The sequence below is a fragment of the Periophthalmus magnuspinnatus genome, chromosome 18 (assembly GCF_009829125.3).
Source record: "Periophthalmus magnuspinnatus isolate fPerMag1 chromosome 18, fPerMag1.2.pri, whole genome shotgun sequence".
In the NCBI taxonomy this organism is placed as follows: domain Eukaryota; kingdom Metazoa; phylum Chordata; class Actinopteri; order Gobiiformes; family Gobiidae; genus Periophthalmus; species Periophthalmus magnuspinnatus.
In genome coordinates, this window is record NC_047143.1 from 24812002 (window position 1) to 25100359 (window position 288358).

At 40.6% G+C, this 288358-nt stretch overlaps 3 protein-coding genes across 23 annotated transcripts in view; 2 read left to right on the forward strand and 1 right to left on the reverse strand.

The window, feature by feature from the left end:
• The first annotated feature begins 8204 nt into the window (after positions 1–8204).
• LOC117386481 (nuclear factor 1 B-type-like) lies at positions 8205–130735 on the forward strand. 20 transcript variants are annotated; one of them, XM_055229063.1, is made up of 13 exons: positions 8205–8257; positions 19059–19590; positions 76231–76287; positions 80144–80212; positions 87159–87276; positions 88650–88771; positions 94228–94311; positions 97752–97883; positions 99287–99471; positions 105279–105417; positions 105870–105952; positions 116348–116436; positions 123490–130735. In XM_055229063.1, exons 1-13 carry the CDS (start codon positions 8234–8236, stop codon positions 123623–123625), a joined length of 1770 nt encoding a protein of 589 aa, XP_055085038.1. In that variant the 5' UTR covers positions 8205–8233; the 3' UTR covers positions 123626–130735. The 20 variants fall into 20 exon arrangements, with proteins under 20 accessions (XP_055085038.1, XP_055085048.1, XP_055085049.1 ...); XM_033983842.2 differs by lacking the exon at positions 8205–8257 and adding an exon at positions 16244–16831 and having other exon boundaries at positions 123493–130735; XM_055229073.1 differs by lacking the exon at positions 94228–94311 and having other exon boundaries at positions 97755–97883.
• An 88298-nt stretch (positions 130736–219033) lies between these two features.
• LOC117386099 (B-cell scaffold protein with ankyrin repeats-like) lies at positions 219034–265360 on the reverse strand. Its single transcript, XM_055229081.1, has 14 exons — positions 265348–265360; positions 260726–260865; positions 260497–260635; positions 260282–260424; positions 254874–254988; positions 251252–251448; positions 238391–238448; positions 237999–238220; positions 227866–227925; positions 223015–223172; positions 220470–220530; positions 219512–219541; positions 219202–219281; positions 219034–219128 (listed from the first exon to the last, which is right to left on the reverse strand). The coding sequence occupies exons 1-14, from the start codon at positions 265358–265360 to the stop codon at positions 219072–219074; spliced, it is 1473 nt and encodes a 490-aa protein (XP_055085056.1). The 3' UTR covers positions 219034–219071.
• A 6035-nt stretch (positions 265361–271395) lies between these two features.
• Positions 271396–288358, forward strand: part of LOC117385944 (protein phosphatase 3 catalytic subunit alpha) — a 163429-nt gene continuing 146466 nt past the window's right edge. The window contains exon 1 of one of the 2 annotated variants that reach the window (XM_055229078.1): positions 271396–271736. In XM_055229078.1, the coding sequence (XP_055085053.1) occupies positions 271676–271736 (61 nt within the window). In that variant the 5' untranslated portion in view covers positions 271396–271675. The remainder of the gene's footprint in view (positions 271737–288358) is intronic. The other variant, XM_033983227.2, reaches the window with a different exon arrangement.

Genomic DNA, 288358 nt, shown 5'->3' on the forward strand with positions numbered 1-288358 from the left:
TTCATAAGTACGTGAATGCATTAGTAAAATGTGATATTACATTTAATTGGAATTACTATGGGTTAAAATCATATTTTAACTATAGGAAACATTTATTTGGAAAGTAATTGTAGTTACCTACTTGTTAACTATATTTAATTATTTCTGATTTGATAAGATAAATTTATGTTGTACAACAACCTTTTATAGGAACTTTATGTGAACCTAGAGGCGAGACGTGTACATACCCTGAAGTGGGTTACATCAATATGAAATAATCATCAAAACAGTGAATCAAATGTCAAATATTCTGCATAAATGAGTTTCTTTCCTCTAAACAAATCACACAAATGTAGCGCTGTGACAGAAAAATTTGGTAAAATAAAAAAATCACTCTTGACGATATATCGATACAGCAGCCCACGATATCAATACTGTATCATTAAATAAAACAATACGATATTTTGATATTTATGCACACCCCTATTAAACAGTGAAAAGTAAAAGTATTTTCTGTATATTTTGAGTCTTATGAAGCTTCAAGTGTAGTGATTTTGATAAAGATTTGAGCTGAATTTTGTTGAAACGGTTGAATAAATTGTTTTGTTTTTTTCCAGCTGTTTTTATTTGAATGAACGTGTTAAAAATAAACCTTCTTTCCTTTTCAGCAGATCTCAAACCAATAAACACTTTTACTTTTCAGTCCTGTTCAAAGACGTAGTAGAGGAAAAAGTACAAATACTCCTCTCAAACGTAGCGAAGTAAACGTAAAAAGTCTCCACTGTCAAATCTACTTACGCAAAGTTCAGATACTTACATTTTTTTACTCCACTACTTTCACCTCTGTTGTACTGTACGACACTGCGGCACAAACATAACCGTTTCTTTAAATTAAGGGGAGTGGTTTGGTTTTTATTCGCACGACTGAACAAAGACTCTATTGTGTGAAGTTTCCATATGCCAACACTCATAAAGTACACACAATACAACACTCAAGGTCCCATATCTTAATGTACTTTTTCTATATATCATAACAATACGGGTCCATCCGCACAGTTAAACGTGTTCCCCGGTGTCGCTGCAGACGGGCTTTGTTCTGGGCGTTCTTGGGTCTCACTGAGGCGTGTGTAATGTGCGTATGATCTGTGAACTTAATCTTCGGACATGTTCTCGGTGTAGTTTGCACGTGGACATTAAAGCGTGTCCTCAGGTGAACTCCGCCGCTCTAGATTTTCTTACCCACAGGCTCTTGGCTCTTTTGTACCAAGACATTTGACACTAGAGCTGGAAACTGAGCCCGGGCTGACTGCATAATGCACGCTACTGTATGTTTCACAAGTCTACCACGCTGAAAAAAAACGTGTTACTGCGTTTTTTTTACACAGCGCTAAACGTACTTCTGCTTTATTTTAACAACTGTACGTGCTGTTTTCTGAGCTACGCCGTGTTATTATGTCGTTTCCTCGTCACAAACAGACCTGGAGTTGTGTTTTGTTTCATTCGCACTCGTTTAACCCATAAATTCTACGTATTCAGGCTGAGAAAACGCTCCGTTCCACCTTGTGATGTCATCAAGTGGCGATACAGGAAGTGCGTCGCTGTCTTTTTAAACTCCACACGCCTTCATTTCTTGAATCATTTGGATGATTTCAGCGCTGGAATTGCCGATCTGTTACTGAAATAAAGGGGGGAAATGGAGGGGTTAGCTTGAAAATGACCACTTTGTGACATCACAAGGTGGAACAGAGATGTAGAAAAAACTAATAATAAATTGTTACGCAAACAACTCCAGGTCTGTTTTTGATGAGTAAAAACATTTAAAAATGGCTTAAATCTCATAAGAGTCAATTTTGCGTAACATAAAACCTTTAAATATCAAATTAGACAAATATTTTAGACAATTTTAAGGAAAAAAACGCATGAAAAACCAAGTATTCTTCAGTGATGTAGGAAAAGGCGACACAAAGGCTTCTGTAAAATCGAATCTAATTTCATTCAGACTTCAGTTCACAGTTGCACAACCTTTACTCCCCCAAAAACAGGTTAGTTTGTTGTTCGGAGAAACTATTGTCTGTATTATCACAATCTTTTTACGTTTTTATCATTGTAACGATTCAAACTATGATTGAGTCTCTATAATGTTGTTGCGTCATTAAAAACAGACCTGGAGTTGTGTTTTTTTGTTTCATTCACACATGTTTAACACACAAACACACCTGCATGTTTAAGCTGAGTTCTTCTCTCAAACTGAAAACACTCTGTTCCACCTTGTGATGTCATCATGTGGTGATACAGGAAGTGCTCCAGTGTGTTTTTAAACTCCACACACTTTCATTTCTTGAATTATTTGGATAATTTCAGCGCTGGAATTGCCCAACTCTACTGAACTAAAGGTAAAAGAAGCTGTTAAAGCTGTTAAACTACCACTTCATGACATCACAAGGTGGAACAGAGCGTTTTGAACTTTAGAGACGAGGACAGACTAATACTAAAACACAACTCCAGGTCTGTTTTTGAGGAGGTAACAGTCTAACATGCCTTAAAGCTCCCAAGAGTCAAGATTTGTGTTTGAGTCATACTTTATTATTCGTCTGAAACATCTCCAAAGCTCAAAACGCTCTGTTCCACCTTGTGATGTCATCAAGTGGTAGTTTTCAACAGCTTTAACATCTCCGTTTTTTACCTTTTAGTTCAGCAGAGATTGGCAATTCCAGCGCTGAAATGATCCAAATGATTCAAGAAATAAAGGTGTGTGTGGAGTTTAAAAACACAACACGGTGCAGCACTTCCTGTTTTACCACACGATGACATCACGAGGTGACACAGAATTTCCCATTTGACAGCAGAACTCGGCTAAATCTGCAGGGTTTGTGCGTTAAACATGCGCGAATGAAACAAAAAAAACACAACTCCAGGTCTGTTTTTGACGAGGAAACGACATAACACAGATCAGAAAACATCGTAACACGCGCCCTTTAAGTTCGCATCCATTGGTCGTCGTCTATTGTTTAAATCGGTTGCTATTCGTCCGTGGGTCTCGTGGCTTTTAAAATGGACCCATCCGGCTTCGTACGCCGCGGTCAGACGGGGTTAAACGGGCTTAATCTCAAATGATGCCTGGTGAACTGTGCTAATTAAATCACGGGCCACCTGCTACTGTTACACTCCGTGGCATCTGGCCGAACAAAAGAAACAATTAGCCGCATTTCTAATAAACATAAATGCGCTCGGGGTTACAGAGAGATACCCGTGTACCTGTGTCTCGGAGAGGAGTTATACGTGGCATGGCTTGGCGTTCTGCTGGACATATACACCAGATTAGACACAAAGATTAAGATTATTATTACCAGTGTCTGTAATTGCTTTGAATGAGTGTGTGTGGATTATAATGGGTCATAGGGGTTGGTGTAGGGCTCCACTGTGGTGTTGGTCATTTTTATCCAGCGTTTTTCAACCTTCAAGACACTCAAAGCGCTTTACATCAAGGAACGAGGTGGGTTAAGTGTCTTGCTCAAGGATACGAGGACAGTATCAGTCTATGGGAGTTGGAATCACATCGCTCAACCAGTGATGTTTATTTTGAGTGCAGGATTTGAACTGTTAACCTTCAGATCTGTGGGTAAATGCTCTATCCACTGAGCCACTGTCACATGTACACACACAAGTTTTAGGTGGGTCCCATAGTTGGTGGTACAAAAATATATATATAAAAATGTTTTCTCAAGACTCTGTACACTCCTGGACAAATGCACTGCCTCCGTCTCACAGCAGATTAAAGATGTTTTATATTTTATGAACATGGACAAGATCAGACACACTCTTAATGGATGTTTCAAGCTTTTTTTAAATCTGGCAACCCTTTTTTAAATATGCAAAAAGAAAAATTGGATATAATATTAGTTTTTTTTAATTGCTTTTTAATTTTTTTTATTTAATAATTGTTTTTATATCAATGGTTTTTTTTTATTATTGCTTTTTATGTTTTTTGTTTTTTTATTCATTAATATTTGTTTCTTTTTATTGCTTTTTAATTTTTTTATTTAATATTTGTTTATAACTTTTTATATTTTTCTATTTAATACTTTTTTATTTAATACTTTTTTTGTTTATTTTATTTAACAATATTAGTTTATTTTTATAACTTTTGTATATTTTTTTTATTTACTCATTTACTTACTTTTTATTTATTTATGATTTTTGGCGTGTTCTGTGAGAGAGTCGTGTTTTATGTCACGTTTATGTATAACTTTTGTCATAATGCTTCTTTGTTTAACATGAAAATCTTTATAAATAAAGTGTTTAAAAAAAAACGTTTTCTACACTTTCTACTGCAGTACACGTCATATTCTTCCAAACGTAACTTGATCAAATGTATAAATGTGTGGATAACTGGAATGAAAGACGGAGAAACAGGAACATTTACAGTGTTCGCTTTTTAAAATCAAACTCAGACGTATTTATTTCGACTAATTTGACTTTTTACTCTGAAAAACGCTGAAATCAAACTCCTCCACGTTCCTCTGGACCTTCAGCTCCTCCGTCGGCTTCGTACTTGAACCTTCCAGATACTGAAGTTATTGATTGGCCTCATTGATTTTCAAATAAGCTCTCGTTGTAGAAAGTAGAAATCCAATTAAAAGTTGAACTCGAAACGTTTAATCCAATCAAGACGATGATATTTATAGATTTTCCTCTGTGAATCAATAAGACACTGGCTGCGCTGGAGTGTGGGGAAACGCTCGGGCCTCGGTTTTCTCCTCTTTCCCTAAACACTTAAACATCTTCATTATCTGTGTTTCATAATGAAGCTCGGACTGGATCAGATGAAGTTTATCTGCAGCAGAGCCAGGGTTATGTCACGGGGAAGGCTTTATTTTATTTACAGCGGGGGAAGAAGTACTCAGCTTAAGTGAAAGTAATACTGGAGCAAAGAAGTAAGTAAAAGTATTAAAGTACACGTTTAAAAATGGACTTAAAGAGGATTTCGTGCTGATTTTGAGTCTTACTAAGCTGCAACAGTTGTTTCTGTTCAACAGAAACAACTGAAGTATTTTTTTCTTGCCGTTTCCTTTTTTTTTTGTGTATTTTTGTTGCTCAAATTCTGAACGTGTCAAAAATAAACCCTCACATCAGCATCTTTAGTCTACAAACTTCTCTCAGAATCCGCAGACTCTTTACTTCCTGGTTAACGAAAACACATTATGCAAATATACAGAGCGCTCGTTCTCACAAAGGAATATTTATTTAACATAATTAAATGTTTTTTTCTTCAGCAGTGACTCATTTAATCGGCTCAAACCTGAGAACTTTTGCAGACAGCTCAGCATTATTCGCCTAAGATCCAGAAAACACAAAATAACTACGACAATTTTCAAAGTTTTCAAGTTTTCAAAGGGCGTGATTGACAGGTGGGTTGGCCAATCAGGGACAAGCGTCATCTGTCTGTATTGTCTTTCTTTATTTTTTATTTGTCAGGGACCGTGTACAAATTCATTCATCTTACAAAAAGAAAAGATGATTTGTACCAGATTTGGCTCCTGCTACTTTCCATGTGCCATTGGAAATACTGTATATACTGGAAAAAATGAAGGAAAAAAAATCAAACGAAGCTGAAAAACATGGTGGATTTCTGCCGAATCAATGAGTGAAGCCTAAACTTTATTAATCTGAGTTGAGATATGTTTATTTCATTTGTAAATCATACTTGACCAGCGCAGACTGTTTATATAAATGGACGTTGTTAACCCGCTAGCCGCTACGTACCAAACAGGAAGTGATCATGGGCGCGTTTCCGGCTCCATCGACTCTGGCTCCGATTCACTTTGCATTAAATTCACTTCCTTAAAGTCCACGGCGACCAATGAGCTCTTTCGTTTCACGTGTTACTGAAAAGAACAGATCTAATTGGACGATCACGTTTGACCGGACTCGAGAGATGAGTCTGGATTTAACAGACACACACAGACACAGACATACCTCCTCTAGCGTCTGAGTTTGTGTGTTCTCCCTGTGTCTGCGTCAGAGCTGGAAGGTAACAAAGTACAGCTAGTAAGGTACTACACTTAAGTAGTATTGTTATGCGATACTTTTACTTTTACTCAAGTCACTTTTTTACCTCTGTATCTGTACTTTAACTTAAGTAGATCTTTTTATTGTGATACTTTTACTCTTACTTGAGTAACTGTTTTACCTCTGCATCTGTACTTTTACTAAATTTTTTCTTTAACCCCTGTACTTTTACTGAAGTAGATTTTTCATGCAATACTTTTACTCGAGTAACTTTTTACCTCTGTATGTGTACCTTTACTTAAGTAGAATTTTTTATCGTGATACTTTTACTTTAGTAACATTTTCTCTCTGTATCTGTACTTTTACTTTAGTAGATTTTTTCATGTGATACTTTGACTTTTACTTGAGTAACTCTTTACCCCTGTAACTGTACTTTTACTTAAGAGATTTACCTTTGTATCTGTTCTTTTACCTTTACTTGAGTAACTCTTTACCCCTGTAACTGTACTTTTACTTAAGAGATTTTTTTCTTTTTACTTTTACTTGAGTAACTTTTTTACCTTTGTATCTGTTCTTTTACCTTTACTTGAGTAACTTTTTACCTCCGTATCCTTATTTTTACTTAAGTAGATTTTTTTTATTGTGATACTTTTACTCAAGTAACTTTTTTACTAGTACTTCTCCATCATTACTCTGCGTACACAGTTTTTCCTCACAGTGACATTTCGCCCGTCAGTGGCTCCTGGTTAAATAAAAACCCTGAAGCCAAAGTCTCGTCCTCTGCTCCGTGTACTTCGTCGTAAACTGAGGCCGTGTTCCAGTTGCCAGGTCCACCCACAATCCCGTTGGGGAAATCCAGCTGGAACGGTCCGGCCGGAGTGTGGAGGAGTGGAATGTGGCAGGGGCAGAAAAGCTCCTTTCAAACGACCATCACAGACGATTTAGAGACAACGTTTGGATTTACAACTTTGAAATATTCTACTGTGTTTTATTCATGTGCTGATGAAGTACTCAGCTTTGTTAGTGGAGTAAAAGTAGAAGTATCACATGAAAAAATTAGCTTCAGTAAAAGTATTTAAGTAGTCCTTTAAACATGTACTTTAAGTGTAAAAAGTAAAAGTATTTCAAACAAGAGTTAATTTGTTAAAGTGTAAATGTGGAAATATTGACTAAAAATGACACATATTTTGGTCACAGTAACAATACAAATCAACTTCTTAATTTTTCTCAAGAATTCTGTGTTTTTATTTATTTTTTTATTTTTGTTTTGTATTTTTTATGTTATTTTTATTTTATTATTTATTAATTTTTTTATTTTGTATTTTATTTTTTATTTTTATTTCATTATTTATTAAATTTATTTTATTTTTTATTTTATTTGTGTTTTATTTTTTGTTATTTTTTTCTTTCATCATATCTTTTATTATTTATTTTATTTTTTTAATTTCATTTTTTAATTTTATTTTTATATTTATTTTACTCAAAGCTGAAGCTCGAACTCGACAACTTTAATCAGGATATTTCCACAAACATGAACATAAAAATAACCCCTCAAATCAGATGAAAACTACTTTTTACTTTTCAGTCCTGTTCAGAAACATAGTACAGTAGAAAGTACAAATACTGCTCTCAAATGTAGTGACGTAAAAGTAAAAAGTATCCAGTTTAAAATGTACTTAAGTAACTCACAGATACCTAAAAATTCTACTTAAGTACAGCACTTTACTTGTTGTACTTTGTTACTTTCCACCTCTGCTGTTTTCTATTAGTTATTTCTTCCATAGCAACAAGTTAAATACCATTACAACTGTATATATACATTTTACAAATACATTTTTATAGTTTTTTTCACATAGTAACTGGTTTTTAACAGAAACTCATCGTTCCAGTGGACAATATCCACTTCCTCCTGAAACGCGCTGGTCGCACTGGGGCAGAGCTGTGTCTATATTAACATTAGATTAACATTAGATTATAAACGGGACGTCCAGGGGGCAGAGGAGGGAGGGGTCAGTCTCTGTGGGAGGGGGGCAGGTCGTGGTGGATGCTGTAATTACCACAATAAGGTCCAAATCACCGGTCAAGCTGTTGTGGGTTGTATTTCCCATAATGCAGCGTGCCCCGGACTGGCCTGTACTCCGCGTGTGTCCATCTGACTCTGTGGACGCACGACGACCCGGGACAGAGGAGGACGATGTCGGAGAAGATGAAGGAGAGGTCGGTAAAATGGCAGCTTTGTTACGACATGACGGCGAGGACGTGGTGGATGGTAAGGTCAAAGGGCGTCTTTTCTGTTGTCTTTGGTTGAGTTTGTGTTGTTTTTTTGGGTAAATGGGTTTTTTTTGTAACTTTTGAACTGATGTGATGCAGAATTTTTGTCATGAAGTGGTAGTTTTTTTCTACTTTTAGCATTTTTTTTCAGTAAAAATGGGCAATTCCAGGGTTGAAATGGTTTAAATGGAGGTGTACGGAGTTTAAAAACGCAGTGGAGCACTTCCTGTATCACCACTTGATGACATCACAAGGTAGAACAGAGCGTTTTCGGTTGGAAGGAAGAACTAAATATACCTAAATCTGCAATTTTTGTGTGTTAAACGTGTGAATGAAACAAAACACAACATTATGACATAGTGTAGATCAGAGAATAGTCAAATATGCGCCTTTTAATTGTTAATTTTAGGGATTTTAGGAAGAAACATGACAAAATATTACATTAATTTGACTTTTATGGAACTAAATGTTGTGCATCATGAAACTGGAGCCATGTTTTATTTCCCCCTTTTGTAAAATCCATCAGTAAATTTAAACTTTATCGCAGTTTTGGCTTAATCGAATAAAACTTTCGTATTGACAGTGACCTTTTTTATCAGAAACCAAGTTGAACATATGTCAAAGCGCACTTGTAGTCATCCAATACGACTTCTAAAGCTGCACTGTGTAACTTTCCGTCGCTATGGAGATGTTTTACTTTATTTTGAATCATAAACACTCCAGTATTAAATTTATCTATGTTGTTTTTATTCAATAACAGCTGCTTTTATTCACTTAAAAACCTTGAAAAACACATATTCGTAATGTAAACGGAGTCGCCTCTCCACAGATATTACCTATAACTGACCTGCTTTTCTACTTGACCATAGATTTATAAGCGTAAAGCCATACTGTGGAACATTCCAGACAAAGCAATAAGCTCCTGGGTGAGCGTCACTACTTCCTGTTCAGTTTTATCTCTGTGTTGTTTTTTTTCGCTAAAATGAATAAATATGTAAAAATGAGGCAGTGGACAGGGAGCTGTGGGTGGGTTAGGGGTCAGAGGTCAAAGGTTACAGGGTTCGGGTCAGGCAGTGGACAGGGAACATGTTAAAACGCTACAAAAATAAAACGAATACTTCACCAGAGACACTTTTCTGTTTAGAAAGAGACGTGTTTGTGCCTCAATGCTAACGCTAATGCTAATTTTGAGGCATAAAAATATAAAAACAACACCACAAACTGATTTATTCTACATTTAAAAACAATCAGGTAGTTTATTTTAATGAATTAAGCTGTTTATTTCACGTTTACCCATTTTAATAAACGTGACTGTTAGCTTTGAGAGTACGTAAGCTAGCTAGCGTGCTACATAGATTTTTGTTTCTCTTGGCCTTAAACTAACACAATTTAACAGTTTGAATGATGATGTAACGTGTTTTTTATCATAAAAATGACACAGCTACTTAAAAAACACGCTCAAGTCGAGATTAAAGCCTCAATGGAACCTTTCTGTGCCGTGTTAATGCGACGGTGCAGCACAAAGAGCCGTTGTCCAGCCCGCGCGTTTCTCATGTGGAAGAGGCTGAACATTTCTATCTGAATATTTATTTACTCGTCCCACTCCAGCCTCATTGTAACAGTTTAAAAAGAAATGAAGGTGGAGAAATGCTGTTCTCAGGCTGCACAGAGTCAAAAACCCCCAGAATAAACGATTCAAATGACTGTGGACAAAAGAATGGATTTACAGAATATAGACGAGACAAAAGTACACAAAGTAATTCAAAGTGTTTTACAGAGTAAGAAAGACGTTAAAATCACAATACAACAAATTAAAACATAAATAATCATAAATAATCATCATCAAATTAACATTAAAACAGAAAAGTGCAGAATAAACTCCATTCAGACTAAACCAGGACTGAACCAGGACTAAACCAGAACTAAGCCAGGACTGAACCAAGACTAAACCAGGACTAAACCAGGACTAAACCAGAACTAAGCCAGGACTGAACCAAGACTAAACCAGGACTAAACCAGGACTAAACCAGAACTAAGCCAGGACTAAGCCAGGACTAAACCAGGTACTAAACCAGGACTAAACCAGGACTAAACCAGGACTAAACCAGGACTAAACCAGGACTAAACCAGGACTAAACCAGGACTGAACCGGTACTGAACCGGTACTGAACCGGTACTAAACCAGGTACTAAACCAGGACTAAACGAAAATGTGCGTGAAATAATTGTACTTTTTACTCTTTAAGTACATTTTTAAACTGGCACTTTAATACTTTTACTTAAGTAGATTTGTTCTTGTTTTTACTTCAGTATTTTTTGCTCTAGTATCTGTACTTTTACTTAAGTAACACTGATTAGGTTATTCTCCCACCACTGTCTCTAACAACAACAACAACGTTTAATACTGGGAGCGGGATTTGAACTGACAACCTTTGCACAAACTCCAAACTTCAAAATCAAAAATATGTTTAAACAATTACATTTTAGAAGGATTTTTGATCCTGTCACTGTCCCTCTGTCCTGAAGAGCAGAGGGCAGTGTGCTGCACCACCACTAGAGGGCGGTAGGTCCATATTGAGTGGCTCAAACTGAGGCTGTTTCTGTTTCTCTTGTTCCCACAAAACACGAGGCTGAACTAATGAGAAGAAACAGAGTGAGGAGTTTATCACTGTCCATTAAAGCTCCTCTATTACACAAAAATGACTCTATAATGTTTGAATACTGTTACATCATCACAAACAGACCTGGAGTTGTGTTTTGTTTCATTCACATATTTGAGTAACACTTTATTATTAGTCTGTAACATCTCCAAGGCTCAAAACGCTCTGTTCCACCTTGTGATGTCATCAAGTGGTAGTTTTCAAGTTAACATTTACGTCTTACCATTTAGTTTAGTCAAGATCAGCAATTCCAGAGCTGAAATCATCCAAATGATTCTAGAAATAAAGGTGTGTGGAGTTTAAAAACACACTGGAGCACTTCCTGTATCACCACATGATGACATCACGAGGTGGAACAGAGTGTTTTCTCAGCCTAAATATGTAGAGTTTGTGTGTTAAACATGTGTGAATGTAACAAAACATGACTCCTGGTCTGTTTGTGACGAGGAAACAACAATAAAAACAGTGTAATCTGAGCTCGTTCAACAATTAGTTTTATTATAGATTATTATTAAGGCAAAATATACACCAGAATTTAGAAATATTTATCTTTAAAAAGCGAGATCACTACTGAATTCCACTGTTAAAGGTCCTATATCACACGAAATTGAGTCTTGTGAGGTTTAAGTCGTGTTATAATACTGTTAACTCCTCAAAAACAGACCTGGAGTTGTGTTCCACCATCAAAACGCTCTGTTCCACCTTGTGATGTCATGAAGTGGCAGTTTTCAAGTTAACAGCTCCTTTTACATTTAATTCAGTCGAGATAAGTGCTAATTCCAGCGCTGAAATGATCCAAATGATTCGAGAAATGAAGGTGCGTGGAGCTTAAAAACACACTGGAGCACTTCCTGTATCACCACATGATGACATCACGAGGTGGAACAGAGCGTTTTCTCAGCCTAAATCTGCAGGGTTTGTGCGTTAAACATGTGCGAATGAAACAAAACACAACTCCAAGTCTGTTTTTGACGAGAAAACACTATAAAACAGATGAGATGGCGTTTTAAAAACAAGCTCTTTAAATGCGTTCGTTTTTTCAAAGTCTCGTCACCAGTTGAACGAGCCTCAGGTGCAGCTCGTTGGGACAAGTGGAGGCGAATGAATGAACGAGTCGAGGTTGAGAAACTGTAATAAAAACCTTGTCCAGCTGCTTTTCAAATCAAATCTTTTCAATCGATGATTTGCATCTCGATCAGCTCCAGCCTAATTACAGAGGATGTGGTTCATGTAACACACAGCCCAGTGCTGATATTCCGGTTTGTCTTTACGAAAGCACAAACGCATTCCACTTTAGAACCAGAAGGAAGTAAAATATAAATACGTCTCGCTTCAATGGCGGCCAATTAAAATAATCCTACTCGTAATATTTGTCTGATGATGGTGGCACAGGTTTCGTAAAGAGATTAGACAAAAAAAACAAAACAACAACGACAATGACTCCTGCTGCCAAACGGAAACAATATAATACTCTGTCTAGAACACACGTGTCAAACTCAAGGCCCCCGGGAACAAATATGGCCCGCAACATCATTTTATGTGGCCGCGACAGCATAGATTAAAGGTATGATGGTCTTAAAATGTTGTTTTATCAGGAGATACACAGATACACAGACATATTTTTATGTCTAGGCAAGTAGTAAATATAGAAATAGTTGATTAACAAGTTTAAAAAGTAGGTAGATTTATTTTAGATCTGTTTTTTTTTTGAGAGTGACCATTTTTCCTGATGTGGCCCGCAGTGAAAATGTGATCTAGAACAATGACAACAGCTTTATATGAACACACGCCCTTAATATAACAAAGTAAAAGTAGTAAATAACTGTACTTAAGTATACATTTTAGGTATTTGTACTTTTTACTACACTACATTTTTTAACTGAGCTGAAAACTCAAAGTATTTTTATTATAGTTTGCTGAAAAGAGGGTTTATTACTTATTGGTAGTTCGAGTAAAACAAAAATACACAAATAAAAACAGGAAAAATATGAATTTAATTGTTTCTGCTCAACCAAATCAGCACAAATCTTTGTCAAAATCATGACATCTGAAAAAGAAGAAGAAGAAGAATGAGTTTTATTTTGGTTCTTTGGTTTGAAAAAAGACAAAAAACTAAACATTTTCTTCATTATTTACATCTAAAATCATCCAGATCAACACATAACAACTCCACAAAATCAGCATTTACTTCAACACAATCAGCATCTTAAACGCACACGTCTTGACTCACATAAACCTGCAGCCAACCAACACGACTTCTAAAGCTGCACTGCGTAACTTTCCGTCACTATGGAGACGTTTTACTCGACCTGTAATCTCAATCAGTGCGGTTTTAAACTTATCTGTATTGTTTTTATTCAATAACAGCTGCTTTTATTCACTTAAAATACCTTGAAAAACATATATTCTTAGTGTAAGCGGGGTCACCTCTCCGCAGATATGACCTGTAACTAAGCGTGGTGACCTGCTAGATGGATAAGCGCAATGCCGTACTGTGGAACATTCCAGGCAAAGCAACAGGCTGTGTACAAATCTGTGTCTGAAGCTTTATTAGCGTTCAAAATCTGCGCAAAATACTTTAATTTTTTACTCTTTAAGTACATTTTCGCTTTTTTCATGTGATACTTATACTTACGTACTTTTACTTGAGTATTTTAGCTCCAGTATCTGTACTTTTACTTCACAAAATGTCGTACTTCATCACCTTTTTTCACTGTTGTCGGTGGAGCGTCTGATATCCGCTTGTCTCTATGACGACGCGACTTCAAAATGTTCCACGGTGCCGCATCAAACTTCTTTTTACCACCACGAAAAGACACAGGTGACACCGTTAAGGTCAGATCTGTGGAGAGGCGAGCGTGCCCACGATAAGAATGCATATTTTGATCATTTTAATATAGTTTTAATAGATTTTTTTTTCCTTTTTTGCGATAAAACGACTGCAGCTACGTGAAAGTTTAACGTGGTAAAGTGTGGAACATCCCAGGACAGCGCAGGCGGGTGGCGGACCGTTATAGTATAGTTACAGTAATAGTTATGCAGTTATAGTATTGTTACAGTAAGTATATAGTACTGTTATTAACTCAAGAATACACCTGCAGAAAATGGACTAAACAGCTTTTCTTTTTGATAACTGTGTTCACATAGTTTAGCTTAGTAATGTAATAATAATAAATAAATAAATAAAATAAAAATAAAATAAAATGAAAAATAAAATATAATAATAAAATATAATAATAATAATAAAAAATATAATAATAATAATAATAATAATAATAATAATAATAATAATAATAATAATTACAGCAGCATGTGGCAAGACAAGGCTTATCTGTTTATCTGTACAGTTCATACACAGTAATCCAAACTGCTTTACATAATATGAAAGACATTAAAATCACAATACAGCAATTCAAAACTTAAATAATCATCATAAAATCAACATTAAAACAGAATAAGAGGCAGAATAAACCCTCTCAGTCGTATCCACAGCTGAACAGAACCTTTCAGAGCCTGATTTAAACTCAAATGTTCCTGGTGCTTCTGCAGAGGAGGAGCTGCTCTCCTCTGGATCAGCTCAGGTCGAGTGTCCGGGGCGCAGTGACCAGAGCAGAGCGGAAGTGAGGGGCCCAGGGTCCAGAGTCCCCGGGCCACTGCTCCTGACCAATGAGGAGCGAGAATAAGCCCACTATTACAAAACAGAGGAGCAGCAAGTTACAAACAACACTGCGGACTGTTCAGGAAGTGGGGCGTTTGGGATTTCAAAGTTACACATTAAAAGAGAAAATAACAACACAGTTTTTCTGTTTTTGGAATAAAAGGACCATTTAACAGCGCGCACTTTTACGCACAGCGCGCACATGCCCAAAACGCACCAAGTACAGCGCGCAGGCTGGGATCACAGGCCAAATAAGGTTAAATAATTTGATTTTAACTCAGTATTAATTAATTATATGGCTCTGTCAGTTTCCATTTTGTAACATGTTGCGTTTAGTCGTTTATTTAATTAATTTCAAAAAACAAAATCCAAGTTTTATGGCACTTGTAATATTCCAGGACGATATCAGCCAAATGTAAACCTGTCCAACACAAATATAATCTCTACAGCAGTTTACAATCACAGCAGAGTCAGATTTACAGTCGCAGTTTACAGTTTTCTCCGCAAAAAAAAAAAAAGTCCAAAACTCGTGCTTCAGACTTTTACCGTGAAAGCGCCCGCCGGAAGTGCGCGCGTGCTGTCCGCTGCGGTGCTCGTGCGGGCTCGTGCTCAGTGCGGGCTCGTGCGCAGTGCGGGCTCGTGCTCAGTGCAGCTGGAGGCGGCGCAGCGTCAGTGAAAGTGAAGGCGGAGACCAGCCCTGCGCCCAAAAACTCTGCCTCTTCTGGATCACGTTCAACTCCACTGAACAATCCCAAAACCATCCAAAAACTGAGCCTGGAAGAGGAAGGAAGACAGAAAAAAGAGAAAAAACGCGAGCTGCTCCTAACTTCTCCTCGTCGCTGTCTGCCAAGTCTTGTCTTCCGGTGTTGACTTTTTTTTTTCCTGCGAGAGAAAAAGAGAAAAGCCTCAAAGCACAAAGTTGAACGTGAGAAATGTGAAGCTACCGGCGTGTTTCAGCCAGGCTCCGGGATCCCCTCATAACCCATGCAGTACAGTGCAATGGTACGTGAACAAGGACTACTGTTGTTTTCACTGCTGTTAGAACATGTTTGTGTCTTACATTATTGTCCTGTGTCTGAGGTGTGACTTAAAAGCTCCACAAAAAAACGCGCACGGCCGGGGTCTGTGCAGGACTCGTGCTTCTCTCTGCGCGTCCGAAACATCCCCAGAAACCTGTCCGCGCGCAGGACTGAAGCAGGGCAGACACTTTAAAAAGCTCACGTCAAACCCTAACAGTATCTTCTTCATTAAGTGTGTGTTTTATTACAGTCACAGCTCCAAAAAAACAACAAAAAACAAAAAAAACACGTTAAATTCGTAAGTTTTATCCCCAAAATAAACTCATTTTAACTCATGGGTTTGTTGTTTTGTTGTGGGTTTAAATGTCACTGTTATAACCACGGTGTTATCATGAAAGTCAGTGCTGAGTTTATGGCCCTGAGCGGGGTCAAACTGGGCAAAAGGAGTTTGTTGACTCTGCAAAAGCAAAAGTTTAAAAAAAAAAGAGAGAAAGCCCGTGCGTGGTGTGATTCTGTGTTTCTGATAAATGTCACTGAAGGAGCGTCCTGTGGAAGTGCACTCTGGTGTTTTGTGATAAATATGACCGAAGGAGGTTTGTCCAAGTGTTTGTAATAGTGTGTTTTGAGGGAGACGGTACAGGACAGTGCACAGGGCTTATATGCGCGCACAGGAGGAGGAGGAGGAGGAGTGTGACTGTGGAATTACGTGGGTGAAAAAAAAAAAAAGAGAAAAGTTGGGTCTGATTTGCTGGAAACGCGCAGGAGCGAAGGTGCACCGGGTGACTTCAGATCAACTTAGTCTAAAGAAGAGCTGAACATCACTGAGACACTGCGCCCTCTGAAGCTGTTCACCATGCTTTTATTCACCACGCTTTTATGAACCACGCACCACTCCACGGAGACGCGCCACGAGCCCATACGTAACGCAGGAGTACGCAGCGTCTGCACCGGCCCCGGAGCAGCTTGTCTCACACTGTGTCCCTCTTGTCCTCTTGCTTTATTTCTCCTTCTTCTCCGCGGACACGACAATCTTTTGGATCTCGACAAACTCCCGGATGTTCTTGGATAGCCCTTTTGCTGCTCGTGTTTTTCCGCGGATAGCTCCAGAGTGTTGAACGCTGCGCTCTGGTCCTGGAATGGCGCGATAAAGTGATCAGGGAGCTCTCAATAGAAGCAGTCATTTACCGTCCCTGACCGAGCCGCCTCGTCATGTATTCTCCTATTTGTCTAACTCAGGTATCACTCCATTTTTATTATTATTACAATTATTAAAATCACCTCAATTTACGCATCTCTTGTTCCTTTTATTGTTTTTTACGCGTGCGTAATTTTCACCTTTTTTTAACATTTTAAATATTCCAAGATTTCTCAAATTAATCTAACCAAAGTACAAATTTAAATGACTTTTTTCTGGACTGGAATTGCACTTCTGGATGATTTATAACTCACTCTAAAATGCGATGAAAGCTTACAGTTCATTTTACCAACTGTTCCAACTTTCCTCCCGTGCGTAAAGGTGTATAGTTACGCACGAGCACACACTGCCTCTCCAAAGCGTTCCTCCTGTTTGCATCGCTCCAATTTGGATAAAACAAAACCTTACAGTTGATGTTTGGTTGTAAAAGGTCGCTGGTGAAGCCTGTGAGTGTTTTCTGATGGTTTGGGCTGTGGATTGTCAGGGGCTGTTTTGGCTGACTCAGTTTAAGTGTTTATATTTTACTTGGCATAAGTCAGTGATTGAAGGAGATGTGGTTAGTTTGGACTTTGGAGGATTGTTCAAACTGTGCGTAATGTGTAGTTCAGGGCCCGGGTGAGTCATTTATGTTGCATTGTTTGGCTGTTTAAAATGTGGCTGTGTTAATTTGTTCATTTAGTTGCTTGTTTCTATTATGGATAATTAAAAGTAGAAGTGAAATCGTTTAAATTAATTAGCAAATGTTTAAAATTGATCTGGTTGTAATTGTTAGCTGAAAGTGAAAGAGTGAAACGTAATTTGTGTTAAGAGCAATTAGGGAAAGATTTACAGCAATTTATGTATTGAAAAAGTTTGAAAAGCAATAAAATAATAATATATAATTTTAATTTTAAATGTAGCTTTAAAGACTATGCACCGAGTGAATTTCAGAGTTGTTTTTTTTTATTACATTTGGCAGCGTAGTTAAAGTTATTGGAGCCCAAAGCCAAAGTGTGGCTGTTGTGGAGCGTCAGGCAGAGATAGGGAGTGGATGTGTGTGGTTTCCTGCCTCTGACCAAGAACAATATCTGGTCAAACTCCTGTAGACGCTGAGCCAAACGCGGCGTGTCTTTATGTTTATTAAATATGATGTTTTAATGAGCTAGAAAAAGTTTTTTGTTTCCTCTTTACATGTGGTTTTGTGTCATTTTGGTCTAATTTTTAAGTAGTTTGCGTTTTACACTGACCAAAAACGAGAGATTTATTACATTTTACATATTTAAGTTAATTATTTAAAACCCTAAAGGCCTGCTGGATAAAGTAATAAATAAAAATGAAAATAAAAAATAAAATTAATGTACAAATGTGTGTGTAAATGTACAGCTTTGTGCAGCTCGCAATATTTTTACAGCTAATATTTACGACTTATTAAAATTGATTAATTGTGAGGAGTGATAGTAATTAATATTAATAGCAGAATTCTTATATTACATTTGTTTTTGCTGAATAAACTGTTTAGAAGAGGCCGTAATGTCGTAAAATTATATAGAGCGAATTTTAAAATAGTAAAGCAGAACTTGTGATTTTATTTAATCTTTGGTAATTTTGATGTAATTTAAACCAGGTGCGAAATGGAAAAGTAAAGTCCAGATTTAATGACATTAACGAGCGCGAGCTGCAGGAATGAAGAGGAGCCAGTTCTCCCATGGATTAACCTCAAACCTTTAAATGATTTGACACAAGCCTCTAATTGAGTCCTAACGTAACCTTTGGAAATTCCAGTCTTATTTTTTTCACCTCAGACGCCTCCGCTCGGATTTGTCTTATTGTGTTTTAATCTGAAAGCCGCTTTTGTACACCTAAAGCATGAGCCAGTTAATAGCAATCAACTTCCTATTTTTGTGTCCACTTCCAGATTATCTTGTGCCTCGAATGTGGGATAAGTAGAAGTTGGAATGTGGGTTTGATAAGAGCGCTCCGTGTGTGAGGGGCTCTCTGTAGGAGCTCAGAGCGGAGCCGTGCGTTCAGTCAGCGCTCTGCTATTGTACTGCTGCAGCTGATATAAACACTGGGATTTCCTTGTCATAGCTTCAGCGAGCAGACTTTTTGGGGTGAAATGGTGAATTGTGAATTTACTGGTGATGTGTAAAAAGATGAATCAAATGACCTGTTGAAAAGAAAAAGAAATGATTGAATATAATTATGATTTATATTTAAAAAACCCCTGAGTGTTTTATTTTGATTTCTGTTAATGTGGCTGTGCTTTCCCCTGCGTCTCTTCTGTTTCAGGATGAGTTTCATCCCTTCATTGAGGCCCTTCTCCCTCATGTCCGTGCCATTGCCTACACATGGTTCAACCTCCAGGCCAGAAAACGCAAGTACTTCAAGAAGCACGAGAAGCGGATGTCCAAGGATGAGGAGCGCGCAGTGAAGGATGAGCTCCTGTGTGAGAAGCCTGAGGTGAAACAGAAGTGGGCGTCCCGGCTGCTGGCCAAGCTGCGAAAAGACATTCGGCAGGAGTACCGCGAGGACTTTGTCCTCAGTGTGACGGGGAAGAAAGGGCCGTGCTGCGTGCTGTCCAACCCCGACCAGAAGGGCAAGATCCGCCGCATCGACTGCCTCCGCCAGGCCGACAAAGTGTGGCGTCTGGACCTGGTGATGGTCATCCTCTTCAAAGGCATCCCTCTGGAAAGTACAGACGGGGAGCGGCTGGTCAAGTCCCCCCATTGCACCAACCCAGCACTTTGCGTCCAGCCGCACCACATCACAGTATCGGTCAAAGAGCTGGACTTGTTCCTGGCATACTATGTGCAGGACCAAGGTAGGTCCGGCCTGTTTGTTTTACTGTGAGAGAGAGAGTGTGAGAGAGGCTTGGCAAGGTCAAGGGTCACATGTGTTACTTCTTGGCAGCGCCGCAAACGCTGGCCAAGAACACAAGTGCGATCGCCAGACAAACAAGAACGGAGCGGTTTTCTGACGCTCGCACAGCCTGCAAACTTATACTTTATACTCTGAAAAATACACAGGAAAATATAACATTTGAACCAGAACTTCAGTTTAATACAGCAGTAGAATGAATAAAGTAATAACATTTTAAATCACACACACTCCAAGGATTCAAGAGGAAAGAGGGTCTGTCAACTGAATGTCACAGAAACAAGTGAAATATCTCCTGCTCCGTGTTTTTTAGACACAAAAATAGTTCAACTTGAGTTAGTTCAAATGAAAGAATAATAGACTCATTTTGAACCATCAGTAAAAGCTGTCGGAGAACGAGCTGTCAGAAATAATTATTCTAAAACAGGTTATATTTGTTTTATTTAAAGAAAAAATGTTTATCGTGGTGTTATATATTTGTATTTTAAATTCATAGAAATATTGTGTTGGTCTTTGAAATTGAAATTCACACTGTCCTTACTACGCTCCACATTCAGCTGCAGTATTTAGGCCACAGAAGATCCTTTACACAGATTCAGGCCGTTTCAAATGTCAATATATACCATTGAAATTCTCCAGTGTCTCATACGTTGACGCACGTGGGAACCTCCACCACCAATATTTTGGGAAAGGCGCTGTATGGCCAGCTCATTACCATGAAAGCCTGGGCGCCATTTTGTGTGATAAGTGCCAGGGAAAGCAGAAGGCACAGCACACACACAATAATGGTTGCCACTGGCACCGGGCTTGGCATCAGAGCCTCTTTTGTGTCTTTTGTGGATGCCACCGTTTTCTGCTTTGCATCCGTTGCATTCTCATCTGTTCAGCACTAACTAGATTTCTGTTTTTAAAATAAAAATGATACATTAGTGTGTTTGCTTCACATATGTGCCGACTGTGGCAGCTGTTCCTTTAGAGACACTGGTCTGTTGTGATGAAGTCTGAAGTAATTAATAATGTAAAAAGTCCATTATTTAGAATAAAGTGTAAATCTCCTGTTCTCGTCTGCACAAATAAGTTCATTCTGATCCGGCGTCACATTACGAATTAGACGATTACTTATCGCTATCCACAAAATTTCTGCCGCCTGAAACTTTGGCAAAAAGAAAATAGCATTCCTGCGCTGGATCATAGAGACTGTTTTTCTACAGCTTCGTTTTTGCATCTTTTTCTTTTCTTAGTTACCGAGCAGTGCCCGTCTCCAGACAATGCAGCCATATTGTGGTAGCGTGCGGCGCGCCGCCATTTTGTTTTGCACTGTGCCAGGGAGGCAGGCGAATCACCAGTAATGGTTGTTAGAGGTTTGGAGGTTGGCATCAAACCCTCTTTGTCTGCTTGCAGCATGCCTTTGATTCGTTGGTTGGCATCCGCAATGCAGTGGGCACATTGGAAAGTTTTTTGACAGTGGCAGAATGGAAGCCGATGCCTTTGTTCTGCTGCAACTGCACGAAACAAACAAACATACAATCAAACACAAAGAAAGTAGCAACCGGCTTTGGCTCACGCCGAATGTGAAGTTGGTGCAAAGCGTTAAAATGGTCCGCTCTGAGCTTTTAATACTGTACTCCCTGAGCTGGCAGCCCAACAGCTCCACTCTGTTAGATAATTGAGTAACAGAAAGTAAGGAGCCGCTGCTGTTTACAACGGGACGCTTTCTTATTTTTGCTCAAATCAATAAGTTCAGAGTGTATTTGTTTGAGATTCTGGTGGGTAGCTGCTGAAAAAGGTCGTGCGGTTGGCAGAGCTGTGTGAGAATGGAGAGGGCACTCAGCCCCTTGTTGTGGGGCAGGGCACGTTGAGCCCGGCGGAGCGGCAGCCCCATGTGCATGCCCAGATGAATGCCCGCTGGGACGGGGCCAGGGGCAGGAGTGGGGGTTGTGCCATCCATTGTGCCAACTGGCAGCTTGTGTTCAATACAGACCCTGCTCTCTCACTTGGACGTTGTAGTTTCAAAAAAAAAAAAAAATCAAGTGATACCAAAATTAATAAGAACAAGAATGACATTTGTGTTTCATTTGTGAAAGCTTCTTCCCTCCACCTGGATTCATATTTTACCATTCCAGTTTGACGAGCTGATGGAACCCGGCATGTGGATAAGTGTCGTGTTAGGGCACGTTTCAGGCTGTTCGCTTCTGCAGTTGTGAAGCACCAGATTTGTTTATTTTCCTCTTAACAGTCAGGTCTTTGTTTAGATGTTTCTCGTAGATAACAGGCTCTAAAAAGATGTGACTCATTATTGATAATTTTACTTTCACACAAAATACAAGGAGTTAGTTCAATGAACCCCTGACCTTAAACTTTGATAAAAATATCGGGGGACTTTTCCATTTCTTGAAAGCGGTGATGAGAATAGCTGGGGTTATCCTGAGCGAGAGTATACAAGTCAAGGTCAAGCGGCGTTCCCATTACTCTCCGGCTGAAAGTTAACACAGCCATAAAACATCATTATCCGGACTCCCCCCACATCCCCTGACGTAACTCTTTTCACACCGTCATGAGAGTTTGTGGAAATGGATGGATTACCTCCCCAATACATGCTCCCCTTGTTAACGGACACCCTGTTTTACGAGCGCCAGACTTAACCCTTGGTCCCCGGGTCGCGACCTTTGCCGAGAGATGTGGCAGGGTGTCCTCTGAAGTTTAATTGAGCAAATCAGATCAGTGGAAACAGGCCGGGCGCGCGTGCAGGAGGAGGTGGTGCCTAAACGGGGAGGGGGCGCTGTGGAAGGATCATAAGCCCCCCTCGTTGACCTTGTCAGCGGAGGTCGGGCCACGGCGGTCGCGGAGCACCGGTGGTCTCCTGGCAACTGTTTGTCTCCAGTCGTTCTGCTGGAGCTGGTGGTCGTCTGGTTCAGGGGCCTGACCTCCTCTGAACCTTCGAGACGCTGCAGACTGAGGCTCGTCTGCAGGTCGTTCAGGGAAGACGTGAAAATGTTTGAAGCAAAAGTGATGTTTAAAATGTGGGATCATGGATGGAATTATTCACACTTTTTCTTTATGTGCTGTAAATTTGAATTTCTTAAACGTTACAAAACTGAAGGAAACTATTTATAAACGTTTTAAGAATCCAAAAGGTTCTCTAAGCTTAAGACGGACTAAATCAGGATTTAATTAGGTTTAAATCCAAATGGCCTCCGAATTACAGCCGATCTAATCCAGGTCTAATCCAGGAATAAACCAGGATAAAACCAGGACCAAACCAGGACTAAATACAGACTAAATCAGGACTAAACCAGGTCTAAACCAGAACTGAACCAGGACTACACCAGGACTGAACTAGGACTAAATCAGGTCTAAACCAGGACTAAACCAGGACTAAACCAGGACTGAACCAGGACTACACCAGGACTGAACTAGGACTAAATCAGGTCTAAACCAGGACTAAACCAGGACTAAACCAGGACTGAACCAGGACTACACCAGGACTGAACTAGGACTAAATCAGGTCTAAACCAGGACTAAACCAGGACTAAATCAGGACTGAACCAGGACTGAACCAGGACTAAATCAGGACTGAACCAGGACTAAATCAGGACTAAATCAGGACTAAACCAGGACTAAACCAGGACTAAACCAGGACTACATCTGGACTGAACTAGGACTAAATCAGGACTAAATCAGGACTAAACCAGGACTAAATCAGGACTCAACAAGGACTAAACCAGGACTAAATACAGACTAAACCAGGACTGAACTAGGACTGAACTAGGACTAAATCAGGACTAAATCAGGACTAAATCAGGACTAAATCAGGTCTAAACCAGGTCTAAACCAGGTCTAAATACAGACTAAACCAGGACTAAACCAGGACTAAACCAGGACTAAACCAGGACTAAAACAGGACTAAAACAGGACTAAACCAGGACTAAACCGGGACAACAGCCGATCTAATCCAAGTCTAATCCAGGACACTCAAGATCACTATTATTATTTGAATATTTTAGGCCCCAGTCTGATTTTTTATTTCGTTTTATACATAATCCGTTTGTAAATCGTGTTTGCTGATATGAAGGTGTTAAATTGTGTGAAATCTAAATCCGTCCCTGTCCTCAGTCTCGTTGCGTAGTTTTCCGTGTGGGGCCTTACTCTCCGGCCGGGTGCCTGGGGCTGTGGTCAGTGCAGAGGTCACAGTGGTGGTCTGGTGACGAAGCATAACACACACACACACACACACACACACACCCCACACACACACACACACACACACACACTCAGACTGGGAATACTCTAATCCACGTTCCCTGATATTAAAAATCTCATTGAATAGCAATAATAAAGATAGGAATCATTCGGATTTGTCCAAAAATTGGGAAACTGATGAAATCTGAGACTGAAGTTGGAGTCCAGAGCTCGTCCCATCTCATGTCTGAAACTGCAAAATATCAGATCATATAATTCAAACAGAACCAGGGCTGAAGCAGAAGCCAACGAGGCACAAACAGACTGAATAAAACGATATACAGGAAAAGCACAGTATACTCAGGATTAAACCAGGACTAAACCAGGTCTAAATACAGACTAAATACAGACTAAACCAGGACTAAACCAGGACTGAACCAGGATTGAACCAGGATTGAACCAGGACTACACCAGGACTGAACCAGGACTAAATCAGGAATAAATCAGGACTGAACCAGGACTGAACCGGGATTAAACCGGGACTAAACCAGGACTGAACCAGAACTGAACCAGGACTAAATCAGGAATAAACCAGGACTAAACCAGGACTAAACCAGGACTAAACCAGGACTAAACCAGGACTAAACCAGGACTAAACCGGGACTAAACCGGGACTAAACCAGGACTAAACCAGGACTAAACCAGGACTAAACCAGGACTAATTCATTACTGAAAAAGAAACTAAACCTCGTCATAACTACTCAAGCTCATCTTTCTCTGTGGGGTTTTCCGGACTTTAGTCCCTTATCCTCCTCTGCCATCAGGAATCACCCGCGGCACGCTGCCTGGACTCTCTCTCCCTCTCTCCTTCCTCTCTTTCCCTCTCTCTCCCTGCCTTTTCCCTTTTCTTTTTCCTGGCTTTCCCTCAAGTACGAGCCTCCTACCATGACAGCTGTCCCGGGGTGAAGCACTTGGCCGGAGACGGACCAACTGGGCCAACGCCAGCGACAAAACTTACACACGCTACGCTACTATTTTCCCCATTATCTGTCTAATTGCATTACATAACCCTGAATTTATTTTTTCATCTCTTCATTTTCTTAAGAATTTGCAGCAGTAAAAGCATTTGGGAAAAATCTCTAAAGCAGGATTTTTTGGAGCGATATAGAAAAAGTCTTCATTGTGAACCGCGCAACCTTGTGCTTAGCTCCTATCTGGACTTTCTTATTAGTATGCAATAGAGCCTGCGGTGTCTGGCTACCTCTCTCCCAGAGCCATAACCTATCGAACTGATTCTCTCTCTCTAATCCACTTAAAGCTACCTCCCAGCTACAGCGCTTTGCCTTATCGATTTCCGCTTCCCACTAAATGTCTTCCCGATCTCTTTTTCTCTCTTAACCCGCAAGCTATTTATGTTTGCTATGTTTCTTTCTTTCTCCTGCTTCTGTTCTCATTGTGTGTTCTCCCTCTCTTTTCTTCATGTCATGTCTTTTTGCGTATGCTTGTGTCTTCATCTGACTTTCTACTGTGGGTTTTTCTTCCCTTCAAAAGCCTAACCTGAGAACATTTGCCCGGCTCTGTGTGGCTCTTGTGTTATTAGCAGCGGGGTTTAGTGCCGGCGAATACCTCAAGGCTTAAACAGGCCGTGTTACCTCCTTAGTCCTTCCTTTGTGCGCCTTGTGTACATAAATCTCTATGGAAACGAGGCTAGTCCGCGCAGAGGGCACAGACGAATGTGGATGCTTTTCTTTTGTACGAAATTTACAACTCCTGCCTCCTCCACCCGATTCCTTAAAATGAGACAGAGACGGAGCTGTGGATGTTGAACTCGCTGATACGTAAACTAAAACGGGAATGAAACTTTTTAGTCGAATCGGCTTGAGGTTTTCCTTGCAGAAGTTACAACAAGTTCATCGAAAACACAATTTGAATGGACACAGTTAACAGTTAAGGCGGCAGTTTCGATGATAATAATGTGTTTTAATGCCTTTTGTCAATGTATTTTTCTTATTCTGGACGTTTTTGTTTGCGCCGCCATCGTCTTTTTGGTTTTTATTCTTTCGTTTTGCAGTAAATAAGTTCTACAGATTCGTTTTAAAGCTTCGCAGAGAATTGTTGCAGCGTCGCCTCGTTGTTGCACATAAACGTTGAACATTTGACCCAAACTGACCAGCTTTACATCATATTTTCGTAAAGAACCTTGCAGAAGTTAAAACAATTCCATGTAAAACACAATTTGAGTGGACACAGTTAGCTAGCATATTGCAAAGGCTGCAGATTTTATGACAATATTGTTTTTAAATGCCTTTTGCCAATGTAATCCTTATTCCAACCTTATTCTGGAGGTTGTCGTGTGCACCGCCATCATCATTTTGGGTTGCAATTCTTCGTACATAAGTTCTACAGATCTGTTTTAAAGTTTCGCAGAGAATCGTTGCAGCGTCGCTTCGTTGTTGCACATAAACGTTGAACATTCGACACAAACTGACCGACTTCACATCATATTTTAGCGCTGAAACTTTGCCCAAATTGCCCATCGAAAGCAACAGGATTTCCACTTAACCGGAAGTGCAACTCCAAAGAAAGCACCGTTTAGTTTAGTTGCATTTACGGAAAAAGTGGGCGGGACAGACTAAAATCTAGAGACCGTATGTTTTAAGAAATTTCCCAAATGAGATCCTCGTAATCGTCTTTCTTAAAATGTCAGTATTTCGAGAAGTGATTTGAACAAAGATAGAACAAAATCGTAATCGTAACAAAACAAAAAAAAACCCAAACAAACAAAAAACAAAGGGCCCCAATGACACCTGCACCACAGCTTGAGAACCGTCTAGTCCCTGGTTAAGACCTCACTACACTTTCCCAGGCTTTTCGCTGGAGAGGGGACCCCCAAAAGCATTTCCAAATCCCCACGGGGCCACTTGACTGGAGCACCGGCACCTCCCACTCCTCCCCCACCCCCCGTCTGTCTTCTGGTCATCCCAAAATGAAGACAAATGGACACATTCAAGCCCTATCCCAAGCAAAACACTGTACCTCAGTGTCCGAACGCACAAAAGCGGCTACGACCGTCTCCGCTTTACACGCAGCGTTTAGTGGTACCATACAAATACTGATAGTCCGTCGCCCAGGTGGCTTCTGCGGAAAAAAAGAAGCTAATGTAAAGATGTTTTTTGACCTTTTATTTTCTCGAGTCAGCTAGAAAGAAAAGCACCCCTCAAGTACCAGACTAAGACTTTTTTTCTTCCCAAAAAGCCAAAGTCCTCTTAACCCAGGAAGGGGGCCTTGTGAACAACCAATGAAGGAGAGAAAAAAAAAAAAATGAAAAGAGGTTGTGGGGTAGGGGTGCGGGCAGGGACAGACAATCAGTGTGGTTGCCCGGGAGACACTAACTTCTCTGTACGGCGCCCCCTACCCACCACCACCCAGCCCTACACCCCCGCTATCCCACACTGCTTTGCCCCATCAAAGTCTTTTCAGCTCAGACACTACCGATCAGTTGCCTGGAGTGATGGCTGTCTCCTCTTTTGTCTTGCCCGTACAGTACAGCCCATCGCGATGACAGCTCGACAAGACCCGGGGTGGACGAGGATGAAAAAAAAACTTGCTCGAAATGTACTTTTGGGTGGGCATGTTGATGTTTGGGGGGGGTGGATGGAAAGGGGAGGGGTTGGGGTAGCAGTAATGGTGGATCCCAAGAGTATTTCTTTTTAGTGTGAGTGCGTAGGGTCACGGAGGGGATATGGTGTCTGGGCTTGGGAATGGTTCGCTCCGAGACGCGCCCCCATTGAGTTGTCAAAGATTGGGGCAAAGCGCATTCACTCCTCCTGCGCATATGTCAAGTTTACACGCGGAAATGATGCCAAATTTTGGAAGCGGTAAATGCAATATATTGTTGAAAGGACAATAGAAGTCAGAGGGTTTTTGTTGGAGACAGTAACGTTGAAAGCGAGGGGTTTTTGTCGGGGTTTTGTTGTGGTTTGTGAAGACGACATGGCTCCCAAGATGAATGAGATAAAGTTTCTGTTCTGTACTTTTTTAACTTTTTAACTTTTCTACTTTTGAAACTTCTTTTTTACTTGAATAATGACAAATATTAATCAGCTACATCTTCAACTTTTCCTTGTTCTTGCCTTTCATTCGTAGGATCATTATTTTAAGACAGCTGCAAAAGCTAACTAGTATTATTAATATTTTTTGGAGGGATTTTTCTATAAAACTATGATTTTTTTTAACTACAAGGGTAATATTTTAAAAGAATGATAGGTTGGCTTGAAACACATTAATTTTAGGTCTGTATCCCAATGCAATGTGATAATGTTAAAAGTACTGCTTATGAGCAATCGGGCCGGTTCAGCAGGAGGCGTGACGGCCAAAAAAAACTGGTCTGAGTGCCACATTTGGCTCGGGGGCCGTAGTTTGGACACCCCTGTCTTAGATCGACACGTTAAACCCACATGTTGGCATTGCAATATCTGCGTACACCGGTGAATAAATGTGTTTGTGAATGGATGAGTGGTAGTTATTATGAATCTACTTCCACTTTCTGTTACCGTACTAGCTTATCAAGGCGTGCATCGCGTCATAACTCATCTTAAGTCTCGTTATCGTGCCAAATCGCTGACTCGGTAATATTTGAAATGATGAAATCGCGTTTGCCCGGCGCAGACGTGTGTGTAGACATGTGTGCGGACACGGAGAGTAGGCCACTGTTTTTGTTTGGATTGATTAAAGCCTGCTGCAGCATTAACAGCATGGTTAATGAAGCCCGTTATTTTTACTGGGCAGGAGCAGGGCCCGTTTCCATGGTGCCCGCTGAAAGCCTATATGATCTGGCTCCGGATAGCTTGAATTCTTCTTAAATTGGCCCTCTTTCTCCGGGCAGGCAAAAGACTCCAGCTGGTAGTTTAGCCGCACATAACTCCTTGGGAAAATGGCTTCTCGTAGGCAGGAGTTGTCAAGTGTTAGCGGTAGTGTAGTAGTTTTAGACGTTACTGCGATTATTATGCAAATAAAAGTACACAGATTTAGTTTTTTTTTAGGGCTAGTGTTGCCACGATGCTGAAATTTCAATCATGATTTTGATACTAAGGAATAGACTCCATGATACTGCGATGATAACATAAAATGATAGTACTTTCTTGTATATTTCCATGTGCGTTTATATCTGTGCAATCCCTCAGTCATCCAGGTAGGTTCCTTAGGTTCCAAGGTTAATTTGTTGCCCTGGGAATGTGACTTTTTTAGTATCGATACTCGCTCAAATGAGTCCCCAGTTTCGATACTAGTTTTAGCATCAATTCGTATCTGATTTTTGATACTTTAGACTACGCTTTTTTAGCACAAAACATGTACATACTGTCTCATAAGTAAGCTAAAACTCAGACTTTTCTCACAGTTTTGCAAACAGAACATTTGAGGAACTGAGCGACACTGGCAAAGTTGCAAAAAATTAGTTTCGTTTCAGTTCAAGCCAAAATTAAACAGCTATAACTACTCATTACAACCCACCACAATGAAATGCTTCAAGCCCGGGAAACACATGCACAAAATATGGTCTTTTATTGCTCTCGCTCACCTGCACTTGAGTTGAAAAAGCCTGTATTTAGACCCAATGAACCGCGGTGGCTAACAGCGAGTTCTCCAAACCCGCGTCGGCAGAAAAATTGAAAATGAGAGTGTTTTTAAAAGCTCGTGTTAGATTAAGTCAAGATTGTAATTAGGTCTTCAACATGTGCGCAGACCTCCAAACCACAATTACAACATGGAGCCGGACCAAAAAAATAACTCGGGTACTCCTCTTTTTAAGCCTCAGAGCCATGGAAGTCACCGATGCACGAGGTCATTAGATCTTGATTGTGTTGCTATCCGCGTTAAGTCATGTTTGGCAAAATAAAACGCTGAGTTTGTTTAATTTCAGCTGTGGCTAATAGGGCGATGATGTAAGACGCATTTGTTTTTATTTTTACCATGTGTACTCTGGGGTTTTTCTTGATACTAACCCAAGTTGACCTAACTAAATAAGTACTAACTCCGTACGAACATCTTCATCTACTTACACAGTTCGCAAACTATTAGATGATTTGCAAGATATTTTTTCTCTCTAGATTTTCTGTAAAACCTCTGGCTGTAACTCGGGTTGCCATGTGTGTCTTGTTAAGGGCAGTTATGACAAATGGCAGCAGCTGTACAAACTAATCTCTCTGTAGCTTTCACACATGGCGCCCAATTAACAATGGACCACTGTGGGGCCCTAATCCGCGGCGCAGCCATCCTCCGGTTCTGCTCGCCCGGCCAAACGCCCGTCCTGCCACAGCCCCTAACTCCATTCAGATGAGAACCGGGTGCGCAATCATGGGACCCGTCAGTTTCCATGTTGGGGCTACCGGATTGTATTTGCATGTTGTAGATTTGTAACTGAACTGAGTGGATTCTGGAAGTTGCCGTGGGCGCTGCCGTCGTCATTCGGGTTGGATTATTTTGCTTCTTGACAGTAAAAAAAACGTTCTTTATGGACTTTAAAGCGTCCGGAGAATCGGTGCAGGGTTGATTTGTTGGACACGCGGACACTGAACATTTTAAACAAATCAGCACGACTTTATATCAGATTTTAGCGCCAAAACTTTTCCCAAATTCCCGTGGGGTCAATAAAAGATCCTATTTAGTCGACTTGTTTTGCTGAGTTCTGTTTTTTGTGTCCTTGGGCAAGATACTTCACCACATTTGCTTGTTTTTGAATGTGTATGAGGGTTTCAACCACAGAGCGTGACGTCACCCACAGCGTTTAGCTCCACTCAAACGAAGCTAATTGAGGCTAGCAGTTATAGCGGCGAATTTGTAGCGGAGTTCCGTATTTGGAAATCCGACCGCGAGTATCATAGTGACCAAAGAGCCAATCTGGAGGTAGGTTGTTGAAGTTAACGCCCCTTCCCGTCCGCACCGCTGGTTTAGCACGGAGCAGCCGCTTAGCAACACTGTCAATCAAACGTGTTGCTAACGCTAGCGGGAAAAGAAGGCGCCTGATTTGTCTGTTATTAATGTTTATATCTTGATTTACGGACACAAAAGCGAAATAAAAACAGCAGGATCGTGTAGAGCGGGTTAATACGAACATTTAAAGACCAAAATGACGATGTTCACTGCTGAAGCGCGACAGTTTTTCAATGTAAAGCGAATTGCAGCCAGAGTCGATGCAGCCATTCGCATTAACTTTCTTTCTCCGACGTCCTATAGGCGCAGATTAACCACCACAACTCCATCATTTCGCCCTGAGACAGCCGTGACCACAGCACTTCAGCATCACCAAGTTTCCAAAAGCCTAAAACATAAAATCTAATTCAACCCTGAACTCTTCTTAAAATGATAACTTTACTTAGTTAACTTGCACTGTAAATCTTTAGTGGCTTGAACTAAAAAAAAAGCGATGCCTTCTCTCAGATACCGTTGCCTGGATTCGGTTACGAGCCGTGATAAAAGGCGCTGAGCATTTTAAGTACGCTGGAGTGGTAGAACTAACTCATGTATACTGCTCGTAGGCATTACCATAGCTGCAGCTGCTCTTCATAGATTTAGTAAAGTGGATTGAGGAGCGGTGGGTGGGAGCTGTGCGAGCGTGAATGTGTGCGTGTCTTATAGCGATGCTGTCACTGGGCATGTTTCCAGTAGTTGATGATAAACTGCTGTTTTCTTGGGGCCCATGCGATCGCGGTGTGTAATGCACTTATATGTGGAGGCAGAGTGCAGCGGGTTCCACACACTCTCATGTTAATGTATGTAAAGGCCTGGAAACCTGAGCCAAGAGTCTTTACTTAATTCTTCATGTAAACTTTGAATTTGCTCCAACATAACTACTACACATGCACAGGCGAGGCTTAAAACTTTCCTCAAACATTAACTATGCATACACGTGTAAAGGTCTAGGCTGTGAAGTAAAAGGGTACATTAATGCGCAGAGAGGCAACGCTAAGAGAATGTGAGAGGAGGGACCGCTGCCAAAGCACTAGTGTACGGTATATGGGATATTAAAGGTCCTATATTACACAAAATGGACTCTTGTGAGGTTTACGCCGCGTTATGATGTTGTTACCTTGTCAAAAACAGACCTTGAGTTGTGTTTTGCTTCATTCACACATGTTTGAGTAACTTTATTATTAGTCTGTCTACATCCGCAAGCCTCAAAACGCTCTGTTCCACCTTGTGATGTCATGAAGTGGTAGTTTTTTGAAAGCGAACCGCTATGTTTTACCTTTTGTTCAGTAGAAATTGGCAACTCTAGAGCTGAAATGATCCAAATGATTCTAGAAATGAAGGTGTGTGGAGTTTAAAAACACAGCGGAGCACTTTCTGTATCACCACATGATGACATCACAAGGTGGAACAGAGTGTTTTCTGTTTGAGAGAAGAAGAACTCAGCCTAAATATGCAGGGATTGTGTGTTTAAACATGTGAAAATGAAACAAAACACAATGTCAGGTCTGTTTGTGACGAGAAAACAACATTACAACACAGATCTGATGCGACAGTTATTGTTGAAGGGCAATATTTAGTGTTTTCTTTACACTAGAGGGAAATATTTTGTTATTTATATGTAGTTTTCTGAAGATTTGAGCTGTAAAGGGTTGCGTCAGTACCTTCTCTAACCCTTTATGTGTTTCATTTGTATTAGAGCTCATGTACATTAACAACACTGTGCAGATAGAATAGATTTTTTGGAGAATAATGGCATAATGGCGTTCAATAATATCGTTAAAATGTGTTATCAGCCCTAATACAGCTTAAACTGCCCATTTAACACTGTAAACTGAGACCGTTTTAGTTCTATTTAAATGCATAAATGCTCAGAATCGACGCAGGACTAAGTGTGAGCTGTTGTTTTGACTTTTTCCCCACTCCGAGGGCAAACAAAGCCACAGACAGGAGCTGCGAGAGGTCGTCGGACATCAGGAAGGCGATGTGGTCCCTTGCCAAATCCATGACATGAATGAAACAAATGGACATAAAAAATGAAACTGGTTGGGGTGTGATCTCTGGCAGGCCACTGTGAAATCTGTGCCAACTTTTATGAATGGCAAAACCGCTGCTGAGCTCATAAAAAGGGGGAAAAAAAGAAGAAAGAATTGACTTTTTTTCTCTTTTAATCTGCCATCCAAAAATAATTAAGCAAGCGCAGGCCTTCTGGTGAGTCGGGGGGGAAGCCACAAGACACTTGAGTAATATTGGAGCGCAGAGGGGGACGGCAACACGCTGGAAAGATGAGGAATATTATTGGGAATGGCACTGGTTTTACAGCTAGGCAGACATCTGATAGACAGCTGTTTGGCATGTGCAGGTTTTAGATTTATGCGAGTGCAAATAGTAACGTAGTAGTAGCTCAGTTGGTAGAGCGTTGGCGGTTCAAATCCTGCTCTCGACATAAATATCATTGATAGAGCGGAGGTAAAACGCTTCAAGAGGCTCGGAGGTGGAAAATCGTGATATAAAAATGTGACTGTTTACCATTTAGAAGTATACAGTGGTCCCTCGTTATGTTCTAAAAAATAATCCACGAAGTATCAGCTTTATTTTTTAGACTTATTCTCTATGTTTTTGTCTGTAAAACCCCTCACCACACACTTTATACACTTTTCTCACACAGGCGTTAACATTTTCTCACATTTCTCTCTCGTTTAAACTCTCTCAAAGTTCAAACATTCGTAGGCGTCTTTGTTGGTGCAGAACGTTTCATCGACGTTGTGGGTTTTGTCGGGGAGAAAACAAATCACAAACGTACAGCACTTAAGAGTCACACCGCGATCCAACGTTTATGTAAATTTGGCACGTCCCTTAGCCAATCAGGACGCAGATATATAGCGAGGAACAACTGTACTTTCGTTGAAGCTGCATTTTTAAATAGTTAATATTCAAATAATGTCATTTTATTGTCGTTTATATGTTTGCATTTACTCCTGATCTATTTTAAACCCATTCGACTCAATAGATACAAATCACTTTTACTGATTTATTTGTTTGTTGCGCTCACGGCCTTTCCCTTGAACAGAATGAGACGATGGAAAGCGCAGGCCGGGGGTCAGATTTATGTTTATATATAGGACTTGACCAGGGAAGAGGACAGGATACCACCAGCAGACATGCACCCTATCACGTACGCCAGGACTAGCATGACGACAAGTTAAACTGTGAATATTCAGACCTGGTGAAGTAGCTTGGGTTTGTACCGGAGGGGCCGCAACAGAACAACGCAGAGGTTTATAATCCGTGTGACTCAATGTAATGCACGTCCTGCTGTTTGTCGAAGAGATGTGCGTTTATTCTGTTTAGTCCGACTGGTATTTTAGCTCCAATACATCGATTCCAGTGATATAAGTTGTTGCAGTGACAGTTTTTTTCACTTTGTTTTTGAATATTCTGTGTAGATTTGCGTTGGTTTTCGCTCCAAACGTGTTGATTTAAGTTAGATCCTATGTTAATGCGTTGCAAGTATAAGTTTTATGTAACGCTTTTCCACTTTTTCGCGCTTTAAATCAAGGAATCGCTCACTATACATACATACATTTGAGTTGAGTTAAGTTAAGTGTCTTGCCCAATAACACGACGACTAGTATTAGTATTCATCTGTGAGAGCTGGATTCGCACCGCCAACCTGTGAGTCGGTGGATTTTAACACTCAACCGATGATGTTTTTTTTATATCGAGAGTGGGATTTGAACCAACAACCTTCAGACAGTGGACAAACGCACTCATGTTTTTGTTTAGACCAGAGTTTCCCAAACGGTGGTGTAAGTCCAAATAGTTGTAATACAAAATGAAATAACAGTTCGATTTGGGTTTAGATGAGTTGTTTTATGTCGAGAACGGATTTCGAACCGCCAATTTTTGCACAAACACTGACATGTTTTTGTGTTATCTATACCTCATTCTTTCAGACAAGAGTTTCCCAAACGGTGGTGTAAGTCCAAATAGTTGTAATACAAAATTAAATGACTGTTTCATTTGGGCTTTGATAGGTCGACTGATGTTGTTTTACTGACGTCGAGAGCGGGATTCGAACCACTAACCTTCAGATCAGTGGACAAACACTCTACCAACTGACATCTTTTTGTTATTTATACCTCATTTGTTTGGACCAGAGTTTCCCAAACGGTGGTGTAAGTCCAAATAGTTGTAATACAAAATAAAATAACTGTTCCATTTGAGTCTATATTGCTGAACCAATGTTGTTTTAAGTCGAGAACGGGATTCAAACCGCCAACCTTTGCACAAACACTCTACAAACTGACATGTTTTTGTGTTATTTTTACCTCATTTGCTTAGACCAGAGTTTCCCAAACGGTGGTGTAAGTCCAAATAGTTGTAATACAAAATGAAATAACGGTTCGATTTGGGTTTAGATAAGTTGTTTTATGTCGAGAACGGGATTTGAACCACCAACCTTTGCACAAACACTCTACAAACTGAGCTACTATCTTGATTTTTGGCTTTTCTCCATTCAAAGTTTTAGTTTTATTCATTATTCTGGCAACGCTCCTAATTTTCATCCCGGTGAGTTTGGCATTTTAGTTTTTTTCGAACCTCTTTTTTCCGTAAAAACTTTTGAAGAAATCATCAGTTCAGGACGAGTTTACATCTTCATGCAAGGCGCCGTTTCCGTATCCTGCCGCTCTCATTTTGTCGAAGCTGGACTACTGGCCGTAGCGCTACACTGTTTCTTTTGTTTCGCTTGTTTTATGAGGCGTTTTGTATGCCATCAGCATCACCTACCGTTCACAAAGCTCCCTCTGTTCGCAGGCAAAACGCTCCAAAACAAAAAAGTGCTTTCCCCATTATGTTAAATCAAAGCAACGTTATCAGCGATCAACATATTCTCACCGAGACACAAGACGGCGAAGAATGAACCATTGAGTGATACCGCTGCCGGGCCAGTCGCGCTGATTTCTGAAGAAAAGGGTGGTGTCACAACAAGAAATCTCCCCCGAAACCCACCCAAATCTCCACCGAAACCCACCCAACGCCAAAACGCACCATCGCTTCATTTATATATCAACATCGTGAAGTGCACTTACATTTTAAACTTTAAAAAACTTCGAAAAACTCTCATTTTATCATTTGACGATGCGATTCCAGCTATAACACATGAATGAAAGCTGGAATTGTTGTGTCCTTGAGCAAGACACTTAACCCACTTCGTCTTTAGTGTCCGCGTGAGTGAGTGTGTGAGTTTTTCCTCGACGTAAACCGCTTTGAGTGCGTTGAACTCGGAAAAGCGCTATATAAAAATACGACCGTTTTACCGTTTTAAACCACCGGATTTACAACATTTTTTCCGATTTCCACTTTATTATTCCAGTTATTCCATGTTCCAGTCTTTATATTTAACCATTTACGTCGTATTTAAGAGAAACTGGCTCGGAATCGCTGGAAAAATGTGGAAATACGTACACGTACATCGGAATGGTCTCTGTATCCCTCTGAGCTGTACGTCTTAATACTTGTGGGATCTTAAGAGGGGAGGGGTCTTGACGGAGGGTGTATTGTTGGAGGTGCCGTCCCATGCTGGCGTTGGGGGTCCGTCGTGAGTGAGGAGAGACGAGGAGGGAGGAGGAGGAAGGAGGAGGAGGAGGAGGAGGAGGGTGAGAAGGACCGTCACCTGCCAGACTATGGAATGTTAATGCCGTGGTCTTGATAATTGGATTTGCTGTACACCGTCTGTGAGGGACATCCAGCAACTTTACCCCTATTATTGTCCCGGCCCGGCCCAGGACCCTCAATAGCCCCTAGTCTAATGTTTATACAAGCACTCACGTCTCAATAAGAACTGTTTACAATGTGTTTGAGTGGAGGGGGAAGACTAGAGTGTCAGATTATCAAGATTTGCAAATAGAAAGAGATTTGTCCAGCCCTAAAGTTGGATTTCCAGTAACGTTTTTTGTTTTTTTTTTCTTTTTTCTTCTACGCGATTCTTTTGGCGCTGAAAGCTGTGTTGATATTATGCTATCTGGGCTTCCTTTTTCCAGCGAGGCCTCGGCACCGCCCACTCAAAGGTCAGAGGTCGCGAGGAAACGCAGCGGCGGGGCGTGTGTGAGGCGTACATGATCCCGGGATCATTAGGGAAGTTATGGCTCTTGTTTTGTAGAGTGGAGAGGGGGGGAAGGGAGAGAGGGGAGAGAGGAGAGGAGAGGGGAGAAAAGGGAGAGAAGAGAGGAGAGGGGAGAAAAGGGAGAGAAGAGAGGAGAGGGCAGAGAAGAGAAAGGAGAGGAGAAAGGAGAGAGAAAAGGGGAGAGGGGAGGGGAGAGAGGACAGGGACGAGAGGAAAAGGGAGGGAGGAAAGGGGAGACAAGAGAGGAAAGGGGAGAGAGAAGAGGGGAGGGACAGGAGAGAGGTGAGAGGAAAGGGAAGACGAGAGAGGACAGGGGAGGGGAGAGTTGAGAGAGAGGAGAGGGGGAAAGGAAAGGGGAGACGAAAGAGGAGAGGGGAGAGAGAAGAGAAGTGAGGGGAGAGACGAGAGGAGAGAGGAAAGGGGAGCGAGGACAGAGGAGAGAGGAAAGGGGAGACGAGAGAGGAGAGGGGAGACAGGAGAAGGGAGAGAGAAAAGGGGAGAAAGGAAAGGGAAGAGAGAAGAGGAGAGGAGAGAGGACAGAGGACAGAGGAGAGATCAGACAGGAGAGAGCAGAGGGGAGAGGACAGGGGCAAGAGGAAAGGGGTGAGACCAGAGGGGAGAGAGCAGACAGGAGAGAGCAGACAGGAGAGAGCAGAGGGGAGAGACCAGAGAGGAGAGAGACCAGAGGGGAGCGAGAGCAGAGGGGAGAGAGCAGAGGGGAGAGACCGGAGGGGAGAGACCGGAGGGGAGAGACCGGAGGGGAGAGACCGGAGGGGAGAGACCGGAGGGGAGAGACCGGAGGGGAGAGACCGGAGAGGAGAGACCAGAGAGGAGAGAGCAGAGAGGAGAGAGCAGAGGGGAGCGAGAGCAGAGGGGAGCGAGAGCAGAGGGGAGCGAGAGCAGAGGGGAGCGAGAGCAGAGGGGAGCGAGAGCAGAGGGGAGCGAGAGCAGAGGGGAGCGAGAGCAGAGGGGAGCGGGCCGGCTGTGACGCGCCGCTTCCCCCTCGCTTTGGCCTCCTGTTCTATTTCCACTGTAACGGCTTGAGCTGGTTAAAACGTCTCGGGCTGCGCTGACCTAAATTCCACATATTCACCTCAGAAGACCCTTAGCCTTAGCCAGCCAACTGTTTTTTCACATCGCCTATGGTCTGCTCCATTCTGCGGACGTACATAGTGTTTGTGTTCAAAAGTTCTCCTTCCTGTACATAAGGAAGCCATGTATGAAAACAGTTATTCCCAGCTGTAATGCCTCCCCCACTCCAAACAATGACAGCGCCTTTTTCAGTTTTGGCACACATGCTCGTTGTGGTTAGATAAACAGCCCCTAATTGCATTTAATCTCTGTTAAAGTAAGGCATTTGGAACAATTACTTTGGTATGTTTACAAAACAGCTGTTGTGGGGAGTTTTATTCTCGCTTTTTAATTCTTTTGGTTTTGTCTCACTGGTTAAGAGAAAAATAAGAAAGTCGCTACATTAACTTGTGCAGTGGGTTAAATCTGTCGACGGCTACGTTCGGTTAAAGGTCCTGGATTATGCAAAATGGACTCTAGTGAGATTTTAGCCATTTTAGAATGTTGTTAGCTCATCAAAAACAGACCTGGAGTTGTGTTATGGAGTAATGTACAAAACTCAAAATGCTCTGTTCCACCTTGTGATGTCATGAAGTGGTAGTTTTCAAGTTAATAGCTGCGTTTTACCTTTTAATTCAGTAGAGATTGGCAATTCCAGGGGTTGAAATGATCTAAATGATTCTATTGAAGGTGTGTAGAGTTTAAAAACACAGCTGAGCACTTCCTTTATTGCCACATGATGACATCACAAGGTGGAACAGAGTGTTTTTGTTCAGCTTGAGAGAAGAACTCAGCTTAAATGTGCAGGGTTTGTGTGTCAAACATGTGAAAATGAAACAAAACACAACTCCAGGTCTGTTTGTGACGAGGAAACAACATTAAAGAAATCAGAAAATAGCATAATATGGGGCCTTTTTTAAAGTTTTTTTTTAAAGTTTATGTTTTTAAGTTGTTTTTTTTTAAGTTTTTTTTTAAGTTCAATTTGTTTTAATATTTTTTTTTATTTATTTCATTTTTATTTATTTATTTTATTTATTTTTTAAGCATTTCTTCCTTTTTCCCGTCTTCCCCATAGTTCATAAATATACATCTGATTTAGCATTTAGCCTGTCCATTTACCCATTGATTTTCTCCTCCTGTGATTGGATTTTACTCCTCACTAAAATAGAAAAGCACCTGCAGGTCAGAAATAGTAACAATTAATCTTTGGAGCTATTCTGGTTTAAACATCTCGTCTCCTTTTAACCTGGCAGTGTTTGTATTGTGTTGCATAAACAGTAGTCTGGAGTGGACAGCCACTTCGGGCGATTGTAGCCATTTGAGCCTGAACTTCGGCCAAGTGGATGTTGTTGTAGAAGACAGCCAAACGCACACCAGCCAACCCAACCCGTACGATCCAAGAGAGTACGCACACAGTCTGAGGACAGTTAGGGGTGTAATCGTGTTCACATGGTCCTGGTTTAGACCGGGTTAAGTCCTAGTTTTGACATTGCATAGTCTTTGGTGGTACTTAAAGAGCCAATAGTGACTTATCTACCAATTTTACACGTTCGCTAAGTGAAATCTGCCCAACTATGCTAATAAACTTAACTAGCTGCATGTTTTAAAAGTGTAAAACCAGACCAGAGTCACGACTAAACCAGGTCTGAACCAGGACAAGAACTAAACCAGGACTTAATCTGATTTAATGAAGTAAGTGCGTCTACAGAAATATTTAAAATAGGCGTAAGTATCATAATGAACCTTCAGTGGTGAAAAGTACCGTATTTTCTGGAGTATAAGTCGCACTTTTTTCATAGTTTGGCCAGAGGTGCGACTTATACTCCAGAAAATATGGTTCTCAGTTTTGGTACTTAAGTAAAAATACAGATACGGGAGCAAAAAATACTCAAGCAAAAGTAAAAGTATCACATGAAAACATCAATTTAAGTAAAAGTATTTAAGTAATGTGCTTAAAGAGTAAATAGTAAAAGTATTTCGCTGAGTTTTGTTCAACAGAAACAGATGAATCAATTGTTTTTTATCTACCAGTTTTTATTTTTTGTATATTCATGTTTGCTCAAATGAACACATTAAAAATAAACCCTCAGCCTTTTCAGCAGGTCTTAAATTATAATAAAAAATACTTTTATAGTCCAGCTCAAAAGCGTAGTGGAGTAGAAAGTACACACACTTACTCTCAAATGTAGTGATATAGTGAAGTGAAAGTATCAGATGAAAAAATCTATTTAAGTAAAAGTCTGTAAGTAGTTGTTTAAAAATGTGCTTAAAGAGTAAAAAGTAAAAGTATTTCGCTGGATTTTGTCCAACAGAAACAGCCGAATCAGTCATTGTTTTCTAGCTGTTTTTTTGTTTTTTTTGTGTATTTCTGTTCGCTCAAATTATGAACACGTTAAAAACAAACCCTCAGTCCAGCTCAAAAAACGGACTGGAGTATAAAGTACACACAAATGAAGTGATGCAGTGAAGCAAAAGTCAAAAGTACTTCAATACTTCTTCCCCTGCAGACCTTCCTATCCTTCTCAGTACCTGTCCCATCATTTGAGAACCACCTCGGCCTTGGCTTCGTGCCTTTGAAACAGTTTAGATTTAAAATATCCAAAGCTTTCTAAGACGGCAGAATCCCATCACTACAAACTGGTAATGAATTTGTGTTTCTTCGGTGTGACCTGAAGTGCTGCATGTGTTCGGTGTCCGTGATGAGGTGTTGCAAAACGCGCACTCGCTCCATATCTCTGCTGGCTCGCCCGACACCTGTATAAACAACGGCGCTATTGCGAAATGGTTACAGTGAAAGACTCTTCCTGGGCCTGTTGTCAGAATGAGGTCAGCGAACACTACTCCCTTCTCTCCCTTTTACCCTCTTTTGCTTTGGCATGTGCTGCTAGCTGTACGCCGTGTGCTAATCAACTGTAGCGTTCAGAACCCCCTATAGAATGATTTACATGCAGCCGGTGCTTGAGGTTAATTAATTTCACTCGTTTAGGTGTTTTGGATTGGATTAGTTTTGCAGTTTTTGTGTTAAAACTTGGATTCTTGGTCCTATATTACAAGAAAATCAACTTTTGTGGGTTTTAAGACGTTAGAATGTTGTTATTGCCTCAAAAACAGATTTGAAGTCGTGTGTTGTTTCATTCACACATGTTTGAGTAATCCTCCATTATTAGTCTGTTACATCTGCAAATCTTAAAACGCTCTGTTCCAACTTGTGATGTCATCAAGTGGTAGTTTTCAAGTTAACCCTTTAAGGCAGAGGTGTTGAACACATTTTCACCGAGGGCCACGTCAGCAAAATGGCTGCCCTCAAATGGCCAGATGTGAAATAAATGTAACTACTTTTTTCTACTTTTTTAACTTGTTCATTAACTGTTTCTGTATTTATTACTTATTCAAGTTACAAATATTGCGTATGAATTTGCCTAGATGTAAAAAGATGGCTGTGTAACTGTGTACCTCCTGATAAAATGACATTTTAAGACCGTCATAAATTTTTATTTACCCTGCCGAGGGCCACATAAAATGATGTGGAGGGCCATATTTTGCCCACGAGCCTTGAGTTTGACACAGTGCTTTAAGGACTGAGCACATTATATTATATTTTTTTTTCTTTTTTTAGCCATAAAAATCATATTAATGGAAGTATCAGCATGTACTTTTGCCTTTTTTCACACAACTACCTCTATTTTACACCTCGATCCACCCTTATTTTTCCTTTGACGTGTCGAATAACTGACTGGGACAATCCCGGCGACACCTGTGCTCTGATTGGTCGAGGGCGACGTAGGCGCATTACCGTAATGACAGTAACATATTTAAGGAGCCTCATGCCTCTGCTTTGAGACGCACAATTGGTTGCGGAGTTACGGTAATGGAAAGTCCGCAAGACCACGAGTCAATTGGCGACGATCTGACTCACATCCGACACTTTAGAGTTATTAATAGCTCCTTTTACCTTTTGTTTAGTAAAAGATTGGCAATTCCAGGAATGAAATCATCCAAATGTTTCTAATGAAGGTGTTTAAAAGTTTAAAAACACACAATCGAGCACTTCCTGTATCACCACATGACATCACAAGGTGGAACACACAAAGTGGAGTGTTTTCTCAGCCCAAATGTGCAGGGTTTGTGTGTTAAACATGTGTGAATGAAACAAAAAAACACAACTCCAGGTCTGTTTGTGATGAGGAGAGATCAGAAAACAGTGTAATATGGCACATTTTAAACATTTTATCTAAATCTGACGGGGTTGGACAGCAAACTGCAAAAACTGAGATTCACTTTAAATCTATACGTCTGCTGGAAGATATTTTTTACTACAGCTTGGCATCATTTTACCCGATCATATCCACACACACAGCCCGTCTCAGTGATGCAATGGCCCCACATGTATCGTTTGCTAGCTGGAGTAGGCGCAGCTAATCACCGTCGCGCACCCTGCACGAAAACGTCATGCTCCCAGAGGCACAGCTCCATGTCTGGGACGCTGTAACGGGATCTCCAGAGAGGAGCACAAAATGGGCGCTTTGTGTCCCAAGATTTGTCCAGACAAACCCAGATAAGAAAACCCAACAAGGGCGAGCCGAAGGAGCTTGTGCAAATAACCTTTAATCTAGGTCAGGCAGTGAGATAGGGGCAGAGGTGGTGCTAGGCTAATGACCGCGCTAATGCTGACGTCTGTGGTACAAGCGAATGTGTTTGTGTATTTGTTTTGCGAGGCCGTTTTAAAGAGCTCATCTTACACTGTTTTCTGATGTTATAACGTTGTTTCCTCGTCACAAACAGACCTGGAGTTGTGTTTTTTTGTTTCGTTCACACATTTTTAACACACAAACCCTGCATTTTTAGGCTGAGTTCTTCTCTCAAACTCAAAACACTCCGTTCCACCTTGTGATGTCATCATGTGGTGATACAGGAAGTGCTCCATTGTGTGTTTTTAAACTCCACACACCTTCATTTCTTGAACCGTTTGGATAATTTCACTTCTGGAATTGTCAATATCTACTGAACTAAAGGTATAAAGTATAAAGTTAACTTGAAAACTAGCACTTCATGACATCACAAGGTGGAACGGAGCATTTTAAGCACTGCAAACGTAGCCAGACTAATAATAAAGTGTTACTCAAACATGTGTGAATGAAACAAAACACGATTCCAGGTCTGTTTCCGCAGCATTCGACGTTTTATATTACTTTTCTACGCCTCCGATGACGTTTTCAAATGGCTTTTATCTGTTTTCGCAAAAATATAATGGATTACGTTGATGATTTTTTATAATTAGCTTACTTTTTTCCATTTTCTCTTCAGATATTCCTATAGAAACGATCCAGCTCCGACCGCGTATCCAGCAGATTCCTTCTCCGACACTTTAAGTTTCAGTTTATCTCACGTCGCTGTCGTTTTTTCTGTACTTCTATTGAACCGTGGAGACTCCTTGCCCGACGAGCATCCTCTGGACGACCATCCCAACGCCTCGCCATTCCCCGCAGCTACTAAACACACCTCTCGCCAGATTTTTTGACATGTCCCCAAATAGTTGCCGGGGACGGGACCGAGATCTGCACACGGACCATATGTGTCGGCAGACCGCAAAATCCTGAAGCTATTACTTGGCCCACTCTCCTTTAAATTGAAAGCAGCAGCAGCGGCGGCGGCGGCGGCAATAGCTCGTTTTGGCTCCGGAGCATAGAGGCCCGAGTGTGCGGGGGGAAAGCCGGTCAGATGGTAGCGCTCATGCTAACTTGTTGACGGCTAATGTCTTGTTGTCATAGCGCCAATGCCTCCTTTTATGACACCGCGGTCTTTCAAGCTAGCAACTGTTTCTGCATAAGTGGGTATTGCATGGCCCTATAATAGTTATTGGTTCCTAGTTCTACATGATTTGTTTCAGCAGAAGAAGTTTATTTGTGGTTGCTGGAAGCGCACCCGGAGTACGATTCTGTTACACGCATCTCCTGATCATATTATATTAATGATGAAACCTTTGTCCAACACCCTGTTATTGTAACTCGCAACATAACGCTTCCCCTGTTCGGATAAAATAACTTAATTTAATCTTCTTTTTTAGCTTGTGGCTGTGGTATTTCTCCCAAATGTTTCTAATGCATTAGACGTATTACATTACATATATAATATCACATATATAAACCTGGATTGCTGGCGTTCGGCTGCTTGTCGTTTTGTTGTGTAATACCAGAGGGGAAAGTGATGATATATTTTCTTTGTTTTGTCTAATTTAAAGTTTGTTTGAGTGCGTTTTAGTCCACGAAGAAAACATATCCTAACTTTTTTGGCATTTGCAGTAGAAATCTGAGCAGAATTGAACAAGTTTTTATATTTTTCTTTTACGATTTGCAGTAGGAAAAGTTTTGTAGCTCTACTAGAAATGGACGTAGTGATAAAAGTAATGTACGTTTAGTAGCGTTAAAGCTCGATAACTAGCCAACAGGGCAAATTACAGGTCAAATCTGTGGAGTGGCACCCTCATTCGTCGTAAATGTACATATTTGCAACATGTTTCAGTCTGAGCTATACCTCTACTGTAATTATTTATTAATTAGATGAGATGGAAAAAAGGGATTTTGGTTGTTTTGCTTCCCAAGAAATGCAAAATATTTCAAGGACAAACAAAACTGGATACTCTGGTGCCACAAATGTGATTTAAAAACCTGGTAACGAACGTTTATACTCACACCTCCATGTGTTTTTATGTTTTTAATGCACTTATATACTTTTATTTTTACACCTAAAGCACACATTTGTACTCAGACAAGCTCAAAAAGGAGGGGGAAGAAGAAAACTTAACAAGTCCCACCCTTAGCATCCATCAGGACACAAGTCAAACGCTTTTTTATGCTTCCTGTTCAGCTGAAAAAGTAAAAAAAGAAAACAGAAAACAAAGAATACATGTATACCTACTCACATATACACACATACATACCATATAAGTAGTAATTTTTCTGTATTTTGAACAGAGCAACCATGAAAAAGAGAGTCCAAATGAGTCTCCTTGTATAAATAAACATAAAAAATAGATAGATAGATGCATGCAGTCTTTGTATTAGTTAATAAGTTCATATTTCAGTTTTTAAATATTAATAATGTAAATGGAATCATCATTTTAAACTCAAAATCAACCTGCAATTGCCCAAAAAATCCTGATATATTTGTCCAAATTTGATCTTTCTTGGCATCCTTACAGTGTTCATGATTGTAGTCAGTTAGTATCTTTACGTTTGTACTACGTTTAGTACTTTTTTTTTGCTCTAAACTGTACTGCATTCCCATTCTGTGTGTGCGGTGGCCTTGTGGAGGTATCTGAACCATGAACAAAACATATTCAAGATAAACACACCCACCACTTCCTTTGCACATATCAGCCCGAGTGATATCCTGCTTTCTGGCCTCTCTTGTGCGTCTTGTGTAATCTTTTTTTATTTCATTCTTTCTTTGGCGGGCCGATCTGCTGGGCGCTGGTGGGATAGGAGACTTATCTTGGAGCGCGTCTGTCATCTGCTCCCTCAGACAGAGTGCTCTTTCATTCAGCGGGCTCAAAGAGGGTTCACACACATTTAAGGAGCGCATTGTTTGTGCTCCACGATGCTTAATCACTTTTGATTGGACACTATATTATTAAAAGGCAGGCCTCAGACGGGACAGAGGGGGAATCTGAAGCAGCGCCGTTGTCCCATTGGGTGCAAGATGAGTACAAAGACAGGGAGTTAATCCTGGGGTTCTTAAACTTGATACCAGTGGAAATATTTGGCTTCCCAAGTACCATATCGAATCGACTAAAATGTGACTAACCCAGGTTTGAAGAGAAGAAGAATTAAATCTTATTATCGCTACATTAAGACGAAAAACCAGGAAGAAACCAAGAAACTTGACTTTATATTTATCCAGGTGAACTGTCATTTAAAGGGCCGGTGTTGCGCTATTTTCTGATCTGGGTTATAATGTCGTTTCCTCATCACAAACAGACCTGGAGTTGTGTTTTGTTTCATTTTCACATGTTTGAGTCACACTTTATTATTAGTCTGTCTCCATCTCCAAAGCTCAAAATGCGTCGTTCCACCTTGTGATGTCATCAAGTGGTAGTTTACAGCACCTTTAGTTCAGTAGAGATTGGGCAATACCAGGGTCTGAAATCATCCAAATGATTCTAGTGAAGTGTATGGAATTTAAAAACACAGTGGAGCACTTCCCGCATTGCCACATGATGACATCACAAGGTGGAACAGAGTGTTTTCAGGAACCATATTACGCTGTTTTCTAATCTATGTTATAATGTTGTTTCGTCATCACAAACAGACCTGGATTTGTGTTTTGTTTCATTCATATTTAACGCACAAACCTTGCTTATTTACTATTTGATTTCTCTCCAGCAGAAAACACTCTGTTCCACCTTGTGATGTCATCATGTGGTGATACAGGAAGTGCTCCGCTGTGTTTTTAAACTCCACACACCTTCGCTAGAATCATTTGGATAGTTTCAGCTCTAGAATTGCCCATCTCTACTGAAACAAAAGGTAAAACGTAGCTGTAACTGGAAAAATACCACTTTATGACATCACAAGGTGGAACGGAGCCTTTTGAGCTTTGGAGATGGAGACAGACGAATAATAAAGTGTTACTCAAGCATGTGTGAATGAAACAAAACACAACTCCAGGTCTATTTTGGAGGAGGAAACAGCATTATAACATGACTCAAAGCTCACAAGAGTAGTTTTTTGTGTAATATAAGACGTCTACTGCTAAATGAAAACCAAAATGACCTTAAATCAGGACTAAACCAGGACTAATCTTGGACTAAATCAGGACTAAACCAGGACTATACTTGGACTAAACCCTCGTTAATCTCAGAGGATCCATAGAAACAACCAGAATACTCCCAGCAGCTCTCGTCCCTCGCTGAGAAACACGGGCTGAAGTGAAGACAACACTGAAACCTTAGACCTGTGTTACACACGGCTTTACTTTAAAAATTCATCTGCACATTGGTTTACAAAGCTGTCCCTCTCCGACACTATAAGGACCAGAGAGGAATGAGAACCATGGCGGTTTGTCACTTTGCTCAGGGTAAACCAGGACTGAACCAGGACTGAACCAGGACTGAACCAGGACTGAACCAGGACTAAACCAGGACTGAACCAGGACTAAACCAGGACGAGACCAGTATGAAACCAGGACTGAACCAGGAATAAACCAGGACGAAACCAGGACTGAACTAGGACTAAACCAGGATGAAACCAGGACAAAACCAGTATGAAACCAGGACTGAACCAAGACTGAACCAAGACTGAACCAGGACTAAACCAGGACTAAACCAGGACTAAACCAGGACTAAACCAGGACTAAACCAGGACTAAACCAGGACTAAACCAGGAGGAAACCAGGACTAAACCAGGACTAAACCAGGACTAAACCAGGACTAAACCAGGACTAAACCAGGATGAAAACTGGACGAAAACAAGGACTAAACCAGGACTAAAACAGGACAAAAAAGGGACGAACACAGGACTGAACGAAGACAAAACCAGGACTAAACCAGGTCTAAATCAGGACTAAACTAGGACTAAAGCGATATTCAAACTTACATAAACACATTTGTGCGAGAGATGGGTCCAGATCTCACAAGTCAAATTTTTTTTTTTTTACCCATGTGTTTCCATTTGAACTGGACAAAAAGGCTTAAGCACTCGAGAAGTACAAGCTGCATCTCCAAAACACGGCGACATAATGACATCGCCAACAAAAACACTGAATAAAACATACAAATTGTGAACTGGACTCTACAATTTATGTCAAAATCTTGTCTTGTCTCACTGTCACGAACCCAATCTCAGGTCCCGTCCCACCCCTAATTTGAGCCAATGAGACTAAAGTGTGAATAAGCCATAAACTTAGACTAAAACCAGGATTATACGCAGCCTCAACCAGGACTTTCCCTCCCCTATACGACCCGTTCGACTATAGAGCGCTGATTACACTGACTGTTTACATATTCCATAGAGCGCTGTGGCAGAGATAAAGCCCTCCTGATTCTTATCCCCAAGCCACAATGTGCAAACCACTACTTTATAATGTAAACCAAACGGCGCAGCTGCCCTTTCATGTCTCGAGTGCCAGCGCTGCGTGCCGAGCCGGGCTTTGGGGAGCTCTGCTTGTTTAAGTGGCATCAGTTAAATTGGAGTTTAGTCTGTTGGACATTTTGGCGGGAAAGTGAAAAGTACACGGCGTTTAGTTGTCGTCAGGCTCCAAAACGTGCAAAGGCAAAGCAAAAAGCCAGCGTTTTGCTTGTTTTCGGATGAGAACATAGCATTTTATAGGCCGATATTATGAACACAGATGAAGTGGAAGCAAAAATTTCGATTGTTAAAAGTGCAAAATTATGCCGTGATACAGTGAGTTCTTGGGTTTACTCGGTAATTTTAAAAAACAGGTTCAACGTTTGTGAACTTACCTGTTGGATATCCACAGATGTCGTTTCTATAGGTGTCAAAAAGTCCATTTTCGTGTTATATTTGTCTGAAAACGTAACAGAATCTGCCTTAAAAGCGGATTCTGGGCCCTGCTTGTCTCCATGGAGCTTGCACTTGCCTTGAATGTTCTACAATATAGCATTAAAGTTAACTAATTTCATTTAATTTATCTTTATTTCTACAGGGAAAACACTCAGACTCTCCTTTTCATTGACGCCCTGTTCAAATACAGAAAAACACTAACACAAAACCAACAAAACATAAGTACATGAGCTCATTTAAAACATTAAAAACACGAGCAGGTGCGAGTATAAATGTTTATCACCAGATTATTAAATTGCATTTGTGGCACTAGAGTAGAGTATTGTCCTTGAAAAATATTCCATTTTTGGAGAGCAAAACAACCAAAAGCCCTTTTTCCCATCTCATCTCATCTCATTAATAAGTAATTACAGGTCAGCTCGGATTGAAACACCTTGCAAATATTTACACTTACGATGATGATTACGAGGACGCCGCTCCACAGATTTGACCTGTAACTTGGGCAGGTGATGGCTAATTGTCTCCGTGGAGGCTGATCATTTTATTTGCGATTTTGTTGAACGTTCCCGACGAAGGAATTGGAGACAAGCAGGTGTTTTTTACGGACGATACGTATTATTATCGATGTTTTTTAGGGCCGATATCGATCATCTCCCCAAAGTATTATATTTGTTTCCTCCAAAGTCACTCACAGCCATGTTTCAGTTGAATAAAAGCACGCCAAGACCTTAAAAAGTGCAAATATTGGTGCTCTAATACCCCAATTACTTACACATTTTACGTATGTCCATCTCAAAAAACACTATAGTTGTTAGGTCAACCCTTTCACAGCACTTTACAAGCTCCTCCATATTGAAGATTGATCGTACAAAGTAATTTATAGAGCCAAAAGCCATATACTTCACATATGGTGGACGCTGCGGTGTTTTTGTAACAAGCATTTGTGTTAAGGGATGGGCGTTTTGATATGAAATGTGATTAATGATCCCGACATCAGCACAAAAGGGGGAAGTCTTGCTCCCTGTGAAGTAGGTTGTGGGATTACGCACTGGGCTAGCTGGGAATCTTGGCATTAATTGGCTTGTTTCTCCCGTGACTGCTGGCGCTCTCCTTTGCGGCTTGTGTGTTATCACTCTTGTGGTCCTTTGCCGTAAATGTGTCACAGGAAAAACTGTAGGGGGAACTAAAAATAGAGTCGAGCATGTGCGTTTCCCATCACCTCGCGTCGGGTTGGACAGTATCTCGAGCCACTTTGTATTATTAAACTTTGTAATGAAATTTAACTGTCGGACTCATCAAGAACGCTGCTTAGGTTTTTGTATTTTGTATAATGGCTAAATGGATTTGTAGGAAGTAATAAAGAAAAACGGTAGACCTCTGCCAAGGCGCTGTGCCCATATCATAAAGTTCCATGGACTCAAACTTCAGGGATAATGCTAGTAATTTCCCTTGTGGATCAATAGAGTTTGTTTAAGTCCAATCCTTAGATGTTATATTACAGAAAAGATCATTTTGAGTGAAGTTTATGTGTTTAGTCAGTTTCTCAAAATGGTTGGAAGTCTTGTCTGTCAACGAGAAAGTCCCGGTTTCCAATCCCAGACCAACCAACTTGGATTAAATGGAAATGTTCACGTTTTTATATATCGTTTTTCCGTCTTCATGGCACCCAAAGCTCTTTAGATGATCGAACCACTCACCCATTCGCACACCGATGTACGCAAACGCTGAGGACGAGGTGGGTTAAGTGTCTCGCCCAGGGACGCAACGACAGCATTCATCTGTGAGAGCTGGAACTGCATCGTTTATGTCGAGAACGGGATTCGAAACGGCAACTTTCAGATCAATGGACAAACGTGCTACCAACTTATCTGCTATCCCAGTTATTTGGATGTTTACTTGTCCTTTTTGCTGTTACAAAACCAACTTTGACATATATATTTCACGTTCCTTAAGCTTTTTCACGAAACAATATAATGCTGAAACATCTGGAAGTGTCGATATGCTGTTTGCGCCACACCCCTTGTACTGAGGTGAGTGACTTTCTGCCTCAGGGCCACTGCTCTTGATATAAATCCCGCTGTCAGGACACACTCTCTGTCTTACCCTGTTCTTTAGAGTTGAAGAAGCCAAAGAATGAACACGCTGTTCACTTATCAGCCTTTGACATCTTTATTAATAATCGTAGATCTTCAACTCGCATTACCTCAACAAACTTCATATCGCTTCCTTCGCTTTCACTGACTGAGAATGATTGATCGGAGTACAAAAGTGTGCAAACTCGGGCTGGGCGCTTTGGTTATTCATACACTCCTCCTATTGGTCAGCTTTCCTTAAGGCTCTGAGTGAGTGACAGGTGGAATTATGAACTCTCGGTATCTTTATAATGCCTGTAAGTAGTAAATAAAGTCATCTGCTTGGTCCAAGTCTACATCAATCGAACGTCTGTGCCAAAGGAAATAGTCATATCGATTTTTTTGCCGTATTGTCCACCCCTGGCGCAATATCCCAGTCTTACAAAGGTGTCAATTATGTGACCAGACCAATTGTTACATCAATATCTTGCCCGATAACGTCTTACACAAATGTCCCGATTCACTGAACGCTGTAGTTGTACAGAATCATTTAAAACAATCAATACTCGCCTTTCATTGAGACGCCAAGCTACAAAATCTCACAACATAACAGTGTTTTGGATCAGTCGAATGAAGCGCATCGAGGCTAGCGGTTATAGCAGCGAATTTGGAGCTGATTTCCATATTTTGACCTCTGATCGCGAGTATCCTAGCAACCAAAGAGCCAATCCAGAGCGAGGCTGTTGAAGGTAACGCCCCTTAACGTATGCAACGCTGGTTTGGCGGGAGGTGGGCGCTTAGCATTGCTGGCAATCGAAGCTGTTGCTAAAGCTAACGGGAGGATCGGCGACCCTGAGGAATGAGGGCAGCTCATTGGTTTGTTATTAATGTTCATATCTTGATTTATGGACAAAATAAAAGAAGAAGAGAAATAAAAACACTAAGATCATGTAGAGCGGGTTAATACGAACATTTTAAGACCAAAATGACGAGTCTAAGAGCAACGTTTTTTCAATAGAAAGTGAATTGGAGCCAGAGTCGATCACTTCCTATTTCAAACACGACGTTAGCAGGTTAGCTATGTCCATTTATATGTACAGTTTATGATTAGCACAGACTTTTTCCTTCAAATACAACCACCTTCATTTCTCGCTAACGGACTAGCAAACAAACGAAGGGAGCAGTGATGCCAAATGCCTCAACATGTCGGCCCACTCGTCCCCTGACTTGGTTTGCGTTTCTCTTTTATAAATCGAAGCTTAATCCACCCACTACAAACTCATCCCCCTTAATTTGTTTGCTTCATGTAGATTCTCCAGTGACATCTAAGCCATCACGTCCCAAGTGGATCCTAATACTATGAACTGGATCTCTATAGCGTACGCTTTGATGCTGCCTTTATTGTATGTCGACCAGGCTATTTTTTTTTTCCAGCCGCTTCTTCTTGTTTACTGAAGTCGAGTGGTAAAGTTACAGACTGCTATTTACTCGGTCACATGGGCAAAGCAGAGGCCCACTTTAATCACGACATAAGAGTGGCACATTTCATTTTAAAGTAGTTTGGAGTTTGACTGGAATTAGCTCTGTGCACATCAGCGTCCGGCAACCTCACTGTTAGCATCTCTACTTCCTGTCCAGTTGTATCTCTATGACGTTTTTGCTGAGTCACGCTGAAACGTATAAATATTTAAAGATCAGACAGTGGACGGAAAGCTGCGGGTGGATTTCACTGACAACAAGTTAAACACTACACAAATAAAATGAATAGTTCACCAGAGGACACTTCTGTTTAGAAAGAGACATGTTTGCGTCTCAAGGCTAACGCTAACGCAAATTTTGATTAAAACAACACCGCAAACTGACGTATTCTACATATAAAAATAATTGTGTAGGCTTTAATTCATCTCAGTTTTAGCAAGTTGTTTATTTTATGTTTTCAAATTTTAATAAATGTGTCTGTTAGCTTTGAGACTCACTGAGCTAGCTAGCGTGTTGCTGTGTACAGACCCTGTTAGCTGAGACCAACAACACCACAAACTAACGTATTCTACATATAAAAATTATTGCGTAGGCTTTAATTCATTTCAGTTTTAGCAGGTTGTTTATTTTATCTTTTCAAATTTTAATAAATGTGACTGTTAGGTTTGAGACACAGCAAGCTAGCTAGTGCGTTGCTGTGTACAGACCCTGTTAGCTGAGACAAACACACTTTTAGTTAGGCATGGACAATGAAAAAAATGACAGAAAACTTAAAAACATGTCGTGATTTCAAGAACATTACCATTTAACACAAATATTTGTCTATTTTGATGTCTAAACTCCTCCAAAAAAAGGCGCAAATAGGCTAACGGAGGATTAAACCACCCCCAAAACCACATAACTGACCATTAGACTTAACCTCAATCTTGATTAAAGTTGATTAAATCCCCAGTTTTACATTTCCTCTACGCTTTTATCAGAACACAGGCTGAGTCTCGTTTGTCCCATAGACTTCCATATTGCAAACCCTGTCTTCACCCTTTGCTGTTTGGTTCAATTGACTCCGTTGTTAAAGCATTGAAGTGGACATTTTACGAGGTGCTAATGATCTGCTAATTCTCGAGGAAAAGCAAAGTGACCAGTTCGTCCAGACGGTGTGTTTACAACCTATTGACCTTTGCCCTCTCCGTGTCAGGGGCAAAGTCAGACACGAGTTGTTGGCGCGCTAACACTGTGGTATGTAGACAGTGCTCTGCTACCGCTGCATATAGCCCGGGTATGACGAGACTTCATTATATGACTCTTGTAGTATGTAATTTAGCTTGTTTGGGCATTGGTTATAGGGTACAAAGTGGTCCTTGTCATCACATTCAGAACAGAAGCAGATTCTAACAGTGTACTACTTATATTTGAAACGTTTTTATCAGGCCTGTGCAAGAGGAGAGAACAAAGACTAAAAATATTGCAACGGAGCTCGACAGTGAACACCCACCGCGCAGTACAGGAAGTTTACCATTCACTTTTCTCATAGACTTTCTGAAAAAAATTATTTATTTATTAAAAGTTTGAAAGTTTGCTCAGGAATCATCAGCAACGTGGTAACTAATGGCAACAAGACTTTTAGTTTTATTTAAAATCTGGTTCTGAAACTTTATAAATCACAAAGTTATTAAAACATTTTGCAGAATCTTGCGTTTTAAATGTGCTTTTTGGACTTAAAACAACCAGGTTATGGATATTAGTTAGCACGTAGCTGGTTAGCATGTAGCTGATTAGAGCATAGCTGGTTAGCACGTAGCTGGTGGGCAGTGTGGCTGGTTAGCAGGTAGCTGATTAGCATCTAGCAGTTTAGCACGTAGCTGGTTTGCCTCTGTGATGCCTATGAGCTCTTAATTTTTGAATATTTCGAAAAGTGAGTGGGAAAAATAAATAGAAAATTTACTTCCAGAACTAGAATAGGCATCACTGTTGAGCTCTGTTATTATTTTCAGTGAGCTAACAACTATTTTGCTATTTTTGACTATGAAAAACTATAAAGAAATACTAAAATCAACAGGCCAAATCCCTCGTTTAATATCTCAAATGGGACTGAATGAGCAGGCTACTTTTATAAATAAATTAGCCTTCCTTCTTCCTTCTTAAGCAGAATTACGATTAATCATATATTTTCAGATATTCAAATATTTGTTTTGGACTTTACGCTTTTCATAGATGAACAAAACACTAATGGCTGATCAAACAAGAGGTGATTTAGTGTCACAATGTTCCCTGCTTCCTACCTTTGTGTCGGAGCGCTCTCGGGTGCGGCAGCGGATACATGGCAGGCTACAACGAGGAAAGGAAGTTTGATGTCAGAGGAGATCTCTCGCTACCAACGTGAGCCGCAAATATTCCGAATTTTGAGCTAAAATATGTTAAAGCGCCGATATTACCCTTTTTTCTGACCTGTTATAATGTTGTTTTGTCATCGCATACAGACCTGGAGTTGTGTTTTGTTTTGTTTCGTTTCATTTTCACATGTTTAACACACGAACCCTGCATATTTAGGCTGAGAAAACACTCTGTTCCACCTTGTGATGTCATCAAGTGGCGATACAGGAAGTGCTCCGCTGTGTTTTTAAACTCCGTACACTTTCGCTAGAATCATTTGGAGGATTCTAGTGAAAGTTTATGGAGTTTGAATGGAATCTTTAGTTGCAAATCTGTATTAAACTAAAGGTAAACGGAGCTGTTAACTTGAAAACTACCACTTCGTGACATCACAAGGTGGAACAGAGCGTTTTGAGCTTTGGAGATGCAGACAAACGAATAATAAAACATTACTCAAACATGTGAAAGTGAAGCAAAACACAACTCCAGGTGTGTTTTTGACGTGATTACAGCGTCATAGCACGACTTAAATCACCGAAGAGTCCATTTTGTGTAATGTAGGACCCCAAACACAAAGTTAAGGTCTTGTGCAGTTTGTCCCTCCTTCCCTGCTCCCATATACTCTATAGGCCTCTCCTGTAACCTTGAGAGAATCCCGCGCCGGCCCCAAGTTCAACGAGTGCATGAGGCATATTTTCGCTGAGCGTGCTTGGTCCGCCTCGCTTAAACCCCTCGACCCCCCTCCCCCTTCTCCGCTCCCTACCCTTCTCTCCACACCCCCCCCATACATACATACAGCGCCTTTTTTCCCTCTCCTCCTCCTCCTCCTCCTCCTCCTCTCTTCTCCCCCCTTCTCCTAAAGAGGACTCCCTGTAGGCCTCGCCTTTCACAGCGCCTGCAAAGGAAATACATTATGTGTAAAAAGAATTCCATATGGTGTCATACGATCTGTGTAATTCTCCTGCAATTGATAAAAAAGTCACCTTCTATGCACAATTCCGGCTTTGTGGAGGTACTTTTAGCTCGGGCACTCTGTATTCTGAACTCAAACAACCTTTTTACCAGTTTTGGATTGCTCAAGATTCTGCCAAATTACCTCAAGCGTGAATAATTAACAACTTTTATTTTATAAGAGGATACTTAAGCTGCTCGACCAGTTCTGTACGTGATATCAACCAGGCTGTATTTTGGGCTAAAATGACAGTTACGTGTTTCGTTTTTGAAGTTTGAGATGTTGCCACGGACAAATTATATATATTTATGTTGAAGATCACTTTATTGAAGATCACTTTTTGCAAACAAAGCTAATTTAGCACAGAAAGTATAGCTCATTTAAACGTTCAAGTATTTGTTAAATATTCAACTCTCTGCACTGTGTAACCTGCCCTGTGTCCACCACCTGCTCCCAGAATGCTCCACACTATGGCATTAAGCTTATCTATCTTGCTTTTCCACAGAACTGACCAGTAACTGTGCTCGTCACTGTGTAAATAGACCATAAATTTAATCCAGTGGAATTCTGGACAAAGCTGGAAAGTTACAGTTGAACCCAGTTTAAATATACCTCATAAAAAAGGCACATCTGCATTTTTTTCTCACTCTCTGACGTGAAATCAGAGTAAATGTTTCTTGTTTTAGGTCAATTAGGATTATAAAAATTATTTCTATTTGCCAAATGCCCGACTAACGAGACAAGTATTTTTTTTTACAGAATTTTTCTTTGCTATTCTTTTAAACAATGTGGGAAAACCCAGACGATGATGTCATGTTTTTGGAGGCTTCAGATTGGTTTAAAAAAATCCTTCTCTTATTATTCTGACATTTAGCAAATAGAAATAATTTTGGTAATCCTAATTGACCTAAAACAGGTAAAGTTTAGTCTGATTTCATGTCAGACAGTGAGGAAAAAAAAGCATATGTGCATTTTTATATAGTGTGTGTAAACGTCTGGATTCAACTTACGTTATTGTAAATTAACTGTTTTTATGATATATATCGATCCCAAAAATGCTTTTCAGTTCAATTTGAGTTTATTTCTATTCATTTAAAACAACTAGCAACAAAAATCCATTCACAGATCACACGATGCATAAGAAAAAACACAAAATAGTATTGTTCAAATCTCTCAGTGAAGCCATAACAGCAATAATCATCACGTTTAATAGCCTTTTTTTTTTTTTTTTTTTTCCCTTGTTTGGAGGTGTGGTTTGACTCAGCTGTTTCGTCAGGGCCTTTCCTCTTGGCTGGCTGCTTGTATCTGTGGCAGTCCTACGGTAGGGCTGTTCCAGGTATCAGCCGTGCCAAGTTCAAGTGGCTTGGACTGAGCGCGTGCACCACAAATGGGAAGTGTTATGATTGGAGCTGCCAACCGCTCGCTCCAGTTTGTAATGAGCAGTTTCATCGCGGTATACCATCGTGTCTCGTACATGTAAGCAGGCCCCGGGGAGGTCTGCAGTATGTGTGTGTACATACTCTGAAGGTATTGTACTTCTAATGATGTAACAGTGTAGTAAGTGAATACACAGTGTCTAAATAGAGTTACTTAGTGTATTAAATTGCACTTTTTATGTCCTTGTAAAGAAAGTACATCCGGTTTTTGATAGCATTTTTTAAATTTCGTAAGTAGAAGTACCTAAAAATACTCTAAGTAAAAGTATCACATGAAAAAATATTTAGTAAAAGTGTTTAAGTACCGGTTTAAAAATGTAAAAAGTGGAAGTAAAAGTATTTCGCGTGGATTTTGAGCACTAAAAAAGCTTCAAAAATACAGATTTTTCCTGAATTTCTGGCTGTTTTTACTTACATATTTTAGTTTTCTGAAATTATGAAATGATTAATAATGAAATTAAAAAAAATAATAAACCCTCAGACTTGATTTAGTTTGTGCTGACAGAGAAAATATGGAAATTTACTATAATATACGACCATAAAATGACTGCATTTTGTAAATTTAAAAGCAAATTTCACTAAAAAGTAATTATTTTGAGTTCTTATGAAGCTTCAAATATAGTGATTTTAATAAAGATTTGTGCTGAAAAAATAATTGCGTAGTGTTTAATTCATTTCAGTTTTAGCAGGTTGTTTATTTTATCTTTTCAAATTTTAATAACCGTGACTGTTAGCTTTGAGACGCAGCGAGCTAGCTAGCGTGTTGCTGTGTACAGAGCCCGTTAGCTGAGGCAAACGCATTTAGTTAGGCCTGAACTATTTAAAAAAATGACATCAAACTTAAAAACATGTCGTGATTTCAAGAACATTACCATTTAATACAAATATTTATCTATTTTTAATGTCTGAACTCCTCCAAAAAAAGGCGCAAATAGGCTAACGGAGGATTAAACCACCCCCAAAACCACATAACTGACCATTAGACTTGACCTCAATCCTAACATGCGCACTTCAATATGGTACTTTACTACTTTTACTTGGTTTTATTTAAACTTTGCTGCTTTTTAACCTTTATTCTGCTTGTCCTGCACTGTTTTCATTAGTAAAATACATCACTTTTTATTGTTATAGTAAGAATAGCATAAAAGTGGATGAAAATGTACGTATGCATGGATGGATTTTTATAATTTTACGTATTTCTGCATCATTTTCAACCTGCCCGTCCTTCTTTTTTAAGTGTACTTCTTTTTTTAAGTGTACTTCTTTTTTAAGTGTACTTCTTTACTACACTCCTATTAAAACACTACATTTCTAACCTTAAGCGGGCCACATACGGCTGTGAGTAGGAAGGTAACATTTTGAAATACAAATCTGACAGTGGACTATCTCCCCGCGGCTGTAGTAATGATGCGTTTGACAGGCCGCAAATATTTCTGTTAACATTTGACGTTTTCTGTAAGTAAACACGCACACGCATCCCGCTTTCCTCAACCTATGCATGGGCTCGTTACTCGTAAACGCATCCAGCTCCGGCTCGGAAATCAAATGGGAATTGTCCACTTTGTTGCTCGAAGCTTTTGACGCTGGCAGCATTCAACATAAATAAAAGAACGCTAGTCCCGCTCCGGATAGGTTTGCCCCTGAACCAGAACTGTAACTACCCTTGGCCAATATTTACCCCAGCCTTGTTTGCCCTCTCACCTACCCCCCTGATCTCCACGAATGATCTTTTGGCACCAACGAAAGAGAGACAACAGCGTGAGGGAAAAAGGGAGTGGGTAGCCGGCTAGGAGGGATGTATATGGGTATATTTTGCGTTGTATTTTTTGACTGGACGAATCCTATCAGGGCGAGGAAGCAGACGAAGCAAGGAAGCAGCGCCGGGAGGGTCACGCAGGCGAGTCGGAGTCAGGCGTGTGGGTGGGTTACAAGAAATACAACAGCCAAAAAAAAAAAAAAAAAAAACGAAGAAGAAAATGGGGAATTCCTGTGTCTAAACCGAGCGGTGGAAAAAGTGACTGCTTGATTTTAGCTTCATGCCGCTCTGTGTCAAAACAGCCGAGCGTAGCCGTCATCTGTGCAAATATTTCGAGAGATTATGATTCGGGAGCCTCGTGGGAAAGACTCGAAGCGGCGCGCACTGAGGACAAGGCGACTGTAATGGGTTGCGTTTCTTAAATATGTAATCACACGGACGTGGCGTTTTCACAAAAAAAAAAAAAAAAAGAGCTGCTAGGTTAGGCTCGTTCTCGGAATCATCCTCGCTACAGGCGTCGATCCAGTTACAACCGAAAAAAAAAAAACAAAGCCGCTTTACATTCTGGGTTTAAATAGCGATGGGAGACGGATCGGACTTGCCGTGCCCCGGGACACGGCGTGCAGCACAGAACGCACACCTCTGTTGCATTCCTAACTTTTATATAACCGCAGTTTGGGATGACTCATGTTAATAAAGAGAGCTCTCCCAGCGTAAACGTACTTCACGCTGCCCTGCGAAAAATAGCATCTATACTACAGCGGGTTTGCAGTTTTTCATGTCTTTATATTGATTATTACAAACGCAGACAAAACAACGAGGTTTAAAGGTCATAAATTACGCAAAACTGACTGTTGTGAGGTTTAAGTGTTGCTATGATGCTGTTACTTCCTCAAAAACGCATCTGGGGTTGTGTTTTGGTTCATTCACACAGCTCAAAATGCTCCGTTGCACCTTGTGATGTCATGAAGTGGTTGTTTAACAGCTAAGTTTTACATTTAGTTTAGTAGAAATAGGTAATTCCAGCGCTGAAATCATCCAAATGATTCTTGTGGAGGTTTTTAGAGTTTAAAAACACTTCCTGTATCGCCACATGATGACATCACAAGGTGGAACAGAGTGTTTTCTGTTTGAGAAAAGAACACAGCCTAAATACGCAAAATTTGTGCGTTAAACATGTGTGAGTGAAACAAAAAAATACAACTCCAGGTCTGTTTTTTGTAACTGAACCTTATAACGTAGATCAGAAAGTAGCGTAATACGAGCGCTTTAAGTTCAGCGCAACTGTGAACGGGCGATAAAACAAACCACAAAAATCCAGAGATATTACATTAGACTCTTTTCTTCAACATATCAACCCAAAATGAAACTTTGCTAAGGATTTCCATATGGTGTATTCACAAATTTAAAAATGTGTCAAAACTTGTAACTTTCTATTATTGTGACCAAACCACGGCCTTGTTCTCGTTGACAAAGTTTGCTCCCACATTGTTTATGGCGGCTCACACAACAGAGTCTGAAATTAATTTAGCGCCTCTCGTCTTCCCACTGTAAACTGGCGCTGTGCAGCCAAACCACATGTTGTTATTGCTGCAGTGGCAGAGGGGGCTGCCCCAGCAGGCCTGAGGAGCACACAACAGATTTGCTCCCTGTGTTTTTGCCAAGAATGTGCAACACACTCCTCTCTCTCTGACTCTGAGTGTGAGTTTAAAGTGTCCACATTACGATATTTTCTGATCTGTGCTGCTTATAATGCTGTTTCCTCGTCACAAACAGACCTGGAGATGTGTTTTCATTCACACGTTTAACACACAAACCCTGCGTATTTAAGCTTAGAGTTCTTCGCTCAAACGGAAAACGCTCTGTTCCACCTTGTGATGTCATCGTGTGGTGATACAGGAAGTGCTTCGCTGTGTTTTTAAACTCCACACACCTTCATTTCTTGAATTATTTGGATTATTTCAGCTCTGGAATTGCGGTTTTCGACAGAATTAAAGGTAAAATGCAGCTGCTTTAACTTGAAAACTACCACGTCGTGACATCACAAGGTGGAACAGAGCGTTTTGACGTGTGTGTGAATGAAACAAAACACAGCTCCAGATCTGTTTTTGAGGCGGTAACAGCATTATAACACAACTTAAAGCTCACAAGAGTCAATTTTGTGTAGTATAAAAGCTTTAAAGGTACATTTTGATAGAGATAGATTAGATCATTTCTGAGTTCATATGTTTTCACGTTTAGATCGAGTTCACATCTGGTTTTGGGATGACTTTAGACCTGTTTTTAGCTCATCCAATCCACTTTACTTTTATAGCGCATTTTATAAACCTGACACAGACAAATTAAGACGTCAACAAACAGCAAACAGAGCAATAAATAAAATAAAAAAACACAATAAAACTGGTTAATCTGGCTCAAACCAAATCCAATCCCAAGCTCACGTTTAGACCCGGTTCAGTCCCGGTTCAGTCCTATCTCAGACGTCGTTTTTATCAGTTGTCGTCCTGATATCGTCTTTGTTTACTCCTCTATCTCTTCCCCGCTCGTACCTCCTTGCACTTAAGTACTCCCCTTAAACCGTCTGCTTGCGTTACGGCGATGGGAATAGCAGTTAAACCTAGATTAGCTTCACGTTCTGATCTCCTCTAAGAGATATTTCGTCGGCGATTACGGGCCGCTTTGTTGTGGTAGGCGACGCGCTGTTGGCTGTATTAAGCGCTTGTACTGTATGTTTATGTTGGAACGGAGCATGCGGGACCACAGTACTGAATAGATGGCACACCTCCGCTGATGTTATAGCTTCTATCTCCAGACGCTGTGGAGGGCCCTTGAGGAAAAGAGGGGATACATTTGGACCGACGCCAGCGCTCTGACCTTGCGGTGGGCACAGCCGTTGTCACTCCCTCTTGAGTTATGTGAGAATCAGTTTTATGATCCTGTTATTTTTTTAATACACTACTGCATGAGAATATGAAAAAAAACACCAAAAAAAAAAAAAACCCAAACTGCCATCTATCGTTGCTTCCTTATTTGGCGTTTTATGCAATTGGCCCACTAGCTTCTTTTGTTAAGGCTTCGGGAGCTGGACTCGTGCCAGCAGAGGCATGGCCGCCATACCCACATCTGTACAATATATAGCTCATTTACAGGACCTCTATGGGGAGAAGTTAAACGTATATGGTCTCGGTTTACATCACGAGTTTACGATTATTCACAATTATTGACATTATGACCAGACAACGCTGAAATCCTTAATATACTTTCATTCGCGCTGCCAAATATGTACGTTTATGACCAATACCTGCTTGGCGTTTCTCCAGTTTCGACTTATTTTAGTCTCGGTGTAGGTCTGGTTTAGCGTTTTTTCCACTTTCAAGACGCTAAAATCGGTTCACGTCAAGGAACTAAACGCGCATTCATACACAGAAACAGGGGCGAGGTGGGTTAAGCGTCTTCGACAAGGACGCAACGATCGCATTCGCGTTTGGAAGCTAGAATCGGACCGTGGATCAGCCGCTCGACCGATCACGTTTATGTCAAAAAGCAGGATTTGACCTGAACAAACCGTCTCTACTTAAAATCTCGTAACGAACAGCAGCTTTACCCAAACTCATGTGACTCGCAAAAAACGGTTAAACCCATTTACCCCACATCTCAGACGTCCCCGGATGCTTTGATTGGCTCCAGCTTTGAGTGGGTCCCGTCTGCAGCCTCATTAACAAGGGCAGGGGTTTTACTGGCCACGCGGCAAGGCACCGGGCTTTCAACCGCCAACCAGTCCCCCCCCCGCCCGCCCCAAGCAACCGCCCCAGGAACAACATACTGTCTCACCTGAGTAACTTTATGACGCTGTTTAGAGGGCAGTGAAGAGATTTCATGGGTATTGGGTTCTAAAGGATTGCTCAACACCTTCAAGAAGCGTTGGGGGCGGGAGTAGCTTAGTTGGTAGAGCCTGCGGATCCGAAGGTTGCCGGTTTGAATCCTGCGTTTGGCGTAAACATTGTGCGGTTCCAGCTCCCACAATTGAATGTTGTTGCGTTCTTTTGCGAGACACTTAATCCACCTCATTCCCAGCGTCTGTGAGCGCCTTGAAGGTGGAAAAATGTGAAAATGTACACACGTTTTGCCATTTCTAAAACCGTATATTCAGTTTCTAATACCGTTATACATTTGTAAACCGTACGTGATGATAGCTATTGACGTTTTATTGATGTTAACAGAACGGAACAGAGATTTTATAGCGACTACCGCACTCAAAACAACACTTTAAAGCCAGTTTTGTCCTTCTAAAACGAGTACGTCAAGCTAATATTAAAGGTAAATCATTATCTGCGATGCGTAGGTTCCAGAACGATAAGAAATTAGGACCGTTGCCATAATGATTAACAAATTAAAACTAAAAATAGTGTCTTCTGAATGCGGGAAAAGTCCTAAAAATATCGGATGAAACACAAACCTGAAACTGAACCCTCAAGACAATTACAAATAGGTGTAATAAACTCTAGCGTATTGAGTCTTTCTAGGTGTGAAAAGGTTGTGTTTACACCTAAAAATACATATCGCGTTGACCCAAATCGAAGCTAAACATGATGCAAGTGAGCGCAACAGATCAGGGGATGTGATGACGCTGCAGGAACCTCGGATTGTAAAGACCAAAGCCGCTCGTTCTGCACCTGCCTCTCCGCTCCCTACTGGAGTTGTAATGGTAAAAATAAACTGGCTTCACATCTGTTGGCAATGTCAGTAGTCTGTTTTTATGCTTGTAATGACACATTAAACTCTGTGGTTCGTTTCCCTCCCTCCTCCTCCAAACCCTATGTCCCATTCCAGTAGCTCTCTCTCTCCGTCTTCTTTCTCCCTCTCTCTGTTTCTCTCTGTGCCAGGGAAATCTTTGGGAATGACTGTGGACTTTTTGTCTGTTTTGGTCCAACATCTGAGTCGTTGGATGTGGTGGCATTCTACAATCGGATAATTCCTTCCTGTTTTTTTTTTTTCCCCGTGGTACTTTTTCTTTTTTTTTTAGGTGTGCGTGCGTGGGTGGGTGCTTGTTTGGCTCATGGGTGACGGGTGGCTTCTCGCCCAGCTGGAGGGGAGCCATTTTGCCCTGTGGAGGGAGCACCCAGTCAGACGGCCGGCTGTGTTGCGTGGTCTGGACTTAGGCCCTTGCCAGCAGGATCTCCCTTTGGCTGCGGGCTGACGCGACTGCCACAAGTGCTGACAATCACTGACACATCACTGGCAACGCTCGGGCGGCCGGCGAAAGAATGTGACTTGCAAAAACGCAGTTGACAAAACAGATAAGTCGGGACGTCACAAAATCTATTGTTAGTGTTATGACTATTGGGAACTCTTTAGAATTCCTAGACTAGAACGAAGTCTCGCTGTAGTTTTTTTATCCACACGTCCTCTGTTATGTCTCGAGCCCGGTCAAACGTGATCGTCCAATCAGATCCGCTTTTTTGACACACGGGAAACGAAGGAGCTCATTGGTTGTCTGTGATTTGCAAATAAACTCACATTTCTCTCACCTCAGATTAACAGAATTTCCCTTTTCGCTTGCTGATTCTGCACAAATCTGCCATGTTTTTCAGCCCAGTGTGATATATTTTTCTTTTAACACACAAACCCTGCGTATTTAGGCTGAGAGTTCTTCGCTCAAACTGAAAACGCACGGTTCCACCTTGTGATGTCATCATGTGGTAATACAGGAAGTGCTTCGCTGCGTTTTTAAACTCATTTCTTGAATCGTTTGGATGATTTCAGCTCTGGAATTGATGACTTTCCACTTTACTTTTATAGCGCATTTTCTAAACCTGACACAGACAAATTAAGACGTCAACAAATAGTAAACAGAGCAATACATTTAAAAAAAAAAACAATCCGGCGACACTGAAACGAAGGAGCTCATTGGTCGTCTATAATTTACAAATAAAATCACATTTCTCTCACTTCAGATTAGCAGAATTTCCTTTTTTGCTCCTTGATTCTGCAGAAATCCGCCATGTTTTTCAGCCCCGTGTGATATATTTTTCCATTTAAAAACCGGACAAACGGACCGTGCGTGTCCCCGATTGGCTAATCCACCTGTCAATCACGCCCATGTGCGTTTTCTGGATCCCAAACAAACTAAATCCTTAATCTTCTTCCATTCCCTTCATCTCGTAAATCAGCATTGACCAAGAATGTGCACCGGCGACCAGCTTTACGAACTCAAACCCTCAGACAGATAAAGTTAAGTTGATGTGACATTAATAGACGGATAAAAGAACACTTTACATTCGCTGTTTTGAGTTTAAATGAATTATTTTCGCTCGTAAAACTGTCCGCGCTGACCTGAGTGATCCTGGTTATCAATGAACCAAATAATCATGGCCACTCGTTCAAGGCGTTCAACCTATTCTCACGTTTTCTTCGTTCTTTCTACATTCTTAAACGGATCCGACGACGTTCTGTAAAAGCAGCAGAAGAAGTTCAAAACTGTTCAAAGTTAAAGCATCAAAAAATGATATCGTAAAGTAAATTTATCAAAATATATTCATTGCTACTCCTTTTCAACATCACAGAGTAACTTTTGAAACTTTAACCCGATCAATAGTTTTAATTTCCAGTCATTTTAAACTGATTTTTATGAGTTTGAAGCCAAATACAATTGCTTTTCTGCGTTTCGCTCCTGGGCACGAGCTCTTAGGGTATTGGCATGCTCCGTGTGCGATAAACATGTAGGTAACACTGGATTTGTAAGTCTGCTTTCTTATCAGCCCCAACCAGAAGCCAAGCACAAAATTTAACATTTTCTGAACTCCGCGAACTCTGCAAGCTGCAAAGCAAGAGTTTGTTAGATAATTTTCCGAAAGGTGCGTTTGATTTCACAACAATGCCGGCGCGGAACAGAGAGCGCGCTTGTGTGACGAGGTTCAAAGCAAGTCGGGCGCTAAAAGCAGTTAAGCTCGTGAGTATCGCCACCGAGCTGTCCCTGAACTATGATCTGTTGGCCGACTCTCATCTCTGGGGAGAGCGGGGAATTTCCCAGATCCCTGAACGTCCCGCCATCTCTCATTCCGTCCCGTCCCCTCCCTCTCCTCTCCTCTCGTCTCTCTCTGTCTCTCTCCGCGGACCAGTTGAGGCTTGCAGGTTTGAACCCTCCTCTGTGTTGCCGGCCTCCCATGCCCATTGCCACTCAAGCAGCGGGGGTCCGACGCATTTGTCTCATAATTATCCGAGTGGACGGGGGGGTTGCGAAGATGAAAGGGTCGATCACAGTGCTGCTCTGTCAAAGGTCTGTCTGCCTGGCTGGGGGGTTTTGGATCTATCTCCTCGGTCCCCTCTTGTTGCCGCGTACGCTTACCCACCGCCCCGCCGCCGCGCACACACACCCGGGACGGTCCCTCACTCAAGAGCGGCCCGCGCGGAGTATATAATGCCGCTCGTGGACTCGCAGCCCCCCCTCCTCCGCATGTACGAGCCCCCCCGCTGGTTCATTCACAACTACAAAACTGCAGAAAATACCCCCCACCCTCACATCCTGAAAGACTCGAAACTCCGCGGGCCACTCTAACAAGCCCCGCCCCCACGAACCCGCCTCCCGCCTAGCCCCTCCCACGCTCCCCTCCGCCGCCGCCACCACCTTTCTCCTTCTTCTCCTCTTAACTACTGGCTAGGAGTTAATGGACTGTTTTGGCTAGTCTCCAGACGGTGAGTGTCACCTCATTAGCCTATAGCGGCTCGCTCCCAGACTGCTCCTTGTGTGTGTGTGTGTGTGCGTGCGTCTGTGTATTTGTGTGTGGGACGAATACAACAACGGAATGCCATTGCCTCCCCCTCCGCCCTTTCCCCAAAAACCCTCCCACCATAGACCCTTAGCCTCTCTCCCCTTCCCACCACTACAATGAATGAGAAAACACGCATGCATAATTAAGTCTATAGTCTCGTCCTCATTGCTAGCCTCCGCTACTTAAAAAAAAAACCTGCTTGGAAGTTTGCCACTGTGTGAAAAAAATCTAGTGTCTTCAAACCAGAGAGATGTGGCCAACCTTCCACCCCGGTATGAACCTTCCCTTTCTTCTCCGGGCTCTCCGAATGGCAGGGTGGCAACAGCGGGCGAATGTGAATGCCACCCGGTCCTGCCAGTCAATTACGCCAAAACAAAGCTAATTGTTTGTTTGGTGCGTACCCAAAAGATGCCGAGCCCGGCCATTGATGGGGGCCATTGTTTCAACGCAGATGCAAACTCGCTTTTTCTCACAGACGAGACTTGACGCTGATTAAGGTTGTGAATGATGAGACCACACTTTCACAAAATCAGTTAATCCACGCTGCTTTTATAACTGTAAACAATGTTGGCGTTTCATCCACTGAGACGCTTTCTCACATTCAAACGGGTTTTTTTTTTTCGTTAATTGTTGGGAAAAAATGTCTGGAAAACCTGCGCTGGACAAAGTTGCCGATTGCAGCGTCCGTGTTTAGCTCAAATCCAGTGCGCAGACTTAGCTTCCTAAAAATAATTTGATAAAATCTGCAAAAACGGCGTACTTGAGAAACCGAAATCATTTGGCTTTTGCATATTAAGTGATGTGAGTAATTAACGAAAATGGCTCAAACTTGTGTTGGTTGGCGGCAAATCAGTTTTGAAAGCGCGGCGTGATTTTGTCTTATTAGTATCTTCAATGTCGCTGAGTGAACTGTGAATGTTTGGTTGGACGAGTGCGATTCCAGCTCCTACAGATGAATATTGTCGTTGTGTCCTTGGGCAAGACTCTTAACCCGCCTCGTTCCCAGTGTCTGCGTGCACCGGCGTATGAACGTTTAAGTGTTTCCTTGATGTAAAGCGCTTTGAGTGTCTTAAAAGTGGAAAGACGCTGAATAAAAATGCGACGATCTACCATTTAAATCCAGGTTTTCTTGTCCAATGACTTTTTCGCCGTATCATAGCAACATCTAATTAAAGTCAACATTTTTAGACAAAGCCGAAAAGCAGTTTTTTATTTTCGTCTCGCTTTGAAAGTGTGAGAACAGGGTAAACTGGAGTAGTGGAAGGGGGGTGTTTGGGAGCTGTAAGTGGGACAGGAGCAGGGGCGAGCCTGCTCATTTGTCATGGGACAGATGAGGTACTGTGTTGCGGTGTGTCATGTGGTTTGTCTGCTGCTCGGCCGACGACTCTGCCGCTCATGTACGCCGCAGATCAGCTCGCGGCGGGGCGCTGGGTCTGTGCCCATGTTTGTGTGTGCGTGCGCCCGCCTGTGAGGATCCTGGGGACTCGCGCCCGTCAGTTTGTTGTGGGCATGCTGAGTAGAGTTTTGTTGGATTGGTTATAAAGCGAAAGTTTGTTTAACTTCGGTGACGTGGGATTTGTGCCAAATAAGTCTGAAACAATTAGTATTATAAAAATCTACTTTACTTATGAAGCTATTTGACTGTCTCTTATTCAACCCTATTGTGGCACTGCTCTTAAAGCTGCATTATGTAACATTTTTGGCATCTCCTTTAACATGTTATTGATGTTAAAGGTTCTATATTACACAAAATGGATTATTGTGATCGTTAAGTCATGTTATAGTGCTGTTTCCTCCTCAAAAACACACCTGGAGTTGTGTTTTGTTTCATTCACACATGTTTGAGTAACACTTTATTATTAGTCTGTAACATTTCCAAAGCTCAAAATGCTCTGTTCCACCATGTGATGTCATGAAGTGGTAGTTTTTAAGTTCCTTTTACCTTTAGTTCAGTAGTAGAGTGACAATTCCAGAGCTGAAATCATCCAAATGATTCTTGCGAAGGTGTGTGGAGTTTAGAAACAGAGTTGAGCACTTTCTGTATCACCACATGATGACATCACAAGGTGGAACAGTGCGTTTTCTCAGCCTAAATACGCAGGGTTCGTGCGTTAAACATGTGCGAACGAATCAAAACACAACTCCAGCTCTGTTTTCAACGAAGAAACATAACACAAATCAGAAAACACTTCCAGACTCTTTAAGATCTACTGTTTTTTCAAGGTATTTTTGCGCATTAAAAACACCTGCGTCGAACTAAACGCAAGGTCGACTCGTTTAATGCGATTGTGTGGAACTTTTCAAGCGATAAAAAGCAATAACGTTTCCATGGAGATGAGCAGATGGTCGACTGTCCAGCAGAAAAGTGACATAGCTCCTTTATCACGTCCATTTGCCAATCCAGTCCCATCATTTTCAAGTTTATTTTCATGTAAAACCTTGATGAAACTTTGCCGATTGATTGAGATCGGTGTGTATTTTTTTCATGACCGATGCTGATACCGATTATTTCGAATCCATAGCAACCAATGCACGAAAAACTAGCTACATGTAAGACCAATTTTGATTATTTTTCCCAAATCTACTCGCGCACAATCTCGTTTTACTACAAACTAGACAGGGGAGCAGTGTAGTCGCATTTTTGCAGTCCCCTCTTTGGACTAAAGTGCTCAAATAAAGCTTTATGCATATTTTTACGCGCATATTTTGGCAGCTGCTTGGGCCAAACAAAATACCGACCTCTGCTGGAGATTTAAGACCGATCGCCGCTTCGCTAAAACGTAAATAGTGACATTATTATTGCGCTCGCCGTACAGGATATTTTCGTGTTTGTTGTACGTGAGACTTATAGCCGAAGTGGGACCCGAGCCCAGACCAGAACAATACGTTACAGTGCGTGCGCGTTCCCTCCTCCTCGTCCTGAATCCGTCTGCGCTGTCTGTCCTTCACAAAACCAGCCCAAACGCCATTGTTCTTTCAGACGCTTCAACTTTGGCCCTGTCACTTTCTCTTGGCCTTTTGCCTTTTCTTTTTTCATACGATTGTGTCAGTGTTGTGTGTGTGTGTGTGCGCGTGTGTTTTTGTTCGTTCGGTGTAACTCATCCTCGCCGTATACCTGCGTCCCCCCCTCCCCACCCCCCCGTCACCAGCCCGACATCTGATAGGGAAGGCTATCCGGATTACCAGGTGCTCCGCCAAGTCAATAAGAAATACTCGCCTTGTCCCAATTATGAGATAATCATTACAGTGTCACCCGGGAAATAGACGGCACCGACCGCGCGGGAGGGGAGTTAGTAGACGGGGGGGGGGGGGGGGTATGAGGTAGAGCTGGACAGTAACTGGATACTTTTACTCCAGACGGTTAATAAAGTAAATTTTTCAAGGTTAATTAAAACTGATAAAGTGCGTGATGGATTATGTCAGAATGGTTTTTAATATGTAGTTCTCGTAGACTAATCTCTTCTGTCTATGTAATAAAATAAAACGTCCCAGTTTTGCCCTCGTACATATGCTAGGAATGCGTAATGAAACTAACTTGGGACCGCTGCGTTTTGATGTTTTTTAAGACGGTAAAAACCTCAAACTGTGCTTTCGAATACTTCAAACTTTACTTTTACTTCAGGTTCGAACTTGTAAACCAACCAAACTCGCGTCGTTTTTGTTAATTATCCCACGCGCTGACATAAGATCGTAGCATTTGGCTTTTACGTAACATATACACTGGCAACGTACGCTCATTAGTTACAGATGCCAGTTCCAAGATGGCCGCCCCCCGTTTCCCGCTGACCCTTACCATTCATATCAGTGTCACGCGGCCCAAACCCAGTGCCAACCTTTCGCAGGATACCGCGCGCAAGTCGGCCGCGGGGCTTCGATGCCAAAATGCAGTGTCTGTGGTTATCGGGAGGGGCGGCGGTGGCGGCGGTGGTGGAGGTGGCGGGGCAGGCGGCGGGGGGCATCGGCAGTTGGCAGGCTGGCACACAATGGTTGGCACAGAAAGATCCTCCCCTCGTCAGCGGGCACATTTCGTCGCCCGTATCTTTTGTTTGGCTTGTTTGGGTTGCGGCTCATCCTGATAAAGGCCACTTTGTTTAGACAACAAAGCGTGAGGGAGGGAGAGATAGAGGGACAAAGAGATAGGACGGGAGAGAGAGGCCGGCGGAAAAAAAGGCGGCAAAAAGGAGATCGCAGATGGAGAGGTGCAGCGGCGGAGTCAATGGAGACATATGGGAACAAGGAGGCCTAAAGATATAGTTTTAACTGTATAAGGTGATATTGTCACAGATACCCAATAACGCATCTACACACAGGCGCGCATGAAGTCGCACAATGGAGTCAGGATTGTGTGTCGGACGGCGGGACATAGATAGGCCGATAGTGAGCGAAAAAGAAAGAGATTTGGAGAATAGAGCGGGATCTGGCAGCGGTTGGAAGGCAGCCCGAGCGCCGTGAGGTCATCTGCAAACTGCCAATGATAGAATCCAGGAGCAGAGGAGGACACCTCAAGAGCGCACAAACTCACACACGGCTCACACACAGCTCACACACAGCTCACGCAGTTCACACAGCTCACACACAGCTCACACACAGCTCACACACAGCTCACACACAGCTCACACACAGCTCACACAGCTCACACACAGCTCACACACAGCTCACACACAGCTCACACACACCTCACACAGCTCACACACAGTTCACACACAGCTCACACACAGCTCACACGGCTCTCACACAGCTCACACACAGCTCACACACAGCTCACACACAGCTCACACACAGCTCACACACACCTCACACAGCTCACACACAGCTCACACACAGCTCACACGGCTCTCACACAGCTCACACACAGCTCACACACAGCACACACACAGCTCACACAGCACACACACAGCTCACACACAGCTCACACACAGCTCACACACAGCTCACACACAGCTCACACACAGCACACACACAGCACACACACAGCACACACACAGCTCACACACAGCTCACACACAGCTCACACACAGCTCACACACAGCTCGGCCTCCAAACAAACTCTTAGGTCTGTTTTACTTGAGGAGGCAGCACAGAGGAGGAGGACACTGAGCATAAAGTCGACTTGGCCACATCAAATATTTACTCAGGAGCAGCTGTATTGTCGAAACATTACGCATCAGAGCTGTGCTGTAATGAGGTCGATATTTCTGCCCCTCTCTCTGTTCCTGCTTCTCCTGGAGCCCTCCCTCCCTCCTGCCTCCCCAGGCTGCTGAAATGCGTCTTGGCTCAGGACCCATGCCTCTGGCAGCCACAGTGCTGTACATGTGCACAGAACCCCGCTCGGCATAAAATGGCTGCCAGACAGGCTTCTTCTCCTGAAATGTCGACAGCGGTATGCATCTGCAGGCTGTGCGCGCCGCGCGTGCGCACTCTTATTTTGTGGGATACTTGTACGTGTCTGCATGTGTTTGTGGGATGGGGCCGTGCATCAACGTAAAGAACTATACTTTCCTAAACTGTGGCTAATTTGATCCACACTGTGTTGTGTGTGTGCATGTGTATCCCAGTGTTTAGGGGACCCGAGCGGGTATCATGCCAAAAATGAGAGGGGTGGGTTGGTGGAGTGAGTGTTTTAGTGATTATAAAATCCAGGCGGGTAGCACACATGGGCGTGGAAAAACCTCACAAGAACTGTGCAACTTTCTTGCAGAGCCAGATTTCTGTTGCCATTAGCTCTAATTGGCTTAATGGTTACAGTGGTATGATAAGTATCCCACCGGACAAGAAGGTGTAAGAACTCATGGACACATCCAATAGCCACCAGCCTCCTCTGCTGTTTTTTCCCTTTTGCTGAGTAACAGTAGATAATCTGATTCATACGTGCTTCCTTCATGAAACGGTTTGTTTATTTAAACAAGTGGTAGGGACAGAGGGTGCCAAGAAATGTTGTTTTTGGAAAGGGCCGTGGGTGTACGTGTGGCGTGTGTGTGTCAGACTCCTCCAGCCCTGCCAAGCTCCCAGGGCAGAGCCGGCCTCCTCCACCACAACTGTTTATTTACAGGTTACTCCAGTGTTTATTTGAACACTATCGGATTGGCCCGGCTTCTGCACAGAACACCTTTCAGACACAGGCCGAGGCCTCGTGCCCTGTAGGTCCTATTCTTCAACACACTCGTCCTCATTTTCCATTAGAATGTAAACGTTCAGCTCGTGTGCGTGTCTGTCCTAAAGACCTGTTGATGTACAAAATAATACTTACTCTTTATTGTAACTTTACTATAAGGTCACTCTGTGTCCGCCCAACCTTTAAATCCTAATTTTAGCACTTAGTGTATTTGCCCGGAGGTGGTGGTACCGGCGCTGCCCTTCCTGGGTCAAAGGTAAAATGTAATGCAATAGGGGAGGTGTACAGCGCTCGGGCGCAGCCTTGGCAGATGTGCCATATGCCGGCTCCACCTTGAGTCGTCCAGGTGGTCTCTCCTGGTGCTACACGGGGCCTCATGCTGGAGGATGCTGCCTGGGATCTCTAATTGCTACGACCATCTGCTCTTTTTGTCATGGTTGCCTGTTCAGCCCTTGAAGTCGGGAAAAAACGCAAAACAAAAACACAAACTCTGATCGGACTTAAAGCCGCTCACCCCTCCCTCCCCCTCGTATACTGTAGCCCTCTTCTTCTCACTACTTTCACCTTCCTCTTCCTCTCCCCCCGCTCTCTCTCTCTCTCCTTTCTCTGCGGCTCTGTGTCTTTGCAGCGGGCGTGGAGTTGGCAGTTGTAACTAGACTGATGGATGACTCTGAAAGTGGCATGGGGGGGGTGGGGGGGGTGGGGGGGGAAGACAGAGAGACAAGGCCGCCCGAGCTCCCCGCAATCACTTTATAGACATGTACTGTGCCAAGTCCACACAAAACTCGGCCTGCCCACAAAAGCCGCTTTACAACCCTAATGTGTGTGTGTGTGTGTGTGTGTGTGTGCGGAGACTCGCGCCTTACTGCAAGCAAAGCAGTGGGAACTGTTTTGCTGAGACCATACAAATGAATAGACGCACATAAATAATTTCAAATCTTTTTTCTACAGCAGCCTACTAAAACTTGAGCTATGTTTTTTATGCTATCCGGAAGCGGGGCCGACATACATTATAACGCTTGCATATATCTTCGCTTTAGGGCTACACTTACAAAAAAAGGGGGATTTTTTTTTCCTTTTCTTAACGTATGGCCCTGCTCCCTCCCTACTTTGTCATCGTTGAGCTGCGGCCAAGAACATTCTGTTTTTGCAGCGCTGTTTAATAGTCAAATTTAGGAGCGGGGGGAGCAGGCAACAGAGACACTGCAAAGGAACAAGAAAGGGATAAATCTTTCCGCCATTTTTTTTTGTTTTTTTTGTTTTTTACGTCTGCAACTCCCTCTATTTTTTCTCCTCCGTGCAGCCGCTGTAACACAACTCGGGGGTTGGAGAAGGGGGCTGATGGGAGCAGGGGGTATCTCAGTTCACTGTCTCTGGTCTGTGTTTTAAGGCGGAGATGATAATCGGACTGCTGGTTCTCGTTGGGGCGTGTGTGTGGCTCAGACTGGTTTCAATCACACTGGAGGTCCACCAGACTCGAGCGCCTTGTATGTTTTTGTTTTGAAGGATTTTCCTCCAAAACAACCATGACTTGATTTGAAAGATGTGTGCAAGTGCGGACGTTGGTTTTAAGGTTCGGCGGATTGGAATAGCGTTTTTTCAGTGGTGGAATGTGACAAAATACAGTGTTTAAGTTTACATTTTAGGCATTTTATGTACATTTTACAGTGGATTCTTTTTACTTTTACTTCACTACATTTGAGAGCAGTATCTGTACTTTCTACTCCACTACATTTTTGATCTGTACTGCAAAGTAAAAGTACTTTTTCTTATAGTTTGAGACCTGCTGAAAACACACGAGCAACAAAAATGTACAAATAAAAACAGCTGGAAAAGAACAAATCAGTTGTTTCTGTTGAACAAAATCATCACAAATCTTAAAAATAATCACTACATTTGAGGCTTTATTAGAAAAAATCCTCATGATAAATATTGACTCGCAAAAAATATTGTTGTAGTAATTATCTTTTTTGGTTAAATGTCGTTTATATTGCACAAAATTGACTCTTGTGACGTTCAAGTCTTGTTATAATGCTGTTACTTCATCAAAAACAGACCTGGAGTTGCGTTTTGTTTCATTCACACATGTTTATTATTAGTCTGTGACATCTCCAAAGCTCAAATCGCTCCGTTCCACCTTGTGATGTCACGAAGTGGTAGTGGTTTTCAAGTTAACATCTACAATTTACCTTTATTTTCTGTATCACCTCATGACATCACAAGGTGGAACAGAGCGTTTTCTCAGCCTAAATCTGCAGGGTTTGTGCGTTAAACATGCGCGAATGAACCAAAACACAACTCCATTATAACACAGATAAAAGTGTAATATGAGCTCTTAAACATTTCCTCTGCGGTCCGGTGCGGCGCTCGTCAATCCCGGTCGCTCCAGACTAAACGTTCAGTGGAAAGAACAGGACTTGTGTTCCCTGGCCGCTCTCTCCCCTCCTGTCCTCCCTTGGTTTTTTTTCGTCCTGCGTTCGTACCTTGCACAGCAGGACGGAACACATTTTCTCCTGCCCCCCTGGACACTCCCCCAGCAGCAGCAACGTGTTTGAAAAATGACACACTTACAGTACATGAGGCCAGTGGGTTTTATCATATCCTGTGTCGGACAGTGCTCCGCCTTTTGCAAAGTTTACCCTTCCATTCAGGATAATAGTGTGTAAACAGATAAGAAAAACATTAAGACGTCAAGCGAGATGTTTAATTAAAGATAGAACGTTGAGCTGGAAGTGAGCAGGGGTGCGTGTTAACGGGGGAAAACATTAGAACTCATTATTTCAGACAAAAACGAATAGGATAAAAAAATTAGCACATGCAAATTAAACATTAAAGGGCCTATATGAAGCAAAAATGACTCTTGTGAGCGTTAAGTCGTGTTATAATGTTGTTTCTTCATCAAAAATAGACCTGGAGTTGTGTTTTGTTTCATTTACACATCTTTATCATGAGTTTATGTACATCTCCAAAGCTCAAAACGCTCCGTTCCACCTTGTGATGTCATGAAGTGGTAGTTTTCAAGCTAGCAGCTACATTTTACCTTTAGCTCAGTTGAGATTGGCAATTCCAGGAGCAGAAATCATCTAAATGAGTCAAGAGATTAAGCTGTATGAAGTGTAAAAACACCGCGGAGCACTTCCTGTATCACCTCATGACATCACAAGGTGGAACAGAGGTGTTTTGTTTCTTTCACGCATGAGAAAACAAACTCCAGGTCTGTTTGTGACGAAGATAAAACATTATAACAGAGATAATAGCGTAATATGAGCTCTTTAACTATTCCTCTGCGGTCCTGTACAGCGCTCGTCGTTTAAAAACACTTCCTGTATCACCAAATGACATCACAAGGTGGAACAGGGTGTTTTTTGAAAGAGGAAATCAGTCTAAATATGCAGGGTTTGTGTGTTAAACATGCGTGAATGAAAGAAAACACAACTCCAGGTCTGTTTTTGACGAGGAAACGACATTATAACAGATCAGAAAATAGCATAATACGGGCCCTTTAATAGAGTAATTTGGGCCCTTTAATCGTGTAATATGAGCCGTTTAAACTTTACACTGAGACGTCCAAACTTTGAAAAGTAAAACTGAACAGAAACCACCGTAGCAACGCATTTCTAGCCGTGCGTTTGCTCAAAAATACAAAAATAAACCTGCCTCCTTGACCTTTCCAAGCCTTACTGTACTTCCACGTTACTTTGTCCTGCTTTTCCTTGCGCTGTGTGATCCTAATCCCGCTGTTGTGTTGTCCTGTCGTGTGTGTGTGTGTGTGCAGACTCACAGCAGTCAGGAAGTCCCAGTAACAATGAGCCAGGCAAGAACCCTCTTCCAGGTACGTACTGTCACTCATCATCTCCGCTGTCAACGCTCCATTGTTCAAGTACAGTCATCGCCGTGCGCATAGCTAGCATACCGACTAGCGCTGGAGCTATGTGGACGCCGTGAACTCGCTTACCCGTACCGAGGTGGAGCGAGGGATCCGGGTATGAAAAGAATTCGAACTGAAAAGCAGAAGTGGTAGAAATATGCATGAATGTTTCGAGTCATTATGGGCGTAATTACGGCGCGTAGTGATGTGATAATCGCGATATTTGGGGTTTTGCGGCGTATTTTATGACACGGCAGTTTAAATTTATTTATATGACGTGTTTAAAAACTACCTAGAAGTGTTTCACGTGGAAAGAAATGAACAGATAACATAAAAAACGTAAAGAAAGAACATTAAAACGCGAAGATATCCTGTGGAGCTGGTGTTAAATGCCAGGGAGGAGAGGGTCTGACAGGCAGAGGGCGCTGTTCTGTAGTCTCGGCTTCAGATTTGGGGGTGTTCAACAACAGTATGTTATAAATTAAAGCGGGAATCGAACCGTCAACCATTTTTAACCTATTTTACAGCCTCTCACTACACTTTTTTTACAATACAGGCGAGTTACGTTCTAAAAATAACCCGTAATAGTCGAAATCCGTGAAGTATCTGCTTTATTTTTAATTTTTCTGTATGTTTTTTGCTGTAAAACCCCTCACCACACACTTTATACACTTTTCTCACACAGGCGTTAACATTTTCTCACATTTCTCTCTCGTTTAAACTCTCTCAAAGTTCAAACCTTCGTAGGCGTCTTTGTCGGTGCAGAACGTTTCATCGACATTGTGGGTTTTGTCGGGGAGAAAACAAATCGCAAACGTACAGCACTTCAGAGTCACACTGCGATCCAACGTTTATGTAATATGTGAGAGCGAGGGACCACTGTACAACAACAGAACAAAATCATGCAAGATAATCCCAGTAAAACTTTAAAAAAATACAGTTTTATTTGAAGTTTTGAGCTGAAATTTGTCCTGGAGGTGACGTTTTCCTCCCTCCACAGCTCAGATCTTACCGTCTTACTTAAAAATGGCAGAAATCGTGATAATATTGCAACAAAAATATACATATAACAAATATTGAGCCCAAAAAAACATTGTTCCGAGGTCATATAGTGATTATCATAACAGGCCGACATGTACGTGGCATCTGACGTTACACAAAAACAAGTTGATTCATTCATATTTTAATAGTGTCATTCTCTGGTCTAACTACAATAAAGTGTTGTATTAATTCAGTTATTAAACAGCAGATTCACACTGAAAACGTCATTATTTCCCTGTTTTAAAACTGCAGTCCCCTGGCACAGAACACAGACTATACACTTTATATTTATGTACAGCTGTTCCATTTTTTATTATTCCAGACCTGCAGAAAAGACTTTTAATGTTCATAATTTGGGCAGAAACAGAAATATACAAATAAAAACAGCTGGAAAAATCTGTCCTAAGCCTTATAGGACTCAAAATCTGCATGAAATACCTTACTTTTTGCTCTTTAAGTACATTTTTAAGCAGCTACTTTAACACTTTCAGTAGATACTTTTACGTAAGTATGTTTTTTTTGCTCTGTTTGAGACTTGCAGAAAAAAGACTTTTATATGAGCAAACAGAAATATACAAATAAACATAACAGCGAGGAAAAATCTGTCAGAATTCATCCATTTGAAGCCTTATAAGACTCAAAATCTGCATGAAATATGTTTATTTTTTACTCTTGAAGTCCATTTTTAAGCAGCTACTTTAATACTTTCAGTAGATTTTTTGCTTGTGATACTTTAACTTTCGTATTTGTTTTGCTCTGGTATAAACTTGAGCACTTCTTCTACCTCTAAACAGAACTTATTCTCTTATAAAACATGAAATATTCTCCTAAAACACTATACTAGCTTCATATTCTTCCAGAGCTGCTTCAGTACCAGCAGATTTTAACTGTGAAAGTGAATTTTTTTCTATTAATTATTGTCAGAAATCTGCAGAAAAGACTTTTAATGTTCAGAATTTGAGCAGAAACAGAAATATACAAATAAAAACAGCTGGAAAAAAGCAAAATTCATTCATTTAAATCCATATAAGACTCAAAATCTGCATGAAATACGCTTCTTTTTTACTCTTTAAGTCCATTTTTAAGCAGCTGTTTTAATACGTTCAGTAGATTTTTGCACGTGTGATACTTTTACTTCAGTATTTTTTTGCACTTGAGCACTTCTTCCAGCTCTAAACATAACTTATCCTCTTATAAAACATAAAATAATCTCCTAAAACACTCTGCTACCTTCATATTCTCACAGCACCGCTCCCTGTAAACTCACAGCGAGCACATTCCCGCAGATCTCGCCCGTAGCCTTGAGCGGCTCGTTTGGGGTCGATCCAGAACCCCGTCCGCTCCTGACAGCCCCGTTGTTCCCCTGACTGACCCGCGCGGTGTCGTCACAATGCAGGAATGAAAATAGTTTGTGAGCTCTATAATTACTTTTCTACCTCAAGAGCAGGTTACGCTCCATCGGGTGCCAAGGAAAACACGCCGTCGAGCCAACGCGTAAGACCTCGGGAGTAGGCACGGTTCCCTCTTCGCTAACGCCGAGCTAGCGCGCACTGGAGGCGGGAGACTGACTTTTGTAGGTGCCAATCGAGCCGCTGATCTTTTTTGGCAGGCTTTTCGTGGCGTTGGCATGGAATCAAAGAGCAGGAGTCATTTGGGTGTCAGGAACTTGTCTGGGAGTTTTCGCTGACGAGCGGCTTTTGATTACCATGCGTAGTATACATTCTTCTGACGCTAAAATTTACATAAGCAACATATCGACGGTTGTCTATATATAAATACGACCTCGGCTGAACCCGCTGAGTTAATACTATAATTAAATACATCCTGTCTTAGAAACGATTAGGCTAAAATGTGCGTTTTGTCGTCGTAATATTGCGAAAATGTAACTTACTTTCTGTTTTTAGCTGCGAATATAAAATAAATATGTGTAAATATATATATAAAACAATTTGACGTCTAAATTATGAGTAAAATTTGATTAGTTTTACGTATATTTATACTTTTACTTTGCTACATTTCACTAACGTTCTTTGATTATTTGAAAACACGATTTCTTTTCTATGTATTTTTAGATATATTTGTAGAAAATAAATAGTGTTTTCATATAATCAAAGAACAGTAGTGAAATGTAGCAAAGTAAAAGTAGTAAAGTGGTGTATTTAAGTAGAAATCTGAGGTATTTGTACATTACTTAAGTTGATTTTAAAGAGGATATTTTGTACTTTTGCTTCACTTCGTTTGAGAGCAGTATCTGTACTTTCTGCTTCGCTACGTTTTTACGCAGGACTGCAAAGTAAAAGTATTTTTTATCACAGTTTGAGACCTGCAGAAAAGGCTGAGGGTTTCATTTTAACACGTTTATAATTTGAGCAACAAAAATAAACAAAAAAACGATTGATTCGACAAAATTCTGCGCAAATCTTTATCAAAATCACCACATTTGACGCTTTATAAGACTCAAAATCTGCACGAAATACTTGTACTTTTTACTCTTTAAGTGCATTTTTAAACAGCTACTTTTTCCATGTTATACTTTTGCTTTTACTTGAGTATTTTCTGCTTGTATATTTGTACTTTTACAACTACTGACAAAGAAAATGGACATGTATCTTTAGTCAAAACAGCTCCACAAAGTACACAGAATATAAAACTGTCATCAGCGTCTGTTTGACCGGAACTAAAACTAATTCAAAAACGTAAAACTCGCTCGTAAACTCCCGCACGTATGACTCTGTTTATTCCACCAGTGTGTAATAATACTCTGTCGTTTCTTTTGCAGTGTACTTGGAGGACAGCTTCATCAAATCCGGCGTCTTCAGCGTTTCCGAGCTGGTGCGAGTATCTAGAAGTAAGCTACTTTTTAACTTTTACACTGAAAACTGATTTACGAGGCCGTGTCCCCGTTTAACTCGTCCAAAAAAACCAAACAACGGGCACTTTTGTTTACTCTGAGCGAACACTTTGTGAGGTTTTTAATAGGATTAGCGTTTGACTGTCTGATTCCGCAGTAGAAGATCTGGTCTGGCAGGTTTTGAGTCGGCGGTAGCACCTGTGCGGCTCCGTGTTTAGACATGTACGAGAGCCGTTTAAGGTTGCTCTGCTGAATCGCTCCGGGCTTCGTTTACCTGTGATGCCTTATACATTATTATTGCATTATACAAGACCCGTCGACACAAAGGGCTCATTCAGAAAGACGGCGCTGGAATGTGAAAAGTGCTACTCTTATATGTGTAATTACCATTGTTTTAAGACGTATTTTTGTGTTTAACGTCACTGAATTTGTGAGTAAACGTGTCAGTAGGTCTGGTATCGCTTCAGACAAGATTAGAATTTGATTTTTTTATCTTTATTTAAACAGAGAGGTGCAATGAGAGCAATTAGACTGTGTTTTTTTATAGGTCCCATGTTCAAAATACAAAAAAAAACAAAAAAAAAGTTATGTAAGTCCATTTAAAACAGATGCAGGTGTGTGAATAAAACTGCATTGCCAGATAAAATAAAAAATATAAAAAATACAAAATAAGTATATAAGTTCATTTAAAACATTAAAAACAGGTTTGTGTATAAAACTGTGTTGCCAGATTATGAAAATATTCTCTTTTGCAGAACTGTTTAATTGTAGTAATAGTGGTGCAATATTTAAAATACAACCCAAAAAAACAAAACAAAAAACAAATAAGCATATAAGTTCATTTTAAACATTAAAAACAGGTGCAGGTGTGAGTTAAAAGTGAGTTTGTTGCCAGATTATGACATTATTCACTTTTTTGTACCTGTTTAACTGCAGTAATAGTGGTACAATAGTGTCGCCCTTTTGAAAATACAATTTAAAACAAAAAACAAACAAAATAAGTATATAAGTCTATTTAAACATTAAAAACAGGTGCAGGTGTGTGTATAAAACTACGTTGCCAGATTATGAAAATATCCAATTTTGTGTACCTGTAGTAATAGTACAATAGGTACAATATTTAAAATGCATTAGAAAATAAAAAATAAAAATAAAGTACATAAGTTCATTTTAAACATTAAAAACAGGTCCAGGTGTGAGTTAAAGGTTTTGTTGCCAGATTATGAAACTATCCACTTTTGCGTCGCTATTTAACTGGAGTAATAGTGATGCAATAGTGATGACCTATTTAAAATACATCTAAAAAAAACAAATAAGTATATAAATTAATTTAAAACATTAAAAACAGGTGCAGGTGTGTGTATAAAACTGCGTTGCCAGATAATGAACCTGTTTACCTGTAGTAATCGTGGTGCAGTTACAAAATGTTTAAATTAATATTGTGGTATTTTGTTAATCAACGAGAGACGCTCAGATAATTTTTCTTCATATTAAAACACTTTTTCCAATTTTTTTCCTATTTAATTAAATCTACAAAACACGAGATATAAATATTTTTGGCAGTAATTCCTTTGATTATTGCCAAAAAACGAACAACTTCCCGTTAAGAATCTTTCTCAAACCAACGCACGTCCCGTCTGATCTCCAAACATGTGCGGACCCCGTGTACATCCTCTCCAAACTCTTTCGTTGTTTTTGTTTAGCGTTTTAGCTTTGCCCCCTAAGCAGATGGCGCCGGCTCGAGGGTCTCCTGTGCCCCGCGCCCGTCGCTCTAAACCCGACTGAAGTTTTCGGAGCTTGGAATTTTAAAAAGGTCGTCGGGGGCTCTGGAGCTGTCACTCAGTCGGCCGGTCACTCCGCGGACGGTCCCTCTAGCTCTTCTTTGACTCTCGGAGCGGGTGGGACGCTCTTTGAAGTCCATCAAAGGCGTGCGCTCCCCCAGGTTCAAGGCTGACCAGCGTTTGGACCGGGCCGCTCATTAATGCAGCACAGAGAGGCGCTCGCATGTTTAAAAGTGTTATGTCAACACCGAGCGGAGCAGAGGGCCACAACTGTTGACATAATAGACCTAGAATTTAGACGGTACGTGCTTTGGCAAGACACTCGTGATATGAAATAGTGCGGCTACCTCAGCGCGTCTCGAGTTTAAATCACTATGCTGTACGTGAGTAAAAGTACTTCAACTTAAAGCGCTCGTGTTACACCGTTTTCCGAGCCTTTCTAATGTCGTTTCCTCGTCACAAACAGACCCGGAGTTGTGTTTTTTTTGTTTCATTCCCGCATGTTTAACGCACAAAACCTCCACATTTACGCTGATTTGTACGTCGCCAAAGCTCAAAACGCTCTGTTCCCCCTCGTGATGTCATCAAGTGGTGATCCAGGAAGTGCGCCGCTGTGTTTTTAAACTGCGATTGGATCATTTTGATGATTTCAGCTCTGGAAATGTCAATCTGTACTGAAATAAAGGTTAAAAAAAGAGAGGTGTTAACGTGAAAACTACCACTTGATGACATCACAAGGTGGAAAGGAGCGTTTTGAGGTTTGGAGATGTAGATAGACTAATAATAAAGGGTTAGTCAAACATGTTTTTGAGGAAGTAACAGCATTAAAACATGACTTAAACCTCACAAGTGTCAATTTTGCGTAATATTGGACTTAGTGTAGCATTTTAAAATTAGAAATGGAACTTTTTTTTGTAAGTTTATTGCCTTTAATAATTTTCCAACATATATATTTTTGTTCAAATATTGTTTAAATTAATATTGACTTCACAATTATTACATTAAAATTTTTACTTTGATGCTCACAGACTCATTTAACACATTTATGACGCATTTCCAGTATTACACTACACATAGACCAATGGCCGATATTTACACTTTTTAATGAATGGGTTATCGGTCTTAAATCACCAGCACCGACCGATATTTCATTTTGTCTGAGCTGCTGCCTTAAATAGTCCACGTAATGCTTCGTATAGACACTTTAGTGCAAAGAGATAGCTTTGCAAAACTGTTTTCTTATAGGTTTATGATTAAAAAGAGAGTTTTTAGTTGTTTAAGTGACATTATTTGCGGCAAAATGACCAAAATCGGCATCAATTATCAGAGCAAAAGTATCGAAAAAGCTGAAGAATCCAAAGAGATGTTTTTTTTTGTTTTTTTTATTAAATAAGAAAAAATATGTCAAAAAAAGTGTAGATATATGTGCTCATTAATCTGGTCGAATAAAATAAATTAAAATACAGAAATAAATAAATAAATTAAAAAATGAAAAAAATAATAGATTAATAAAATACATGAAAATAAAATTAAATAAATGAAATAATAAATAAATAAATAAATAAAATAAATAAAAATGAATCGGTATTGGCCACCAAAAAAAACAAAAATAAAAAACACATATGAGCCGATCTGTCATATCTACTACAGCTGTACCAATGTAAATATGTGTCGCAATAGCACATTTCGAGGTTCGATATCTCGCTGAAGAAAATATAGACGATAAACGATGATATTTAAACTTATTTACGCTACTAATACAAAAATCCTGAAGTAAAATCACCCCAAAAAGACTAGTTTGCAGGTGCGATATGGTTAAAAACAGACGAGGCGAAACATAAACAGCAGAATGAGATGTTTGGTCGTGAGTTTGTATCTGTAATGAGTCATAGAAGTGATTTATTCCACCCTCCACGGCTCAAATCCAATCGTAGAACCCAAAAAACGACCAAAAAGCTCTCAAAAAGTTAGTTTTAGTGCTAAAAAAAGTCCTTATGGTAAAAAATTGACCCTTAAATACAGTGTTTATCATGACAGGCCTGTGTGAGAGCGGCGTTCCCACTTGAATAATGTCTTGTAAGATGTTTTGGATTTGATTTGAAGTAATTACCCTCAATTTGTTTTAGGCTAAGAAATCAAAACACGGGTCCGTGCCATGTGCTTAAGCGATTCTTTTGGAGCTTCAGCGAGTACGAGTCAAACGCAGTACAGTCGCCAAGTGGCATCGTAAAACTTGTGTCTCGCCAAAACATCAGCGTGAGTGATATTCAGGGGCCGTCCTCCGACATGAATGAAACAATAACAATGGTCGCTTTGAGCCGGGCGCATTCCTCCACAAGCGGCGCGTTGTGGTGGGTCGCTGGTAGGGGGCGCTGCCAAGGACCAGACTGGGGTTTGCCAGGGTTTAGACCAGGGTTTTGGTCCGTGGATCGTGCCAGTGGTAAACCTCAGACCACAACAGACACGGCCACACACTCTCTGCTCTCGTCAGCAAAAGAGAGAGAGAGGGGGAGGAAACCAGGGAGGAGAAGAGAGGGGGAAGAAATGAGGGAGGGGAAGAGAGGAGAGGAAGACACACAGAGAGAGAGAGGGGGTACAGAGAGGGGTAAAGAGACAAGAGAGACATAGAGAGAGGGAAGGAGGAGACACTCTCTGCTCTTGAGGGGGAGGAAACCAGGGAGGAGAAGAGAGGGGGAGGAAATGAGGGAGAAGAAGAGAGGAGAGGAAGACACACAGAGAGAGAGGGGGTACAGAGAAGGGTAAAGAGACAAGAGAGACATAGACAGAGGGAAGGAGGAGACACACTCTGCTCTCGTCAGCAAAGAGAGGGAGAAACGAGGGAGGGAAAGAGAGAGGAAAAGGAAGAGAGGAGGAGGAAAGGAGGGAGGGAAAGAGAGGAGAGGAAGACAGAGAGATAGAGAGATAAAGGAGGGAAGGAGAGAGGGAGGGAGATAGAGAGAGTGAAGTGCCTCGAGTTTGAAACAATATCCCAGACCTGGACCTGGAACTAAAGCAACATTTAACTGAAGAAATGAGACAAACACACAAAAATACACAAACTAATATGTTTTTTTTTCCTTAGAGGCTGGAGATACTTCACTAAATCTATAATAATCCTGTTTTGTGCTGTTTTTATTTGTGGAATTCAAAAATGTTGTAAAAAAAATAAATTAAAAAGTGTTGAAACTATGCACTGACTATGGACTGTATTCTGGTACAGTTACTTTGATTTGCTGTTATTCTCACACGTCTCCAAACAGGGTGTACTGGTTTGATAGATTTATCCCAGATGCCCTGCCATTTATTTGAGCCAATAATCTAAAAAAGTTTTGCGTGTACATTCTGTTGACGCTCAGGACCATCACTGTGTTCTCTACTGTAACTGTATTATTTCAGTGATACAGTTACTTTAAATTAAGAATAAATCATGAGGGTTTATTATGTCATTTAATGAGAAAAAAACAACACAGCTCTGACAGTGTGTGTGTCTGTGTGTGTGCGTATATGTGGGAGCGTGTGTATGTGCATGCATGTGTATCTTTATCTGTGTGCATGTGTACGTGTGTATCTATGTGTGTGTGCGTGTCTGTGTGCATGTATCTGTGTGTGTGTGTGTGCCTCCATGTGCATGTGTGTATATGTGTTTGTGTGCCTGCATGTATAGGGGTGTGTTTGTGTGTGTGTGCCTGCATGTGTGTGTGTGTGTGTGTGTGTGTGTGTGTGCCTGCATGTATGTGTGTATATGTCTATCTTTAACTGTGTGCGTGTGTATGTGTGCATCTGTGTGTGTGTGCGTGTCCATGTGCATGTATCTGTGTGCGTGTGTGTGCCTCCATGTACGTATAAGTGTATATGTGTTTGTGTGCGTCTGTGCCTGCATGTACGTGTGTGTGTAGGGGTGTGTTTGTGGGTGTGTGTGTGTGCGCGCCGGGGTGTACGTGTGTGTGTATGTGTGTGCCTGCATGTACGTGTGTGTGTATCTGTGTATCTTTGTGTGTGCCTGTGTGTCCGTGTGTATCCGTGTGTGTGTGTGTGTGTTTTTTGTCTCTAATTATATATAACTGAAGACTGAATAACTGAAGCTTAACAAACAGGGCAAGAAAAATAAAGCTGTTTGTAAATACACGTCATGTTTTACTCAGTGTAAAAGTATTCAAAGTATTCAGAGTACTGCACTGTGATTGGCTCATGCATGAGAAGACGTTCTAAAATACATTTTTATCCCATGACTGCGTATCGTCTATAAAAAAAAGTGTTAAAAGATGAATATATACACGCAGTTTTATCTTTCAAGTACAAATATAGCTATATTTATGAACTTTTTCAACTGTTCTTTCACTTTTTGTACAACTTTAACCTCAAACAGGACATTTACGAGCAAAGTGCCTTATTTTAATTCATAAAAACATAACTTTCTTTTCCTTTCTAGGTACAAACACATCTCCGAGCATGTTATATCGCTTCGACCGCTTTCACCCAGATGCCCTGCCGTTTCTTCTCGCCTTTTATAGAAGCCCAAGCCCCGCCCACATCCCCGCACTCATTTACACGCCTGTCCAGCTCCTCGCACGTTCCTTCATTTCAATCGTTGATGTGATTGGCTGCGGTAGCTATCACTCCCGCCTCAATTCCTTAAACATAACCGAAGAACAAGTCAGCACTTTTTAAACATTACGCAGCATTTTTTTAGCCTTTGGAATAAGTTTGTGCAGCACCCTGGTCTGCTTTTAATCTCACTAAAGGAGCCTTCAAAGAGATTCATGGATTTTATCTGTCTGGCTTTTCTTGCTTTGCTGCTAACAATATTGATTACAGCGAACTTTAGGGGCCACTCACTTACACAATTGGATTTGTTGTGCACTTGAGATAATAAAAGGCAGCAAGTGCACTCTAAGGTAAAAGTTTTGTCGCCCGTGGCTCCCTATAGCTCTCACGGCTTCACCGACTTGTTAATCAGCAGATAGGGCTGGCTGGTCGGCGCCGTTAACCTGTGAATGGGGAGCGTTTGATTTGATACCTCTAAACTCAAAGCGTCAGTAAGAGTCACTCAAGCCTCGTCCTACAGTTAATTACGCATCTCCACGCTCGGTCTTATTGTGCTGACGTTCAAACTTACCTCTCTCACGGTGATTAAAGTTACATCTTTTATGTGTCCCCCTCAGTGCCCATCACCCACGGAGCGGCGGTAAACTTCTCCATGGACATGCCGAGCCAACCGTACTACCACGACCTGAACTCCAGCGTGGGGCTTCATCGCTCCCTCTCCTCCCCTCCCGGCAGGTCAGTGCCAAACTTCGGGGAAAACGCAAAGCAAAGCAGATCCGGCGCAATTAAACTCAGGTCAAAGCGGTGTAACCTTGTTCTGTGGCGTCGTGTTTGTTGTTGTTGTTACTAATGTGCAGGGTGGTAATGTCACAGGGGGCATCGCTTGGAGTAGGCGGTGCAAATTTGGATGAAAAAATTGAAATTATGTTGTATTTTTTGTACTATAAGTCGCACTTTTGTTTTATAGCTTGGCCGGGGATGCGACTTATACTCAGATGCGACTTTTCTGCTTCATTATTGTGCATTTTTTGGCTGGTGCGACTTATACTCCAGAGAATACGGTTTATACTAGGCATGAGACAATACTAAAATTTACTGTCATGATTATATCACGATGATTATTAAAGTCGCAGACAGTTTAAAATGTTATAAATGTGAATAATTATAATTTTATGTTTTTATGTTATGATTAAGTTTGATTTTTAAAGAACTGTTATAGTCTTGTACTTAAGTGTCAACAGTGAAAAAAACTACGATCTAGCGGAGAATATTCTGGATGAGCAGGGCCGTCAACAGAAATTTTGGGGGCCCGGGGCAAGAAGTGTCACATGGGCCCCCCTTTAATACAAATTAATACAAAGAGAGTCCAATTCGGACGTATTTGGACGTACCCTCTCGTTCAATTTTTTTTCGACACAGAAGACGTCAAATATATGAAGTAAGATACATGGAACTATGTAGTAAAGAAAAAACATGAAATAATTCTACTAAATATTTTTCAGCAGAAATTCAGAGAATTTGAACGTAAAATATTGAAAAAAAAAGTCTTATTTAGCTGATTTTCATTGCTACTCACTGGAATTCCATATATCATTATGACTGGTTGTGTAAGTATGTTTTGGGTAATAATTGATTACTTGAAACAAATCTTGAGCAGAAAAAGAATCCACCTAATCAGTTGTGAATAATATTTTGTGGTTTGTCTTTCAGAAAAAAACTTAAAACTGATGATTAGACAGTGGGTTATGTATTTTTAATTGTACTAACTGATAAGAGCAATAATTTTATTCAGATTAAAATGACTTAATGCACTGCCCCAGTTTGTTTTTTGATAATATTTGTGGTTTATTTGTAGAATATTGTCAACAAAATGGTAAGTTTCATTTTTATATAGTGCTTTTCCACCATCACACCACCAACGATGTTTATGTTGAGAACGGGATTCGAACCAACAACCTTCAGATCAGTGCACAAATGCTCTACCAACTGAGCCACTGTCACCCCCCTCAAAAAAAACAAACAAAAAATAGCTATATATGTTTGATTAGAAGTGCTAAACATTGTCGAAATAACAGTTACTCAAACATATTCTTGCGTTTCTTCTTCAGTAAAAGGCCTAAAACGGTGAACATGGACGAGAACATGGACACCAGCCCGACCGGTCCAGACTTCTACTCCTCGCCGAGCTCGCCCGCCAGCAGCCGCGCCAACTGGCACGACCGCGACGGAGGTGATTTCACTGTTTTATGTTTGACTTCCTGTTGACTTCCTGTTTACTTCCTGTTGGTTTGTGTCACAGTTGCAGTCGACAGCTTTGTGGTTTGGCAAAGCAAATCTACGCGTCTGTTAAATCTTATGCAAATGGTGTATCTGTACTTCTGACTACGCACCCAGAGCACTGCAAGGTTTCTTTATAATCCCAGTAATTTATCTGTTGGTTGTATATTTTATAAAATTTTAGAATCGCAAAAAAAATATTAATCTAATCATTTTGTTAGCTAATGTTAACCATTTAAAGGGCCCATATTTCACTATTTTCTGATCTCTTATAATGTTGTTTCTTCATCACAAACCTGCGTATTTTGGCTGAGTTCTTCTTCTCTCAAACCGGAAACACTCTGTTCCACCTTGTGATGTCATCATGAAATACAGGAAGTGCTCCGCTGTGTTTTACGATAACACATTTTAGCGATAATATTGAAAGCCATTATGCCATTATCCCCCAAAAAATCTATTCTATATTTACAGTTTTGTTAATTAACATGAGCTCCAATACAAATGAAACACTTAATGGGTCAGAGAAGGTACAGACGCAACCCTGTACAGCTCAAATCTTCAGAAAAGTACAAAAAAAATAACAAAATCTTACTCAATAGTGCAAAGAAAACACAAAATATTGACCCCCCAACAATAACTGTGCCATCTGATCTATGTTATAATGTTGTTTTCTCAACACAAACAGATCTGGAGTTGTTTTGTTTCATTCATCATAGGCTGAGTTCTTCTCTCAAACTGAAAACGCTCTGTTCCACCTTGTGATGTCATCAGGTGGTGATACAGGAAGTGCTCCGCTGTGTTTTTAAACTCCACACGCCTTCATTTCTAGAATCATTTGGATCATTTCAGCTCTGAAATTTCCAATCTGTACTGAACTAAACGGTAAAAATGAGCTGTTAAAATCTACCACTTCATGACATCACAAGGTGGAACCGAGCGTTTTGAGCTTTACAGATGTAGACAGACTAATAATAAAGTGATACTCAACCATACGTAAATGAAACAAAACACAACTCCTGGTCTGTTTCTGAGGAGATCACAGCATTCGTAAAGCTCTCAAGAGTCAGTTCTGCATAATATAGGTTAGCCGAACGTTAATTAAATAATCAAATCCAGTACGTTTTTGTTCGTACTTGTCCAGATTAACATTCAAATTCACAAACCTATCCTTAGCCTCTAGCTGAAATGCCGATTATAAATTCATGTACGGGTTCACAAACTGACGCAGACTTTGGACAGTTCATTTACGGTTCAGTGTCGCTCGATAAACGTCTGAGATTTGCTACACGTAACGGCTAACGCTAACAGTTTCCTAGCAAATGCATCGTGGCCTGCTTAGTGTGTGCTCAAACGCCCCTGCCGTCTCTCCCCCTCTCGCTGCGTGTAAACTGCATCTGGTTTCCGCACTCATGAACCTGTTCAACCCTTTTAAAATACATACCGTGACAGAGATAGCCGCGGGCCTCTCCACTCATATAAATGTTTGAGCACTTCTGAACCGGAGTTTTGAATGCAAATCGGAGTTCGCTCTCACACCTGTCACAAGCACAAAAGGAGACACTGGACGTCCAACGGGGAGGGTTTCAAGTACATGGTGTTCTCGCTACAGCACCTGGGGAATTCTGACTGAAAATCTCATCGCTAGCTCAGTTTTCATCAACTTTTTCACCTCGGTTGAAAAGTATTGTCGCTGTAGAGCTAAAGGAATCTGTCAGTTGCGTGATGCGTAGAAGTTTGGCTATTTAAAGACTCACAGTGCGACTTTCTTGGGTGAAGTTCAGCCGCGTATTGATGTCACTGCTTTGCCTGGATTGTTGAACTTACATATGTCCACGGAGATAAGCGGTTGAGCCCCTCTAGGTGAAGTTACATGTCAGATCTGTGGAGCGGCGGCCCATGTCAGAGTAATAAAAACACATGTACAGTGGTCCCTTGTTTACCGTGGGGGTTACGTTCTAAAAATAACCCGCAATAGACGAAATCCGTGAAGTAGCTAGCGATGCGTCGACCAGCTTTTTTGGTTCTGATACTGCGCTCTTCAAGTATTTGGCGATTCCCGATATTAACCGATACCAGAGACAGAAAACGGCATTTATTTCCTTTAAACTAAACTGAAATGAGACAAAAGCGATGCTACGGAACGTTCCAGACAAAGCTATAACATCTTTACTGCGACAAACAGGCGGCATAACCTTCATCAGAAAAGTTACCCAGTGCACCTTTATAATTGGTCAAATGAAAAGAGAGGGTCAGAATCGCTTGCGTGTCTCATTATGTTGCCTCCTGGTGCAGAGCGGAGTAGCGGAGTCGTCGGGCTTTTAATTAATGCTCCAGTGTCCCATGTTTCCGGATCATTCTCACTCTCTATTGACTTCTTTGCACAGCCCAGCGCTTGCCCTGGTCATTCAAATCCACGTGCACACATGAGAGCTAATGGCCAGAGGTGACCAAAGCACTGCAAATAAGAGGAAAAGAACAGGATTTTAAAGATTCATTATTAGTTTTTCAGTGCTTTTAGATAATGGCTACTGAGAAAGAGAAAAAATAACCCCATTAATCTCCTTATGTTATATAAATACAGGCTAGCGCAAACTAACGGAACCTTTAACTATTTTGTGTTAAAATATACGTCATATTAGAGCCATAAACTGTATAAAGACATGTGTTAAGTGAGTGTGACGTCATCCATAGCGTTCGGTTTCAGTAAAATGAAGCTCGTGGAGACTAGCAGTTATAGCGGCGAATTTGAAGCCGAGATTCGTATTTAGAATTACGTCCACGACTATCGTAGCAACCAAAGAGCCAATCCGCTCCCTGCCCACACCTCTGGTTAAGCAGGGAGCGGACGCTTAGCAACGCTGTCAATCAAACCTGTTGCTAACGCTAACGGGAGCAAACTCAGGGAAAGAAGGCGCCTGATTTGGTTGTTATTCATGTTCATATTTTGATTTACGGACAAAATGGCGAAATAAAAACACCGGGATCATGTAGAGCGGGTTAATATGAACGTTTTAAGACCAAAATGATGAGTCTGACAGCAGCAGAACTAGCGGCTAGCAGGTTAGCTACGTTCATTTATAAATACAGTCTATGATTACAGCTGAGGGATCTGACAATACCACACAATTTTTGATTTAAGTTTTATTTGGTCTTTAAACAACAATTTAAAATAGCTTTCAGTGGCTTTTTATTACCTGAATATAAACAATATAACATAAAATAGTTCATATTTCCTCTTTAAAGTCTGGACTCTGCTCCAAACCACAACCGCTTTAACTGACAGAGGATTGGCTTTGGACCTTTCCGTTAAAAACGCCCAAACTGATCACGCTGCAGATTAAAAATGACTGAATCTTGATTTCAATTCAAGTTTAATTCACCGCGCAGCCTTGTCTTTTATTGTCTTTTGTTTTAATAAACCGACAATTTAACCACAACCCAATGCAATCTTTCATTTTTGCAAACCGACATAAATGTAACTTGAAAATCCAATCTACTATATTTCTACACATTTCTATTTTATGTGCATTTACGACAATACCGTACGTAACTGTGGACTGACCTACTTAAGAACTAAAACCTAAATATCACCCATAAACCACTGCAAATCCCGCCTTTTCATCAGCTAATCTACAAGCTATATATATATTGTATTTTAATTTGACCGTAACAAGCCCCATGACTATAGGAGCAAAACATTAGCGTAGCCTACGTAGCAGCAGCAGCCGATTGCGATTGTGGCGGCTGCAAAACCACGGACCACAGCGGGCGTGCTCGCAAACTCCGGCCCGGTCCCAGCGCACACCGCCTGGGCGCATTGTTCCGCATCGAGCCAGACACTTTGGGGTGAACCATGGTGGGCAGGAAACTCTCCGAAGAAAGCCATTATTCTGTCAGAGGAGAATAAATGAAAAAGTGGAGTGATATTAAACCCATATGAGGCTTCGCTAAGTGCCAAATGGTCAATTCTAGCACATGGTTGTCGTTCGGAGTAACCTCACAGAGTAGGGAGGGGAAGCCACATCAGGAGAAGACTATGCAGTGGTACTATAGTGGGTTTTTAGATAATATTCAACATGATTTCTGAGCTCATGCTGTTAGAGCTAAACATTATGACCACATGTCTGTTGTTAGCAGGTAACAGATGTGTGAACGAGCGTTTCCCTTCTATTTTCGAACAAAGCGAGCTACGGTTTTTCATGCCGCTGCCACCTTTGCACCTTCTGCCATTTTTTTTTTTCTTCCTATTTATTAATTAATTCACTTAAAGGGCCCGTATTGCGCTGTTTTACGATCTGTTCTGATGTTGTTTCCTCATCGCAAACACACCTGGGGTTGTGTTTTGTTTCATTCACACATGTCTAACACAGAAACCCTGCACATTCAGACGGAGTTCTTCTCTCAGACTGAAAGCACTCGGTTCCACCTTATGATGTCATCATGTGGTAATAGAGAAAGTGCTCCGCTGTGTTTTTAAAATCCATACACCTTCATTAGAATCATTTGTATCATTTTAGCCCTGGAATTTCCAATCGCCACTGAACTAAAAGTAAAAAGAAGCTGTTAACTTGAAAACTACCACTTCATGACATCACAAGGTGGAACGGAGCGTTTTGATGTAACCCTGTGTCCTCAAACATGTGTGAATGAAACAAAATACAACTTCAGGTATGTTTTTGAGGAGGTAATCTTAAAAGTCCATTTCGTGTAGTTTAGGACCTTTAATTTTGAATCTTTCTATCTAAACAAACACATTATGGATATTAGTTAGCACGTAGCCGGTTAGCACGTACCTGGCTAGCCTCCATGATACCTTTGAACTCTTAGTATGTGATTTTTTTCTATGTCTATGGGAAAAATAAACGGAAAATTGACTTCCGGAACCAGAGCAGGCGGTCACTGTGGAGCTCCGCAGCAAACCCCACGACGACAATGACATAATTATACACAGAGGCTTGTGGGCAGCGTTAAAAAATTAATAATAACTGGGGAATTTATTAATATCAGATGTTGATTTATGAGAAATGGTATTAAAAAATATCCCACGCCCTTCAACAGGTGCCACAACGTTGACGTAAACTGTTAGTCACTTTTTTATAATGATACGCCTCATGTGTATTTTAGCTTTACGCTCGCAGTAACACAGGCTGACTTTTTGAACAGTGCTTAAATTGTTGTAATTAATTGTCCGGTGTAATTTCCCGAGGCAGTCCAGGCGAGTCTCTGGAGAACTTAATTAGCACCAGAAAAAGCTGGTTTTCATATGGAAACATTTGACCATAATATCAATAGTACTACATCATGTCGTCGTGTGATGCAAATAATGAAGTACTTAAGCTTGTATCCTCTCACAACCTCAGAAATAAGAAATCCCCAAATCCCTGTCACCTTTGTCGCCCCCTTCTCCAGAAACAAGAGATCCGCCTTGTGAACGGGCCCCAGCGAGACCGTACAACTCCAGCCACATCAGCTGCAACTATATTCTACATACAAGTAAATACAAACAAACTACAACTACTACGACTAATACTACTACTAATAGAAGTACTCGTGTTACTTCAAAATATTATTACACAAGGAAAACTAGTCGTATGCCAAAATGTGGACAGAAATATGCTGCTATCTGTGCGACTGCTGCTATCTTTTTTCCTTATTACTGTTATATCTAAACACACACGCTAGCTAGCTCGCCGTGTCTCAAAGCTAACAGTCACTTTCGTAAAAAAATAAATTAAAACAGCATATTAAAAGTCAAAAACAAAACTACCCAGTTGTTTTTATATGTAGAATACTTCACTTTGTGGTGTTTTAATATTTGTTATGCCTCAAAATTAGCATAAGCGTTAGCATTGAGACACAATCTTCACTATTTGTAAACACACTGAAGTGTCCTCCGGTGAAGTATTCGTTTTATTTGCGTAAGCAAAAATTGGATGACGCTAACAGTGAAAGAAAGTGAAATCTGATAGTATTATTTATTCAATGTTTTGGAAGATTTTGGACATCAGTATCATTAAAACAAGAAAATGTATGGTTTGGGGAGGCTCGGGAAAAGAAAAAGAAAAGAAAAGAAAAAGCTTAGGATGTAATCAAGACAAAAGAGGCTGAGAACACCTAGACGTAGTTAACCGTCATTTTCAGAAAACATTGAATAAACAGCATATTTAAAGTCAAATTTGTTAAAACAAAGACTACACAATTATTTTTATATGTAGAATACTTCAGTTTGTAGTGTTTTAATATTTGTTATGCCTCAAAATAAGGATTAGCGTTAGCATTGAGACATAAACATCACTGTTTCTAAACACAGTAGTGTCCTCCGGTGAAGTATTACTTTTATTTGTGTAGTTTTTAACATGTTGACAGTAAAATCCACCCGCAGCTCCCTGTCCACTTCCTTATCATTAAATATTTATTCATTTTAGCATGACTCGGCAAAAATTGGGGTTATGCTAACAGTGAGTTCGCCACTGTTTGAAAGAAAGTGAAATCTGATAGCATTTTATTAAATATTTTGGAAGATTTTGGATGTCATTATCGTTAAAACAAGAAAACGTATTAGTGATAATACAAAATACTTTGGTAAACTGATTTATTTGCGTATAAAACCCGCGTTGGGGAGGTTCGGGATGTGCGACAAAACTTAGGACGTAATCAAGACAAAAGAGGCTGAGAACGCCCTAGACATAGACCAACCAATGTTATGTAAAATACCTCTTACAGATTTAAAACCATGTAATTCTAAGATCGTATACCATCTGGAACATTCTATACACTGGAATATGAAATGCTTTAGTGAAATATCCAGTTACACGGCAAGAGTGATATAAGGCACGTACGGACAGCTAGCTCAAACACACCCATGTGATTTTCCCGTGTATTATAGAGACATTATGAATGAATTTGAACTTTGTGGACCTCGGAGATTCACAATGATGGATGCTGTCTAAAAAAACACACACGAGCCATTGCTTTGCACATCTATTTGTTATCACGCTGCCTTCAGACTCCGCGTCCAACCAGGGAAAATTGAAAAGCACACACCCATGACAGAGGAACATAGCTCAGGAAAAATATAGAGCAGTGGTAATGAGCTACTTGTTGGCACAGTTTTTTGAGTTTATAAAGTTGACTTTAGTAAACATATTTCTCGTTCAAGCTGAGCCTTCGGGATTATTCATGGGGAATTACAGTTGGTTGTCAGGCCGCGGCGAGCAGATGCTACACTGTAAAATTCAATTTAAGATTACGTGAGGGTCTTCGAATTCCTAAATCCTATTTGGAAGGCCGCTGTTAGTTCACTGGGTTTTAACACGCTGGGGAAAGTTGTGGTTTTCCAAAGTCGACTGGAAAACTGGAGTGATTTGAGATAATTCCTCCGATCACCAGTGATTTGGACAGATTTCTGTTCATTTGTACATTTGTCATTGTTTACAGCTCCTCCTGAAGACACAAGCCCCAGGATAACACTAATCCTGACTGATTTCAATACTTTGTTTTTGGCACCAACCACTCCACAGATTTTATATGAATGTTTAAGTCGGTGTGAAACAAAAGGAAATATGTTGTTTTAAGCTCCGTACATTACTGTGATTATTTGGAAAATGACCCCAGAACATCCTGCATCTGATTATATTTGACCCATCCCTAGAGGACAGAGGTTAAACGCAGTGGTGGAACGTAACAAAGTACAAGTACTTCAGTAAAATTTGGAGGTATCTGTACTTTACTTAAGTACATTTTACAGTGGATACTTTTACTTCACTACATTTGAGAGCAGTATCTGTACTTTCTACTACACTACATTTCTGAACAGGACTGAAAAGTAAACAGTACTTTTCATATGATTTGAGGGGTTATTTTTACCATGTTCGTGGAAATATCATGGAAGTTTTCGAGTTCAATCTTCGATGTTGAGGAAAACAAAAATAAATACACAAAATTCATAAGACAAATTTGGAAATTGGTTTATATTGTTACTGTGACCAAAATATGTGTCATTTTTTTAATCAATATCACTACAGGAACAACCCATGAAAAAATGTACTTAAAAGTATTTCACACAAGTGTTAATTTGTTCATGTGGTACTTTTACTTTTGCTTTTTTACATTTTACCTCTGTATCTGTACTAAAACTGTGTACTTCATCTACCACTGATTAAACTGGTCCTGGTTGTACAGTACAATTAATTTTTAGTGTAGCTTTGCACCGAGAATTCAACATATGAGCCTCTGAGACTGCGCAAAGAAGTTGTTTTTCCACTAAAATGATTAAATATAAGGTTCACTTGCTCTTACATTAAAAGTTTGTTCCAGGCAGATAATGTATTTAGTGACACACGTCGTTTTCACATATTAAAGGTCCTATATGACCGTTAAGTCGTGTTAAAACGCTGTTACCTCCTCAAAAACATGTATGGAGCTGTGTTTTCTTTTATTCACACCATTTATTATTAGTCCTTCTACATCTGCAAACCTCAAAACGCTCTGTTCCACCTTGTGATGTCATGAAGTGGTAGTTTTCACCAGCTTCTTTTACCTTTAGTTCAGTGGAAAAGTGGCAATTCCAGGGCTGAAATGATCCAAATGATTCTAGTGAAGGTGGAGCACTTCCTGTATTACCACATGATGACATCACAAGGTGGAACAGAGTGTTTTCAGCTTAAGAGAGGAGCTAAATATGCAGGGTTTGTGTGTTTAAAAACTCTCCAATAATAAGTAAATCTATATATAGTCTATAGAAAGTATTCAGGGGTGGGGAAAATAACCTTTTTGCCAAACATAATCTTATCATTTGAAGGGGAACGGCGTATCACAAGTCTACAATTTTCCATTACGACAGCTCAAAAACATTACAAAGTTGTAGTTTGGCTCGCTCTTGTTTATTTACTTGGCCCGTCTCCTCCTTGACCTTGCCTTTCGCTCCTCCCCAGCAGACATGTCCTCTCCCACCATGAAGAAGCCAGAGAAGCTGTTCAGCCCCACCTCTCCACAGGACTCTTCACCGAGACTCAGCACTTTCTCTCAGAGCCATCACCCCGGACTAACAGGTGTCGGACACAGTGGTGAGTACCCCACTTATACCCCCGCACACACCCCCACACACACCCCCACACACACACACACACACACACACACACACACACACACACACACACACACTCCCTCTATCCTCTATCCTCCCACTTAGGGCTGGAGCCACTTCTCCTGAGCTAAGCACTTGAGGAAATCCATCTCAATACTCCATTTAGCCGCACGGATCAATAGTGAGGTCTTTACTTAACACAGCCTGGTTCTATCGCTTCCCTGTCCTGTACCGCAATGTGCCGTAATTTAGGCTTGATCCGCCCGTGGTTTACGACCGGTTTATCTTTGGTTTTGGTTGTAATCCCTGTTTATGTTTCGCTTTAGGCACTGGTTTAGCAATGAGCAATTCAAGACAAAATATCAGCTTTTTTTGAATGGTGCCAAAGTACTGTATTTTCCAGAGTATAAATCGCACTGGAGTATAAGTCGCACAAGCCAAAAAATGCGTAATAATGAAGAAAAAAACATATATTTCACATATAAAATGCATCTGAGTGTAAGTTGAACTGGAATATAAGTCGCACAAGCCAAAAAATACATAATAATAAAGAAAAAAACATATATTTCACATATAAATCACATCTGAGTATAAGTCGCACCCCCGGCCAAACTATGCAACTTACAATCCGGAAAATACGGTACTCAAAATGGCGGGTATAAGCTTGTAGCTGAAACCCAGGAATAGCCATTGTTTAGTCCTGGTTCTGTTTATTCCTGGTTTAGTATTTTTAATTTAGCACTGGTTCGTTTAGCGCTGGTTTAGACCTACTTTCTTTCAACAATCTTTTGGTTTCTACGTAAAACTGCAGCATAAGCAGGCCCGCCGACAGAAATTTGGGGGCCTGTGGGTAAAAAGCCTCACGTGGGCCCCTCTGATATAACTTAATAGGGAGAGGGTCCAATTCTGCGCCGTTAAGACCCTGCAGCCCGGGACAACAGACCTCTACTTTGTCCCCCCCATCGACTCCTCTTAAACGCCCCATTTTACGCTATTTTCTGTGTAGCTTTAGCCCTTGTTTAGTGTAGATTTAGTATACCAGGATGCTTTTTTGTCCTGTTTTTTAGCCCTGACGTAGACTTGTTTTGGTCCGGTTCTAGTCCTGGTTTAGTCGGAGTTTGATTGGAAGTCAAGCGCACCTTCAGTCCTGGTTCAGTCCTCGTTGAGTTCTTTGTTATTCCTGATTTTTGACTTGTTTCTGTCCTTGTTTGACATGACGTACATTAACTTTCATACACTGACCCACTTCGAATTAATAAATACCAATAGACTTTTCCTTAGCTAAGCACTTGCACAAATCTATTTCTGTTTCCCCGTTTGCCCTGACAGATCGATACAGACGTCTTTACTTAACGCACGCTCTCTCTCTTCTATCTGTTGCAGTTATATCGACGAGGAGCCCACCGCCGCATTCGCCTCTGCAGTTTTCGGCTCCCACCATTTTGCCCCCTGCTCCGTCACCGTATTTCACACACCCGACGATTCGCTACCCGCCCCACCTCAACCCCGGAGACCCCCTCAAAAGCTATGTCCCGTCGTATGACCCATCCAGCCCACAGAGCAGCCAGGTTGGTCCAATATGTCCATCACATTACTTTGCTTTTTATAGATCTTTTGTTGTATACGTTTTAGTATTTTGTAAAGCGTTATTTACTTAAGCTGAACGGTAACACAAGTTAATCCACAAAGGACAGCTCAGGCATAAAATTCACGTGAAATTAAGTCACCAGTTGCTGTTTTTGTGATACAGAATTTGCGATAATTATACTAACAAAATATTTCAGGGTCCTATATTACGCAAAATTGACTCTTTTGAGCTTTTATCCTTGTTCTAATGCTGTTACCTCCTCAAAAACAGACCTGGAGTTGTGTTTTGTTTCATTCACACATGTTTATTACGCTCCGTTCCACCTTGTGATGTCATAAAGTGGTAGTTTTTTTTCAAGCTAGCAGCTACATTTTACCTTTTGTTTAGCAGAAACGGGAAATTCCACGGCTAAAATTACCCAAATTATTCAAGTTCAGGTGTATGAAGTTTAAAAACACAGCAGAGCACTTCCTGTATTACCACATGATGACATCACGAGGTGGAACCGAGTGTTTTCCGTCTGAGAAAAGAGCTCTAAGCCTAAATATACAGGTGTGTTTTTGTTTTAAACATGTGAGAACGAAACAAAACACAACTCCAGGTCTGTTTTTGACGAGGAAACTACATTATAACGGATCAGAAAACGGCGTAATACGGGCGCTTTAAGTACCACTGAGTATATATACTTACTAGCATACAGTTTTTGAAAGATATTGACTTTTTTTTTTTAGCACCGCGCGAGTATGAATGAGCCCGTTCACTGTTAAAGAGGCTGCGTTTGGCACAACTTAAATGGCCCCAAGTAAGTTGCCTGTTATCTGGTTGGGCTCTGCTCCCATCTGACCTCAAGAGAATCAAGATTAGATAAATTACTCCATGTGTTTTTCATTTACTCATTACTGCTATGTTGCATTCACTGGCAACCGCATATCCTCGTTTTATTCTCAGCTCCTGGTCATATTCGTTATTACAGACACCGTTGCAAATAGCTTATACCCGACGCGCTGCCAAATGGTGTAATTGTGACACGAAAAGTAGGAAGCACGCGTTGCAATTTTTAAGTTATAAAAATACATAAACTTTGAATGGCTTACAAAACAAAAGCAGGTGTCGCGCATAAGTGCTTTTAAAAAGGAAATGAGCTTGTTTAATGTACCGGTTGGCTCTCGATGAAGGCCTTTTTGGCAAGGAGCATCCCCGTGTGTTGCCAAAATGCTTCTATTAAAACTCATACCACTTTCCATCAAAGTTTTGGTCAGTAACTTAAGAATGATCAACGTTTAGTTTCACGGCTGTTATAAATCGTTCTCATAACTCGTTCGAATGCGCGGTTTGAAACTCGTCGAGCTGCGTTTTTCAATTGAACTCGCCAAACGTGTAAAAATAACACGGCAAAGTTGGAAAATAACCAAAGCGTTAAGTACAAAAACAAGACCTTGAAACCTTTTTGGCACAATGAGGCCCCCGTGGAGCTGTTTTAAATGTGGGATTACATGGAATAGTAATAGTTAAAGGCGAGGCTATAATCAGAACATTAAAAAGTCATTTGAATAATCATTTGTCAGTTAGTCGTTTGACCTCTTCTTGTAATGTGGAATTACTCTATTTTTAGTTTAATGAAATGGGTCCTTTACGACAGTTAGCCATGTTAGCTTTGTTCCATGGATTTTTTCATTTTAACTTTTATTTTTATTTCTTTCGAGCAGATTAATGAACACATCTTAATGCACTTAATGTACATTTTACATATTGTTTTTCTTATTTAAGCTTGAAAAGGAGCGAGAAGAAGAATAAAACTTATTAAATTTGAAATGAAATTGAAAATTAGTTAATGGATTATACAAGATAATGTTAAAAATAGCAACAATTTCTACTGTATTGGATGTGACATTTTGGTTCTTCTTTCCAAATACAAATATCCTCCTTGTAGATATATATTTACACCAGATGCCCTTCCCGTTGACACTACAGCACTTGTTTTGATTATGTTTCAGTTATAGCCTGTATATATAAATGGACATAGCTAACCTGCTAGCTGCTGCGTTCCAAACAGGAAGTGATCATGGGCGCGCTTCTGGCTTCAGCGACTCTGGCTCCAATTCACTTTCTATTGAAAAACTGTGGCCTCTCCCGCTGTAACTGCTGCTGTCAAACTCGTCGTTTTGGTCTTAAATGTTCGTATTAACCCGCTCTGCATGATCCTGGGGTTTTGATTTCGCTTTTGTGTCTGTAAATCAAGATATGAACATTAATAACAGACAAATCAGGCGCCTTCTTTCCCCCGAGGTCGCTCCCGTTAGCGTTAGCAACAGGTTTGATTGACAGCGTTGCCTGCTCCCTGTTAAACCAGCGGTGCAGGCAGGAAGGGGCGTTACCTTCAACATCCTCGCTCCTGATTGGCTCTTTGGTTGCTATGATACTCGCGTTCGGAATTCCAAACATGAAACTCACCTCCAAATTCGTCGCTATAACTGCTAGCCTCGACTAGCGTCATTTGACTGGAGCTGAACACTGTCCATGTCTTTACACAGTCTATGCGCTTCAACTTTAGTGATTTTCGTTTGACTTTCTAAACTGTTGCTCGTGATTCTAAACTACTGCGTGTATTTGGTGCAATAAAACGCTCATGGCAAGGGTTATGCTTCAGTCCCAGCCTTATATTTGCAGTCAACAACCCATTGGCTCCCTAAAGAAGAACTGCTCTGGCGGTCACACGTGAGCAGCCCTACTGTACGGAGACATTGTAGTAAATCATGCCGCCGGGAGCTTATTTCAAAACACAATCTGGGCGCACTAGAGAGGCAGCAGTGTCGAAGCAGGCGTCTATATAGATGAGAGAGTGCTTTATATTTATGTGCGTTTTATATCCCCACTGTTCTCACTGTAAACAAAGGGGCTCGTAGACGGCTTCGTACCCAGCGCGGGGAGCTCGGGTGAGGGTAAGAGAACAGGGAGAGGAGGGGGTCTATGTGGTTCTCTAAAGGAGGAAACCGCAGGGGATGATAAAGGCTGGAAATGTTCAGGCTCAGCTCTTGTGAGGAATTAGATGGTTTAATGTGAGTGAGAGTTTAGTCCTGTTTAAGTCCTGGTTTGGTCTGTTTTTAGTCCTGGTTAAGTACTGGTTTAGTCCATTTTACTCCTGAAGTCCTGGTTAAGTCCTGGATGTATCTTTGTTTAGTCAAGCTGGTTTTAGTCCAGTTTTAGTCCTGGCTAAGCCCTTGTGTAGTCCATTTTTACTCCTGGTTTAGTCCTGGTTAAGTCCATTTTTACTCCTGGTTTAGTCCTGGTTAAGTCCATTTTTACTCCTGGTAAAGTCCTGGTTTAGTCCATTTTTACTCCTGGTTAAGTCCTGGTTTAGTCCATTTTTACTCCTGGTTAAGTCTCATTTGTACCTTTGTTTGGTCCAGCTGGTTTTAGTCCTGTTTTAGTCCTGGTTTAATCCTGGTTTAGCACTAGTTTACTGTTGGTTTAGCTGATCCTGTTACAGTCCTGGTTTGGTTTCAGGTTCGATTCAGTCCTGGTTATGCCTAAAACCGTCTGGTTGAAAATCATTCTTAATTCAATCATTCTGCACTATAATTAATAATATAATAGCAGTGAGTTGATCAGCAAATGGCGTGAAAATAAGCGATTACAGATTGCTAAAAGATGCACATATCACTCTAAAAACAACAACTATAACATGGTTCAAAGCTCCGAAAAGTTTCTCTTCCTTAATGTTCTAATGATTTATTTTACAAATTTATGTGCAACTGAACCTAACCAGACCTGGCAACCCACCTCCGCAGTCCCCGGGGTCGTCTCTTGTTGAGATTTGACTGGTCCTCTGCTGGAGGTGCTGAGGAAGCTGTGCGTCTGTTCTAACATAACACAACACGATGCTGGAAGGAAGGAAAGAAAGAAAGAACGAAAGAAAGAAAGAGGAGAGAGACCAGCGAGCGAAAGAGGGGGGATCGGCAAATAACTGGGCTCTTAATAATCCAATGGATGGGTGCCAGGATGTTTTTATGCTTGCTTTAACGCAGATTATATTACACTCTAATTAAACATTCTATTCACATGGACTGGAACCCTGCGGACACGACTCTACCCCAGAAAAAGCCCTGTTTAAGTTCTGAACTCCAAAATGGACTCCCCAGCCAGACCCCAGCTGCCTGAAAAAGCAAACCCCCGTCTCTGCCCATATATAAAGTCCCCCATTGCCTCCTGGGTTTGCACACTCGCCATTGTAAAGACTCGGACTTTTTCTTTTCACACTCGGCTCCTCCTAAATTCCCTTTATGAGCGACATTAAAATCATTGTCTGAAATCATGTAGGAAAGATATTGTTGCCCGTGCCCCCCTCGTGAGTTTAAGTTTAACCGCGGCAGCCGCTAAAAATCCATTATTCCGCTCACCTTTTGTTGTTCATTTGAGGTGTGTGAACGCGAAACGGTCCGACCGACGCGGCGTGGAGTTTGCGCAGCGTAAATCGCCGTAGAAAAGTCAAGTCGGTTCCGTCGCCCGCTTGTGAGTTTATTGAGATGTGCCTGATTGCATTTTTACAGGCTCGTAAACATAAGACTCTAGAACGTTCCTTTGAGACAGCAACTTTGGTGGTAGACTAAACAACTGCAGTTTATCTGACTGTAGTATTTAGATGAACGTTAGCGTCGGTGCTAGTGTACGTTATGGTTATGTGGAGCGTGCGTAAATCTTGAAATACACTTGGCGTGATCTGGACAAGAGCAAATATATCTTAGGTCTTTATTTAAAAATAAAATAAAATAAAATAAATGGAAAGAAGAAAAAAATAAACTAAATAATAAAAATAAATAATAATAATAATAATAATAATAATAATAATAATAATAATTCATTTTATTGTATTGTTATTATTATTTTTATTCATATATATTTTTTTTTATAAAGATCTAACATGTATTTGCCATTGTTCAGATCAGATCAAGTGTAATAATAGTACATTTTATTTATACGCACCTTAAAAACAGGTTATGGTTATGTGGAGTCAGTTTTGCATCATGATTTGAAGAGAGGAAGAGAGTTGATTAAACCACAGAGATCCAAGTTTCATAAGAAAACAAATATTTTAACAATTTTAAGAAAAATCTACCATTGAGTTAGAATCGGTATCATATTGTTCCAGAGGGAAATTTGCTTTGGGCCTAAGTGCAAACAGCTGCAAAACAGGAACACAAGCTGCCGCTCCCTGTTAAACCAGCGGGAAGGGGCGTTACCTTCAATAACCTCGCTCCGGATTGGCTCTTTGGTTGCTAGGATACTCCCAAATATGAAACTCGGCTCCAGATTCGCCTGCTAGCGTCGCTGAGCTTCATTTGACTGGAGCTGAACCCTGTGGATGACGTCACACTCGCTTAATCCACTTCTTTATACAGTCTATATATTAAATTAAAGATGCATTTCGTTTTACTTTCTAAACCGCTCCTTGTGTAAATGGAAACAGCTGCAAAACAGTAACACAACTGATCTTTTTGCAAAACGTTTGTGTTCAAAAGTCATTGTTTTGTCAAATCTATTAAGTCCATATTGATATTCAGTTTCATCCAGTGACATTTTGACGACTCTTGACTGTTCAGATTGAATTCACTGTGTCAAACTCGCAGCTTTTTCATTACTTTTCCAAATTTGTCCATCACAATAAAAGCAAAAAAAGACTGAAGAAGCTAAAAAAAAAAACCTGCGTTACTTTACTTTACTCCAAAACGTTGATCTGTTTTATTTGCTTTGCTTTGTTATTTCTGTACTGACCCTGATGCCCTCCCGCAGCCCAACAGCAGTGGTCAGGTTGGGAAGGTCCCGGGACACTTCACCCCTGTGCTGGCCCCCTCCCCTCACCACGGCGCAGTCCGACCCGTCTCCCTGTCCATGCCCGACACTAAGCCGCCAATCACCACATCTACGGAAGGTAAGAATCTGCAGCGATTTCAGCGAGTTTAACGATTGAAACATCACAGTGCACGCAGAAAAAAAACACAAATATTTACTGTTATGCTCGTTCTGGTCTGGTAGATGTTTAGCTTTGGTTTATTATAGTTACTACGCCGTTTTACTCGATTATGGAAAAAGAAATAACACAATCATTTGGCGAATACTGTCTGAAAGTGTCACGCACTAGAGGAAGTTCTGAGACGTTTTGTTAAGTTTAAATATGTTTTCTGCTGTTTTAAAAGCCAATTTAGCTTCAATTTGCAGCTTTCCGTACAGCATTTCTTGTTTTTTATTATATAACGCAATTTTTGGATTTAAGAACTAACTGTAATTGCTGTTTTAAGTCCAAAATACCAACATTAAACAGTGTAAAAAAGATATGAAACGTCTTTGACATTAAACCCCCCGATATTTTGAATCGTCCTGCAGGATACTCCGCCCCCGGCACCCCCACGGCCAATCGCTTTGTGGGCCTGAGCCCTCGAGACCCCGCCTTCCTCCACCAGCAGCAGGTGAGCCCCCCCCAGCTATACCTCTGTACCCTCTCCACTCTTCCACCCTCACCCCTCCTCTTTTCATTTCTGTCTTTCCTTCATAGCCAAAAAAAAAACAAAAAAACAAATACAGCCCCCAGCCCCCAGACATCAACATTTATAGGTTAAAATTAGCACTTTTGTTTTGCCAGTTTCCCAAAATGTCTGAGTGCTTTATTTAAAAAAACAAAAAACGATGGGATGCAATGAAATGTAAAAGATCTTGCTTGTCGCCGTAGCAACAACTCAAACAATTTTACAGGCATGTTCACACTAAGAATTATCTAAAATTTTTGATCTACAGACACAAATATTGCAACTTTTTATGAAATCCAACCATCTTTGTGTTGTTTTTTTTTACATTTTACGCAGCATCCCATGTTTTAGAAGTGCCGTGATTTTTTTTTTTTTAAGTGAAAGTAAACGAAACAGTATTGTGAGGAAGTGAGTATTATTACGGGACACGAGGGGGCCTTAAACGAAACGAAATGTGTCTATTTCCTCGACTTTACCGTCAGAAGTAGCTGCAGTTCTGAGTACACTCGACACTGAGACTGTGAGACGGAATGAAGGAGCTACAGTCAGCGGTGGGTCGTAAAATATTAACTTTTTTCAAGAAATGGTACTTGTTTAGTTATTGCTTTACCTGAAATGTTACTCAGTTTGGCATTAATTCGCTTAAAAGTGTTTTTTTATCACAAAGAAAGTAACTCAAACATGCTGAAAAGTGGATTTTTACTGTGTGAGGAGCTGCTTTTCCATGTGCATGACCAGTAATTTAGCTTTGTCCCATCACCTGCTTAAACATAACATGAGATCAGTTAATGCCATATTGCGGAACATTCTTGACAAAGCGATAACATCTAAATTGGAAAAAAGCAGACATATTATGCTTTTGTCGCTCTATAGTTATAATCTGACGCACGTGGATCGTTATGTTATAATTTGCACGTTTTAAATCGCAATATTCATCAAAAATGAAACGAATCCGCTGACTTCCGCGTTTAAAAAATGGCGGCGTCCAATGGGAACTGACATCGGCGTGAGCGTCATCGCAACAAAGCGACGTGTAGCTGTCGGCCGCTTCTATGGAAAGCTGCACATCACACTAGCGAATAGCAGATTTTTTACGGCGATTAAAAACATTAAATCGAAGAGCGGAGTGCATACGTCACAGTGGGCGTGTGAACGTGGACTGATTGGCGACAAAATAAGCGATTAAAGATGCACGAATCAGAGGTTAAACGAGAAGACGAACCAGCTAAAACGTGATTAAACGCTCTGAAAGTCGTTCTTGCGTAATACGTCTGCTTTAAAGTAACAGTACTCCTACTTCGGTTAAGTTTTTGGCGATTCTACCCACCTCTGATTGTAGCTGTAGTGCGTTTGAACATGTGTGTGCAGTGTGTGTGTGTGTGTGTGTGTGTGTGTGTGTGAGGTTTGCAGAGCTGTGGTGTTGTCAGACGGGGGAGAAAGTTTGCCCCTCCCCTCTTCACTCTGGTCCCGGGCCAAGGCTCCTTCAACCTCAGCTAATTGAATGCATCTGCACGGGGCTTCATAATGATGGCTGGTCTCTCCTCAGCGTCTCTTTTTTAATGCTTCGTAAAAAATGACAAAGCTGCCCTCTGTTTCTACGCCTCTCTTTCTATCTCAATTTTTCTTTATTTCATTCTTGTTTTTTGGCTTTTCTTTTCCCATTTGTCCAAAAATGGGAAAGCAAATAAGCCAGTTTGGCAGCCTTTTAGCGGTGGTGGATGGCTACGCTATAAAGGATGGTGTCAAAAGCTAAAACGATCACATTACATTTGCTATAGAGGAATTAGCGTTAGCAAAATGTCCCAAATTATGAGCAATCAATATGGTTTTGGCAGCTGATAACTCGCTAACTCCGCGTGCCAAAAATAAAGTCTAGATAGCGTTATGTGATGGCGTCGTTAGTCGTGGGCCTGTCACGATCGCAAAGTTTGAAGTTTGAAGCTGCTACAGACGATAAACGGTAATAATGAGACTAATTTATGCCGCTGACATAACACAAGAGCAGATTTAAACCACAAAAACTATTCTAAATGTACAATATTGTTAACAAATCATGAGCTGCGGTAAAAAAACAGCAGCAGTTCTTAGTTTGCAGCTGTAATGAGTTATAGAAGTGATTTATCCAACCTTTTACAGCTTAAATCTTATCGTTTAAAAATCCTAGTAAAGCAAAGAAAAAGTACATATGATAAATATTGACCCCTTAAAAATATTATTCCAGCTTCATTTACTGAACGAGAAGTGGATATAGTGATTATAGTGACGGATGTAATTAGTATATATTATTAGCCAGTGCGCTAAAGTGATTACGTGTTTTGTAATTTTTATTCATTTAAAAAATCCACAAAAGCAATAATCTCTCATTGCTTTCTATATTACTTAAAAATTTGGAAATAGTTTTATGTAATTATTTCCTCACAACTGTCAAATCTTGTGATGTGAAACGCAGCAATAGGCTTTACAACAGCACTGCATTAAAACATTATATATACATTATTTTATAGACTTTTAAATATGTAAAATTTATAAAAAAAAATAATATTAAAATTAGGCCATTATATTTATATTATTTATTTATTTATTTATTTATTTTTTTTTTTTTTTTGAGTGGGGATCTTTATCAATTTTTTTTTATCACGATTAATTTATTAATATGGTTTTATATCCTGTATACCATTAATTGATACCTAAATCCATACACTCCTTCATAGAGCTCATACTTCACCGTGATTGGTTAAAACCTCTTGTCACTCATTAGAGCACGAACAAGACTGACCAACAGGACGAGTGGGTGGAGCTTGAGCATAGACGATGTCATCAAAATAGCCTATTATCACAGGGTCAGATCACAATTTGATTTTTCTGTCGTGATAACGCTGTAAAAAAGAGTCATGTTTAGTCTCTCACAGACTGTTTATGTAAATGGACGTGGCTAACCTGCTAGCCGCCGCGCTCCAAACAGGAAGTGATTATGAGCGCGTTTCTGTTTCCATCGACTCTGGCTTCATTGATGTCATGATGAACTATATCAACTATAGTTTATTTTAGATGGAACAACATGTTTTTGGAGGGACATATTCATCATAGTACTTTCTTTTCTTCTTTTTTTTTTTTTTTTTTACTACGATAAGACTGAAGCTGTAGACGGTTGAATAAACCAAGTTTAGTCCTCGTTTAGTCCTGTTTTAGACCCGGTTTAGACCTGGTTTAGTCCTGGTTTAGACCTGGTTTATTCCTGTTTTAGACCTGGTTTAGACCCGGTTTAGTCCTGGTTTAGACATGTTTTAGACCTGGTTTAGTCCTGGTTTAGACCCAGTTTAGACCTAGTTTAGTCCTGGTTTAGACCTGTTTTAGACCTTTTTTAGTCCTGGTTTAGTCCTGGTTTAGTCCTGGTTTAGTCCTGGTTTAGTCCTGGTTTAGCCCTGGTTTAGCCCTGGTTTAGACCTGGTTTAGTCCTTGTTTAGTCCTGGTTTAGACCTGGTTTAGTCCTGGTTTAGACCTGGTTTAGTCCTTGTTTAGTCCTGGTTTAGTCCTGGTTTAGACCTGGTTTAGTCCTTGTTTAGTCCTGGTTTAGACCTGGTTTAGTCCTGGTTTAGACCTGGTTTAGTCCTTGTTTAGTCCTGGTTTAGACCTGGTTTAGTCCTGTTTTAGACCTTTTTTAGTCCTGGTTTAGTCCTGTTTTAGTCCTGGTTTAGTCCTGGTTTAGTCCTGGTTTAGTCCTGGTTTAGTCCTGGTTTAGCCCTTGTTTAGTCCTGGTTTAGATCTGGTTTAGTCCTGTTTTAGACCTTTTTTAGTCCTGGTTTAGTCCTGTTTTAGTCCTGGTTTAGTCCTGGTTTAGTCCTGGTTTAGTCCTGGTTTAGTCCTGGTTTAGACCTGGTTTAGTCCTGGTTTAGCCCTGGTTTAGTCCTGGTTTAGTCCTGGTTTAGTCCTGTTTTAGTCCTGGTTTAGTCCTGTTTTAGTCCTGGTTTAGTCCTGGTTTAGTCCTGTTTTAGACCTGGTTTAGTCCTTGTTTAGACCTTGTTTAGTCCTGGTTTAGTCCTGGTTTAGTCCTGTTTTAGTCCTGGTTTAGTCCTGTTTTAGTCCTGGTTTAGTCCTGGTTTAGTCCTGTTTTAGACCTGGTTTAGTCCTTGTTTAGACCTTGTTTAGCCCTGGTTTAGTCCTTGTTTAGTCCTGGTTTAGACCTGGTTTAGCCCTGGTTTAGTCCTGGTTTAGTCCTGGTTTAGCCCTGGTTTAGACCTGGTTTAGTCCTGGTTTAGACCTGGTTTAGTCCTGGTTTAGCCCTGGTTTAGTCCTGGTTTAGTCCTGGTTTAGACCTGGTTTAGTCCTGGTTTAGTCCTGATTTATAAACTCTTCTATGACACATTACAGATACAAACTAAGCACCAAAATGTTTCATTCTGCTGTTTCTTCACTGCAGTTAGTTTTTGGAGGACTCTACTTCAGGACGGTGTCAATTAGTTTCAATATTATCATTACTAAAGAAAAGTGTATGTTTGGCTGCTCGTCCACGTCCGCTGGTCAGATTACTGCTGGACACTGCCTTATATCTGTCTGAAGGAGGAGCTAACTACACTATGGATGTTTTTAGTTTCATTTTTTTTTGTTTCAGTATAGTTAGCTCCTCCTTCAGACAGGTATAAGTCAGTGTCCAGCAGTAATCTGACCAGAACTGAAGACGAGCAGCTAAAGGTCCAGTGGGAGCGTCCATCAGGAGGAGGAGGAGAGGCAGGATTCACTTGGCTGCCATCACAGTTTATTTTCACATTTTCTAGCAGATCTGTGACTTCTTTCGGAGGGGCACAAAGCGACTACACAAGAGCCGTGCGATCTACCGCACCGCATCCCGCTCTCTGCACAACGCAAAGACTTTCTGTTACACGTCGCAAAGCAGAAATATACAAAAATACTACTACAAACTCAAAACGTACCACTATATTTACTTACTCCTTTCTATTATAACTCTCTGTGATCGGAACAGATTTCAGTTTATAATCGAAGTGACCTAAACTGAACTTTTGATAACTGCAGTGGTGCAACGAAACGAAGTAAAAGTACTGTATTTAAGCATACTTTTTACTTATACTTCGCTACATTTGACAGGAGTAAGTGTACGTTCTTCTCCGCTACACGTTTGATCATAAAGTACATTTTTAAACAGCTACTTTAATCCATTTTTTCACGTGATACTTTTACTTTCTCCTTCAGTATTTGAACTTTTACATAGATAACAAAACTAAGTCCTTCTTCCACCTCTGTATAATTGATAATCTGCTAAGTTTCTGGTCTAACCTCGCAGTCGTAACAGTTTAACCAGCCCGGGCCTAAACTATAACATCTTTTGGGTCAAGTCGTGTTCGTCAACTGATCCACAAAATCCGTATTTGTGACACTGAATCCCGTCGAGCGCTTCCAAACTCTATTTCTGTACATTTGCATATCTGTAAATTCCACTTTCTAAATATTGACTTTTTACAGCGTGGAGTTAGCTGCTCGCCCGCGACATATCTCCGTGCATTAAAGTCTTTGTTTGTATAAGTAAGCAGGATTATATTCCCACAGATTGATCTCGCTTCTGTCTGTCGCGGTTGTTTTTTTTGTTTCTGAAGTGCGATCGTCAGATGTGGCCGAGCCGGTCCAGACTAAACTCCGAGTCGTCCGCCTTTGTTTCGCGGCGCACGACAGCTGTTTATTGACTGGGACCTGCTCGGATTATTGACATTTTGGGCATGTTTAGGTTTGGGTTTGAGTGTGGTCAGCGCAGTGGTGGCAGGGAGGAAAGTGGAGCTGGGTAGACACTTGGTTTTGTTCGGTTTAAGTCCAAATATAGTCCCGGTTTAGACCTGGATGTAACAGGAACTGAAATATCGTGAGGTTTAAACCATGTTCTAATGCTGTTACCTCATCAAAACAGACCTGGAGTTGTGTTTTGTTTCATTCACACATGTTTGAGTATTATTAGTCTATATCTCCAAACCTCAAAACGCTCTGTTCCACCTTGTGATGTCATGAAGTGGTAGTTTCCAAGTTAGCAACTACCTTTTAACTTAAGTTCAGTCAAAACTTGCAATTCCTGAAGCTGAAATGATCCAAATGATTCAAGAAATGAAGGTGTGTGGAGTTTAAAAACACAGCGGAGCACTTCCTGTATCACCGCATGACATCACAAGGTGGAACAAAGCGTTTTCTCAGCATAAATACGCAGGGTTTGTGTGTTAAACATGTCTGGATAAACAAAAAAAACACAACTCCAGGTCTGTTTTTGATGAGAAAACAACTTTATAACATAGATAACAAAAGAAAATAGCGTAATATGAGCGCTTTAAATCACTGTTATGGTGCAGTAGTAGCAAAAAAAACTACATAGACCATGATCCTTTGCTTTGTTTGAGTCCAATCTACATGATGACGTAACTGTTAAATCGTAAATATTAGGATTATGGCAGAAAAGTTACATAAAGTATTGACAATTTTCCAGAGAAATTCGGATCGTTACATCTGTCGGTTTTAGTCATTTTGTTGTGTAGTTTTGATTCAGTCACGGTTGAGTCAGTTGACGTCTCCACGCTGGTGTTATTGTGTTACGTAGAATGTTCCACAGTATGGCATTACATTTATTTATCGCCACGAAGAAGCTAAAAGGCGCTGTTGTTCTTTAGATGTTTTTGGTCAGTGTTTGTCCGGGTGTGACCCCGAATACAAACAATAAAACGTCAGATAGATTCTTTAATGACATACTACGTGACAAACCAATCCCGTATCCAAGGAAACGTCGCCCCCCCCTCACCGTGAAAATTCCCCAGTGCACCTTTTTAAGTCGAATTCTTCAGCTCTACTAAAGTAACTAACCACCTGCTAAACACATTCATCTCCGTCCGGCGCTTATTGCAAAATGTCAGACCACTAAAATAGAAAATAGTCTGGACTACTCACCGCGTCCACTTCCAAACTTAAAAAGGGCCGCCCGCATGCCCACGGCCGCACGCCACACCTGCTCGCCGTTTCCCAGGCTGCCCGATATACCCGCCATTCAACCCTCGCCTCGGTTAACCCCTCCAGGGAGCGCCACCATCCAGGCGTTCCTCGGGGAGAGATCCGTGCTCAGATGTCATTTGGTCTTATCTAAGGGAGAATCCTAATCCACAATCTGCCCGCATCTGTTTGCAAACGTTCCCAGCGACGTTCCCATTTTTTCCCCCCATTTTTTTTCCCACTGCCTGTGCCACTCTGATGCCAGCGGACAGATGGCAGGGCCCTGGAGGAGCGGTGGCACGGAGCGTCTGGCCCGAGCCGAGCTTTTGTCAGGCTGCAATAAAAAGAAGCAGGATACTACAGAGGGCATTGTTTCTCATACACTTTCATGAGCCAAGTGTAAAGATTGATGAATTGAGAGCTGAGGATTCAAAGGGTGTATTGTGGAACTATACAGCGCTCCGAAAAAATATCGCAGGGATAGAATTTTTATTTGTGGGAATTTTGGGGAAGCGTAAAAAGCCCGAGGACGACGTGAGGGGGTCTGGATCACGGTGTAGGCGACGCAATTCCCACGAAACGAGTCCACGAGAACAAGATTTTGAATTATAATTGATGAAAATGACGTTGTCCAGTTCTGTTAAAAAATCTTGTTTTTATCGCTTTAATTTCGTATTTTGCCATAATTTTAGCGCTACTTTTGGGACTAAATCTTCTCAAAAGGTCTCACTAACCAATCTTATCGAGCCAAATGTAAACAGATGCAGAAATAATCTTACACAATTGTTTATTTCACGTGATTTCGTCCCATTTCTACATTTGGATATTGTGTTTTAGGTTATTCTAGAGCATTTTGGACAAACAAAACCAACTTCACATCGTTAAAAAAACCCAATAATACACTAAAGAACTAGATATTTGACTCCAGATCTGTGCACTTCGCAAAACTATCGTATTCGTTCTGTATATGAAACTAGAACAGTACTTTTTGGGGTCAGTATTTTGTATTTTGATAGTACTTTTTCTTTGTTCTTTGCTACTTTTTTCTGTACTGCGATAAGATTTAAGCTGTAGAAGGTTAAATAAATACCTTGTAAGAAATATTACAGACGCAAATGAAGTACTTAAGTGTTGCGTTCTGCTGTTTATTTAAAGTAGCTCATGTTTTGTTTTGTGTTTTTTACAATATTGTCCATTTCCGATAGTTTTTGTGGTTTAAATTTGCTCTTATTGTTGCGTCAGTGGCATAAATTAGCTTCAATATCACTGTTTATCGTCTGTTTTCTTCTGCAGTTCAAATCGTGTTATCGGGACAAACCTAGCAATCATTTGACCATTATTTTGTCAGACATCTCAGGTGCTTTTTTGTGTTTCGTCGTCTTCTTCCAAACCTCAAATTTCACCCAAACTCCCATATGCACCTTTTAGATTCTCACCTCTCAATAAACCTAATAAATCACATTACAAACTTCCTATTCCTTCCTCTTTCTAACAACAACACGACTGCATTTAAGTACAGCTTAAGTGGGCGGCCATCATCGTTCCCCTGATGCGTCTCCTGCAGGTGCTCGCAGTTAAAAGAATCACAGTCTTGACCGCTGCAAATGGTGTTGAATATTCAGTTATATCTGATTAAGTCCCTCTTAAGAGCCCCGGCCAAAAAAAAAACAAAAAAAAATGTCCGCCCGGCTCCACGTAGAGTGCTAACCGTGCAGTTTTAGCCGTAGTGCATTACTAAATGAATGTGTAGCGTACGGGGCAAGGTTAGGTGAGTGGTGGCCAGCTCTCATCTGGATTGCCGACACGTGCGTTCGCATAATGCATGTAAAGGAGGAAGCAGTTTGTATAGGTTTTTGTTGTAGTCGTTTGTAATGCAGCTTTCCTTTAAGAGCGAGGTTCTCCCTTATGCATGAGTGTGTGTACGTGTGCTTTAACTTCATTGTACTTTGACCCCTAATCAATAAAAAACAGTTAGCTAATGAAAAAAAGAAGCGGTGTACGCTCCCGGGTGTACATCCTGAATGTAAAAATGCACTTATACAGGAGGGCTGCTTATCGACGAGCTGCATCCAGCCGACTGCATGGCTTCAGTGGCTAACCCGACGCACTCACACATGTCCGACAAAACGCAGACCGAAGGAATAGAGCTCACCTTCTGTAACTAACTAATCCACTCTTTTATTTCCAGGAGGCCAGAGGTGGAAAGTAACATGATTCTTTTGACATTTTAACCATTTTTTGTTTCGTTCTTAAAGCTTTTATATTTAAAAAGTAGCTTATTCTGTTACTACAAGTGAAATTAGACCCCATAGTAAATATACGACTACTCTAAGTTGTAGTACGCTTGTAAATCCATTAGTAGTGGCAAAAATATTCAGATGTACATCATTAGTACTACTTGTGGCTGCTAGGGTTAGCGTTAGTAACTGTAGTAGTTTTTTTTTTTTAGCAAATTCGTTTTCCAGATCAAGTTTTAGTTTGTTTTCATACCTGACAGTTCCGACTGCTCACTAGCGCCTCAGAGTGGTCACGTGATGTTGCTGCGACGTGGTTTAAACACGTTTTAGCGCTATTTTCCTACTGGTAGAGGGAGGACGACAGCGCCATCTGCAGTCTGACTTCAGTATCCCAGGTGTGTGAGAGTAAAAAAGCCCCCTCATCCCGGATTAAAGACCCGTGGGGGCACGTTTTTCCGTATTTGAATTGCATTTTTTGACCCAGCAATACAGACGAGGGGGGCGTTTTTACTCTCACACACCTGGGATACTGTACGAAGAAGTCGGGCCGCAGATGACGCTGTTTTCGTGCTTCTACGAGTACGAAAACAGCGCTAAAACGTGTTTAAATCAGCTGAGCGAACACGACGCAGCAACATCACGTGACCGCTCTGTCTGGCATGAAAACAAACTAAACCTCAGCGTTTATTTATATATGAATTATTGTAACACCAGAAGAACCTCACTGGACTATGTAGTGATAGTAGTAGTAGTCGTAGTACTAGTAATACACTCACATTTTATCGCAATCCCTCAAAGTAAGTTCGCAAAGTGTAAGTCAGATCGTACCTGTGAGGGGCTTTCGAGACGTTTACACCCAACAACAACACGTCTAAGTCTAATAACACCATTTAAAGCACATATTTTGACTTCCCCGTTCCACCTCTGGCCCCGCCCACTAACCGCACGACCCCGTTTCCTCTCTGTCTGTTGTGTCCTTAGCCTTTCTTTGACTGTCATCCATGTTCTAACCCCATTCACTGTGCTGTAGCTCTCCTCTGCATGCCCTGTGTTCACTGTTGAGTTGCAGTAGTGTAATCTGAAGTGGAAGTGTCTTGGTCCAGTGATCTGACCGCTAGGTTTCAATTGACAGCTGAGGAAGTGTGACTGGAGCGTGACTCAAAACGGCAGGCATTATGGCCCCAGTGCCACAGAGGACACTTTGGGGATTACTTGGCAAAGGTAACGATTTCATTCTTTCAAGCCCTCTGTCTCTATATTGCTGCTACGTACAATAGATTCATGTGTTCACCCTTCTGTGTGTTTGTCCCGCACCATGTCACCGTGTGTTTCACTGTGTCGAGCGCTTTTGTGAGTAGAAAGAAAGTGTCTAGAGATGTCACGTTTAGTCGAGCTGGTTCTGTGCTCAATAAAAATGACATAAAATAAGAAAAAAAACGTTAAAAAGTAGTGAATATACGTGATTGCAAACTGTAAAAACACACAAAATTACAACAAATTATCAAAACTCTTCACTGTTTAGACCTCGGAGAATCATCATCGTAGACTGTTTATATAAATGGACGTAGCTAACCTGCTAGCCCGTGCGTTCAGTTCGCTTCAGTTCACTTTCTATTGAAAATCCGTGGCGTCTCTCTCCGTAACTGCTGCTGTCAGACTCGTCGTTTTGGTCTTAAATTGTTTGTTCGGATTAACCCGCTCTACATGATTCTGGTGGTTTTGTTTCGCTTTTGTGTTCGTAAATCAAGATATGAACATTAATAACAGACAAATCAGGCGTCTTCTTTCCCCGTGGTCGTTCCCGCTAGCGTTAGCAACAGGTTTGATTGACAGCGTTGCTAAGTGCCCGTTCTGTTCTAAACCAGCGGTGCGTGCAGGAAGTTGCGTTAACTTCAACACCTTCGCTCCGGATTGGCTTTTTGGTTGCTATGATACTCCAAATACTCTAAATTAGCCGCTATAACTGCTAGCCTCGATTAGCTTCATTTTCCTGGAGCTGAACGCTGTGGGTGACGTCCATTTCTTTACACAGTCTATGTTTGCAATGTACAAAATATAACGCCAAAACCTGGAATAAAATCAGTAGGAAATGCTCTTGGCTCCACACAACAAAACTTGGAATCGATTAAATCAACGCAAAATTGGTAAACTTTTAAAAAAGGTGGAATATGTAACTTTTCGGGTGTTTGTCTGCCAACTGCTTGAGATATCGTTTTTTTAATTTTTTTTATCATTTGCCTAAAATATTCAACAGAACATCTTGAAGCTGATCTATTTAAGGTGTTTTTAATTACAGGTGTTTTCCAAAATAAGTGAAATAACATGTATAAAACACGAACGGACTCGGTTCTCCACAGATCTGACTCATAACGTGACCTGGTTGGATCACGTTCTCCACAGAGATCGATGTTTTTACTGATGCGTTTACTGCGGAACACTCCAGGCACGAAATAACACCGTAATGGAGACAAAAACACGGCGCAAACCTCAGAAAAAACGTTAGCTAGCGAACCTTTAAATACAGTAATTCATGTCATTTTTACTCACGCAAACATTTACGCGGCGTCGTATTATTTTAATCAACATTAACTCGGACCGGCGCAGGTAAAAGAAGTCATCCCAGGTCAGCGGTTCTAATCCACGTGAGCGGCGTCTACTGTTTAACAAGCTCAGTATTGTCTGGGCAGGAGTCATGCTTTACTCTCCTTAACTTAAACGTACACACAGCCCCCTCTCTCCCTCCGTCTCTCCCTCCCTCTTCTTATCCTCTTTCTTTCCTCTCTCATCCCCCTGTGCAAGGAAAAAGCTGAACCGGTTCACCTCTGCGCACACAGCCCCGAGAGCTGAGCTAAGCCGTTTTCCTGTTACAAGCCAGTCTTCCTCTTTCGCTGGAAGTGTGTGCGGAGATTGTGTTAGCAACTTTGCAAAACACACACCCAGCAGCAGCCGCCCCCAAACAGGCCCCTGAAAACACCAGTGGAGGTAGAGAAATGTCCCCCAAAGCGGCTCCAGGTCCCGCTCTACGAGTAAACCAGTGGTACAAGTAGTAAAGTACTGCGTTTTAGCTAGCTGTAGTACTTTTTTACTTTTGCTTCAGTACATTCGAGAGCAGTATCTGTACTTTCTACTCCACTATATTCTTGAACTATACTGGAAACTACAAGTATTTTTTATTATTGTTGGGCCAAATAAAAACTATTAATCAAATTGTTTCGATTCGGCTCAAAACTTTTATCAAAATCACCACATTTGAAGCTTTATTAGATGTCAAAATCACCATGAAATACTTTACTTTTTGCTCTTTAAGCACATTTTTAACCAAATTCTTTAATATTTTTACTTAAGCAGATGTTTTCATTTGATACTTTTACTTTTCCTTGAATATTTTATCACTTAAGTAACAGAAATGAGTACTTCTTTACTTTCACTACATCCGAGAGCAGTATCTGTACTTTCTACTCCACTACATTCTTGAACTAGACTGGAAAGTACAAGTATTTTTTATTATTGTTTAGTTAGTTATTATTGTATTAATCAAATTGTTTGTTTTGAACAAAATTCGGGACAAATCTTTATCAAAATCACCACATTTTAAGCTTTTTAAGACTGAAAATCAGCACGAAATACTTTACTTTTTACTCTTTAAGCACATTTTTAACCAAATTCTTTAATATTTTTACTTAAGCAGATGTTTTCATTTGATACTTTTACTTTTCCTTGAATATTTTGTCGCTTAAGTAACAGAAATAAGTACTTCTTCCACCGCTGAAGTAAACACAGTAGTATATTTACTTTCCCCAAAATATCATGTTTGCGCAATTTCGTCGGCGAAGTTTTTTTTAAAATAAGAGTACATGTTTGTATTTCCCCTTTTACAGTCACCAAAGCTCTAAATATTCCACTGAGACACTTTAATACAGGATTTAAGGCCCTTCTTGATATATTCTTCTTCATCTGTTCAGGCTTGGGACTGGCACAAAGAGTTTAACCACTGCTGGCGCCCCCTAGTGGTTTTATTTGTTTAAAGAAAATTCCATACAACTTTATTATCAGTTTTAGTGAACAAGATCAATAAACTAATATTACGTAACATTTATATAAGAGTTTTTAAGACTCTTTAGATAGTTTTTTAAATGCAATTTTGAAAAGATGGCAGGTTGTAGCAAAAATAAAACAAAAAAATGATAAAAAAATGATAATATTATAAGAAGAAGAAGATTGTTTCTGTGTGTATGAAGCACTTTGTCTCTAGTTTTTGAAAAGTGCTAAACAAAATCTATTATTATTACTACAAACAGTCATGAAAAAGTAGAAAAAGTAATGAAAAAGTACATTTTAGAGTTTTAACTGATGATGTAATTATCCCAGTTGAATAAGTTTCATTTTCTGATCGCCATTAAGTTTTTTTTTCTGTCTGTAAGCAAAAATCGCTCATGTACAGATATGCCGATCCCTTGCCTTTTATCTCCTCCGCCCTTTACCGCAGCGCTCCTCGGTCCTAGCCCCCAAATTAAAACCCAGTTAGACCTGCATGTTGCCATTGTGCAGGAAATGGGTCAGCAATCCATTAAGATGCCATCAGATAATCTAATTTAGGAGCTAATCCTTAAACCAAGTGCGTCGAACGCTCCGGCCCGCGGTGTGTGCTCACAGAGGGGGCAGAATTAGCAGGGTTTGGGAGAGGACAGGGACAGCAGAGGCCGGAGGGGGAGCGAGGTGAGGGGGCGGCCATCTTGGGAAGGTTACCTAAGGAAATCCCATGATGGAGGTCATGTTGTCAGTCACGTCTTAAAGCTGCCCGGTGGAGCGAGAGCGGGGAGAGAAAGAGAGGGGGAGATGTCGTGTGAGGACAAAGAGAGACGGGACGGAGGTTTTTGAGTCAAGGTCCAGTTGTGATCTTATTTTAGTTTGAGAAAAATACATTTATACAGTTTTGGGTTGTGTTAGGTTTAAATCATGACGGAACCTGTTTTATAATTTACACATTTACATATTTTTTTCTGTGAATATAACTGTAAATTTAAAATAATCTAAGTTATATTTTTTATTAAATTTTTTCTTTTTTTTTTCTTTTTTTTTTTATAATTAAAGGTACACTACAATAACTGAATGAAACGACCAACTTTGTGTAAACTTGGCCCATATTTATACAGAAAAAAGGCCTTGAGTGCAGTGTAAGTCTTTATACAGGGAAAAAACAAGTTGAATTTGATTAATAATAAATTTGTAATAATTAAACATAAATATATAAGAGTCTATACGCAAAGATCGACGTCAAAACGCTGAAATTCCCTCGCGTGCGGCTGCTGCTGGCTCATACGTCTGTATTAGCGTCGATGGTACATTTGTGATTCTCAGAGCGGGGACAGTGGCTTTTCTTCTCCGCTTTGAAACCCTGACCACTTCTGCTTTAAGTTACAAGACGCAGATTTGTAGCGACAGCCATCGATTTTAACAAGATTAACAGCGATCCTGCGGCCGCGGCGGTCACAAAGGCCCCGCCGGCGCAGCTTTGTGTCTGTGTGGTCCCCCCCGAAACGTAACCCATTACCTGCGTAGGCTTTCATAAAACACAGAGATGTTAAAGAAGGGAGAATGGGCCAAAAGGAAATGTGCCGCCCCTGATCTGTACGCTCTTTGTTCGGCGAAGGTAGGAAAAACTTAATCTCTCGTTTCCTGTCCGATGATTTTTGGCAGGACGAGGGCGCCGAGGGAGAGGCGGGAGGGAGCGAGCGGAGTGTGAGGATGGGCCCAGCAGGAAAAAGCAGAGGATTAGACTCGAGGTTAACTCCTTATAACCCAAAACGTAACAAAAAACTTTCCGAATATGTCTCCTAACCTCTATACATTTTCGTGATCTCGCTCGTTCGTTGGTTCATTCGTTCGTTTGGCACAAGATTTAACTGCACTGAAAAATTCCAAGTTTTGAGTTTTTTACTGACACTTTCCATCTCTATGTAGTCGTCTTGGCAACCTGCTATTAAATTTAATTATTTTTTTATGAATTGACAAATTGGCTACGGTCCAGTAAGAATCAAACAGCTGGGATGGGCCCCAGTCATCTGTAGAAAAAGTTGTTTTTTTAATATAAATTTTATGGCAAGAGGTTCTGTTCTTTAATAACCTTATTTCTCGACGGTATTAGCTTTAAAATACAGCAAGTATTTTGAAAAAGTAATTATTTGAGTACTTGTAACAGTGGATTATAGTGATGAATGAATGAATATGTTGTTTTCAGTCATTTCTTTTGCTCGTTGGCGTCCGCGTAGTCGCTCGCCACAGGTATTCCCAGCGGAGTTTTATGAAGCGCGGAGGTCGAGCAGGTCCCTATATGTGAGTGGATGTGCGCTCGGGGGTTTTCGCCCGGTGGGGGGGTGGCACGGAGGGGGGACGGAGGGAGGAAGGGGGGCTAATTATCTGACATCTACGTAGCTCCGCACCCCTCGGGAACAACATGGCGTTTGTTCCCCGCTCGCGCTTTCAGTTAGCGTTGCCGTTGCGCCGGACGAACAATCACGGTGTTGTTTTGCCATTAGCGTGAGATGAATAGGGATGGGACAGCTTTGTGTAGGGTGCCCTCCCCCGTCCTCGCTCCATCCCTCCCTCCGCCTCACCCTCTGCTTTATTTTACCCATCACCCTCCCTGCCACCACCATCACCTCATCTATAATCCACACCACACTCTCTCCTCGCTTTTTCTATACCATAATCTGTGTGGCATGGTCTGTTTACACAAGCAGGAGTAACACCTGTGTCTTCGCCCGTCACGAAAACACATTTCCAAGTCCGATATATCGCCCGAGTGAACACGATAACACTGAAACGCATTTACGCCACTGACGCAACGACGCAAGAGCAGATTTAAACCACGAAAATGAGTCTAAAAGTACAATATTGTTCGAAAAAGTGAGCAGAATGAAACACTTTAGTCGTTAGTTTGCATCTGTAATGAGACATAGAAGTGACTAATTCAGACTTTTACATCTTATGTCTGATCTTATAGCGAAGAAAAACTAGCTATGATAAATATTGAGTCCAGAAAATATAAAATATAACTAAAACATGTAGTTCTAGCTTCATAAACTGAGCGAAAAGTCGATGTAGTGATTATTAGGATCATATGAATTAACAGTATTATTATTATATTGAAGTCTGTTTAAGTAATTCAAATGAATAAAACACAAAAACGATAATATTGAAACTCATTTACGCCACTGACGCAACAATGCAAGAGCAGATTTAAACCACAAAAACTAAAAATGAGCAGAATGAAACACTTTAGTCGTTAGTTTTCATCTGTAATGAGACATACAAGTTACTAATTCACACTTTTACGGCTTTAATCTCATCTTACAGCTAAAAAATAACCAAAAATTCCTCAGTAGTGCAAAGAAAAAGCAGCCACGATAAATATTGAGTCCAGAAAATGTAGTTCCAGCTTCATAAACTGAAGGAAAAGTCGATTTAGTGATTATTAGGATCAGATTGTTATGCTAGTTAGAAGACATTATGAATTTGCATTATTATTATTATATTTATGTGTGTTTAAGTAGTTCAAATGAATAAAACTCAACCTAAAAGTGCATGTATTTTGTAGTCAAATAATTATAAAGTCCTATATAAAGATAAAGATATAAAGATCACATGGAAAAAACTCTCACAAACCATTTTAAGATAAACAGTGTAATTCCCTTAAGTGACTCTAAACACACACATATCTGACATGTTTTCAGACCATTGGGATTTATTTATTTGTTTATTTATTTACATATTTGACGAACACTGCGATATTTATAGCCAAGATTAATTTGCGGCGTCTGTCCCTCGAGCGGCTTTTTTTAAAACGAAAGACACGTTTAATCACACGTCCGACTCTTCATGTTTAAAACGAGTCCAGTTTCAGCTCAGAGTTTAAAGAGTTTCAGAGTTTTAAGTTGAACTGAAGCCAAGTCAATATTTCTATGTTGTATTTCGCTGTTTAACTGTGGCAGAGAAAGTTTAATTTGTAAAAGTAATTCATAAAAAAGACATTAAAAACACAAATAATCACCATAAACTTTACATTAAAAGAAAAATAAATAAATAAATGTTTGCTGTACGTTATTAACTCTGTCTGTTAAAATCCAACACTGGAAAGACTGTGTAGTGAATGCACTTAAATGTAAAATGATGCTAAATCTAATAAGAAAAATGTACTAATATCTATATTTTTGAACGTTTTTGCGATGGTCCTGTTAAACCCGTGGCTGTTCTGTGTGTCTTCTTGTCTCCCAGCAGTCCTGGTACCTGGGCGAGCTTAGTTCCATTCCAAGTGTCGAACGGGACTCCGATTCTGCCAACAAATGTCCACCAGAACTACAGCATAAACATCATTGGTGAGCCACTGGTCCAGGCCGAAACCGGGAACTGAGTCCATTTCACAGAGGCTGGATTAGGACCCCCCCCTCCCCCTTTTCAGATGGTGGACAGGTCGACCCAAGACGGTGGAGGTTTGGGGGATATGTTTTTTGTTTAGTTTTGTTTTATTTTTCTTTATGGGTAGTGCGTCGCAAGCACTACAGGTGTCTTCAGCCATGGATGAAACCAGCAAGCAGTAAACCCACGCTGCACAATCTAAACCCCCCTCCCCTGTATCTCCCTTCGGTGACCCCGCCCCGCCCCCCCGCCCTCAGAGAGCCCCTGTGATCGGACGTTGGCCGAGAAGACGAGACCGAAGCGGGAGGAGAATCATAGGCTTCAGGTCTGCAGTCTCCAGCCCGCTCCACACTCCACCCACCACCAGTCAGTCGTTGTGCAGGACTTTCAGATCCATTCAAATACTGTGATGTATAGATGCCTTAATGTTTTATTGCATGACACTCTAGTCTCTTAGTGGTTAATCTTTTCCATGTCGAGGGATGTTCATTGACACATGTGAAGGGTGGGTACGACCTCTGGCTGGTGGACTCTACACTGTCTCACTGTGTGCCCCATAGGAACAAACATGTGAATTCAGAGTGTTTCCGTTTGATTTCAGTTGACTGTGACTCTTTGTTCAGACAAATGTGTTGACTTGTTTATTCTTTACTTCAGTAATTAATGTAAACACAGAGTTGAGAACTCTTGATGCGGTTTTCAAAAAACACTAAATGCTCGGCCTGAGATTGAACCCCTCCTAAAAGAATTTGAGACTCCTTTTCAAAAGGACTTAAAAGCGAAAATAAGGAAAAGAGGCAAGTGCAATTGAATATTTGAAGGGAAGCTATCAGTCTGTCAGCCCAAGACTCTAAAACAAAGGGGAATCATTATGAAATAGTAAAATGTTTAAATAAACAAACTCAGACTCACCTGTCCGTGTGCTCAAAGAGGAAACATCAAGGCCGTCGAGGCAGGCACTAAGCTTCAGCAGCACGTCTTTAATGCTTCCCATCACAATGGGCAGCTCGTATTTATTTTTGAGGAAAATGATAAAATAGTAAAGAACTGAAACACAATATGTGTAAAAACGACTTCACTTTTGATGCTACGATAAGATCTAGAGCATATGCATTTGGCCATCAGCTTCTAAAGCTTATGTTTACAGAATATAATATGGAATGCAAAGTATTAATCATGGACAATTCATGCAAATGTACAGTAAGCTTCTGTGTGTGCGAGGTTCACCACACTGGAGGTTTCAAACTGAAACACTTAAGAACCAGGTGGTGACGAATCCCTGAAATCCAGAATTGTGCACGGCATGTTCACAGCCATGGCCTCTCCAATCCTGACGTATTTATACAGGAAATCTCTCCAATATCTCTTAATTTGCACGATGACATATAGTCCACATTACGTGCCTTGCCTTTGAATATAGAGACATCACTACACTTGTTTTTGCTGCATTTATCATTATAGAAAAATTAACATTTTTATGATAAGACTTGTTTTGTACTCTGAATGAAATTGTTGATTTTTAACTTCATGTACTACTCTCACAGTTACATTGCATATCAAGGCTGTGTATAGTTAAAGTTTGTAATCAACCAGCATTTTTTCAGTATTTTGGTGGTTTTTCTAATAACCTGTCATCTTCTTTTTGTTTTCTTTTTATTTTCAATGCTCATTTCGTTCATCTTCCAGTTACTATTGTGGAGGGTGGACTCAGAATTATGAAAATTATGCAATACCAAGTTTTGCCTATGTAGGTCGTGCTTATAGATTCGTCATTATTAGAGGCTAGTTTGGAGATAGACGATATTGTAATGCATTTATTTTGTTGATATTGTTGTTCGTCATTGTTGATGTTGATGATGTTGTTGTTGCCGTGGGTGATTTTTTTCCTTTTTTATCGACCAAAGTGGGGACTGCTTTCTATGCAGTATATGACAAGGTCTTTTAATTTTTTAACAAATCAGCCTACCGAGGAGTGGCGAGTCCATGAATTTGAATTTGAGAGGGAATTTTATTTAATTTTTTTATTATTAATTGTTCAAAAATGTACCCTTGGTCTTACTACGGCTGCAAAGTCACTGATTGGTCTACTGTGACACTTCCTCTAACTCTCCACTTGGGGTGCTAGCTCGCAACGTTGACTCATTTTATCACAGGAGAGACGGCTTGACTTGAGTTTGACAATCATTTTGACATTTTATTTGTCTTATTTCTTCGCCTGTCGTCTCATTTCGTTCCCTATAAGGATGGAAGACGCCGTTCGATTTCGCAAATGCAATTTTTTCCCGAGTAGATGCCTTAAACCCAACAGTGAAGTGGCCTGTGATCTGCGCAATCAATCACGCACCGACTACTGCTGAGCGCTGTCCGAATCACCCACAGACAGGCTCAGGCACGCCTTTAGAAAAAAAAAAAAGTATTTTATAAGTATTAGATTTGTATAAATGTAAATACGATATGCACATTACTGTATGTCAAATCCTTCCCCAGCAAGAATAGACGCTTAAATAGAACCCACTAGAATGAAAAACATAGCACTTAAATATAGCACATAGGCAATCACCTTCTCCCCGTTATGACAGTGTTCGACATTAAGCGGTAACGTTTTAGAATAACTCGCACGGTTTAGTATTAAAGCGCAGTTTTATGCCAGATGTCCTTCCTTTTCCCGTCATCCTGTTGCGTTTTGAGCGATGTGGCGGCGTATTTCTCGAGAAAAGTAGTTCAACGGGAGCTTTTTCTTCCTCTTTCTAAAATATCGTAGCCATATTAGTGTTTAACTTTGTATTTTACGCAAAAAAAACCCACATTTTGTCAATCAGCGCTTTTCAAATCATTCCTAAATTTGGTCGTTTATCTCCGAGACGGCGTTACATGGCGTTAAAACTGGTGTGGCAGTGTATTTCTCGAGAAAAGTAGTTCAACAGGAGCCGTTTTCTTCCTCTTTCTAAAATATCGTAGCCATTTTAGCGTTTATCTTTGTATTTTACGCCAAAAAAACACATTTTGTCAATCAGCGCTTTTCAAATCACTCCTAAATTTGGTCGTTCATCTCCGAGACGGCGTTACGTGGCGTTAAAACTGGCGTGGTGGCGTATTTCTCGAGAAAAGTAGTTAAACTGGAGTTTTCTTCCTCTTTCTAAAATATCGTAGCCATATTAGCGTTTAACTTTGTATTTTACGCTAAAAAATCCGCGTTTTGCTAATCAGCTTTTGTCAAATCATTCCTAAATTTTGTCGTTTATCTCCGAGACGGCGTTACGTTGCATTAAAACTGGCGTTAGCGGTTTGCAGCCGTTTGTTGAGGTAGTGTTAAATGCCAGGGCGGAGAAGCGGGTTTTTTTTAGTCGAGTCTTAAACCGCCGTGTTACAACCCAGCTCGTGCGGGGAAGGGAAGTAGCAAAAAAGAAAATCAAGATGGGAAAATGGTAAAAATGTCAAAATGAAAAGACTGAGAGGGTCCCACAGGTAGAGGGCGCTGTTCTAGAGTCGTAGAAAAAAATCTCAGAGCGGGAATCCCTTTCAAACTCCTCACGCTACGCACTTACACGAGGTCGCTGAGTTATTCTGAAGCGTTACCGACCGACCTCTCAGGCGAACAGCAGGGCATTATTTTCTATATCAATCAAGTTTAATGTGAAATCTCCTTGTCGTCTTTTTTGCACTCTTTCCCTACAATCGTGAAAGACAAACCCTCGGAGAGCTGGCGGCGTCTCTCCAAAGTGCTACCAAGAGGGCTACTACTACTACTACTACTACTATTACTACTACTTCTACTACTACTATACGAACCAGGAAGTAAAACGTTTAATTCCCTCAAGTCAAGCTCAATCTCTCCAACTTCACCCTTATGTAGAAAAAAAAAAAACGATAGAAAAAGCCACCCCGTACGATGTGCACTGCTTTTGAAATTTATTTTTTGATTATTTTTTTTCTTGTGGAATTAAAATTTGTAAGTGCTTTGCAGCCTACGGCCATCGGAGACCCCACTGAAGTGCGTTGTCCCCGTGTGTGTGTGTGTGTGTGTGTGTGCGATACGTGTCAGGGTCACTGTGTATCTGAAGAGGAGGCTGTACATATGGGTAAAATCCGGGCTGATGGCAGTAGAAGTGGCAGCTTGGTGTATGTGTGAGCTCGAGTGCCTCGGACGCTAAAAGTAAAAATGAGGGTCTTTCTATTAGAAATAAAAAAATATCCTGTAATATCAAAGACAGGAGTTTGTACACTGTAAAACTTTGTCTCTTAAGCCCTTATTTGTAAATCTTCCATTTTTGGGGAAAATGAGTCACTTCCATTTTAGGAAATTTTGTGGTTTTTTTTGTTTTTTTTTCCGGAGGCTGGATTTGAGTTAGAACTCTCCAGATTCCTCTAAATATTGAATGAATTATTAGAGTCTAAAGTGTTTTTGTTGTATTTGTAAAATCAGAACGCAAGGGGAATCTTTAGAAATCAGTAAAAAAAACAGCTACCATGAAGGTTTTTTTAATTATACTATTTTTATTTCTGAACCTAGTGCTTAGATATTTCCATGTGGGAAGCATAAGTATTTGAATTGTTGTTCTTTCATTAGTGTGGCCATAGCGAGTGATGTGATTTACGCATTTTGTTTATTTTTATTTTTGGAAATGGGTGTGTTGAATTCTTGTCCAACAAGATCTTTTGTGGTGTGAGTGTGTTCTTGTAGCAGCTGGGAGGTGTCACGTCACTTAAACCAGTAGAACGGCCCCAGATTGCACCTGGAAAAACAAAATAAAAAAACAAAAACACGTGAAGCAGGGTAAAAACTGCAGTGGCAAACGTCCTTGATAAATTTCTTTTTTTGTAATTTTTTATTTTTGATCAAATCTATCGCAACTTGACTGGTGCTACGCCTAGTTTCAGATGTGACTCGCCAACGTTGAGCCTGATTCGGTCTTAAGTCGGAATGGGACGATACGGAAATGTCGTTTACTTTAGCGGGTTATTTTTCCAGACCGAGGTTTAGATTGTTTTCATGCCTGACGGTTTTGACGTCTCATTATCGCTCTTCCTTAGAGTGATCACATGTTGCTGTGACATGTCGGGTTTTTTGTCGCTGTTTTCCTACTCGTAGAAGCAGGACGACAGCGCCACCTGCAGTCCGACTTCTTCAGGACAGTATCCCGGGTGTGCGACAGTAAAAAAGCCCCCTCGTCCCGGTTTACTCTCACATTTTGGTCTGGAAAAATAATCTACATCCACCTTTCCATCCATTTTCTTCCGCTTATCAGTCTAAGCACGGACTCCCAGACTTCCCTCACCCCAGACACCTCCTCCAACTCCACCAATGGGATCCCAAGACGTTCCCAGGCCAGCGTGTCCTCGGGGAAAATAATCTTTTAAAATAAATTAACACAAAACCAACGTTGGACTCATTGGACTATTGAAATTTGATGATTATCATGTCAGAAATAATTGCGATTAACGATAATATCACGATAATTACGTTGTTTACAGTTTAAAAATAATCTGGATTTGCGTAATTATAATTTTAACATCATGAATACGCTCCATATTTAATTGTACTTTATTATCAGTGAAAACAACAATAATCCAGAAGAGATCATCAGGGAAAACCACGATTATATCAAAATTATCACGATAAACGATATTTCTGTGTATCGTCCCATCCCTCGCCTTAAGAAACATGGCTCAAAATTGTCAGTAAATGCTGATTTTGCACTTTCCGTAAAAAAAAAAACGTCGGATTTGAACACTTTGTTTGCAGGTGCTTGGGAAAAGGGTACTGTACCTTCCAGCTGGTAGTGTCGAGCGAACACTACACAGGTGTGAATGCAGAAGGAGGCTGTAGAAACGTATATATTTAAAAAAAAAAAAAAAAAAAAAAGAATCAGTGTTCCACCAATCAAGATCTTTCTAGAGCCTCACGATGACAACATTATTTTAAAAGTATTATAATGTCAAACAGGACAACTTTATGCAAGGAGGACCTGTGGCACTCATGCAATATGTATGAAAAAACGTCGACATGCAGACTTTAAATCACTTTTTTTTTGTCGTTTCTTTCTTTTCTTTCTACATCAAGCAATACACTCACACTTGTTCCATACTTCTTTGGCTAGCTGCTAGTCACTTGGCATCAGGTTGTTCCTAAAAACATGAAAACCAGCATTTTTACGGGATGTAATATTCACCAAAAGAAGACAAAAAAGATAGCAATGCAGTGCCTGTCCAAGCTGTCCAAGTGTTGTATATACTTGTAAAATGTGATTAATTAACTTTCATATGTGACAAGAAAAATGGCATCATGCAGAACCCAGTGTGGCGTCTGGAAATTTGCTTTTGTTAATGTTCATTTTGTGATTTTATTTCGAGACATGTCCGCACACAATGCCCACATCAAGCTTGCTTAAAATAGTACTTCTTCTTCTTCTTCTTCTTCTTCTGTTCAAGGGGATATAAGTTATGCTATGTGCTAATGCTAACAGCGCAGTGAAAGGTGGAAATAATGTTCTGTTTTTTTTTCTTTTTTTAAATAGAAAAAGTCACCTTTTTTTTCTGCAGGGCTGACTTTGGTTTTATTCGGGGTCTTGTGGCACTTTTACTTCCCTCTGCGCACACGTGTATTTATGATGCAAGGTGGAAATGTACAACAACAACAACAACAACGACTAAACAATTTGTAAAGTGTCTCCAGTAGTGGTTGTAGTTACACTGCAGGTGTGCAAAGGTCTATGTATGTATCTGAATGTACGTTTTAGATGACTTTTTTGGGAAACTCTTTTTTTGTTTTTTGTTTTTTTTATCTTTTCAGTTACAGTTTAGGAGCCGCAGGTGTCCAATGTGAACTGTACTATAGTGAAGGCCTTGATATCCCTTCTTCTTTTATTGATTTTTAGAAACGCCAAGCTAATATGGGCAAGCGCCTCCGAGCTGGTTACATTTGGTGCAGGGGCTAAAATTGCCACAAGATTAAAGTCAATGTAAATAATGGCTCAACTTTTTGTGATTGTTACTGTTATATCCAGCCTATACTGCTAGCAGCTGTTTTTACTGCAGTCAATTACTGGAAGTGGATATATTTCCTATGCAAAACTGTTTAAACAATAAAATGAGCTATGCTACAGAAGTGTGTCATTTCATTCTTCGTGACCTTTAAAATGTCAAACGTTTTGTGACAATATTCAGCCGAGGTCAGACACGGATTGGTCTGAAGCGTTGAGGGTGAGCTACGACGGCTAGCGACTAGATTAGCTGAGAAAATGGAAATGTCAAAGTTAAGTTACGCAGCCGTTGACCGTGTATATCACGTTTTCACCGAGGGCCACATCAGCAAAATGGTCACTCTCAAAGGGCCAGATGTAATGTAAAATAAATATAACTACTTTTTAAAAATTGTTCGTTAACTGTTTCTGTATTTATTTTATATTCAAGTTACAAATATAGCATATACATTTCCATAGATGTAAAAAAAAATATGGCTGTATAACTGTGTATCTCCTGATTTCATTCATTTTAAGACAGTCAAACCTTTACATTTATCTTGTTGTGGGCCACATAAAATGACTTGGGGTGCCACATTTGGCCCGTGGACCTTGAGTTTGACACATGTGGTATATGTTATTAACCCGCTCTACATGATCCTGTTTTTTTTTTATTTACTAATGTGGCCGTAAATCAAGATATGAACATTAATAACAAACAAATCAGTCGTCCAGAGTTGCTCCCTGTTAGTGTTAGCAACAGGTTTGATTGACAGTGTTGCTAACTAAACTAAACTAAACTAAAGGGGCGTTACCTTCATCAGCCTCACTTTGGATTGGCTCTTTGGTTGCTATGATACTCGCCGTCGTAATTCCAAATATAAAACTCTGCTCCAAATTCGCCGCTATAACTTCTAGCCTCGACGAGTTTCATTTGACTGGCGCCGAACGCTACGGATGACATCACACTCACTTAAACCGCTTCTTTACACAGTCTACGCACGCAACCAAATCTACAAATGCCTCTCTCTTTAATCAAAATGTTCCAGAGTGTGGCATTTAAACCCTCGTCTTACATCTTTTCCATTACAGCAGTATCAAGCGCTGAAAAAATCCTTCAGACATACTTACTTTCAGGGGGCTCGCTTCTTCACAGATCTGACTGCGACTTCACCTGACGGTCTCGCCTGCTTGTCCCCATGACGATCCGTTAAATGCACTACTGTGGGACTTTCCAGGCACAGCAGTAACACATCCATGGAGACGGGCAGGTAGCATCATAGCATCACGCAGCACCGTAAAAGTCACATAGAACAATAGCGGAAAGAGGTCAACAATATACTTTTATAATTTAAAGTATTACTTGGAAGATCTTTTTTTTTTCATTTAATGCAAATATATGAAGTATTTGATTAAAAGTAACTTGATTTTGTTCTATTATAAAGCTCCGCAATGATAATTTACACCACATTTACCATTTTTCCTTATAAATCCATGTTAAAACGACATATTTCTACCTGTTGCCTTGATATAAAGTACTAAATACAAACAAATATTTTACGTAAAGTTGATTTCAAAACTCAATTTTCTTTGTGGGTCAGTGTAATGAGAGTACTGTGGTCAGTCAGTACTCGTAAGGGCAGCAGGTTCAAGTGTACTGTACTAGGTTTCTTGTTTACTTCTAATTTAGGAGCTAATGCTATTGCTTAAATTGAGCTATGTCTTTAATCCAATAATAAATGACACGTGTTTGTCTTATCAAACGCACAATTAAATCCAGCGCAGGAAGGTAACGAAGTACAAGTGAAGTACTGTACTTAAGGAGAAGTTTTAGTTGTGGAGAGTAAAAAGTACTTTTCATATGATCTGTGGGGTATTTTTATCATGTTCGTGGAAACATCCTGAATAAAGTTGAAGAGTTTGAGCTTCGACTTTGAGAAAAAACAAAATAAATACACAAAGTTCATAGGAAGTTCATTTGTATTTCAACTTTTGGCCAAAATATGTCATTTTTGAATCTATATCATTTTATTTATACTTGAACAAATGAACAACACCCTTACTTTTTACTTTTTAAGTAAATTTTAAACTAAATACTTCAACTTAAGTAGATTTTTCCTTGTGATACTTTTACTTTTACTTGAGTAACTTTTGACCTCTGTATGTGTACTTTTAATTACAGTACTTAAGTTAAATAAACCGAGTACCTCTGTATGTGTACTTTTACTTAAGCTACAAAACTGAGTACTTCTCTATCTGTACTTTTACTTAGCTTACAAAAAATAAGTACCTCTTTATATGTACTTTTACTTAAGCAACAAAACTGAGTACTTCTGTATGTGTACTTTTAATTACAGTACTTAAGTTAAATAAACTAAGTACCTCTGTATGTGTACTTTTACTTAAGCTACAAAAATAAGTACCTCTGTATCTGTACTTTTACTTAAGTAACAAAACCGAGTACCTCTGTATGTGTACTTTTACTTAAGCAACAAAACTGAGTACTTCTGTATCTATACTTTTACTTAAGTAGATTTTTTCATGTGATACTTGTACTTGAGTAATGTTTGACCTCTGTATGTGTACTTTTACTTGAGTAGCAAAATTTAGTACCTCTTCATCTGTACTTTTACTTAAGTTACCAAACTCAGTACCTCTGTCTGTGTACTATTACTTAAGTAGCAAAACTAAGTACCTCTTTATATAGTACTTAAGTTAAATAAACCGAGTACCTCTGTATGTGTACTTTTACTTAAGTAACAAAAATAAGTACCCCTGTATCTGTACTTAAGTAACAAAATAAGTACCTCTGTATGTGTACTTTTACTTCAGCAACAAAACTGAGTACTTCTGTATCTATACTTTTACTTAAGTAGATTTTTTCACTCGATACTTTTACTTGAGTAAATTTTGACCTTTAAGTAAGTACCACACCTGAGTACTTCCCTTCACATCTACAGTTTTTATCCGTTTCATTTACAGTTGAGTTTCTGGTTTTGTCGTTTAAACTTCGTCATTCCTCCTGTTTCTCGTTTCTGAAATACTTTAAGTACTTTACATAAATACTGTTTTCAGGTAAACTTGGGTCCTGTCCTACACTTTTTGATCCCGTCTCTAAATTGTTGAAACGGCGCTAAACGAGGTTATCCGTCGGGTCGCACGAGGACACTGTCAGATCAGAGACTATTTAACTTGAGTATTAAACTAATTGGATTTCTTTGATTCTCAGAAGTGTGTCTGTGGCAGTATTTCCTGAAAGCAAACATTAGTGTGTGTGTCCTGGAGCGCTCCGCTGACCCCGCATACCCACGGGCCCTTTAGCGTAATTTCGCAGCTAATCTACAGTAAGACCCTGAATCCCGGTGGAATGGGAGACGACGGAGCGGAGCTGGACCGCGCCGGGTCGGACGAGGTAAGACTCATGTAGGTCACTGGGCCACGTATGAACACGCTCCACTCTAATGAGCTTTTCCAAACGGATTGAGAACATGGAACAGGCAAAAGTTCGGATAAGAAGACAATTAACGACTAATTAAGAGGCTGTGCGGTGTGTGAGGCGACAGGTGCACACACACACACACACACACACACACAGGCCTATATATTCGGTTACACAATACTACACACAGTTGTCCCTCGTTATGTCGCAGTTATTTACATGGATTTGAGCCGCGTTATTTAAATGTCTTACAGGGTATTACTTACGGTATTATTGTGTGAGCGTTAAGTCGTGTTTTAACGCTGTTATCGCATCAAAAACACACCTGGAGCTGTGTTTTGTTTCACTCACACATGTTTGAGAAACACTTTATTATTAGTCTGACGCTCAAAATGCTCCGTTGCACCTTGTGATGTCATGAAGTGGTAGTTTTCAACAGTTTTAACAGCTCCTTTTACCTTTAGTTCAGTAGAGATTTGCAATTCCAGGGGTGAAATGATCCAAATGATTCTAGAAATGAAGGTGTGTGGAGTTTAAAAACACAGCGGAGCACTTCCTGTATTACTACATGATGACATCACAAGGTGGAACAGAGCGTTTTGCAGTTTGGGTGTGTGTTTTAAACATGTGTGAATGAAACAAAACACAACTCCAGGTCTGTTTTTGAGGAGGAAACATTAGAACATAGATCAGAAAACAGTGTAACATGGGTCCATTTCCCTCTCTCTCTCTTCATCACTTCCTCTTCTTCTCTCTCTATCTCTCCCTCTTCCTCCTTCTCTTTCTCTTCCCCTCTCTCTTCATCTCTCTCCCTCTTCCTCTCCCTTTGTCCCTCTCTCTCTCTTCACCTCTCCCCTTCTCTCCCTCTTCCTCCCTTCCTCTCTCTTCATCTCCCCCTCTTCCTTCCTCCCTCTCTTAGACCTGGAGTTGTGTTTTGTTTCATTCACACATGTTTGAGTCACACTTTATTATTCGTCTGTAACATCTCCAAAGCTCAAAACGCTCTGTTCCACCTTGTGATGTCATCAAGTGGTAGTTTTCAACAGTTTTAACAGCTCCTTTTACCTTTAGTTCTGTATAAATTGGCAATTCTAGGGCTGAAATGATCCAAATGATTCTTGAAATGAAGGTGTGTGGAGTTTAAAAACACAGAGGAGCACTTCCTGTATCACCACATGATGACATCACAAGGTGGAACAGAGTGTTTTCTCAGCCTAAATCTGCAGAATTTATGTGTTAAACATGTGTGAATGAAACAAGACACAACTCCAGATCTGTTTGTGATGAGGAAACAACATTAGACCATAGATCAGAAAATACTATAATATGTGCCCTTTAAAATAAATCTTTACAGACTTGATAAATCGATTAAAGCGGTTCAGGACTAAATATAACTTTATACAACTTCTGTTTAAAAAGCTGTTCTAATGTTGTTTCCTCATCACAAACAGACCTGGAGTTGTGTTTTGTTTCACTCGCACATGTTTAACACACAAACCCAAACTAAAAACACTCCGTTCCACCTTGTGACATCATCATGTGATACAGGAAGTGCTCCGCTGTGTTTTTAAACTCCACACACCTTCATTTCTAGAATCATCCGGCTCATTTCAGCGCTGGAATTACCAATCCATCCAAATAATCCTTGAAACGAAGGTGTGTGGAGTTTAAAAACACAGCGCAGCACTTCCTGTATCGCCACATGATGACATCACAAGGTGGAACAGAGCGTCTTCCGTTTTTTTTTTTTTTTTTTTTTTTTAGGATTTGTATATTAAACTAGCGTGAATGAAACAAAACACAACTCCAGCTCTATTTACGACGAGGAAACAACATTATAACACCACACGTGACAAAAAAAAACATCATCAACACACGTCCCCTTTAACCCCGTCGTGTTTCTCCACAGTTTACGCGAGGTCCCTGGTCGTCGTCGTCGTCGTCGTTGTCGTCTCTAGGAGCCCACCTGGCCGGGGGCACTGAACCGGGCTTCATTTGGGTATCATTAAAAAGACCCAACAATGTGGCACGGCGATATAAAATTACCCGATCTATAATGGTAATGATTATGCCATTTATCAAAATTGGCCAGTCGAGTCAACATCTGGCTTCAATAGGAGACGGCGAGGGTCTTGGCAGCGTCTTGTACCCTACATATTTTCCACTCTCTTTTATCAAGGCCCGCTGTCAGCGATTTGACGAAGCTAAATAGACGATGATTTGGTCCTATTATGTTACGGAGGGCTCAAGCATGGGAGATTTGTTGATTGGCTTTGTGTTTGTCCAGTTTTGAAGAGTTTACGCGGCGCCTTACGGAGAAAGAACGGGAAAGGGGGGAAGAAAAGCACACCACGTACCCTTACGCCAACTTGACCGGGCTAATCCTGGACCCGCGCCAATGCTAGCACAAAGAAGTCTGTCACATCCCCGAGTTTTATGGGAGGGATATAATATTCATCTTGTTCTGGTGGAATCAAGGTAATGAATTAATCTGATCCTCTCGTGACATCAAAGTCCAATGCACTTAAGTGGGAAGTCATTACGGCTCGAATCTGATTGGTTTATGGCCCCGGGAAGAATTTATATGGACAATACAGGGATCGAGACTTCAATACAGAGAAATATCATCACAAAATAGCAGGTGAGGAGGTGCCACTTATCTCATTAATTACAATAATGCCAGTCAGGGCCGCGACGCTTAAATCTAACGTCCACCAGAGCAGAAGAGGACAGGAAGAGCCCGGGAGACGTTACTCTGGACAAACACGAGCGCCGCAGAGGAATGTCGTCACAGTGAGATTGATAACCAGTGAGAAAGGCGGGTTTATACAGTTATGCAACGTTTGGAATGTATGAACAACAGTCTATGGATGTAAGAACATGTGGAGGGTTCTGTATGATAATGGTAACGATAATGGTAATGATAATGATAATAATGATAATGGTGTGTTCTTGTTTTGGCCATAGACTGTAGGTATAAATGGATATCGCTAACCTAGTAAAAAATACAATTTAAATAGAAAAAAATAATAATAATGAATAAAAAAAATAAAAATTAATAATACAAAATAAATACATAAAAAATATAATTATAATAACAATAATAATGAATAAAATAAAAGTAATATTAATAAAAACAATAAATAATGCAAAATAATTACATAAAAATATAATAACACTAATACAACTTTTTATATAGTACTTAATAATTAATAATAAAAAATAAGAATATAAAAAAATTAATAATAATAATAATAATAATAATAATAATAATAATAACACTTCGGGACTTCGTAGACTCTCTTCTATTTTAATATGAATTTTATGATAATTATGTCTTGATTTGATTTTCTTGTGTTTTTAATTTTCTTTCTTTCTTATTCTGTAGTAGGGATGGGACAATAAACAATAATATTTTTTATCGTTATAAAAGGATTGCCAATAATCGTTCGTGGCGGATTTGATAGAATCGTGAGAATCGGCAAGAAATATATCACCGTTATTTCACCAGAATGTGCAGAAAAAAGCCACTTATCCATAACACTCTCTTCAAGATCATAGTTGTTTTCATTTATAAAAAAAGTACTATTATATGACAGTAGTTTTAAATTATAATTATTAATATCCATAACATTTTAAACCGTCTGGAACTTTAATCATTATCGTGATATTATCGTTAATCACAATTATTTTGGCCGTGATCATCGTGATAAAGTCTGTACAGCACTTTATCAAATACTTTGCGTACAAACTGTGTTATACAAAAGAAACAGCAGCACATAGAAACAAGCCGACAGTCAACCCTCCACCAGAAAAGTGACACAGTGCAGCTTTACTAGAGAAAAGATCTATTCTGTCAACTGGACTAAAGATTTGTTTGAGTGAAGATGTTTAGCTGCTCAAGTTCATCTTCAGTTTTGGTCAGATTCTCTCTAAAAACACATATTCTTCTGGCGTTGTTTCGTTGTGCGTTGTGTGTGCGTTGTGTTTTGTGTGCGTTGTGTGCAGCCTCGGGTCGGTGGAGCCTGTGGACGACGATGACGACACTCGCTCACATTATTCCCATGGCCGCGCTCGGTTGGAGTGTGCACAGGTGGGTTCTCTCTGAATAAAACACTAAAAAGAGGAGTTTGTGCGGAGGCTTTGTGTTTGTATGTTCAGGTTTGTTTGTGGCATCTCCGTCTGTCTGCGCCTTATGCAAATGGGCAGGGGGCCGGGGCAGGGGGCCCGGGATGGGGGGGGCGTCCATGGGAAACTGCTGGTGCTAATCCTGCATGTTGAACAGAGGAGCACTTTTCAATGACACGAGCACCCCCACCTCTGTGTGCACCAGACGCACAAACACACACAGAGGAACACTGCACGTATGTGGATCGATCAGACGTTACATGAAGATTTCTGCTGATTTATCAGACTTAGACTTGGATGTAGATGACCCCAAACCTTCACTGATCCACACGAGAAAACGCTTAGAAACATGAGTCGACACGGAATAAAATAATAACACAGAGCAACAAATATATGGTCAAAAAAATCAATAAAAATGAGTAATAATGAGTGATTTTTTTGTTTGTACTTAAGGAATTCTTGTGTATTTTTAAATTATAAACACTTTTAGTCCAATTTTAGCGCTTTTTCGTGTAGATGTTTGAAGAGTTCGTTCCATTTTTGTGTTTTAATGTTTGTTTGTCAAAGGTGAATTTTCTTCTGTCTGATGTTTTCTCTCGTAAATGTAGTTTTTTCTTTCATTTTGTTTTAGTTCAGTTTTTTCAGTTTTTAAATTGGATAATCCTCTTTTTTTTTGTTCAATATTTAACTATTTCTCCACAAATACTAAAAAATAAGTAGTTTTCTTTCTCAACTTTTTTCTCTCTTCATCCCTTCCTCTTTCTCCCTCTCTCTATTTGTTCCTATCTCTCACTCTTCCTCCCTCTCTCTTCCCTTCTCTCTATCTCCCTCTCTCTTTCTTCATCCCTTTCTTCAACTCTCCTATCTCTCTTTGTCCCTTTCCCTCCCTCTCCCTCTTCCTCCTTCTTTCTCATCTCTCTCTCCCTCCTTCTCTCTTCATCTCTCCCTCTTCCTCTCTCTCCTGCTCTTCCTCCCTCTTTCTCCCTCTCGCGCACTTCCTCTTTCTCTCTCCCTCCCTCTTCATCCCTCTCTCCCTCTCCATCTCTCTGCCTCTCTCCCTCTATCCCTCCCTCTCTCTTTATCTCTCATTCTCCCCCTCTCTCTCCCTCTCACCCGCTCTCCCTCTCTCCTCATCTCTCCCTCTTCATCCCTCTCTTCCTCTCCATCTCTCTCTCTGCCTCTCTCCCTCTCTCCCTCCCTCTCACCCGCTCTCCCTCTCTCCCCCTCTTTCTTCCTCCCTCCCTCCCTCTCTCTTCATCTCTAGCTCTCCCCCTCTCCCTCTCTCTTCACCTCTCTCTTCATCTCTCTCTCCCTCTCCCTCCCTCCGTCTCTCACAGACTCATTAAACTTTCACATCTGTTTCTTTTCCTTCCTTTAAAACAGAGCAGTTTTAGAGTTCTCGTCTCGCCCCACACTCGCCCCACACTCTCCTCACACTCTCCTCACACTCTCCTCACACTCTCCCCACACTCACCCCACACTCTCCCCACACTCTCCTCACACTCTCCCCACACTCTCCCCACACTCTCCCCACACTCTCCTCACACTCTCCCCACACTCTCCCCACACTCTCCTCACACTCTCCCCACACTCACCCCACACTCTCCCCACACTCTCCTCACACTCTCCCCACACTCTCCCCACACTCTCCTCACACTCTCCCCACACTCACCCCACACTCTCCCCACACTCTCCTCACACTCTCCCCACACTCACCCCACACTCTCCCCACACTCGCCCCACACTCGCCCCACACTCTCCCCACACTCTCCTCACACTCTCCCCACACTCTCCCCACACTCTCCTCACACTCTCCTCACACTTGCCCCACTCTCTCCTCACCCCACACTCTCCTCACACTCGCCCCACACTCTCCTCACACTTTCCCCACTCTCTCCTCACACTCTCCCCGCACTCGCCCCACACTCACCCCGCACTCTCCCCACACTCTCTCCACACTCTCTCCACACTCGCCCCGCACTCACCCCGCACTCGCCCCACTCTCTCCCCACACTCTCCTCACACTCTCCCCACACTCTCCCCACACTCGCCCCACTCTCTCCCCACAGTCGCCCCACACTTGCCCCACACTCTCCCCACACTCGCCCCACACTCTCCTCACACTCGCCCCACACTCTCCCCACACTCTCTCCACACTCTCCCCACACTCTCCCCACACTCTCCTCACACTCTCCCCACACTCTCCCCACACTCGCCCCACTCTCTCCCCACAGTCGCCCCACACTTGCCCCACACTCTCCCCACACTCGCCCCACACTCTCCTCACACTCGCCCCACACTCTCCCCACACTCTCCCCACACTCTCTCCACACTCTCTCCACACTCTCTCCACACTCTCTCCACACTCTCCCCACTCTCCCCACACTCTCCCCACACTCTCTCCACACTCTCTCCACACTCTCTCCACACTCTCCCCACACTCTCCCCACTCTCTCTCCACACTCTCTCCACACTCTCCTCACACTCGCCCCACACTCTCCCCACACTCGCCCCACTCTCTCCCCACAGTCGCCCCTCACTTGCCCCACACTCTCCTCACACTTGCCCCACACTCGCCCCACACTCTCTCCACACTCTCTCCACACTCTCTCCACACTCTCCCCACACTCTCCCCACACTCTCCCCACACTCTCCCCACACTCGCCCCACTCTCTCCCCACAGTCGCCCCTCACTTGCCCCACACTCTCCTCACACTTGCCCCACACTCGCCCCACACTCTCTCCACACTCTCTCCACACTCTCCCCACACTCTCCCCACACTCTCCCCACACTCTCCCCACACTCTCCCCACACTCTCTCCACACTCTCTCCACACTCTCCCCACACTCTCCCCACTCTCTCTCCACACTCTCTCCACACTCTCCTCACACTCGCCCCACACTCTCCCCACACTCGCCCCACTCTCTCCCCACAGTCGCCCCTCACTTGCCCCACACTCTCCTCACACTTGCCCCACACTCGCCCCACACTCTCTCCACACTCTCTCCACACTCTCTCCACACTCTCTCCACACTCTCCCCACACTCTCCCCACACTCTCCCCACACTCTCCCCACACTCTCTCCACACTCTCTCCACACTCTCTCCACACTCTCTCCACACTCTCCCCACACTCTCCCCACTCTCTCTCCACACTCTCTCCACACTCTCCTCACACTCGCCCCACACTCTCCCCACACTCGCCCCACTCTCTCCCCACAGTCGCCCCTCACTTGCCCCACACTCTCCTCACACTCTCTCCACACTCGTCCCACACTGGTCGGGCCTGTACCTCAGTCCCCTGTCGTGTGTGTGTGTGTGTGTAAAACCCGTCTCTTTTCAGTGACATAACACGCCGCAGTGTCCTCCGCAGCTCCACACGCTAATAACACGCCACGGCTGCAGTGCGTGGCTTAGACTATGAAATTTATGCAAATGTGTGTGGGAATACAGCGCTCCGGCTCAGAGTGCTATTTAAGACCAGTGCGCTTCAGACGAGCCCGTTTCATTCCCAGGGCCCTCTTCAAGTGCATTTTTACAAACACACTCAGGCCCTGCAGCGAATCAGGGACATACTCAAATATTTGTTGACTAAAGATGTGGAACATTTCAGTGAGTTTCTATTAACGTGACCCCGCCCCTTTAAGTCCAGGCTCATTTTAATTAGTACAAAGGGTAAGTTTTTCAGTCTGGTTTTACTGTCGCCGTTAGGGACTGTGTGGTTTACATTTATGGTAATACTTTATAAAAACTAGATTTATTAAGAGTGATCAGGGTGAGTAACAACTTTATAAATATTTAACCCATCGTTTTTAAAGGTTTTACAGTATGTGAACTTGACTCAGTGCATCAAAAACAGACCCGGAGTTGTGTTTTGTTTCATTCTCACATGTTTGAGTAACTTTATTATCAGTCCCTTGAAAATACATCAAAACAAAGAATAAATGGAATGGACGAAAGGAGCAGTTTGACTAAACACGTTTCAAATAAAAACAAAGTAATAAGAGATTCAGGAAAATAAAGAACTGAGATGAAATCAGAAAAACATGTTTAAATATGTAGAGATGAACTGGGACTGAACCAGGACTAATAAAGGACTAAACCAAGAATAAATCAGGACTAAGTCAGAACTAAATCAGGACTAAACCAGGGCTAAACCAAAACTGAACTGGGACTAAACCAGGACTAAATCAGGACTGAACCGGGACTAACCCAAGACTAAACCGGGACTGAACTGGGACTAAACCAGGACTAAATCAGGACTAAACCAAGACTAAACCAGGACTAAATCGGGACTAAATCAGAACTAAATCAGGACTAAACCAGGGCTAAACCAAAACTGAACTGGGACTAAACCAGGACTAAATCGGGACTAAACCAGGGCTAAACCAGGACTGAACTGGGACTAAACCAGGGGTAAACCAGGCCTAGAACAGGACTAAACCAGGACTAAACCGGGACTAAACCAGGACTAAACCAGGACTAAACCTGGATTAAACCAGGACTGAACCGGGACTAAACCAGAACTAAACCGGGACTAAACCGGGACTAAACCAGGACTAAACCAGGACTAAACCAAGACTAAACATGGATTAACAGAGTCTGGCCTTTAGCAGTAGGAGGTGGGACGGACGACAGCAGCACAGGTTTGGTCCACAATTTTTATTTCTGTTTTTTTTTTCATTTACCAAAGTGCGTTGTGTAAATGAAGGTTTGAGGAGCAGCAGAACCTGGTGTGTTTGTATCAGGCGCCTTTTACTCCGTCCCACTAACGGGATAACACTGTCGTTAATTAATGGGATGTTTAAAAAAATAACATTAGCTCTTTAAAACTCAAACCTGCATAAAACCAAATAAACCCATAAACTAAATTAACTTTATACATATATACACACAATAAACACTAAAAACAAACACGGTCCTGCCCCCGGAACCTTTTTACAGGACCTCGTTTCCCTGGGGACCTGTTTGACGCCTGGACACAAGGACAGAGGAGGCAAGTTTAACATTTTTAAAAGACTATTTCACTAAAAACACTACAGATTACAATGTGCAATTGTCTTTTTTAACGTGCAAATAATGTTCAAAGTGCCGTGTGTGATTAAAGTGTATGTGAAATTTAAAGTGCAAATAGTGAGAGGAGCTTTTATTTTAAGAACAAATGAGCTGTGTAAACCAGAACTAAACTGGGACTAAACTGGGACTAAACTGGGACTAAACTGGGACTAAACCGGATTAAACCAGAACTAAACTGGGACTAAACCAGGATGAAACTGGGACTAAACTGGGATTGAACCAGGTCTAAACCGGGACTAAACATGGACTAAACATGGACTAAACATGGACTAAACATGGACTAAACATGGACTAAACCGGGACTAAACTTGGACTAAACTTGGACTAAACTTGGACTAAACCTGGACTAAACCTGGACTAAACCGGAATTAAACCGGGACTAAGCCTGGACTAAGCCTGGACTAAGCCTGGACTAAGCCTGGACTAAGCCTGGACTAAGCCTGGACTAAGCCTGGACTAAACCTGGACTAAACCTGGACTAAACATGGACTAAACCAGGACTAAACCAGGACTAAACCAGGACTAAACCTGGACTAAACCTGGACTAAACCTGAACTAAACCAGGACTAAACCAGGACTAAACCAGGACTAAACCAGGACTAAACCAGGACTAAACCAGGACTAAACCAGGACTAAACATGGACTAAACCGGGACTAAACCTGGACTAAACCAGGACTAAACCTGGACTAAACCAGGACTAAACATGGACTAAACATGGACTAAACATGGACTAAACATGGACTAAACATGGACTAAACCGGGACTAAACCTGGACTAAACCAGGACTAAACCTGGACTAAACCCTGTCTGTAAACCTGCCCGTGTCACACTCTGTTTTCGTCGTTTTTTCTCAGAGCGGACCCACCTGTGCACGCTGCTCACCACAGATGACCCGTTTCCTCGGTCCAGGACGCATAAATATAAACGCGGGACAGTTCCAGACTTCTGAGGCCTGCGAGATCATAGTCATTCACAAGTGTCGGAATGTGAGCGCGCTAAAAGAGGTGAGAAGGCCTTTCATTGCTGTGTCATTTGGGACAAAACACCCCCCCCCGAATCATACGCAGTCCTGCCCCCTCCCCTCCCTGTGTCTTTTTGGCTTTACTAAGATGGTAATGTTCACCTTAAAACATCTTTACTGTACTGTAGCCTCAGCCCCTCGTGCTTCGCCAAGTTCCCATCAAGCGTCCTGATTTATGGGGCTTGATGCATTCCTTGGCCCTGGCTGGGGAGGCAGTTTAGCTGAAATATGAGACCGATGCAGAGAACACGCGTAAGAGAGAGTTTTGCTTCAGACTTTCCCTGCAAAAGCCAGAGCCCGGGCCGAAAGACTCGGTGCACAAAATGAACCACATAATTACAACGCGCTCAAGTTAATTATTGTATTCAAAATTAGGTTCAAACTAGGACTGAACCTGCCGTAAATCAACACCAAACTGGGGCAATATCGGCCCCCGAACCGCAACAGAATGAGGTTTTACAGAACGAAACGGGAATCAGATCACAAGTAAATCACGATTAAGACGGAATGAAGAGCACGGTCAGGGAGGAACGGAGTGGAAACAAGATTAAAGCTCGGATTTAAGCAGGACTAAAGCCGGGGCTAAACTGGGGCTAAAGCAGGACTAAACTGGGGCTAAAGCAGGACTAAAGCAGGACTAAAGCAGGACTAAAGCAGGACTAAAGCAGGACTAAAGCAGGACTAAAGCAGGACTAAAGCAGGACTAAAGCAGGACTAAACTGGGGCTAAAGCCGGACTAAAGCCGGACTAAAGCCGGACTAAACATGGACTAACCTTGGACTAACCTTGGACTAACCTTGGACTAACCTTGGACTAAACTTGGACTAAAGCAGGGCTAAAGCAGGACTAAACTGAGGCTAAAGAAGGGCTAAAGCTGGACTAAAGCAGGACTAAACCAGGACTAAAGCTGGTCTAAAGCAGGACTAAACTGGGGCTAAAGCAGGACTAAACTGGGGCTAAAGCAGGACTAAAGCAGGACTAAAGCAGGACTAAAGCAGGACTAAAGCAGGACTAAACTGGGGCTAAAGCAGGACTAAAGCAGGACTAAAGCAGGACTAAAGCAGGACTAAAGCAGGACTAAAGCAGGACTAAAGCAGGACTAAAGCAGGACTAAACTGGGGCTAAAGCAGGACTAAAGCAGGACTAAAGCAGGACTAAAGCAGGACTAAAGCAGGACTAAAGCAGGACTAAATCAGGACTAAAGCAGGACTAAAGCTAGACTAAACATGGACTAACCTTGGACTAAACTTGGACTAAACTTGGACTAAAGCAGGGCTAAAGCAGGACTAAACTGGGGCTAAAGCAGGACTAAAGCTGGACTAAAGTAGGACTAAAGCAGGACTAAAGCTGGACTAAACATGGACTAAACATGGACTAAACTTGGACTAAACTTGGACTAAAGCAGGGCTAAAGCAGGACTAAACTTGGGCTAAAGCAGGACTAAAGCAGGACTAAAGCAGGACTAAACTGTGGCTGAAGCAGGACTAAAGCAGAACTAAACTGGGGCTAAAGCAGGACTAAATCTGGACTAAACATGGACTAAACATGGACTAAAGCGGGACTGAACCGGGACTAAACCAGGACTAAAGCAGGACTAAAGCAAGACTAAAGCAGGACTAAAGCAGGACTAAAGCAGGACTAAAGCAGGACTAAAGCAAGGACTAAAGCAGGACTAAACTGGGGCTGAAGCAGGACTAAATCTGAACTAAACATGGACTAAACTTGGACTAAACCGGGACTAAAGCAGGACTAAAGCTGGACTAAACATGGACTAAAGCGGGACTAAACCGGGACTAAAGCAGGACTAAAGCAGGACTAAAGCAGGACTAAAGCAGGACTAAAGCAGGGCTAAAGCAGGACTAAAGCAGGACTAAACTGGCAATGAACTGGGACTAAAGTGGGATTAAAGGATGACTAAACAAGGACTAAACTAGGACTAAATCAGGACTAAACTGGGGCAAGACCAGGACTAAACCAGAACTAAACCAGGACTGAACCAGGACAAAATAAGGACTAAACAAGGACTAAACCTGGACTAAACAGGAACAAAACCAGGACTAAAAAGGGACTCAACTTGGACTAAACCAGGTCCAAACCAGGTCCAAACCAGAACTAAACCAGGATTAAACATGGGCTAAACCAGGACTAAACCAGGACTAAAGCAGGACTAAACTAGGACTAAACCAGGTCCAAACCAGGACTAAACCAGGACTAAACCAGGACTAAACCAGGTCTAAGACAGGACTAAACCAGGTCTAAACCGGGTCTAAGACAGGACGTACAGTTCCTTTTCTGTCATGTCTCACAAAAGCTGCTTTTGTTGCTGCACATGGCCTCAGCGTCTCTCGTCCGTGTAAATTGCCCACAGGTGGAACAGGAAGCAACAACGACACCTTTATAGTTTGTAAATGGTTTTCTTGCTTGTGCTAAAGACTCGTGATCAATCATAAACTACAGTCTGGTTTGAGTTATGCCCCGACATCCAGGTTCTCAAGGGTTTAAACACAATGAAACGAGAATAAAAACCAGGACTAAACCAGGACTAAACCAGGACTAAACCAGGACGAGACCAGGACGAGACCAGGACTAAACCAGGACTAAACCAGGACGAGACCAGGACTAAACCAGGACGAGACCAGGACTAAACCAGGACGAGACCAGGACTAAACCAGGACTAAACCAGGACGAAACCAGGACGAAACCAGGACGAGACCAGGACTAAACCAGGACTAAACCAGGACTAAACCAGGACTAAACCAGGACTGAACAGATCAAAATCAAGATTGAGACAAGATGTAAGAAAATAAAACTGTGTTACACCAAAACCGGGTTAAAATTTGCATTGGAATAAAAAAAAAAAAAAAAAAAAAAAACCTGTGCTGATGGACACTCTGCAACCTTCTTATCTCTGGGAATGTTCCACAGTATGGCATTAAAGTTATATCTCCAACATATTAAATTACAAATCTTAATTATCAGGATTAGAAAATATCTTGAAAAACATGCATTCATACCGTGAGGGGGGTTGGCTCTCCACAGATCTGACTTGTAACTTGGCCCAGTTGCATCGTCTGTCTGTCTAGATACGTTTATGTCACACTGTGGAACATTCCAGGCGATGCAATAATATCTCCATGGAGACGAGCAGGTAGATCGGAGAAGTTACTTAAGTTAGTTACTTAAGTTACTTAATGCACTTTTTTGTGTCAAGGATGAGATCATTTTAAAACCAACAAAAATACTGAATCCATCATATTTAAGTGTCTTGCCCAAGGACACGACAGCAGCAGCATTTATCTGTGGAGCTGGAATCAAACCAGCAACATGTGGATCAGGGACAGAAGGAAGAACAGAATCAGGTCTAAATGTAGTGAAAACCAGATTAAACCTCAGATTTAAGGAGAACAAAACATGGACTGAAACATAGACAGAAACATGGAGTAAAACAGGGACTGAAACATGGACTAAACATGGACTAAACATGGACTGAAACATGGACAGAAACATGGACTGAAACATGGACAGAAACATGGACAGAAACATGGACCAAAACATGGACTGAAACATGGACTGAAACATGGACTGAAACATGGACCGAAACATGGACCGAAACATGGACAGAAACATGGACTGAAACATGGACCAAAACATGGACTGAAACATGGACTGAAACATGGACTGAAACATGGACCGAAACATGGACCGAAACATGGACAGAAACATGGACTGAAACATGGACCAAAACATGGACTGAAACATGGACTAAACATGGACTGAAACATGGACAGAAACATGGACTGAAACATGGACAGAAACATGGACAGAAACATGGACCAAAACATGGACTGAAACATGGACTGAAACATGGACTGAAACATGGACCGAAACATGGACCGAAACATGGACAGAAACATGGACTGAAACATGGACCAAAACATGGACTGAAACATGGACTGAAACATGGACTGAAACATGGACTGAAACATGGACCGAAACATGGACAGAAACATGGACAGAAACATGGACTGAAACATGGACTGAAACATGGACTGACACATGGACTGAAACATGGACTGAAACATGGACTGAAACATGGACAGAAACATGAACTGAACCAGGACTAGTGGATCTGACGCTCAACAAAGATCACACCAATTATGAAATATATTTGAAACAATGGTCATAAAACGTAGTCCCACAACCGCCCCCAGTGGTACCCGCCCCCTGTACCCGCGCCCTGTACCCGCCCTCTGTACCCGCGCCCTGTACCCAAACCCTGTACCCGCCCCCTGTACCCGCCCCCTGAACCCAAACCCTGTACCCGCCCCCTGAACCCGCCCCCTGTACCTGTGCCCTGTACCCGCCCCCTGTACCCAAACCCTGAACCCGCCCCCTGTACCCGCCCCCTGAACCCAAACCCTGTCCTGACCCACAGTTGCAGATAAACCAACACAGGACGATAAGCAGAACCAGAGTCTTTGTCTGGGCCGTACACAGAGTGATTACACGCTTTATTAAGTGGCCGAGTGCTCTGTGCTGAGTGAAAGCAGATGTCACCGCCGCACAGATCTGACGCCGCAGCCTCGTTCTGGTGCCTGTGGTCAGCGTCTCGGCCCTCGACCGTCTCTGTGCGGTTTTCTATCATTTCAGCGAACAGAACCATCACCGTGTTGACTCCAAACGGGCAAAACACACGACCAGAGCTGCCTCACTGGAAAAAAATGTTACGAGGTTGTGTAGTAAAAACGGACGAGGAGGAAAGATCGGATTATTACCGCAGGATGTCAGCCATTTTGAAAGAGCGATTTAATGTGTCTCAGGGGGTCTGCTGGTAGAACGTTTGTCCACTGGTCCGAAGGTTGGCAGTTTGAGTCCCGCTCTCAAGACACTTAACCCTGGTGTGTGAATGTCTGTGGTTCCTATATACACTCACCTGAAGGATTATTAGGAACACCAGACTAATATGGTGTTTGACCTTTCACCTTCAAAACTGCCTTCATTCTACGTGGCATTGATTCAACAAGGTGCTGATTCATTCTTTAGAAATGTTGGCCCATATTGAGGAGCATCTTGCAGTTGATGGAGATTTGTGGGATGCACATCCAGGGCACGAAGCTCCTGTTCCACCACATCCCAAAGATGCTCTATCGGGTTGAGATCTGGTGACTGTGGGGGCCATTGTAGTGAACTCATTGTCATGTTCAAGAAACCAATTTGAAATTATTGGAGCTTTATGACATGGTGCATTATCCTGCTGGAAGTATCCATCAGAGGATGGGTACATGGTGGTCATGAAGGGATGGACATGGTCAGAAACAATGTTCAGGTAGCCCGTGGCATTTAAATGATGCCCAACTGGCACTAAGGGACCTAAAGTGTGCCAAGAAAACATCCCCCACACCATTACACCACCACCACCATCCTGCACAGTGGGAACAAGGCATGATGGATCCATGTTCTCATTCTGTTTACGCCAAATTCTGACTCATTTGAATGTCTCAACAGAAATCGAGACTCATCAGACCAAGCAACATTTTTCCAGTCTTCAACTGTCCAATTTTGGTGAGCTCGTGCAAATTGCAGCCTCTTTTTCCTATTTGTAGTGGAGATGAGTGGTACCCGGTGGGGTCTTCTGCTGTTGTAGCCCATCCACCTCAAGGTTGTGCGTGTTGTGGCTTCACAAATGCTTTGCTGCATTACTCGGTTGTAACGAGTGGTTATTTCAGTCAACGTTGCTCTTCTATCAGCTTGAATCACTCGGCCCATTCTCCTCTGACCTCTAGCATCAACAAGGCATTTTCGCCCACAGGACTGCCGCATACTGGATGTTTTTCCCTTTTCACACCATTCTGTGTAAACCCTAGAAATGTTTGTGCGTGAAAATCCCAGTAACTGAGCAGATTGTGAAATACCCGTCTGGCACCAACAACCATGCCACACTCAAAATTGCTTAAATCACCTTTCTTTCCCATTCTGACATTCAGTTTGGAGTTCAGGAGATTGTCTTGACCAGGACCACACCCCTAAATGCACTGAAGCAACTGCCATGTGATTGGATGATTAGATAATTGCATTAAGGAGAAATTGAACAGGTCCTAATAATCCTTTAGGTGAGTGTAAAGATGTGACTTAAGTGTCATTTTAGATCAGGATTTTTGACACACGGGCCACAACGGGTTCTAAAATTTGACAGAGAGGATAGGATATATATATATATATATATATATATATATATTACAGTTGAGATGAATATGCAAGGCTCATTGTACAAAAGTAAAAAGTACTTTTCATAGAGGTTATTTTTACCATGATCGTGGAAACATCATGACTAAAGTTTCTGAGTTTTGGAATTCACAAGAAAAATGAAGAATTTTATTCAAATGTTACTGTCGACCAAAATATGTGTCATTTTGAATCAGTATCACGACATTTAACAGTTTTTTAGTGAAACACTTTTACTTTTTACTCTTAAAGTACATTTTGAAATACTTCTACTTAAGTAGATTTTGTCATGTGATACTTTTACTTTTACTTAACTGTTTATCTCTGTATCTGTATTTTTACTTAAATGACTTAAAGTACTTCTTCCACCACTGATTATTATATTTTGGATTTATTTATATATCATTATTACTATTTATTTTTTTATAACTATTATTATTATTACTACTAATATTTGTATTATTTTCTATTTTAATTTATTTATATCATTATCATTATTATTTTATTTTATTTACTTTTATAACCGAACTTGCCTAAACCGTCCCCCCCTCTCAGTCAGAAAAGGTGGAGGGGATGCTGCAACTCGCTAATACGCAAAAATAAACCTTTAAATTGTCTCGTGGCGTCGTTTAATTTGCGTTCTCGAGCCGTAAATGGCGTCTGCACCTCCATAACCCTCATAATGCTCAGTGCCTTTGCCGTGGCCTTGTCCCGCTCCAGGTTTGAGTGGGGGGCTGCGTGTCCGTGTGGAGTTGGCGTGTTTTGTTCGGTGCTGCTTCGTTGCTTTAGTCTCTCTCCTATAATAACATGTATATTAGGTTAATTCTCCTGTCAGTGCCCTTGACCGGCGCGGTTGCCGGTTTGAGTCCCCAGGTGAGTCCCAGTGGCGGCGCGGCGCTCTGTGATACTGCGATGGGTTAAACGCTGTTCCTCCGCTGGGAAAAGGGAAGATAATTTTGCCCAATTTGCCGTGATTACCCTCTAGACCAGGCTACGTTAGCTTTATTTGAAAAGTTTTACATCCCCGGCTCTCATAAGACGTATGCTCTCCAAACACAGCTGTGCTTCAAAATAAGTCATGGGATGTATTAGAGTAATGTGCTTTTGTTGTTCTAGAGTCATAAAGGGAAGTTTATTTTACATTTAGAAGAATAATACACAGAATCTCATTTAATTTAACAGAAAAAAAGCTGTTTTATATTTGATTTTTATCTGGATTATGGAAGGATTTCATGAAGGGAATGGGCTGTGTTCTTAATGTTACTCATTCTACTGTGTTTAGCTTTAAAATATATATTTATTTTTGTAGTAAAATGGATCTAAAGTGAGATATTGCTCGGGTTATTATCGTTTACTTGTAGATAGTTTAGTTTGAAGATCAGTTTCATCACATATTTATAGAAAAACACTTCGAATTACATCTATAACACCTTCAAAAATGATAGAAAACAAAGAATACAATTGAAAAACAGTTACTTAAAGATGCTCTATGTCGCTTTTCTGGTGAGATATGCGCTTAATATCTGTTTGTCTCCATAGCGATGTCATTGCTTTGTCTGAAATGTCCCAGAGCGTGGCATTAAAAACAGGTTTTTTATGACTATCAGTAGTAACGCCTTGAGAAACATGCGTTCTTCCTATGAGCATGCTCACGTTTCCATAGGTCTGACCTGTAACTTGTCACCTCCTTGTCTCCATGGTGATACTGTAGATACGGTGGATACGTTTAATGCCAAACTGTGGAACATTCCAGGAGATGAGCAGGCGGCCGTCTCTCCAGTGGAAATGTTATACAACACGTCTCTAAAGCTACGATCAAGTGATTATAAACTCTCAAGGGGTTTTTATGACTAACAGAACGCCTTCAACATCATGTATTCTCGTCTCCATGGAGATACTGTAGATACGTTTAACGCCATACTGTGGAACATTCCAGGAGACGAGCAGACGACCGACACTCAAGCAGAAAAATGATATATCTCATCACACATCCAGGGCCGGTTCAGCCTATAATCAGACTGAGCAGCTGCTTAGGGTCCCAAGGCCAGCAGGGGGCCCCCAAGAGCCTATACATTTGTACTGAAAATAATATAATATGTAAAGTTTTACTAGAAATAGTGTTCAGGTGTTTACAGCAGCCTCTATAAAGATTACATTTGTTTATTTTGTTTTTTTTTTTAATATATAGTAGCAAAATATCTGCTGCCTACATTAGTTTTATCTGTTTTTAAACCCCTGAGATGCGCTGAGATACGTTTGAACGGCTGTTTTACACGTTAGATTAAAACATTTCAGTCTTTTGGTCATATAAATAGAAACACAATTGGACAAGGTGATGAGAGCAGAGTCCTAATGTTGTCAAATGCTGAGTCCAGGTACATCCACTGTCCAGGGGCCCAGAGACACATTCAGCTTAGGGCCCCCTGAAAGCTGGGACCGCCCCTGCACACACCACATTCATAGTAGTCGATGTGGGTGAAGTGTCTTGTCTGATATTGTACCTTTAATAAGACTTGTACGATTATTTTTAACCTCGTCACAATGTACAGTGATGTTATTCAGGTTCTAGAGGTAGAATCTGTTCAATTTGTAGTAAAAAAAACAACTTCCTGATCAACTGGGCCAGTTTAGAAGGAGGCATGAGGGCTGCATTTGGCCCCGGGGCCGTAGTTTGGACAGCCCTGTATTAAACGTATGATTCAAGTGAAGGCGTGTGGAGTTTAAAAACAGTAATATGGCAACGTGAAGTCTTGATTTACCAAACTTTTATAAAACTAAACTCAAATTCAACTAAATACACTTCCGTTTTAGATCTGGTTAAGTATCTCGACCAGTTTAATGCCACACCACGGAACATTCCAGAAGACGAGCAGGTTTCCGTCTCTCCAGCGCGTCTTCAAACGTACATACGAAAGATTTTACCGATCGCTTTTGACTTAGCATTTCCGCGCGGGCCGACAAATAGGACGCCGCGCGCGCTTCAACCCCAAACCGCATTAAAACTGCACTATTTTCGTTAACCTGTAAATAATTAAAACAATCACAGTTTTTCTTTCATCGCACAAATCTCTTACCATATGTGCCTCTTTGTGTTTTGCAGCCACGAGGACAGTCGGCACGATGTTTACAATTTACCCCGGGTACGTACATTAATTAATCATCGCGCATCTGTAAGAGTGTGTGCCCATTTCGCTGCCTGTTGTTTGTGTTACAATGGTGCCGTGGCACTTTGGCACCTGCTCGCATTATCAACCTAAAGGGCTGGATAATAAGCTGCAGGTGCAACTCCTGGCAAACAGGGAGGAGACGGAGGGGGTTCGAGTGTGCGTAGTGTGCTTATATGTGTGCGTTTTGTGCGTGTGTAGCTATGAGGCCTACCTGCTGCTGCGTGTTCTACGTGAAGTCGGTTCTGCTCTTTTACCGTCACGTTCTACACTTTTAAGCAGCCGTAACAACAGCTTTTCCAAAAAACTGTCATTGGAAAGCGGTAAATACGGCTGTGTAAACTTTAGCTCCTCTTTAATAATAATAAAAATAACGCGTTTGGATCGGATGGATTTATATAGTGCGTTTTTCTGGACACGCAAACGGTATTTTTCATTCTCTCCTCACTCGGCGGTGGTTAGACTGACAGGACGAGGCTGCCAAGCGACGTCATCGGCCCCTTCGACCACCACAAACGCTCACTTGCACGCATCATTTTCATACGAGGAAATGTGGGTGAAGTGTGTTGCTTAAGGACACAACAACAGGTTTTTCCACTTGTGCTCCACCGCAGTTTCAGTTCAGTGGTGCGTTGGTCATTCGTTCGATCTGTTACGTTAAAACGGGGTCAGTTTTTTTGCTTGTTTTAATCCTCGTGTCCATCTTTCGTTGTAGTTCGATCCTTGTTTTACGCCTGTTTAAACGTCCCATACTACATGTTTCAAACTCAAGGCCCATGGGCCAAATGCGGCACGCCACCTCATTTTATGTGGCCCGCGACAAAGGAAATTAAAAGGTGTCACTGTTTTAAAATGTCAGTTTATCATTAGATACAGAGTTAAACAGCCATTTTTTCATCTCTGTACAAATCCATGTGCAATATTTGAAACTTGAATAAGCAGAAATATAGAAACGGTTAATTAACAAGATTCTAAAAAACAAAAGAAACATTAAGTTTGGTTACGTTTAGTGACATTTATCTTACAATTAGTTATACGTCCTATACAGCGGTCCCTCGTTTATCTCGGGGGTCGCGTTCTAAAAATAACCCGCATTAAGCGAAATCTGTGAAGTATCAGCTTTATTTTTTACAATTATTCTCTATGTTTTTGTCTGTAAAACCCCTCACCACACACTTTATACACTTTTCTCACACAGACGTTAACATTTTCTCACATTTCTCTCTCGTTTAAACTCTCTCAAAGTTCAAACCTTCGTAGGCGTCTTTGTCGGTGCAGAACGTTTCATCGACATTGTGGGTTTTGTCGGGGAGAAAACAAATTGCAAACGTACAGCACTTCAGAGTCACACTGAGATCCAACAATGCGCGTTCATAAAAAATGAAAAAAATCTGCGAAACAGCGAGACCGCAAAAGGTGAATCACGATATAGCGAGGGACAACTGTATTAGGCAAAATATACTCATGTGAGCTTAAAGTCACGTTATAATGTTGTTACCTCCTCAAAAACAGACCTGGAGTTGCGTTTTGTTTCATTTACACACATTTGAGTAACTTTTTTATTAGTTGTCCACATCCGCAAAGCTCAAAACGCTCTGTTCCACCTTGTGATGCCATAGTTTTCACATTAACACCCACGTTTTTTACCTTTAGTTCAGTAGAAATCGGCAATTCCAGAGCTGAAATCATCCAAATGATTCTAGTGATGGCGTACGGAGTTTAAAAACACAGCGGAGCACTTCCTGTATCACCACTCGATGACATCACAAGGTGGAACAGACTGTTTTCTCAACCTAAATAGGCAGGATTTGTGCGTTAAACATGTGTGAATGAAACAAAATACAACTCCAGGTCTGTTTGTGACGAGGAAACAACATTATAAAGGCCGTTTTTGTGGTTTTGGTTTGGTCCTAGCGTAGTTCTGGTTTAGTTCTGGTAGAGTATTTGTTGTTTAGCCGTGCGTTAGCCCTCGTGCATACACCTGCTTTATGACGCTCACCTGTTCCATACACATCATTACACCTTTTAAAACCATAAGAGTTGTTTTTTTTTCGCGTTGGCACGGCTCACGCGACTCTTTTGTCCATCACAGCAGCCTCCTCGCACGCTCCTGTCGATAATTATTGATGTTAATTGCTTTGATGATTACGCTAATTTCTTTATAGCTGTGTTGGCAGGTATGCAAGCTAAAGATGGGCCGTGGTTTAGAGGCGGGGCGGCGGCGGCGGGTAGCGTGCGGCGGGGGCTTTTGTCTATTTGAAGTGACAACCAATGAGAGCAGCCAATCTACTTCATGAAAATGTAATCATGTGATGAATGGGGTAATGTATGGACCGTGGCACTTTCATATTGAACTTCCACCTGTGCAAATAGGAGCTGGAATAATTGTTTACGTTGGGGGCAGCTGCCGCGGGTCTGCGACGGCGAGCTCAGAGGTTCAAGGCTCGGCTGGTATCTGTAAACTTCAGGGTTAACCCCAAGAATCCGACGATAAACAAACAACATGTTTAAACCAGAGCAGCGACGCACAAGAGGAGTTTTCATGAAGGAATTAGGACAGAGTTTTATCACCAAGACGACTACGACTACTACTACTGCAATACTACTACTACTACTACTACTACTACTGCTACTAGTACTACTACTACTGCTACTAGAACTACTACTGCTACTACTACTACTGCAAGTACTACTACTACTGCTACTAGAACTACTACTGCAAGTACTACTACTACTGCTGCTAATACTACTACCACTAATACTACTACTACTACTGCTGCTACTACTACTACTAATACTACTACTACTGCTACTAATACTACTACTGCAAATACTACTACTACTGCAAGTACTACTACTGCAATACTACTACTACTGCAAGTACTACTACTACTGCTACTAGAACTACTACTACTGCTACTAGAACTACTGCTGCTACTACTACTACTGCAAGTACTACTACTGCAAGTACTACTACTACTGCTACTAGAACTACTACTGCAAGTACTACTACTACTACTAGAACTACTACTGCTAGTACTACTACTGCAAGTACTACTACTACTGCTGCTACTACTACTACTAATACTACTACTACTAATACTACTACTACTGCTGCTACTACTACTACTACTACTACTAATACTACTACTACTGCTACTAATACTACTACTGCAAATACTACTACTACTGCAAATACTATTACAACTACTAATACTAATACTACTAATACTAGTACTACTACTACTACTACTACTACTACTACTGCTGCTGCTGCTACTACTGCAACAACTAAAACTACTACTAGTACTACTACAACTACTGCTGCTACTACTAAAACTACTACTAATACTACTACTAGTCCTACTACTACAGCAACAATAACTGCTACTACTACCAACACTACTACTACTATTACTACTACTACTAATACTAATACTACTAATGCAACTACTACTACTGCTGCTACGTCTAGTGCTGCTATTACTGCTACTTCTGCTACTACTGCTACTATAACTGCTACTACTACTGCTACTACTAGTACTGCTGCTACATCTACTGTTACTACTACTATGACTACTACTACTGCTGCTGCTGCTGCTACTACTACGTCTACTATTTTTGTCTAATCTTGTATTTTAAGTTTGTTTTCCATATTCTTCAACTCAACTAAAAGTGATAATTTAACAAAAATACTTCAAAACGGACACAGACTGAACAACAAACCCGTTAAATCCACTCACATTAACGACATTCCTGCAGGATATCACGTACTTCATATATCACGTACTGTACTTCAAACCCACAGTAACATCAGCCCAAATAAACCCTGTGTACTGGTTTACTTCATTCTTCTTTATGACTGTATCTTTATAAAAATGACTCAGGTTATTGAATTTAAGTGTTTGGGGCTGAGGAATCACATTAGGCTGATTACTCTTTTGAATACCTCACCTGCTTAACATTTACAGTACTTTTCCGCGTTTGCGCCGGGCCCGTGCTCGCGTTAATGACTTCCAGACGCGGCTTCACGTTGGCCTGTGATTGAGCGCTCTCCTGTGCAGTTTTGGATCCGCCTCAGCTAAACCATTTCTGCGTCCAGACGTGGTGAGATGTAAATGTGTTTTTTAGACGAGCGCTTCTCAAAGTCTGGAGAACGGACTTGAAGGCGGTGAAAAGACTCGTGTCGGACCTGGTTTGTTTAAAGTTTCGTCACGTTCGGGTTGGTTAGCGCTGGTCTAGCTCTGGTTTATGTCCGGTTTTATTTCGTTTCGTTTATTTCAGTTAGTTTAATGTTGTTTAATCACAGTTCAGATGTGTTTTTTTGCCTGGTTTTGCTCGTAGACTGTGTAAAAAAAGTGGATTTAAGGAAGTAAATGAAGCTAATCGAGGCTAGCAGTTACAGCGGCTAATTTGGAACTGAGTATCCAAGCAACCAAAGAGCCAATCAGGAGTGAGGTTGTTGAAGTTAACACCCCTTCCTGCCCGCACCACTGTCAATCAAACTTTCTAAAGGAAGTGACCCCGGGGAACGTGCATAACTTTATTTATGGACACAATAGCGAAATAAAAACACCAGGAACACGTAGAGCGGGTTGATACAGCGGCCCCTCGTTTATCGCAGGGGTTACGTTCTAAAAATAACCCGCAATAGGCGAAATCAGCTTTATTTTTTACAATTATTCTCTATGTTTTTGTCTGTAAAACCCCTCACCACACACTTTATACACTTTTCTCACACAGGCGTTAACAATTTCTCACATTTCTCTCTCGTTTAAACTCTCTCAAAGTTCAAACCTTCGTAGGCGTCTTTGTCGGTGCAGAACGTTTCATCGACGTTGTGGGTTTTGTCGGGGGGAAAACGAATTGCAAACGTACAGCACTTCAGAGTCACACTGCGATCCAACGTTTATGTAAGTCCAACAGCCAATCAGGACGCACAACACAATGCACATACACAAAGACAAAAGTGAGACCGTGTAAGATGAACCGCGATATAGCGAGGAACAACTGTACGAACATTTTAAGACCAAAATGACAAATCTGAGAGCAGCAGTCTCAGAGAGAGGAGCCACAGTTTTTCAATAGAAAGTGAATTGGAGCCAGAATTGATGAAGCCGGACACGCGCACATGATCACTTCCTGTTTGGAACGCGGCAGCTATCACGTTAGCTATGTCCATTTACATAAACAGTCTATGGTTTAGAGCTAGCCTTAGACGTTTTCTTATCATTGTTTCAACATAGTATTGCCTAGTTTTTACCCAAATTTTCGCCCCGGTTAAAGACGCACGACGTACCCGCCCTGCTCCTGCTCATCGCCATGGAGATGCTGGAACGTCCCACAGTTTAGCATTACTGTCTTACTCTTTAGTCTTGCATTTACAGTTTTTACTTACAAGAAAATGCCTCGATTAGCCTGGATTCCTACTTGCCACCCCACAGATCTGACCTAGAGTTCTCTTTATTCACTGCGAATTTTAAAAAACAAACAATTTCAGAGAGTTATAGGGTTTCATATCAGTATTTATCCGTTGAAACCCGAGCATCACGTCCAGTTCACGTACGTTAAACGCGTTAGTTCAAACACGGCTCTACCTCGGAGCTATTATTTTTTTTGCTCGTCTTAATAAACGCGGTGAAAATAGCTTCTCCGTAACAGCCTGTCGACTCACGAAGCACATCAAAATGACAAATCTGAAATCCTCGGTTCAGATGTAAGGTATCGAGCGCAGCATATGGCACCGCGCGTCTTCAAAAACCTGGCAACAAGCAGCGGATTAACAATGAAGATTTGCCTCTAAATGGAACTCAAAGAAGTCGCCATTAAACAGTGTAACCTTCACTTTTATGTGCCCAGGGGAGCGCACATAAGACAAGAGACGGGGGACTTTTTTGATTCTCGGACGCCACGGGGAGAGCGCATTCGGTTCCTCTCATCCACTTGTTCCCATATGGTCCACGGAGCTGAGGATAAGACGGAGGAAGAGTGAAGTCCCATATGTGTTGTCGGTTCCTCTTCATTAGCTCACAGTTAAAGAGAGCTACCTCCAGCCGAAGCATCTTGACTGAAATGTTGCTAAATATGTCAGAATGGAGGTGGAATATTTTTAAAACGGCCTGATGTGATATTTGTTTATTTATCTGCAGTTTTCAGGTGGTCGGATTCAATTATTATTTTTTTTTTTTTTCTGAAAATGCACATTAATTTTCAAAACTTATTAGCATTTTTAGCTTAGTTAGCCAAAATAAATGAGCAAATAGTATATTAAAGAAGACGTATCGCGCTTGTGTTTGCTGTATAGTATTAATTTATGACACCCATGGATTATTATGTTATAGTTTGCACATTTTAAATCACAGTATTCATCGAAAACGACTAAAAGAAACAACAAAAGCAGCACACACTAGTGAGCAGCGGGTTTTTAAGAAAATTTGTACCAAAATGGCGACGCAACGCTGCCGAATCCTACGAGTATCATCAATTAAGAAAATAAAATTGGAGAACAAAGTGGGCGTATGCCGGTTGTGGTGAAAAAGGGGGTTGAACGGCAATACGGCGTCTTGAAAATAATCGATTACAGTTGTCCCTCGCAGTTCACCTTTCGCGTTCTTGCTGTTTCGCGGATTTTTCTAGAGCAATTTTGCATGTTTTTTTTCAGCGTATGAAGCGTGCGTTGTGTTCTGCGTCCTGAAAACCTAAAAGGCTAACTCGAAACCATAGTCTGCATATAACTGGACGTAGCTGACCTGCTAGCCGCCGTGTTCCAAACAGGAAGTGATCATGGGCGCGCTTCAGCCTTCATCAACTCCAGTTCACTTTCTATTGAAAAGCTGTTGCTCTTCTCTCTGTACCTGCTGCTGTCAGACTCGTCATTTTGGTCTTAAATGTTCGTACACTTGTTCCTCGCTATATCGCGGTTCACCTTTCATGGTCTCGCTGTTTCGCTTTTTTAACACAGCGTATGAGCGTGCATTGTGTCGTGCGTCCTGATTGGCTGTTGGACTGTAGACCATTGTGTCCTGCGTCCTGATTGGCTGTTGGACTGTAGACCATTGTGTCCTGCGTCCTGATTGGCTGTTGGACTGTAGACCATTGTCCATCCGTCTCCTCCGTGTCGTGTCTCCTGTCCAGTACAGAATGTGTTCAGACAAATTTACATAAACGTTGGATCTCAGTGTGACTCTGAAGTGCTGTACGTTTGCAATTTGTTTTCTCCCCGTCAAAACCCACAATGTCGATGAAACGTTCTGCACCGACAAAGACGCCTACGAAGGTTTGAACTTTGAGAGAGTTTAAACGAGAGAGAAATGTGAGAAAATGTTAACGCCTGTGTGAGAAAAGTGTATAAAGTGTGTGGTGAGGGGTTTTACAGACAAAAACAGAGAGAATAATGTAAAAAATAAAGCGGATTTCGCCTGTTGCGTGTTATTTTTACAACATAACCCCCACAATAAACGAGGGACTACATTAAAGATTGCTGAAACGTGCACAAATCAGTCCAAATACATCTTCGTAACCCCTTAATTCATCACAATTTTATTTTATTTTGACTTTTATTGCATACATTACATACATATTATCTGACTATACGCACTTATGCCTGTATCAATAAGTGCTATAACATTTGTCCACTGCTAAATCAACTCTTAAACTTCAGTCTTTCGATATTTAAACATAATTCTAATAACTTTATTCCTAAAACCGACGCGTGGATAGTATGTGCTCCCCTCCAGCGCCGCCCCGCACCCCCATACCTCCGCGTAAGTCTGTTTTCACTTTACTATCTATGGAAGAACTTAGGCCAAAAACATTTCGACTCCTTCCAAACCAGCTCCTTTTGGTTCAATCCCATAATGCAGCGGTCCGTTCCCAGCGCAGCGCCCCCTCCTCCCTCCACAAACGTCCACACAAAGTCCTCATTGTACCACTGCCCTCGTTCAACGCTCTTTTAAGAATTTCCCTATCCGCACCTCGGACTGACAAAACCCCAAAATTAGTCATACGCACCTCCTCTTTAAATTTAAGAATATATACTTTTGATTCATTGCGCGTTATGACATGCCAAAACACCACTTATTGGAGCTATAAAACTGCGGTTGACCTCATTATCTGGATAAAGCACTTAAAGGCCGTTGGAGGTGTTAATGCATTGCAATTTCCAATCGATGTTCCCAGGCCGGTGACTTCTTTCTCCTTGGACTTTCTGCTGAATAAGTTTCTGGAGTGGACGCTTCATTTACTTTATGTAGCCCGGTGTCATATAGTTTTAAAGGGATAGGAACACATCTTTCAAAATAAAAGGATAAAACACGGCATTAAAAAAGGTTTACAGGTTGGGCAGTAATAGGCTATTTATTTTTTATGTAATGCGTTTATTTAGGGATGTGTGCGATAGTAGTAAAATTGATTTAAATGATAATCTTAAAAATACATGAAATGGTCTCTGTAACGATGAATCTATAATGACCTCGTCTTAAAACGGCCCGGACGAGAGCGCAAACTTCCAGAACTGCTGGTTTTGTTACTGATTTTTAACAGAAATGACTATAAATGGTAAAAGGTCATATTTTTATACAGTGGTCCCTCGTTTATCGCAGGGGTTATGTTCAGAAATTAACCCGTAATCGTCGAAATCCGCAAGAAATCAGCTTTATTTTTTACAGTTCTTTATGTTTTTGTCTGTAAAACTCCTCACCACACACTTTATACACTTTTCTCACACAGGTGTTGACATTTTCTCACATTTCTCTCTCGTTTAAACTCTCTCAAAGTTCAAACCTTCGTAGGCGTCTTTGTCGGTGCAGAACGTTTCATCGACATTGTGGGTTTTGTCGGGGAGAAAACAAATTGCAAACGTACAGCACTTCAGAGTCACACTGAGATCCAACGTTTATGTAAATTTGGCTGAAGGAGACTGATGGACAGTGGTCTACAGTCCCTTAGCCAATCAGGACGCAGAACACAATGTACGTTCATAAAATCCGCGAGACCACGAAAGGTGAACCGCGATATAGCGAGGGACAACTGTAATTTTATGTAGCACACAGACACTGGGGTTAAGTGTCTTGCCCAAGGACACAACTACAGCGTTCATCTAACTGCTCAACCAACGATGTTTATGTCGAAAGTGGGATTTAAACCGCCAATCTTTGGATCAGTGGACAAACGCTCTACCAACTGAGCCGCTGTCGTAACTCTGCGTTTGACTCGTCCATCAGTGCCGCTCGTCCACAGCGCCCGGTCACCCGTTTCTAGACCTTGAGCTTAGTCAGGAGGATTTTATTGTTCATGTTTTAGGTTGGATTTCTGAGCTACTGCGGTGACAGTGGCTCAGTTGGTAGAGTGTTTGTCCACTGATCCAAAAGTTGACGGTTCGAATCCTACTCTAGACCTAAACATGCTTGGCTCTCGGACCAATTTTTGTTGGCCCTCATGCCTCCTTAAAGTCGATATAAAACATTAAAAACATGCAGGTTTGCGTTTAAAAGTCCGTTACCAGATTATTAAATTGTGATTGCGGCTCTAAAGTTTCCAAATTAGTTTTTTCTTGAAGTGTGTTTTCATTTTTTTTATTCCAAACAGCCAAAAACCCCTTTTCCCATCTCAGTTCTGTTGCAACTCGTCGTTAGCCTTATCCCAGGGCTGTCCAAACTACGGCCCCGGGGCCAAATGCGAGCCTCAGACCAATTTTTGTCGGCCCTCATGTCTCCTAAACTGACCCGACTGATTAGGAAGTATTTTTTTTTACTACAAATTCAAGATATTCTAACTCTATAACCTGAATAACATCACGTTGTATTGTGACACAGACCTAAAATAATCTTCCAAGTCTTATTAAAGGGACCCACAGGTTGGCGGTGTCCTTGGGCAAGACACTTAACACCAAGCACCCCCAATAACTGTTTGAACAAATGCGTGTGAATGGGCAAGCGGTTCCTTAACGCAAAGTCTCAAGATCTACAAAGCTGAACGAAAACGAAAAATGACTTTGACGTTTTATTTCATTCGCAAATCGGTGATGAAATCTATTCTAAAAAAAACCCTACATTTAAATCCCGCTCTGCTTACAGTACGCAATGTGAACTAAATCAGAACCTATTCTCTCGTGGGCATCTTTGTTAACAGATGTTTCCTTGAATTGGACCCTTGACACTTTCGGAGGTCTCAGGAAATTCCACCATCCTAAACCCATTTAGCTCTGACAGGCCTTCTGCGCGTTGAAAGGCACGTGTGTAATATTCCCCATCACCTCGACAGCATCAATTTGCACGTGGCCTCTCCTTTTTGGCACTTTTTTTTTTCTTTTTTTTTGCGCTCGTGTGTCCGTAGCGTCATGGGAACCAATCCGCCTCTACCTTGAAGGAAAGGTGTTGACAGAGAGACGTGGACCAATGAATTGCACTGTTGCCTCAATTAGCTGTAGGAGATCTAGTATCGAGGACCGCGAGGACAAGAGGGGGGGAGGGTCATGTGATACCCTGCTGTCACCTACCTGTGGGGACGAGGTCTGGTTTGACATATCACGCTCCCGGCTTATTTTACATAGATTCTGCAGAAACACCGGGGAGGGGAGGGCCTCAGCGCGCACAGCCTTGAACTTGTGCTCGAGTATGTTTAGTTCTATCATGGGACAGGCCTGACATGTGTATTGCTTTAGGGCAGGGGCAGTATTTCAAATGGGACAGCGCTAGCCAACCATAAGTTAGCATAGAGTTCACACTTGACTGGACGGAGATGATATGCAGTTTACCGTTCGGATGTGAAGGCTACGGCTTTATTTGTGCGTAAGGAAAGTGTTTTAAAGGTCCTGTTATTACGCAAAACTGCTTTAAGTCACGTTCTAATGCTGTTAGCTCATTAAAAACATAAAAACATAGCAAGAGTTGTGTTTTCGTTCATTCACACATGTTTGAGTAACTCTTTTATTAGTCTGGCTACATCTGCAAACCTCAAAATGCTCTGTTCCACCTTGTGATGTCATGAAGTGGTAGTTTTCAAGCTAACGGCTACCTTTTTATTTTTTATTTTTTAACCTCTAATTCAGCAGATATTGGCAATTCCAGAGGCTGAAATGATCCAAATGATTCTAGTGAAGGTGTGTGGAGTTTAAAAACACAGTGGAGCACTTCCTGTATCACCACATGATGACATCACAAGGTGGAACAGAGTGTTTTCTCCGCCTAAAGCTGCAGGGTTTGTGGGTTAAACATGTGTAACTGCAGGTCTGTTTGTGATTAATTATCCAGCTGTGAATCTAGTGAAGGTGTGCGGAGTCTAAAAACACACAGCACTAACAATTTTAAAGCTGCACTGTTGGATTTTTCAAGAGGACAACCCACCGTATATGCATGTTATTGGTTTGCTTGGAATATTCCACAATATAGCATTAAGTTTCTCTGTTTCCATGGACATGAGCAGGCAAGTAACGCCACCAGGGTAGGTTAATTTCACGTAAGATCTGAAGATGGCTACGAGCAAAGTTATTTTTTAGCACTAAAAACGCGTGCGATTGAATAAATGCATGATAAGTTTAATACCGTACTGTGGAACATTCCAGGAACAGCAAAAAATCTTAACATCTTAAAATATCTCTTTGTATTTCAGAGTGGTTTTGTTTTATTTTATAAGTCAACGCCAATTCAAGAGAGATATATGTCATATTTTCGGACTATAAGTCGCTCTGGAGTATAAGTCGTACCAGCTAAAAATGCATAATAATGAAGAAAAAACATAACTTGCACTGGACCGAAAAAATGCGTAATGATAAAGAAAAAAATCTAAGTCACACCGAAAAAATGTGTAATAATTAAGAAGAAAAATATAAAAGTCGCACCGGACTATAAGTCGTACCAGCTAAAAAAATGCATAATAATGAAGAAAAAAACATAAGTCGCACTGGACTATAAATCACGCCGAAAAAATGTGTAATAATTAAGAAAAAAACATATATAAGTCGCACTGGAGTATAAATCACGCTGAAAAAATGTGTAATAATAAAGAAAAAAATATAAATCACACTGAAAAAATTTGTAATAATTAAGAAAAAAACATATATAAGTCACACTGGAGTATAAGTCGCATTTTTGAGAAAAGAACAGACATTTTATCTTTAAAGACAAATAATAAAATGTCGAACAACAGGATGAATACCAATACAATGCTAACGTCACACATTTATATTTATTCAGCTAATTTCATTATTTTGTCGTCATGTCGTGTGACAAAACAACAAAGATATGAAATGATATACAGTATTTTAATAATTCCACATATAAGTATAAGCATCTGAGTATAAGTCGCACCTCAGGACAAACTATGAAAAAGTGCGACTTATTGTCCGGGAAATACGGTAATCATCATTTTGAATAATTTTATCTCTCTGTTACGTCATAATATTAATACTTGCATGTTTTTTATAGGCATTAAACGAGTTCTTTGTATTGTAATATAGTTAAAACCTTGACATTTTGTTTTCTCGCAGCCCTACAGTCTCTCCGTCTCCTTCTGCTCTCTGTCAGATCTGCTCAAGTCTCTGGAAAGCCTCACACTACATTCGCCCCGAGGAGCCGAGGTTACGGGGCCATCCGCGGCGCAGAGGCTGTCCGCTCGGGGGCACCTCAGACGGGAAGCAGGACTACCCCTCCAGAGTACCTCCTTCTTCTTCCTCCGTTACCCCTTGAGCCACCCGGCGAAGCACCACACCACCACCACCACCGCCGCCGCCCCTCCACCCACCTCCACCCTGCTCTCTCTCCCTCTCTCTTCCTCCCTCCTCCAAGCACCATCTGATGTGAGGTAACATGTGAGGGCGAGGATCCATCTGGCCATGGTATACGCTAGCAGAAGGTACGGCTAATTAGGCTTGATTTGCCGGTGCACCTGCCTCCAATCTGCGGGTGGGGGTGGGGGGTTCGCTCGGTCGTAGCGCTGGTAGTAGTCGTAGTAGTAGTAGTAGTAGTTGAGGTAGCGGTGGTTCTTCTAGGTTGCTGTATCTCTCCAGCCGCCCGCCCCCACGCTGGCTCGCCCCCCTCAAGGTGTAATCATCGGTTAGCTTGGATGGGGATCGCCCGCAGGTTCGGACGACCGGAGGAACCTGGGAATTCATTAGGAAGTAGGTGAGGGCCTTGGGTTGAGCAGGACTTTTGACCCAAGCGAGTAAAAAAAAAAAAAAGAAAAAAAAAAAGAAGAATGTTACAAAGCAGAGGACAACTCAAAGGGAAAAGGAGGAGGATGCTCTTAGTTGAGACATTTTAAGGTTTTCCTGGAGCAGTGGTTCTTGGGATGGGGGTGGGGGGGGTGGGGGGGGGTGGTGGTACGGGGCCGGGCGGTGGTACGCGGACGTGTGGTGGTATGCGGGGTGCTCTTTCTGTTTAAATTTGACTGATATAAAACACAAGTTCACTTTTGTATAAATAAAAGATAGTATTTATAGGTTTTAGCCCACGACTTTCCCTCGATTTTGCTTTAAATGGTTAATCGCTATGGCAACGGTCCTCTTTTTTTTTATATTTCTGAAACCTGTGCATGTACGGTTTTTCAGGAATATTTAATAACATAGCTTTCTGTTATATGGACCATTTTGAGGACTTTCCCTTCATTTTATTGCTTTAAATGGTTAATCGCTATGGCAACGGTCCTTTTTTTTCTTTTTTTTCCCCTCATAATTCTGAAACCTTTGGGTATACAGTTTTTCTGGAATATTTAATAAACATAGCCCCAAGTTATATGGAATATTTTAAGGATTTTTCCCCATTTTGTTGCTTTAAATGGCTAATCGCTATGGCAACGGTCCTCTTCTTTTAATAATTCTCAACTCTGTGGGTACAGCTTTTGCAGGAATATTTGATAAACAGAACCCCCTGTTATATGAACCATTTTGAGGACTTTCCCCTCATTTTGTTGCTTTAAATGGTTAATCTCCATGGCAACGGTCCTCATTTTTTTCATAATTTTGAACTCTGTGTTTACAGCTTTTCCAGGAATATTGAATAAACCTCAGTGGGTCCACCTCAGATAGAAAGTTCATGTTACACACTGCTGTTGTGAAACTATAGTCGGCCTGTTGATCACTACACATCAGTAAATGAAAGATCCAACAATATTTAACATTTTTTCCTCTGGTAGGAAACATTTTGTTGTTTTTTTGGCAATAAAATAAGATCAGACTCATTATTACAGTATGAGTCTTTATAGAGACACAAACTCATGACCGAAGTGTTACATTCTTCTGTTTAAATCTTATTGATCATTTAGAATAGATCACAGTTCATCTGCTTGAGGGTTTTTGTGTCAGTGGCTGGATTAGTTTCAATATTATTGTTTATTGTGTATATTTACTTGGACGATATACTGATATAAAATATGGTATCGTGACAGGCCAAAGCTATAGGTTGTTGTATTTTTAGCATTTTGAGATTTGCATTATTATTTTTATTTTATTTTATTTTTATTTATTTATTTTTCATGTATTTATGTATTTACTTATTTATTTTTATTATTTATTTTATTTTTATTATTTGATTTTTATGAATGAACTAATTTATTATTATTTTATTGTTTTTATTATTATCTTATTATTTATTTATATTATAAATTATATTTTTTATTTATTATTATTTTTGATGTTTTTTATTCATTTATTTTTCTTTTCAGTTCTTTTTTATTGTTTTTATTTTCATTATTTTATTTTTGTATTTATTTATTAATGTATTATTATTATTATTATTATTATTATTATTATTTATGTTTAATTTTTATTTATTTATTTTTTTAAATTATTCTTAATTAGAAAAATCTTTCCCTGAAGTCGTGCACATGTTATTTTGTTTCCCACGTCCATTATCCAATCAGAGCGCAGCTTCTTGCGTCCGGAGCCAGTTCCTTGGACTCAAACCTCTCACATCCTCATCCTCATCATATCCAGATCCTGATATTTGATTTTCTTGTTCTTGTCTTTTTCTTTACGTTCGTCTGATATAGCGCTTCCTCGTCTTTTTTGCCCAAAGCGGATTCTCGAATAGTCGGATCAATACCGAGGCGTTCCTTGGTGCGCGGCGTTCGAGACCCAGCATCACGGCTTATTTTGTTATTTTCCAGCTGAACGTGACGTAAATTTGGTCTGAAATGGCGGTTGTTTTGGTGCAGATGGCGTGATGTATGGAGGTGTTATGTCCACGTGTTAAATGCGGCGTGCTTATCCGTCTCCTCTGTTCGCTGTCACAGATACCATTTGACACAAGAGCTCTTCAGGGGCCAGTTATTCCGAGCCATTGAGTCCACATCAAAACCAGCTTGTGTTTCCGAGACTCCCCTTCCCTCCGCTATTGAGACGGTAAGGCCCGAAGTCGCCACGCTGGGCAGACACAAGAGCGAGCGCGAATACGGAGGAGCCGGAGCACTAAATCTGACACAGGTGCAGAGAAAAAAACGACTTCTAGTGTGGATTTTTAGACTAAATATGAGTCAATATGGGTGAAAAAAGTCAAATATTGCCTTTTTTTTTTTTCATTTTTGAGATGTGCCCTTTAGAATATCACGTGTTCATATCAGTTCAGTTCAATTTTATTTATATCGCACTTTTAAAATACAAATACACAAATAAATAGATGCACAAAACACGATGACGCAAAAAGAACGATAAAACGATAAAACATATAAAAATATATATAAGTGTGTCATATGTAGTAAAAAGTCTATAAAAACCTGATTACGGTAATAATAAAGTGATGATGTAATACAGTTTTTACTCATAAATGTTGGATCTGATCATTTCTACTGAAGATTAGACCCAAAAACTCACTATATTCTACCCAAAATCTGCATTTGAATGATATTAATTGTATCTGTATAAAATATTATAAACTTAAAAAAACTATAAAAGAATGTCGTCCTCATCTGAAATACAGAAAAAATAATAATAATCATAGTAAAATTGATAAAATATAACATTTGTGTAGCAGTTTTCATGAGACTCAAAGGCGTTTCACACAATTCAGGACAAAACACAAATGAAATAAACAGATAAACAAAGAGACGCAGGTATTTGAAGGTAGTTCTGTTTTTAGAGTTTTTAGTTTGATATAAATAAATATAATGAATAAATACAGTATGTAATAACAAGGATACAAAAAGGTGATTGACCAAAACACAAAATGTACATCACATCAAGATTTTTCAAATTGGAAAAAAAAAAAAAAAAATCACATTAAATAAAAATAAAAAAATAAATGAATTAATAATAATAATAATAATAATAATAATAATAAATCATACATAAATAAATAATAATAATAAAACATAGCACTTGTATAGCGCTTTTCATGATACTCAAAGACGCCACAATTCAAACCAGACAAAACACAAATGTATGAACTGTAGATGTGTAGATGTTCTTTTTTGAAGGTCGTTTTGAGTGAGTTGAGGTGTTTTCAGGTCTTTTTTTGAAGTTGTTGAGCCTGGATGAGCCTGGACGAGTCTCTGATGTCATTGTGATTAAAAAGAAAACACATTTTACTCATAAAACATGTTTCAAACAGGATTAAATACTGTGATCTTTGTGTTTTTGTTGTTCGTTTAAAGTCTATTCATTTTTTAACCTGCTCACATATTTATTGCTTGATTTTATCTTTATTCGTACAGGAAAAGCCCAAACAGACCCTCAGACTCTCCTTTTCATGAGCGCCGCGTTTAAAATACAAAAAAAAGACAAACAAAAACGCACAACCAGTCCATTTAAAACATTAAAAACAGGAGCAGGTGTGAGGATAAATGTTTGTCACCACATTATTAAATCACATTTGTGGCACTGAAGTATCAAAATTTGCTCGTCCTTGAAATATTTTCCATTTTTGTTGAAGCAAAACAACCGAAATCCCTTTTTTTTTCCATCTCAGCTCTGGTGCGGACAGGTTTTATCCTTATACAGTCACGTGATCTTGTATTAAAAGGTCAAAGTTCAACAAACAAGTGAGATATCGCGACAGTAGGAAGTAGTCCTTTATAAATACAACGTAGTAGTAGTAGTAGTAATACCTGTACTACACAGCAATATGCAGTAAGCTCAAAAGTAGTTGAGGCGGCTGGACCAACAATACATGAAAGTACCTGCAATATAAAGAGTATTTTAGTAGTTTTATGTACTTTTAACGCAGCAGTATTTGTATTTGTTGTAGTAGCTGTAGTAGTAGTGTGTGGTTGTTGGAGTACTATTTGCAAGTAACCAGAATATAAATCTATACACTGATGTTTTCAAGCGTTAAATTAACACTTAAAGAGTAAAATTGTACTACTTACTGTTACTTTTTACTCTTTTACTACTTACTCTGTACAGATGAGGATCAAATACTCTGAAAGATTTAAGATTTAAGATTTACTGTAGCGTCAGAGTAAAAATATTTGGTGTCATTTTTACACTTTTAGAGTAATCTGATGAAACTGAGCAGTGTTTTCCGAATTTTACTCATTTACTTTTACTTATTTACTCTGCAAGCGCGTAAACAGACACTACTTATAGTACTTTTGACTCTGTGTAGTGTTGATAATGACACTTACTGGAGTAATTTTACAACACTATCGAGAGTAGAAATAGTAGTTCGAGTTGTAGTTGCAGCGTTTAGCCAAAAAGTAACGTCATTTCTAAAGCGCCCTTTCATTAAATTCACGATCATGTTGATTCACTTTACTTTGTTGATACTACGTTTACTTAGAAGTACACATTTCGCGTTGTACTTCTTCCACCGCTGCTGCCAACTCACATCGGCAGTTACATTGGTAAATAAAACTCTCTTTATCCAAGGAATTTTTGGGGATTAAAGACAACAAAGCGTCAGTATGTGTTTCCCCGAGGCGGTACTCATAACTCCGGTCTGATGTCGGGGTTCGGGGTTTGGTTTTTTTGTGTGTTTTTTTTTTTTTGGGGGGGGGGGTCGTGTGAGGATGATGTCATCGTTTACAAAGCTGGGTGCCACTCTAGATTATTTTCAAATTAACTGCTCCTTTCTCTCCGGACGTGCATGTGCAGAGGCCCAAATTAAGGCTCGCATTTTAACGAGTGACCCGAGCGGACTGCTAATGTCCGCAAATATATGCACGTAGTTGCGGTAGTTGTGAGAAACGGGGTAAATATTGGGAACTTACGATGTAGCGTCAGGTTAAAACGAGCAGTTATAAGATCTTTTTTTGCGTTTGTCGCGTGGAAATGCGTGTCACGTTTCAAATTGAAGGGTGAAAATGCAAAAATCAGTGCTAAATCTACCAAAAAAACAGCTTTAATTACCATATTTCACTATTTCACAGAAGTTAAAAGGTGAAAAATACTTTAAAATCCTATATTATTGTGCTTTAAGTCATGTTTTAACGCCGTTACCTCGTCAAAAACAGACCTGGAGTTGTTTAAGTAACCGTTTATTATTCGTCTGTGTACGTCTCCAAAGCTCAAAACGCTCTGTTGCACCTTGTGATGTCACGAAGTGGTAGTTTTTCCAGTTAACAGCTACGTTTTTGTGTCTTAAACATGTGCAAATGAAACAAAACACAACTCCGAGTGTATTTTTGATGAGAAAACAACATTATAACACAGATTTGAATGCGTTTTTGCGTCTAAATCTTCATAAAATCCAACCAAAACTGCAGAATTTACTTGACAATTGGTAAAAAATCTATGTCTTGATTTGGTTTTTTAACTGTATCTAAAAAAAATGTGGTTGTTACGCATTAAATTTTAGCTTTGTCGCGTTAATACGGCGCTTATGAGTAACGTTTATCTATCTAACGTAATGCAATACCACGGCTCCATAAATCAAACATACCTCTGGCAACAGACAAGACACTTCCCTGGATCGTTTTCATCTCAACCCTTCAGCTTTTAGACACGAGAACATAACACAAAACGGCAGAAATAAATCAAAACTTTAACACTTTTTTTCAACACAAACGCACCCCTCGTCAGACATATTTGTTTACCTTCAAATTCCTCTTTTGAGATTTCCAAATGCTGGATGTTGAGGAGCGTTACAGGAGGGGGGGAAGATGTGATTAAAGAAAATGGATACTGCCCTCTTCTGGCGGAAGCAATCATCGCCTCAATGTCAGGATTCACAACAATTACACAGTATACAAGAACAGTAATCAGCGCGGGACAAAAGCACCGGGGCACAGCTGAATGCGTGACGTTCAAGGTGTAATTAGCGCCATTTTTCCATCAGTAACTAATGCATGCGATATATAGGAGGTAAGGAGTCGTCTGAACCTTATATCTGCGCAGGCTTTGACAGAAATTAGGTTTTAATTAGCCGTACACACACATACAAACATACATACTGCTTTTTTCAACTGAATGTGGCTAATTAGCGTAGAGAAACTGGCAGGATTTCGAGCAATAAGAATATATATATAGTTTAAATGATAGGCCAAAAGCAGAAGCTCACAATCGCAGGAATATTTGCCAAAAAAAATCATCCAAATCACATGTGTCAAACTCGAGGCCCCCGAGCCAAATGTGGTACGCCGTGTCATTTTACGTGGCCGGTGATGAGGCGAATTAAAAGGTGTAACTGTCTTAAAATGTCAGTTTATGAGGAGATACGCATTTACAAAGCCGTTTTTTTTACATCTATGGAAATGCATACGCAATATTTGTAGCTTCAATTAAGTAGTAATTACAGAAACGTGTTAAAAAAGTTGTTATTTATTTTACATCCGGCTGCTGCTGATGTGGAACTTGGTAAAAATGTGTTTGACACCCCTGAGCTCGATCAATCCGACAGTTTTATTACATCAAAAATAGTTCTCAGTCTCAAAGTCTGAACTCTGCTCCAACCCGACGCGCAATTGGCCGCGGACCTCCCCTTTAAACAGACCCAAGCTGATCATTGGTGATTAAAGAAGACGGAATCTCTATGTCGATTCAAATGTGATTAATTACCCTGCGTTAATTAACAGCACGAAACAGCACAGATAGTAGAGTACGATGGTAGAACGCTGGTAAGAATTATGGTTTTTAGCGATTCTGATCTAGAGAAGACGTGTGTGTCAAAGTTTGTTTTCTTAATTTATTCAGTTGTAACAAAATCGCGATCACGTGACTGTATATTGCAGGGTGTCCAATCTTTCTTCACCTAGGGCCGCATACTTGAAACATATTTGAAGCGTAGGGCCACAAAACAGTGTCAATACAGGGAGTTAAATTATTATTATTATTATTTAATTATTATTATTATTATTTAAGAGGTTTGACAGAGACACTGTACCTTTAATAAAACGTGGAAGATTATTTTTAGGTCTGTGTCATAATGCAACGTGATATTACTCAGGTTATAGAAGTAGAATCTCTTCAGTTTGTAGTAAAAAATACTTCCTGATCAATCGGGTCAGTTTAAGAGACGTGAGGGCCGACAAAAATTGGTCGGAGTGCCGCATTTAGCCCCGGGGCCATAGTTTGGACAGACCTTGGATAAGGCTAACGACGAGCCGCGACAAAACTGAGATGGGGAAAGTTTTTTTTGGGCTTTTTGGCGTTAAAAAAATGGAAAATGCTTCAAGGAAAAGCTCATTTGGAAACTTTAAAGCCGCAATCGCAATTTAATAATCTGGTAACGGACTTTTAAACGCAAACCTGCATCTGTTTTTAACGTTTTATATCGACTTTTATGGACTATTTTTTTGGTTTGTGTTGTATTTTGAACAGGGAGAGTCTAAGTGCACTCCTGTATAAATAAAAATAGTAAGAATAAATAGTACTTGTGTGTGTTTATATTAATCGTACATGTTTAGAGTTGCATATTGTATAACCGCACATGCTCGTTTCATGTGCGCGCCGCCATAAATCCCACATTACGTCCACATATGCCTGCAGATCTCGACATGGTATGAACCTGCTCTCCTCCGCGCGGATCTGAATGGAGTTAATTAAGCCGTAGATGTAGCTGAAATTACCATTCGTTAACCAGTTTACCAGTCGGGCCATTGTGCCCCATAACCAGGCAATTCTGTTGTTTTACGACCGAGGCACGCCACTCATTATATCAAATCCCATATGCTTCCGGTTGCCCGTCTCCCTCTTGTGCGTAATCCATCGTGGCATTTGACGTGGTCTGATCTTCAGGCAGGTGGTCCAGGAGGAGGGAAAGGGAAAAGGGGGGCAGCTGGGAAAAACGTCACCTCAGAAATCCAGTTTTTTTTTTTCAAACTAGCTACGTACTTGAGTTATTACTACGGGGCCCCCCATTCATAATTAGCCCATAGAAGAGGACCAAAGCCCGGACTAATGATCCCTTTGTTGCGGCTGATCAACAAGAGAGTGGACGTATGACTGGGAATAGGCCGGGGGTCCCCGTATTGAGCGATATCGTGGCCTCGGGGTACGCGCTCTAAAACAATCAGGGACGGCGTTGGCGCTCTCCTCGCTAATGATGAACGCTCACATGGGGCGTGAGAGTGAGACGTGTGGAGGGCCAAAGATATGCCGGTTCCCACAGGCAGCTATTTGATTTCACGTACGCGCCTTCAAGCGGCGTTCTGTGTCAAACACGTCTGAGTCCTTCAAACAATATCGACTTTAATGTGGTGTTCATTTCGCCTTTTTAAAATCACTTCTGTTGTTTATCTGCCTCGCTCCCTGGATAAAACTGTTTATTTGATCAACCGTCGGCTTAAATCGCATTTGAAGTTGATTTTTGTCTTTCTAATTTTAAATAAAAAGCGAGTTTATATTGCGACAAACATTAAAATTAGTTTAAAAATGCGTTGGAGCTTTGCCAAAAAAATCCCTTTAATATCACTGTACTGTTTCTATTTGAGAACAATTGCGTTTGTACCTTCTACAAATTGAATTATATTTATTTACAATGTATTTTATGTAGTGTTTTTTACGTTTTAAGGCAAGGCAAAGCATGTTTAATCAATATTATGTGTTTTAAAGAATAAAAAACACAAGAAAATCACAATAGAACCAATCAAAACATAAAAAATCAGAAAAATTAAGTGCTATTTGCTGTTAAAACTCTGTGCTGTTTCATAACACGTAATAATCTTGACAAATAGTTTTCGCATTTTTGACTTTTTTTTAAATTTATGTGTTGCTCATATTGTGACAAACATTAAAATTAGCTTAAAAAAGTGTTGGACCAATGCCAAAAAATCCCTTTAATATCACTGTACTGTTTCTATTCGAGAACAATTGAGTTTGTACCTTCTACAAATGTAATTATATTTATTTACAATGTATTTTATATTGCGTTTTTTATGTTTTAAGGCAAGGCAAAGCACGTTTAATTAATGTAGTGTGTTTTAAAGAATAAAAAACACATGAAAATCACAATAGAACCAATCAAAACATAAAAAATCTGAAAAATTAAGTGCAATTTTGCTGTTATTTTTGATTATGTGGCGACCCCGTTAGCGTAAACTTATCTACGTTGGGCCGAGTAACATCTACAAATCTTCACCGGCAAAATTTAAATGAAAAAACTCTCTGCTGTTTCATAACACGTAATAATCTTGGCAAATCGCTTTTTTTTTTATGCGTTGGTCAATATTGCACAGATACAAACTGTATATTCCAGTCGTTTTTGCGTGTACTCGTTCATTCGCCGCGTACATGCTTCTAATTTTACCAGACACGGCTCCACGGTTTCTTCTGCCAACTCCAATCGTGCCAAAAACAACACACTCCCGGTTCCAAGCCCGAAAAGATCACTCTACGGACGTATACTGGAGCTCACCTTCCATCTCCAGGAGAAGGTTACGGGCTTTTTTGAAGGTGATGCCAAACGTTTGGAAAATTTGAACTATTTAGATTTTTTTGCGGCTCTGAGTGGATGCACTTGAGTGTAGCCTGAGACTGGGTTTTCTTTTGGCACAGCTGACCATCTTCCCTGGCAACATGGTGGCACCGGCATCTGTTTTTGGCTCGCGGTGACGGGGAGGAGCCAGAGGAGGGACGCGTTCAGGGATGGATTTGGGTTTGAGGGATTTCTGCCATTTTAAGAAACATAAAGGTGACGCGAATTTACCCAGTTTGGTTCGTTAGCGATATATGATGTAACTGTAAGAGGTTTAAATCATGTGAGATCTCAATTTTTAACATTGCGAGACACGTTCAATGCCTTTTGCAGAGGTAAAACACACACACACACATGTTTTTTGTACATTTTTCCTCATTATAAAAGCTCGGTTTTGTGTAAGTTTATTATGTTCTCTCAATATTTAAGTCAAATATTACGCTAAAATTGACTCTTGTGAGGTTTAAATCGTGTTATAATGTTGTTACCTCCTCAAAAACAGACCTCATACATGTTTGAGTAACGCTCTGTCTACTTCTCTAAAGCTTAAAACGCGCCGTTCCACCTTGTGATGTCATCAAGTGGTAGTTTTTCATGTTAACCGCGACTTTTAACCTTTAATTTTAGTGGCGATTGGCAATTCCGAGGCTTGAAATGATCCAAATTGTTCTCGTGAAGATGCGTGGAGTTTAAAAACACAGCGGAGCACTTCCTGTATCACCACTTGATGACATCACAAGGTGGAACAGAGTTTTTTCTCAGCCTAAATCTGCAGGGTTTGTGCGTTAAACATGTGTGAATGAAACAAAACACAACTCCAGGTCTGTTTGTGACGAGGAAACTTTAAAACATTATAACATAGATCAGAAAACAGCGTGATATGTTCCCTTTAAGATTGCGAGACAGGTCCAGTGCCTTTGCAGAGGTAATACACGCACACAGATGGTTTGGTACATCTTCCCTCATTCTCAAAGCTTACGACTTTAGCTACTGTTGTCAGTTTTGTGCAAGTTTATCATGTTCTCTAAAGCGTTAAAGTAAAATATGACGCAAAATTGACTCAAAATGCACCGTTCCACCTTGTGATGTCATGAAGTGATAGTTTTCAAGTTAACCATGACCTTTAACCTTTAATTTTAGTAGAGATTGGACAATTCCAGAGCTGAAATGATCCAAATAATTCTTGTGAAGGTGTGTGGAGTTTAAAAACACGGCGAAGCACTTCCTGTATCACCACTTGATGACATCACAAGGTGGAACAGAGTGTTTTGTCAGCCTAAATACGCAGGGTTTGTGTGTTAAACATGTTTGTATTCTCGGTTTTACGTAAGTTTGTCATGTTATCTAAAGCGTTAAAGTAAAATATAATGCAAAATTGACTCAAAACGCTCTGTTCCACCTTGTGATGTCATGAAGTGGTAGTTTTCAACAGTTTTAACGGCTCCTTTGACCCTTTTGTTCAGTAGAGATTGGCAATTCCAGAGCTTGAAATCATCCAAATGATTCTCGTGAAGGTGTGTGAAGCTTAAAAACACCGCGTTCCACCTTGTGATGTCATCAAGTGGTCGTACAGGAAGTGCTTCAGAGTTTTTTCTCAGTCTAAATCTGCAGGGTTTGTGCGTTAAACACGTGCGAATGAAACAAAAAAAAACACAACTCCAGGTCGGTTTTTAACGATGAAACCACATTATAAGAACGTGACACGGGCCCTTTAAGATTGTGAGACGGGTCCAGCGCCTTTGCAGAGGTAACACACATTGCGCTATACTTTTAAATAGACTCTGCTCGGCTTCGTAGTTTGTTCTTGACAGTAAAACTTGGCTTGTTTTCAAATTAAATCATATGTGTGCATTTATTAGCACACGCACCCACCGGTTAAGTCCGTCTTTGAAGTCAAACGTGAAATCCCAGCCAACGCGTCGAGAACAGAGCCGGATACACACTCTGAGTGATTGCTTTCATTTTGAGTTTTCCTCTGTAGTTAAATTCAAGACTTGAGGGATCTTGGCCTTTACTGGGAACCCAACGCTAATTAGCTCGAACATCCAGCCTTCAATACCAAAATAGTCCACGTTACATACATATCTGCGGGGATCGCTCACATATACGTGCAATATTGACCACATCTTGGCACGTGGGATTGCGTTTTTTACTCGAACCAACAACATAATTTGGCTTATTGATGACTGGTGCGTGTTAATGTTAGCCTGGCGTCCTTCCAAAGATCTCTATACTTCAGCGTTTGGCATCCGAATCGTTGTTTTTCCGCACGCGATTGTTAAGACGATGTTACAGTTGTGTGAACCCTGTGATATTAACAATGTGCGATTAGCCCGGTTCAGTGATTACAAAGATACAGGATGTCAGTTGTGAAGGGGGTCTTAATGCCGTATTGCGCGTTTCGTTTTCCTTTTTTGGCGTCTCGGAAACGGGCAATTGTTTCAAACGTGTTGTTATGTGCATGCGAGGGGGGTAAGCGCTAACGCAATGAACTGACACGCAGAGATCAGAGCGTAGGTGAAGATTGTTAAGTAAAAGTTCAAAATGGCAGCTATAGATTTCATAGAGGCAATAAAGAATCGGGAAAAACACTTCAGAGGATTTTAACGTTTAGTTTTGAGATGGATTTGTTTGGAATAGTCTCGGGATGTTCTACCTTTTTATGTAATTATAATAAATAACTGAATTACTGCTTTTCATTAAAATGTCAACAAATAGGATACACATATGCTAACATAATGATAACTACAGTTTTAATAGCGTTAATGAAGTGTGTGTTCAATTTGTGGAGAAGAAATAAAATAATCCTAACTCTAACCCAGGTTTAATAAATTCTACCCCTGAACTAATAGTGACTAAGCCTGACTCTTTTTTTTTTTTTTTTTTACCTTTTTAATAAACCATTTGTTCATCATAAATAAATAAATAAATAATGTATTTATTTATTTATTTATATTATTATTATTTATTAATTTTTAAATATATTTATTTCAGTTTTACGTTGTCTCGTTTATATATTTATATATATATTTTGTGCGTATTTGGGGAAAAGGGGCAGGGTCAGGGGGTTGTGACCTTTTGTTATTTCATGCTTTAGATGTTTGTGTCTTATTTTCATATTTATTATGATTGTGTCATTCCATATTTTATGGAACAACACAATAAAAACGTTATAAATAAATAAAAATGTTTGTTCATTGCTCGTGCTGTATTAAGGCTAATTTATTTGTTGACTTTTACTTGAAGCACTTTGTTCAGCTATAGTTGTTCTTAAATGTGCCCTATACTGTGAATAAACTCAAATAAAACTGAAAGTGTTACCAAAAAAACCAATAACACAACTGCAAATAAACATACAAATCCCCTCGTGAATAAACAGCCCACATTGTGCAGCGTTTTCCTTATAAGATGTGCGCTTTTCCTCTTCTTTCCGGACATACTTTTGAGACAAGTGCTGGGCAGGCTGCCACCTCTGTACCTTGCAGATTAGACTTCTCCACTTCTTCCTGTTTGATTCCATCCAGGTGCACTCTGGGAACACTGCCATGTCTATCCCTCGGTGCGCCGCGCAGCTGTGGACGCCACCTAAATTTGATTCCTCTCCTCGTAGCTATAGCAACGGTTCGGGTATTAGCCGGATGGGTGCCGTGGCGGTGCCAGAGGCGGGATGGGCTCCCGGTTGCAGCTCATTGGCAGATGACATTGAGTGAAAGCTGGCATTGGGAGATTAGAGGATCAGATGCGCACAGCTCTCTTTGCAGGAAGTAGTATGAAATGTAAAATCAATGGCATGAGGTTTGACTCGTCTTTACACTCGATGTACACAGATACGAAGCACGGAGAGTTGTTCCTCTGCGTCTAAAACCAGGGGTCGCCCGCCTTTTTCCCTCCAGAGAGACGCCTTTTACAACGACAAGGCCAGAGAGCTGCTAATTTGAAAGAAATTGAGTAAATATTAGTGCCACGGCGAGTCTTAGATGGGTCCAGTAAAACATAAACCATTGTTCATGTATTATTCCACAAAGTTAAGCATAAAAATGAGACTTTTACAATGGTAATTCATCAAGTTTTAATTATTCTGTGCAATAAATATGTTAAGAAATCTGTTTGGAAGCGGCTGGAGAGCTACGAGTTGGAGATTTCTGCTGTAAAACGACTCAACAAGATGGAAATTGGAGCCTAAACCGTACGACTAGTTTGTTTTATAATATGAACACTGCAGTTTTGGACTCTTTTGTGCGTAATTATAATAGTCCAAAAAAAGTCCAAACTATTTTCTGAGTCGTCAAAACAGTTCGTCTACGGAAAAGCTGTTGGATCTCAGTGTGACTCTGAAGTGCTGTGTGTTTGCGATTCGTTTTCTCCCCGACAAAACCCACAATGTCGATGAAACGTTCTGCACCGACAAAGACGCCTACGAAGGTTTGAACTTTGAGAGAGTTTAAACGAGAGAGAAATGAGAGAAAATGTTAACGTCTGTGTGAGAAAAGTGTATAAAGTGTGTGGTGAGGGGTTTTACAGCAAAAAACATAAAGAATAATTGTAAATAAAGCTAATACTTCACAGATTTCGCCTGTTGCGGGTTATTTTTAGAACGAGGGACCTTTGTACACTGGAGTATGAACGTGTGTGTGAATGGGTGAGTGGTTTCTTGATGTGCCTTGAAGGTGGAAAAGCATTATATAAAAATATGACCGTTGCCATTATCCTTCTCCCAAATGACGAGGGTCTTCAATATTTAATTCACTTATGGTTTAATTGTCTGTTATATTGATAAGAAAAAAATCATGGTTATGGTGTAAAAAGGACAAAAGATCCAATATCATCTGTAAATGTTTATAAAAATAAGTATAATATGTTCTTTTTGTGATGGGTTAGTCCTGATTTAGTCCTGGTTCAGTCCTGGTTCAGTCCTGGTTCAGTCCCGGTTCAATCCCGGTTTAGTCCTGGTTTAGTCCCAGTTTACTCCAGGTTTACTCCAGGTTTTAGTCCCGGTTTAGTCCCAGTTCAGTCCTGGTTTAGTCCTGGTTTAGTCCTGGTTTAGTCCTGGTTTAGTCCTGGTTCAGTCCTGGTTCAGTCCCGGTTTACTCCAGGTTTTCTCCAGGTTTTAGTCCCGGTTTAGTCCCGGTTTAGTCCCGGTTTAGTCCCGGTTCAGTCCTGGTTTAGTCCTGGTTCAGTCCCGGTTCAGTCCTGGTTTAATCCTGGTTTAGTCCTGGTTTAGTCCTGGTTCAGTCCTGGTTCAGTCCCGGTGTAATCCTGGTTCAGTCCCGGTTCAGTCCTGGTTTAATCCTGGTTTAGTCCTGGTTTAGTCCTGGTTCAGTCCTGGTTCAGTCCCGGTGTAATCCTGGTTCAGTCCTGGTTTAGTCCATGTTAATGTTTCCAAAAATAACCATATCTTTTTCTTGTATCTTACATAAATAAAACTGAAGCTCGTTCACTTGAGGCTCTACACTCGGCTTCTTCATGTGCTGTTTAATATGAGTTTTGTTCGAATCCGGTTTGGTTAAATGAAAATGCAATATTTACTGATGTAAATCAAAGCAAAGGAGCGTTTTAAAAGTGGGTTATCAGATCTTGGCTTCCTACACCGATAAGGAAAGTGCTCCAAGATTTAAGCAGATGCACTGGCACGACTCCAGCGCGCACAAATTCCTGATGTGACCTTTACTATTGATTTACTACTTTGAATAAATAGGCCCATGTTTAGCTAAAAGTACAAGGGGGCATTACTAAAAAGGCAAGGCTTAGAAAGAATATCCACGACTTTAATGCGGCCTCTTCCAGTGTCTTCTGTAATTTAAAATATGATCAAGTCAAATAAAAGTTATATTCTGTAACATTCCTGTAATTTAATGTACATTTTTGATGCAGAAAATGCACGTGGATCTTCTAATTTGCTGCTGAAACAATGTTAAGATCCAACCCTGGCAAGAATTCAGCAAAGAGTGAAAGAGACAGACTTAAAGATGCATTATGTGACTTTTCTGGTGGATGGTCTGAAAACTGCTCGACTATGCAAAGGTTGTTGGTTCAAGTTTCTCTCTGTGTTCACTGGTGTGTGAATGTGTGTGTGGTGCGTAGATGTAAAGAGTTCATCATAATTAACATTAAAAGGGTTTTATTCTGCACTTTTCTGTTTCTGTCACACTCACAGATGAACAGAACAGTTTGAGTCTGGATTTAAACATCGTCAAAGTCGAGGTCTGAGTCACATCGTCAGGAAGAATGATCCAGGTTTAAACTGCAGAAAAAACACTGATTCAACATGTTTAGTCCTGGTTTAGTCCATGATTAGTCCTGGTTTAGTCCATGTTTAGTCCTGGTTTAGTCCATGTTTAGTCCTGGTTTAGTCCATGTTTAGTCCTGGTTTAGTCCATGTTTAGTCCATGTTTAGTCCATATTTAGTCCTGGTTTAGTCCATATTTAGTCCTGGTTTAGTCCATATTTAGTCCTGGTTTAGTCCATATTTAGTCCATGTTTAGTCCATATTTAGTCCATGTTTAGTCCATGTTTAGTCCTGGTTTAGTCCATGTTTAGTCCATGTTTAGTCCTGGTTTAGTCCATGTTTAGTCCTGGTTTAGTCCATATTTAGTCCTGGTTTAGTCCATATTTAGTCCTGGTTTAGCCCATGTTTAGTCCTGATTTAGTCCATGTTTAGTCCATATTTAGTCCTGGTTTAGTCCATATTTAGTCCTGGTTTAGTCCATGTTTAGTCCTGATTTAGTCCATGTTTAGTCCATATTTAGTCCTGGTTTAATCCTCTTTAGTCCATGTTTAGTCCATGTTTAGTCCTGATTTAGTCCATGTTTAGTCCTGGTTTAGTCCATATTTAGTCCATGTTTAGTCCTGGTTTAGTCCATGTTTAGTCCTGGTTTAGTCCATGTTTAGTCCATGTTTAGTCCTGGTTTAGTCCATGTTTAGTCCTGCTTTAGTCCATGTTTAGTCCATATTTAGTCCTGGTTTAGTCCATATTTAGTCCTGGTTTAGTCCATATTTAGTCCTGGTTTAGTCCATATTTAGTCTATGTTTAGTCCATGTTTAGTCCTGGTTTAGTCCATGTTTAGTCCATGTTTAGTCCTGGTTTAGTCCATGTTTAGTCCTGGTTTAGTCCATATTTAGTCCTGGTTTAGTCCATATTTAGTCCTGGTTTAGCCCATGTTTAGTCCTGATTTAGTCCATGTTTAGTCCATATTTAGTCCTGGTTTAGTCCATATTTAGTCCTGGTTTAGTCCATATTTAGTCCTGGTTTAGTCCATGTTTAGTCCTGATTTAGTCCATGTTTAGTCCATATTTAGTCCTGGTTTAATCCTCTTTAGTCCATGTTTAGTCCATGTTTAGTCCATGTTTAGTCCTGATTTAGTCCATGTTTAGTCCTGGTTTAGTCCATATTTAGTCCATGTTTAGTCCTGGTTTAGTCCATGTTTAGTCCTGGTTTGGTCTATGTTTGGTCCATGTTTGGTTCTGAGCAGCAGTAGGAGGTTGTTCCCTGACGTCCTCAGAGCGTGAGTTGGTTCATTTGACATTAACATATCTGTGTTTTTACGTCTTCCTCACAGTTACTCAGTTTATCGATACTTCGCTCTATAACATCCAGACAGCCTTAAGTGGGTCCCTCAGGCCGGAGTCTCCATCCCGCCTCATGGACCCTCAGTGGACCCTCTGTGGACCCTCTGTGGACCCTCTGTGCTGTCCCTGTGGACCCTCTGTGGCCCCTCAGTGGACCCACTCTCATGGCCCCTCCGTGCTGTCCCAGTGGACGTGCTGCCGTGTGGGGGAGGACTGTGGAGCTGTGGCCCTGTATCTTGTATTTGTCAGAGCAGCAGATGCTTCTTCACTTTGATTTCATCTCTGTGCAGTTGTTGATCAGATCTGTTTGACTCAAATGCTTATCGCTGCTTTAAAGTCTCTGCTGTAAAAACCTGCCACACTTCAGGAGTACTTCACTTGAGTTTTGAGCAGTCTTCAGTTAGATTTATTTACTTATTGGACCAACAATTTCCCTGTTTTGTTTTGTTGCTGTATTAGTTCAGTGTCGAAGGCAAAATCTACTTCATAAACATGACATTTCCCATACTTCCCTGGACAATACCGGCCTTTCTATAGACTGTATATTTGTACTTGTGCGTGTACGAGTATCCCAGTCATGATCGGGTTTTTTGAGTATCCTGGTTTTGTGTGTGTCCGTGTAAACGCAGTATCCTGGATATTCTGATAGGATCCAGGACGCAGTATCCTGATTTCTCACCTTTGTGCTGTACTGAGCATGTGCGAACTGTCGTGACAAATACAGTAGGAGTAGAAACTTTCCCCAAACGGCTCCAACCTCTTCAGGAATTAAAAAAATAAATAAAAGCAGGTCATTTCAGTACAACCAGCTTTCAACGGCTTTATTTCAAAGTCGATCTTGTTTCTTTGTGATTCGAAACAGGCGTAAAAGTCTTAAGTTTGCAAAGTTAAAACATGTTTAGCTCTGTGTCTGCGCCGTTGTTGTGTCGGTTTCTGTTGTTGTACGCCGGATTTGTTCTGTTTTTTATTTTCTGAACACAAAAACAGACCAATAACTGAGCAACTGACCACATAAACAGTCACAAGAACAGCGAAAAAAGTGGCTGAATCGTGATATTTTGTGTTTATATCAATCGTTACCATATATTTTTTTGACATATGTGTTCGGTCACATGTTAAATCAGTGGCGTCCCAACTTACCTGCGTGTCTCTCCTCATTCTTTACCCCCCAATCAGCTGAATTCAAACCTTTTTTTTAACGCAAGACTCATAAATTCGCGTCTAATCGTCCAAGATCCGGTCGGGCTGTTTTAACCAAGAATTAAAAGAAAATCGAGTTGTTTTGGAGCCGTTTAAACTCAAAAATATATGGAATTGATTAAAAATTGTTGTTTATGTTCAACAAATCAAAACAGCAAGGATTTTTATGTGGTTTTTGGAAAGAAAATGGAAAATAGAAGACGAATTTTGAGGGGTTTTTTGCAATATTTCGTCCATCCTATTTAAAGTATATGTATATTTGCAGTGGCTGTGTCCAAGTCGCTGTCTGGGGATGTCAACCACTGTCCATCTGGTATATGGTGCACTGGGGCCGGCTGCCTCTTTTATGGAGCTCAGCGGTGGTGCTGTCCAACTTTGATTCGTCACTTATTTGGGAATTGAGTCCCCACTGCGGCCGTGGCCAGAGGAGGGGAGGAGAGAGACGCTCACAAAGGGAGTGTGAAATCACCCACAGTCGTGCAGAATCTACTGTAAAGGCCACCACTGTTCCCTGCCTCCTTCATCTGCCTCTAAACGCATTTATGAGACAACAAACGTGGGAACGGGGCCCGCCATAGGACGACGACGTGGATAAATGTGGTAAATACGGCTGGTCGCTGTTGAGATCTTGGGGAAATTTTGAGTATTTTTTTGTATTTTGAGCCGTGTTATGATCAGATTGCAGTATCCACGAACGTTTTTATGTTTATTTAAGGGGCAGAACGTATTAATAACGCTTTAAAATGTCCATCTTCAGTCCCTCCGCACGCTGAAAGGACAGAAAAAATGACAAGACGACGCTCACAATACACATAATTATAAGAACAGTTCATTTTAGTCAGAATTTAAAGGTTTTATATTCTGCAAAATTGACTCTTTTGAGGTTTATTCAATGTTCTAATACTGTTACCGCCTCAAAAACACACCTGGAGTTGTGTTTTGTTTCATTTACACATGTTTTAGTATCTTTTTATTATTAGTCTGTAACATCTCCAAAGCTCAAAATGCTCTGTTGCACCTTGTGATGTCATCAAGTGGTAGTTTTCAAGCTGACACCTACATTTTATTTTTATTTTAGTAGATATTTGGCATTTCCAGAGCTTAAATGATCCAAATGATTCTAGAAATGAAGGCGTGTGGAGTTTAAAGACACAGCGGAACACTTCCTGTATCGCCACACGATGACATCACAAGGTGGAACGGAGTGTTTTCAGTTTGAGAGAAGAACTCAGCGTAAATCTGCAGGGTTTATGTGTTAAATATGTGTGAATTAAACAAAAAAAACACAACTCCAGGTCTGTTTGTGAAGAAGAAACAACATTATAACAGACGTCAGACCTTTAAAAGTTAAACACAAAACATAATTATACATAAACTTCTATCTTTTTTGTGCATTTGATTAAATAAAGTCAGCTTAAAATTGATACGTTTATACTTTTTTGGTCCATAATTAAAATTACTTGGATGAAATAGTTCAGAAATGACCGTTTAGGGTTTAATTTTTAATAACAATGAGTGAAAAATATTAAAAAAAAACGTAAAAATACATAATAAAAGTATAGGATATGTTATAAATATGTGACATTTTTGAGTAAATAATGGTCTAAAAATGTCACAACATGAACAAAATCTCAATTCGGTGCCTGTAAGTCCTTGTCCCTCTGCTAAAATAAAATAAAAATCTAAAATAGACCTTAAATAATAATAAATATCACGTGACGAGCCCGAGCCCACTCCAGGTGACGCTCTCTCCTCTTCATCCCGACACTATCGACCGCTCCCCTCCGCTTTAAAAGCCTCACGCTGGACCCATCACAAGGGGATTAAAACAGAAAAGGGCAACTGGGATCACTGGGAGCGCCGCCCTCCTCCGTCTTCGCCAACGCTCACGCCGGGATGAAGCAGGGGCGAACCCAGAGGGGACTGGAGGGGCTCGGAGGTGGCATACTTTGGATTCCCAACGTGAGTCCGGGGAATCCGAAAGCGAGGCCAGATGGCGCGGGCCCGCTCGTCTTTGGGTACGGGGGCGGCATACGGTGGCGGGACGGGGACGGGCGGTGGCAGGGGGAAACGGCGCCCGGGTCAGCTCTTGATGTTTGGACGTTCCCCGCAGCGATTCCTTCCACGGCTTTGAACAAGAGAGCATCTCCGCCGCGTCGCCAGCTTAATACGGCGGTTGACTTCAAACGCGGGCCTATTCCCTCCTGCCCGGCGCCTCCTGAGTTCCCAACATATGTTATCAGACTCGCACTGCGCATGGACATATGTGTGCTGTTTTTTTGCTTCAACTTTCATCTCGTACAATGCCGGATCACGCGCCAATGCCTCTAGATGTCCTGTCACGCCGGTTTGACTCGCCATCGCCGTAGTCTGAAGTGCAGAGCGGCGGCGGCCAATTATACCGGCAAAGGTTTCGTGTAACAGATGTCCGGTGTTAGCAGGTTAGCGCTAATAGCATCGTCCGTAGCCCGGGATAAAGAAGGGACGCTAATATGTGATGCTAGCGTGTACTGGCATGGGTGTACAGTATGTTAGCGACGCAATGTTTACGCCGTAACTGTTTACGTTTTAGGCGGCGAAAGGTGCGATATGCAACGGGTCCGCCGCTGTAGTTTTCTAGTCGACGTGATCTTTCGTTGGACCAGTTGTGATCCCTGATTTTTAAAAGAAAAAAAGGTTTCAAAAAACTTTTCAAATGTTGACATAAACATTTTTTTAGTTAGTTGATTTTAGAGTCAAAAATGATATCTTGAAAAGCATTTTTAATCTGAACTGGCTCACCTCTCCACAGATCTGCTTGTCTCTATGGAAATGTTTAATGCTTGACATGTTTAATGCTCTGCTATGGAACATTTTAGGCAAAGGTGCAAAGTGTCCATGGTGATGCTTTTGAAATGAATATATACTGTAAATTTTTTATTAGTTGATTTTTAGAGTAAAAAAATTATATCTTCAAAAGCATTTTTAAACTGAAGTGGCTCGCCTGTCCACAGATCTGGTGGTGTCAGCTGCTTGTCTCTATGTAAATAGATATGTTTGATGCTAAGATCCTTTTTTTTTGTATTGGTTGATTAAAAAATTATACTTTGAAAAGCGTTTTTACTCTCTCTCACTCTACAAATCCGCTTGTCTCTATGGAAATCAATATGTTTAATGCTCTGCTATGGAGCATTTTAGGCAAAGGCGCAGAGTCCGCCACGTGCTTGTCTCCATGGCGACCCTACAGTTTTCGAGTCTATGTGATCCCTCATTGGACCAGATACGATTCCTCTTTTTTATTTGTTGATAAAAAAATAAAATAAAAAATTACACCATGAAAAGCATTTTTAGTCTCTCTCTCCACAGATCTGCTTGTCTCTATGGAAACAGATATGTTTAATGCTCTGCTATGGAACATTTTAGGCAAAAGTGCAAAGTCCGCCACGTGGTTGTCTCCATGGCGACACTACAATATTCTACTCAATATAATCCCCTTTTTTTTTTTATACTATGAAAAGCATTTTTTACTCCCTCTCTCCACAGATCTGCTTGTTTCTACGGGAATCGACATGTTTAATGCTCTGCTACGGAACATTTCAAGCAAAGCAATAACAACATCGGCGAAGAGGAGGTGGCGAACTCCACCCGAAGTTACGCAGCGCATGTTTAAACTCCGCAAATACGTTTTCAATCATAAAAAACTCATCTAATCTCTTTTTTTCCCTCGCGCAGACGTAGCTACTGTATTTCCGTGTATTTCCGTGTATTCCCGTGTATTTCCGCAGCGCCCGACTCCTTGTACGTTTCCCTATCGCGCGCCGACGCCCGTGTACGCCCTGTCACGCCGGTCTACCTCGCCATCGCCATAATCTGCAGCAGAGAGCGCCGGCAGCCCAATTATACCAGTGAAGGTTTTGCGAGACAGATGTCCAACGTAAGCAGGTTAGCGCTAATAGGCAGGTTTTGAAACAAGAGTAATTATTCCTCGTTCACAGACCAGTAAAAAGACGTCGCGCTAATATCTGATGCTGAATGCGCGTGACAGGTGTTGCCTCCAATTTCTCTCCGTCTCTGGTGGCAGCGGCCGGTGTAAAAACATCTTAAAACACTTCCGTATCCGCGCGACAATGAGCTCACATGTTTTTTACACCTACTTCCTGACTTTATAAAAGGCTCTCCTCCGCATATGCACAGCGATTACTTTCTATTTCAGTCGGAATAACAGTTTTCCGGAGCCAAGAATGGTGTTATGCTTGTTGTCTTGTCTCCATACCCGTGTATAGACTAAGATCCTCTCGTTATTTTCATTAATGGCCCATCTGTCACGTTGGCAATAGCCCACCAGTATGGAGTTAGCTATGATTAACATTTAATCTATATGATTTTCTAATGAACGTAGGAGAGCCGCACTCGCTAATGATTGATTTGTCTGCTGTTCTGAATAATGGATCAGACTGTCAATGCACTGAACTCTTATTATTACGCTGGTATTGTTCTTTTCAGATGAGTCTTCGCGGGACGATTAGCTCGCCGTGTTCTCGCGTTGTGTTCGTTAATAGGTGGGTGATGTGTTTCGCGTTTTGTTGTTTTGAAGGTAAAGTGGTAAATCAAACGGGGAAATGTCAAAAGAGCTGCGGGAAAGTTTAAATTTCAACGTCTCCGTGGCGATAAGATTGAAATTGCATCGTAAGGTCAATCCAATTCGTCTTTATTCCAGATTCTGACAGGGACAGGGACGATACAAATCATGTTTTTTATGTTTTAAAAAGACGAACTTGACCCTGTATCAGTGTCTTATGTTGGACTGAAGTGTTTCGCATTGAATTGTTTATTATTATTTCATTTTTTGACTCATTCAGCTGCAAATAAAACATAAACGTACATTAAAAAGTTCTTATTACAGTTCAATCTCAATGTGATATTTTTGCTGTTCGTTGTTCATTTTAAATTATGTTTATGTTTAGAACTAAGATTTTTTTATATTTTTGGCGTTTTATACATTGCAAACATGTATACACAAGTACGTTTATGTTTGTTTTATAATTTTGTTTATACATTGTCGACTGCAGGTTTCATATTATGCACCTGACGCTACTCGCTGTGAGTTTTTATCAATAATAACCCCGATAAACAAAACATAAATGAACACAAACAAAAAAACACATGCAAACACAAAACACAAATAAAAAATACTATACACAAACAGCACAAACAACACAAGACACAAAGAACATAAACAAACACAAAACAAACAAATAAACAAAAAATACAAACAAACAAAAAACACAAACAAATAAAAGCAAAACACAAACAAACACAAACAACAACACACAATGCAAAGACAGATAAATAAATAGTGACTAAAAAATACAAATGTTTCCAAATTTTAAAAATAAATGACACACAGTTGTGCTAAAATATTGTGCCCATTGCATATATGTCCATGTATTTCAGAAATGGCTGCAGAAATACAGTTTTATCCATATTATATAGTAAAAAGTACTTTTCAAAAGATTCGAGGAGTTATTTTTACCATGTTCGTGGAAACATCCTGACTAAAGTTTTCAAGTTCAAGCTTCGGCTTTGAGCAAAACAGAAATAAATACACAAAGTTCATACAAAAAAAATGAAGAAATTGGTTCTTATTGATACTGTGGCCAAAATATGAGTCATTTTTAATCAGTCTCTACATTTACACTTTAACAAATGAACACTTGTGTGGAATACTTTTACTTTTCCCCTGTGTATCTGTACTTTTACTACAGTACAGACTGGAGTACTGGTGTATTTATAGATCACACAGGCCTGAGCTCCTCTGTTTCCCATGAAGCAGCAGAAGTTGCTCAGTGTGACTCCACCTGCGTGTACTTCCTGCTCCACATTACACCACTCACCACTGCTGCGATGGAGGACTGTGCACTTTTAGACCCTGCTCTGGACTGTTTTCTCAAAGCATGCTGGGAACACATTATGCCCCTATGTTAAAACTCTATACAGGAATAGATTTAGCAACTCTATATCTAACACCGCGCTCGTGTTTCGGGGATTTGCAAACGTAGAACATTCACAAACACTTAAAAAAAAGAAAATGAAATACTCACTTTACCTTAAAAACATGTCTGTCTTCACTTCTTAATGTTATGTTAATTTAAAGTATAGATTTTAGTAGTAAAATTGCGTTTCATCCATAGACTGTATAAAGAAGTCCAGTCAAATGAAGCTCGTCGAGGCTAGCAGTTATAGCGGCTAATTTGGAGTTGATTTCCGTATTTGGAATTCCGACTGAGTATCCTAGCAACCAAAGAGCCAATCTGGAGCGAGGCTGTTGAAGGTAACGCCCCTTTCTGCCCGTACCACTAGTTTAGCACCTAGCGACGGCCTAGCAAAGCTGTTAAACGTGTTGCTAACGCTAGCGGGAGTGACTTTGGGTAAAGAAGGCGCCTGATTTGTCTGTTATTAATGTTCATATCTTGATTTACAGACACAATAGCGAAATAAAAACGACCGGATCATGTAGAGCGAGTTAATACGAACATTTTAAGACCAAAATGACGAATCTGGACCCGGAAGTGCGCCCATGCTCACATCCTGTTTGGAACGTAGCAGCTAGCATGTTAGCTATGTCCATTTATATGCACAGTCTATGGTTTGCTCAACTTAATAACATATTTATCATCTCGTGCAGCGCTCAGCTTCATATATTTCATTCTTAAATTGTAATTCTAATTGTAAAAATAATAAAATAACAATGTAAATCAGGTATAACACTATATACTTTAATTAATCTTTGTAAATAGAATAAAAAAAACATGACTCAAGTTGCCTTTCTGACGCTCTGAAGTCACCAATCTCCTGCCTTATAAAATACACAGCTTTACGTATCGATTCCGCGCGTAGATTTCACTTCAGATGCCCTTCCTTTTCCTCCTGAATCCCACGTGAACCGCCATAATCACAACAACTATCTACAACCTCGAAATTCCGCTGTTTTTTCCCCGGATTTCAACATCAACACATGACGTCAGTGCTCCCTATGTTTACCAGAACACAACCGCATGGCGCGCGTGACGTCTCCGTTTCTCACCGGGCGCGTTTATGCAACCATTTTCCGAACCCGTCCACGCATTTCGCTGCCAAAACACGCCACCTCTCTCGTCTCTCTTCCACAGATGGCTCCTACTCTTGTGACATACGCGCATGTATACCCTCTATAGGCTAACTCCGACATCTGCCGTACACGGAGGCATGAATAGGGGTCTTGGCTGCGTTTCAAGCCTTGGAGAGAGCAGTCTTTTGTGGGTGAGGAGCTGTTGGCGGAGGTGCGCGCGGTACGGAGAGGGGCGTTGTTTACCGTGAGCCCTATACCGCGGCGGATCCCTAACAACGCGGATAACGAGATGTAGTTATCAGTGACAGGGGGAGGCCGCAAGGACGAGCCTACGTCAGCCGCGCCGCAAATGAGATGACAGTACTGCTGACTAAAACCCTTTTTTCGGATTGATTTTTCGCAAGGGCGATTCATATAGATCCAATTGAGATAAGTTTGCTGACAAGAGTTGTGTTCTGTCTCGTTCATTTCGCGGAATAACAATTAACTTATTCATCCAAGGGGAAATCTTTTTTTTTTTTTTTTTTGTTCGGCGCTAGAAAGAGAAATAAGGTTCTCAAAGTCAAAACACAACCCAAAAAAATATATAAATTGTATATTAAATCAGATCTTTTCAGAGTTTTTAAGTTGTTTTCTTATAATTCACGCTCTTGAAGTTGTATTTGGAGTGTTTAAGGTTTGAGAAATCTTTAATTGTTTATTTTCAAGACGCCATTTTACCGATTAAACCTCGTTTTCACTGCCACCCACCCACGCCCACTGTGACGTACGCACTTTGTCTCCAATTCCATTTTCTTAATCGACGATAAGCGTAGGATTTGGTAGCGTTGCGTAGTCGTTTTTGTACAAATGACAAAGAAAAAAGTGCTGTTCGCTAACGTGATGCGCAGCTATCCATCGGAGGTGCGGACTTTTTAGCGATGACGTTCACGATGACGTCGACTCTCATTGGACACCGCAGTTTTTTAACGCGACGTCAGCGCTCTTAATTCTTTTATTAAGTCGTTTTAGATAAATATTACGATTTAGAACGTCCAACTTCACCTTAATACGCCGTGTTTGTGCTGTTGTTCTGATGTTCTTGTATATATCTACCTCTAAGTATTTTATTTTATTTTTAAGCATATCTTTTTAAATTTTACGCATGCGATTATTTGTACATTTGTGTTTTTATTTTGCACTTTATCGCCAAAGAAAGTTCCTAGTTTGTGAGTTTGTGTTCACCGACAATGGCAATAAAAGTTGTCTGTTTCTGGACCGCAGATGTCATAGTTAGCATAGCATAGCAACATAGCATACACAAGCTCAATACGTCCGCTTTAACGTGACTAAATTACACGTAATAACGATTTTTTTGATGCCTCTCCCTCATTGTGGCTAATGCTAAACCGTCTATAGAAAGTGTATTACGGTCGAGTTAGCCAACGCCACTGTCCATTGGAACAGAGCCAGCTAACGCCACAGCGCTCGATTAGATAACGACGGAAGAACACAAAAACATCCACGGGTTCGCTCTTTATTTCCCCTTTTCAAGACCTTTACGACAACGCCTCTGCCCTGTCAGTTTGTCTAGGTTTTACGCCAGATGCCCTTCCCGTTTTTAGCTTGTTTCGGAGCGTGGATACGTGATTTGACCTTGTCCTTTTCGCTCGTTTTGGACCTGGCAAGCTAGATTACCGCACCAAACGCTCTGCTCGTAGTTCTTCGCCATCTACAGAGACGCAGGATGTGATTTTATGCCAGATGCCCTTCCCGTAGTTGCTTAAAACCGACACAAACTTGACCGTACGCTCGTTTGCGAACTGCAGTTTGACCTTTTGTCCGGTTCTCTCGTCTTCTGCTGGACAGGTTACCCCGCTAATGGCTTACTTTTACACCAGATGCCCTTCCTGTAGTTGCATGGGACCGGCGCAAACTTCTTTGACCTTGCGTCCTCTTTGGAAAAACACACCTCCCTCAAACTTTTATAATCTCTACTTTCCCTCTTCGCGGAACAGATGCCAGTCACTCTTATCTCCGCACTCAGACCAAAACATTAAAGCAGATCAGCTGTGCCACATTTTATCCTCCCTCTATCCATGTGGCACAACATCTTAATTGATTTGTTCCAAAACCAGCTGAACTGACTCATAAAAAAAAGAAAAAAGGGAAATCTGCGCTATATGCCCCTTAGATAAGTGCAAAAGAAACACCACGCTTGCTTTGAAGAGCGTCCAGCAATTATGTTGGGTATTTTGCGGACAAACCATATTGTTCATGGAATTTTTAGGGTCGAAGCGGAGGCCCGAGCTGACGATTTATGTATTCAGCTGGGGAATGGGGGCGGTGGGTGCTCTCGGTTTAAAATGGGCGAATTTCATCTGGCTGTAGCGGGGCCTAGGGCTTTAACATAGGCAGGACGGGTGCCAGGTCTGCTCCATTGGCTATTGTGCTTTAATTAACCTACATAGGAGCTGACTGCCTAAATGTGCAGTGATAGATAAGGCCCCCTTGGATGATTGATTTATTTACCGCACAAGCTGGCGATTTCCATAACATTACGGCCCCAATTACGACAGCCATAGGAGGGACAAAAGTCATTATCAGCCCCGGTGTCGTCATATCTGTGCAGGGAGGTGATTGACACGTGGTTATTGAGCGAAAGTTCATAATGCACATTGTGGAGGAAATGGCGGCTATTTTTACCTGGCAACAATAGAAATTACTGAGGAAAAAAATAAGAAAAACATCCCAGTTTTTATGGATTCAGCTATTTAAATTTGAGCATTATAATTATAGTTTTTCCTTGATAATTTATAACTCTTTTTGGGATTTTTTGAGTTTCTAGACAATATTCGTGATGGGAATTTCAAAATATATTCTTACTTGTATCTGTTAACTAGCGTTTGTTTGATTATAATGTCATATTTCATTAATCAAACATTTTATCAAGTCGCATTCTTCGATTTTTTGATATAACCCAGTAGATTTAAACTCACAAAGACTTTTTTTTTAAACATAAACAAGCTAAACATGTCATGTTCTTCTTACATGTTTGTTGTTGGTCGGTAATTATTATAATGAACAAATGAACGATCTTAGTTTGCTCATTAATTTAGACCTGATTAAATAATTGGCTCTGTGCACAACGGCGCCAAACAATGTCACTGTTAGCGTCACTACTTCCTGTCCAATCGTATTTCCATGTGTTTTTTGCCGAGTTAAGCTAAAATGAATAAATATTTAAAGATCAGCAGTGGACAGAGAGCTGTGGGTGGGTTAGGGGTCAGGGGTCAGAGGTTAGGGGGTTAAGGTCAGACAGGGGACATGTTAAACTGCACAAATAAAATGAATACTTCTGTGTTTAGAAAGAGATGTTAGCTTTGAGACACAGGGAGCTAGCTAGCATGCTCAGGCTATGGAGAGCCTGACATATCTCTTGATTTATAGACATAATTTCCGTTTGACTATTTTATGAAAAGCTATTTGTCCAAAACTAACAAATACAAACAAAAAATTGAGCATTGTAATTATAGCAGTAGCAAGACTTCCCAGTTGCTGTTTTGTTAAAATTTCAAGATAATTTATAACAGCTTTTTGGAATTTTTGAGTTTCTATTGGAATTTTAATATATATTCTTTGTTGTATCTGTTGATTATGGTTTGTTTGAATATAATGTCACATTTCACTAATCAAACATGAGAATAAACGCTTCTATGTTTAGAACGAGACATGTTTGTGTCTCAATGCTAACGCTAATGCTAATTTTGAGGCATAATAAATATTAAAACACCACAAACTGAAGTAATCTACAAAAAAATAACTGGGTAGTCTTTATTTTAATTGATTAGAATTGTAATAGGTTGTTTATTTTATGTTCGCTGATTTGAATAAAAGTGACTGTTAGCTTCGAGACACAGTGAGCTAGCTAGCATGCTCGTAGGCTACGGAGAACCTGGCATATCTCTCTCAAGTTCCATTTGACTATTTTATGAAAAGCAATTTGTCCAAAGCTAACAAATACACCAGAAACGTGCTAATAACCAACGTTGACCTTCTGTTGTTTAGCATCCATCAGTGACGCGTCGGCCATCTTGGGAAGGTCAGTGGGGCTGCGGTGAAGGACGTTATAGCGGAACTATAGAGTGACAGTAGTGGCCTATAATGAAGAGGGGGTGAATCGCAGACACTCTGTTATAAAGCAGGACCAGCGCATCGGGCCTTTGTCGAGTGAAAGGCTGGCATGGGCCCAGCACCAGTCTGAGGCACGACGTCTCCATCAGAGAGCACTAGAAGGTAACGCCGGGATTAAAATGGGCACTGCTGGCACACACAGGCGGCACAACCAGTTTTTTTCTCCTTTTTTTTCTCTTTTTTTTCTCGCTAGGCCATTGTTCCATATGTGCTCCACCTGCGCCTCTCCAACACTCGCGCCAAACACACGCTAGCATCTGAGCTGATTGGAGGTTGCCGTGGAGACGCTGGAAGCCTTTGCAGAAAAAAAACGAAGAGGGAGAGAGCGAGAGGCGGGGTGCGCGCTGTAAATCTCAACATGGTATTTTTTTAATTTAGGAAATTGGCAAAGGAAGTGTGGTAAATGAATCGTCCTTAATAATAATTCACATATGGGACAAAACACAATTAGGCTGTTTTTGGCTACAGGCAAAGAGCACGCCGCCGCTCCCCTCCGAAAACGTGAGCTCATCTCATCAAAGGCACTTGAGTTCTCCCTGTAGTCCCCCGTGTGGAAATACTGTGCCTCTATATCGCATAATGATGTTTATGGAAATAATATCTGTGAAGATTTGAATCGGACACAGACAGACGCGAGATAAAGACATCAGTCAGGACGAGGACAATACAGCATTCCTGATCAGCTCATTTGTAAAACAGGAAAAGTGGTTGGATTCACCAGATGCCGTAACTTTCCGCACTAAAGAGCTCGTATGACGCCGTTTTACGATCCATGTTATAACGTTTCCTCATCACAAACAGACCGGGAGTTGTGTTTTGTTTCATTCACACATGTTTAACGCACAAACCCTGCTTCTCTCAAACTGAAAACACGCCGTTCCACCTTGTGATGTCATCGTGGAAGTGTTCCATTGTGTTTTAAATTCCATGCACCTTCACTAGAATCATTTGGATAATTTTAGCCAGGGCCGGTTCAGCCTATAAGCAGAGTAGGCAGCTGCTTAGGGCCCCGATGCCACCAGGGGGCCCCGCAAGAGCTCATGTATTTATATTTAGAATAATACATTAAGTTTTATGGGACTTGTGTGTGGCTTGTGTGTTTGCCGCAGCCTAAATATCCCTCTAAAACAATTACATTTTGCACAATATCTGCTGCTGCTGCGTTTGTTTTTGAGTCGGGCAGAGGTGAGGGCAGCTTTGTGTTTACACCGGAGCAAAGACCCGACATAATGTAAATGTAAGCCCACTGTCGCCAACTGGAACACACTAAAATCCACCAGAAACTAAGAAAAAATGTCTAGAAAGCTAGAACCGGCCCTGATTTTACCTGTGGAACTGCCAATTTCTACTAAACTAAAGGTAAAAAGCAGCTGTTAACTTGAAAACTACCACTTCATGACATCACAAGGTGGAACAGAGCGTTTTGAGGTTTGTAGATGTAGAATGTAGAACAGGGGCGTCAAACTCATTTTCACAAAGGGTCACATCAACAAAATGATTGTTCTCAAAGGGCCAGATGTAACTGACTGTAAGATAAATGTGACTAAACGTAACCAAACTTAATGTTGTTTTTTTTGTTGTTTTTTAAAATCTTGTTAATTAACCGTTTCTATATTTATTGCTTCTTCAAGTTTCAAATATTGCACGTGGATTTGCACAGATGAAAAAAAGGCTGTTTAACTCTGTATCTAATGATAAACTGACATTTTAACACAGTCATACCTTTCAATTTCCTTTGTCGCGGGCCACATAAAATGACGTGGCGGGCCGCATTTGGCCCACGGGCCTTGAGTTTGACACATGTGATGTAGAATGAAACAAAACACAACTTCAGGTCTGTTTTTGATGACATAACAGCATTATAACACGACTTAAACCTCACAAGACTCATTTTTGTGTCATTTAGCAGCGTTAAAATAGAGCTGGAGAGAATTTGACGGTAAAATTAGCAGTTTTTTTAGAATGATAATATTATTACAGTAGTAGTAGTAGTAGTAGTAGTAGTAGTAGTAGTAGTAGTAGTAGTAGTATTAGTGTTTAAACGTGACATCTTTGTATTGCCGTATTTTCCAGAGTATAAGTCGCACTGGAGTATAAGTCGCACCAGCCAAAAAGTGCATAATATTGAAGAAAAAAACATAAATTTCACATCTGAGTATAAGTCGCACCTCCGGCCAAACTATGAAAAAAAGTGCGACCGGAAAATACGGTACTTTCTGTCCATATGGGATAAAAATAATAAAAGTAACGCCACTTTTCATTCGCTGGAACGGAGCCAAATAACTCCATCGAGCTCTATTAGATAATGATGGAAGAACTCTATAACGTCCACCGCTCTGCTCTTTGCTCTCCCTTTTCAAGACCTTTACGACAGCTCCTCTGCCCCGTCAGTTCATCCATAAATTTGCCACGAGTGTTACGCCAGATGCCCTTCCAATTCTTAACGTACTTGAGATAATGGATGCACGCTTTGACCTTGAGTCCTCTTGTCTCTTCTTCTCTCATCTTGGCTGCAATCGACTGTAAATCCGCCATTAGTTTTTTCACATACAGGGGCTGATATATGATGATTTTATGTCAGATGCCCTTCCCGTAGTTGCTTGAGACGGTGCACGGGGGTTTTTTGAACTGCAGTTTGACCTTGTGGCTATGGATCGCTCCGTAGTTACTCACACAAAGTTGTTTTTCCTCTAGTTCACATGTGACAAACTCAAGGCCCCGGGGCCGAATGTCGCCCGCCACGTCATTTTACATGGCCCGTGGCAATGTAAATTAAAAGGAATGACTGTCTTAAAATGTCAGTTTATTAGGAGATACGCAGTTACAGTCATATTTTTTACGTTTATGCAAATTTGAGGGCGACTATTTTGCAGATGTGGCCGTGTTCGAGTTGTTTGGGAATGTACGTAGCATCTTTTTTAACCGACAAAGCAAAATACGATGATATTTTTCAACTGTAAATGTGTAATTGTGGTCAGTTGAAAGGAGATTTTGCCAGAAAATAGCCAAAATGTTGGACCCGTAAACACATAAATCATTCCAAAACCCTGCCGCATACATAAACCCCTACACCTCCGTCTGAAATAACGACAGCAAATTCTCGAACTTCGTGAACACAGCCTACTGTAGAAGCTATAATTAAACCAAATCTCACATATTTCCTCCTTAGCACTGTGGCGTTTCATAAGATCTTTTTTTTTTTTTTTTCATAAAGTGTTGAGAGCGTAGGAAAGGCAAGCCGCAAAGCTCACCCGTAGCTTTTAATAACTGCATGGCCAGCATCCAACTTGAGCCGAGCGCCGTGATTGGCTGATCCCTTCACACCCTGGCACCTGCAGCATTACTATAGGCCTGCGTGTGTGTGTGTTGTGTGTGTTTGATGTGTGTGTTGCACTACTGGAAGCATGACATGACGAGAAAAACCTTCACCTGCAACCATGTGAGAAGCAAAATTATTAAAACGCTCTTAGGCCATGCGCGGCTGCATAAAATCCCCGAATTTTAGCGGAAAAAAAAAGTGGTTTAGAGAAGAGCTGCGTTTGAGTCTAATGAAATTGTTGAAATCTGTAATTGTTTTCGTCAAATTTTTACGTCAGTGTTTATTTAGACGGTGGAATGTTCTCTGTGTTTTGTAGTCTGTGGTGTCAGTAGAGAGATTATTGTGAGTGTCTGTACAATTTTAGGATTTATCAGGCTAGTTTTTTCGCTAATGTTTTGTGTTTCTGAAAGACGAATGAAGCTAAGTTACAGCGGCAAGTTTTAAATTTGGAATCCTGACCGTGCGTATCGTAGCAACCAAAGAGCCAATCTGGAGCGAGGCTGTTGAAGGTAAACGCCCCTTCCCGCCCGCGTCATTGGTTTAGCGGGGAGAGAGCGCTTAGCGACGCTGTCAATCAAACCTGTTGCTAACGCTACTCGGAGTGACCTCAGGGAAAGAAGGCGTCTGATTTGTCTATTATTAATGTTCATATCTTGATTTTTCCGGACACAAAAGTGAAATAAAAACCCAGTTTTTCAATAGAAAGTGAATTGGAGCCAGAGTCGATGGATATATTTCATTCATTTATATAAACAGTCTACGGTTTGTTTTATTTGTTATCATTTTTACAAAAAGTGGACATTTTTATCAACTTCAGTTTCATTTCTGGGCCTCGCTCCGTGTTCACCTTATTCTGGACGTTGCCGTGGGCGTCGCCATCGTCATTTTGTTGTATTATTTTACATCGGGCTGTTGATCTTGACTTAAGTTAGTTCTACGTTTAAAAACTACGGAAACGTTTTAAATCCTCCAGAGGATCAGGACAGTGTTGACTTAACGTTTGGCACAAATGAAACGACTTTATATCAGATTTTAGCAGCAAAACTTTTCCCAAATTCTCCATCGAAATGAACGGGATTCTCACTTAACCGCAAAGAAAGTGCATTTTTTGGCATTTGGAGCATTTACGGCGAAAGTGGGCGTGGCTAAATAAGGTAAAGAGAAGGTAAAATACTGATATTGGCAAAGCAGCGGCGGATGAAGTACTCTATTTTGTTACTTAAGTAAAAGTACAGGTACAGAGACAAAAATTCACTCGAGTAAACGTAAAAGTATCACATGTACAAATCGACTTAAGTAAAAGTATTAAAGTACCTATTTAAAAATGTACTATGAGATGCAAAAAGTAAAAGTATTTCTGTAACTGTAAATGTTGCGATGTTGATTAAAAATTATTCATATTTTGCTCAACAGCAGCAAAACAAATCAACTTATTAATTTTTCTTATGCATTTTGTGTATTTATTTTTGTTTCGCTCAAAGTCGAAGCTTGAACTCGCAAACTTAAAAAATAACCCCTCAAATCATATGAAAAGTACTTTTTACTTTTCAGTCCTGTTCGAAAACGTAGTGCAGTAGAAAGTACAGATACTGCACTCAAATGTAGTGAAGTAAAAGTAAAAAGTGTCTCTAATTATAAAGAGTTTTTTGCTGTGGTCTCTGATAGTCGACAGATCTTTGAATTTTGAAGTATTTGGAGAAAGTACTATCCAAGTAAACGCGTAATTCAAAGGACATAACATGAAATAACGCACAAACTGGTATTTTCAAAGTATAGACACGAAAATTAGACTAAATAATATCTGAAGGAGCCATGTAAGAAACACAAGAGGAACTACAACTTGTACTTTAAGTAAGAGTACTACACTTTTAAACATAATACTCAAGTCGAAGTCAAAGTACTACGCCTGTTAATGGGTCTATACGTTGTACTTTACCATGAAATAAACTCAAAAATGTCGAACTTGATCATTTCTTTAAGCGACTAGACCCAAGAAGTCACTGCAAAATGTACTTAAGTAACACGCAGGTACCTCAAAATACTACGTCGAAGTATTAGCAAAGATATTAGCAAAACAAGCTCGTTTAAACTTCTACAGACGTGTTTAGAAATGCAAACGTTCCTGTTCTCGCGTGTTCCCGCTCGCGAATCCTGATTTGAAACCACCAAAACTCACAAAAATGGCGTCGCCGTAGTTCAAAGTCCCGTCCCCCCCCTCTGCGTGTTTTTTTTTTTTTCTTGGCTGCGTTTCGTCGGAGCAGGTGTGTGAGAGAATAAGGTGTTTCCTCTGTAAAGCGTCGGAGTTTGCAGACAAAGCCGCGGCCCTGCTCGCTGCTTGCTGTTCTGACCCGTGTATTTGCGTATGATTAAGGCCCCCCCCTGCAGAAAGCGGCTGGGTAAATATGATATGTGCGTTCGCCTGTTTGCCGTCGTTCATTTGAGCATTAATCCATAATCCAAACTAAACTGAGGTAAACAGCCGAGTGTGGTCGCCGTGGTGATTGTTCAGCTGTGATGCGAGCCGGTTAATGTCTGCAAAAAGGAGATTTACGCTCAGATACTGCTTCAGATTTGGGATTTTTCTTCTGTAATATGAGAATTAGCCTATATATCTGTATACAAAGGTCTGTGAAGTAGCTACTATTACTTCTTCAGTTACACAATCCCATTTTTTAATTAACTTAACTCATTCTGTTGACGCTAAACTTGTTAATTACACATTTTTACTGTCTTATATTCCGCAAAATTGACTCTGTTGAGCTTTAAATCATGATATAATGTTGTTTCGTCATCAAAAACAGACCTGCAGTTGTGTTTTGTTTCATTCGGACATGTTTAACACACAAATTCTGCGTATTTAGGCTGAGAAGACGCTCTGTTCCACCTTGTGATGTCATCAAGTGGTGATACAGGAAGTACCCCGCTGTGTTTTTAAACTCCACACACCTTCATTTCTAGAATCATTTGGATCATTTCAGGTCTGGAATTGCCAATCTTTACTAAACAAAACATAAAAGATAACTGTTAACTTGAAATCTACCACTTGATGACGTCACAAGGTGGAACATAGCATTTTGAGCTTTGGAGATGTAACAGACGAATAATAAAGTGTAACTCATGTGTGAATGAAACAAAACACAACTCCAGGTGTGTTTTTGAGGAGGTAACATTAGAACATGACTTAAAGTGCACAAGAATAATTTTATTTATTATTACACAGCTTTAAAAATTATATTTTCTAATATATATTATTATTATTATTATTATTATTATTATTATTATTATTATTATTATTTATTATTTATTTATTTATTTATTTATTTTATATATTTTTTTTATTTTTTTATTGTAGTGCCAAAGATGATAATAATAGTAATAATAATAAGTCTCATTTCTGTAGTTTGTTGTTTTTATGTGTGTTTGGGGGTAATTTTGTTTTATTTATTTATTTATTTATTTAGAAAAGGGACAGTGCATATTAATGAACATAAGATACATATGTAAATATGCCAGATTTTAGCCACAGGCTGTTTCCATCTGTTGTCCCTGGACAGGTTGATAGTCACATTTAACATAAAATACCACATACACAAAATACAGTCAAATACACACAGGGCAGGACAGAAGCCAAGTCAAAAACATAAACTCAGGAGGGTTACTACAACTTTTAAAGTGCTGTGTGTATTGCACAAGTCCTAAAGTGCTGTGTGTATTGCATAAGTTCTAAACTGCTAAGTGTATTGCACGAGTTCTAAAGTGCTAAGTGTATTGCACAAGTTCTAAAGTGCAAAGTGTATTGCACATAACCTAAAGTGCAAGGTGTATTGTACAAGTCCTATAGGTTGAGTATTTTATGTAAAACTAAGTAAAACTGAGTAACTATGAATTGTGTTCACATGTTTGTGTTGATCTAAGTCACTCCATTTGTTAATTTTGTTCCTTGTTATTTGTAAAACATTCATACAGTATAAATATTGTGCACTTCTTTGACACTTTGCCTGATAAAAAGACATTTAAAAAGAATAAGAAAGTTCACAAGAGTCCATTTTGCCTTTAAATCTGACCACAGACCTGTTACATGTCGCTAAATCTTTCCATATTTATATTTTTCCACTTGGCTGATGCAGTTGTCCCTGAGTCTTCCTCTCCACAGTCTTATTCAGGGTCATCATCACGTCCGCGGCGCACACACACACACACACACACACACACACTGACCTGCGAAGGAATTAGCTTCTGCTGCTAGCCCCCCCGCTAACCCAACAGCCCGAGCAGACCCGGACGCCGCCGCGGGCACAAGGACCCTGCACTGAGAGCGACTATTAATCTCCCCGAAAGCGTAGGAGTCACCGCCGGCCCCCGTGCGCCGTACCTGGGGTCTGCAGACAGGGGGCGCACTGCGGGGTGTAGCTTTTGGCTCCTGATCAGATGGAGAAGGGGGGAGAGAGGCAGAGGGCGAGGGTTTACCTGGGGTCCGGAGCAGATGTAGGGCTGAGGGGGGGGGGGCTCCGCGGAGGGTAAAGTGGAAGCTCATCTTTTAAGAGTTATAAATGAGCCGTCTGGAGGAGGAGAGTGAGGGGAGACACTCGCAGAGATAGAAATACACGTTTACTACTCTGTGTGTTTACTCTGGACACGTCAGGAATGAAGTGTCGGCTTTAAATACACGGTTTAGGTTAGAATTGTGTCAGTTTTGTTGTTTATTTAATGCAAACTCATTTTCACAAAGGGCAAAATGGTTGTTCTCAAAGGGCCAGATGTAACTAACTGTAAGATAAATGTCACTAAACGTAACCAAACTTAATGTTTTTTTGTTTTTTTTTATCTTGTTATTTAACAGTTTCTATATTTATCGCTTATTCAACTGACAAATATTGCACATGGATTTGCACAGAGATGAAAAAATGGCTGTTTAACTGTATCTAATGATAAACTGACATTTTAAAACAGTCATACCTTTTAATTTCCTTTGTCGCGGCCACATAAAATGACGTGGCGGGCCGCATTTGGCCCATGGGCCTTGAGTTTGACACATGTGATTTAATGCAAGACAAACATGTACAACAGTGACAAGTGATGGTAAAATATACAACAAAGCAAGATGTCACATGGTTTATGGACGTAACGGCTGTTTATAAGTGTGTGTGACAAGTGTGTGTTGTGTGCGTCGTGTGAGTGTGTGTGTGTGTGTGTGTGTGTGTTTCCGTGACTTTGGAGAGGGGTAAGGTGAAGACAACAGAGGAGAGGGGTAATACTAGTAATTTGTAAGTTAGAAAGGAAAATATGGAGAATAGATGGAAGAAAAATGAGAAAAAGAAAATAAATTAATTAATAATAATAATAATAATAATAATAATAATAATAATAATAATTGGATAGTATTTGGATTTTAAAGGTCCTATATTATGCAAAAAAAAGAAAGAAATGTTGTTTCCTCCTCAAAAACAGACCTAGAGTTGTGTTTTGTTTCATTCACACATGTTTGAGTAACACTTTATTCATTTGTCGACATCTCCAAAGCTCAAAATGCTCTGATCCACCTTGTGATGTCATCAAGTGGTAGTTTTCAAGTTAACAGCTACGTTTTACCTTTAATTCAGTAGAAATCGACAATTCCGAGGTTGAAATGATCCAAATGATTCTAGAAGTGAAGGTGCGTGGAGTTTAAAAACACAGCGGAGCACTTCCTGTATCACATGATGACATCACAAGGTGGAGTGTTTTCTTTGATAGAATAAGTGTAAATATGCAGGAATTTAGTGTTCAACATGTGTGAATGAAACAAAACACAACTCCAGGTCTGTTTGTGACGAGGAAACAACATTATAATAACATAGATCAGAAAACACCGTAATGTGCCCTTTAAATCATTCTAAAATATTACGTTTAAATGAGAAATAAATTCAAAATAATTCACATTTTTAAACTTTACAAACAGGCTTAGAATGTTAGCTTGGTATGAGGATAAACTATGTGATATTTTTGATATTTTTCCTACATTTTCTCTAAAACGCTAATGAGTATTTGGGGAAAAACTTCATAAAACATACTTTGAATATTAAATAAAGATCCCAACTGTTATGTAATGAACTACATTCTCCCCAGTGACTCTCAAACTGAAATATTTGACTATAACCTCTGAGAACCATATGCCGGCTCTGTGTGCAGCTCAACATTTACAGTTTTAAAGCCGTGTGCACTGTATAAAACCCTATGTATGCAGATTGTGTTTGCATATTCATGGGTCTGTGCATACATAAGTTCAGTAAAGATTCATCGTGGGACATCATCAAATCTAACCTTAAAAACACATTTAATAGAAAATCCTCCCACACTATTCAAATCACACAGTCATTTTGGACCATGTGTTTTAGTGAATAGTTTTGTGCATTTTTAAAAAGTCAACTTACCTTAACGTGAAGTCGTGTGTTTTGTCGTCATGGAGCAAGAATGTTACTTCAAAATAAAAAATAAATAAAAAATAAAAAAAAGTTACTTCAAAATAAAATAAAAAATAAAAAAAGTTACTTCAAAATAAAATAAAAAATGTTACTTCAAAATAAAAGGGGAGAAAAAAAGTAAAAAATGTTACTTCAAAATAAAAGGGGAGAAAAAAGTAAAAAATTTTACTTCAAAATATAAAAAGAAAATGCCAAGTTTTACTTCAAAATAAAAGAAAAAATTCCAAAATTTGACTTCAAAATAAAAGAAAAAACATTGAAAAATGTTACTTCACAATAAAAATTAAAAAAAATTAAATTTTTTTTACTTTAGAGTAAAAGAAAGAAAAACAAAAATTTAACTTCACAAAAAAAAGTTACTTCAAAATAAAATAAAAAAATTCAAAAACATTTACTTCAAAATAGAAGAAAAAAAAATCAAAAATGTTCCTTCAAAATAAAAGAAAAAAAAATCTAAAATGTTACTTCAAAATAAAAAAAAATTACAAAAAAATAAGAAAACTAGTGCAAAGTTGTGGTCCATGACATGATTAAAAACAGTATTTTGAAGAAGCTGCTCCTCAGGTCAGGTTTTTCTGAATGTAAGGTTTGAATTTATACAGGAAATGGATGTGGTTTAAAGAAAAAACACACAAAAAGTTATTTTCAAAGCATAAACCACAAAAATGAGGAAAAAGTAAATCATATCTGAAGCAACAGGAAACAAATGTTCAAATCATTATTACAACCAACATCACATTTTCCACCATTAAAAAGTAAAAGTGTGACGTATGAAAACCAATTTTAGTGAGAAATAAATCAACGGCACACTGTGTAACTATTCTGGTCTTGTCTCCACGGAGATGTTATCTCTTTGCCTTAAAACTCCACAGTATAACATGAAACATGTCTATATCCATGGAGACGAGCTGATGATGCGACCAGGCAAAGTTACAGGTTAGATCTGTGGGGATTACTGCTCCGTTCACAGTAAGAATGCATGTTATTCAATGTATTTTTGAGCATGAACACCGCCGTAATTGTATAAACGCAAGATACACACAGCTAATGCCATACTGTGGAACATTCAAAGCATAGAAACAACTTTTTAAAGGTCCTATATGACACAAAACTGACTCTTTTGAGCTTTAAGTCGTGTTATAATGTTGTTACCGCTTCAAAAACACACTTGGAGTTGTGTTTTGTTTCATTCACACAAGCTCAAAACGCTCTGTTCCACCTTGTGATGTCATGAAGTGGTTGTATTCAAGTTAAATTAGCTCCTTTTTCACCCTTTATTTTTGTCGACATAGGAAATTCCAAGCCTGAAATGATCCAAATGATTCTACAAATGAAGGCGTTAAGAGTTTAAAAACACAGAGCTCCACTTCCTGTATTACCACATGATGACATCACAAGGTGAAGCGGAGCGTTTTCTGTGTGAGAGAAGAACTCACAACGGAGCAGGTCTGAACTATTCCCTCAGACTGAACCCGCCTGCTGAATATCGTTGCGTAAAGACAGGACTTTGCTGCAGTTCTGCTCCGTCAACAGCTCATAAATTAATTAGGCGTCTCGTAGTCGCACACTTTCGTCTGATTCCCATGGGCGTGCGTGAACCCCACTCTTTCACCTTTGACCTTTCCTTTTAGGGAGGCTCAGGAAAAACAGAATTGAACTTTGTAGATCAAACCAAGACTAACTTCATCCTAATTATCTCCCGTACATCCATTAGGCGTTTCAAAGAGGAGCAGATGTAAAAAACGCAGTGCCCCCTGTCAGAGAAGTGCTTAACTGCGGCGTAAATCAGAATTAAAGGAGGGGGCGGAGACTGGGGCTTTCTGAAGTTTGTGTTCATCACTATAAGTGTGTCTTTCCCATGGCTTCTGTCACCCTCACGTTGAGTTTAGTCTGTGGCAAATGTGCTGCTTCAGAGACGGAAGAGGGATTTAAATATAGAATCTTAAAGCGGATCTATTCGGACTTTTCTGAGGTTTTTACCGTGTTGTCGCTGCGTCACCGTTTACTCTCTCGAAGTCGTTTTTGGAGTGATTTTGGAGTGATTTGTGCACGTTTGAGTAGTGTTTTCGGGGTGGGATTAAATAAGTTCTCTTCGTCCCACTCCTTTTTGGGCAAAAATAAAGACTTTTGTGCCTTTGGTTTTTTTTTTTGTTGTTGTTCTGGTTCATGTTGGTGCGACTGATGTCAATTTATTTATTTTTTTAATGTTCTATTGTAAAAGGAACCAAAATGTTTATATGCGTAAAATAAAATAAAATAAATTACAATAAAATAAATTACAATAAAATACAATAAAATAAAATAAATTACAATAGAATACAATAAAATTAATTACAATAGAATACAATAAAATAAATTACAATAAAATAAAATAAATTACAATAAAATACAATAAAATAAATGACAATAGAATACAATAAAATAAATTACAATAAAATAAAATAAATTACAAAAAAAATAAAATAAAATAAATTACAATAGAATACAATAAAATTAATTACAATAGAATACAATAAAATAAATTACAATAAAATAAAATAAAATAAATTACAATAAAATACAATAAAATAAATTACAATAAAATACAATACAATAAATTACAATAAAACACAATACAATAAAATTCAATAAAATAAAATAAGGGATTATTTTTATTTTATTTTTAAGACGCCATTCTGCCAATCATTCCCATTTTCACCGCCTTATTTTGTTCTCCAATAAACTTTCTTAATTGATTATATATGTAGGATTCAGCAGCGTTGTGTCGTCATTTTGGTACAAATTAATAAATAATCTGCTGCTTGCTAGTGTGATGTGTAGCTGTCCATAGGGGGCGCCGTGGTGACGTTTACGGCGATGTTTACGGCGACGTTTACGGCGACGTCAGCTCCCATTGGACACCGCAGTTTTGTAACCCGGATTTGTTTCTTTTATTAAGTCGTTTTACATGAATACAGTTGTCCCTCGCTATATCATGGTTCATCTTTCGCGCTCTCATGTCCTGATTGGCTGTTGGACTGTAGACCATTGTGTCGTGCGTCCTGATTGGCTGTTGGACTGTAGACCATTGTGTCGTGCGTCCTGATTGGCTGTTGGACTGTAGACCATTGTGTCGTGCGTCCTGATTGGCTGTTGGACTGTAGACCATTGTCCATCAGTCTCCTCCGTGCCGTGTCTCCTGTCCAGTACAGAATGTGTTCAGACAAATTTACATAAACGTTGGATCTCAGTGTGACTCTGAAGTGCTGTACGTTTGCAATTTGTTTTCTCCTCGACAAAACCCACAATGTCGATGAAACGTTCTGCACCGACAAAGACGCCTACGAAGGTTTGAACTTTGAGAGAGTTTAAACGAGAGAGAAATGTGAGAAAATGTTAACGCCTGTGTGAGAAAAGTGTATAAAGTGTGTGGTGAGGGGTTTTACAGTGGGACATTTTCCACAAATAAAAAGTAAAAGTATGACGTTTGAAAACCTATTTTAGTGAGAAATAAATCAACGGCACACTGTGTAACTATTCTGGTCTTGTCTCCATGGAGATGTTATCTCTTTGCCGTTAAAGCTCCACAGTATGACATGAAACTTGTTTATATCCATGGAGACGAGCTGATGATGCGACCAGGCAAAGTTACAGGTTAGATCTGTGGGGATTACTGCCCCGCTCACAATAAGAATGCATGTTATTCAATGTATTTTTGAGCATGAACATCGCCGTAATTGTATAAACGCAAGATACACACAGCTAGTGCCATACTGTGGAACATTCAAGGCACAGAAACAACTTTTTAAAGGTCCTATATGACACAAAACTGACTCTTGTGAGCTTTAAGTCGTGTTATTATGTTGTTACCGCTTCAAAAACACACTTGGGAGTTGTGTTTGTTTCATTCACGCAAGCTCAAAACGCTCTGTTCCACCTTGTGATGTCATGAAGTGGTCATTTTCAAGTTAAGTTAGCTCCTTTTTCACCCTTTTTTTTGTCGACATAGGAAATTCCAAGCCTGAAATGATCCAAATGATTCTATAAATGAAGGCGTTTGGAGTTTAAAAGCACCGGTGAGGAGTTTTACAGCTGCAAAAAACGTATAGAATAATCACAAAAAAATAAATGTGACTGTCTGTGTGCGTCGTTGTGTGAATGTGTGAGTGGTTCCTCGAAGGTTTTGGAAAAGCGCTGTGTAAAAATGTGACTATTTACACACTTTTACACCTTTATACACAACACAAAATAAATCTATACATCCATTTCTGTGCACATTTCTCTGTCTATGTTTAAGTTACTATATATATGTATATCGTGGAGCGCAGCCTTTTTCCGTCTTCGCTCTTAAACAAAAATACTGTGTCTTGCTCTGGCTGTACTTGTGCGTTTATGTGTGCGTTTGTGTGCGTTTGTGTGTGTGCGTACTTGTCAGAATAGATGTATCCCACTGAGGAGCTGCTCTTTTCACCCTTGGGCCCGCCAACGCTGCACAGAGCCCACATTCAGACTCCCTGACGTTTGTACAGCAAATTCCATCTCCTCCATCGTCTTTTGATTCATACTTTTTTCTCCTCTCTTTCTCTCTTTCCTCAAATCCTCTTTTTTTTCTTTTTTTATTCTTGGCGGTGAAGTACCTTTTTGTCCTCCGTTTGAACTTGGGTGAAGAATGGCAGAGTCGATGGAGGTTGAGGTTAGAGCGGGTGGGCAAAGTGAATCACGTTAGAAAAACAGATATGAAGAATTAGAGAGTGTGGTGACAGGGAGCATATGTTAAACGAGGCTAGAACAAATACAGAGCGTCGGCCCGGGTGAGGAATTAACTGTTCCACTCAAAATGGGACTTAACTCCAGATACTTCTACGTCCTTTCTCAAATGAGCTTTTATTTGCGTGTACTGTTACTTCTTTCTGCAGTTCTTGGTTGTATTTGTGTTACTTCGTGTCCATTTTTAGCTGAATTACAGTTTATTTCATTGCATTGGGTCAAGTTTTGTTCAAAAGTAACTTGTTTTTTTTTGTAGAACTTTACTTTTAACAATGGAAATAACGCGTTTTTTTTCTATTTCTGATTTTGTTTCCATGAAGATGTCATTGTGTTGTCAAAAATGTTCCACAGTAGGTGATCGTTTCAAGCTACGTTTAATTCCTTTCCTGTTTTAAATACTCAAAAAAGCCGTGCTGTGGGCAGAGTTTCCTCTCCACAGATCTGACCTGTCATTTGACCTTGTGGCGTCACTTAATTACATGTCACCATGGCGACAGATACGTTTAAATGTCCTTTATTATACAAATTTGACTCATGTGTCCTCAAAAACAGACCTGGACTTGTGTTTAGTTTCATTCACACTTTTATTAGTCTGTAAAAACGCTCTGTTCCACCTTGTGATGTCATGAAGTGGTAGTTTTCACGTTAACAGCGACATTTACCTTTAGTTCAGTCGAGATAAGTTGCAATTCCAAGACTGAAATGATCCAAATGATTCTATAAATGAAGGTGTGTGGAGTTTAAAAACACAGTGGAGCACTTCCTGTATTACCACATGATGACATCACAAGGTGGAACAGAGTGTCGTAGCATTGTCTCTGCGTTGTCTCGACACTGTCTGTCTTGTCTCTGTGTTGTCTCTGCGTTCTTCCCGCATTGTCTCTGTCATCTGTGCGTTCTCTCTGTGTTTCTGTGTTCTCTCTGTGTCATCTGTGCCGTCTCTGCATCGTCTCTGCTTCCTCTCTGTGTCGTCTCTGTGTCATCTCTGGATTGTCTGTGTTCTCTCTATGTTCTCTCTGCTGTCACTTCTGCATCATCCCTGCACTTTCTCTGCATTCTCTCTGCATCCTCTGCATCATCTCTGCATTTTTTCTACTTTCTCTGTGTTGTCTCTCTGTTCTCTCTGCATCGTCTCTGCATTCTTTCTGCCTTCTCTCTGCGTTGTCTCTGTGTTGTCTCTATGTTGTCTCTCTGTTCTCTCTGCATCATCTCTGCGTTCTTTCTACTTTTTCTCTGCGTCGTCTCTCTGTTCTCTCTGTGTTCTTTCTGCTTTCTCTCTGCGTCACTTCTGCATCATCCCTGCGCTTTCTCTGCGTTCTCTCTGCATCATCTCTGCATTTTTTCTGCTTTCTCTCTGCATTGTATCTATATTGTCTCTGCATCATCTCTGCGTTCTTTCTACTTTCTCTCTGCGTCGTCTCTCTGTTCTCTCTGCATTCTTTCTGCCTTCTCTCTGTGTTCTCTCTGTGTTGTCTCTATGTTGTCTCTGTTCTCTCTGCATTCTTTCTACTTTCTCTCTGCGTCGTCTCTGTTCTCTCTTGCATTCTTTCTACCTTCTCTCCGTACTCTCTCTAACATCTCCTCTGCATCGTCTCTCCGTCCTCTCTCCCTCGTCTCCACAGTCTCGTCCTAGATGTCCGCACATCCCGGAGGGGGGGATCCGCTCGGCACCGCCCGTTCCCATGGCGTCCCGGTCCATCCTTACTGTATGTTAGCGTGGATTAGTGGATGAAAGAATGCCACTGACTGTGAAATTGCCTGATTTTTATCGCGGCCGCAGCTGTGCACAATCCTCTGTCCTAATCCCGCGTTGGTCTGGAGAGGCCTGGGCAATGAGGGGTCCACTGTGGAGCGCCTCTAGAGTGTGTCTGCGTCTGTGTGTGTGTCGCTGCATTTGATGAGGAAGTTACGAACGCTCTGGGCCGCTTCTTTCAGCGCACTAGTTAGCCCTGATAAGTTATTTCCACACCAGAGCGGACTGAGTTTTCACGTTATCGAGTGAACGTGGAGCCGGCCGGTTTGGCGCTGTGGCGTAATATTATTATTGATGCGTTTGACTGTGTAATCGTGTGGGTATCTTGCCAAACCTTAGCAAAGAAGTAGTAAAAAAAAAAAAAAAAAGGCATTGGAAAGTTGCTAATCTGAGTAGAAGTTTTTGTTTCGCTTACTCTGTCGCTATGCTAATGATATCGAAGTTATTTTAGCTGATGTTTTTGAAAGAAAGTCAAGTATTTTGTCCAATATCGTCACGTTCTGGTTTAAGGAAACACGCTAAAGTTCTTCTGGTTGTTTTTTTCCGCAACGCAAGTGCTACTTTAGGCCGTAACCCGCGCCAAAACGAGCAAAACAGCTGCCGTCTTTACTATAAATTGTGTGTATAAATGGACATAGCTAACCTGCTAGCTGCTACGCTTCATCGACTCTGGCTCTAATTCACTTTCTAATGAAAAACCGTCCCCTCTCTCTGTAACTTCTGCTGTTAAACTTGTCATTTTGGCCTTAAATGTTCGTATTAACCTGCTCTACATGATTTTTATTTCGCTATCGTGTCCGTAAATATATGATATGAACATTAGTAACAGACAAATCAGGCGTCTTCTTTCCCTGAAGTCGCTCCCGCTAGCGTTAGCAACAGGTTTGACTGCTAAACCAGCGGTGCGATGCGGGAAGCGGCGTTTTAAATATTTATTCATTTTAGCGTGACTTGGCCAAAACCTCACAGAGATAAAACTGGACAGGAAGTAGTAACGCTAACAGTTGGGTTACCGAGCGCTGTTTTGCAGAGAGACTATTACGTCCATTTTGTAATATATGATCTGTATTTCAGGAAATAATTCACTTTACATCGAAAACTCCTCGTAAAATGTTCGTATTAACCCGCTCTACATGATCTTGGTGTTTTTATTTTCGCTAATATGTCTGTAAGTCAAGAAAAGAACATTAATAACAGACAAATCAGGCGTCGTCTTTCCCTGAAGTTGCTCCCGTTAGCGTTAGCAACACATTTGACTGCTAAACCAGCGTTGCAATACGGGAAGGGGCGTTACGTTCAACAGCCTCGCTCCGGATTGGCTCTTTGGTTGCTATGACACTCGCGGTCGGAGTTCCTAACGCGCAACTCGGCTCCAGATTAGCCGCTATAACTGCTAGTCTCGATTAGCTTCATTTGACTAAACGCTGTGGGTGACGTCACACTCACTCAATCAACTTTTTTTTATACAGTCTATGGTCTCAACTCACTAGCGCCAGTCTCCAGAACAGACCAGTAACCATCACGTTGACGCGTCGCCATAGCAACCAGGTGTCACATACAAAAGCAGTTACGTTAAACAAACAAAAGGCGTCAATTCTGAGCTCTAAACACAAAATATCACATCATTATAATATATTAAATCAGTTAGCAAGTTTATAAATGAACTTTTTACTCAAACTCAAATGTTTCTATAGGGAAAATAACTGTATACTGTGTACTTTACAGAATATAGTACTTCACATCTGTGTCCTGGCGAGCAGAATCTACTCAGAGACGGACGATTACAGCGACTCCCCAGAGACTTGAGAATGAAGTCGTCAAAAATATGATTTGTGCTCAGAAAATGGTAAAAAAAATGACACACAGAAAACTAGAAACGGAGAGCGCAGAAGTACTCCATTCAAGTAAAAGTACAGATACAAAAGCTAAGAAATACTCACGTCAAAGTAAAAGTATCACATGAAAAATGGACTTAAGTAAAAGTCTTAAAGTATTAGTTTAAAAATGTGCTTAAATAGAATAAAGTAAGTATTTCACCCAGGTTTTGAGTCTAATAAAGCGTCAAATGTGGTGATTTTAGTGCAGTTTTGTGTGGAATTTGGTTTTATCCCATCTGTTTTTTTTGTATACCGTATTTTCCGGACTATAAGTGTCACTTTTTTTCATAGTTTGGCCAAGGGTGCGACTTATACTCAGATGCAATTTATGTTTTTTTATGAAATGTGTTTTTTGCTTCATTATTATGCATTTTTTGGCTGGTGCGACTTTTAACTGACTTTTACTCAAACGACGAACGTGTTAAAAATAAACCCTCAGACTTTTCAGCAGGTCTCGGACAATAATAAAAAATATTTGTACTTTTCAGTCCAGTTAAAAAAACAACAAAAACCCCGTAATGGAGTAAAAAGTACAGATTCTGCTCTCAAAAGTAGTAAAAAGTAACTAATTTCCAAGTATCCAAGTACAGATACCTAAAAATTTTACGTACGCACAGTGCTTTTCACATTTTTTTTACTACTTTTACTTCGTTACGCTGCACCACTGCCCTACAAATTAAACTGTTCGGCCCAAAACAACGACATATTGAACATCTAAACCCGGGTTGTCTAAACTTTTCTCATTAACAGCCACATATAAAAACACAGACAAAGCTAAAGGCCGATCGCGGGTCGTAGACTGGTCGCGAATACCGTAAATACTTCAAATCGGCGTTATTATTACACGTTAGACTGAACCTCTAGACCTTTATTCACGCTTAAATCCTCGATCGGACACATTAAATATTTGATACGGGCTTGTTAAAGTAGATTTTCAGAAATGTACCGTAAAAAGTGCAGTTTAACGTATGCGCGAGGGCCGAGAAAAATTGGTCTGAGTGCCGCTTTTTGCCCCTGGGCCGGAAGTTTGGACATACCCGAACTGGACCATATACTAAATGTAACATCACCTTTATATAATGCGGTAAATTCAAATGCGTTGGCTGTAATTAAAACTTCAATGACACACGTGTAAATAATGCATTGCCGTGATAAAGTTATGTACAGTGCGGTTGAAAGGACGGGGCCCGTTTTGATCCCTGCTCTTTGATGCCCCGCGCACACACACACACACACACACACACACACACGCCGAAGCTCGCAGGGCCCGGCGTGGGAGGCGAGAGCGAGCGCTTCCCTTGTCTCCCAACGCCACCCCGCAACCGCTGCAACGGGGCCCTGATGCTTTAGGACGGCTCGGCGCGTATTTGCATAGGAGATGAATCGCGGCAGTATCGAAGCGGCGGCCATGACAGAAAAAAAAAACACAGCAGGTGACAGTCAAACATATGTCTCCGAATGCCACGGGGTCCCGGGCCCCAAAGGCTGGCAGGTCGAAGTAACGCCACGGCATTAATAAATATTATTCACAAAGAGCATGATTGAGGACAGAAATGTGCCCGGCGTGTACCCAGCTGCTAAGTTGGCACACAGCTCCGGTCTCTTCTCTTTTTTTTTCCTTTCTCCCTCTTCCTCTTTTTTGTGCAAGACTTGGGTTTAGCCACGCATTCACAGAATTCCCCATGCGCCTCTTATTCATTCATTCAAGCAAGCTAGGCCGCGCTGTACCAACAAAAGTGGTATCTGCCGGTGCCAATCCTCCGAATAGTTGGGCGCATCGCAGCAAATTCACATTTTTGACAAGTATATTCCAACACTTCATAAGGTGGCATCATAAAAGAGCTTTGTTATTTTAAAATCGTGTGTAGTTTTCACATGGGACCCCGTTTCCTTTGCTAGAATGCATAATGTTATATCTTCACCCTGACATTTCATGGCTTATGCAAACAGGAATCAAAAGTGCACATCCTAAAGAGAGGACCAGGGGGCGGGGACATAACCTCCTGCCTCAAACATAAAGTGCACGAACCTCGAGTTTCATAAACATGCATAAACATTATGTGTATATTTTTTCTATAGCGTGTCTTTCCGGACCATCAGGAGGTCAGCAGGTGCCTCTGTGTTTGCCAGATGTCTCTCTCTCTCTGATATACACAGATGGATGGGAATGGGAAGAGGAGATAGTTAGAATTAAAGCGCCCTCTAGTGACCGGAAAGGGTTGGTTTGGAAAGTAGAGGTTTATTTCAGTTTCTAAATGAGATTGTACCAAGTCACTCACTGTTTTCAGGCTCAGTTCATCAGGTTTTACTCATGATTATCTTTACTAAATGCAAGTGCTGTTACAATAATAGGCCTGTGTGATTTTAATGAGAGTGAATTAATTTTAATAAGACACAATTTCGAGCCAAAGAAAAATGGTAAAATATTGTAACATAAATAAATAAAAGAAATGAATAAAATAAACAAATAAATCAAATAAATAAATGAATGAAATTTAAATATATAAATGAAAAATAAATAAAAAAATAAATAAATAAAATAAATAAATAAATAAACAAATAAAATAAATAAATAAAAATAAATAATTCAAATAAATATATAAATGAAAATAAATAAATAAATAAAACAATAAAAATATATAAATATAAAAATAAACAAAATAAAGAAATAAAAATAAAGAAATCAAATAAAGAAATGAATTAAATATAAATAAATGAAAAATAAATAAATAAAACAAAAAATAAAAAATAAAATAAATAAAAAATAATGAAAATATAAATATATATGAAAAATAAGCAAATAAAATAAATAAATCAATAATAATAAAATCAATTAAGAAAGAAGTGAAATCAGTGTATTGTCTTGGGAAAGATACTACAATATTTCTCCTGCTGTGTTCCATTGTACAAACTTTCAAATGTTCACGAGTTCTTGGTTTGTTCTTCATGTCGTGGCCAAATCGACTCGTTAAAGTCTGATCTCGTCAGGTCTCAGAGGCAGAGCAGGGCCGGGCCTGGTTAGTACTTGGACGGGAGACCGCAGGGAAGATGAGGAGCCTCAGAGGGGCGCCAGCGGCAAAAACTGTCACTGTGGCTTTAGGCAAGACACTTCACCCACACTGCCTTATAAATGTGTGTGTGTGTGGGTGTGTGTGTGTGTGTGATTAATGCTCTGTAAAGCGTCTTTCAGTGTCCAGTCGCTGTATAAATCCACTTTATTCTTGTCACAATTTGCGTTGCTCTGCCTCTTCTCTTTTTATGTTAGTTTTATGATGAGTATTTGAAGGGCCGGTCCCAGCTTTCAGGGGGCCCTAAGCAGAATTTGTCTCTGGGGCCCCCTCCTGGTTCAGCTGTTGGTGATTCACATTTGACACATTCTGACTCTGCTCTCATCACTTTGATCAGTTGTATTTGTGTTTTTATGACCAACATCAGACTGAAAACATCCAGAATGTCACAACTACAACAAACACAAGAACAGAACACAAACATATAAGAACAGAACAAACATATAAGAACAGAACACAAACATATAAGAACAGAACACAAACATATAAGAACAGAACACAAACATATAAGAACAGAACACAAACATATAAGAACAGAACACAAACATATAAGAACAGAACATAAACATGGATATTTTAATGTGTTCCAGTTGTGTGTTTCTTACATTTACATTATATCGGGTCCTTGTTCTGGTGTAAACACAGAGCTGCCCTCACCTCTGCCCGACTCAAAAGATAAGATCTGCCTTTATTAGTCCCACAGTGGACCGCACAGTTAAAGAACAGCAGGAAAATGGTACAATAAAACAAGATAATAGATAATAGCTTAAAATAATTTTAAAATAGCTTAAAGATAAACTAAAAATAGACTTTAATGTAACACACTTTCTTATTATGTACAGTAAAAGTAACAAACAGAATAAATCTCAGTAAAGTAAAAACAAACGCAGCAGCAGATATTTTGCAAATGTAATCGTTTTAGAGAGATATGTTTTGAGAGGGTAAATGCACCAGTCCTGTTTCCAATAAATGGTATTGATATATTATTTTAAATATAAATGTATGGGCTCTTGGGGGCCCCCTGCTGGTCTCAGGACCCTAAACAGCTGCCCAGTCTGCTTATAGGCTGAACCGGCCCTGATTATTCGTGATTATTTATGTTTTACTTTATTCTATTGTGATTTTTGTTTTCAAATTGCGCCTTACCTTGTGTATAATTCATTTCTTACTCACTTGTACAAAACGCAGCCCATTCAAACATTACAAAAACCTGTAGTATTCCTCAGATATATGCGACTCATTTTCACAAAACACACAATACATAACTCATCATTTCAACTCTGATTTAAGGTTTAAGAACGTTTTATTTCCAGCTCCATCTTCATCATGACGTGAAACACACAGAGGCTGAAGGTGCAGAAAATCCGTGTTTTTACAGCGTCTGAAAAGAGGCCTCTCCTTCAGCGTTTGTCAACTTTCCAGAAGAAATGAGTGTGTGGAGCAGATGGTATATTATCCTAATGATTTGAACATACAGCTTTAACATGTGGAATAGCAGTTTATTATACAGCACACATAAAGCAAACTTACATGATGTTCTTTAAGGGACTTGTTGTAAAAATCCGCCTTCTCCGATTGGCTGCTCCTCTTGCTTTCTTTCGCCACGGCACCTAGGGGGAAAATTATGGAAAATCTACGGCTGAGCGCAGAGTTGCGGTGTATAACGAAACAAAAGCCTCCCGTTTAGAGCTTCTGAAACTTAGCTACATAAAACACGGCACCGGGGATTTGAAAATACACTTCCCTTAGGATTAATTCCCCACCACTGCAGCGAGGACTGGAGGAGCTACAAAGGCGCACAAGCACACACTCCGCTCTCAGATAAGTTGTAAAGACTCACTTGGCGTGTGATGAACGATGTTGATTTTATCTGCAGAGAGAGGAAAGTTAAGCCAGTTGCAATATACAGTAAATGAACTCATATAAAGGGCATAATGTTTTAACCATATAGCTGTCCACGCACGAGGCAGAAAAACGATGCAGCTCTCGTAACAAACGCGCTCGCTTTGACCAACTTTCAGAATAAAACTTTTACCGTCCGTATAAACGTATTTATGTCCAGATGCTTAAAGCTCCTGTATCACGCCAAACTGACATGTTATAATGCTGTTAGCGCATCAAAAACGTGATTAGAGCTGCGTTTTGTTTCATTCACGCACTTTATTATCAGTCCGTGTGCATTTCCGAAGCTCAAAAAACGCTCTGTTCCACCTCGTGATGTCATGAAGTGGTGGTTTTCAGAATCAGAATCAGAATCAGAAGACTTTTATTGCCATAGTCTGTGAACACAGTTCACAAACTAGGAACTTGATACGGTGAAAAAGTGCAACATAAACACACTGAATAAATACAAATACAAATAAGAGCATGCACAAAGTTAAAAAGATATGCTTAAAAAATCAAATGAAATACTTAAAGGGAAAAAATATGTACAATAGCAGCATCAGAACAACAGCTCCAGCAGCTCCAGTTTTTACTCAGTTCAGTAGAGATAATTGACTATTCCCGGGTTGAAATGATCCAAATGATTCCAGAAATGAAGGTGTGTGGAGTTTAAAAACACAGCGGAGCACTTCCTGTATCGCCACCTGATGACATCACGAGGTGGAACAGCCTGTTTACTCAGTCTAAACATGTGTGAATGAAACAAAACACAACTCCAGGTCTGTTTGTGACGAGGAAACAACATTATAACACGTATAACAACAGAAAATAGCGTAATATGAGCCCTTTAAGCGTTCAAAATATAAATAAAGCAGAACATGTGATTTTAAACATATCCAGATAAGAATATTCACCATAGACACCGTCGTCTCCTCCTCTTCTGATGACAGCGGCTCTCAGCTCTCTCAGCTTCTCCTGTGGACGATCGTACAGTTAAATCAGACGTTTCAGAGCTTTCACCCATGCTGTAGTTGTTTCCGTCTCGTTTCCGCTCTCGATTCATGTCTGAGTAATCTTTAAATCTTTAATCGCTTCTTTTCAAGGCGCCATTTTGTCGATCAATCCCTGTTTTCACCTCCACTGGTCCACGCCCACTTCTCTTTTTCAGTTTTGTTTTTTTAATCGATGATACTCGTAAGATTTGGCAGCTTTGCGTGGCCATTTTGGTACATTTTTTTTTTATAAATCTGCTACTCGCTAATGTGATGTGCAGCTGTCCATAGGGGGCGCCGACAGCTCCACGCCGCTTTGTTGTGATGACGTTTACGGCGACGTCAGGTTTCACTGAACACTGCAGTTTTCTAACGCGGACCTAAGTGGATTTGATTTTTTTATGAAGTCATTTTTTGTTAAAATCTTCTCAAACATTATCACTGTTTTCAACATAAATGAGAAATTATGCAAATTCTTGTAGATTTTATGGATATACGTCGTTATTTGTTGAATCTTTTGTGACGTTTACCGATTTGATGGAACCTTCTACACCTAACATGATAAAGCCACAATAACATTAAACTTTCATATCGTCCTGCCGGCCACAAAATATCGTCTCGTGGGCTGCAATTGGCCCCTGGACCGTGAGTTTGAGACTTCTGTTTTAGATGAATATTGTGATTTCAAGTCCCAAATTCTAACATAACGATCCACGGGTGTCAGAGATGATAACGACAGAGCGACACAAACACAATATGTCTGATTTAACATGATGCCCTCCCACTCAGAGCAGGTCTTACGAAGCACTTAACTATTTTTATCATCTGGTACATCTGCACGTTAATCGTCCTGTGTTACTATTCGCTCTCCGCACTGACAAAGAAACTGAGCCTTTAGAGTTTGGCCGTAAATCTCTCGTACTTTCACAGTGGCTCAGTGGAAAAACTGCAAACGTGAACCACAAAAGACTGATCCATAAGAGGAGGTATTACTGTCACTCCAAAGACTAAAGAAGCTACTTTTATGCCCTCTCTACCGCAGTGTTTATTTTACCAGTTTATTTTGCATGATTTGACATAAATACATTGATCCTTTGTGCAGTAAAAAAGCAGAAATCCATCTCTAATGTAGTTGTAGTGTCTGAGCTTGACCACTGGAGGGCAGCACAGATAAACTTCAGACATGAGGCCTGGACATAAGGTTTGTTTGCTGCTCCTTTAAAGCCCAAAAAAATATAAAAAAATCACGTGGATCTTATTTGTGATTTAAGATCTGTGCTGTGCTTGAGCCAAAATCTAGTCTGAGAGCTACTGTTTGGAAAGTTTAGTCAAGAGAACCAAGAAGTCTGCAGGAAAACGAATGCCAAGACTTCTTCATATTTTCAGTTTGAACGGAGTGAGATCATCGCTGAGAAGAAAACTGTTTCAAAATCATCTCAGGTTAGAAGCTACAGTGTTATAATGTCGTTTCCTCATAACAAACAGACCTGGAGTTGTGTTTTTTTGTTTCATTCTCACATGTTTAACACTGAAAACGCTCTGTTCCACCTTGTGATGTCATCATGTGGCGATACAGGAAGTGCTCCGCTGTGCTTTTAAACTCCACGCACCTTCACTTCTAGAATCATTTGGATCATTTCCCCTCTGGAATTACCAATCTCTATCGAACTAAAGGTAAAAGAAGCTGTTTAAACTATTACTTGATGACATCACAAGGTGGAACGGAGCATTTTGAGGTTTTAAGATGTCAACAGAGGAATAATAAAGTGAGTGAATAAAACAAAAGACGGCTCTAATCACGTTTTAGAGGACGTAACAGCATTATAACACGTCTTAAAGCTCACAAGAGTCAATTTAGCGTAATATAAGACATTTAAAATCGCAAACTTTTCATTTTATTTTAGTTTTTCAATGAAATAAACCAACAGGAAACCAACATTAATATTTTTTCATAATGTACCAGTTCTTTAAAGTAGCCAAAGACTCCGCGAACTCAGCTCACAGCTTCACGGCGCTATAAAAACGTGTTATCAGTGTTACAAAAGCCAAAATTAAGCCTTTTTGTTACCAGTGGTCACCGAAAAACCAGTTTGTTCAGCTGAAATTTGTAAATTAAAACAGCAAGAGCCGAGGGAAACGTAATGGCACTTATCCTCGCTGACTGCTCACCTGATAAATATTCCAAATCCAGAAAAAATCACCCTAATTATGAACCTTTCTCGCAGCGTAAGTGCAGGTTCAGTGATTTATAGACGGACCAGTATCACCTGATGTTCATTTCTCTGGTCCCAGAATCTCAAAAAAACCCACATTTCCCTCCTCAAAATGTCACTTTCTTCAGTACGTTTCCTCGTCTCGACCCTCGTTTCCGCTCCGTCTCTTCGTGCAGGCTGTGGAGCAGATGGCGGCGCAGGTGTCTTGGGTTTTATCTCCGGTCTAATGGCTCCCTCTGTGCTCCGTGTCTTACCTGTTGGATGGCGCCCTTCTGAACCGGCGGCCCGTTGTTGAAGCGATCCTTGGCGTTCTCGGCGGGGAGCGAACCGGCCCGGGTCCGCTGATGATGGGGCCCTGGAGCGGGAGTGGCCACAAAGGTATCGTAGATGGGAGATGGGACGTCCTGGCGACCTTGGGAAGACGGGAAGAAGGGAAGTTGTTGAAGAAAACGATGCTCAGGGACTGAAACTAGATGCTCAGTTGAAAACGTTTAGATATTTTTAAGGAAATCGCATAAATCGGACAAATTTGGACCTTTACATTCGTTTCGTTTTGATTTGTAGTGGAACGAGAGTAACGATAGGAGGCTGAGGGGTGATCACGCGTCACAACGAGAAGGTTCTGGGTTTGATCCTCAGGCTTTTCTGTGCAGAGTTTGCATGTTCTCCCTGTGTTTGGTGGGTTTCTTTTGGGCACTACGGTTTCCCCATTCAAACCAAAAACATCCACAACACGTCAAATCCTCCAGCTGAGACGGTCCTGACCAATCTCGTGTCTCGATGTGGCGGTTGCGCACTTTGAAGTACCGTTTGAAGTACTCCGCCGACGAACCGTGCTCCTCCGTCGACCGCAAACGGGACAGGCCGCTGACTCATGAGCTAAACGTTTAAAATGGACTCTGAAATAATCAATTTTACTTTTAATTCTTTATTGTTTCATAGAAGAAGAGTCGAGGTGTCGTTGACGTTTATTTCTGCTTAGATTGAATAAAGTAAGGAATTAATCGTTCCCTTTGAATATCAATAGGTCAATATATAACGTTTGAGGTGATTTCTTCCCAACTGCAGCGAGTATTGCGTAACTTTAAGAAAATATACCTTGTTTCTACTGTAGAAGTCGTCACGCGCGGTGCATGATGGGATATAGAAGTGAGTGAAGTCTGCTCGGATGCGTCGTTCACGGCCGATCTTCATGGAAACGCTGGAAACGCAGGGAACATTTGTCGGCCGCGTTCGCAACCGTCAAATTGAGAAACGGCACAAGACGAACAACAAGATCAAGGAGGTGGGTCCCTGGGTGCGTGACTGGCCCCCACCGCTCTGTACGAGGTGCCCCGATGGCTTTGAGGGACGGGTCAAATGCAGACGACAATAAAATGTAACCTTAAGACCATTTGGTGATAGAAAACAATACATGCATTAAGTCGTTTAAAATTACATTTTAGCGTTTTTGGGAGTGTTTTTATTATATTTGTGGTATCGAAATTGGTATTGAGTATCAAGAAATGTCTGTAGCATCGAAATAGAGTTTGAGATTTTAATATTAACAAGAAAAACTAATGTCACGACTAATTTTAAACAATATTCTTTCATATATTGTAGGACTGGAAATTACAGGGGAATTTATTTGATAGAATTTGCAACAGGCAATATTACTGATTATCAATATATATATATATATATACTTATTTATTTGTTTATGTATTTATTTACATATTTATTTATTTATTTACATATTTATTTATTAGTTTAATTATTTATTTACTTATGAACTTTTTTATTTATTTACTTTTTTATTTACTTTTTTATTTACTCATTTATTTATTTAGTTATTTATTTAGTTATTTATTTACATATTTATTTATTTGTTTAATTATTTATTTACTTATGAACTTTTTTTTATTTATTTACTTTTTATTTACTCATTTATTTATTTATTTACTTTTTAATTTACTCATTTATTTACTTTTTAATTTACTCATTTATTTATTTATTTACTTAGGTATTTATTTATTTATTTTATTTATGTATTTACACAGGGAGAGCCAATGCGAGACTCTACCAGACTCTTTTTCATGGGCGCCCTGTTCAAATATAAAAAATACAAACAAAAATAAATAAATAAATAAATACATATCAGTAAATATTTTGCACGTGACAGTGTTGCTGGACCATGAGCTTAAAGTTTTCATATAATTTTGCAATTTTAGTAATAAAATCTAAACTTCATTCTAAAATATTATCACAGATTTTCTTTCTCCAGATGAGTAGCACTGTTTATATTTGTGTGTAAAACGAGTGGTCAGATGGACTTTATCGTCCATCAGGGGGAAATGTGTCTCTGTGTTTGACCTCTGCATCGACGCCACGGGGGGAAACCTGTCAAGACGAGACAGAACCAGCTCCAGATCTGAGCTTCGGGCCAGAGGATTGTCCAACTGTGCCGGGAGCTACAGGATTTAAAAACGTCAATGTCCAACGCTTTCAAATGTGACGAGGAACGTTTATAGTTCTAGGTTTTGGTTGAACAATCATAAAACACAAACGCAAATGATTTATTGAGTTCCTGTTCAAAACTACAACAATGATTGACTCGAATTTTGGTCCATAGACTCTACAAAGACGACGACTAAGTGAGCGTGAGCGTTCGAGGCTAGCAGTTATAGCCGCTAATCTGGAGCTGCGTTTCATATTTGGAATTCTGACCACGAGTATCATAGCGACGAAAGAGCCAATCTGGAGCGAGGTTGTTGAAGGTAACGCCCATTTTCACCCACACCACTGGTTTAGCAGGGAATGAACGCTTAGCAACGCTGTCAATCAAACCTGTTGCTAACGCTAGCGGGAGTGACCTCAGGGAAAGAAGGCGCCTGATTTGTCTGTTTTTAATGTTTATATGTTGATTTACAGACACAATAGTGAAATAAAAACAGTAGGATCACGTTGAGCGGGTTAATAATTAAGAATAAACAATTGCCATTTCATATTCAAGATCTGTTTAAAAATCAGGATAGTGTTTATAATTTTATATATATTTATAATCTTCGAGGGCATGAGGTATTTCAAAAAACGGGTTAAAACAAATGTAAAACAGCTCTGTATTTCAGCTATTGGAGTAAATATTTGGAATAGATTAGATGAAAATATCAAAGATTGTAGAACGTTAAGCCATTTCAAAAGTTTGTATAAAAAGAATGCAGAATTATGTTCTATTCTTCTATTTATTATTTATTTTTCTCTCTTTTCTTTACTGTGTACATTCTAAATGCAGCAGCTCTTTATGTTTACGTTTAGTATAAAAGGGAGAAAGGCGTCGTGAGCTTTGACTTCCGCGTATTCCTTTTTCAGACTTGTGTATTTTGATTGTTTCCTTGACTTAAGTCTGAAATGTCTGGAAAGAAATAAAATAAAGTACTAAGTATCAAGTATTTTAAGACCAAAACGACGCGTCTGACAGCGGCAGTTATAGAGAGAAGGGCCACGGTTTTTCAATAGAAAGTGAATTGGAGACAGAGGAAGTTTTTGTCGCTGCATTTTCATCGTGGCATTTCAACATCACATCGTTTTCTTTATTTTAACGACACAGAATTAGGTTTTTCCAGGACTTGAGGGAGGTAAAATCAGTTTTTCTTACGTCTTATTTTCTCAGCTCAGCGTCGTAAACATCAAACCGTGACGCCGCTGTTGTTCGATTGTCGTCCGCGCCGCTGACTCCTCATTCTATAGATTTGCTCGAGTGTTTCCTGGTCTCGTCTTTAGTGTCGGTGTCTCGTGAGGACGTGCTTCTCATTTTCTGCGGGCGCGGGTGATCGATGCAGCTGTCATTCAGAGTCTACGGCGGTTCGCTAAAGCAGACGACGGCCCCTCCCTCCGCGCTCCGCCGCCGCTCCTGTTAAACCTCATTCACTTTATAATCGCAGCCATCTGTACACAAACACGCTACCTGTTACGGATAATTACCTTTTATTACGAGCGTGTTTCTCGCACAAACGTTTATTTATGCCAAAAATAATGAAATAGATTGCTAACCCATTAAGGACAGTGTGGTTGGCGCGCACAAACCAGAGTGTATTCCAAGAACGGGTTTAAAGTGTCCAGTTTTTAGCGTCTTTTTTGCATCAGGGAGTAAAAATGGCTGAAATTAGCGATGAAAGTATGTTGTAATTTAAAACTTTAAGAAAAATAACACTAGGGACACCGGATTTTAAGCTATCTGTCCAGTCAAAATCGCGTTTTTGGTCTATAAACTGCAGTAATTATACTATTTCCTGGTCAACTTTGGTCCAAAATGTCTCATAATATTAAATTTGTCTGTTAACAAAGCTGTTCTCTAGTTACAAAACACATTTGGATCATTTTTGCTTTAAAAAATATGTATCTGAACCATAGACTGTTTATATAAATGGACATAGCTAACCTGCTAGCCGTCGCGCAAACAGGAAGTGATCATGGGCGCGCTTCCGGCTTCATCAACTGCTGCTGTCAGACTCGTCATTTTGATCTTAAATGTTCGTATTAACCCTCTACATGATCCTGGGGTTTTTATTTCACTTTTGTGTCCGTAAATGAAGATATGAACATTAATAACAGACAAAGCAGGCGCCTTTTTTCCCTGAGGTCGCTCCCGCTAGCGCTAGCAACAGGTGTGATTGACAGTGTTACCAAGTGTCCACTCCCTGTTAAACCACTGATGCGAGAAGGAAATGATCTCGCTCCTGATTGGCTCTTTGGTTGCTATGATACTCACAGTCGAAATTCCAAATATGAAACTCGGCTCCAAATTAGCCGCTATAACTGCTAGCTTTGATTAGCTTCATTTGACTAGAGCCAAACGTCTTTATGCAGTCTATGATCTGAACTGAAAACAACTCACTTTGCCCCGCCCACTCTTCCTATTGGTCAGCAGCCTCTCCTTTATGATTGAATGACAGATGAAAATAACCAATAACTAAATCTCTCTCGTGATGTTAAGCCGTTATACGTTTTTAACAGTTAAAACGTGCACGTGTTGCGTCACCTTTCTTAGGTTTAACTATCCAAAAATTTAAAATGTCAGCAAACGTTCAAAATAATTATTGATAAATTTGTGCTTAAGTAACACTCACTTTGTTTTGTGAGAACAGGGAACAGCCCGGTTTTGCCTTGGTTCCTCTTCTGCAGGAGCGCTGTGAACCAGAAACACAATCAGATTTGTTTTTGATGGGAAATCGGTTGATGATGTAATTCCAGCTCTTACAGATAAATGCTGTTGTTGTGTCCTTGGGCAAGACACTTAACCCCCTCTCCTCTCTATGTGTGTGAATGGGTGAGTGGTTCCTTGATGTAAAGCGCTTTGAGTGACGTGAAGGTGGAAAAGCGCTATATTAAAAAAAATTTCTAATATTATAAAAAAATGTAAAATAATAAAAATATAAAAAATAATAAAACATAATAATAAAAATAATAATAAAGATAAAAATAAAATTCTAATAGTGAGCTCTTTTAGGTACCAAACTCTATTAATTGAGCTGAAAGTTGTGCTCATAATAAATCAACCCATTTTACTTTTACTGCTTGTATTTTTTTATTATTTAGTCCTTGAACATTAATCATGCAGTTCACCTTTTTCACCAGCAGATGGCGCCACACATAAACTAATCACAATTTTAATCTCATTTAGAGCAAAACTGAGACTTGGAAAATGAGATCCTTGCCCTTTGCAGTGATCAGGAATTTGAATACTTAGATTTTTCCTTTGCTTTATTTTTCATTTTGAGAAGTTTTTAAAGTGTTTCATCTTGTTGCACAGGTTTTTGTTTCCTGAATGAAGCTCTCTGTGTCTGACTGATCTGAAAATGTTCTACAGGGACTAAAAATGGATTGAAATTCAGTATCCACAGCCCGTAACATGATCTCACCTCACAGTACTTGTATTTTCTCCGCTGCACCACTGCTCTGTTAACCTCAATCTCTCTGCTCTGCCTCTTCTTCTGTGGCTCACTGCAGCAGCAAATTACCAGTGAAGAGCTGCACTATAACACTGGCCTCATGCGCCCCCTGCTGGACACATTATTAGGTACAGCTGTTCTACTGGGAGATTGAACATTGGACGATTCTCACTGATCCAAAGCTTTTACTTCAATACATGTTTTATTTTTCTTTGTTTTTAGTCATGTTAGGTAGTAGAAATATAAGTACTAAGAGCAGAAGTACTCAAAATCGATGTATACTTCAGGAATAGTAGTAATAGTAATTTATTCGTGGAGCCCCTTGAGACGAAGCATCTCGTACCGGTATGTAATGTGCAAGAATTAGTTAAAGTTATTTTTTTTTTAAATGTATATCCATCCATTCATCATTTTCTTGGCCATCAGTCTAAGCAGGGACTCCCAGACTTCCCCCACCCCAGACACGTCCCCCAGCTCCCCCCAGTAGGACCCCAAGGTGTTCCCAGACTAGCCGAGGAAACATAGTCCCTCCAGATGCCCTGAGCAGACGCCCGAGCCACCTCAGCTCGACGTACAGGAGGACCAAACTCCTCAAACGACCTCTAAGGGAGCGCCCGGTCACCCTGCAGAGGAAACCCGCTTGTATCCGTGATCTTGTCCTTTCGGTCATTACCCGGAGCTCATGACCGTAGGTGAGGGCAGGAGCGTAGATTGACCGGTAAATCGAGAACGTTGCCTTTTGACTCAGCTCCTTCCTCACCCCAATGGACCGATACTGCACCGATCCAATTTCTGATTTTATTTATAATAGTATAAAAGAAAAATTCAATTCTCGTGAGTGAAGACGTTTGGCTGCTCATCCAAGTTCTGGTCAGATCACTCCTGGACACACTGCCTTATATCTGTCTGAAGGAGGCGCTAATGACACTGAAGCTAACACACCTGTTTGTTTATAGTCCTGTTTATTGGCTATTGAATCATATTTTGCGTAATCGTTTCACGTCTCCATCTCAAAACCACTGACCACTTTGAAAACAGTGAAGTACAGATCTCAGGAGTTGAAGAGGCATTTTTTATTTTGGAAAAACAATCCATCTTTGAACAGGAATGGACGGCTTCGACATCATTTATCTCCTGTTTCTAACTCCATCCTCAGACCTAAATCAAAACAAGGAAAACAATAGTGGCAGCCAGTATGCTAACAGGTGTGAGAGCCTGAATATGCAAACTCAAGAACAGTTGTACGGTATTTTCTCGCAGCGCAGCACTACATCAAACTGTTCTCTTGATTTACTAACGCTGAGGTAAATACCCCGTGCACACCAGGGGGTGACAGACCTATGGAATGCGTGGGAACTCATGAAGATGTTGTGCAGACCGGCGTGGATCTTACGAGGACGTCTTCACTCCTGCGACGTTTTGTCCCATTACAGATTGGAATTTTTGTTTTCCTATTGTCATAAAAGTTTTTTATTCAAAACTCTACAGTTCAAATCTTATTGTGGTACAGCAAAATATTAACACGTTCCATCGCTATCCTCACATTATCCCCCGTTTAAAACCCCATCCTCAGACCCAAAGCAAACAAAGGAAACAAAGAGAACAATAGAGCGAGCCAGTAGGGCCATTAAAGGTTGAATGTCGTTACAGTTTCAGCCTTTGTCCAGTTACAGATTTACATTTTTCTGTTACTATTGTCATAAAAGTTATTTATTCAAACTTCTACAGCTCAAATGTAATTGTGGTACAGCAAAATATTAACACGTTCCATCGCTATCCTCACATTATCCCCCATTTAAAACCCCATCGTCAGACCCAAAGCAAACAAACAAAACAAAGAAGACAAAAGTGTGAGCTAGTAGGGCAATTAAATGTTGAATGTCGTTACAGTTTCAGCTTTTGTCCAATTACAGATTTGAATTTTTCTGTTCCTATAGTCATAAAACATAGTCATATATAGTCAAATATAGTCTTAAAACAAAGGAAACAAAGAACAATAGAGCGAGCCAGTAGGGCCATTAAAGGTTGAATGTCGTTCGTTACAGTTTCAGCCTTTGTCCAGTTACAGATTTGAATTTTTCTGTTCCTATTGTCATAAAAGTTATTTATTCAAACCTCTACAGCTCAAATCTTATTGTGTTACAGCAAAATATTAACACGTTCCACACTATCCTCACATTATCCCCATTTACAACCCCATCCTCAGACCCAAAGCAAACAAAGGAAACAAAGAGGACAATCGAGCGAGCTAGTAGGGCCTTTTCTTTTGCTGTGGATCAAACCTGGACGACTGAGTGATTTTTTTCACATCTGAAACTTTCTTACTGTTTTTAAACTCAGTAGTTTTGTTGAATTGAGTTTAACTTCGCACAAACTCTAAATATTTATACTATTACTTTAAAACAAAACCGCGTAACTTTTTGGCTGCGGCACTTGCGCGACTGCACGAAAAAGTTCAAACCACACTTTAGAACATTCTCCTTGGACGTAGATATGTTTGCGTCCGTACGGCGGAAGCAGAAATCTCCACGGCGATCGCAGGTGGAGCCAGGTTTGTGGAGATGCGAGCCCACTCACAATAACAATGCAAGTTTCCCACGGTTTTTAGCGCATCACAAACATCCATAATGAAGTTGTTTGGCTAAAAAAAAAACGTTTGCGGTGGAGCATTAACCCTGCGTTTTAACCTTTAAATCAAAACACAACGCGCTCGTACTTTCTCCCGCGCGCCGTGACTATAATTTGGACTGGAGCATATGTCCCAAATCAAGTAGCCCTTGAGTCTACAAACAGAGCAACTCCTCCCTATAGGATTAAACCATTTTCATATTTAAGCGTTTCACATTCATTATTTCCACTTGCGCTGCGTTGTGTACTCGCTGGCTCGTCTCCTAACCCTCCATCATCCTCGCTGTGGCAGAACCCAATGGGATCCTTGTGTCTTTCTGAATGCGGTCTCAAAAATGGAAACCTCAAAATGCGTCTTTTTTTCTTCCATTTTGCGCTCTGGGGACAGGGACGATGGAAAACACGTGTAATGACTTATTCTGGCTGACTTGCTGCTAAGGCAAAGATTGGTTGCAGATGGCGGCCCGCTGAGAAAGAGACTGGATCTGGGGGAGTCCGCCGGAGCCGCGCTCGACTCGCCGGGGACACGCTTTGCTCGGTAAACATGCGATTTTGCGTGTGGGTAATTAGCGATTTTTGTATTGTCTTTAGGGAGGCTGTACGCTTTCTGTTTAGATTAGATTTTTAATCATTTACAACCAGGTAATTTTTGATATTTCAGTCTCATAAAGAATTCATGACACTCAAATGGAAAAGAACAGCACTGCAGGAAAATGTGCACCATTAAAACGGCCGAGTAGTTCTGTGAAACCACTGGCTCCTGCTGTGGATGTGTAGTACCGCTAATGCTAGTAGAAGTACAAGTAATAGGCTAGTAACGTGTTTTCCGGGCGATAAGTGGCACTTTTTTCATAGTTTGTCCGAGGGTGCGACTTATACTCAGATGCGACTTTCACCTTTCACGGTCTCGCTGTTTCGTGGATTTTTTTTGGTTCTATTTTGCTTTTTTACAGCGTATGAACGTGCGCTGTGTTCTGCGTCTTGATTGGCTAAGGGTGACTCTGAAGTGCTGTACGTCTGCGATTTGTTTTCTCCCCGACAAAACCCACAATGTCGATGAAACGTTCTGCACCGACAAAGACGCCTACGAAGGTTTGAACTTTGTGTTTAAACAAGAGAGAAATGTGAGAAAATGTTAACGCCTGTGTGAGAAAAGTGTATAAAGTGTGTGGTGAGGGGTTTTACAGACAAAAACAGAGAATAATGTAAAAAATAAAGCTGATACTTCACAGATTTCGCCTATTATGGGTTATTTTTACAACATTTGATGTGTTTGCTAGTTCTACGGTGTGAACTGTGATGAAGAAGTGAGACCACAGTAAACATCAGTGAAAAAACTCTCAGGATTTAATTGGATGTAATAACACGACTTACTGGCATAAAACATAAAATAAAAACATAATAAAATAACCTATAAACTACCTATTCAAATTCTAAGGGATTAAAATAAAGAATACCCAGTTATTTTTTGTAGAATACTTCAGTTTGTGGTGTTGTTTTAATATTTATTATGCCTCAAAATTAGCATTAGCGTTAGCATCGAGACACAAACATGTCTCTTTCTCTGGTGAAGTTTTCATTTTTATTTTTATTTCGTGTTTAACATGTTGTCAGTGACGTCCACCTGCAGCTCCCTGTCCACTGTCTGACCCTACCCCCCTAACCTCTGACCCCTAACCCAACCACAGCTCCCTAACCCCCTAACCTCTGACCCTTGACCCCTAACCCACCTGCAGCTCTCAGTCCATGGTCTGATCTTTAAATATTTATTAATTTTAGTGTGACTCTGCAAAAACCTCAGAGAGATAAAACTGGACAGGAAGTAGTGACGCTAACAGAGCCAGTTAGTCCAGCTCCAGCTAGCGTTAGCAACAGGTTTGATTGACAGCGTTGCTACGGGGTGTTACCTTCAACAGCCTCGCTCCTGATTGGCTCTTTGGTTGCTATGGTACGCGCAGCCGGAGTTCCAAATATAAAACTCAGCTCCACATTAGCCGCTGGAAAAATAACACTAGGGACTTCGGATTTCAAGCTATCCGTCCAGTTGATATCCTGTTTTGGTCTATAAACTGCCGTAATAATACAATTTCCTGGCAAACGTTGGTCCAAAACGTCTCATGATGTTAAATTTGTCTGTTAACAAAGCTGTTCTGTAGTTACAAAACACATTTGGACCATTTTTGCTTTTAAAATATGTATCTGAGCCATAGACTGTTTATATAAATGGACATAGCTAACCTGCTAGCCATTGTGCAAACAGGAAGTGAACAAGCCTTCCGGCTTCATCGACTCTTGCTCAAGTTCACTTTCTATTGAAAAACTGTGTCCCCTCTCTCTCTCCTGGGGTTTTTATTTCGCCATTTTGTCGGTAAATCAAGATATAAACATTAATAACAGACAAATCAGGAGCCATCTTTCCCCGAGGTCGATCCAGGTAGCGTTAGCAACAGGTTTGATTGACAGCGTTGCTAAGGGGCGTTACCTTCAACATCCTCGCTTCTGATTGGCTCTTTAGTTGCTATGATGCTTGCGATCGGAACTCCAAATTAGCCGCTATAACCGCTAGCCTCGGTGAGCTTCATTTGACTGAAGCCGAGCGCTGTGGGTGACGTCAAACTCACTTAGTCCACGTGTTTATTCCGTCTATGATCCGTGCCCTAAATATTAAACGATTTCCTTTGCCTTCGTACACGTTTGACTGCGGCCCGCTCCTTTACTCATTACTGATTCGATGTGGTCTTCAGAGATGGCACAAATGTACTCTTTATGTTTACACTGGCTGGATGAAAAAGAGTCTTTTAATGATTCATACCCCGTAATAACACCCGTCACTTTTGGATGTTTCAATCTCATCAAATATTCATGCGTCTCAAATTGAAGAGAACCGCAGTCTCCGAAGCTCCGAGTCTCTCCCACTTCCTGCGTTTTGTTTGTTTTGAGCGGCGGCACAGTGCGAGCCGTGTTCTTGCGGCTAATGGGATCAAAACAAACTTCACTTTCTCCTCCGCCTGTTCTCCTGTGACAGTGGTGCTTTCCAGGCCTTTCCTCACGCACGCCCACACCGGCTTCTCAAACCAAAATGCCTCTCCGCTCAAGTAAGGGCTCTTTTCTACTTCTCTTTAACCGTCTGTGGTCGTAGGGTCGGCAACAATACTCACAAAAATCTATATCTGAACTGGCAGGACGGCTGTTTGTCTGAAATATACTGAAATACGCAGGTAAATGACGTGTCCAAACTGCAATTATGGGCTGTAATGAACTACAAAAGTGTCAGCCAGTGGTGGAAGAAGTACCGTATTTTCCTGGAGTATAAGTCGCACTTTTTTCATAGTTTGTCCGGGGGTGCAACTTATACTCAGATGCGACTTATATGTGAAAATATATAGTTTCACATCTTCGTTATTGTTACACTGACGACCACACGAGGGCGCTCTAGGCTTCTGTACCAGTACGACAGCCACGTAGAAGAAGAAACGGCGCTTCATCTTCCTCTGGAGTTGTCGGACTTGTTCAGAAGCGACATCGAGGATGAAGAATTCAGTGGATTTAGTGATTTGTTAGCTTGTTTTTCTGCTTTAGTTCTGTTTTATTTATCCGATTAACTGTTAATATCGTACGTTAACAAACCAGACACGTGTTCAGTTCTGTCTGTGCTTCATGTAGCTGAATAAATATAAATGTGTTACGTTAGCGTTAGCGTTAGCGTGATGTACTGATATTCAGCCTGTTGTTCCACATTATATTGTTTTTATTATAATTTGCCTTTAAAGATAAAATGTTTGCTCTTGATCTTGGATTTTGTAAAATAAATTTCCCCCCAAAAACGACTTGTGTATGTTTTTTTTTTCCTTCATTATGCACTTTTTAGCTGGTGCGACTTATATTCCGGAAAATAAAGTACTCAATTCGGTTAAAAGTACAGATACCAGAGCAAAAAACATACCATTTATAAAAGAGTAAAAAGTCAAAGTATTTCTTGCAGATTTCGAGATGTAGTAAAGCTTCAAATGTAGTGATTCTGTTAAAGATTTATGCTGAATTTTTCAACAGTAACAACTGAATCGATCATTTTTTCCAGCTGTTTTTACTTGTATATTTGTGTTTTGCTCAAACTATGAACATATTAAAAATAAACCTTATGCTCTTTTCCATTTTACTTAGTTAAAATTAACCTTTTGTTACACTTTTGTTTAGTCCTTGCACGTTTACATTTATTTCAGTATTTTAGATCTCTTTTGTTTAGTTTACCTTTTACAACCCTGAACATTAAATTACTTCTTTATTTCACCATTTTTCCATCTTTATTTCACTTTTTTTTTTTTGTTTTGTTTTTGTTACTTCCCTGAACCTAAACGAGCTCAGTCTTAACTAATAACCCGCCGCAGTTTTCAGCAGGTCTTAAACGGTAATAAAAAATACTTTTACTTTTCAATCTTGTGCAAAATGTAGTGAAGAAAGTACAGATACTGCTCTCAAATATAGTTAAGTAAAAGTAAAAATATCCACTGTAAAATGTACTTAAGTAAAATATAGATACCTCAGATTTATACATTTATACTACTTGTACTATGTTACTTTTCACTGCTGCAAAAATATATCTTAATTGTACTAAAATATTATTAAAAAAGTAGTAAAAAGTATGGACTGTAAGCGTTTAAGCCAAACCTCTGTATTTATTATTTAATACTCAGTACTTATTCTGATATTACCGTGTGTTATTATCATTTCTTTCTTTTTTGTCTGTTATTTATATGTCGAACAAACCCACCGAGAGAAAACGCGTCTGTTTAAAACATTAATAAAACACGATCAGGTGAGTTTTATTTGAAGAATCGTTTCAATAAAAGTCAGCGTACAGAGCTAATGATGTACTTTGTTCAGCTTTCACAAGGATATTTACTTATTTATGTATTATTTATGACTATTTTTGTTGTTTTTTTATACGTAGAGTCGAACACAACGATTGAGAGAAAGCGTGCGAAGAAGAATTGGACGTTCAGGTGAGTTTTTTATATTTAAATGGGTTCAATAAAAAAACCTAAAGGGCCTCAGTTTGCGGCAGATGACGACGTACTTTGTTCAGATGTGATTGTTGTTGCCATTTTCAACCAGTAGTCGTAGAGTTTTGGATTAAAAAGAAAGCTAACTACCTCAGAAATCAGGTGTACTCTTATCTATATTAATGTAACAGAGATTAAAAGGTAATTGAGCTCATGTATTTTAATTGAGCAGCGCCCTCTTGTGGTGATCAGTAGTGATATCTGCGTCGCTGACTTTAGCTCTGTCGTTATAAATTGTGTATTTCTGTTTAATTATTTATTATATAATCGTTGCCTGAGCGTACATGTTTTTTTTTAGGTATTTGGGACATTTATGAGCTGATATTTTGTACAAAGTATGAGTTTCTTACACCGTACTGACCGTTACACGTGTCGGGACAGAAGCTAACGTTTAGATGCTAATGTGACTTGTTACTCTTGTAGATTGCTGCTCTAACCGTGATGTCCTGTCTGGTATTTATGCTGGTTGCGCGGGTTAAAACTATAAGAGAACGCACCGTGTCTGGGCTATTTATTCACAACGCAACGCGGATAAACTGTACGACAAACGAGGACGAACACGGACGGGTAGATCCTGGACGTTTGCGCGGACAAGTTCAGTGCGGTTACATGAAAATGACGATGGTTGAGGTTCAAAATAGGAAAAAAGTGGCCGGAAAAAAGTGTAATCAAAGTGTTTTATGTGAGGTGAGGTGGGTTAAGTGTTTTGCCCAAGGACACGACGACAGCGCTCATCTGTGGGAGCTAGAATCGCACCGTCAACCTGTGAGTCAGTGGGCAAACGCTCTACCGACTGAGCCACTGTCACCCCTGTAGCTCATGTTTTATTTATTTCTACTTAGATTTTCCTGAAGTATTTTGTGCTCTGTTTGTAGAAGTATTACAATAGTTTGTGTATTTCCAGTGTTGGGAAGTAACTAAATACATGTACACGTTCAGAATACTTATTTTGAGTTATGGTATTGCGGTACGGTTACTTTTACATCTCAGAATACACTTACTTTTTACTAAAACTATAAGAACACGTGGTAGTTAAGGCTTCAAACTGCACAGAATCAGTGAGAAAATATAAAACTCTGCTCTGGTGGTGAGACATGTGCATCTTTACCTCATAATTTCAAAGCAACTTGATGTAAAAGTATTCAAAGTACTCAGAAAACAGTACTCTGACTGTACCGTGTTAAGGAATACTTTACAAAATCTATGCTCTAATGTTGTTTCCTCGTCACAAACAGACCTGGAGTTGTGTTTCGTTTCATTCACACATGTTTAACACACAAAGCCTGCAGGTTTAGGCTGAGAAAACGGTCTGTTCCACCTTGTGATGTCATCATGTGGCGATACAGGAAGTGCTCCGCTGTGTTTTTAAACTCCATATACCTTCATATCTAGAATCGTTTGGATGATTGCAGCTCTGGAATTGACCATCGCTAATGAAATAAAGGTAAAATCGAGCTGTTAACTTGAAAACTACCACTTGATGACATCACAAGGTGGAACAGAGCGTTGTGAATGAAACAAAACACAACTCCAAGGTCTGTTTTTGATGCGGTAACAGCATTAGACCACAACCTAACGCTCACAAGAGTCCATTTTGTGCCACATTTGGTCACACCACGTTACCTTTTGTGACGTAGCTGACCCTGTCTTCGTTCTCAGTCGTTTGGGGGCGTGGCGTAGGAGCGGGGGGCCGGTTAGCGATCGCCACAGACAGTTTGGGTTTCTCGATGGCGTCGTACACGTCGTCGCCGGCCTCAAACACGGCGTACGTATCCTCCTCTTCCTCCTCCTCTTCTACGTCGTTCGCCCGCTGCTCTTTCTGACTATTGGCAGTGGAGGCGCTCCCTGCGAACAAAGTGTTAACCACTCTGCCGCTCCAGTCAAGTTCACGCTGTTTTTTGAAGCGCCACTACACATTTAGACTACACCAGCGTGAGAGGAGCTGTTCAAATGAGCGCCATGATGATACACGTGGGAAAAAAAATGCAGTTTGACGGTAGCTTTAGCCTACGTACCTGCTGCGCCCGCCATTTTATACACACTGGAGCCGACACTGGGCCCCGGGTCGATCGACTGCAACAACACACACAATTACATCACAACTTTTGACTCATAAATACAAGAAAAAAGATTATTTAAAAGGCCCATATTACACTATTAAAGGGCCCGTATTACGCTACTGAAGGGCCCATGCTACACTATTCAAGGGCCCGTATTACACTATTAAAGGGCCCGTAAAACACTATTGAAGGGCCCACGTTACGCGATTAAAAAGGCCCATATTACACTATTAAAGGGCCCGTATTGCGCTACTGAAGGGCCCACATTACACTATTAAAGGGCCCGTAAAACACTATTGAAGGGCCCACGTTACGCGATTCAAGGGCCCACATTACACTATTAAAGAAGGGCCCATGTTACACTATTGAAGGGCCCTCATAACACGGTTCAAGGGCCCACGTTACATGATTCAAGGGCCCATATTACACTATTAAAGAAGGGCCCACATTACATGATTCAAGGGCCCACGTCATACTATTGAAAGGCCCACATTACACTATTAAAGGGCCCATGTTACTGTTCTAATGTTTCCTCGTCACAAACAGACCTGGAACAACGTTTTGTTCTTCTCTCAAACTGAAAACACTCTGTTCCACCTTGTGATGTCATCGTGTGGTAATCCAGGAAGTGTTTTTAAACTCCACCCACCTTCACTAGAGTCATCTGGATGATTTCAGTCCCGGAATTGCCAATCTCTACTGAACTAAAGGTAAAAAAAAAAAAGCAGGTGTTCACTTGAAAACTACCACTTGATGACATCACAAGGTGGAACGGAGCATTTTGAGGTTTGGAGATGTTACAGACGAATAATAAAGTGTCACTCAAACATGTGTGAATGAAACAAAACACAACTCCAGGTCTGTTTTTGACAACGTAACAACTTTATAACAAACTGAGCATAGTGAGAGATTCATGAATCTGATGAATGTCGCTCCTCACTCTTCACCCCTTTGTGCTTTTACTTCTGTCCGAGTAAATAAATCTATCGGAATGGCTCGTATTAAATTGTTTATCTTTTGTTTAGTTGCTGAGTATCATAGCAACCAAAGGGCCAATCCAGAATGAGGCTGTTGAAATTAACTCCCCTTCCCGCCCCGCACCGCTAGCTTAGCAGGGAGCGGGCCCTTAGCAACGCTGTCAATCAAACCTGTTGCTAACGCTAACTGGAGTGACTTTGAGGAAAGAAGGCGCCGGATTTGTCTGTTTTTAATGTTTATATCTTGATTTACAGACACAATAGCGAAATAAAAACACCAGGATCACGTCGAGCGGGTTAATACGAACATTTTAAGTCAGTTTAGCTAAAAGCGCGCCCATGATCACTTCGTATTTGGAACGCGGCGGCTAGCAGGTTAGCTATGTCCCTTTATATATACAGTCTATGGATAGGACTCAACTATTGTACGTTGAATCTAATCTTGTACATTGACTTTATTTTCCGTTATATTCCGCAGACTGAAGTATAATGTCGCTCATCTTCCTCTGTATTAACTTTAAGCTCAGTTTTCGTCTCGGTGCATCGAACAGTCTCACGTTGACATTTCTAAGTCCGCTACGGCTCGGCTCATCTCAACGGCAATTTGGAGGAATGATGGGAATTACTGCGATGTTCTTCTTCTATCACCCAGAGCCCGGGCTGTCGGCGTCATCCCCCCGTCTGCACCGTCAGAGCCGCCGCGTGCGTTTGCTAATCACATACTGCGGGACGTACGGCGCGGGACGTGATCAGGGTCATTATGAAATCAGACGTCTTCCCCTCTCACTACAAACATGCCATTAGCAGCTCTGGGATTTCTACGCTGCATCAGGGACTCGGAGAGGAGAGGAATATTTACTGAGCACACGCTTTATAGTAATGTCATTTTTAAAAAAAATATATATATTTTTATATTATATTTGCTCAGATTTCAAGGTGATCTGAGTTTTTTTTTTTTTTTTTTTTTAATGTGCTTAAAATTCACCAAAAAGAATTAAATTTAGTTTGATTGATTTTTGGTCTAGTGTTTTCAGAGTGTACAAAGTATTTTTTTATTTTATTTTATTTCATTTTTTTTAATAGATTTTGAATATTTCTAAGAATTTAGAATATTTACTTTTTTTTTTAAATTTTTTTTTTATTATTATTTGTATTTTTTCATGTTATTTTATTTCTTTTATTGTATTAATTTTTATTTTATTTTATTTTTTTATTTTATTTTATTTTATTTTTATTTTTATTTAAAGGCACATGTTTTCCTGCTCCTGTCAGCAGCACAAATGAGACACATTGTTCCTAGACACACAATTGTTCCTCATTTTGTTTTTTTACACAAAATATATGTGTCCAAGCACGTAATAGTTTTTGCAAACAAAGTCCTGCATGAGCTCGGGTCTCAGGACGTTAATCGAACCAATGCACTTAAATCCATTTTTGTAGCTCAACAGATTCTTTGTAAAACTGCAGATTTACAGCCATCTTCAGAATAACAAGCTCCCATGTCTTTTCCCTGCTCTGCCCGTCAATCACAACATAAACTAATAATTATGACTTTAGTACGTGCGTGCGGCTGACTTTGATTAAGCGATCTTCCGCGCAACGCCAGGCCTTGGCTTTTTACTGTTCCTTAGCAACGCAGCCATTCTTGACTCAATTAGAGCATTACTCGATTCCTCTCGCTCCAAATGACTTATCGACTGCGTTACTTAACAGTAGAGATTCAACACGGGCCCAACAGGTAGAGACGCCGAGATGATTACGAACGCAGCACGTCTATTCAATTATAATCGCGGGACGCTGCGCTGCCCTGTATGTTCGACGGTGTAGCCTTCCGCGGATTGGCACGCCCCGGCTTTATTTACTAACCGCGCAGATGCTAAATGGTTTTACAGATGTAGGAAGCGGCGGGAGCTCTCGGCGTTTCAGCGCAAATTCACTTCTCGGAGAACAGCGGGCGTAATACAGTCAGTCTCAATTGAATCTCGCCCCTCGCTCGGCGGCGGCGTAAATCTGTCCCCGGGTTGAAGTAATGGCGTTTGCGTCGCGTGAGATGCTAACGTAGAAGAAGTGCTCCAAGGATGAAAGTACTATGACTTCAAATACTACACCGGTATTATCTGTAAATACTAGGATGTTAAAACTACTGCTGCTACTGTTTATTACTACGAACGTAACAGGTCCCTACTGCTATTACTACTACTACTATTACTACTAACACAGCAACTACTCTGAAGACTCATGTTTCATAAGTACTATTACTACTGTAACCACTACTTGGATGAATGGCTACTACTGCTGACTACTATCGAACATAACTGAATACTACGATGTTAAAAATACTATTGCTACTGCTCCCATTTACTACTAACTACTATTACTCCTACCACTATTACTACTAACACAGCAACCACTTTGAAGTCACTCGTTTCCTAATTACTACAAGTATCACAACTACTACTACTGCTACTAAAGAAGTGGATTAAGTGAGTGTGACGTCGCCAGTCAAAAGAAGCTAATCTAGGCTAGCAGCTATAGCGGCGAATTTGGAGTCGAGTTTCGTATATGGACGTCCGACCGCGAGTATCGTAGCAACCGAAGAGCCAATCAGAAGCGACGTTGTTGAAGGTAACGCCTTCAGAAGCGACTTTAGGGAAAGAAGGCGCCTGATTTGTCTGTTATTAATTTTCATATCTTGATTTACGGACACAAAAACAAAATAAAAACGCCAGGATCATGTCAAGCGGGTTAATGCGAACATTTAAGACCAAAGAGTGACAGTTTTTCAATAGAAAGTGAATTGGAGCCAGAGTTGATGGAGCCGAAAGTGCGCCCAAGTGTTATTTTCTGTTACGCTAACTACTACCAGTATCTTAACTACTATTACTACTGTGACTAACCAACTACTATTACCACTACTTGGATGTACTACTACTACTATTACTACTGTTACTGACTCTGCTTTACACTATTAAAACTGCTTAACTTATTACAAAACAACTTCGTATGTGAGACTAAAGCTTCTATTTTACACAAAAAGCTGACTCTTGTGAGCGTTAAGTCGTGTTATAATGTTGTTTTATTCACACAGTGAATACTTCAAATCTGTGTTTGTTACAAGTTAGACTGAACCACTAGACCTTTATTCTCACTTAAATCCTCAGTGAGACACATTAAATATTAGAGATGGGCAGTAAGTACATTTTCGGAAATGTACAGTAAAAAGTACTGTTCACGTGCAAGCTTGAGGGCTGAGAAAAATTGGTCTGAGGGCCGCATTTGGCCCTGGGGCCACAGTTTGGCCACACCTGGTTTAGTAAGTTAGTTAGTTAAACTTCATCTTTTGCTCTGGATCAGACTTGGACGACTGAGGGATTACACAAACATGTGTTTTTACCTTTATTTCAGGAGATATTTGGCAATTCCAGGGCTAAAAACACAGTGGAGCACTTCCTGTATCACCACATGATGACATCACAAAGTGGAACAGAATGTTTTCTTTGCTGTTTGAGTGAAGAACTCAGCCTAAATGTGCAGAGTTTGTGTTAAACATGTGCAAATGAAACAAAACACAACTCCAGGTCTGTTTTTGATGAGGAAACAACTTTAGAACAGATCAGAAAATAGTGTAATATGGGCCCTTTAATAGTGTAATATGGGCCATTTAATAGTGTAATGTGGGCCCTTTAATAGTGTAATGTGGGCCAGTTTAACAGTGTAATATGGGCCCTTTAATAGTGTAATGTGGGCCATTTAATAGTGTAATATGGGCCATTTAATAGTGTAATATGGGCCATTTAATAGTGTAATGTGGGCCCTTTAATAGTGTAATGTGGGCCAGTTTAACAGTGTAATATGGGCCCTTTAATAGTGTAATGTGGGCCATTTAATAGTGTAATATGGGCCCTTTAATAGTGTAATGTGGGCCATTTAATAGTGTAATATGGGCCCTTTAATCGTGTAATATGGGCCATTTAATAGTGTAATGTGGGCCCTTTAATAGTGTAATATGGGCCATTTAATAGTGTAATGTGGGCCCTTTAATAGTGTAATGTGGGCCCTTTAATAGTGTAATGTGGGCCCTTTAATAGTGTAATATGGGCCATTTAATCGTGTAATATGGGCCATTTAATAGTGTAATGTGGGCCCTTTAATAGTGTAATATGGGCCATTTAATCGTGTAATATGGGCCCTTTAATAGTGTAATGTGGGCCCTTTAATAGTGTAATGTGGGCCCTTTAATAGTGTAATATGGGCCCTTTAATAGTGTAATGTGGGCCCTTTAATAGTGTAATGTGGGCCCTTTAATAGTGTAATATGGGCCCTTTAATAGTGTAATGTGGGCCATTTAATAGTGTAATGTGGGCCCTTTAATAGTGTAATGTGGGCCCTTTAATAGTGTAATATGGGCCATTTAATCGTGTAATATGGGCCATTTAATAGTGTAATGTGGGCCCTTTAATAGTGTAATGTGGGCCCTTTAATAGTGTAATATGGGCCATTTAATCGTGTAATATGGGCCCTTTAATAGTGTAATGTGGGCCATTTAATAGTGTAATATGGGCCCTTTAATAGTGTAATGTGGGCCATTTAATAGTGTAATGTGGGCCCTTTAATAGTGTAATATGGGCCATTTAATAGTGTAATGTGGGCCATTTAATCATGTAATATGGGCCCTTTAATAGTGTAATGTGGGCCCTTTAATAGTGTAATGTGGGCCCTTTAATAGTGTAATGTGGGCCCTTTAATAGTGTAATGTGGGCCCTTTAATAGTGTAATATGGGCCCTTTAATAGTGTAATGTGGGCCCTTTAATAGTGTAATGTGGGCCCTTTAATAGTGTAATGTGGGCCCTTTAATAGTGTAATATGGGCCATTTAATCGTGTAATATGGGCCATTTAATAGTGTAATGTGGGCCCTTTAATAGTGTAATATGGGCCATTTAATCGTGTAATATGGGCCCTTTAATAGTGTAATGTGGGCCCTTTAATAGTGTAATGTGGGCCCTTTAATAGTGTAATATGGGCCCTTTAATAGTGTAATGTGGGCCATTTAATAGTGTAATGTGGGCCCTTTAATAGTGTAATGTGGGCCCTTTAATAGTGTAATATGGGCCATTTAATCGTGTAATATGGGCCATTTAATAGTGTAATGTGGGCCCTTTAATAGTGTAATGTGGGCCCTTTAATAGTGTAATATGGGCCATTTAATCGTGTAATATGGGCCCTTTAATAGTGTAATATGGGCCATTTAATCGTGTAATATGGGCCCTTTAATAGTGTAATGTGGGCCATTTAATAGTGTAATATGGGCCCTTTAATAGTGTAATGTGGGCCATTTAATAGTGTAATGTGGGCCCTTTAATAGTGTAATATGGGCCATTTAATAGTGTAATGTGGGCCATTTAATCATGTAATATGGGCCCTTTAATAGTGTAATGTGGGCCCTTTAATAGTGTAATGTGGGCCCTTTAATAGTGTAATGTGGGCCCTTTAATAGTGTAATGTGGGCCCTTTAATAGTGTAATATGGGCCCTTTAATAGTGTAATGTGGGCCCTTTAATAGTGTAATATGGGCCCTTTAATAGTGTAATATGGGCCCTTTAATAGTGTAATGTGGCCACATATTACACTAATAAAGTGTCTCTAGGTCTGTTTTTGGTGAGGAAACATTAAAACATAGATCAGAAAACAGTGTAATATTGTCCCTTTAAATGAACTCATCCCAAAACAATAACGTCCACATGAAGAGAAGCAGGTGATGGACCCTCCCTGAGACCGGAGCGAGTGTTTAAATTCATAATCGTTGTACTTTTAGAATCAAACACCCAAACAGCAGCAGCGCTTTGGAACACGAGCCAAACTCACAGCCCACTTTTAAAATATTAAATACGAACAATATGTATTTGTTGACGGTAATTACAGCGGGGAGCGTCGACGTTACAAGTGGAGACATAAACAGTGTGAACGGGAGCGCACACATTTCTATATTTGTATTCCAGTTATGCTCTTCGTGAATTATTCAGACTTTCCCTCCGGAGCAGTTCACAGCTAATTAACAAAGGAGCTCGGCGCTAGCGTGGACCAGGGCATCTGACGCAGCTCTGAGTGAGTGATTCGGGCTGAGAGAGGAGCCAGCGGGGGACCCATCCATCCGGCGTTTATTGACAACGCTTCGGCTAAAATCGCCCCGGACCGGTCTGATGAATTGGAGGTAGGGGGCGCCGCTAATGGGTTAATGGAGGCGCTAAAGGAAAAGAGGCAGAGCGAGGCTTAACGTCAAGATTAGTGCGAGTGTGAAAGCGGGACAGGGTTACAGCGCTGTGGATTTAAAGTTTAAAACGCTTCACTACACTCTGTTCCACCTTGTGATGTCATCAAGTGGTGATACAGGAAGTGCTCTACTGTGTTTTTAAACTCAACACACCTTCACGGGGAATCATTTGGATCATTTCAGCTCTGGAATTGCCAATTTTTCATTCATTTTCTTGCGCTTTTCCGGGAGCAGGAGTCGAAGCGGGGACTCTCATTCTTCCCTCACCCCAGACACTTCCCCCCGCAGCTCCTCCAGTGGGACCCCGAGGCGTTCCCAGGCCTGCCCAGAGACGCAGTTCCTCCTCGGTCATCCCAGATCTCTACTGAACTAAAGGTAAAAGGAGCTGTTCACTTGAAAACTACCACTTTATGACATCACAAGGTGGAACGGAGCGTTTTGAGCTTTGGAGAAGTTACAGACTAATAATAAATAGTTCCTTAAACATGTGTAAGTGGAAAAAAACACAACTCCGGGTCTGTTTTTGACGAGGTAACGACATTATAACACAAGAGTCCATTTTTTTGCGTCATATAAAACCATTAAACAACTACAGAGCTACAGTTTTACTTCAGTTCTGTGTTGCTTCTTTAATAAAAACACACTTTTTTGGGGAACTATGGACAATATATAAATGTAATATTGCTTATACTTTCTTATAATAATGTAAAATGTTCTGTTTTTCATGCAGCAGTGGCCGTATATCACCCCACTGTGGTTATTCCAGACCTGATTCACTCATCAGCTCGACTTCAACTTCTTCAGACAAACACAAAAAAATCAACCTCTTATCCTTCGTTTAGGTTCTAATCTCGATTTTTATTCTTTTTATTGATATATTTACGTATTTATTTGCGCTTGTAGGCTTCATTTAACAGAACTATTAGCGGTGTTATACGTGGGTGGAGAGTGGGGAGAGACATTCAGCAAAGTTATAGTCAGGAATCAGTATGCAAACATTAAAGATGCTAATGTTGACCATAATACAGCACCTGATAGTTTTAAACCAGATGCCCTATATTGAGAAAATGCTGGTGAATTTTCCTTACCTACGACGTAACCCGTGTACCGGATTTTCTGGAGTATAAGTCGCACTTTTTTCGTAGTTTGTCCGAGGGTGCGACTTATATGTGAAATTATGACAGCCACAAGAGGGCACTTTAGTCTTGTGTACTAATATTTATTTTATTTTATTTTATTTATTATTTTTATTTTTTTTTAATTTTAATTTATTTTAATTTTTTTTATTTTAATTTTATTTATTTTTATTTTAATTTTATTTATTTAAAGGACAGTGTGCAGATACATTAAAAAGATGGCTGCACCAGACCTACTACTCCTGTACCATTGAACATTTAAAATTTCAACATTACGGTGATTTAAAAGACGTCTGAGAAAGACTGAACAAAAATGCAATGAGGAAACGTCGCTTCATCTTCCTCTCGAGTTGTCGGACTTGTTCAGAAACGACACCGAGGATGAAGAATTCAGATTTATTGATTTGGAGTGAGATCCAGACTAAACTTGTTGCTTGTTTTTTCTTCTTTATTTATCTGATTAACTGTTAATATCTTACGTGAACAAACCAGACACGTGTTCAGTTCTGTCTGTGCTTCATGGAGCTGAATAAATATAAATGTCTTACGTTAGCGTTAGCATTAGCATTAGCATTAGCGTGATGTACTGATATTCAGCCTGTTGTTCTCTTTTTTATTGATAATATAAGTTGCATTTAAAGATAAAATGTTTGCACTTGGTCTCGGATTTTGTAAAATAAATTTCCCCAAAGATGCGACTTATAGTTCAGTGCAACTTATATATGTTTTTTTTCTTCATTATTATGTATTTTTTGGCTGATACGACTTAAATACAGTACTTTTTACTTTTTCCTCAGGTGCAACTTATACTCCAATGCGACTTATACTCCAATACGACTTAAATTCCAGTATGACTTATACTCCAGTACGACTTATACTCCAGTACGACTTATACTACAGTACGACTTATACTCCAGTACGACTTATACTACAGTACGACTTATACTCCAGTACGACTTATACTACAGTACGACTTATACTCCAGTACGACTTATACTCCAGTACGACTTATACTCAGATGTGACTTATACTCCAGTGCGATTTATAGTCCGGAAATACAGTACTTTTTACTTTTTACTCAGGTGCAACTTATACTCCAGTGCGACAAATTGTCCAGAAAATACAGTACTTTTTATCGGGGTGGAGAGTGAGAAGAGACATTTTACACCTGTGAATCGATTTACAAACACTGAGGATCCTGATGTTTTCTGCAACCAAACCCCTCGTTTTACACCAGATGCCCTTCCTTGAAAAAATCCTTCGATGGCGGTGGAACGTGAGCAGAGACATTCAACAAATTCACAGCCAGGAATCCATTCGCAAACACTGAAGACGCTAACGTGCGCTACCAAAACCCGTTTGCAGCAGCTGATACTTTTACATCAGATGCCCTTCCTGGAGAAAATCCTTTTTAGTTTTCCTCACTCACTTTTTAACCTGCGTATTTTCATTATTCGCTACTAAAGTACTGCGTTTGCCGCTAAAACCCAACATGAACCACACAGTAAATTCAGATTGAAACTAATATTTGAAAACAGACCCCAAATTTAGACTAAATCGCGAAGTACACGACTAAAACGGGACACTTTAAAGTACAAATATTCTACAAAATGAGCGTGACGGTTGAAAGAGTTCACCGTGCGCCTGTCTTTCCTCCCTCGTACATGCCCAGACCCTGCGGCGATGTCGTTTTTAGCTGTCAACGTGGATTTAATTAGCCGTTTATGAAATCCACACAGAATTGCCAGCTGCCCGAGCGAGTGTAACCTGCTTGAGCGAGGGTCTGGTCCCGGCGGGCAGACCCGTGTTCGACTGCGCTCCCCTGTCATTTCACCGCGGGCTCCCACTCCCCTCGTCACAGTCGCTCCCTATTAGCGCCGCCGCCATGAGAATACATACATTTACAAGATCTGGAGGCCGTCTGAAGGTTCCCCGAGGGGCGGCTCTCCGTCAGGTTGATAGTTTTAAGTTCCTCTGTTGGGGTGAACGCGGTGGAGTCTCTGTTATCGAGCGGAATCACTGGGAATATCACGCTGACTCTCGCAAAACTGATTTAATTTAATGCTTTTTATGGATTTTAAAGGAGCAGCTCTTTTGGGTTATTATTACGGGGCTGTGTTTGTTTTAACGTCGGTTCTCGTTTGTCGTGATACACACGTGCTACAGGCTGATACGAGGGTTTGGGGCTTGTTATGTAAAGTGCAGAGATTTGACAGTGTCTCCGTGTGTGTGTGATTATGTACATTTGTCACGTCGATGTGTTTGTGGTTATTGCTTCTGAACCCAGGCCTTGTGTCTTTTTTCATGGTAATAGCCTCCAGTAACATGAGAAATAGGTTTATTCTGCCGTAATAACGTCTGTGTCTTTGTGGAAGTGAGGCCTTCGTACTCGTTCATTTGTTTTCTGAATGAATAGATTTACATTATGAGTTTACAGATTTGCTGCACAAACAAAACATGTTTTATGTCACCTCAGCTCTCCATCCAACTCTGCATTTGTAATGTCCTCAGCAGCTAATGAAATTAGCATCGGAAAGAACATTATAATGCTAGTGTCCTCCAGAGTGATCAAATAAGCAGATGTGTGTGCGTGTGTGTGTGTGCATGGGTGTGTGGGGGTGGGGGTGTGTGTGTGTGCATGGGTGTGTGGGGGTGGGGGTGGGGGTGTGTGCATGGGGGGGTGTGCGTGTGTGTGTGTGCATGGGTGTGTGCGTGGGGGTGTGTGTGTGGGGTGTGTGGGGGTGGGGGTGGGTGTGTGCGTGTGTGTGTGGGGGTGTGTGTGTGCGTGTGGGGGGTGTGTGTGCCTGTGTGTGTGGGGGTGTGCGCGCGCGCGGGTGTGTGTGTGTGCGGGAGCTGTTCTGTGCAGATTGGTTCTCATTAGTGAGAAGTGGCTGCTCTTGTGTTTCTCTAAGTAAAGCTGTAAATGGAGGGTTGGGCAGAGAAAGACTCACATTAACATGAGGAAAAGCACGAAAATCTCAACATTATCCACTGCATTAATTTACTGAGTGTGTGCGGAGTGTGTGTGCAGAGTGTGTGTGCAGAGAGTGTGTGGAATGTGTGGTGTGTACAGAGTGTGTGTAGAATGTGTGCAGAGTGTGTGTGTGCAGGGTGCGCGGAGAGAGTGTGTGTAGAGTGTGTGTTGAGTGTGTGTGGAATATGTGGTGTGTGCAGTGTGTAGAGTGTGTGTAGAATGTGAGTAGAATGTGTGTGCAGAGAGTGTGTGCAGAGAGTGTGTGTAGAGAATGTGTGCAGAGAGTGTGTGCAGAGAGTGTGTGTAGAGAGTGTGTGTAGAGAGTGTGTGTGTGCAGAGTGTGTGCGGGGTGTGTGTGCAGAGTGTGTGTGCAGAGAGTGTGTGTAGAGAGAGTGTGTGGAGAGTGTGCAGGCCCGGTGCACACACACACAGGCTGTTCCTCACTGTGGGCTGTTCCATTAGACCCCCTCCCCTCTGTGCTGAGCGGAGGGCAGAGGCTCCGCCCACAGCTCTCTCTCTCTGCTCTGAGCCGGGTGGAGGTGAGGGGTCTGATCCAGGTCACCCTCCCTCCTCTACGCACTTTATTATTGATGAAGCTCCACTTACTCCACACACGCCTGTGCTGCTCCATCACCACATCACCTCCACCATCACCTCCACCATCACCTCCAGCACCACCTCCACCATCACCTCCAGCACCACCTCCAGCACCACCTCCACCATCACCTCCACCATCACCACCACCTCCACCACCACCTCCAGCACCACCACACTTCACATGATGATTATTCTACTACTACTACTACTACTACTACTACTACTACTACTACTACTACTACTACTATTCTCTCAGACAGTCCCCTCTGTGTTATTTTAATTCTCTCACAGATCACAGAGCTGGCGGCTTCACAATGAAACGTGTTCATTGTAAATGGACTTAATAAAAGAAAATGGTGGAGGCTGTTATAGGGGGAGGCTGTTAAAGGTGGAGTCTGTTAAAGGTGGAGGCTGTTAAAGGTGCAGGCTGTTATAGGGGGAGGCTGTTACAGGTGGAGGCTGTTACAGGTGGAGGCTGTTACAGGTGGAGGCTGTTATAGGGGGAGGCTGTTACAGGGGGAGGCTGTTACAGGTGGAGGCTGTTACAGGTGGAGGCTGTTACAGGTGGAGGCTGTTATAGGGGGAGGCTGTTACAGGGGGAGGCTGTTACAAGTGGAGGCTGTTAAAGGTGGAGGCTGTTAAAGGTGGAGGCTGTTACAGGTGGAGGCTGTTATAGGGGGAGGCTGTTACAGGTGGAGGCTGTTACAGGTGGAGGCTGTTATAGGGGGAGGCTGTTACAGGGGGAGGCTGTTACAGGTGGAGGCTGTTATGGGGGAGGCTGTTACAGGGGGAGGCTGTTACAGGTGGAGGCTGTTAAAGGTGGAGGCTGTTACAGTGTTAAAGTTGAGATCATGATCATTACCAGGGCGTCCTTCAGTAGCAGGTGGAGCTGGGCGTGCCCATGATGCTTTGCGACCTCAGTGGGCGTGTCTCCGTGGCGATTGGTCGTCCGGAGCGCCGCGTCTGCGCCGGGACACTGGAGCAGGACGCTCAGTACTCTCCTCAGACCGTACTGCGCCGCGAAGTGAAGCATCGTGGGAACTTCAGAGTCAGGACGCTCTGCAAAGTCGATCAGTGAAGTTTTTGTACTTCTGTATTTACAGCACAAAGTACTTTATGAGTATATGTACAAGTACAGAGTGAAAGGAAGTGATCTAGTACTTTGACCATGTGAACTACTACTACTGCCACTACTACTACCATTACCACCTCCACTACTACTACTACTACCACTATTATGACTACTACTACTACAACCATTACTACTATTACCACCACTACTACTATTACTACTACCACTAAAGGAATTAAATGATCTACTACTTTGACCATGTGAACAACTAGTACTGCTACAGTACCACTACTACTACTACCACTATTATTACTACTAATACTACTGCTATTACTACTATTACTACTACCACCATCACTATTACTACTACAACTATTACTACTGCACACACTACCACTACTATTACCACTATAACTATTACTACTATTACTACTACCACCATCACTATTACTACTACTACAACTACTACAACTATTACTACTGCACCCACTACTACTATTACTGCTACAACCACTACTACTACTACTACTACTGTGACTACCATTGCCACCACTACTACTACTACTACCACTATTATGACTACTACTACTACTACAACCATTACTACTATTACCACTACTACTATTACTACTACCACTAAAGGAATTAAATGATCTACTACTTTGACCATGTGAACTAGTAGTACTGCTACACTACCACTACTACTACTACCACTATTATTACTACTACTACTACTACTGCTATTACTACTATTACTACTACCACCATCACTATTACTACTACTACTACTACAACTATTACTACTGCACCCACTACTACTATTACTGCTACTACCACTACTACTACCACTACCACTGCTACTACTGTGACTACTACTACCGCCACTACTACTACCAGAACTACCATTACTACTGCTACTACCACTACCATTACTACTACTACTATTACTACTACTGTGACTACTACCACCACCAGTACACCAAATATAAACAGTGCATTTTTTTTAAATTTTTGACTTAAAACAATAGGAAAAAAATACACAAATACACACACGCAGTACAGGTACAGCAACAAATAAGTACAAGTGTCTGCAGTAAGTACTCTGGCGTTACTGCAGAGAGGTGCATTGTGGGTACTTGTGAATAATGGCCGTGTGGAAAGTAAATCAGCTGTTGTAATTGAAATGTGCATTACTAACAGAGAGCCATTAGACGTGGCCCAGTTGCATGATGGTACATTACGCCGCGCTTCCTTCCTTCCTCAGGTGATGGCGTCCTAATGCGATGGGGAGCGCGGCGAGAACGCGGCTCGGAGGCGGTATTGACCCGTTTGGCGTGGAAACATTTCCTCTTGCCCTTTTAAGCAGAATTAAGAATCAATCTCCGAGCTGATGAAGCCATCAATCTGCCGCAGAACGAGCCCACGAGAAACGGCGGCTTCAGAGTGGATAATGCGAGACGGGAACGGAACGCCGCGGTGATGTCGGAGCGTACGGGAGCCTAGAGCGCCCAGAGCACGCCGTTCTAATGTTTCCTCATCACAAACAGACCTGGAGTTGTGTTTTTTTTTTATTTCATTCACACATGTTTAACACACAAACCCTGTAGATTTATGCTGAGTTTTTCTTCTCTCAAACAGAAAACACTCCGTTCCACCTTGTGATGTCATCGTGTGGTGATACAGGAAGTGCTCCGCTGTGTTTTTAAACTCCACGCACCTTCATTTCTAGAATCATTTGGATCATTTCAAACCTGGAATTGCCACTTATCTCTACTGAGCTAAAGGTAAAAAAAGGAGCTGTTAACTTGAAAACTACCACTTGATGACATCACAAGGTGGAACGGAGCATTTTGAGGGTTGGAGATGTTACAGACTAATAATGCAGGGAAGAAAAAAACAGCATTATAACATGGCTAAAAGTTCACACGAGTCAATTTTGCGTAATATAGGACCTTTAATAAAAGGAACAATGCAAATCAACTGTCCCGGATGTAAATGTCCCGTTAATTTTTCCCACAGACTTCCAAAAATCCAAATATTAGGAGTTTAAAGGCGTCACGGAGGCAAACCGCAGGGTGTCTGGGCGCTCCCTTAGAGACAGGGGGAGGAGCTCAGAGTAGAGACGTTGCTCCTACACGTCGAGAGGAGCGGCTGAGGTCTCCCGGTGTTTTCCGAGCATGTCCCACCAGGAGGAGGAGACCAAGGACACACTGGAGGGCCTGGGAATGTCTTGGGGTCTCACCGGAGGATCTGGAGGATGTGTCTGGGGTGAAGGAAGTCTGGGAGTCCCTGCTTAGACTGACGACCCCGCGAACCAGAAGAGGAAGGAAATGGATGGATGGAATTTGCAATCCTCGCCAAACTAAAGGTAAAAGGAGCTGTTGAGAACGAGCACTTGATGACATCACAAGGTGGAACGGAGCATTTTGAGCTTTGGAGATGTGACAGACTAATAATAAAGTGTGACTCAAACGTGTGTGAATGAAACAGGTCTGTTTTAGAACACGACTTAAACCTCACGAGAGTCTTATTCTTCATCCTCTTCACTCTCACGTTTGTTCTGTCCGATAAATACTTCACTTCAGTCCTCAAATCCTTTCACTTCTCCCCGTTCCTCCTCGGAATTTTTTATTTGAAGACAATATTCATGATCGGAAATACACTGTCAGTCTCCAGGCTCAGGGCCAGAAGAGAAACTATACTATAAAATATAAACTATAAAATATTAACTCTACTGCGCAGTGATGGAAGAAGTACTCAAGTTTGGCTTTTACTTAAAGTACAGATACCGGCGCAAAAAAAAAAAACTCAAGTAAAAGTGAAAATATCAGATGAAAATACCTGCTTAAGTAAAAGTATTTAAGTACCTGTTTAAAAATGCACTTAAAGAGTAAAAAGTAAAAGTATTTAGCGCTGATTTTGAGGCTTCAAATGTAGTACTTTTGATAAAAATTTGCGCTGAAACAAATTAATCTATCGTCTATCGCACTTTTTCATAGTTTGTCTCGGAAAGTAAGATAAATGTAAGATAAATTTCCCAAACTTATAGTCCAGCGCGACTTATATATGTTTTTTTCTTCATTATTATGCATTTTTTTTGCTGGTGCGACTTATACTCCAGAAAATACAGTTTATATTTTTGTTGTTTCGTGTTAAAATAAACCTCAGCCTATAAAAAAAACAACTTTTACTTTTCAATCCTGTTCAGAAACGTAGTGAAGTAAAAGTAAAACGTACTCGCTTTATAATCTACTCAAGTAAAGTACAGCTACCTCCTACTTTGAATACTTTTACTTCACTACATTTCCTCGCTGATACTGCACTCTGTACCGTCTCCGTCTTAAACGTCAGACGTGATTTGCAGCAGATGTTCTTCGCGTTCAGTTCAAAGTTCCTCCCCGCCGTGCCGTACCTCTTTCAGCCGTGCGTTCTCCGTGCAGCTCCGGGAATCCTCGCCTCGGCACGTTCCTCAGCATCATGGAGGAAAGCGTCTGATCCAGCGTCTCCACGGAGGGAACGTGAAGAGCCTGAGTCCACACGTTTAGCACACGGTTACACTTTAACACACACACAACTTCACACGATGGTGCTGTGAGGACGTCGTACGTTTTGAGTTTTTTTTTGCAAATATACGGGTTTGCGTTTTAGAAACTCCCGTCCCTTGATATTTATACTCAAACCTGCGGCTGTTTTTAATGTTTCAAATTGATTTATTTACCGTATTTTCCGGATTATAAATCGCACTTTTTTGTCATAGTTTGTCCGGGGGTGCGACTTATACTTCAGTGTGACTTATACTCCAGAGTGACGTATACTTCAGTGCGACGTATACTACAGTGCGACGTATACTCCAGTGCGACGTACGCTCCAGTGCGACGTACGCTTCAGTGCGACGTACACTGCAGTGCGACTTACACTACAGTGCGACTTACACTACAGTGCGACTTACACTACAGTGCGACTTACACTACAGTGCGACTTATACTACAGTGCGACTTATACTACAGTGCGACTTATACCTCAGTGCGACTTATACCACAGCGCGACGTATACCCCAGAGCGACGTATACCCCAGAGCGACGTATACCCCAGCGCGACGTATACCCCAGAGCGACGTATACCCCAGAGCGACGTATACCCCAGAGCGACGTATACCCCAGAGCGACGTATACCCCAGCGCGACGTATACTCCAGAGCGACGTATACTCCAGAGCGACGTATACTCCAGAGCGACGTATACTCCAGAGCGACGTATACTCCAGCGCGACGTATACTTCAGTGCGACTTATACACACAGACCTGTATTTGTGTTTTTTTGTTTCATTCACACGTTTAACGCACAAACAGACCTGCATATTTAGGCTAAGTTTTTCTCTCAAACTGAAAACACTCTGTTCCACTTTGTGATGTCATCATGTGGTGACACAGGAAGTGCTCTGTTCGCCTTCACTCGTACTTTTGTTTGTGAACAGAAAGTTTGATACGAATATAGAACTTAATGCAAAATGTGTACTTTTTGGTGTTTTCGAAAATGATATTGTAGCAAAAAAAAAAAGTCTTGAACCTAATCCAAATCCTATTGAAATGTCACGTCCGTTGCTGTATTTTTTATTTATTTTTTGTCAGAAACCCAAATTTGTTGTATTTCAAACCCTTCTATCGTCTTATACAAATTATTTAAATTATTGCACAAACCCAAATGCTCTTTGTACTGAATTTGAAATATAAAATGTAATATTATTTTTAGTTTTTTTTTTAATTTAATATGTATTGTAATATGTTTTATTCTATATATTAATAAAAAGATAAAAAATAAAAAAAACAACTGGAATTGCCCATTTCTACTGAACTAAAGGCAAAACAAACTGTTAAAACTACCACTTGATGACATCACAAGGTGGAACGTTGCATTTTGAGCTTTGGAGACGTTACAGATTCATAATAAAGTGCGACTCAAACATGTGTGAATGAAACAAAACACAACTCCAGGTCTGTTTTTGACGAGGAAACGACATCATAACACGACTTAAACCTCACAAACGTCTATTTATTTGTAACACGGGACCTTTAAAACGTGCGTAAATGAATCGCTCAAACTCGCCTCTTCAAATCAAACTCACTATTTATATCCAAACTAAAAAAACAAATAAATCAGCCGGCGTTTGATTTCCCATAAATAAACACAAAAGTCCGGCTCGTTCACTCTGCCTTTTGTTTTATTTTCTCCTAATGGTGAAGTCGGTCCATTATAAGCCACAATTTGGGGGCGCCAATGGACTCATTTCTATAACAGCGTGTTACATAATCATGAGTCACTTAGCCAGCGTTCAGTGTGCAGGAGTGAACATTAAAATGGGCTTCTGTCTCTTCCACCTCGGCCATCGCCTGCTGTGGAACATTTCAGCTCAAAGTTACACACTGCAGCTTTAAATCAGACATATTTTCAGAGTTTTTAAACCGTGATATAGTCGTTTTTGTTTAGTTTTTTCTCATTTACGCTCTTAGGAAGTTGTTTTTGGAGTGATTTTAATTGCTTATTTTCAAGACGCCATTTTGCCGATCAACACCTGTTTTTATCTGTTTCCATGGAGACAGCAGGCGGCGTAACCTCTCCGAGAAGCATTGCGTAGTGCAGCTTTAAATCAGACATATTTTCAGAGTTTTTAAACCGTGATATAGTCGTTTTTTTCTCGTTTACGCTCTTAGGAAGTTGTTTTTGGAGTGATTTTAATCACTTATTTTCAAGACGCCATTTTGCCGATCAACACCTGTTTTTATCTGTTTCCATGGAGACAGCAGGCGGTAACTTCTCCGAGAAGAATTGCACAGTGCAGCTTTAAATCAGGCCTATTCTGCAAAATGAACTTTACAAAGATTTTAATAGTGTTGTAGTTGTTTCTTTTTCTCGTTTACGCTCTTAGGAAGTTGTTTTTGGAGTGAATTCTTATTTTCAAGACGCCATTTTGCCGATAAATCCTTGTTTTCACCGCCACAGGTAGATGTACGCACTCCGTTTTCCAGTTTTATTTTGTTATTTTCAGAGTTTTTAACCATGTTCTAGTTGTTTCCTTCTCGTTTACCCGCTCAAAGTTATTTTTGGAATGATTCATGTTTGAGGAATCTTTAATCGCTTATTATCAAGACGCCATTTTGCCGATAAATCCCCGTTTTCACCTCCGCTGTGACACGCCCACTGTGACACGCCCACTGTGACACGCCCACTGTGACGTACGCACTTCGTTCTCCAATTTTATTTCATGTTTTCATTGATGCGTGAACAAGTATTACAGTATATTGTCATTTAAAACAGCAAATGCATACACACCTTTTTCATTTTTGTATATATCAAGAACTAAAACTTAAAAAAAAATAATAATAATATAAAAAAAATAAAAAAAATAAATTATAATAAAAATATAAATAAAAACAATAAATTCTGATAAAAAAAATAAAATAAAAAACTATAAATTATCATAAAAAATATAAATAAAAAAATGTGGGGGTGGGGGTGGAGTTTGGCTTAGACAGTTTCAAAAAAGTCAATAAAATGGCTGCCACTTTCTATAAAATTTGTTTACAATACCCTTCTTGGAATATCTGATCTTCTCCACTTTCAAAAAGGAGATAACCTCATTAATCCATTGAGCGCTGGATGGCGAATTTTATTATTTCTAAAGTAAGAGGAGATGGCGTCTTGCAACAAAAGAGATAAACGCCAAAACCTGTAGCTGTAAAGTCGAATACCGAGAGAAGTCTTCTGGAAGACCAAAGATGGCTCTCCAGTTTGATTATTATTATTATTAATCGGTGAAACTCATAGGATTTGGCAGCGTCGCGTCGTGATTATTGGTACAAATGAAGGCGGCGCCGACAGCTTCACGGCTCTTTGTTGCGTTGACGTTTACGGCGACGTGCGCTCCAATTGGACGACGTAGTTCAACTCACACGGACGTCAGCGAACGTTTCTCTTTTATTAAGTCGTTTTAGATGAATATTACGATTTAAAACGAGCAAATTATAACATAACGATCCACAGGTGTCACGGATTATAACTATAGAGCGACACGAGCGCAATACGTCCACTTTAAATACTAATAAAAGTAACGAGAAGTCTATTGTTTTTATTTTACTAAGCTAGTGTAATAAAATGTGCTTCTGTCGCTTCTACTTCATCCATCTGCTTTGGAATATTTCAGTTGAACATAACACGGACGTTCGCCTGTTGTGGATCAGAAATAGGCAAATATGAACTTCCACGTAACGGCGTCTGACTTATTTCTATGTAATCCTCCCAAATGCAAAGTACAGTCAAATACAGCTCCATCTCCCTGTAGATACTCTCCAGATCTGATTAATTGTTCCATCACTACAGCTAATTTTGTGCTTGTTATTGTGTTAGGGTTTGTAATGCAGCCACAAGCTTTTTTTATATTGTTGTATTGTTGAGCTCAGACAAACGGACAGGGATTAGTCAGGACGGACTTATGAAAACACGAGCGGACAAAGGTTTGGACGCACCCTCATGTTTCTGCGTTTTATATACAACAGACATCAAATACGTGAAGTAAGACGCGTGGAATTATGTACTTTTTATGCAAAGTAGCCAGTGATTTGATTTGAAGAGGCGAATTTGAGCAATCTTTGCGTTGTCGAAAAGTATCTAGTCGCAGTTATGCATAATTCCATTTATTTTGCTTCATATATTTCATGTTTTCTGTGCGTATATAAATGTAAAAAGTACTAAACATTTTTAAAAAGTGTGTGTCTAAACTTTAAAGTCAAACTGATCAGTGACATCAGACAAATCTACGAATGTTTAGTTTAGTTTATTTTGATTTTGAATGTCTTTTGATCACCTTCTGTTCTATACTCACAGTGGTTTAACCCTTTACTGTTTACTAATTAATACAAAGTCTTTATATGTGACCTCATTCCAGCATTATTTATAATTTAAAGCGGACATATTGTGCTTGTGTCGCTCTATAGTTATAATAATGGAGGTAAAAATACAGCGTTGTGAAAATAAATGATTAAAGATTGTTCAAAAAAGCTCGTATCTTCCAATATAACTACTTCAAGATGGTAAACGAGAAAGGAGGAGAACGACTACAGCGTGGATAAAAGCTCAGGAAAGTCCATTTTGCAGGATGGGTCTGATGTAAATAGAAATAGTACTAGTTGTAGATGGTACAAATACTTTAAGGAGAAAATTGCAATAGATATAATTGATCCAACTGTGTGTGTAAACCATAGACTAAACGTGGAATTTTCTGGAATGGGTTAAATTGACTGAAATAATGGGGACAGTGCAATATGTGGGATGTGCAATGAGTGGGATGTGCAATTTGTGAGATGTGCAATGTGTGGAATGTGCAATGAGTGGGATGTGCAATGAGTGGAATGTGCAATGAGTGGGATGTGCAATTTGTGAGATGTGCAATGAACATCTCACAAATTACACGAAGGATGTGACCACAGCCTTTGGGATGACAGATGAAATGAGCCTAAATTTGTCTATATTCCGGTGTTTTTACATTAATGATGAATCTTGTCTGTTTACTAACATGCACTGTCCCAATCAAATAAATAAATAAAATTAAAATCTACCTATATAAATGGACATCGCAAACCTGCTAACTGCCGCTATTTTTTAATTTTTTTTTGAGAAACTGACTCCTCTCTCTGTCACTGCTGCTGTCAGACTCGTTGTTTTGGTCTTAAATGTTCGTATTAACCCTCTACATGATCCTGGGGTTTTTATTTCGCTTTTGTGTCTGTAAATAAAGATTTAAACATTAAAAACAGACAAATCCTCCACACCTGACACATGAACTGGACGGGATCAGCCTCCTCCGACAGCAGACGCTTCACCTCCTCCAGCCGGCTGTAGTACACCAACTCCATGACGCTCAGTGTAACTCCGCCGCTTAACACAGTCACTTTCACGATGCCTGCTGGGAAATCTGGAAAAAACAGCCAACACCGTTTATAAATGGCGTTTTCTCTTTGCATGTTTTTAAGTATTTTATCCAAACCTGGGGCGTTAACGCTCACAACGCCGTCACTCCATCGGCTCGGTTTGACCTTCACTGTCGTCTTATCTTTGGAGAATTCCACTTCAGTGACATGAGCTGCGTTTTCATATTTTAAAAGTAGAAACACCTCCACGGGGCCCTACGAAAGAGACAAATCGGGGGGATTGTAGTGACGACACAGCTCAGCGGATAGCGTCAAACTACTGCCGAATACGAGATTAGGCCTCACCCCACAGGGAACTCTGGAGGGAACGAGCGCACATGTGGATAAAACGCTGGAGCTGGGAGTGGGACGCTTTGGGAACGGCTTTTTCTGGTTTCCCGAAGGTTTTCTCGACATTGGGTTGACATTTGATACAGAAGATCCACCTAGAGTCAGAATATATGACATTTCTATAAGAGCACATATATACGCCGGTGTTATAATGCTGTTTCCTCGTCATAAACAGACCTGGAGTTGAGTTCTTCTCTCAGAAAACGGTCTGTTCCACCTTGTGATGTCATCATGTGGTGATACAGGAAGTGCTCCGCTGTGTTTTTAAACTCCACACACCTTCACTAGAATCATTTCAGCGCTGGAATTGCCAATCGCAACTGAACTAAAGGTAAAAGGAGCTGTTAAAACTGTTGAAAACTACCACTTGATGACATCACAAGGTGGAACAGAGCGTTTTGAGCTTTAGAGATGTACGCAAACATGTGTGAATGAAACAAAACACAAGTCCAAGTCTGTTTTTGAGGAAGTAACATCATCAGAACATGACTTATTTAGGCTGAGTTTTTCTTTTAAAAGAGAAAACACTCTGTTCCACCTTGTGATGTCATCATGTGGTGATACAGGAAGTGCTCCGCTGTGTTTTTAAAATCCACACACCTTCATTTCTAGAATCATCTGAAATTGCCACTTATCTCTACTGAACTAAAGGTAAAAGTTTTGCTGTTAACTTGAAAACTACCACTTGATGACATCACAAGGTGGAACAGAGCATTTTGAGCTTTGGAGATGTTACAGACTAATTATAAAATGTTACTCAAACACGTGTGAATGAAACAAAACACAACTCTAGGTCTGTTTTTCATGAAGTAACGGCATTATAACACGGCTTAACACTCAAAAATCACAATATGGAAATGGTAAAACAGAATTTTACGACTTTTATTGTGGTAACGCGAGACTTCAGACGTATTTACTGTATATTCCATAACAACAAGAGCGTTCTGCATAAATGTACAAAGTCGGTTACTGTAATTCCATTTAACATGATCCATTATAACAGCGTAGACCTGCAGTGTGCACCTTTCTCACAAAACCTCACGCAAATGTGTATAAACCAATGGACACCGCTAACCCGCTAACCGCCGCTAATCCACTCACTTTTTACTGAGAAACTGTCGCGTTTCTCCGTAACTGCTGCTGTCAGACTCATCATTTTGGTCTTAAACGTTCGTATTAACCCGCTCTACATGATCCTGGGGTTTTTATTTTCACTTTTGTGTCTGTAAATCAAAATATGAACATTAAAAACAGACAAATCAGCTGTTGGTGACGTCATACTGCTTTAATCCACTTCTTTACACAGTTTATGGTTAAGAACAGCGTGTCCAAACCTATTAATAATCTATTAAAATAAAGTACACTGTGGTTTTAACGTTGCTTAAGTCATGCACGGAGCTCCCACGGTTTGTTTTTGCAGCTGTGAGTTTCATGAAGTGAGCATTAGCTTAGCATGTGTGGGGCGCGGCGTAAACAAACGGAGCGTCACATTTGAATAGCAGCGAGTGGGTTAAAGTGTAACTGTTTTAGTGCGTCCCTGCCATGACACGCTGTGCTGTACCCGTGTGATATAGTGAGGCAGAGCGCTCTCGAATTTGCATGACTCACGACGTGTAATCAGCTGAGGGAGGGAAAAAAAAAGAAAAAAAAGAGACTAGCGATTTGCATCAGATGTTCCTCCTGCGCGCACCTGTATAAAACAACTATGATTTTATACAAATAGGGCAATTACGAAAAACAGGACCACAGGCGGAGAATAACCAGCGGTGGAGCAGATGAGGACGGGTGGGGGGTGGGGGGGGCTGCAGCTGGGGGTAAAATGCGCTGGATGTCAATCTTCCTCGCGCACAAGTCGGGAGGGAATCATCTGGGAACGTTCGGGATCGGCGGCTTCGACGTTCACCGGAAATTAGCGTTTTGCATGTCAGAAAACACGTGCGAAAAACAAACAACTCGATGTGTTTAATGTTCGTATAGATTTAAATTATAAATGAGGTTGACCTGGTAGCGCCCCCTGGAGATGTAAAAGTTAAATGCCATACTGAGTAAAGCAGTTACATCTCCATGGAGACGATTTAAAGTTCCCATGTTCCACTATTTTTTCCGGTATTCTAATGTTGTTTCCTCGTCACAAACAGACCTGGAGTTGTGTTTTTTTGTTTCATTCACACATGTTTAACACACAAACCTGCATATTTAAACTGAGAAAACGCTCTGTTCCACCTTGTGATGTCATCATGTGGTAATACAGGAAGTGCTCCGCGGTGTTTTTAAACTCTAGACAACTTCACAAGAATCTTTTGGACAATTGCAGCACTGGAATTGTCCATCTCTACTGAACTAAAGGTAAAAAGGTAGAAATTAACTTGAAAACTACCACTTGATGACATCACAAGGTAGAACAGAGCATTTTGAGGTTTGGAGATGTAACAGACTAATGATAAAGTGTTACTCAAACGTGTGTGAATGAAACAAAACACAACTCCAGGTCTGTTTTTGAGGAAGTAACAGCATTAGAACATGACTTATTTAGGCTGAGTTCTTCTTTCAAAACAGAAAACACTCTGTTCCACCTTGTGACATCATCATGTGGTAATACAGGAAGTGCTCCACTGTGTTTTTAAACTCCACACACCTTCACGAGAATCTTTTGGATGATTTCAGATCTGGAATTGCCACTTATCTCTACTAAACAAAAGGTAAAATGTAGCTGTTAAAAGCTTGAAAACTACCACTTGATGACATCACAAGGTGGAACAGAGCGTTTTGAGGTTTGGAGATGTTACAGACTAATGATAAAAATGTGCGAATGAAACAAAACACAACTCCACGTCTGTTTTTGAAGTGGTAACAACATTAGAACATGACCGAGGACCTTTAAGTTAGCCTGATAGCGCCCCCTGCTTGTCTTCATGGAGATGTATACGTTTAATGCCATACTGAGCAAAGCAATTACATCTCCATGGAGACAAGCAAGCGACAGCCACCAGAAAAGTTTCTCAGTGCACATTTATTACATTGCGTCTTAGTTTAAACGTTTAGGAAAGTCAAAAATGGTCCATGGACAAAATGTGGACAAAGTCAAACCAGTGTAAATTAAAAAAAAATCCTCTTTATTTTTCCGTACCTTTTCGGTCGGATCTTCTCGTGGATCCGGTTCGGTTGATATTTGCAGAAGCTGATCTCGGTTTAATGACGCTAGGTTCAAGAGCGGCTTCAGAATGACCCCGAAAAGCTGCACAACGACGAAAACGAAGAACGAAAAACGAAGAACGAAGAATGCAAAAAGAAACGCCTAATCAGACCCATTCCGTTTGCCAGACGCCGGATCGATGTCGTATTCAAATGGAAAATGGAGCACGAAGGACTGATTTTAGGTAAGTGTCCCATTGTTTTGCAGAGTTCTCACAGACGATTAGAACGTCTGGAGCTGAAACGAGCTGAAACGAGCTGAAACGAGCACACTGCTGCTCTCAAACGCTGGAGCAGATGAAAGAACAGCCAAAATATTGATTCACAAACCAAGTAAACAACAGGTGAGTTTGTTTAAGTCCGGGTTCTGGAAACTATTTCACACATTTCTTCCATAACTAGACCAAGATTATAAGAGTTCATTCATACTCGACACACGACGGCTCAGTTAGGACGAAACTAGGACTTAATCTGGAGTTTAACCTGGACCAACCTGGACTAGAACTGAACTAAATCTACATCAGGACTAAACTAGGAGTTAATCTGGAGTTTAACCCGGACCAAAGTGGACTAGTACTGAACCAAACCAGTCTACATCAGGACTAAACTAGAACTTGATCTGGGGTATAACCTGGACTACACTCGGACCAACACTGGACTAGAACTGAACAGAACCAACTCTACATCAGGACTAAACTATGATTTAAAGTAGGACTTAATCTGGAATTTAACCCGGACCAAAACTGGACAAGAACAGACCCAAAATGAACCAAGTCTACATCAGGACTAAACTAGGATTTAATCTGGATTTTAACCCAGACTACACCCAGATCAAAAGTGGACTAGAACTGAACTAAACCAAATCTACATTAGGACTAAACTAGGGCTTAATCTGGACATTAATCTGGACTACACCCTAGCCAAAACAGGACTAAAACAGAACTGAACTGAACCAAATCTATGTCAGGACTAAACTAGGACTTAATCTAAAATTTAACCTGGACCAAAACTGGGCTAGAACTGAACCCAACCAAGTCTACATCAGGACTAAACTAAGACTTAATCTGGAATTTAACCTGGGCTACACCTGGACCACAACTGGACTACAACAGAACAGAACCAACTTTACATCAGGACTAAACTGGGATAACAGTAACAAACAGAAAACTCATCATCTTGAAACAGGATAAAACCAAAACAAAACCAAAACAGTAATGAAAACGGGCTAAAATTACACCTTCAAAAACCAAACTAAACCAACCAATTTACAGCTTCGTGTTTACGCCATATGCACTTTCAACTTTTACTTCCTATTTTTACTGTAAGATTCTCTGTAATAAGTAATAATAAGTAATGGATTGAAGAAAAAGCCGGAGTAGCTCTACCTGTGTGGCTCATGTCTCCGGTGCTGTTATCTGACAGTGCAGCAGACACAGAGGACAACAGAGCTATTGTCAGGAGGAGCCAGATAAGACCAGCTTCCTGTTGGACGTATAAAACAACACGGGACTATTATTTAGAGATAGGCCGCGGACAATAACCCGCGCATCTCATCTGCTCTATTACAGCCTATTACTGCTGCTAATCCGCTCAAACGAAGGAACTTTGAAGTAAATATTTAGCCAGTGCTTTAAAAGTCCAAATTACACAGAATGGACAACCTGTACTGCTTAGAAAATTGGGACTAATCTCAGAACAAAACCTGGACTAAGAGGACTAGAAAAAGGAAAAAAAAAAAAATCTGTATTGTGATAAACATAAATTCAAACTGGGATTAACCTAATTTTTGAATAATTTCAGTTAAAACATCGATAGATTGCGTTGCGTTCCTGTTTCAGATTTGATGGAAACACTTTCTAAAACTGTTTCACCGAGTTCATTCGAGACTTTGAACGTTGTGCCAGCCTTTGTTTCATGTGAATCGACCCAGAAATTAGAGATATTAACCTCAAAGAAAGTAAACGAATCTACAATCTGACATCCATCCATCCATCCATTTCCCTTCCTTCTGTGCGTGGAGCTGGGCGGAGACTCTGGCCCCACCCACTACACACCTTCAGCCAATCAGCAATCGAGCCTCCACCTTTAGAGTAGAAAGAGACTGAGGATCCTACACACGCCGCCAGATCGTCCGTGTATCCTCCGTGGTACAGTTTCTGCTTGGCTCAGTCTGTTTTTTGTGGTTATGGTCGTAGTACCTCAGTTGGTGTTGGTGTTTCTCGTTTTTCGCTAGATCACGTTTCTTGGACCCATCTTGCACCTCCACCTCCGACTCAGCGTCCTACGACCAATTCGAGCACCTCACCTCCTACTCAGCTTCTTACGAGCGGTTCGGGCGCGGCTTCCTACGACCAGTTCGAACACCTCAGCCTCCGACCCAGCTTCCTACGACCGTTTTGAGCACCTCAGCCTCCGACTCAGCTTCTAACAACCTGTTCGAACACCTCCGCCTCCGACTCAGCTTCTAACAACCAGTTCGAGCACCTCAGCCTCCGACCCAGCCCCCTAGGACCGTTTTGAGCACCTCAGCCTCCGACTCAGCTTCTAACAACTAGTTCGAGCACCTCAGCCTCCGACCCAGCCCCCTACGACCGTTTTGAGCACCTCAGCCTCCGACCCAGCCCCCTAGGACCGTTTTGAGCACCTCAGCCTCCGACTCAGCTTCTAACAACTAGTTCGAGCACCTCAGCCTCCGACCCAGCCTCCTACGACCGTTTTGAGCACCTCAGCCTCCGACCCAGCCCCCTACGACCGTTTTGAGCACCTCAGCCTCCGACCCAGCCCCCTACGACCGTTTTAAGCACCTCAGCCTCCGACTCAGCTTCCTACAACCCGCTCCTTCATCCAGCATTCACATCTTCTTCTTTGTAATAAACCTGTCAAACCTTACGCCGACCCTGTATCTTAGATCCACCAGACGCTACGACAATCATTTTGGAAGTTTACAGCCCTGGAATTGCTAATCTCTTCTGAACTGAAGAAGCTGCTGACTGAAAAACTACCTCTTCATGACATCACAACGTGGAACAGTGCATTTTGAGCTTTTGGAGGTGCAGGATTACAAATGGAAATGAAACAAAACACAACTCTAGGTATGTTTTTGACGCAGTAACAGCATTAAATCATGACTTAACGCTCACAAGAGTCTAAACTAAAACGCTTCTTCGAGGTGAAATTAAACCAACCTAGTCACTTCGTTCTTTTGCTCATAACCTGCAAACCCACAGACTCCACTGGACGAATGACATTATGTGAGAAACTATCGCCCTGGACCAGCCTGACCCGGGTTTAATTAAGTCTGGTTGTGCGTTTGAGGGGAGCGGAGTCGGACTGAAACCTCCGGCATGTTCGAGGTAATGATCCGCTCTAAATGTCTTCACTACGGGCCCAGAAAAGACGAGGACGAGGACGCGTTTGACCCGCATACACCCGGGCGCGCACAGATGTAAGATTCACTGCTTCATTAGCCGTCTGCACCTGCCAAACAACTGACTCATGCCACGGCGGCGTCTCCTCGAGCCTAATAGCCGCTTGCCTCCATTTATTTACTTTCAGCCAAAGAGGGGAATAAGCAGGTGGAAGTGAACGCCGCTTTCTTCCTGCGCTTGGAAATGGACAGTGTCAAAACATAGTGACTCACCAAAGACCGCCGTGTTCCCGCAGACTCGCACAGTTCAGGCGTTCAGCTACTTTCTGACCTGGAGGTACTAAAATGAGAAAAGATGTTGTTTGGATTTGGTGGGATTTTGTTTTTAAAGGTCTTATATGACGCAAAATTGACTCTTGTGAGCTTTAATCCATGTTATAATGCTGTTATCTCCTCAAAAACAGACCTGGAGTTGTGTTTTGTTTCATTCCCATGTGTAATCCTGCATCTCCAAACCTCAAAATGCTCTGTTCCACCTTGTGATGTCATGAAGTGGTAGTTTTCAAGTTAACCGCTACCTTTTACATTTAGTTCAGTAGAAGATTGGCATTTCCAGAGCTGAAATGATCCAAATGATTCTAGAAATGAAGGTGTGTGGAGTTTAAAAACACACTGGAGCACTTCCTGTATCACCACATGATGACATCACCAGGTGGAACAGCGTGGTTACTCAGTCTAAATCTGCAGTGTTTGTGCGTTAAACATGTGAAAATGAAACAAAACACAACTCCAGGTCTGTTTGTGACGAGGAAATGACATTATAACATAGATCAGAAAACAACGTGACATGGGCCCTTTAAAGAAGGACTATGTAACCTTTATCATGGAGGATGCGCTTCCTGCTTGTCGCCATGGAGATGTTATTACTTTGCCTGGATTGTTCCACTGCTTGGCATTAAATGTATCCAACTTGCATTTATCCAATTATAGGTTTTTATCGCTGAAGTAAAACATGGTTTATTTCTGCAGGTGGAGTCATACCTCCAAATATCTACTAACTTCTGTGACGTTTTGTGTATTTTATTTTATTTAATTTTGTTTTGTTTATATTTTATTTTATTATTATTATTTTTTAATTTATTTATGTATTTTTATTCATTTTTTATTTTTTTTTAATTTATGTTTTATTATTTTTATTATTTTATTTTATTATTTTATTTTATTTTTTTTAATATTTTATTTTATGTTATTTTATTTTTTAAATAAATGTTTTTATTAATTTATTTATTTTTCAATTTTTTATTTATGAATTTCTCTGTTTTACAAAGGCGGGAACATTTAACATGCACATTTTTTTCTCTTCCCAACATCCATTCCCATCATTTCTAGCATAAAAAAGCACAACACAAACGAACAGAAGGGAGCGACCACAAACTGCACGTCAATCATCTCTTTAGTCACACTCTTAAATAAAATTGGGCATTTTTAGACTTGCAAATTCAACCCACTTTTCCCAACAAGACACAAACCAACCGTCTTTCCTGTTATTACCATTTCTTTGTTATACATTTCTGGCTCACAACCAACAAGGCGCTAAACAGGAATTTATCCCTTTTCATCCAGATACGGACAAGTTTAAAGCCACACTGTGGAAAAATCCAGGCTACGCAACATCTGCACGGATATAATCATGAAAAACGGTCAGATTTTTATGCAGTATGTCCAACTTTTAGGCTCTCAAAGCGGTTTACAACAAGGAAACGCTCACACATTCACCGGCGTACGCAGAAATGAAAGCTGAGGCGCGTGAAGTGTCTTGCCCGAGGACACAACAACAGCGTGTAAAAGCTGGAATCGCTCCGCCAACCTGTGAGTCAGTGGATAAACACTCCAACTAACAACTGAGCTACTGTCGCTTATTGTCGTCCAGAAAAGTGACATAATTGACCTTTAAAGCTTTTATTTGACTCTGAATGTTCGTAAAAGTTGCTGGTTCTACTCCCGCACCGTGGTAACTGCTGCTGCTCCTGCACGTGCCTCTCTGCGCACAACTCCACCTGTTTATGCAAATCGATGCTGCGTTTACAGTCAGGCTCGTTAAAGTGTTAGTTATTGTTTCAACCTTTCCTCAGCAGGGGGCGCCGCAGAGAAGTTTGATCAGCTTCATTTCACGCACTGTGGATTTTTAAAGGTTTCAATTCATCTGAGGTTTAGTTTAGTCTCTGGGCTGAGGTAGGAAAGGTTAAAATGTCACGTTTGCATAGATTTAACGAATAAAAACGCCACATATATGTTTGTTTAGCACAGAAGAACTTTACATGTTTAATAGCTGCATAAATGACAGGTTTTTGCAATAAAATACTTCTCAAAAACACATAAAAAGTAAATGAATTGAACAACTTTACTGTACGACATCAAATAACAACAACAAAACAACAAGGTACTGCAGGGAGACGTGAAGTACTCGGTTCTACTTCAGTAAAAGTATTAAAGTTTGACACTCGTTTAAAAATGCACGTAAAGAGTAAAAAGTAAAAGTATTCTGTGCAGATTTTGAGTCTTATAAATCTTCAAATGTGGTGATTTTGATAAAGATTTGAGCTGAATTTTGTTCAACAGAAACAACTGAACTGATCGTTTTTTTCCAGCTGTTTTTATTTTTGTTGCTCAAACCACGAACGTGTAAAAAATAAACCCTCAACTTGTCATGGGATGTGTATTTGGAGTACTTTGACACACAGGTGAGCGCAAGCATATTCACTACTATTTTATTTTATTGTATTTAATTAAATTTTGTTTTATTTTATTTTATTTATATTTATATTTTTTATTTTATTGTATTTAATTTAATTTAATTTTGTTTTGTTTTTTAATTTTGTTTTATTTTATTTATATTTATATATTTTTATTTTATTGTATTTTATTTTATTTAATTTTGTTTTGTTTTATTTTACTTATATTTATATTTTTATATTTTTATTTTTATTGTATTTTATTTAATTAAATTTTGTTTTATTTTATTTATATTTTTATTTTATTATATTGTATTATTTTTATTATATTTGCCTATTGTCTTATTTACTTCATATATTGATTTTTTTTTTACTTATTTATTTTTTTTCTGTTAACTTATATTGATAACACATGTTTAAGGTTATTACCAATTATTCTGCTGAAAAACCTGAATTAAAAAATCATAAAAAATGAATAATGAGCCCTCAGGCTTTTCAGTGGGTCTCAAACAATAATGGAAATAAAAGTCATAAAAGTAGAAAGTACAGATACTCCGCTCAAATGTAGTGAAGTAAAAGTAAAAGTATCCACTGTTAAACTGACTTGAGTAAAACACAGCTACATATATTTGTACTTAAGTAGGTCTACAGTATTTTACTACTTTAACCACTTGTTTAAGCCAATGAGGAAACGAGTAAAGCTGTAACACAGTCTGTATTAAAAATGACCATTTTTGCACTATTTTCTTGTTCCTAAATCTATTTCCACAATGTTGCAAATTAATGTCCTGCAAAATCCTTCTTAATTAATCACTTCTTCCCTCATTCTCTCTGCTTCATCCACGTAGACACTGCAGACACCAGGACTTATTCATCCTGTGAGTTTCATCCCAGCACTTTGATAAAACTACACTCTCTACACTACAGTATTTTTATTTTTATTTTTTACTTAAGTAGGCCTATAGTATTTTAGTACTTTTACTTCTTTACCTTAAACCACTGAAGTAAGAGTGAGGCTGTAGTATAGTGTGTATTAAAATCATCAGTATTCTTGTTCCTTAACGTATTTACACAATCTTTTAAATTAATGTCCTGCAAAATCCTTCTTAATTAATCATTTCTCTCTTCTTTCTCTCTTCTTTCTGTCTGATTCTCTCTGCTTCATCCACGTAGACACTGCAGACACCAGGACTTATTCATCCTGAGAGTTTCATCCCAGCCCTTTGATAAAACTCCTCTCTTTACACTGAAGCAGCCTCTCCTCTCTCCACCAATCAGAGCGCGCGCTGCTGCCACGTGGGCGGGCCCTGCGACGTCAGCACGTTAGTGTGCGCACTGCGCTCCCACAACTTGATACAGAGTAACAGTAAATCAGACCGAGCAGCTCCTCCGGCAGCAGCAGCACTGAAACTGAAGCCCTGTTGAGTATTTTTGGCCGCTGAGAGAACCGAGTGAGCTCACTGCGGGTCTCTTTACTCAGCTCAACCCGAACAGAGAGAGTTCCAGCCCGGGAGGGAGAAGAGCAGAGCGCCGCTTCACCGCAGGGTCCTCTCCGCTCTGCTTCACATTTTCCCCGTCTCCATTTCTCGCATTTATAATTCTCTCACACTGGAAATGTCTGAAAACAAGCCGAATGACGACCCGAAGTTATCCACGACGGACAGGGTTGTCAAATGTAAGTGCGACCCTCCTGTTTTTCCCCGTGTGCTTGTGCGTAAAACGACACTCTTGCACCGCGTCTCTGCTTCTCTCTCAATATATCTGGAGCTTTCATAGACTTGGAGGATTCCCAGTGGTCTGAGCAGCAGCCCTAGACCCCCAAACGTAGTCGGGATTGTCGCTACTAGAGGCAGAAGGGTGTTAGCCGAAGCTTTTTGACAGCGACACTCAACTAGGAAGTAGTGCCAAGTCACAGTTTGTGTACCAAAAACACATTGTGGCGTGCAGCAGGCTGTTTCACGTTTCGCCTCTTTTTTTTGCTGGTTGTTTCCTGATTTCCTATGCCCAATTTAAGCATCGTGTAAACCCAAAAGTCTGCAAGATATCAGGGATCACACTGGATTCACATCTGTACAGTAGTTTACGCATAGAAATTGCACAATCCTTGCATTGGAGCCAAGGGCGATTTTCCCTGATTTTGCATGCATCACCAAGCTGATTCTGTGTGTCTCTCTGTTTTTTTATTTTAAACCACTGCAGAAAAGGCTTGAGTTGGGTCTGTTGTGTGTTGTCAGTGCACATTCTTGCAGTGTTCGTGCCATATGGGGTGGTAGTGCATGTTTACAGGTCGGGCATTCCACCTTTGCTGTCTACCATAAGAAAGATTATGATCAACCCACAGCTTTCATGCAGCTTGCCTTGTTTTACGCCAGTCTGTGAGGAAAAAAACCCATCCATTTACTCAAGATTCACACGTTTCTATGGTTGTTTTTTGGTATTTTACGTGTTCTGACCCACTTGTTTCTGCAGTGTTGAACAAACCCTGCACTATTCTACTTGTACAGCATATTAAAAGCGTGGTTTTACTGCATTTCGGCTGCAGACTTGCCTATCTTATCTCTGTGGCTGGATTGTTAACCCTAAGTGTTTTTGTTCATATCAATAGCCGCACTTGAAGCCAGTGTTGTGCATGACATTAGAGCTGCGCTACGGCTTTTTTTTGTAACGAAAAATTCAAGTTATCATCACCATCGGCTCATGAAAAACACATTTTTATTACATGAAATTGACTCGTGTGAGGTCTAATCTGCGTTATAATGCTGTTACTGCATCAAAACCACCTCAAAAACAGACCTGGAGTTGTGTTTTGTTTCATTCGCACATGTTTAACTCTGCATTTTTAGTCTGTCACATCTCCAAAGCCTCAAAACGCTCCACCTCGTTCCACCTGGTGATGTCACAAAGTGGTAGTTTTCACCTTAACAGCTCGTTTTTACCTTTTTAGATCTGCAGCGATTGCCAATTCCAGCGCTGAAATGATCCAAATGATTGTAGAAATGAAGGCGTGTGGAGTTTAAAAACACACCGGAGCACTTCCTGTATCGCCACACGATGACATCACAAGGTGGAACAGGGTGTTTTCAGTTTGAACGAAGCGCTAAATATGCAGGTTTGTGGTTTAAACATGCACAAAACACAATTCCAGGTCTGTTTGTGATGAGGAAACAACATCATAACAGATCAGAACACGGTGTAATATGGGCGCTTTAAGGTTTCACGGTGGGGTTTCTTCATGGATGTGCGTTGAAGATCTCTTTCTCTTGTCAAGTGGCTACGGAAACGTCATTATCGCAGATGCCTCATTACGGTATTCCCCGCTCTGCAGTTAGCGAGGTCTGCTTAGCTCGTCAGGTTAAGGCGTATCGATCCGCCCGTAGACGCTGTCAGGGATTCTTGGAGATAAAGGCTGGACAATTAAATCAGATTTTTAGATTTTTAAATGGCGAGATCACTACTGAATTCAACTGTTAAAGCTCCTATATCACACGAAATTGACTCTTATGAGCTTTAAGTCATGTTATTAATAGTTAGAGCCTCAAAAACAGACATCGAGTTGTGTTTTGTTTTGTCTTTCTACATCTCCAAACCTCAAAATGCTCTGTTCCACCTTCCTCCTGTGGCGATTATCATGCCCAAAATAATTCCGATTAACTTTTATATCACGATAATGATTAAAGTTGTTACGGATATGAATAATTCTAACTTTTAACAGAGAATATCATGGATGAACAGGGCCGTCAACTGAAAATTGGGGGCCCTGGGGCACTAAGCCTCGCATGCCCCCCCCCGTAATACAAATTAATAGAAAAATGGTCCAATTCTTGGCCCCCCTAAGACACTGGGGCCCCGGACAACAGCCCCTTTTGTTCCAACCGTTGACTCCCCTGTGGATAAGTCGTTTTTTCTGCATATTCTGGCGATATAACTGCGATTATCTTTGTTGGCGCTTATACAAAATGTCCCACCAACGTTTATTGTCGACTGTTTTTACCACAATAAACGATGTTATTGTTTATTGTCCCTTCCTTAATCATGAAGCGGTAGTTTTCTACGTTGACGGCTCCTTTTACGTTTAGTTCGGGGCTGAAATCATCGAAATTATTCTAGAAGTGAAGGTGGAGCACTTCCTGTATCGCCACACGATGACATCACAAGGTGGAACGGAGCGTTTTCAGTTTGAACGAAGGACTAAAACATGCGCGAATGAAACAAAACACAACTCCAGGTCTGTTTGTGACGAGAAAACATTAGAACAGATCAGAAAATAGTGTAAATGTAGTTACTTTGACGTGGAGTTGAAGGCTCCGCCCGGATGTCACTAATTCACTTTTGCGGATTGTTTCCTTCTGTGTTTTTTTTTTTTTAAATTAATGTGACATCTGCCAACTTTATCTTAATTAATTTCACAGAGACGACGTATTCGAGAGCCAGTGTTCCACAAGTACACTTCATTTCTAAATTAAACTCGTCTCCAAACTTTTAAACGTCTTCATCACTTTCACTTTCACTTTCCCACATCATCATCATAAAGGAACCCGTCGACGTTACAAGTCTGTGAAACTATATCAACGCATCGCTCGACACGTAACACACGGAACAATCATTTTTGGGGTGAATATTTACCGTGGGGACTTTTTCTTTCCGCTAATGGGGAATATTTTGTTAATTTTCGGTACAACGAAGAAATCTGAGCTGGTAAAAAGGTCAGATGATGAACTTTTGTGACTCATTACAGACACAAACTAACGACTTAAGTGTTTCATTCTGTTATTTACGTATTGCGGTTTATATTTTTAACAGTTTTGTACATTAAGAATAGTTTTTGGGGAATCATTTCAGGTTAAATATGATCGTTAATTGTCTATAGGAAAGGTAAATTTAGTTGTATAATGCAATTTGTGCACAATATGTCGCGTTTCAGGCCTTGTTACCTCGTCAAAAATGTATCTGGAGCTTTGTTTTGCTGCTCTGTTCCACCTTGTGATGTCATGAAGTGATAGTTTTGAAGTTAGCATCTACCTTTTTACCTTTAGTTCAACAGAAATAGGCAATTCCAGGAGCTGAAATGATCTACCTGGTTCCAGTGAAGGTGCATGGAGTTTAAAAACACATTTTTCAAATCGTTTTTTGGGGGATATTTGTGGTTTATATTTTGGTTTCAGTGTTACCGTTTATCGTCCTCAATATATCGCGCTTCCAAATGTGTTCTCAGGTTTAATCGTCATTTATTTTTGTTTTTTTTAACAGTCTATTTCAAGATCGTTAATCCCTGAAACTTCTTGAGGCCGTTTTTCTGTGTCTATACATCCGTTTTTGAAAAGGGCCTGTTTTGGTAATGCTTCAGTATTATGACAACAGAAGCGGCAGCTGTGTACAAAGCACAAATCCAAAATGACTGCAGGCCAAATGTGTGAAGTAATTTGTTTTCAGCCAGAGCCTTGTTTGGCCTGAGACAAGGTGTCAGTCCAACTTATCATAAGTGCTCTGCATCCACCTGTTTTCCCCGTGCGTTACCGTAATGCTCCAGAAAGCAACGGCTGCATAGTAATTACTCATAAGAGTTTAATCAGCTGCGGCAGGGGCAGCCTCGTCATTTCGATCGTGTTTGTGCTCCTCGAGAAATAAATCACAATACACCAGAAATTTACAATCTATATGGAGCTGATTGACAGATCTGCTTTGGTGCTGGTTGGATGGGACAAAAAAACATCGTTTATCCTGATTAAAAATGGTCGACAATAATCATTTGTGGGACATTTTATACAATCGTGAGAATCGCCAACAAAGATAATCGTCATTGTATCGCCTGAATGTGCAGAAAAAAACCTGACTTATCCAGAGGGGAGTCAATGGGGGGGGCAAAGGGGGCTGTTGTCCGGGGTCCTAGGGTCTTAGGGGGCCCAGAATTAAACCCTCTTCCTTTTAATTTGTATTACATGGTGGCCCATCTGAGTATTATTGCCCAGGGGCCTCCAAATTTTTGTTGATGGCCCTGCTTAAAGTCATAATTATTCTTATCCTTAACAACTTTAATCATTATCGTGATATAATCATTAATCGCAATTATTGTCACACAAAATTTCAATATCGTCCCATGTCTAGAGCTGGGATAAGACGTCTGTGCGATGCCTCAGCCGTCAAATATTACAATCTGTCAACTGGACAAAAAGTTAGGGATGCGACGATAAACAATAATATCGTTTATCGTGATTAAAAAGGGTTGATAAACGCCAACAAAGATAATCGCCATTTTGTCACCAGAATGTACAAAAAACCTACTTTTCTCTGATGACCTCATCTAAATCGCTGCTGTTTTCTCTTATAACAAAGTCCAACTCTTCAACAGCTGTTTAAATATGGAACCTATTCATAATTATTCATATTCAGAACATTTGTAAACCATCAGCAAGAATAATTATCATGATATAATCGTTAATCGCAATTATTTTGGCCGTGATAATCGTGACGCCACTTTTCAATATCGTCTACAAAAAGTTGAAGTGAGGACGTTTTTCGCTGCTCATCTGCTTCTTCCTCGCCAACAAACACAAACTGGACCGGTGTGTTAGCTTTGGTGTAGCTAGCTCCTCCCTTTGTTCAAATATAAGGCAGTGTCCAGCAGTTTTCTGACCAGAACTTGGACGAGCAGCCGAACGTCTTCACTCCTACATCGTTTTGTTCAGTAAAAGATTTGAATTTTTCTCTTACTACTGGGATAGAGTCGATTTCAAACAAATGACGAGACAAAATGTTCTGCTGACTATTGTAGTTTTTGTGCTTGGGGTTATGTCAGGAAGGGCATCTTACATAAACGATCTGCTGTACGTGAGCATGTTGTATCCATTCTGAGTTAAATACCCTCTAACGGAAGGGTTGCCACTTCCATTACTCTAACCCTACAGCTCAAATCTTATCATACAGCCAAAAATTAACCACAAATGTCCCAATAGTGCAATAAAAATGTACGAACGGTAAACACTGACCTCATAAAAGTATTGTTCCAGCTTCCATATATTGAATAATAAGTCCATATAGTAATTATCTTGGCCTAGTCTGACCTAGTGTGCTGTTGTGTTGTGTCCTTAGGGTTACGGTGCATTTCCCAGTCACGGTTTATGTGGCAGGTAGGGCATCTGGTGTAAAAACTGGGCCATGCAATTCATTTCTTGTGGTTACCTCATGGGGAGCGTGAGGTAACCATAGAAAATCAATGGCAAATTAAGTCAAATGTAAAGCTCTAAATACGATAAAAAAACAAAAACATGAGACAATGTTTGATTTTTAAAATGTTTATTTTAGCTAAAGAATTATGATCCTGAGTCAGAGTAGAGCAACTGGTTTGGTCCTGGTTTGGTCCTTTTTTGGTCCTGGTTTGGTCCTGGTTCGGTCCTGGTACGGTCCTTGCTTGGTCCTTGTTTGGTCCTCGTTTGGTCCTGGTTCAGTCCTGGTTTGGTCTTTGTTTGATCCTGGTTTAGTCCGGGTTTGGTCCTTTTTTTGGTCCTCATTCAGTTCTGGTTTGGTCCTGGTTTGGTCCTTGCTTGGTCCTTGTTCGGTTCTTGCTTGGTCCTTGTTCGGTCCTCGTTTGGTCCTGGTTCAGTCCTGGTTTGGTCTTTGTTTGGTCCTGGTTTAGTCCGGGTTCGGTCCTTGTTTGGTCTTTGTTTGGTCCTGGTTTAGTCCGGGTTCGGTCCTTGTTTGGTCTTTGTTTGGTCCGGGTTTAGTCCGGGTTCGGTCCTTGTTTGGTCCTGGTTTAGTCCGGGTTCGGTCCTTGTTTGGTCCTGGTTTGGTACTGGTTCGGTCCTCATTCAATCCTCATTCAGTCCTGGTTCAATCCTGATTCAGTCCTGGTTTGGTCCTGGTTCAGTCCTGGTTTAGTCCTCGTTTCTCCTGATTTGATCCTGGTCCGACCAAACTCTAAATTACAGAGTGCATTTCTCAAAACTGTCTTCAAACCCAACTCCCTAAACATTAATGAACAATACTCAGAGCGAAATTGTCGTGTCTAATATACTCATCACTGTCCTTTCACCAGCTGCTGAGGCATGCTGGGAAGTGTTGTTTTTGTGTCCCTCGGGATGGAGGCTGCCTGCGTCCTTACCCCCCGGTGGAGCAGGGTCTGTCTGGACACGCCGGGATGAATATCATGTGACATTTGACTTTTGAGTTGGGCCCCTCGCTCTCAGACGTGTCCAGGTTAGAGGCTCAGTGGTGCTGACAGCAGCGCGATGCCGGCCCCGATCCCGACCCCGAGCCCCGCCGTAAACATCCCGGGCATTTATAGAAGGGAACATTAAGTAACATAGATGTGAACTGCAGCCTGGATGTCACTTCAGCGGTGAATGGGTTTGCGTTATGTCTATACGAAACAAAGAGAACAGTAGGGCTACCCAGGATACCAATAGGTGTGAAATCACTCATTAGGGGCTTGAATGACTATGCTAAGTAGGACTCAGGGTACACACTTAGGGTAGGACAATAAACCTAGCCTACAAACAGAACTGTAGACTACGCACTGGGACGATTATCACGGCTAAAACAATTGCGATTAACGATTGTATCACGATGATTCTTAAAGTTACAGTTTAAAATGTTGTCAATGTGGATAATTATAATTTTGTTCCATGTTTAGAAAACTGTCAGTCTTGTACTTTGTTATCACTAAAAACAACTACAATCTAGTGGAGAATATTCTGGATCAGCAGGGCCGTTAACAGAAATTTGGGGGCCCGGGGCAAGAAGCATCGCGTGGGCCCCCCTCTAATACAAATTAATAGGAAGCGAGTCCAATTTTGGGCCCCTAAACCCCGGGAGTACAGACGTCTTTATCGCTCGCTGTCGACTTCCCTGTGGATAAGTTGTTTTTTCTGCATATTCTGGCGATACAATGGCGATTATCTTTGTCGATTATCATGATTATATAAATTATCGACCCTTTTTATCACGATAAACGATATTATTGTTTGTTGTCTCCCCCTGATCGACTGAGCGATTACACATTATGTCCACATTGTCCAAAATAATGTGAAATACAGTAATAAATACTTAAGTAACGGCCTTAATAATGAACAAACACTTCATTCAAAAACATACAAATCATTTATCGAGAATGATTCAAATTTCGCTCCACGTGGGCGGCAGCGGATCAGTTGGTAGAGCACTGATCTGAAGGTTGCCGGTTCAAATCCCTTAACAATTACCACTTAATTAATACCCTAACCCTCACTGCCGTCCCTAACCACTTAATTAAGTCTCTACTGAGTTTGAATGATTCTTAATTAACTATTAGTTCATTATTAAGTCTTTGTTCATACTTTACTGGTGTAGTCATTATGAAGTTGTACCAATGTTTCTTCAAATCAGGCCTGTCGCGATAACACATTTAAAGTGCGATATTTTGCTGAAGTAAATATAAAATGTCGATAAACGATAATATTGAAGCTGAATTATCTCCAAAAAAGTATTCTTAATGTACAAAATCGTTAAAAATATGAGTTGCGGTCAATAAACAGCCAACGCTTGCAGCACTTACCGTATTTTCTAGGGCAGGGGTGTCCAAACGTTTTGCGACGAGGGCCAGATTTGGTGAGTTTAAAGTGTGTGGGGGCCCGATCATTCTTTGAACCATTAATATTAAAGGCAAATTAACCATTTCATTTTATTTTTTTTTTACTTTTTATTGCAAATGGCGTTCACCTTTCACAACCAAAATGAATGATACACAGATTATAAATATGAAAAGCGAACATTTAAACTGTGGTTTTGATTATCACAATAAAATAAATTAATTGAGATGTTAGAATTTATTCACCTCAGAAGTCGAACAAGTAACTGAGATCTGGACTGTAGTAAAGGGTGAGAGTCAGTTAGTCTTGTCCTCGCATGTTTCTTATTAAAGTTCATAACCAAAAGTGTCTTCTCACATAAATATGTCAAACCAAACAAACTCAGAACTTGCGTAGCAAAGGTTTGAATTTCTTTAAACTTTATCTAGTTGGCGATAAAAGTCAGTGAGAGCGCGGCCTCGGATTCTGCCGTCTTCTAGTAAAATATAATATTGCTTGTACATTTGTATTTTAACTCTGGTCAACAGTACGAGGGGCCACATATAATTATTTTTACTCCAGAGGCCGGACTTTGGGTATGCCCGTTCTAGAGTATAAGTCGCGTTGGAGTATAAGTCGCGCCGGAGCATAAGTCGCACCAGCCAAAAAAGGCATAATAATGAAGAAAAAAAAAACATATTTCACATATAAATCCCATCGTATAAGTCGCAGAACCCGGCCCAAACTATGAAAAAAGTATAATTTATAGTTTGGAAAAATACGGTAAGTAATAAACATTTTCCCAGTAATAAATATTGACGCCAAAAACGACCGTTCCATCTGTCATGTGTTGAATAAGTCGATACAGTGATTATAGAGACACACCTAGTTCAAATCTACTTTCTTTGCGCAATTTTCAAAGCTAATGTTTACGTTTTTGACTCTTTTATGTGCAGGTCAAAGGTCAATCTATTAGCTGTGGTCTTTAACTACTATTCCCCTTTAATTACTGTATTTTCTGGACTGTAAGTCGCGCTTTTTTCATAGTTTGGGGGTGCGACTTATACTCAGATGCGATTTATATGTTTTTTTTCTTCATTATTGTGCATTTTTTGGCTGGTGCGACTTATACCCCAGAAAATACGGGTACTCATAATTTCTCCCATGTGACATTTTTAATCCCTTTTGTTTTTTTAATGAATCCATCCATGTTTAGAACCAGTTTATAGTTTTGTTTCTACTCTTTTGCCGTCGATCCGCTCTCTGATAGTCTCATACCTTTTGAAACATGGAGTTAAACTAGAGGCATGTTCAAATAGTTTGTTTTGGCGAGCCGCTTGGTTATAATTGACTTTTAATTCCGTCTCACCCTCGTTTTCTACGAAAGAGAAAACAGAACGTCTATAGTTCGCGTTATGCAACCAGACCACATTAGCTTATGACGGCGAGGTTGGAGGTAGCGTCTGTGGTCAAAGTTATGTTTATCTTATGCAAGAAAACCAATATGCAGCAAAAGTTTAATTAAATATATCTTATGAAACTGGTTCAGATACTTGAGAAAAATGCTTGAAGTAATGATTACATTTTAGTTTCATAATTTTGCATAGAAAGAAGTGTGACTAATGCAAACTCAATCTTTAGATAGTACATTTTGATAGTTTTATTTTTTCTAAATTAAAACTGCGAGTTGAAATTTGGCAGAACTTTCTTATTTCTTATTTTTATATTTGTGTTGTCGCGATATTGAAATTTCAAACTTGATTTCAATACCAAAGAAAAGGCTCGATACTCGATACCGATTTTTTTATTTATCACAATGATGAAAAAAACTAAAAACTTAGAATAGATTGTAATTTTTAGGACAAACTGATAGTGCCTTCTTTAATTCAGACCTGTTCTTCCTAATCGATTAACCGTGTTGTTGTTGTTTTCCCTCAACATTTACTCGCCCGAAGTTGTTTTTGGACTAACTCGAGCATCTTTGACTAATCTTAAATCGCTTATTTTCAAGACGCCATTTTGCCGATAAACCCTTGTTTTTTCCCACTGTGATGTACACACTTCCTTCTCCAATTTTATTTTCTCAATCAATGATACGTGTAGGATTTTGTCGTGTCGTCATTTTGGTACAAATTTTTTAAAATCCACTGCTCGCTCGTGTGATGTGCGTCTGTCCATAGGGGGCGCCAACAGCTGCACGGCGCTTTGTTGTCATGACGTTTACGGCGATGTCGGCTCCCATTGGACACTGCAGTTTTCTAATGTGGAAGTCAGCGGATTTGTTTCTTTTAAGTCGTTTTAGATGAATATTGAGATTTAAAACGGCTAATTATAACATAATGATCCACAAGACTATAGAGCGACACAAGCACCATACGTCTGCTTTAAGTCACCAAGTGGTTTTACTGCGTTTGTAAGTTCAAGATCACTCTAAAAAAACTACAGATTGTCATGTTTATTGGATTTTTTTCCTATTTTCGATACTTTTTTAACATCGATAAGTTTCAGATTTCCGATGCTTTTAACAACCCTACTGCGTATTTACTGATTTGAACACGTTCTCGTTAGCTTAGCTGTACCTGTCACCTCAAATGCCCCGCCCACTAACCAACCCTCCCCCCATTACCTTGCTTCTTGATCGTCCTTTTTGACCGACGTCTGCTCCAACGAGTCAAACCTGGAAAAGCTCTCCAGAGACGAACGAGAAGCGACAAGACGATGAACCAAAAAACGATCAAATCGGTTTCCAGTTTCTAGATGATGTCATATACGCAAGTGGGCGGGGCCTGAACCAGTTTTTGTTATTGTTTACGTTATACTTTGCAATTTCACCTTTTTAGATATATCATGGCAAACGTTTAACCTGATGATTTCTAGTACATTTCACCATATTACGACATAAATCAGCATTTTAACAATATAAATATAAGCTGCTACTTCATCTGTTTTAAATATTGAAAGTTGTGACGTCATCTGAAACCCACCAATAGTTCGCGACTCATCCTCTTTCCGCACAGCCGCTGGGTTTAAACATATTCCGTCACGCCGCAGTAAGAAGCTTCTACCTGTGCTAGCGCTAGTTTTTCTAAGTGCACCTTTCGCGCTCATTAGATTACGGGGGTTTTAGGCCGTGTTGTGGGTTCGGGGCAAAGCAAAGCGCTGGATTTGGTCAGATTAAGCTCCATATAGTGGGATAAAGGCGGCTCTGGGCTGAGGTTGTAATCTGACTCCATGCATTAGCCGCTGCTCTTGCTAATTCATGTGAACAAATGGATGAGAGTCTCAATAAGGAAACAGGGTCAGCAAATCTGTTTAGCCAGGTTGGGTTTGGGATTGTGGGATTGTTTCTGCATGGGACTAAGGGCGCAGAGTGGGGATTTAGGAGTGTTCGGAATTAAGTGTTGCTACATAGAGAGATTTTCACCTCCTCTTTTGTCCACTAATATAATTGGCAAATGTTACAGCTACTATCACAATATCCCTGTTGGTTTGTCCAGGCTGTGGACCGTAGACTGTATAAAGAAGTGGGCTAAGCGAGTGTGGCGTCACCCGTAGCGTTCGGCTCCAGTCAGATGAAGCTAATCGAGGCTAGCAGTTATAGCGGCCAATTTGGAGCCGATTTCCATATTGGGAATTCCAATATCGAGTATCATAGCAACCAAAGAGCCAATCAGGAGCGACGCTGTTGAAGGCAACGCCCCATCCTGCCTGCACCGATGGTTTGGCAATCAGCGTCGTCAATCAAACCTGTTGCTAACGCTAGCTATGTCCATTTATATGCACCGTCTACGCTTTGGACTGACGCATAAAGGTGCTCTATGTAACTTTCCACCTTCCTGTCTCCATGACGATGTTGTTAGTTTGCCTGGAGTGTTCCACAGTTGGCTAGGGCGATAAATGTATCAGCCAGGTCAAAGTTACAGGTCAGATCTGTGGAGAGCTGAACGACTCACAGTAAGTTATTGATGTTATTCAAGGTTATTTCGAGCAAATAAATCGGTTTAATGCGATACAGTGGAACATTCTAGGTAAAGCGGGAACATCTCAAGAGAGAAAAGCAGGTGATCGACTCATTTACAGATTCCAGCTTTAAATAGAACAAAATATATACCATGTTTTCTGGAGTGCGACTTATACTCAGATGCGATTTATATGTGAAATATGTTTTTTTTCTTCATTATTAGGCGTTTTTTGGCTGGCGCAACTTATATTCAGGAAAATACGGTTTATATTTTGAATTTTTCTTAATTTATATAACCCTAAAATGTTGAATCTGAGTCGTACATAGATGAAAGATTAGGCTAATACGTACTAATAATTGCACGGATGTTATATGGAGTTTTCTAAATGCAAACGGGCACGGTAGATTAAGTGTCTTGCCCAAGAGTTCAGGAGTTACTAGGCAAACATGTCTTACTCCCAACCTGACAAGCGGTATAAGCTAGCATTGTAATGCTAATAAAATGAAATCAAACCCATTTCAATTCCAACGCAGCAGCAGCGGCGGCGGCGGAGGAACACGTTTAAAATTCATCCCGATATTTTCCCTGTATATCTTAAACCATCATCGCTCTCTCTCGTTCCTCCCCGGGTCGTTCCTCTCCTCCGCCGGCTCCAGTTTGTCATGTTTTAGCCATAGATCATAGCCGCCCCCCCTCCCCTCCCCTCCCCTCCGCCGTTCTGTTGTGTTTGGTGAATTCAACCTCCCAGTGTAAACAAGCCGGGACTATTTTCTTTTTCGGCACATGGCCCTTTTGTGAGAGCGACGGCGGCTCGACAAAAGCCATTTGGAGCCGCGGCGTTGGGAGTAGTACAGTGTCATTAGATCCCTGAGTGCAGCCCGTCGCACGTAGTCACGAGTCAATCAATATGGTGTCTGCTGCAGCGCATGTAACGACGCGGGGGGAGAGGAGGGACCTATTGAATATACACAGAGAGAGGGCGGAGGGAGGAGAGCGTATGGGAGAAAATGTGCATCCTCACCTCTGATCCGGCCCCTGAGCGTACAGGAACTAGAGCTGTGCATGTGGAGGACTGTGGGGGGAGCAGTAAGTACATGTAAACAAACGTGCCCGGAGCTATTTATGTGAAGGGGGAGTATGGTACAAGCCAAGGCAGCGAGTCTATAGATTTACAAATCGATAAACTCGTCAAATTAATCTGCAAAATCAGGAAATCGAGCGTGATTATGAAACTGTCTTACTTGTAAAGCAGGGTTACTGTGCAGTTAAAGTGTAAAAACGTCTCATTCTCGTTTAAATTACAGTTGTCCGTCGCTATGTCGCGGTTCACGTTTCGGATTTTTCCAGCGTATGAACGTGCGTTGTGTTCTGCGTCCCGATTGGCTAAGGGACTGTAGACCGTTGACCAGATTCGCATAAACGTTGGATCGCAGTGTGACTCTGAAGTGCTGTACGTTTGCGATTTGTTTTCTCCCCGACAAAACCCACAACGTCGATGAAACGTTCTGCACCGACAAAGACGCCTACGAAGGTTTGAACTTTGAGAGAGTTTAAACGAGAGAGAAATGTGAGAAAATGTTAACGCCTGTGTGAGAAAAGTGTATAAAGTGTGTGGTGACGGGTTTTACAGACAAAAACAGAGAATAATTGTAAAAAATAAAGCTGATACTTCGTGGATTTATTTTTAGAACATAACCCTGCGATAAACGAGGGACCACTGTATTAAAATCACATTATATATTTATACAAACGTGATAATAACAAGATTTGATAAGACTTCCCTTGTTTGAAAGTCAGTAATCGTCCAGTTTATGCACATTTTATTTATTTGGCAATATTGCGCAGCCATGGGCGATACATTGGTTTGAATGTCGTCCGATACTGATATTTTTCACTCTCTTCTCTCTTTGTTCGCCCCTTTTTAACAGAATAATGAGTCAAAATGTAAATAAAAGAGCGTTTTATGGCTGTATGTGACACAAACATGTAAAAAATGACTTTTCACTTTTGTAAAAATAATGACAAGTTAATTTATGATTTTTACTTCGATTTAACATCAATTTGTGTGTCTTGTCTTGCGTTATCGACCAGAGCTCCAAGCAAAATATTGAAAATCGGTATCGCCTCAAAAAAATCCATACAGGCCAGTCGATAGCTAATATGTGTGCTGCAAATTAAAGCTGCACCGTGTAACTTTTTTGGTGGACGGCCTTGAACCAGATTGTCGACATGTTGGACGCTCGGAATGTCCCACAGTATGACATTCATGGACTTATTCATGAAAAAAATTAGGCAATGTAATAGTTTTCTTCGTAGACGAGCAGGTTACGGACTCCCCACTAGAAAAGTTTCATAGTGTCGCTTTAACGAGCAGCTTCATATCACCAAATTTGAAGTAGTATCGATTAATTCTGTAATGAGGAAGTGATTAAATATGAGACGAAATGGCTTAAACGCTTAAAAATATGTCAAAATAACCTTCTACGTTGGAAAGAAACTAGGGATAACTTTTAAATTGGCGTTTTAATAACATAACATCGGTATTGCTAAATTAATAAACGAATGAACAGAATAACACAGAAAGGCGGACTTCTTTAAACTGCCCCGTGTTTTGAGTCTCTTTTGGCTATTGCAAAAGCTCCATATCACACCGGGTCACTGGTGAGTCATTATTTCTCTCCGTTCATAGTAATTTAAAAAGAAATTGTGTCATCAGTTCTAGTTTTGTTGCCAAATACATTTCAGCAGAAACAGATTAAATGTAATATCAGGGCGTGTGAATCATTAGCTCAACAGAGATTCAATTCAATTTGCACAAAGTAAATAAGGATGCGGTTTAGGCCCGATGCTTGTTATTAGCATGCTACGTAGGTATAACAGACTGTGTATATGTAAATGGACATGGCTAACCTGCTAGCCGCGATGCTCCAATTCACTTTCTATTGAAAAACTGTCACTTTTCTCTGTAACTGCTGCTGTCAGACGCGTCATTTGGTCTTAAAATGTTTGTATAAACCTGCTCTATGTGATCGCCATATTATTATTCAGCTATTTTGTCTGTAAATCAAGCTAACTCTTTGCGCAGTTTGAGTATCTGACTCAAACCGCAACTCACAAGACAACACCTGCATGGGAGTTTACACAAAAACAACAATTTACACAGAGTACTGGTGTATTTATATGTAAAAGGTTAAACTTAGGAGTGAATCATTCAGTTTAAGTCTTCAGCTGGCTCACTCCTTGCTAGCTAGCGTTCTACATTCTGCTGCTGTTCCATTTAAATCCTTAAATCTGAGTCAACATTTGCGTAACTTGACAAATTGTGTTATTAAGACGCCATTGACCAGACTACAGCTCTACTGCTAACCCTGTGTTCTAGACCTCGGTTAGCACAAGTTGCAAGTTATTGTTTTGTTTCGTTTTTAGAGACGGGACGTGATCTTGTGCCTCCAGATCTCACGAGACAAAATTGCCACAAAATTGGGCAGACATGAGAAAAATCATCTCGTCAGACTTTTTTCCCCGTTTGGATTGGACAAAAAGGGTTAAGTGCATCTTTAGAGAAGCCGTAGTTGCAAAAATGTTAAATTAATTCTCGTGGATCCAGTCTCATTACGTCTTGTGGACCCGATCTCGCGTCTCGTTTACCCGGACCCAATCGTGCGCCTCTTTCTCATAGACCCAGTCTCGCAGTCTCATTCGTGTGGACCCGGTCTTGCCATTTATTGTTCTCTTGGCCCTGATCTCGCACCTCCAATCTCGAGTCTCGTTCTCGTAGACCCAATCTCGAGTCTTTCTCACATTCACATGGACCCAGTCTTGTTGTTTATTGTTCTCTTTGCCACAATCTCGCTTCTCGTTTTCGTAAACCCAATCTCTCGTCTCATCTTACGGAACTTGCATCTCGTTCCACCTTTGTCAGTTTCGTAGTTCATATTTCTGTTTTCTCTCAAATGGACCTTTTTAAAATGTGAGCAGTGAACCGAATCCAAAACAATATTCAAAAAAGTCCATACATCATCACGAAACTTGACCGAAAATGAGTAAATATATCTTTATCCAACATTCTCCGCCAATAAACCACCATCATCATCTTGACATTTAAAATTGTTTCATTTCAGAACCTTGTTTTTGAGTTTTGTTGAAGTATTTTTCACTTACGTTAATAACCTTACTTGTTGAAAGATGTTCTAATAAGAAACCATAGCCTCCTTTTATTAAAATGTAGTTCTTGGTCCTGACATTTTACAAAACACAGAAGACTTTTCTCTTAAAACGGGAAGCATAATGGCGCCGTAATGGTAGTGACAGCACCAATTTGAGTCGGCTGGAGCTGGTGAGTGGAGTGTGTAGGAGTATAGGCAGCCTGTGAAGGGAAAGCCAATGAAAGTGCACAAGTGGCTAGTAACGCACGGCCGAAACAGAGCACTATTTCAGGTTTTCGATTATTCTCCCGGCCTTTTGTGAACTGCCAGGGATTGTCCTAGCTCTGAAAATCTAATGGTTTCACTCATACGTCTCTGAGTGATTGGCTGGCTAGAACAGTTTGCATTTTGAAGACTTGGGCAAGGAAAATGTGATGCAGAATTTTGGCTTGAATTCGTTTGTGCTAAAACTGATGTGATGTGTTGTCGTGTTGGGACCTTGATGTGGAATACAAGGATCAGCCGCAGTCTTTGACGAGTTTATTTCAAGATTTTGATATTTGGAATTGGATTTCAAATGAAGATTTAGTTCACGATGGTCAGACAGATGAAATGCCAAACTAATACGAGGATCATAAATTTTAGAACATG

Bases quoted from the DNA above. Each gene is read 5' to 3' on its own strand.
- LOC117386481 (XM_055229063.1), top strand. From the start codon at position 8,234: ATGACGGCGAGGACGTGGTGGATG. The intron at 105,418-105,869 runs GTAAGAATCTGC...ATCGTCCTGCAG, and splicing joins AATCACCACATCTACGGAAG to GATACTCCGCCCCCGGCACC. The intron at 116,437-123,489 runs GTAACGATTTCA...CTTGTCTCCCAG, and splicing joins TTGGGGATTACTTGGCAAAG to CAGTCCTGGTACCTGGGCGA.
- LOC117386099 (XM_055229081.1), bottom strand. The intron at 260,636-260,725 runs GTGAGGCCTAAT...TCTCTTTCGTAG, and splicing joins CCTCCAGAGTTCCCTGTGGG to GGCCCCGTGGAGGTGTTTCT. The intron at 254,989-260,281 runs GTGTGGAGGATT...GTGTGGACTCAG, and splicing joins CCGTCCAGTTCATGTGTCAG to GCTCTTCACGTTCCCTCCGT.